Raw genomic sequence first — 273,259 nt, forward strand, 5'->3', positions numbered from 1 at the left:
AAAAACCAATAATTTCATTGTTTCGTGCTTAAGTCTGCTTCGACGAACTCCCGGTAGATAACTCGAACACAAGTGTAGAATTTTGAAAAAATTTAGTTGCTTTTATTCAAAGGCTGCGCCATTTGCGGTTTGAACTTTCATAAATTTTCGTTTATTTTTGCACAAACAAATATTAGTAGAAATGCATTTATTTAAAAATAAAGACACTTGTACAAACGAACTAAAAATAAAAGATACACAACATGTTGTTGCTGGTTGGCAAACAGAAGCGTGTCTATTGTCTGTGGTGTAAGGAATGATTAGCCAGCACTAGAGTGGGGTGGGATTTTAAAATTCTTAAAACGTACCGGCTACCTAAGAGGAAAAACCTTCAAGAGTGCAAGTTCTCCGAACAATTTTTGCAGAACATACCTACATAAGGAAGTGTAAGGTCTGGTGAAGCCGAATATTACATAGCCAGCTGTATACTCCGACTTACATACATATTAAGGATACAACATCAGGAAAATCGCTTAAGCGACTTTGGCCGTTTCGTGACAAGTCACGCCAACTATCCTTGTTTCGCGATAACTGACGCCAGTTGGAAGCAGCAAGAAAGGTCAAGTTGATTCAGAGGGTTGTGTAGCGCAAGCCTTTCAAGGGATTGCCAGCGCAATACATAGCTTCTCCAACCCAATTGTCCACCTCACCTACCGCGCCGAATCCGTTTCTTTAACAGTCGCGGCTCTGGCGACCCCAAGCTCCAGGCCCGGAAGGTTTCATATGGACATACCAAATCGTTCCCGAGATGGTCGGGCTAATACCTTAATGGTGCTTGTTACCCGAGCGAACAGTGTCTGCATTCGGGAAAGGAGCATCAACATCGACTCCCCAGGGCCTTCGTGGAGTGTCCTTATCGCTACAACAACAACAACCGTTCATGATGGCGTGGCATATATCAAGACAGGTGGACCAGGAGTGTAAAAACCAACGCCGTTTGACAACTTTACTGCGGCACTTCCGCTGAAATTTACGTAATGTAGTGAAGACCGGGCGCGGAGAGAATCGGTGGGCTAAAGGACACATTACAGCTACTCGGCGGGTCGTTATAATTGAAATTAAAGCCGGTTAGCAGTTTCCTAATGGCGAGAAGAAGATTTAATGATGAGACCCCAACATAGTCCAGTGAATTAAAACACACTTCCCCCGGCAGCCGGTTCTTCGTACCGGAGCGACTCGGGATTTCTTTTTTTCTGCGACCAAGGGCTGTCATTTCAGTGTAACCCCATTTAATTTGCTGCGTCCCTCCCACAAATTGTCATCCTCGGAGCAGCTCCTTGCAGCTGGGCTGCTTAATACCATCCTGCTCCCGGAATGTATTGAACCTAACCCCGGTCCCAGGCTGTGGTTCTGTGCATATGTCGGAAAAGGATTTATCTTAGACGGTCATACTCTTGTCAGTGTGTCACGCGTAAGAGATGGTTGCATCGTTCGGGATGTTCTGGGTTAGAACCCAACGTTCGTCGCCCCCGAAACTTCTATAAAACTTTGTTCCTGCTGCTCACGTCCAAGGACGTCCCGCGGTTCACTCTCAAACGTACCTCCGCCACCTTCTAGCAGCGACGCTGCTCAGCAGCCCACATCAACCGTGCGCTGTTGCTCGCGCCCTACGGCATTTCCACCTAATGCATCCGCTACAACCCATCACTATGATTTACGCAGCGTGGATAGTAGCAATGCCGAGCACAGCTTTTACCCCCGTCCCTCCAGTCCCTTTCCGACACTCGTACTCGCCTTAGAAGGAGTCATCAACTCCTTGTCCCCACACCGTGTGTTCCGTATGCCGGCTCAGAGTATTTACGATCGCGGCATCGGTCCAATGCAGTTCATGCCTTGGCCTATGCCACCTTCATAGATGCTCTGAGCTTTCAAACGGAAATCGTCCGAAAGGCACATTCGCTGCACCTTGCTTCCATAACACTAGTACCAACTTACTGACACCAGGTACACCAGCTACAGCAATCGGAAAACACACTCGACAAAGCCTATATCCTTCACGGCGCCTTCATCCATCTCTGACTTCCAGAATGACGACTGCCCCAGTCCTGGACCTCTACGCGTTGGCGATGGCGAGTACCGAAGAAGATTTAATGATGAGCTGTACGAGCTATACGCAGACATCAACATAGTCCAGCGAATTAAAACGCAGCGGCTGCGCTGGCTAGGCCATATTATGCGAATGAAAGATGATGCTCCGGCCAAGAAAGTGTTTCTATCGGAACCCGCCTATGGAAGCAGAGATAGAGGGCGGCCCCACTCCGTTGGAAGGACCAGGTGGAAAACGATTTAAGCTCCCTTGGTGTGACCAATTGGCGCCGGTTGACGGAGCGAAGGAGCAACTGGCGCGCCTTGTTGGATGGCCATAACCGTTTAGACGGTTAAGCGCCAATTAAGTGTATGACATGGGTACCAAATGGAAGGTATTAAAGAGTATTTTAAAAGGGAGTGGGCCATAGTTCTATAGGTGGACGCCATTTCGGGATATCGCCATAAAGGTGGACCAGGAGTGACTCTAGAATGCGTTTGTACGATATGGGTATGAAATGAAAGATGTTAATGAGTATTTTGAAAGGGAGTGGGCCATAGTTCTGTAGATGGACGCCATTTCGGGATATCGCCATAAAGGTTCGGGGTGACTCTAGAATGTGTTTGTACGATATGGGTATCAAATGAAAGGTGTTAATGAGTATTTTAAAAGGGAGTGGGTCATAGTTCTATAGGTGGACACCATTTCAGGATATCGCCATAAAGGTGGACCAGGGGTGACTCTAGAATGCGTTTGTAAGATATGGGTATCAAATGAAAGGTGTTACTGAGTATTTTAAAAGGGAGTGGGCCTTAGTTCTATAGGTGGACGGCTTTTTCGAGATATCGCCATAAAGGTGGACCAGGGGTGACTCTAGAATATGTTTGTACGATATGGGTATCAAATTAAAGGTGTTAATGAGTATTTTAAAAGAGAGTGGGACTTAGTTCTATAGGTGGGCGCCTTTTCGAGATATCGCCATAAAGGTGGACCAGGGGTGACTCTAGAATTTGTTGGTACGATATGGGTATCAAATGAAAGATGTTAATGAGTATTTTAAAGAGAGTAGGCCTTAGTTCTTTTCAAGATATCGCCATGAAGGTGGACCAAGGGTGACTCTAGAATTTGTTTGTAAGATATGGGTATCAAATGAAAGGTATTAATGAGTATTTTAAAAGAGAGTGGTGGTAGTTGTAATTGTGAAGCAGTTTTAGAGATATTGAACATCATCTGTCGGGTACCGCTAATTTATTTATATATGTAATACCACGAACAGTTTTCCTGCCTAAATTCGAAGAGCTCCCTGCAGAACTTTTTCATTTGCTTCTACCTAATATTCTAAAGTTATACTTTGCGTCAATAAACCAATCCAATTACCATGTTTCATCCCTTTTTTCGTATTTGGTATAGAATTATGGCATTTTTTTTTTCGTTTTTCGTAATTTTCGATATCGAAAAAGTGGGCGCGGTCACAGTGGGATTTCGGCCATTTTTTACACCAATACAAAGTGAGTTCAGATAAGTACGTGAACTGAGTTTAGTAAATATATATCGATTTTTGCTCAAGTTATCGTGTTAGCTACTGTTATATACTGTAAAGATATTAAATTTTTTGTTAAAATTTTACTTTAAAAAATTTTTTTTAAAGTGGGCGTGGTCGTTCTCCGATTTTCTTAATTTTTATTAAACATACATATAGTAATAGGAGTAACGTGCCTGCCAAATTTCATCATGATATCTTCATCGACTGCCAAATTACAGCTTGCAAAACTTTTAAATTACCTTCTTTTAAAAATTGGCGGTGCCACGCCCATTGTCCAAAATTTTACTAATTTTCTATTCTGCGTCATAAATACAACTCACCTACCAAGTTTCATCGCTCTATCCGTCTTTGGTAATGAATTATCGCACTTTTTCTGTTTTTCGAAATTTTCGATATCGAAAAAGTGGGCGTGGTTATAGTCCAATATCGTTCATTTTAAATAGCGATCTGAGATGAATGCCCAGGAACCTACATACCAAATTTCATCAATATACCTCAAAAGTTACTCAAGTTATCGTGTTAACGGACAGACGGACGGACGGACGGACATGGCTCAATCAAAGTTTTTTTCGATACTGATGATTTTGATATATGGAAGTCTATATCTATCTCGATTCCTTTATACCTGTACAACCAACCGTAATCCAATCAAAGTTAATATACTCTGTGAGCTCTCCTCAACTGAGTATAATAATATCCGTATTGCCGCAATTCAAGAAACAAAGCTAACTGCCAGATCAGATCTCCGAACTTGCGATGGCTACAACATTCATAGGCAAGATCGCACAAGGGGTAATGGCGGTGGCCTTGCCTTTATCACTCTTCACTGCAATATAGTTTATTTCAACCCAACATGAGCCACAGGGTTAATACCTTAGAAAGTCAAGGCATAACCGTCCGGTCAGGCGATGTTGACCTAGAAATAATTAACATCTATATTCCCCCTGCCACTTGCTGTCCAAGTGACTATCGCCCTGATATCAGCACGCTATTCTGTGGCGAAACCCGTCTTATCTTTGGCGATTTCAATCCTCACCACGATCTCTGGCATTCCAGCTTGCCAGTCGATAGCAGAGGCAGGCAGCTAGCAATGCAAGTAGACAATACGACTTTCTGCACGATAAACGGTGATGCCCCCACCAGAATTGCAGGTAATTGCCACAGCTCACCTGACGTCTCAATTGGCAGTGCAGGGCTCATAAACTACGTGGATTGGCAACCGATCCTAGCTTCTGATCACCTTCCTACACTCCTTTCAATTGAGCGACATGCCAATTTTATCACCTCTGAAAAGCGGACTTTCATTAATTTGAAAAAAGCCAATTGGGAAGATTACACAGCCTTTACAAACCAATCTTTTGCTGCTCTTCCCGTTCCGACCGATGTCCGTCAGGGGGAGCGTGCGTTCCGCAAGGTCAACGCTTCAGCTTCTGCACGCTTCATCCCGGCCGATAGAATACCTGAAATCATACCGTATTTCCCAGCCGAAGCCGAAAATTTATCAATAGAACGTGACCTTGCGAGACACCTCAACCCTATTAGGGGTCTTAATTTGGATATCATGCGACTGGTAAATGAACATAAACGTACCAAATGCGAGGAGCATCTAAAGAACTGCAACCTCTCTGCGGGTGTTGGTAAATTGTGGTCAACCATCAAATCCTTCTCTAATCCTACCAAACACAATAATAAAATTTCTATAGCCTTCGGTGATAAGACTTTACCTGATTCGAAGAAATGCGCGCGCGGCAATTTATAATGCATTATTCTGTAGACAAAGCCAGACGTCGTGCCAACAGACGAGCCCATAAACATAAATACGACGTCCCACCAATTACCATCACCCCCACAGAGGTTGAAGCAGCCATCCGTAAGGTCAGGCCTTCCAACTCGATAGACCGCAACGGAATAGCTATGCCAATGTTTAAACACCTTGGCGATGAGGGAATAAAATAACTAACACATGTTTTCAACCTGTCACTGGAATCCTTCGTCATCCCTGAAAAATTGAAAATGGCAAGGATAATCCCGCTATTAAAGCCTGGCAAACCTGCCAACGAAGGCGAGTCTTATCGACCGATATCACTCCTTTCGCCAGTAGCAAAGACATTGGAAACCGTTTTGCTCCCTCATTTCGCGGCAAATCTTCGCCTAGCCAGGCACCAACATGGCTTCTGTTGAAGCCAAAAGGCTTGCAATGGTTGGGAATCGCTGGTGTTCTCCCAATTCAGCAGTTCCCTACAAAGCAACTCTGTCATTGGAAAATCACCAGTGATCACTAGAATACTAGGAGAGAAGTAACTAATGATTGGCTTGAACGAAGAGTCTTTTGATAACTTTCATCAAAAACGCATCCGGCCATCATCGTGTCTTACAGGTAAACTATAGGTTTTTCTATCGTGATTAACTTTCTATTGTACCTATAAATCTATATACTTACTTTGCTTGTATACCTTTGTATTTATCCTTCTAAATACACTTTTATAATTTCATTCTAATTCTTTGGTTTTTATTTCTTTTTGTACCAAATCTGTCGTGAGTTCGTACCGGCGTTTTCTTCGTTCGGTCCCCGCCCGATCAGCTTCCGTAAAATGCACAGCACCACCACCGCGCTCAATGCCATTAACACTCAGATTAATTACTCCCTTCCCCACTAGAAATAGTCACAATAATTTCCTATGCTGACGACTGCACGATTATGGCTACAGGACCTGGCCTTTTAGTTGATGAATTAGTTTCTAAAATAAACAGCTATCTCCCCGATCTTTCCGGTTTCTTCACCTCGCGCAACTTGGCATTATTACCGACAAAATCCACGGCCACCCTGTTTACGACCTGGAAGGAACAGATGTCGCAAATATTGGACGTACGCGGCGTTGGTGTTACACAACCGACTGTCAGTCACCCAAAGATCTTAGGGGTAACGTTCGATAATACTCTAACCTTCAAGGCGCATACCACCGAGATTGTTTCTAAAGTACAAAGTCGCAACAAAATCCTCAAGTCGCTTGCCGGCAGCACATGGAGAAAAGATAAAGAAACGGTTCTAACCACGTACCAAGCAATTGGCCGGTCGCTCATGAGCTACGCGTCACCAGTCTGATTGCCTGGTCTTAAAAATGCACACTGGAAAACGCTACAGGCCTGCCAAAATGCTGCAATCATAACTGCCACCGGATGTCTCCTTATGACTCCCGAACACCATCGACATAGTGAGGCCAAAGAACTCAATATTAAAGAGCACAATGAAATGCTTAACTGCTTAATTGTCACAAACCAGAACATCCTAGCAAACAACTGCTTGATTTAGTACCGCCTCCACTGGGACTAAGGGAATATCTCCTAAGGCACTATGACGAGATCCGGCACTTGCCTACAATGCCCTTTGATCCAGGCAAGCATAAGCAGGCCCTTAGACAAATCCACGCAGAATCGGTAAACGCCTTTGTCAGGACGCGCCCGGTGAACCCCGTTATTAATATGCAATATCCCACCCTTGCAGAAGAAGAAATCACACTACCAAGGGTACACGCGTCACTCTGGCCCAACTTCGTTCTGGATTCTGTAACATGACACCAACCATCGCTTCAATTGTAATGTGGAACCTTAGAGGCGAACCATCTCCCTATAGTCCGCCCCTGTTGAAACAGCCAGTTTCCTTGGACTCCCGTTAGAGGATTTTGATGACAATTTGTGAGTGGTCGTGCCCATTGAATGGGGCGAAGCACTGTTAATACAACAACAACAACAACAACAACGGCTACACTGGCTAGGTCATGTTATGCGAATGAATGATGATGGTCCGGCTAAAAAATTTTCTCTCTAATCGGAACCTTCATATGGAGCAGAAGGCGAGGTCGGCTCCCAATTGGCATCATTTAGCCCAACGATGAAACGACTGGGGAAACTTGTTGGACGGCCATAATTGTTTAAACGGTTAAGTTCCAATTGAGAAGGTAGGTACGTAAGCAGTTACCTGTCAGACCACTGAAGCATAGACTTGGCTAAATTGGCTCTGCAGTTTCTGGCTTATCACTCTTTCGCTCACTGAACCTCTAGGCATATCTGAGAAAGTATAGAATTGCTTTGCTGGTAAAGTATTCATCGTATCTCGGGTCCAGACGACTTCTGCTAGGAAGACACTTCAGTGATCTTTTGGCTGACGTTTACGACTTTCCTTGAGTTTTGAGCTATTGAAAACCCTCCTTTCTTCACGATAAAAATTAACTTAGATACATTCGTGAACAAGTTAACCATTCCATTGCTTCAGATATGCTTCCCGCTTATAAAGCTTTGTTAGGTGTTGAGGCTGGAAAAGCGGTAGTAAAAGAATTTCGCAAAATAGTGTGTTTGAGTTTTTGTTTGCTTTAGTATATTCCTAAATTTTTTCTAGTACTACTAGGATTCGTAGTATAGCGCCATCAAATAATATAGCGCCACGAAATATTGGATGGCCAGACTACCTAAGTATTTGAAGTGGTAGGTTGGAGCAATGGCGCTCGAATGGCAGAGGAGGCGATCGGCGATGGTTCCGGTCGGATATAAACAAATACAAACTTCCTAATCACTGAAAAGTTTCTCAGACAGAAGTAGTAGCCGTGTAGTTAAGATTGTCTGATCACCGAAGCGTCTTCCAAGAGGAAATTGCCGCTGTAAAGGATATGGTGGATGAAATGCTATCGAGTGCTACTACGGTTAGGGAGTTTAACATCTACTTGGATAGCCAAGTGGCTATCAAGGCTTTGGGTTCAACTATAATGCGATCGAAGGAGTGTCTGACTTCGCTTGCGATTGCATCGAACTATTTTATGATAAGGATTATCTGTGTCTCGGGATATTATTCTGGTCTGGGATCCAGTCAAGCGGATCTTTTAGTCCGCATCGGTACAATTGAACCATATGCAGGTACCTGCAGGGATTTCGGGATACCGCTGGCCACCTGTGATCTGCTCGTGCATAGATGGACTTCGAGTCAGCTCAGCAAGCGTTGGATGAACACCAGCTCTTGCAGGGTAGTAAGATCCTTCTGGCCGGAGGTGGTTGGCAGGAAGTCTGTTGAAATTACTGAGTTCACTAAGGCTCATCTTTCAATGATCATTGGAGTTCTGCACTGAGAGCTTTTCATTGCAGAAATACACTCGGAGCGCTTGCCAAACACTGCCGAGGGGCGACCCCGCTTAGACAATTTTTTTTCTAATTGGAAACCCTTATTTCTAAAATTTTGATGTTGCTTCGCCCGGGGTGTGAAACCAGGGCATACGGTATATAGAGTGTGGTGTACCGACTATTCGATTTAAGATCACCATTCGAATAGTTCATTTATTTAGGTGATTCGAGTAACCGCAACTCAACGATCAACCCAAAATCAAATTCGAGTGCATATTAAAAGTGTGTGCACACTAAGCGACGCGACACGTTCCACAAAATATTCGCGGCATTTTTGCCTAATTGGTCAACTTGGTCATGTCGTGTCATCCAGTTGTCGCTATGTGTGCATGGTTCCATAAGAATACATGCAAAGAATAGTTTGTCGCTACGTGTCGTGTGGCTTAGCGTGCACACACTTTGAGTTATATTAGCTGTATTTCGTTGCTAACTAGTACAATTAAAACACTAGCTAGCTTACCGAATTGCATGGAAAGCAACAATAAAAAGTAGTCGAGTTGAGTTGGCTAAGCGCTTTCAACTGAAACCGCCTAGGTAATTGTCGACCTAATTGATAGTGTTGTATAGTGTTGCATATTCAAAAATAGGGCACTATTGTGACCGAGCGAATGAAATGAACATACGAATGTGCAGATAAACAAAAATAACAAAATAACAGCGTGGCGGCAGGGTGACATACATACAAACAAACACACGCATTTCATGTATTTTGTTTTTGTAATTCTCTGGTTGAGTGTCAAAAACATACTGCGCTAGAAGTAGAAATGGCATAGCAGCGAAAAAAAGTAACAATTAGCTGATAAACCTCCACCATCTGTATGGTTTTGGCATAATGAAACTGTTTAGCTAGTTCAAGCGTTTTTTCAAGCTCGCTTGAAAAAAAATACAGCTATTGATGTTGTACCAGTTAAAATATCCTTTCACAAGAACCTCAATTCAACACAGGGTAGAATATTTTCGAAAAACATTATCCACCTTACTGAAAAAGAGTTATTGGAAGGCTTAGCAGCCCAAAAAGTAATCGAAGTTAAGAAAGTCATGAAGGTAACTAACGATACACCAACACCAACAGGAGCAGCAATTCTAACAGTTAATTTATTCCGGAGACCAGAAAAAATTAGCTTGCTGGGAAAAAGTCGCAGTTCTGGAGTACATCCCTAACCCTATGAAATGCAGAAATTGCTTGAAGTTGGGGCATACAAAAAATAATTGCAAAGGTCATCAGCTGTGCAAGCAATGTGCGACACCTCCACCTCATGATACTTGCTCGATAATCTTCTGTGTAAATTGCAATATTGACACACATACCTCTGAAGACCCCTCCTGTCGTAGCTTCCTCAAATCCAAAATCCATCAACAAAATTTAAATTGAACGTCGATGTACTGTAAGAGAAGCTTGGAAATTGTACAACAGTAACCCCACTGCTTTCCAAATAGAACCCAGAAGCAAGCATACAAACAAGGCTTCGTAAGCACAAATTAAAAAAATAATAACATCGAACGACACCTAAAAGAAAATATCAAACAGGTCACTGCACCAGCTCCACAACTTTTAAATAACATTCAAAACCAAGAAAATACAAACCAAACACATCAGTATAAAATAACCTCAAAATAACATTCAGAAGACAAGTTCAAACTCCAATATTTATACATTGTTTACAAAGATAACAGAAAAAGCTAAACAAAATACAACAACAAGCGCACTAGCTAATAATACAAACGCAGAAAATGGAGACATAGAAATGTCAACTTGCACAACAACAAACAATAATAACTACCACTCAACTCCAATACACTCAATTAATAACAAAACTCACAACAACTCTAGCGACTACACCCAACCGCAAATATACAAATCACCTATAACTAATTTAACACAAAACATAATAGAAAGCAACAACTACTTCGTCCAAACAAAACAATTTGACAGCGACATCTCTTACTTTGAATAAATAAAACAATTTAAACGTTTGAAAATATGGATATCGGACTTAATTTTTCAATCCTCCAATGGAACATTCAAGGGAATATATCAACAATAAATATGCCCTTGAATTACTATTTAAAAAACATAATCCCGATATCATTATATTACAAAGAACACACATAGTGCAAAGGAATCTGCATCTACTACATTTACCTAATTATAGAACTTTTCATCATAATACAGATTTTCGATACGCCAAATTTGGCATTACCTTCTTAATAAAAAATACTTTAAACGTATCAAATCATGTGCTATATAGGATAACGTCCTTCATCAATCACTTACCGTACATGGATTGACGGAACTCCACATAATATATATATATATATATGTATATAAAGAAATAGATGTATATCTCACTACACAACTGCTTGACAGCATTCCACTATACTACTGCTCGGTGATTTGAACTCACATAACACACTAGGGGGATCACAAACCACGAACCGTACCGCGAAAGAAGAATTTTTAAACTGTAAAAACTTAGTTTTCTTAAACGCTGCTCAACACAAAAAACACTCTGACGGCTGTAGAATGTAACTATGGCTAGTACAGAACTGGCAGGTATCCTAACCTGGAACTGCTATCCAGAAGGAAATGACCACTTCACAATTTTGATATCCAATAACATCACACCCCGTTTAAAAAAAATTTAACCAGGGTTTGTAGATGTTAAAGCAAATTGGGAGATTAAAAAAAAACCGAAAAAGTAAGTGGAGAATTTAAAGTAACGGCCAACATTAACCAAAAGGCAGGCAACATAAAGAAAATTATCAGGAAGGCTTCAAATGAGTCCAAAAGAATACTAAGCTACGCAAAACCTCCGTATGGTTTAATGCTGAGATAGCCAAATTAATTGGCTTAAAGAACTCTGCGTGGAACGTCTATAAAGTAAAACGAAATCTTGTTAATATTCTCATGGTACCAGTGTTTCATCGTACTACTCAATACCCTGGTTCGTTCCTTCACACTCTGTTGTTTGGCCAATAAACTACTTCGTAGAGCTCGCGCTGGACGGATTTTCTTTGCATAATCAGTATCGTTCCCACGTTTCCCCACATTAGTGCGCTCTGGCTTGAAACTACCCTCGCATTCTTTCTGGGAAATTCGTTGCTTCGGTTTTGTGCGTCCATTAGGTTTTGTCAATGCCAGTGTTTCTCTCGCAGGTACTTTTGATTTTGATTTATTTGGCCCATTCGATCTATCAACCTTTGCCTTTGACCTTCGTGGTCTTTGTCGAGTCTTTTCCACCAGTACCCTCTTACTGATGAACCCTTTTTCCAAACTGAAGTTAAGTGGTATCCTGGTTCTTATAACGCATCACCCTTCTCTGCATATCGATCTTGATGTCATGGTCAACCAAGAAGTCCACTCCCCATATGACTTCATCAACGATCTCTGCCACAACGAATTTGTGTAGAACCATGACCTCCCCAATTAAGACTTCACATACCACTTCTCCCTGGACTTGGTTATACTCGCCAGTAATCGTACGCAATCTTGCTCCAGGTAATGGCTTTACTTTCCTGTTGACCAAATCAGATCGGATCAAGGAATGAGATGCGCCCGTATCTACAGTCAGTACATGTTCTTTGCCATCCACATTCCCTCTGATGGTAAGACTGCTCGATTTTCTACCAATTTGCTACACAGATATCACAGGGCATTCAATAGCTGGATCTCTACCTCTTACTCGCTCTTGCTCATCTCCTCCAGCTTTACGTTTACGGCCACCCACATTGTTGGAACTACTAGGATCAAGATCGCAATGACAGGCAATGTGACCGGACTTCCCGCATTTGAAACATTTGATAACTTTTTCACTCCGCTTTTGCGATCCTTTCAGCGCCTCCAATATTGCGTCTACCCACTCTGGCCTTTCTACCTCCACACGGCGTGCTTTGTAAACTGGCTTACACAGAAGCTATGCCGTTTCTTGAGTCAGTGCATGGGATACCGTTTCTGCGAATGTAGGTTTTGAGTTTGCGTATGTAGCTCGCTTTGTTTCGACGTCCCGTATGCCATTTATAAAGCTCTGAATCTTTACCCGTTCAGTGTATTCCACGGGTGCGTCCGAATTCGCTAAATGCGCTAGCCTTTCAATATCCGACGCAAACTCTTGCAATGTTTCACCAGGCCTCTGGAAGCGGTTCAGCAACTCCATTTCGTATATCTGTCTCCTATGCTCAGTTCCGTATGGTCTCTCTAGAGCGCCCATCAATGCTTCATAACAGTTCCGTTCGCCCTCTGGAATGGTTTGTAAAATCTCAGCTGCAGGCCCTTTCAACGCCATGAACAGTGCAGCAACTTTATCTTCAGCATTCCAGTTGTTAATTGCTACGGTCTTCTCAAACTGTAGCTTAAAGACCTGGAAAGGAACAGAACCGTCAAAGGATGGTGTTTTTACCTTCGTATTGCTTGCTGAAATAACTGGGCGATTTAGTTGCAACTGCTCCACACGACCTTTTAAATCATCTACTTCTACCTAAAATTGAGCGATTTTTGTATCCTGCGCTTCCAGTTTTGATGATACCTGTTCCAAAATTTCTGCCGACATTTCAGATATACGTGCCTCTTGCGCTTCCAGTTGAGATGCCATATATGTCTTTTGGTCTTCCAGTTGAGATGACACTTGCGACGTCATTTCTGGAATACGTGCCTCCTGTGATTCCAGTTGGGATGCCATATATGTCTTCTGTTCTTCGAGCTGTGTTTCCATCTTGGATGTTATTCGTGTCTCTTGGGATTCCATCTCTGATGACATATACGTTGTCTGTTCTTCCAGTTGTGATGACATATACGTTTTCTGTTCTTCAAGTTGTGATGACATGTTGGTGGATATTTGTGATGACATTTCTGTTATACGTGCCTCTTGCGCTTCCATCTTCGATGTTACTGTCGATGTTTGAGCAGTTATTGCAGCCAATATCATGTTCAAGTCTGTGCTGGTAATTGTCTGCGATGTTTCGTTTTTCTCTTCAATTTTTGTTGTTGTCTCGTCCCCATCAGGATAAAAGACATACTCGTCCACATCAATTCCTTCTGCTTCCATTGCCTCTTGTAGCCGTGCCTGAAGTTCGAATTTAACGCCGCTTGTATTCAATCCACGGCTCTCCAACTCCTTCTTCAGTTGCTGGATCTTCAATTCACTGAACTTTGCCATGTCCTTGTTGTCCTCCGGAATTATTCAACAATTCCTCTTCTGACACCAATTGTTACGAATTTTACTTGCAAATCCTCTTATTTGCAATCCTCTGCTAAGTTCGAATCACTAAATTGTTGAATATATAACTCCAATTTGTAATAATGCAAAATGGCCTTTATTAAAGTACTTCACAATAACACTCAAACTGTGCAACGAATAGCTTGCTTAATAAGGAAACTGCTTGACAACTCAAATCAAACTAAATTCCAGCGCCTCTACACTTGTTGCCTTATATACTGTCTGATTTCAACGTTGCATCTTCTAGGCGCTTCCAGAATCTACTAGTTGCCATTAGCTCTCAAACTTCTCAGCTGTAACTACAATTGCACAATTTTATAGCTTTTCTCATTGCATACTTATAAGAGTATCTCAGATATATGCATGTGTTTGTGGATTGACTCTCCGCTGCTCGTATACGTACATGGTACATATGTGAAGACGCAATTATTGTTTCGTTTATGTAGATACATAATGATTGAATTATTGATGTGAATTCACGTCACTGCTTAGCATCGGCTTAGAGATAACAGCACCCCTTAGTTTTGCTAATATTCGTAACAATATAATAAAATACTGTAACGAATTTGCTGCAAATCCTCTTATTTTCCCTTTTGCTAGGTTCGTATCGCTAAACTGTTGAATAAATAATTCCAATATTGAATAATGGAAAATGGCCTTTATTAAAATACTTCACAATAACACTCAAACTGTGCAACGAATAGCTTAATAACCAAACTGACTTTCAAAATAATACTGCTATTGCTCGCTAGATATCGTCTTAGTCGTAACTGCTTGACAACTCAAATCAAACTGAATTACAGCGCCTCTACATCTGTCGCCTTTTATAATCTTTGGTTTCCTCGTTCTGATTTTGATTTATTTGGCCCATTCGATCTATCAACCTTTGCCTTTGACTTTCGTAGTCTTTGTCGAATCTTTTCCACCAGTACCGGATTACTGCTGAACCCTTTTTCCAAACTAAAGTTAAGTGGTATGTCCTGGTTCTTATAGCGCATAATTTTTCTCCCCATTTCGATCCTGATGTCCTGGTCAACCAAGAAGTCAACTCCCAATATGACTTCATCAACGATCTCCGCCACAACGAATTTGTGTAGAACCATGACTTTTCCAATTAATACCTCACATACCACTTCGCCTTGGACTTGATTATACTCGCCTGTGACCGTACGCAACCTTGCTCCAGGTAATGACTTTACTCTCCTGTAGACCAAATCAGATCGAATCAAGGAATGAGATGCCCCCGTATCTACAGTCAGTACACGCTCTTTACCATCCACATTCCCTCTGATGGTAAGACTGCTTGATTTCCTTCCAATCTGCGACACAGATATCACAGGACATTCAATAGCTGGGGCAAGTTTTCGTTCTTTACATCCGACACGCTCTTGCTCATTTCCGCCAGCTTTGCGTTTACGGCCACCCACATTATTGGAACTATTAGGACCAAGATCGCAATGACGTGCAATGTGACCGGGGTTGCCGCACTTGAAACATTTAATAACTCCGGCATTTTTCTGTTGTGATCCCTTCAGTACTTCCAAAATTGTGTCTACCCAATCTGGTCTTTCCACTTCCACACGATGAGCTTTGTATGCTGGTTTACTCAATAGTGAGGCCGTTTCCTGAGTCAATGCATGTGATACCATTTCAGCAAATGTCAGCTTTGGGTTTGCGTATGTAGCTCGCATCGTTACCACGTCCCGTATGCCATTTATAAACCTCTGGATTTTTACCCTCTCGGTGTATTCCACGGGTGCGTCCACATTTGCGAGATGAGCCAACCTTTCAACATCCGAGGCAAACTCCTGCAAAATCTCATTCGCTCTTTGGTGACGGTTTTGCAACTCAATTTGGAATATCTGTTTCCTATGCTCGCTTCCATAACGTCTCTCGACAGCGGCCTTCAATGCTTCATAGCTGTTCCGCTCTCATTCGGGAATCGTCTGTAGGATTTCGGCTGCTGGCCCTGAATCCGATCTTTCAAAGCATCTATCTCGGCCTCCATTTTATCTTGTCGACCACTGAACCCTTCCTGAAACTGCGTTAGTTTCTCTTCCATACGCGATTCTAGTTGTGCAGAGATCTGCGATGATACCTATGCTGAAATTTGTGTCGACATTTCTGATATACGTACCTCTTGTGCTTCAATTTGAGATGTTATTTCTGACGACATTTCTGAGATACGTGTCTCCTGTGATTCAATCTTCGCTGTTATACGGTTCTCCTGTGATTCTAATTGGGATACCATATATGTCTTCTGTTCTTCCAGTTGGGATGCCATATATGTCTTCTGTTCTTCGAGCTGTGTTTCCATCTTGGATGTTATTCGTGTCTCTTGGGATTCCATCTGTGATGACATATACGTTTTCTGTTCTTCCAATTGTGATGTTACTTGCGACGCCATTTCTGAAATGCGTACCTCCTGTGATTCTAGTTGGAATGATATTTGCGACGACATTGATGTTACTGTCGATGTTTGAGCAGCTATTGCAGCCAAAATCATGTTCAAGTCTGTGCTCGTAACTGTCTGCGATGTTTCGTTTTTCTCTTCAATTTTTGTTGTTGTCTCGTCCCCATCAGGATAAATACAAACAACTCTGCGCACAGGTAAAGTGTGCATGTAAACAAGCCAAGAGGGATACATGGCAAAGCTTTATCAACTCCCTTAACCCTACCATGTACAGAAGGACAATATGGAACAAAATTAAAAAAGGCAAGTCGCCACAATATATATTTTGGTTTTCCCACTATTTTTCCAGAAAACGAGTGCCTTACTCATCCCCAGCAGATAGCAGATAAATTAGCAGAAACATGAAGTTTAATAGGCTCTGACAATTCGTTTGCTACACAAGTGATACTAGCGAAACAAAACTATAAAATTGACTCCCCATTCGGGGAAGCACTCAGTCTTCATAAACATTTTTCTAATATAACAATCGATGACCTCAATGTAGCAATAAAAAATTCAAAAGCCGCACTACTGGAATTAGCTCCAATTCCCAAACCAAATAAAAGTGCAAATCTGGTGGAAGGATACAGACCAATTTCGCTAATATCAGTCACAGATTCATAAATTCTACCGAGGAAAATTATAGAACACTACAAATTGCACTTTCTCCGAGAGCAACATGCCTTCCTCCCACAGCGTGGAGTACATACATTGTGCGCATTAGAAGAAAAATAAAAGATAATCTTTATGTCGCATCGTAGAGTCACAGTTCGAGTAGACGGTTTTTTATCGAAGTTTCTCACCCTAGACAATGGCCTGCCCCAAGGATCACCACGGTCAGTCATATTATTTTCAGCATATTGTAATACGCTTATTAAAAATATTAGAAATATAAATGGGGTGGACCTTATTGGTGTATACGCTAACAACATCTCTGTTGTATCTTCAGGCTCAGTAGATCACCCATTGGGAACTACAATCAGCGAATAGCAGAAAAGTAGGCGGCAGAAACGCTAGCGCTCTGGAAAACATAATACGCTACCTTAACAATAATAAAACACGCATACCAGCACGACCACTAAGGAAACACTCAAAGTAAAATTCCATACGGATATGACACTCTACGAATTCAAAAAAAAAAAAAACACAAATGCTAACATCTTTAGAACCTTCTACGCAAAAATAAAAAATGAATTCAACCCAGAACTTATCTTGTTCACTGACGGCTCTAGGCAGTGCGATACCTCAACCTATGCTTTGCCTATTTTTCGGAGCACGCGACACTTCAGTTATTTCGGCAGGAATTTGGCGTTAATACCCTGTTTGAAGTTACTTAAGGCAAAGTTTTTTCGGAAAACTTCCTGACCTTCCTTGTAGTTGACTTGCCTAGAGCGCTTATAGGTGGTTACTCTCCTATCCTTGGCCTGATCTAAATTTCTACGGATCTGCTCACGGATATTAGTCAACTTGTCAGTTCTGCTTACTATCGTAACCTGGTCTTCCCGAAGGCTGCCGAGTTTCTCTAAAATTGTGTACGTTGAGGCGTGTTGGACCATATTTTGGCCATATAATGCAAAGTATGGAGAGCACTGAATCGCCGTATGAAAATCACTTCTCAAAACTGATAAAATCTCGAGTACATGCTTATCCCAATCAGTATGGTCAGGTTTATCTTTCAGGAAAATCCTAATCTTCGAAACAATTTCTCTATTAACGCGCTCGGATGAGTTTGCTTGGGGAGAATATAACCCCGTCCTCACGTGTGTCACCCCGTAATTTGCCAAAAATTGGTTCATTTCCTTCGAGATAAACTGTTTACAATTGTCACTATGAATAAATTCAGGAACCCCTACAGCCGGAAAAATTTCTGAAGCGAAGTAATTTATAACGTTAACAGTGGTGGCTCTCTGCGTGGGCTTTAGCCAAACGTATTTCGAAAGATGGTCTAGTACTATAAAAAGAAATTGATTGCGCCGCTTAGATCTCGGATACGGCCCTAGAAAGTCGCACTATAACCGCTGAAATGGCCTTTCGGATTCAAAGGCACTCCCTATAGGTGGTCTCGACTGTTGGTTAGTAGGTTTTACCGATTTGCAGGTATCACAACTCTGGACGTAGTGTAGCATTATACGGCATACCCACTGTAATGTAGCATTATGCTTCATACCCACTGTAACACACTTGCAATAATACGCATCATGAACTCCAAATATATTTTAGTAATAATCATATTACAATATTTTCCAACATAAATTATTGAACTAACCCAGACGGTTAACTAACTTCAATGGAATGCCGAATATGAAACCCTTATCCGTTCACAGCCAATAAATTGCTTAGTACATACAAACCGTTATGGGAACCAACTAAAAAGTACTCGCATCGATATGCCAACAGGCGTACAAACTTACAAACTTACGTGTATGCATAGCCTTAACCAAAGTACTCACATTGATCTGCTGACGTTGCTAAATAACATATACAAAACTACATGTATAGAGTCAAGCATACTAAACTACATGTATACAAAAACTGTATACAAACATACATGTACTCATACCCCATTTTCAATGTACATATGTATTTTTAGTTATTAGTATTAGGATATTTATGAATGTATAGGTTAAGTAAATTACTATATAAGACAAAGAATTTATTGAATAAACAGAGATTTAATGTTTGCACATCGAAGTCGCAACTTTTTTTAATTGCCAAACTTTTCATGGCGATCCTGCCAGTCTAGGTCAATAACTAGCACAACTGCTAAAGATCTAGCTGGCCAGAATAGCCTGTTTGTTTTCAAGTTTAAGTCGCGATAATAAATAAATAAAGCAGGATTCGCCTGTAAAATCCTGTCAGTTCAACATTTAAGGCAAAAGTTGCTGATCAAGCAATGCCAAAAGGATTTCATTAGCATAAATCCCAACAGTCTGAAGCAAAATATATCGAAGAAAATCTCAAAGATCCTACCACAAAATATGAGTCACCAAACAATTTTGAAAGCATACCAGAGCGATATGTAAGACCAAGGCTCCACGTCAGGCAACCGATTTGAATTTTAAAAAACGACAAAGGCAAAAGAAGACAATAATCTAGAACAAAAAGGCATAATTCACGGCAAACAGCAAACCGCAATTACCACGCATAAAAAAGGGTGGCATAAATATAATATCTGACTGACGACCAGAGATCAACTATAGCAAACCAGCAGGACCAGATGAGCAGTACGATTGGCAACAAGATTGGCAATGATTTTTACGTATGTTAAGTATATAAAATTTTAGAAATAAATTGGGCGGCCTTTATGGACGCCAAACAATGAGCAAAAACGAAAGTTTATGCTTAGAATTTTTTTGCACTCTTTAAGTAGGATATGAAAGAAAATTAGTTTTTAGAAACACAGTTGTATTAAACGTTGAACAAATTTTTTTCAAAAAAAAATTTTCAAAAAAAAAATATATAATTTACCCCACTAAAATTTAAAGTAAAATTTCTTTATGGAAAAGAAGTAGCAGAAAAATTAAAATTTCTTAAATTCAAAAATTATCTTAAATTTTTATAAAGAATATGTTAAAGTAAGTTGGAATATTTATAATAATCAATCAACTTCAAACATTTCACCTAGCCTCTGGAGAAATCCCATAAAATATTTTAATAAAATTTAAAAATTTAAATTACTCCGTCCACTACTATTAAAATGCAAAGAAATTCCTCAGACTTTCCTCTCTATTAGTGGGACGAAAATACCCGGCATACTAGGGACCTACCCAAAGAGTTAGAGAGTTTAAAGAAATTTTGGAAGACAATAGGTATGGAAAGGGAACCCACAATTGAGGACATTATAAACCACACTACCTCGGTGGAAGAAAAATGCGTATAATGAGGAAAGTGTTCCCCAACAATTCCAAAAAAAACAAAAATATATACTACAGGTTAGTTTAATACAAATGGATAAAAATATTTCCAAATATATTTTTCTGGAATATTAAAATTTTTATATATAAAATATTTTTAATCAACAATATCGACAAAATAAAAAAAAAATTATAAAACAAAATATCTAACTTCTTATTAACATTAGAAAACTTTCAAGACGTCTTGGTGGACAAAAATAGCCCAAGGCATAATGATAGAAATAGCTGGCTATGAATTCGGTAAAGAAACCTCCGAAGAACAAGTAGTTAACAACAAATTGATAAAATATGAGCCACAAGCCCAAGTAGACACAAAACCTACAGACATTTGGTCAGGTGCTTTAATATGCACGATAGTGCTATTAATCATAGCGATAGCCGCTATATTTAAAACCTATATGAAATTTAAATATAGGCAAATGAATAACGTGCAACAGCGCGTCTAATATTTTTTTCTCTCTCTTCTACACAAATTTCTAAACCCAAAGCTGAGGAAGAGCGATAAACAATTCAACTATTAACCCTCAAAATGTAGCAAATGACCTTAAAGGCAGCTTCATTAGACATGCCCAAATTTAATGACAAATCAATAATTTGCAAACTTCAAAATAGTAGTTTCCACGGAAGTTATCAAAATAACATCCTTGAAGGCTGTCAAAGGAAAAGACTAATAAAACAGCCCTAGTAAAATTTCAGTCAGTGGACATATGCAAAAAAAAAAAAATAAATTTTACAACCAGCCAATATTAACAACAAAAATGAAGAAAAGTCACAAAGAGAACCTATATATATATATATATATATATATATAAATATGTTAAAGCGCTATATAAATTTGCAATAAGACATGTCGCGCTCCTAAAATGGTAGCGTAGGAAATAAAAGAAACCTGGTTGTAGATGATAAAAATTGACTTAGGACAATTACTTATCAGGCTGTACACACGTTGTACAAATGCCGCCAATCCAGGACTTGAAATTTTTAAGAAAAACACAGTTGTCCTGAGGGACAAATTGGTGAAAAATAATTGAATATTTACTCGAGTAGGCAAATTTAAAATAATAAAAGTAGGTACCCAAATTCTCTAAGATCAAACAATTGCACAAACCCAAAAAAAAAATTGTGAAAGTGACAAATCCCGGTATAAAAATAAAAATAAATTCTTCATAAAAGTCATGACGATTCTGTCTTGGTGGCCGTCGCAGAAATCGCATGACAAATAAGATCAAAGAAATTGCTGGAAAATATGAAATTATCGAAAATATAAAAAGAACATTCAAAGATACGAAATTTTTTTCACATCCACTTTACCTTCTTTCCATTAACCAGCTAAACTACTACAACAAATAAAAATTACCTCGCTCTTCCACCAACTACAGCTACTAAATTTCCCGAATAATTAACTATACAATTTTTATTTAGCCTAAGTTTAATGTAACCCTAATAAAATAATATAACAATGAAAAGGTGTTAAGAAATATATATAAGTATGAGGTGTTTCAGCTATAAAAACTCGCTTTTATAGAAACCATAATTTTAGGAAAAATATTTTTTCTTTAACTCAGATAAAATAGAATAGGAAATAGTAATAGGAAATATCTTCTACGCTAAATAGAATTGAATAGTAGTAAGAAATATTCTTACTTCATAGATTAGAAAATATTAATAGGAAAATATTTCGATAGAATATAGTTTTCATGATAGAATAAAAATGGTAAAAATAGTTTAGAAACTAGTGATAGAAGCAATAAATAAGGAATTAGTAGTACATCTAAGATATCTCTTGAAAATAACCTAAAAATAAATATTCCAATCTACTCAGTAATAATTATACCTAAGCAATTGAAAACAATTTACTCAATTGTTTAATAATAATTTATATCTAAACAATTGAAAACAATTTTTTTTCTTCTGCTTCATATTTCCATACAAATATTAAAAATAAATTCTAAAAACAAGCGGATTTTAGATGGGTCGACACATTTAAAATCCGGCAATAAAATAATAAAATAAATAAAATAAACAAGATAAATAAAATAAGTAAAATTTAAAAAAAAAAATATATATATATATATAAATTTTTTCTATATCTAAAAATTCAAAATCTTGAAAAAGAACGTATACAAAAACAAAAGAAAGATATAAATAAAATGTAAACATTTCTGAAAAAAAGGGGATATGCATTAAAATATAAACAATAAAAACATCAAAGTCAGCAGATCAAAAGCAAAGCAAACAACCTCTTTCACTACAATATCAAATAACAACAAAATATCAAAATCAGTGAAAATATGACAAAGAGTCTTATACAATTGTTCACAAAACAATTATATAACACTCTTTTTTCTAAGGCGGATGGTGTAGCATTATACGGCATACCCACTGTAATGTAGCATTATGCTTCATACCCACTGTAACACACTTGCAATAATACGCATCATGAACTCCAAATATATTTTAGTAATAATCATATTACAATATTTTCCAACATAAATTATTGAACTAACCCAGACGGTTAACTAACTTCAATGGAATGCCGAATATGAAACCTTTATCCGTTCACAGCCAATAAATTGCTTAGTACATACAAACCATTATGGGAACCAACTAAAAGGTACTCACATCGATATGCCAACAGGCGTACAAACTTACGTGTATGCATAGCCTTAACCAAAGTACTCACATTGATCTGCCGACGTTGCTAAATAACATATACAAAGCTACATGTATAGAGTCTAGCATACTAAACTACATGTATACAAAGACTGTATACAAACATACATGTACTCATACCCCATTTTCATTGTACATATTTTGAGTTATTAGTATTAAGATATTTATGAATGTATAGGTTAAGTAAATTACTATATAAGACAAAGAATTTATTGAATAAACAGAGATTTAATGTTTGCACATCGAAGTCGCAACTTCTTTTAATTCCCAAACTTTTCAGTAGTCCCTGACGTCCTTAGCCTGCTGCGGCCAGAAGACTTCTGCCTAACACGTTCTAATTTTTCTGCCACCTGCCATGGTTGTTGTTGTTGTAGCAGTGCTTCGCCCCACCTAACAGACGCGACCGATCACAAACTGTCATCAATATCCTCTAACGGGAGTCCAAGGAAACTTGCTGTTTCAACAGGGGTGGACCATAGGGAAAGGGGTGTTAGAGGCGTTGGTTCCACATTACAATTAAAGAGATGGTTGGTGTCATGTGGGGACACATTGCAAGCGGGGCATACATTTTGTATGTCGGGGTTGATTCTGGATAGGTAAGAGTTTAGCCTGTTACAGTATCCAGAACGAAGTTGAGCCAGAGTGACACGTGTTTCCCTGGGGAGTATGCGTTCCTCTTCCGCAAGTTTTGGATACTTTACTTTGAGTACTGGGTTCACCGGGCAATTCCCGGCATAAAGGTCCGACGCCTGTTTGTGGAGTTCACCAAGGACCTGCTTGTGTTTTTTCGCTTCATACGGCTGTGTTCTAAGATGCCGTATTTCCTCAAAATGCTTACGGAGATGACTCCTTAAGCCCCTAGGCGGTGCTGGCTCGTCAATCAGATGTCTGTTGGGATGCCCAGGTTTCTGGGTATTCAACAGGAACTGTTTGGTCAGCATCTCGTTTCTTTCCCTGATGGGGAGTATTCTCGCCTCATTATGTAGATGGTGTTCTGGGGACATAAGAAGACAGCCCGTGGCAATTCTGAGAGCAGTATTTTGGCAGGCCTGTAGCTTCTTCCAGTGGGTAATTTTTAGGCTTGGCGACCATATGGGTGACGCGTAGCACGTAATCGGCTGGCTAATTGCTTTGTATGTAGTCATGAGCGTTTCTTTATCTTTTCCCCAGGTACTGCCAGCAAGGGATTTGAGGATTTTGTTACGGCTCTGAATTCTCGGAACAATTGCGGCTGCGTGCTCACCAAAATGTAGATCCTGATCAAACGTCACACCCAAGATTTTGGGGTGTAGGACAGTCGGTAGCGTAGAGCCATCGACGTGGATGTTCAAAATGGTCGACATTTGGGACGTCCCTGTTGTAAATAAGGTCGCGGAAGATTTAGTCGGTGATAATGCCAGGTTTCGCGAGGCGAAAAAACTGGAGAGATCAGGGAGGTAGCCGTTTATTTTATTGCATAGCTCATCGATCTGTGGGCCTGGGCCTGTGGCCATTACTGTGCAGTCATCGGCGTAGGAAACGATTGTGACTCCTTCCGGTGGTGAAGGTAGCTTAGATATGTAGAAATTAAACAAAAGTGAGGATAGGACACCACCCTGTGGCACCCCTTGTTTAATTCTCCTTGGCTTTGATGTTTCGTTTCTAAATAGCACCGATGCCTGCCGACCACCCAGATAATTTGCGGTCCACCTTTTAAGACATGGGGGAAGGGTAGACCCTTCCAGGTCTTGCAGTAACGAGCCATGGTTGACCGTATCAAAAGCTTTTGATAGGTCTAGCGCTACGAGTACTGTTCTATGGTGGGGGTTTTGATTTAAACCGCAATTTATCTGGGTGCTAATGGCATTTAGCGCGGAGGTAGTGCTATGGAGTTTTCTGAAGCCATGCTGATGGGAGGCTAGTTGCAAATTTGCTTGGAAATAAGGGAGCAAAATGGCTTCGAGCGTCTTTGCTACTGGCGATAGGAGAGATATCGGACAATACGACTCTCCTATGTTAGCTGGTTTACCAGGCTTTAGTAGCGGGACCACCTTGGCCATTCTCCAAGGTTACCTGCCATGGTAACTCCGGTTAGCGTCATGTGCTAGTCTCACTGCTTCTTCAGTCAACCCTTTCGGCAACCATAATCGCCACAGCGAGTCTTCTTCCCCTTCCATTCCCTTACGAAATTTAACCCGTTTAAAAATTACCCCGCCCACCACTCGTAAATCCGGAAGCGATTCCTCATTTTCGGTGACGGTCCGAACAAGTCTAAATATTCGTTACTGCTGAATTCGGGAGAGACTAAATCTATTTCCCCGGGTGTGGTAGTGAAATTTAACTCATCAGCATCAAACCGCGACAGCGCATCTGGTACTACATTCAGGGTGCCCTTACGATGTTCCATTTTAAAGTCGTATCTTTGCAGTAAGAGCAACCACCTCGCCAACCTCACGTCAAGTCCTTTTGGGTTATTAACCACTTGAGACTGGAGTGGTTCGTGATAATCCCAAACGGTAATCCCTCAACATAGGGTCGGAAGCGCTTCACGCTGATTATGGCGGCGAGACATTCCAGCTCGGTTACCGTGTAACTGCGTTGAGCATTGTTCAGCTTTTTCGACACAAATGCGATTGGATGCTCAGCGCCCTCGTCATCGACCTGGAACAACACTCCGCCAAAACCTATTTTAGACGCGTTGCATTGGATTACGAATTCTCGGGAAAAATCAGGTTGGACCAAGACAGGAGCGGAACTCAAAGCTACTTTTAGTTTTTTGAAGGCATCTATAGCTTCAGAGGTAAGCTTGAAGGGGCCTGATGACTTACGGAGACAGTCGGTCAAGGGACCTGGCAAGTCAGCAAAATTGGTAATAAACGCCCTGTACCAATTCGCCATGCCCACAAACCTACGCACTTTCCGAGGGGATTTAGGGATCGGGAAGTTTTGCATTGCTTCTGTTTTTCCCGGATCCACTTTCAAACACCCGCTGCCTATCAGGTACCCTAAGTAGCGTATTTCTTTCTGACAAAATTTGCTTTTGTTCACGTTTATTGTCAACCCTGCCTCGGTTAAGCACTTTGCCACTTCCGCCAGCAACTTCAGGTGATCCTCAAAATTAGTGCTACATACCATACGTTCTCTTGCAGATGCGAAGGGATTGCCTTGGAGGACTCTGTCAATTTGATCTGGAAGCACGCGTCCTTCAGATCAATGCCACTAATAAAATGCGTATCCTTTAGTCTGCTCAATAAGCCGTTGATATGAGGAAGGGGGTATGAGTCCTTCTTAGTCACCGCGTTGACCTTCCTTGAATCTATGCACAGCCTAACTTTACCTGGTTTCCGGACCAGTACTACAGGACTACAACACAGGGAGTTTGATTCTTCTATAACTCCTAATTCGAGTAACCTGTCTAGTTCGCTAAAAGCTTCGGCTTGCCTCGGTTGCGAAAGAGGGAAATGTTTGCTTTTTATGGGAACGGCATCACCGGTGTCGATGTGGTGCTCCACTAATTTAGTTTGCCCTAGGCCTAACTTCTCGCACGAAGGAAACGTCTCTATGACCTTTTGCAATTCTAATTTCCGGTCTGGTGACAATTCATGGAGGTTAAGTTCTTCTTCCTTTTCAGGTCTAATCTCTATGCACTCTACGCTTGGGAATATTTCGGCAAATGCTCTTCAAAAATCTACCCCGAAGTAGGCTTCTTGGAGAAGAGAAGGGACAAGGTAAAAACGAATAACCTTTGCGATATTTTTAAAGGTGACCGGTAGAGATACTGAGCCTAAGATTTTTTGCTTGTTGCCGCCCGCGGTATATACGAACGCATGTAAGGGCTGATAATCAAAGCCGTTATCCTCTAGGAATTCTTATCCATTTTTTCCTAAGATGGAGACGTTGGCTCCCGAGTCCAACAGCCCTACAAGAAAACTATCTTTAATTTTAGCCTTTACGGGAGGCCTTTCATCCTCTGTAAGCGTCACCGTGGTGGCTTGCAGCAATCTACGCCCCTGTACTCTCCTGTGGTATCTCTTCCTGCACTTCAAAATATTGTCCGATACCGGGTATTGTTCAAAAATAGTATGTCTTATTTGTTCATACCTAGGTTCCCTTTCTTCTAGACTTGGTGAAAAATACGTCTGGCAAGCAACATCTCTATGCTGGCGTTGCAGTATTCTGGTCGGTTCGCCCATCGCGGATAAGGACGTTTGACTCTCGGATTCAGAACTATTCGAATTGTCCGTACTGTCAGGGTAAGTTATTATCACGTTTGAGGGTTCTTCTGCCAGGGTACTACTGCACCTCGGAAGCTCACCACCTCCATGCAGAGATGCACCCTCTGGTTCGGTGCACGGGACGACATCTCGAGCACCGGCTGGTGTGGCTGCTATGAAGCCGAACGAGGTTCCCCCGCCTTCTCGCTCGGGTACTGGTTTCCCTGCCTGCGATGGTCCCTAGGGCATTTTGGAGTTAATACTCCCCTATGGCCGCATTTGAAACAAAAAGGATTCCTAATGGGTTCCTCGCAGTATATGTATGAGTGGCCCATTGCCTGGCAATTCCAGCATTGGATTCCCGAATAGTCCGGTCTCCTGTTGCGTCGATATTCCAGCGCCTCTATCTGCGGATCCAATTCGCAATCCTCGCCTTCCATCCTCATGTCCGGGGTTGTCACGTGTGCTTCGTTTACATGCCGTCCTGGGTAGGTGGCTCCCAACAGCTTGCTTTCTTTCAGCATTTATTCACCTCTGCGTGCTACATCGCGTAGATCATGAAGGGTCCTTACATCTTAGTTGAAAAGCAACAGCTCAAGGCTACTGTTGACGTTCCTTTTTATAATGTCAATCAGTAGAACCTCCGACATTGGCTCTCTTAAGCGCGCGTTCAAGGAGATTATGTCCGTGTGGAACACGTCATAGCACTCACTTGCTTTTTGCTTCCGCATGCAGATCTCCATCATGATCTCGTGGTCAGTTTTCAAATTGCCAAACTCTCTTTTCAATGAGTAGCACAAAAAGGCATATGTCGCATTTGGGTTTTGTTTCGTGAACAGCCAGTACCATTCTTCGGCCCGCCCGGAAACAAACAGGTGGAAACTAGCCATTATTTGTTCGTCCGTGCATTGTGTGCGCTCACACAAGGTGTTCAGCTTAAAAAGGAAATCTGCTACGCTCCCAGAGCCGTCGAACGAGATTTTCCACTCCTGCGGTTTCACTACTATGCTGCTCGGAGCAGGGTATATTGGTGGTATTACTGTTGGAAGTGGGTTACTGTCCATCCTATTCGCGTTCCGGTTCTGATTCGCTGATTGCTGTGCAGATTCGAGAGCGGCGTTGAGCTGGTCCATATTGTTTCTGATTGACCCCATCTCTCTCCGAATTTCCTCCTGCGAAGCCTGGAACAGCTGGTGTAGCACGTCCACCCACGAGCCTCCACGAGTAGCTTCGTCCTGCATTCCTGGGGTATTCGCCCGGTCCCCTGCAGCTTCTCTAAAGTTTCCAACTCCTTGGTGTAATGGTAAGGCATCAGCTCCATCCGGTGCATAAGTCGACACATTGGTCATTAGCCCCGAGATATCATGCGCGTTTAATAGGGGCGCATTAAGATTACTGGTGCTTACAGGTCTGTCCATTTTATCGCGAGGGTCATTCAGATCCGAGCCCATGTTCATTACCGCGGGATCTCCGTAATGTCCCCCTACTGGGGTGTGCACCACCAAGGGACGCCTGGCCTTGGGGAAAGCCCCCTATTATTACCGCCCCGGTGCTGGTTTCCCGGGAAATTCCCCGCACTCCCGAACGGAGTATTCCGGCCTGGTTGCCCAAAAGACTGGTGACACGACATAGTCACAAAAAATACAATTTGTCAAATCCTAGTGTTCAAACCACACTTCTGTTTCCAGACGATGGTTTCTTGAAGAAAAAAAAAAATGTATATATCTATATGAAAAAAAATGCACGAGAATAACTACAATGATTACTTCGATAAGCGTACCGAAAAAAAATATTTCCAAAAGCTGAAAAAGGTGGTTAGTTATATATATATATATATAATATGTAAGCAATGGGAACGCTGGCATCCCCTTCCCTCCAGAAGACACTCAGGCTACAGGAGAAAAAAAATTTAAACACAAAAAAAACAACACAAATCCATTCATACTTGTCCCTAGTGCTCCCAACCGCAATGCGAAAAATCCCAAATCTACAAAAAAACTAAGTGCGTTCAGCACTGCCTCATCGGGTGAATACCAAAATCCGGAGGACTGACGTGTAGTCACATGGTTCTTTCAGGTACTGCCCCCGATGACCAGTCCCGACAACCTGATCCGTCAACCATTCCACCGCAACGCAGGTGGCTGCTCCTGCGGCTGCTCACCTCGGACTGGTGGAATGGTCAACTTCACACGTTCCCCGAACTAACCACCGAGACCAGCGCCTCAGGTGCCACGTTGGGCGCCATCTGTTATGGAATCGCATTTTCGGTGGAAGCAGTAAGGAAGGCGGTCGGCATGATGTGGTGGTGCACAGTGGTTAATCATTGTCTGCTGGGGCGGGTCCTTGCCAACCTTACTGTTCCTGCGCCATAAACAGAAAAAAGTTCCTATCATGCCTATCAAACTAACAACTGTCAAATTCAAAAAAAAACCGACAGAAGTGCAGAGACCGACTCGAAACGCTTATAAATTCAAACTAAAACAACATCCGGCCGAACCGGATGTCACGGACAGACCGTTAAACATTCAAAATTTAAATTCAAAAGAATAACCGCAAAAAAAATTACCGAACCGGACACGGCCGGTTACTATGCTGAAAATCAAACTCAAAAAAAAGAAACGGCTGAAAAATAAAAATACAAATAAAAGGGCCGAATATATATAGGGGGCGCCGCGGGTGGTGTTGCGACGCCCGGTGCTATTCCCACCCTCAAATCCATGGCCACCGATGCACCTATTTTTCGGTGGCCCCATACCTGTTTCCCTAAGTGCCTTCTAAATAAATGGCGACGCCAGAATTCCCATTTTAAATACTTATTTATTTATAATTAATTTCTATTAGCGTACTTTTGCTCGTAATACTTCAAGTTATACATATATTTAGGTCTCCCCCTTTTTTTATTTTTTTGACAATCGTTATAAACGCTTTGTGTGAAAAAAAAATATGTAATTAAATGTACTTATGTATAGTAAATATACTACATACAACGTAAGAATTTGGTCGAGTACCCCTTCTCTGTTTTCCCTTCACAAAACATATTTTAGGGCTATAAAGTTGGGATACAAATTCCGATAATTGGGGCTCTCTTACAAAATTATTATGTTGTTGTAGTAGAACTTATTTTTGAGTTTAACAAAATATCAATTTGGTATAACGCATAGTATAATGACACTAACATGTAATATGTACCAAGAAAACTTGTTATAAAAGCAAAAAAGATTAAATTTGTATAGCGCTATGTATTATATGCACGTATATTATTTGCTTCTGGTTGTTCGAACGATATTGCTATCAATAGTGAGTCATATGTATAGATATATATATATATATATATATATATATATATTGTATTTGAATGATATAAGAAAAGAAAGTTTAAATCTTCTAGCCAATTCGTGCATAAATTTTTTTCTAACAACCCACGGTTGAGCTCCAAAAATGGATCGTCAAAACGTTTCACGTGATAAGGACGGCTTATTATCAATAAAATTTATAGAGCTAACTTCAAACATTTTAAAGCGGCAAAATATATTATTAAAATGATAAAAAAAAGGATGTATGCCCTTTGCTGTAAAGCTAACAATTTCAAGTATTCAATAATAAAATTTGACGAGAAAAATCGACCCTTGTTAGATGGTTCAACTGGACTGTATAAAACCCTCTAAGTATTACTTAGAAGTTTCCTTAACTACCCTGCAAAAAACACTCTCGTCATTCCACGTCATTGGACTAGTCATTTTACAGTCATATGTTATATTCATAGTCACATTTGTATGGGCGTGGGTAAGCTTTATGACCAAATTTTTTGTAGGGTAACTTTTTTTAAGTCTGATACTTACATGGCCGCCAGAGTACGTACCATGGGCCTCTGCCGGCGTGGTTACTGGTGATGTTGATTTTGCCGGTGAATTTGACGCTGTTGTTGGTTGTGGTGCGCGGTCTTGGGCGCGCTGTGTTGGTACTGTTGGTGGCTGTTGCGCTCTGGTCCGAGGTGATCGAGTGAACCTGGTTACAATAAAACTTCGTGTTGACTTTTACGACCTGGATGACTTAGTGCTAATTGGGCGTTCGTTGTATTACGCTGCAGCGTACTGCTGGCCCTGGAGGCGGAGATGGTGCCGGACGCTGTTCCAAAGGTGGTAGTTTACTTCGTAGGCGTAGAGAAAGGGGTTTATCTTCGGATACCAAGGGTTCTCATCACAATTAGTTTAGTGCCGTCTGAATCCGAATCGGAATCACTAGTACTTTCCTCACTAGGTGTGACTGTGAAACCCCGACCTACTTCAACTGGATATTCTATACGTTGAGTTTGTGCCAACACAACGCAACCGTTGTAATATTTATTACCACCCAAAATAGACGAGTAGAAAAGAGGTTTGTCGGAATGGACTTTGCGCTATCGACTCTTCCTAGTTTCTGGGCATTTTAGTAGTTGGGTTAAGGAATCGGCCTGCAATTCCTCGTTGCAGTCTTTTGGTTCATCAACAATACTCACTTGAATACGTGCACAGCTGGCGAGGGTGTTTTGCGATTAGTTGAGTATAGTTGGGGATACGCAGTTGATGTGAGCAATAAAGTTACTGAAGCAGTATCGGTGCTTGACACCTTTGCTGTAGACGTTGTGCTAATAGATGTTACACGATCCTTTTGTATAATCGCAGGGCCGCCAAAAATTAGGCTGAAGCAAATCCAAATCTTTCCACCAAATTCCGAGAATTAAAGGAAGAAACACATGTTCTGTTATTCTAAGCTTCCATAAATTTAGTGACTTTCAAACGACTTTCTCGTTTGTATAACGGCTTCTTCGAGAGTTTTTTTCCTTTCTTTTCTTCTCTCAATGTCTAAATTGGTTTATCGTTCGCCGGAAACTCATGGCAAATTTTTCGCTAGTGATCGCCGGTCTTTCTTTCTTGTTTTTCGATACTTTTGTATCGCAACTTTCGCCCCATCACCAGTCACTAGGTGTGTTCGCACGAAAACGCTCCCAAGTGGACCGTAACCGTAGACCATAACAGCAGACCGTAACATAATAATAACTAAACCATGCATGTTCCAAATATTTCTTCTTTGTTAGCAGATGTTGAAATCTTCGAATGGTATCTCAAAAATCATTAGTAAGCATATAAAACTTTCGGAAAAAATCAATATTTTGGTAAGAATGTCAAAAAATGGTCCATGATTCAATTACAAGGGGTTCCGGATGTAGCTATTTTTAAAATGTGACACTCCGCACTCATCGTTGTTTTTAAGAAGGAGAGGAAAAACGAGAAGAATTTAATCCCCTTTCAAAAAAAGTAATAAAATTTTACAAAAATTTATGGAGAGAAGTTATTAATATTATTTTAAACTAGCATAAAATATCTGATGAAGGTAATAAATTTTATGCCCAGTTTTTCAAAATTTTATGTTATTGAACAAAGTCGCAAGGTTAAACTCTAGTCAACTTTAACTGGAGTTTAAACTCGCACTGAAAAACCCGGCCGAAACATGTTATTTGCAAAACTAGCCCGGAGGCACAGTGTTGAATTACCTATAAGCAATTTTCTATGTTCTTTCGCCTTTGTCGTTGCATCTTCTCTATGCGCTTAATATTAGCAATACCAAGTAAAATAAAACACGGGGTTGTAGTCAAAGTTTCTCGAGAAAAACCTCCTTTAATACCTTCTGTACAAAATCTAAGTGCAAATTGCTTAAACGATCGCCACTTGCCCACGCCCTACGCCTAGCAATCCATCCATATCCATTTCACTGTCGGAACTGCCAAATGAGCTATCAGACTCATCGCGCATGCCAAAGCGGTTGCTCAAAATGCCACATTTTGAAACACCAGCGGCATCCACTACGCATTCATTAGCAGCATCGCGTTCTGCTTGTGGACCCATTGTCGTTCGCCGCGTGCGCCGTCCACTACGTGAAGTCGCTGTGCCTGGTAGTTTATTAGGCTTACGCCCTCCCGCAACCTTTTCCATAAAACCACCATACGATCTTCTATTTTTTAACATTAATCATCACGTATGTCGCGAATATCAGCATCCCAACCAAAAGTTACATGCCTTAACACACCACTACCATAAAGCTCGGTTTCACCACCATCATCATCTTCTATGAGACCTTCTGGTATGAAGGATAACGACGACTCCTGTGGCTTTTGTAATAGTGGCGAGGTCATAAGTGTGCTGCAATTCATACGCGCGTGATTCATATTGCACAATGCAGGCGTTTGCAATATTGTTATTTCAACTCTTCCAGCTCCTTCTCGCATTCTTCGAATTCTGGCATGGCGATCAGCTCTTGTAGCGCTACACCGCCTGTGTCAAATCTGCTGAGAGTTCACGTGCCCGTCGCAAGTCATCCATCTTATCACCGATGTCCATTTGATTGAGACTGTGACAGTTCTCTTCTTCATTTATATTGTAAATCCCTCGTACAAAAGAAATTCACAGTTAAACCAATTAAAACTATTAAAAAATTAAATTGTAATTTGTGACTTTCCGCAGATTTCCAGAAAAATATTTTATTTTTCAACGGATGAGAACAAAATAAACTATCAAAAGTATATAAGTGTACCCAACTTCTACTTTTTTCCTAAACGTAAAACTTGAAATACGTTTTTAAAATTGTTGTTCAATATTCTGAAAAGAGTTTAAAAAGAAGTAGCACCTTAAGTTTTTAGGAGCAATGTGGGAGTTTGGCAGGTGAAAAGTACAGGGTGACATTGTGCTACATGGGTAACTTTGTATAATTAAACCATGAAATGTTCAAATACCAACATTTTTTTACAATTTTCGGGAGCCCATTTATGGGCATCACAAATATCTTTAGTTTTAAAAATAAACGAGACATTCGTGCTTTTCTAACTTGTCAGAGCTGATATCTCTGAGATGAAAAGATGTCATAAATGACAATCGGCGCACATGAGAGCTTTGAACGCAGATTTCTCGAAGTTCTATGCATCTTAAGGCAATTTATCTCATATTTTTGCCCGTCTTGGCTCCAGTATTACGTGACATACATAAGTGTTTATACGCCATTTTGCATAGTACATTGGATTAAATTTGAGTTCACCTTATTAAAAAAAATATTTTTAAACTGTTTTATTTATGTAGCTTGAATCAGTGTAGCGAGCGTTGTTTACGAATTGTGTAATTGAAATTTAAGTAAATTCCCGATAAGCTACAATCTTGAAACTTGGAAGATATTTCAGAACCCGATGACAATGCAAATAAAAGAAGAAAAAACTCCGCTAAGCGGCGCATGGATCGATATATTTAAAAAAAAAAATTTGTTTTTGGTCCAATTCGGCTAATATTTTGCACACATATTATTAAATAAAAACCACTTTATGAAAAAAATTCCCGCTAGGTGCCATAATGATTGAGAATTCAAAACCTCGTAATTGTACATATTACATACAGGAATAGAAATCGGTCTGTGAAAAAATTTACGCTAGGCGCCGCAAGGATCGAGATATTAAAAAAACTCTTATTTGTGGTCCGATTTGGCTCATATTTGGAACAAATATTACATACAGCCCGGCAGAAGCGACATCAAAATACTTTGGAGTTCGAAAAGGGAAATGGGGCGAAAGTTGCGATATAAAAGTATCGAAAAACAAGAAAGAAAGACAGGCGATCACTAGCGAAAAATATACCATGAGTTTCCGGCGAACGACAAACCAATTAAGACATTGAGAAAAGAAAAGAAAGGAAAAAAACTCTCGAAGAAGCAGTTATACAAACGAGAAGGTCGTTTGAAAGTCACTAAATTTATGGAAGCTTAGAATAACAGAACATGTGTTTCTTCCGTTAATTCTCGGAGTTTGGTGGAAAGATTTGGATTTGCTTCAGCCTAATTTTTGGCGGCCCTGTTCTTTTTTCTTTTAAAATTTCAGCGTTTTTTTTTTTATTTTCAGAGTTAGTAACCGGTCGTTTCCGGTTCGGTAAGTTTTTTTTGACAGTTTGTTTTTTAGATTTTCGGTTTCTTTGAATTTTAAATTTTTTGAATGTTAACGGTCCGTCCGTGACATCCGGTTCGGCCGGATGTTGTTTTATTTTGTATTGATAAGCGTTTTGAGTCGGTCTCTGCGCTTCTGTCAGTTTTTTTTTTTTTTTTTTTGAATCTGACAGCTGAGTTTTTTGATAGGCATGATAGGAACTTTTTCTGTTTATGGCGCAGGAACAGTAAGGTTGGCAAGGACCCGCCCCAGCCGACAATGACTAGCCACTGTGCACCACCACATCATGCCGACCGCTTTCCTTACTGTTTCCATCAAAAATGCGTATCCATAACACATTAGGTGAATATCATGGACCTTTACTGGATTTAATTACAGAGATTCACCATATGGGTATCTTTGGTGTTGGCTTCCATAAGTAAGGCTGTGCTAAACTATTACGTTTATATTATTGATGTTTCCTTTATATATATATGTTTAATTTGTTCCAAAAAAAATTTAAGCAGGTCTTTGTTAAACCAAACTATTTGTATTCAATTCATATCCAAAAAGGATTTTCACCTGTGCAGCGCTACTGTAGACTTTCGAGAAATGCTTTTGTCAATCATTCATCAAGAACATCAAAACTGTCGTATTACGCCTCATTTTTGTAAAAACTTCGCTAAGACAATGGATTTCTTAATATAGTTACAAAAAATTGTAACTCACTGTTGTTGTTTTGCTCCTAAAATCAGGCCACTAAGATAAGAGGAATGTTACAGTTATGGATTGTAATTTAGAATATATGAATCCGGCTCGATCGGATCAACATTGTCTGGTTCTAGGCGGACTGCCGGGAGGCTATTATATCCCCTGACATATTTGAGTAGATAATAACGTGGTAAAATTAGTAATATATCATGAATTAAATTTTCAAGATCTTTTGGGGGATCTTTTGCTTAAGTTTGTATGATCTATTAGAAAGGCATACGTTTTACTTCCGACTCTCAACAGACAAATCAACAGAGCATGTGGAAATAACTATGGATTTTTAGGGATGGAAACGCATTTAAAAGTATTATACCGATTTCACAAAGAAGCTTAATGAAATAATTAGGCAAGTTTTCTACATTAAAGCCTTTATTGAATTCAATCTTCCATACAAAATGCAAACTCCTAATTATCTCATTATTGCTATATTGAATGGCTAATGGAATCAAAAAACGTTTTGCTTTTTTGTAACAAATGACAATAAAAATTAATTATTTTCAATAATAGCCGTGTTTTTTAACACGCGTATATCCGTTTACGCTTAAACTTTATATTGACTGCTAAGAGACAAACTATAAATACACCTCTGAAATTGCTGCGCATAAATTTTGTCCTACTAAATTTCAATACGCATTATACTCAGATGTAACTGAAATATGTGTCTTTGTTTCACCCTGTACACTAATTCTATGTATTATATGTGTGTCCACAATTCATCGCAACTGATTCAGCTATATGTTATACCCTATGGCCATCAGAGCGTTGCGTCTCCGCTTTTCGGTACACCCTGTTGCTGTAGCTAGTTGTTTTACCACAGCCGCTAGATGGGTCTCCTAAGAATTATCTAAGCGAAGATAGGCGTTTTTTAACACGCGCAAACGAAACGTATACGCGCGTGTTAAAAAACACGGCTAATATACTAAAATTAGAAGAACACAAAAAAAAATTAAAAATTTTATTTTCGTTGCAAATGCAGCAAATGATAATATAGCTTTTTCAAAAATAGGCACATATTTGGTTAGGTGCAACATCTGTGAGTAGACGCATGCATTTTATTTTGATTGTCTTAATAGTTAGAGGGGAAACGGCTGCAATCCATTTAAACTATTTTTTGTAAAGGCCTAATATTTTTTTGAGGCTGCTGACAGTTTTCGCTTAATGAAGCAAGTGGCCGTGTGTGAAAAGTTAAACTTAATTATTTCATTAAACAAAATTGTGATTCGATTAAGTTTCTGTGTGAAAATGGTATTAAGATCAATTCCAAGTGTGACTGTCAAACTTTTCATCAAAACCGAAATCCATTTAAATTCACAAAGTTACTATAATTCAATGAAATAATGGATAACACCTCTCCCTTTTATGTCCGGTTTTTCGATGAAAGCTTCAACAGCAGTTAAAATTGAGGCCAGTTTACTTTAGACGCATTATTGAATTTTACTGCTCATCACAGTTTTTTATTTTCATTCGATGCCAAAAGTAATATAAGCTCGCACTGGTCCTGTGTATCCCATTTTGCATTGGTGTTAGGTGGCATTGATATGCTGAAAAACAGTTTCTGTAATGGCTTTCGTAGCAAGGTATTTATTTTTCTACTCCTATTTTTTCAAAGTGGGTAAAAATTTTACCCTCTTCTGACCATTAAAAATACATCCCTACCGTTTCAGATAGCGTACATCTTCTGTCTTTTTCTATTTACTTCACCTGGTGATTCCACCATGTATCATGGTTACACATACAATTGCCTTGCAATATTTGTATCATGGTTACACATACAACCGAAAGTTATGGAACATCTTTCAGACTCCGCACTAGGTGGGGAAATTGTTGATATCATGTTATACATCAAATCTAAATGTACATTCACCGAGCCCTCTCAGAGTCAGTTTATGGTTTTTTGTAAATATCTTTCGACAGAAATAAAATTATTAATTTCCGCTTTCGGATTCTAAAAACGGATGTCGAAAGGGTTTTTTTTTATACCACCTTTGATAATTTTTTGTAAAACATTACCAAATCCCGGCACGCTGGGACTTTAATTAATATCATCCCGGGACTGCGAAATGAAAAAATATATCGGGACTCCCGGTACTAGATGCATCACTGTCGATAAATTGACTTAAGTTATCGAAATTACCTGTCAGTTAACCACTAAAACAGTCATGTGGCAGCACTCATGGTTTTTAGAGTTGTGCTTTTTCGTTCATTTCAGAGATTCGGTTCTTTTGTTCTTTTTCTGATGAACGAACAAGTTGTTCTTTTTGTTCATCTATTCCTTTTTTTCAAGCAAATTTGTTCACTGCTGCTCACTCACACGGAAACGTCAACAAGTATAGATGGGGGTGTCTATGCAGCTGTGAAGGTATATTTAAATGTGCTATGAATAAATAAGTTAATACATATATATATGTATAATTAACTTCAAAAAAAGTTACAAATTTCGGAAGTTGCAGGAAGTTGAAAGAGTACAGACACAAATTATGAACTTTTCAAGTTTAATAAATGTAATAATTAGTTTCTTACAAAAGATGTTTTTCATAGATAGTCCACACATATCTTTTTGTAGCAGTGCCACACATACATATCTTTAGTGTAATTGGCATCATGGTTCAATTATACAGGTTGGCTCATCTCATCAGCTGATTTTATTTATGTAATTGCATGTTCGAAGGGATTGTCAAAAGGAGATGGCAAACTCAAAATGTGACCAACTCATTGGCAACATTTTATTTACACATACAAAAACTGCTAAGTTTTATGTTTCCATTCCATACCATTCGCACCAACACCAATACACAGATTTTGACAATTTGAACAGACATATTTTGTTGCTTTACAGATGAGCCAACCATGTATAGTTGAACCATGATTGGCATCATCGACATTCGTGTTCACTGTGAAATTCTACGTACATATGTATGTATGAAATTACAATGTTCGCGCACGAGAAGAGAAAGAACTAAAAGAACAAATAGAACCGAAATCGAAGATCTAGTTCACTTGTTCAGTTGAGAGACCCGGTCAATTGAACAAGTTCAGAACGAAACGACCCAACTCTAATGGTTTTGAGGTCGATAAAATTAACTTTACAAAAATTGCATAGTGTAAAAATTGGGTAAACTTGTAAATTTGCAAATTTCGTTTCAAAGCCGGGAAATATCGCTTGGAATGTCATCTGAGTTAAGATCAAAAGTAATTGGACTTTATAAGCATGTATGTAAATAAAATATCCAAATATATCTGGTATTTTTAATAAATACCTCTCATTGTATACTTACATATGCGAATGTGCAGCTGCAGTATTTGGGCAGAGAGTATCCCGGTCCCAATGGACCACAAAAATTTCGGCAACAAATACGAGATGCATTTTTAAAGCATAAAAATGAGAGCGATCCGAAAAAGATAATGGCTTTGGTAGCGCACGGGCGTTATGTGGCTAAAGAAGTGGAGGCGTTGTATTCATTGAAGAAATACAGAGCAATGAAGCAACGTTACAATGAGTAATCGAATATATGTATACATAGTTCAGAGGAGATTGGACGATATAATGGATATGAATTCTAAGTCTGAAAATGTGTTCTTTTGTTTATCAATATTACTGTTTAGTTGTTAATAATGGTAGGATGTTGAACATCACAAAATAAACCGACAGCCAATATACCAAGAAACCATTATGTATAAGTTATTTATCACTTTACGCACATATCGGTAGCTTAATTGACAAAGGACCTAACCAACAAGTTTAAAATTTTCCAAAGAACGCACAAGACATTCAATTTCAGCATTTACTACAAGCAGGTATGGCATTTTAAAGTGGTTGAACTCCGTACTTATTGCATCGGAAAGGTTTAAATTCTTACTTCAGGTTTACTTTCAATATCCGCTAACGGGAGTCTAAAGAAACTTGCTGTCTCAACAGGGGTGGACCTTAATAAGAGGGGTGTTAGAGGCGTTGGTTCCACATTACAATTGAAAAGATGGTTGGTGTGTGTCATGTGAGGACATAGTGCAAGCAGAGCATACATTTTGTATGTTGGGGCCCATTCTGGATAGGTAAGAGTTTAACCTGTTGCAGTATCCAGATCGAAGTTGAGCTAGAGTGACTCTCATTTCCCTACGGAGTGTGCGGTTCCCTTCTGCAAGTTTAGGGTATTGGTTTTTGAATACAGGATTCACCGGGCAATTCCTGGCATAGAGGTCCCACGCCTGTTTGTGGAGTTCACTGAGGACATGCTTATGTTTTTTGGCTTCATACGGCTGTGTTCTCAGGTGCGTTGTGCAGCCTTTTCAGATTGCCAGCACAATACAGAACTTCTCCAAACCCAATTGTCAACCTCGCCTATCCGTGGCGAATCATGTAACAGCCGACCATGGCGACCCCGAGCTCCTCATGGTTCTAGGGGGTGGGATGGCCTAGAAGGTCGCATGTGGTCATAACAAATCGTTCCCGAGATGGTCGGGCTTGGTATAGGACCATCAACTCGATAACTAAGGCCTTCGGGGAGAGTCATCGCTACAAAAACAACAAAAGTATCATATCTAAGTTTTCCTATTTACGCAGTTAGCTGCATTGTTTTGAGCGATCAGCTGTTAGTTGCGCTACTTGGTAAATTTTACAATGGTTAGCTGCGGCGTAAACTAACAGTCCCAAGTACTTTTTGGCTTTGTTAAAGAATTGGGTTTTGTTATCCTTACAAACACAACCGAAATGGTGTTTGAATGGTAACTTGATTATTTGATATCCAATTTATAAATTTCGTATGTCATTCTGGCCTTGTGAAGCTCTATTATTATCTGGTCCAGTGTCCTTTTCAGCTCACTAGTCGTTTTCAAAAATTTGTTTTTTCAAAGTTTTATGAAACGAGAATCATATTTTAAAGGGCTACAGTTCGTTTATTAAACAAAACTATATGAAAACAACTTCAGAGCTAAAAACCACATTCGAAGAAATAATGGAACTTCTCAAGACTAGAATGACATATCGAGTTCAAAAAAACAAAATGAAAAATTTCCCAGGCCGTCTCAGCACAACCTTAAAATTAAGGGGCGATCTCTTCCAACTTCGCCTATAGTCATCCGACACAACCATGTTTTGTTACTAGTTTTAGGTTTAATCGAAATTTCAAGCGATCTTAGACCTTTCGCCTTTCACTATCACCTTCAGGTGCAACTCGTAGATGTCCATAAAGCCCTCAAGGAATTCTTACAAGGGCGTATCCTTTCACAAAGGGAGGTAAATTTTTATACTCTGTTGAGCAAAGCTCACAGAGTATAATAACTTTGATTACATAACGGTTGGTTGTACAGGTATAAAGGAATCGAGATAGATATAGACTTCCATATATCAAAATCATCAGTATCGAAAAAAAATTTGATTGAGCCATGTCCGTCCGTCCGTCCATCCATCCGTCCGTTAACACGATAACTTGAGTAAATTTTGAGGTATCTTGATGAAATTTGGTATGTAGGTTCCTGGGCACTCATCTCAGATCGCTATTTAAAATGAACGATATCGGACTATAACCTCGCCCACTTTTTCGATATCGAAAATTTCAAAAAACCGAAACATGTGATATAATTCATTACCAAACACGGATAAAGCGATAAACTTGGTAGGTGAGTTGAACTGATGACGCTAAATAGAAAACTAGTAAAATTTTGGACAATGGGCGTGGCACCGCCCACTTTTAAAAGAAGGTAATTTAAAAGTTTTGCAAGCTGTAATTTGGCCGTCGTTGAAGATATCATGATGAAATTTGGCAGGAACGTTACTCCTATTACTATATGTATGCTTAATAAAAATTAGCAAAATAGGAGAGCGACCACGCCCACTTAAAAAAAAAAAAATATTTTAAAGTCAAATTTTAACAAAAAATTTAATATCTTTACAGTATATAAGTAAAATATGTCAACATTCAACTCCAGTAATGATATGGTGCAACAAAATACAAAAATAAAAGAAAATATCAAAATGGGCGTGGCTCCACCCTTTTTCATTTAATTTGTCTAGGATACTTCTAATGCCATAAGTCGAACAAATTTTTACCAATCCTTGTGAAGTTTGGTAGGGGCTTAGACTCTAGGACGATAACTGTTTTCCGTGAAAAAGGGCGAAATCGGTTGAAGCCACACCCAGTTTGTATACACAGTCGACCGTCTCTCCTTCCGCTCGGCCGTTAGCACGATAACTTGAGCAAAGATCGATATATCTTTACTAACGTACTTACACGTACTTATCTGAACTCACTTTGTATTGGTATAAAAATGGCCGAAATCCGACTATGACCCCGCCCACTTTTTCGATATCGAAAATTGCGAAAAATGAAAAAATGCCATAATTCTATACCAAATACGAAAAAAGGGATGAAACATGGCAATTGGATTGGTTTATTGACGCAAAATATAACTTTAGAAAAAACTTTGTAAAATGGGTGTGACACCTACCATATTAAGTAGAAGAAAATGAAAAAGTTCTGCAGGGCGAAAACAAAAGACCTTGGAAGCTTTGCAGGAATACTGTTTGTGGTATTACATATGTATATGAATAAATTAGCGGCACCCGACAGATGTTGTTCTGGGTCACCCTGGTCCACATTTTGGTCGATATCTCGAAAACGCTTTCACATGTACAACTACCACCTTTTAAAACCCTCACTTATACCTTTAATTTGATACCCATATCGTACAAACATATTATAGTCACCCCTGGTCCACCTTTATGGCGATATCTCGAAAAGGCGTCCACCCATAGAACTAAGGCCCGCTCCCTTTTAAAATATTGTAACGAATTTGCTTGCAAATCCTCTTATTTGCCCTTTTGCTAAGTTCGAATCACTAAACTGTTGAATAAATAAATCCAATATTGAAGTTGGCGGCCACCGTGGTGTGATGGTAGCGTGCTCCGCCTATCACACCGTATGCCCTGGGTTCAACTCCCGGGCAAAGCAACATCAAAATTTTAGAAATAAGATTTTTCAATTAGAAGAAAATTTTTCTAAGCGGGTTCGCCCCTCGGCAGTGTTTGGCAAGCACTCCGGGTGTATTTCTGCCATGAAAAGCTCTCAGTGAAAACTCATCTGCTTTGCAGATGCCGTTCGGAGTCGGCATAAAACATGTAGGTCCCGTCCGGCCAATTTGTAGCGAAAATCAAGAGGAGCACGACGCAAATTGGAAGAGAAGCTCGGCCTTAGATCTCTTCGGAGGTTATCGCGCCTTACATTTTTTTTTTATATTGAAGAATGGAAAAATGGGCTTTATTAAAGTACTTCACAATCACACGTATACTTTGCTACTCGCTGGCTTAATAACCAAACTGACTGATAACTCAAATGAAACTACTATTGGCGGCCAGATCGCGTGCTTAATCAAACTGATTGATAGCTCAACTCAAACTGAATTACTTCTTACTCGCTTGCGCCACTTTTATAGTTTACGCTGCATACATCTAGGCTCTTCTATTTCCAGAAGTTACTAGTTAGTTTCGCTACAAAATCGCCAGCCACAACTACGTGCACAAATTATTGCTCTCTCTTGTGACAACTCAGATAAGATATATGCATGTGTTTGTGCATTGCCGCTCCACTGCTCGTATACGTACATATGTGTAGACGCAATTATTTATTCGTTTATGTAGATACATAATGATTGAATTATTGGTGGCAATGTTTGTAGTTTACAGTCTCTCGCGCATACATAGGCGTATAAGTAAATGCATCTGTGTGTGACTTATTTCGGCTGCCTTATATATGTGTATACATGATTTGATTATTGACGTAAATACTGCTTGGCATGGCCTTAGCATCGCCTTAGTGATGGTATAGCTTAGTGATGCTAATATCCGTGACACTGCCCTCCACCTAAGTCTGATCGTCCCGATCAGACAAATCTCCCGATCTAACTGCCGCTAGCATCTCCAAATGTACCACTCTTCTAATCCGTGGTTTCCCAGTGGTTTGTATGCGGTAAATGGTATCACTGATCTTCTTCACAACTTTGTACGGGCCTTCCCAACTGCACCGAAATTTGGCTGGAACACCTTTCCGCCGGTGAGGGTTGTTTAACAGTACCAAATCTCCCGCCAATAAACCTTCCGAATTAAAGTTCTTGTCATGCCAGTGTTTCATCTTACTACTCATTACCCTGGGCCGTTCCTTCACACTCTGTTGTTTGGTCAATTAACCACTTCGTAGAGCTTGCGCTGGACGGATTTGCTTTGCATAATCGGTATCGTTCCCACATTTCACAACAGTAGTGCGCTCCGGCTTGAAACTACCCTCGCATTCTTTCTCGGAAATTCGTTGCTTCGTTTTCCTGCGTCTTTTAGGTTTTGTCAATGCCAGTGTTTCTCTCGCAGGTACATTTGATTTTGATTTATTTGGCCCATTCGATCTATCAACCTTTGCCTTTGACGTTCGTGGTCTTTGTCGAGTCTTTTCAACCAGTACCCGATTACTGCTGAACCCTTTTTCCAAACTAAAGTTAAGTGGTATGTCCTGGTTCTTATAGCGCATATTTTTTCTCCGCATATCGATCCTGATGTCATGGTCAACCAAGAAGTCCACTCCCAATATGACTTCATCAACGATCTCCGCCACAACGAATTTGTGTAGAACCATGACTTTTCCAATTAATACCTCACATACCACTTCGCCTTGGACTTGATTATATTCGCCTGTGACCGTACGCAACCTTGCTCCAGGTAATGACTTTACTCTCCTGTAGACCAAATCAGATCGAATCAAGGAATGAGATGCCCCCGTATCTACAGCCAGTACACGCTCTTTACCATCCACATTCCCTCTGACGGTAAGACTGCTTGATTTCCTTCCAATTTGCGACACAGATATCACAGGACATTCAACAGCCGGGGCAAGTTTTCGTTCTTTAAATTCGACACGCTCTTGCTCATATCCGCCAGCTTTGCGTTTACGGCCACCCACATTGTTGGAACTATTAAGACCAAGATCGCAATGACGTGCAATGTGACCTGGGTTGCCGCACTTGAAACATTTAATAACTCCGGCATTCTTCTGTTGAGATCCCTTTAGTGCTTCCAAAATTGTGTCTACCCACTCTGGCCTTTCTACTTCCACACGATGAGCTTTGTACGCTGGCTTACTCAAAAGTGAGGCTGTTTCCTGAGTCAGTGCATGCGATACCGTTTCAGCAAACGTTAGCTTTGTATTCGCATATGTAGCCCGCTTCGTTTCCACATCTCGTATGCCATTTATGAAGCTCTGGATTTTTACCATTTCAGTGTATTCCACGGGTGCGTCCGCATTTGCAAGATGAGCCAATCTTTCAATATCTGAAGCAAACTCCTGCAATGTCTCATTTTTTGGTAGCGGTTTTGCAACTCAATTTGGAATATCTGTTTCCTATGCTCGCTTCCATGATGTCGTTCTACAGCAGCCATCAATGTTTCATAACTGTTCCGTTCGTACTCTGGAATCGTCTGTAAGATTTCCGCTGCAGGCCCTTTCAATGCCACGAACAGTGCAGCAACTTTATCTTCCGCATTCCAGTTGTTCACTGCTGCGGTCTTCTCAAACTGTAGCTTGAAGACCTGGAAAGGAACAGAACCGTCAAATGATGGTGTTTTTACCTTTGGATTGCTTGCTGAAGCAGCTGGGCGGTTTAGTTGTAACTGCTCCATACGACCTTTTAACGCTTCTATTTCGGCATCAATTTTGTCCTCGAGTTGTAAAATTTTTGCATCCTGCTCTTCCAGTTTCACAAAGAGCTGCGGTGATACCTGTTCCGAAATTTGTGCCGACATTTCAGATATACGTGCCTCTTGCGCTTCCAGTTGAGATGCCAAATATGTCTTCTGTTCTTCCAATTGTGTTTCCATTTTAGATGTTATCTGTGTCGACATTTCTGACATACGCGTTTCTTGTGCCTCAATCTTCGATTTTATACGGTTCTCCTGTGATTCCAGTTGAGATGTTATATCTGTCTTTTGCACTTCGAGCTGTGTTGACATATCGGTTGATATTTGTGACGACATTTGCTTCAGCACTGCTAGTATCGCGTTAGTGTCTACACTCGCCAATGGATTCGGAGTCTCTATCTTCTCTTCCAATTTAGTCGCTGGCTCTTCCACATCGGGATAAAAGACATACTCGTCCACATCAATTCCTTCCAACTCCATTACCTCTCGTAGCCGTGCTTGAAGTTCGATCTTATTGCCGGTTGTATTCAATCCACGGCTCTCCAACTCCTTCTTCAGTTGCTGGATCTTCAATTCACTGAACTTTGCCATGTCCTTGTAGTCCTCTGGAATTTATTCAACAATTCCTCTTCTGACACCAATTGTAACGAATTTGCTTGCAAATCCTCTTATTTGCCCTTTTGCTAAGTTCGAATCACTAAACTGTTGAATAAATAACTCCAATATTGAAGAATGGAAAAATGGCCTTTATTAAAGTACTTCACAATCACACGTATACTTTGCTACTCGCTGGCTTACTAACCAAATTGATTGATAACTCAAATGAAACTCTACTATTGGCGGCCAGATCGCGTGCTTAATCAAACTGATTGATAGCTCAACTCAAACTGAATTACCTACTTCTTACTCGCTTGCGCCACTTTTATAGTTTACGCTGCATACATCTAGGCTCTTCTATTTCCAGAAGTTACTAGTTAGTTTCGCTACAAAATCGCCAGCCACAACTACGTGCACAAATTATTGCTCTCTCTTGTGACAACTCAGATAAGATATATGCATGTGTTTGTGCATTGCCGCTCCGCTGCTCGTATACGTACATATGTGTAGACGCAATTATTTATTCGTTTATGTAGATACATAATGATTGAATTATTGATGGCAATGTTTGTAGTTTACAGTCTCTCGCGCATACATAGGCGTATAAGTTAATGCATCTGTGTGCGACTTATTTCGGCTGCCTTATATATGTGTATACATGATTTGATTATTGACGTAAATACTGCTTGGCATGGCCTTAGCATCGCCTTAGTGATGGTATAGCTTAGTGATGCTAATATCCGTGACAATATGTACTCATTAATACCTTTCATTTGATACCCATATCGTACAAACAAATTCTAGAGTCACCCCTGGTCCACCTTTATGGTGATATCTCGAAAAGGCGTCCACCTATAGAACTAAGGCCCACTCCCTTTTAAAATACTCATTAACACCTTTCATTTGATACCCATATCGTAGAAACAAATTCCAGAGTCACCCTTGGCCCACCTTTATGGCGATATCCCTAAATGGCGTCCACCTATAGAATTATGTCCCACTCCCTCTTAAAATACTCTTTAATACCTTCCATTTGATACACATGTCATACACACATTCCAGGGTTACCCTAGGTTCATTTTCCTACATGGTGATTTTCCCTTATTTTGTCTCCATAGCTCTCAGCTGAGTATGTAATGTTCGGTTACACCCGAACTTAGCCTTTCTTACTTGTTATACTCAGTTGAGCAGAGCTCACAGAGTATATTAACTTTGATTGGATAACGGTTGGTTGTACAGGTATAAAGGAATCGAGATAGAGATAGACTTCCATATATCAAAATCATCAGTATCGAAAAAAAATCGATTGAGCCATGTCCGTCCGTCTGTCCGTTAACACGATAACTTGAGTAAATTTTGAGGTATCTTGATGAAATTTGGTATGTAGGTTCCTGGGCACTCATCTCAGATCGCTATTTAAAATGAACGATATCGGACAATAACCACGCACACTTTTTCGATATCGAAAATTTCGAAAAATCGAAAAAGTGCGATTATTCATTACCAAATACGGATTAAGCAATGAAACTTGGTAGGTGAGTTGAACTTATGACGCAGAATAGAAAACTAGTAAAATTTTGGACAATGGGCGTGGCACCGCCCACTTTTAAAATAATGTAATTTAGAAGTTTTGCAAGCTGTAATTTCGCAGTCGTCGAAGATATCATGATGAAATTTGGCAGGAACTTTACTCTTATTACTATATGTCTGCTTAATAAAAATTAGCAAAAAAGGAGAACGGCCACGCCCACTTTTAAAAATTTTTTTTTTTTAATTCAAATTTTAAAAGAAAAGTTAATATCTTTACAGTATATAAGTAAATTATGTCAACAATCAACTCCAGTAATGATATGGTGCAACAAAATGCAAAAATAACAGAAAATTTCAAAATGTGCGTGGCTCCGCCCTTTTTCATTTAATTTGTCTAGGATACTTTTAATACCATAAGTCGAACAAAAATTTACCAATCCTTGTGAAATTTGGTAGAGGCTTAGATTCTAGGACGATAACTGTTTTCTGTGAAAAAGGGCGAAATCGGTTGAAGCCACGCCCAGTTTTTATACACAGTCGACCGTCTGTCCTTCCGCTCGGCCGTTAACACGATAACTTGAGCAAAAATCGATATATCTTTACTAAACTCAGTTCACGTACTTATCTGAACTCACTTTGTATTGGTGTAAAAATGGCCGAAATCCGACTATGACCACGCCCACTTTTTCGATATCGAAAATTACGAAAAATGAAAAAAATGCCATAATTATATACCAAGTACAAAAAAAGGGATGAAACATGGTAATTGTATTGGTCTATTGACGCAAAATATAACTTTAGAAAAAAACTTGGTAAAATGGGTGTGAAACCTACCATATTAAGTAGAAGAAAATGAAAAAGTTTTGCAGGGCGAAATCAAAAGCCCTTGGAATCTTAGAAGGAATACTGTTCGTGGTATTACATATACAAATAAATTAGCGGTACCCGACAGATGATGTTCTGGATCACCCTGGTCCACATTTTGGCCGATATCTCGAAAACGCCTTCACATATACAACTAAGGGCCACTCCCTTTTAAAACCCTCATTAATACCTTTAATTTGATACCCATATCGTACAAACACATTCTTGAGTCACCCCTGGTCCACGTTTATGGCGATATCTCGAAAAGGCGTCCACCCAAAAAACTAAGGCCCACTCCCTTTTAAAACACTTATTAACACCTTTCGTTTGTTACCCATATTGTACAAACGCATTCTAGAGTCAACCCTGGTCCACTTTTATAACGATATTCCGAAAAGGTGTCCACCTATAGAACTAAGGCCCACTCCCTTTTAAAATACTCATTAACACCTTTCATTTGATACCCATATAGTACAAACAAATTCTAGAGTCACCCCTGGCCCACCTTTATGGCGATATCCCGAAAAGGCATCCACCTATAGAACTAAGGCCCACTCCCTTTTAAAACACTTATTAACACCTTTCGTTTGTTACCCATATTGTACAAACGCATTCTAGAGTCAACCCTGGTCCACTTTTATAACGATATTCCGAAAAGGTGTCCACCTATAGAACTAAGGCCACTCCCTCTTAAAATACTCATTAACACCTTTCATTTGATACCCATATAGTACAAAAAAATTCTAGAGTCAGCCCTGGCCCACCTTTATGGCGATATCTCGAAAAGGCATCCACCTATAGAACTAAGGCCCACTCCCTTTTAAAATACTCATTAACACCTTTCATTTGATACCCATATCGTACAAACAAATTCTAGAGTCACCCCTGGTCCACCTTTATGGCGATAACTCGAAAAGGCGTCCACCTATAGAACTAAGGCCCACGCCCTTTTAAAATACTCATTAACACCTTTCATTTGATACCCATATTGTACAAACGCATTCTAGAGTCACCCCTGGTCCACGTTTATGGCGATATCCCGAAAAGGCGTCCACCCATAGAACTAAGGCCCACTCCCTTTTAAAACACTTATTAACACCTTTCGTTTGTTACCCATATTGTACAAACGCATTCTAGAGTCAACCCTGGTCCACTTTTATAACGATATTCCGAAAAGGTGTCCACCTATAGAACTAAGGCCCACTCCCTTTTAAAATACTCATTAACACCTTTCATTTGATACCCATATAGTACAAACAAATTCTAGAGTCACCCCTGGCCCACCTTTATGGCGATATCCCGAAAAGGCGTTCACTCATAGAACTAAGGCCCACTCCCTTTTAAAACACTTATTAACACCTTTCGTTTGATACCCATATTGTACAAACGCATTCTAGAGTCAACCCTGGTCCACTTTTATAACGATATTCCGAAACGGCGTCCACCTATAGAACTAAGGCCCACTCCCTTTTAAAATACTCATTAACACCTTTCATTTGATACCCATATAGTACAAACAAATTCTAGAGTCACCCCTGGTCCACCTTTATGGCGATATCCCGAAAAGGCGTCCTCCGATAGAACTAAGGCCCACTCCCTTTTAAAACACTTATTAACACCTTTCGTTTGATACTCATATTGTACAAAATAATTTCTAGAGTCACCCCTGGTCCACCTTTATGGCGATATCTCGAAAAGGCGTCCACCTATAGAACTTAGGCCCACCCCCTTTTAAAATTATCATTAACATATTTCATTTGATACCCATATTGTACAAACGCATTCTAGAGTCACCCCTGGTCCACGTTTATGGCGATATCCCGAAAAGGCGTCCACCCATAGAACTAAGGCCCACTCCCTTTTAAAACACTTATTAACACCTTTCGTTTGATACCCATATTGTACAAACGCATTCTATAGTCAACCCTGGTCCACTTTTATAACGATATTCCGAAAAGGCGTCCACCTATAGAACTAAGGCCCACTCCCTTTTAAAATACTCATTAACACCTTTCATTTGATACCCATATAGTACAAACAAATTCTAGAGTCACCCCTGGTCCACCTTTATGGCGATATCCCGAAAAGGCGTCCTCCGATAGAACTAAGGCCCACTCCCTTTTAAAACACTTATTAACACCTTTCGTTTGATACCCATATTGTACAAACGCATTCTAGAGTCAACCTTGGTCCACTTTTATAACGATATTCCGAAAAGGCGTCCACCTATAGAACTAAGGCCCACTCTCTTTTAAAATACTCATTAACACCTTTCATTTGATACCCATATAGTACAAACAAATTCTAGAGTCACCCCTGGTCCACCTTTATGGCGATATCCCGAAAAGGCGTCCACCCATAGAACTAAGGTCCACTCCCTTTTAAAACACTTATTAACACCTTTCGTTTGATACCCATATTGTACAAACGCATTCTAGAGTCAACCCTGGTCCACTTTTATAACGAGATTCCGAAAAGGCGTCCACCTATAGAACTAAGGTCCACTCCCTTTTAAAATACTCATTAACACCTTTCGTTTGATACACATATTGTACAAACAAATTCTAGAGTCACCCCTGGTCCACCTTTATGGCGATATCCCGAAAAGGCGTCCTCCGATAGAACTAAGGCCCACTCCCTTTTAAAACACTTATTAACACCTTTCGTTTGATACCCATATTGTACAAACGCATTCTAGAGTCAACCTTGGTCCACTTTTATAACGATATTCCGAAAAGGCGTCCACCTATAGAACTAAGGCCCACTCCCTTTTAAAATACTCATTAACACCTTTCATTTGATACCCATATAGTACAAACAAATTCTAGAGTCACCCCTGGTCCACCTTTATGGCGATATCCCGAAAAGGCGTCCACCCATAGAACTAAGGTCCACTCCCTTTTAAAACACTTATTAACACCTTTCGTTTGATACCCATATTGTACAAACGCATTCTAGAGTCAACCCTGGTCCACTTTTATAACGATATTCCGAAAAGGCGTCCACCTATAGAACTAAGGCCCACTCCCTTTTAAAATACTCATTAACACCTTTCATTTGATACCCATATTGTACAAACGCATTCTAGAGTCACCCCTGGTCCACGTTTATGGCGATATCCCGAAAAGGCGTCCACCCATAGAACTAAGGCCCACTCCCTTTTAAAACACTTATTAACACCTTTCGTTTGATACCCATATTGTACAAACGCATTATAGAGTCAACCCTGGTCCACCTTTATAACGATATTCCGAAAAGGCGTCCACCTATAGAACTAAGGCCCACTCCCTTTTAAAATACTCATTAGCACCTTTCATTTGATACCCATATCGTACAAAATAATTTCTAGAGTCACCCCTGGTCCATATTTATGGCGATATCTCGAAAAGGCGTCCATCTATAGAACTTAGGCCCACGCCCTTTTAAAATACTCATTAATACCTTTCATTTGATACCCATATCGTACAAAATAATTTCTAGAGTCACCCCTGGTCCACCTTTATGGCGATATATCGAAAAGGCGTCCACCTATAGAACTTAGGCCCACTCCCTTTTAAAATACTCATTAACACCTTTCATTTGATACCCATATCGTACAAACAAATTCTAGAGTCAGGCCTGGTCCACCTTTATGGCGATATCCCTAAATGGCGTCCGTCTATAGAACTATGGCCCACTTCCTCTTAAAATACTCTTTAATACCTTCCATTTGATACACATGTCATACATACACATTCCAGGGTTACCCTAGGTTCTTTTTACAACATGGTGATTTTCCCTTATTTTGTCTCCACAGCTCTCAGCTGAGTATGTAATGTTCGGTTACACCCGAACTTAGCCTGCCTTACTTGTTTTTTTTTTTTTTTTCAGATTCATATATAGCGTATTTATAAGTATAAAAAGTAATGACGTCTAGGTAAAAGTGAAGCCTGCTTTATAGACCCAGCTGTGGGCTCTAGCAGTCCGTTAAATTTTTTATTTATTTAGCAAGAGCTTCCTAAAATATCTACCATGTCTATGATTTGGTAATTCAAAATTTTGTTGAATTCGATAGATTAATTTAATAGTTAGTACAAGGTGTAATTACTTTAGAAACGTGATCCCCCAATTGAGTTTCAGATTCAACAAAATTGCATTTTTCCACATACTTTATTTAATTACAGAGATGTATTTTAAGTTGTATTACTCATTCTCTGAGTATTAGAAAACCTGCTAAGTATAATTCTTCGGGGATTTATTGTAAATTCATCTAAAATTAGATCTTTTATATCCGTATCATTTTCCGCTACCAATTTTCTGTGAGTACTCAGCATACATAAACCTTTGAAAAAAAATACAATAAATATATTTAAAAAAAACTGAGTTTACCAATAAGACGAGATTATGCCATTGTTTTCTCAACCACGTCTTTACCCTCCTTAGAGTGCTGAAGGATCGTTCCACAGTTGCGGTTGTGCAGGGCATTGCAAGCAGAATTTCAAGTGCTTCTCTTTTCTTTGGATGGAATGCTGTCTTCTCGAAGGCACATACAAGATCTGTTGGTCCCTGATTTTGGCAAACCTTGTACCACAATTCCAGTTCATAAGTAATACAATATAAATTATAAAAAACCTTGGCATCGGCAAGTTTGCTTTCAATGTCTTTAAGACTCATCTTTTTGACAATATTTGGATGCAATGTAGTCAAACAAAAGGCAGGATTATTTTGCTGCGAAAACCGTTCACTTAGTGAACAAATTAGGGAGTCTAGATGAAGGTGAGGAACTTTATGTTGTTGATGTTAAACTTTCAGTTTAGTGTTCTTAGTTCGCATACGCCCTTGAATTCTTATCAAGAATACTCCCAGAGCACGGTATTCTGATGCTGAGCTTGACGGGGCGGGTACGATACTAATTATCGTATCACCTATAAAAAAATGTGTTATTGAAAAATGTAACAAATTTTTATTTTCTCAGTTAATTATGCTAAAAACTTATTGTGCATACATACTTAAGGTTATTTGTACTTAAAACTAATTACAAAATTTATAAAACCTCAATCGACTACAACATAATGCAGATTGTGCAAGATTTCGTAAAAATGCATTAATCACAAATGTTTTGCATATAAAGCGTCATTGTTGTAAAAAAAATATCTCACTTGCTTCTTAAAATAGGGTAAAGACCATTTTTGCACGTTAGAGCATGGGGCCATCATTAACCAAATTCAAATCCCAACACATCTTCCAGACCATATTCAAAGAGCCGAAAGTCATCCGTATAAATTTCATAGAGCCGCCTTATTGCACTTATCGGCAACGGATCGAAGTAGGAACGCAAATGAGCGCGTGTACTTGATGGTTTGTGGCCAGTAGGAAATGTAAGATTAGCTGCATCAGCCAAATACAATGCCAACGAGGAGTCGTCGAGTAAAGTTTCATATTTGCCTATAGAAAATAAAAGAAAGAAAAAATAAATTGGTGTTATTTGCAAATTTTAAGGAAAATGCACCATCTTGCATGAAACTGAACAATGTATCAGCGCCTGAATAATGGATCGTCATAGATGGACTGACGGTTTCAAAACGGTCTAACTCAAAATTGTTTTGAAGAACATCCATCTCAGAGTTCGCTAAAAGTTGCGAGAGAATAACTCAAATTTTAGATAGTTCCGAAACTACCGAAAATTATTTCCAAATAGTTCCTAAATAGGACTAAGGGAAAACAAAAACAATTCAGAAATGTTTCCGAGATTTGGGGGTCTATCTACAACCCTAAAATAATTCCAAACTTGTCCGGAGATGGTCACAAAATGAGCCCCTAACGATTCCGAAAATAATTTCAAAATTAATCTTAGATAGTCTCGAAATATACGTAGTTTGTTGTTGTTGTTGTACCGATATAGAGTGTTATCGTTGTTGATTGTCCTTTGTCGGATATAGATCCGGTACATGTCGGTAACAAGCATCATCGAATCTTCTGAGCCATCCCGCCCCCACCTCCTAGTTCCATCAGGAGCTTCGGCAGGTGAGGTTGATAATTGGCTATAAATACCTACGTAGTTGAATACTTAGTTGGTCTGAAAATCATCCATAAATAGCCCCGAAAACAATTCCGACGTAATCTTAAACAAGTTCCGAAATTATTTGGAAATAGTTCTGAGCTGCTTGGACCGTATTAATGCAGCTTCAGATCTGGGAAATCTACTGCAAATTTAAGTTCTCTGCAAAGCTTATTCGTGAGTCTTGTGGCAACGATGGCACGACGAATTACTTGTTGCCATCAAATTAGCGTTTTTGCGGCTTGGTAGCCATGGCAATGTTGGCGGATATGAATGTGAAGGACGTGGTCTATCTGAAACCAGCATTAACGACTAAAATAATGTACGCTTAAAAATCAAACGAAAAATCACTCTTGCCAACAAAGCTGTATTGGACTCTTCTTTAAGTATGCCATAATGCCTGTTCTGTTTTATGGCTTGAGCGATAATACTATAGCTAGGGAGAACAGTTCTCCGGAAGATTTATGTTCTTGTCCTTGAAGACAACAGTGTATATCGTATACTGCTGTCTTTGGAAGCAGAGGAAGAGACTTCCACTGAGTTGGGAGGCATAGGTGGAGGAAGACTGGAACTTCTTTGGTGCACAAAATATACCTCCGGGGAGCTTCTTTTGCAATTTGTGTCGCGCTACTTTTTAATTTTTCCTACAAATTGTGTAGGATGATGATAATGGTTTTTCTCCCTTCTGAAGTTTTTGCTATGCATGTTGCAATGTCATTGACCGATGAGCCGGGTTTCAAATTTCAAGTCTCCAGTCTCTAGTTTATCTCCTCTCCCTTTGAATTCAAGTTTCATCACTTTCAGTGCTTTTTTTGATTGTCACATTTTTCGAAATTTTCGATATCGAAAAAGTGGTTCTGGTTATAGTCTGAACAACATAAAAACACATCCAACTTACCTATCACATTATACTTCATCACACATGGATTACATAGATTCGAGATAGGCTCCCAATGCTCATTATATGATTGATTTGTGCGGCTCAGCTCAGGTGTTAACAAATATTGCACAAACTCTGCGAAACTCACATCATCACCATGCTCCAATGAATGATTATTAGCGCCGATACGAAATGCCTTAACAATTTGACGGCCAACACGAGATTGAAAGTAGCGAGCGCTTGCCGAATCGCCTTCTAACTTATTACGATATGCAGAGAGTAAACGTTCCAATGGATGGCGCACCAATATGAAGCGTGTATATTCCGAGAGTACCTGAGTGCGTTCCTCATCGTTGAGCGAATTGAGTTTTTGAAACATGCCAACAGAATGTGCCAATGAGCTAGGTATTTGCAATGGGTCGGTACCATTCTGCCAATTTCCAGTGAGTATCATTAGAACCCGCTTCCAATTTGTGCATGCCACCTGTGAATGTGAGAAGTAGAAGAAACCAGAGAGAAAAAGAGTTGTAGTAAATAAAATTTATATGAATATACATATATGTACATTAGGGCAGGTCAAATTTTATGGGGAAAAAAAAACTTCAGGTGCACATCCAGTTTCTGAATCTATAGGTCATACTGAGTAATATTGTCCATGGGACCATAGGTCTAAGATGAATTTGGAGCCTCCCTAATTTCGTTAGAAAATATTTTTTTTAGACATTTTTTATTATTATTTTTGTTAGTAAATATTTTGGGCTATTTAAATATTGAATTTGCAATAAGGGAAAGAAAAATATTCCTCGATTTTTGCAACAAATTCGTCGATTTTCCCCAAAAAGAAGCGATAAAATGGGGAAAAATAGTAGCGACGAATATTTTACTTTTCCATATTGCAAATTCAATTTTTAAATAGCCCAAAATATTTTCTAACAAAAATAATAATAAAAATTTCTAAAAAATAAATATTTTCTAACAAAATTAGGGAGGCTCGAAATTCATTTCAGACCGATGGTCTCATGGGCAATATTACTCAGTATGACCCATAGATTCAGAAACTGGATGTGCCTTGTCTACAATAAATTTGACCCACCCTAATGTACATATATGTGTGTATACACATTAGTGGACATACGAGTCGTATTTGTTAAATAGTTTTCGAATAGCATAAACACTGCATTGCATTGCATTGCATTTGCTTTACTGATTGTACTTTGTGAACTTTGGTCCAAATTGTGTTAGGGTTAAATGGTTATCAATTAAACCCAGTTGGAGCAAAACAGTGGAAAAAAAGAAAAATGCATTGTTGTATATAAATCTAAAGGTGCATTAATAAGAGGTTCCCTAAACTGAAGGAAGTCTTAGTGTTCTCTTTATCATATATATGTTGCGGAGATGAGCTTTAAATTACTAAGCCAGCAGTTAAAAGTCAGAGGAGAAGCGGGTGGGTAGCAGTAAAGCCTGTAGACGGTGCATAGCTGCCATTACATTTTTAAGTTAAACCGTTTTATTGAAAACAATACTTACATGAAGTAATAATAATACTAAAAGCTAGAAAAAAATTTGGTAGGTCCTAGGTACTAGTCATCACACTCCTCATCAATCTAGGGCGTTGATCAGACAATTAAATAAAAGCGTTGGACACGTCAAATTTCTATTGATAGTCATAAGTAAGACCAACTGAACCGTAATCAGGTTATGCTACGCCTCAAATTTTTAGAAATTTCACGCGCCCGACGCTTTTTTTTTTTGTCTGATCAACGCCCTAGATTGATGAGGAGTGCGATGACTAGTACCTAGGACCTACCTAATTATTTTCTAGCTTTTAGTATTATTATTACTTCATGTAAGTATTGTTTCCAATAAAACCGTTTAACTTAAAATTTTTTTTTAATTATTTTTTTTCAAGTTTTTAGTTTTTATTTAATTGCCTATTATTTCTCATTCTATTTAGTTCATTTAGTGACTCATTATTACACGGACTCTTGCCTAACAATTTGTTACAATCTAAGTCCTCAATACATAATCCTTCTAAAGACTTTACTCGACTCTGCGCACGTATGCTTGTCCCTCCTCGAACTCCAAAGTATTTTGATGTCACTTCTACAGGACTGTATGTAATATTTGTTCCAAATAATAGCCAAATCGGACCATAAATACGACTTTTTTGAATATCTCAATCGTTGCGCCACCCAGCGACGATTTTTTCACAAATATGAGCCATATCGGACCACAAATACGATTTTTTGAATATCTCGATCCTTGCGCCACCTAGTGGCGCTTTTTTCATAGGTCTCTTTCTATTCTTGTATGTATTATGTGTTCCAAATATAAGCCAAATCGGACCATAAATACGATTTTTTTTAATATCTCGATCCTTGCGCCACCTAGTGGCGATTTTTTTCATACATAGGTCTCTTTCTATTCTTGTATGTATTATGTGTTCCAAATATGAGACCAATCGGCCCACAAATACGATTTTTTTGAATATCTCGATCCTTGCGCCACCTAGCGGTGATTTTTTTCATAGGTCTCTTTCTATTCTTGTATGTACTATGTGGTCCAAATATGAGCCCAACCGGACCACAAACACGGTTTTTTGAAATATTTCAATCCATGCGCCACCAATCGGAGTTTACTTTTCTTATTATTGCATTGTCATGGAGTTCTGAACTATATTCCAAGTTTGAAGCTTGTAGCTTATCGGGAAATTACTTAAATTTCAATTACAAAATTCGTTCACAACGGCCATGCAGCCGTGCGGCCGACCTGTCAAGTCAAGCTAAATAGGTTAGGTTAGGTTAGGTTGGGTGGTAGCTTCCCTGATAGGGGAAGCTCACTTGGACAACATGAAGGTCCGTTGTGATACCACATATAATAAACTAAAATAACGGTGACGTAGATATAACTACTTGGAGAATCGTTGGGTAGCAACGATAAAGTTCCGAATAATCCCGATCCCAACTTTGGATAGCTCCGCGGTAGATCCAAGTGAGTCACGACCGAAATAATTTCGCCTAGTTCTGGCAAAAGTTGGGCAATCAAGCATAAAGTGATTTGGTGATTCCACCTCATCATCCTCTATACAGCTGCAGCTGGATGGAGTTTCCAATATATTGAGACGTACCGCATGGGTACCCATGAGACAGTGCCCTGTCAAACCCCAATGACCATTGATTGGTGAGCTTTAGTGAACCCAATTATTTCAGCAGACCTCCTGCCATCCACCTTCGGACAGAAAGATCTTGCTACCCTGCAAGACGTAGTGTCCGCCCAACGTTTGCTGAGCTGACTCGAGGCCCAGCTATGGAAGAGCAATCCACAGGTGGCTAGCGGAATCCCGAAATCCCTACAGCCATCTTCATCCGGCTCAGTTGTACCGATTCGGGCTAAGAGATCCGCTTGACAGTTACCCGGAATATCACTATGGCCCGGGACCCAGATAATCTTAATTGTAAAATAATTCGATGCAGTCGCAAGTGAGGTCAGGCACTCCCAGACCACCCTCGATCGCACTGTAGTTGAGCTCAAGGCCTTTATAGCCGCTTGACTATCAGAGTAGATGTTAAATTCCCTAACCGTAGTAGCGCTGGATAGCATTTCATCCACCGCATCCTTAATCGCAGCAACTCCCGCTTGGAATACACTGCAGTGATCAGCCAACTTAAACTTGCGGCTTACATTTAGCTCTTGAAAAAAGGCCCCCCCGCCAACCTTTCCGTCCAAATTCGACCCATCCGTGAACAAGTTAACCGGTCCCATGCCCCAGCTAATTCCTTTTCCCCACTCCTCCCTCGGGGGAATGACTGGGGTGAAGGTTGCATAGGGAGCGGTTATCGGCATGCAATAGTCCGTCCTGTACGGGATAAAGTCGAAACTGGTAAGAAGGCTAGAGTGTCCGAAATCAGAAAGCATATAACCCATATCACGAAGCCTGACCAACGACCGGGCCGCGGCTGCCTTTCCCGCAATATTTACTGGATGTATATTCAGCATGACATTCAGTGCCAAGGTAGGTGTTGTTCTCAGAGCACCACTGATACCAATAAGCGCCGTCAGTTGCACTGACACTAACATTTTGGAGGTGCTCGCCGTGTCCAGTGTTTGACCACCATCTCATAAAGTCAGTGTACTACTCCTGGCGAGAGCCCCCATCTCTTTCCGATAGCCCCCCTGCAGCAGTACAAGGCAACCGCGGCCTTCCTGGCCCCATCTTCCACATTGGGCCTCCAGAACAGCTTCTTGTCCAGAACAATTCCCAAATATTTAACCCTGTCAGTAAGTACCAACGATACCCCTCCAATCGAAAGAGTTCTGAAGTCGACTTGAAGTCGGGTATCTTATATCTCCTTGTAAAAAGAACCAATTCTGTTTTTCCGGGTTGACCGCCAATCCACATAATTCAGCCAACCCAACCACAGTATCCAGGTAGCCCTGCAGAACATCGCGCAAGGTGCCCAGAAATTTGCCTCTGACTAGGATAGCGAGGTCATCTGCATAGGCAACCACCCGACAACCATTGGCTTCCAAGCTAAATGAAACCGTTTAAAAAAGAAATACTCTATTATATCCGTTTAATGAACATTTCAATTTACTTACGTTACTACCACACATTAATTTCAAAGCTTTCACTCACTGCTCGTTAGTATCTAATAGTTGGTATTTATAAAATAACCTGCATTGGTCTATATGATTAGTCCAATTCGTTGTTATTGTAATCACAAGGAATGGCATCAACTGATCGCACCGTTATGCGCGTGTTAAACTTGTTCAATTAAAATTTTTACTAGCATATTAGGGTACTCTACCAAAAATTTGGAGTTTTTCACCGGAATCATAAAGCTAGGTATGTTGTAAGATTCTTGTAAATAAAAGGGAATTTTAGTCAGGTTGTCGAACTTAAAAATGGTGATTTCGTTACGTTTGAACTGACGTCAATAAATAAAAAAAATAAATGTAAGGCGCGATAACCTCCGAAGAGATCTAAGGCCGAGCTTCTCTTCCAATTTGCGTCGTGCTCCTCTTGATTTTTCCCTACAAATTGGCCGGACGGGACCTACATGTTTTATGCCGACTCCGAACGGCATCTGCAAGGCAGATGAGTTTTCACTGAGAGCTTTTCATGGCAGAAATACAATCGGAGCGCTTGCCAGACACTACCGAGGGGCGACCCCGCTTAGAAAAATTTTCTTCTAATTGAAAAATCTTATTTCTAAAATTTTGATGTTGCTTTGCCCGGGAGTTGAACCCAGGGCATACGGTGTGATAGGCGGAGCACGCTACCATCACACCACGGTGACCGTCAATAAAGCCCGCACCATAAACTGAATTTTTGAAAATATAATTTTTTAATCACCTCACATAAGAAAAACGGTGCGGTGACTTATGACCTTTTTTAATTTTACGTAATGGCAATTTAGGAAGTTTCCGTTTAACCTTATGGCCATTTCGGTAAAAAGGCCATAACCATATTTTTACTGCAATTTGACCATCACAAAAAACAAAAAAGCTTCGCTGGATGAATTAGACCTAAAGTTCAAATAGTTTGTTGCACGGCGTCCTATTGCAGTGAAACAAGAATAAAGGAAGAGAAGAGCCCCGCGAAACCCCAGCGGGTTAGGAGGTCAGAATATTCCCGCGGTAGGTATGCCTGTCGTAAGAGGCGACTAAAATACCAGATTCAAGGGGCTGTGTAGCGCAACCCTTCAGGTTGTCAGCGCAATATATAGCTTCTCCAAACCCAATTGTCAACCTCACCTATCCGCGGCGAATCCTGTTTCACTAACAGACGAGGCTCTGGCGACCCCAAGCTCCTCATGGAACTTGGGTGTGGGGAGGGAGGGGATGGCCTGAATGTTTAATGTGGCCACATAAATCGTTCCCGAGATGGTCGGGCTAGCACCTTAATGGTGCTGTGGTACCGGAGCGTACCGGATATGTATCCGGCAAAGGACCATTACATCGATAACACTCCCCAAAGCCTTCGGGGAGCAACCTTATCGCTACAACAACAACAACAACAGCCGTACGCGAAAATTAAGATTAAACACTGTTGTGATTTTTTATTTAAAATTTCCATTAAATTTTTGGTAAAAGTCTAGTTGAGGGGTCGACTGCTAATACGCTACCAAAAATATCGAGAGAGGTGTCAAACGACGCGTATTGACCTCGACAACAATTTTATCTCCGTCTGGAGATATTTTCAGTTGAATTTGGCGATTTTCATGTGGTTGTTGTACTGTTGGTGTACCCAGAAAAAACCAAATTGTGAACATAAGTGTTTTGCGCGGATATAGTTTTGGTCTCCAAGACGATGTTGGACCTACCCAGGGTAATTTATTATAAGCGCGGCCAAAGGCCGCCAATGCAGAAAGGCGTTCTGCGCAAAAATACTATGGATCCCACCCCGGTTTCGGATGGACCCGCAGGTAATTTTTCGGTTGCTCATTAATATCTTTTGAACGAGTTAAAATTTTTATTTTCCGCCTTCAGATTATTAATACTGATGTCAAGACGCATCGTTTGACACCTCTCTCGATATTTTTGGTAGCGTATTAGCAGTCGACCCCACAACTAGACTTTTACCAGGCCTGTAAAGAAAAAGTACCAGTACAAGTACAAGTATCAGTACCTCAATACTTCGAAAAATGAGTACAAGTATAAGTACCGGAGTACTTGTACTTGAATTGTTGAAGTACAAGTAAAATACTTGTAAGTACTTTTGAAGTACTTTGTTAAGTATTGAACGGTTTTGAAGCGGATCAACCAGCACCCTTACGATCACCTAACTTTGACAAAATGGTTGAAGAAAGTTTTACAGGTATTTTAATGATACATCAACAGATTTAAATATACTTCAGAGTTATCATCTTATGAAGGACCTATCACTCAAAATTAATACTCCCACAGCTTCCTCCGACCCAGTAGAGCGTTTATTTTCCTTAGCAGTCATTGTTTCTAGTCCTAGAAGGCAATCAATGACGGACTTTTCGTTTGAAAAGCTAGTACTAATGAAGGCAAACACAAAACTACTTTAATATTGTTAGCTGTTATACAATATTTATTTAATATGTTGTTTTACTTCTTGTTGCTTTCTAGTATGAATTTTACTCATACTTGGATTTTTCATTTATGAAACAAACTGACATATTTTATCAAAAAAAGCACTTTCGTTTACTTGCAAGTATTTCGTAAGTGTAGCTACTTGTACTTTCGGATTCAAAGTACAAGTACTGTAGTACTTATACTTTGTACTTACATTTGAAGTACTTGAGTACTTGTACTTATTTGGTACTAGTACAAGTATGTACTCAGTACTTTACAGGTCTGACTTTTACCAAATTTTTAGTTGAAGAAGTTCATGTCATTTCAAAGAAATCTTCGGCAGGCCTGTTCTTAACCTAATTTTCCGAGGAATTTCAACTCAAATATAGGTGTTCCGCATTCCATTTTTTCGAAATTGACGTATTCGAATTCTGAAAATAATATTTTATTTTATTTAACAAATTTTACACTCAAACGCTTAGCACCATGATGAAATGAATCATGATGTAATAATAAAGGTGATGTCAACAACATAACCTCACTTATTCGGTAGTTCTATTTTCCAGTATTTACTTGTATTACAAAAGTTTTAAATTTTGATTGCTTCATTTTTCTTACAAAATTCCCCAAAAAATTAGTTTTCTGTAAAATTTTGTCTACCACAAAGTTACGTTATTTCTTTTTGGCTAAACAATTCTAGTAGATTTGGAAAATGTTTTGGGCAAAATAAGATAGAACCAGGGATGTTCAAAAACCGGGATTCAAGGGGTTGTGTAGCGCAACTCTCTCAAGGGGCTGCCAGCGCAATATATAGCCTCTCCAACCCAATTGTCAACCTCACCTACACGCGGCAAATCCTGTTTCATTAACAGACGAGGCTCTGGCGACCCCAAGCTCCTCATGGAACTACGGGGTGGGGAGGAATGTATGGCCTTGAAGGTTTAATGTAGTCATATAAATCGTTCCCGAGATGGTCGGGCTAGTACCTTAATGGTGCTTTGTTACCGGATCTATGTCCGGCAAAGGACCAACCACATCGATAACACTTCCCAGGGCCTTCGGAGAATGTCTTTATCGTTGATACAATAACAACATGTTCAAAAACCTGAAATCCGGAAACCGGAAAAACTTAACACGTAAAAGTAGCGTCGAACGAACTGCTCCTGACTTTTGAGAAGGGCTGATACAGGAGCCATATGTCTCACATACGGGAAAGGTTTCTAGATTCAGCTTATTTTGGAGGGGTCAGAGATGCAGTCATGGTAAGGAAACACGTGTACCTAACTTTAACACTGAAGACTAAGCGGTAATGGCAGGGAAAACATCACGCCAGTCTCCTGGCATTCTGCTACATTAAAATTTAATTTTTTTATGTCATAAGCAGAGGTCGGATTCGCATACGAGTGCATATTTTTGTTTGAGGTCATTTATATGAAGAGGACATAATTAGAACTAGTACCGTCTCTTGATGGGATAGCTATCGTTATCTAATGTTCGGATTTAGTTTATCCAAGCTATGTTTCGCACCTTTGCATTTCTTTGCATATTTACAATGATACCACTTGGAACCATTATGTCTAAGTCTTAGAACACTATCGATTAAAATAGCGTTTATCCATAATTCTCCATAAGGAAAAGCATGGGAGGGAGGAGAAATTCGAAGGCAGAACCTGCAACGTAGCCGAATCCGGTCGGTTTGCTATCGCTTTGTTACCGAACTGTAAAATATTTGTTATCGATAACAACCGTTATGGAAAGCTCATTGATTTTTTATTGACGAGTTATCGGGTTAAATTCGATGTGTTATCGATTTATCATCGATGAATTATCGGTTTGTAATCAACGAATAATCGATTTGATACCGACGATTTATCGGTTTGTCAACCATAGCATAGTTATCAACGATTCATGGAGGTTTAATTAAACATATACCGATAACGGTCATCAAATTGATAATATATCGTTAACCAGCCTGCGACAAGCCGATAAGAAACAACATCGTTGACCTCCAACTCTCCTTAAGACTACTCGATCACTGCAGTGTCTTCCAGGCAGAGGTGTCAGCCATTATGGAAGCCACAGTTAGGATAGGGACACAATATCGGCAACGAAATCTCAATTTTCAGCGACAGTGAGGCTGCTATCAAATATTTTGGACGCTGGAAGAGCGCACTGCCCTCAAGTGTTCCAATGAAACCAGGCTAACCCTGTTCATGTATCCACACCTCGGGGGACCACCGTTAGGCATAACGTCACGGGGGGAAAAGATTATTTAGTGGCCACTACTTCGCATTCGCATTTTTCAGCGCTCCCTTTCAGCATGCATCATTTGCGTCATAACTAGAAAGGTCATCTTGCTCACAGCAGTACAACAATCTATGTGTTTGCACATTCGGGGAACTAAATTCCCAAAGGAAGGCTCCTCTCCAAAACTCTGTGTACAGAGAGTCTTCCGCCGTGAAAACGAGGTCTGTGAAACATGATGTGTGGTGCGTTTTCCAATTCGGTGCGACAGTGTGGACAGAAAGGATCCTGGTGTCATTTCATGGTAAGACAACAGGAATAATATCACTGGCCTAAGTCTACCCTTGGACAGCTACATAATTACAAAAATGTTTCGAATTTGAAATTTTACAGAATGACAACAAAGACATACCAAAAAGGAATCACCCGAGTTCAGACCCATTTATAAAATAGCCAATAGTCTTTTCATTTCCCAGAAAACTCCCGCAAATCACCTTAACCTTATACTTGTACTGTCGTTGTTGTTGTTGTAGCGATAAGGACACTTCCCGAAGGCCTTGGGGAGTGTTATCGATGTTCATGGTCCTTTGCCGGATGCAGATTCGATAAGTTCCGGTAACGAGCACCATAAAGGTACTAGCCCGACCATATCGGGAACGATTTGGTATGACCACATGATACCTTCTAGACCATACCGCCTTCCCACCCCCTAGATGCATCAGGAGTTCGGGGTCGCCAGAGCCTCGGCTGGTAATGAAACAGTATTCGCCACGGGTAGGTGAGGTTGACGAATGGATTGGAGAAGCTATATATTGCGCTGGCAACCCCTTGGGTATTTTAGTTGCCTCTTACGACAGGCATACCTACCGCGGGTATATTCCCCCCCTAACCCGCTGGGGGGTTAGACGTGTACTTGTATGTTCAAACATTAAACTTCACGAGTGGTTGGTACTCACGTCTTTCCTTTACGGATATGAATTTTACATACATATGTCTTCAATACATATATTTTAAATTCTTAATTTGCATAGACATCTGAGCTCTGGCCATAAGCTTTACGATCGCCGGTGTACATAAATGTTTGCTTGCAATATTTCGAAAAACAATGTAATGCGAAACCCAAAAATAAAAAATTTAATATCTCAAACAATATTCATACCTTTATGATACATGCTTAACTTTAAGTAATGATGTGCATATGTCTAATTTTACGTACATATGTACATGAATACCTATATTTTTTGCAGGTAACATAATAATTCATTCATACGTAAATAAGTGGGATCGTTAACCCCAAATCGTCGTGAAAAATGGAATATGAAACAGTAGTGTTGTTGACATAATACCTAGATATCTACAGCAGCGAACAGAAAAATAGCAGTGAGAATATCTTTCAAATTTCGTCAATATAGTGTTTCTTTTTTATTTTGGATATTTTAAGAAAAGAAACGTCTATGAATTTTGTAGCGAAAACTATGAAAACCAATTTCTAACATCACGTACAAAGCCTACGATATTAGACTCACAAAGTGGCTCGTATTACTGAAGAGAGAAGACTTAAGGCTCACGATGGGCATACTATCAGAACACTGCCTTCTGGCGTCACACGCTTATAAAGTAGGCCGCGTGAGTAACAGCAGGTATAGGAAGTGCGAGCTGCAGGAAGAGCACGTTCGGTGTTCGTGTCCTACGCTCGCCAGGTCAAGGCTCCAGTTATTAGAGGCGACAGAGATGCCAGACCTCGAGCCAGAAATTAAGTTAGGTTCTAGATAACTTCTAGTATTTGCCAAGAGGACGGAGTTATTCTACATATAACATATGCCCTGGTACCTGATTGGCGCTCTTCCGTTGGGTCGTCTTTATTGACCGGCCAGTTCTACGTAAGCTAACCTATGAAAACCAATCTTAAAAACGTTTTCGAAAAATTCGCGAAAGTTTTGAGTCATGTTGCCTATTAAATATATACACAAGTTTCTGGACTCTCAGAATTCGCATTGATTTTGGACTTTGTTGTTATTTTGATGATATGATATGATGAATTTCATATCAAAACTGATATGCATTGAACCCGACCCCCTCAGATTTCGATGAAATTTTGCATACAGATACACTTTACCTATAAAAACACAACCTCATTTTTAAAAATTGCAATTTTGAAAAATTGTGGGCGTGGCAAGGTGTCAAAATTGTGAAAAATTACGGTAATAGGTACTTTTGAGCTGTGATAACTACGGAATGGCTCAACCGATTTCAAAGATCTTGGTACCATTGGAAAGGTATTCAGATCGGCTTTCGAAAACATACGAAATTGCAATTTCTAAAAACGAGGTGGTGTTTGTATAGGTAAAGTGTACCTCTATGCAAAATTTCATCAAAATCTGAGGCGGTCGGGTTCAAAATGTGCCTTTTTATAGGTTTTGATATGAAATTCATTATATCGCTCATTTACTTCAAAAACATGACTTTTGAGTTAATAACATATAAACGTATCCAATATCATGATCTATGTTGTATAAAAAAATCTTTGTGATCCGTTAAAAATTTACAACGTGCTATAAAAATAAAAGTATGCCTTTATATGCGCAACATATGGCAGTTAAAATCTTAGAATGGCTCTCCAGGAAAATTGTGTTTTTTGAGTTATGACACTATTGAAGTAAATGAGCTATATGTATGTAAAACAATGTTTCACACTTTGTATGGAGGAAAATCTGAAACACCCTTCGCACAAAAATTCTCAAAAATCAATGCGAATATTGGGAAACATATAACTTGTACTTTGTTAAACTAAAATTGATTTGGGTGCAAGACTCAGGGAACTTCAAATAAAGAGTTATAATTTTGTGTAAAACTGTCTCGAATTTTCGAAAACGTTTTTGAGATTGGTTTGCATAGTTTCAATTTCATAAAAATTTTTTCTTAACATATCGAAAATAAAAACGGATTTAACAGACGAGTTTTTTAAAAAGTGCCACTGTTTTTTTTTTTCTGTTCGCAGCTGCATGGACGTATGTATGTATACTAGGGTAGTTCTTATAAATCATGCGCGTGCATACCATCTAATATTGGGAAAACTTCGGCACCGTTTCGTGAATATATCGACATGGCTTCAGAATCATTTCGAGCCTATAAAAATAAATAAATGTAAAGCGTGATAACCTTCGAAGAAATTTTTGGCCGAGCTTCTCTTCCAATGGTCGGCGTAATCCCCAACTGAACCCTCCACGAGGGTGCCGACTGGAAATGGACACTACAGTATTGAGCCTGTACGATGTCAGGACGGTGTCCAGCTAAGATCAGGAATCAGGGCTGTGTGCCTGACTTGTTAATAGCCTGGCTACACGGAAATGATTCTTGACCATGGTTTCTGGGCTATCTTTCTCTTTCTTTTACTCTTTCTCTCTGTCTCCTTCTTTCCTGTTTCCTTTCCTTCTCGGGGGCTGGATCAAGGCGTTATACGTTTACGTGCCGAGGATCAGCCAGGCTGGGGGCCCCTAAATAGCCCAGTCGCAAACGGAGCCCTCCTGGCACCAGGTTGTATGGAGACCTTACCCGGGTATTGCGGATCTCTGCCCGGGTTGACGTTCCTTTTCTCCGCCACTCGTGGGAACATGAACAAAAGTAACAAAAAAAAAAGAAAAAGAGACCGGCGCTCTTCAAAGGCCGGGAGGGCTTTTGCCCACCCCAACGGTGACCAGTGCGATGCAGGGTCATTCTAACCGCCATAATATGGCTAAAAAAGGGGATGGTTCAAGACCAGTGGCGATGCCGGGTAAGAACCCTCTCCCCAACAAAACTTTAGGCAGTGAGCCAGGGCAAAGGGGTGTTCTCCGGGATACTCCTGGCACTAGCAGAGACGCAGCAGGTATGCAGAATGCAGCCTCGGTTAAAGCTGGTACGCAGGCCCCGCGTGGCCCACCCCCGACATCCACGGCCTTCACGAAGCCTAGTGAGCGGCCAAATCCCAGTGAAGTTGGATACAAGCACAGGAGAGCGGCTGCAACGATCCTAACCAGATCCGCACGTATGCCAGACCTCGAGAGTAGAACGGAAAGCGACAGCGTAGGAGAAATACTGGCAGAGATTCAATTGGCGAAAGAAGTGATACCCGATTTTCGTCTGGCAGAAGAAAGGGGGCCACAAGTGGCAACCAAAAGGGCAAGGTCGGCGGAAGCAGTGCCTACCAAACCAAAGAGGCCGAAGGTGCATGGGCGCTCTTTTGCAGAAGTGGTTAAGGACAAAATCCTGCTAGGGGTTCTTGACGACAATCAGGAAGACGGCGCAATAAAAAAAGACAAATGGAAATGGGTGAAAAGCGAGCTGTCGAATATCACCATGGACGTTCTTATGCGCAATCCTGGACCGCCACCGGTATGCAAGGATGCGGGGTGGTTCCAGGGTAGTATCAAAGTCGTGGCATGCGGAGACGAGAGGTCCGCTGCCATATACAAAAAGGCGGTAGTCTGTAGGTGAAGTCTACCCTGGAGCGAAGCTCAGGGCGGTCGATTTCAAAGACATACCGTCACCGCCACGAGCAAGGGTGTGGCTACCGGCAAAACCAGCTGAACCAGAGAGGATACTCAGTATGATAAGGATCCTCAACCCGACGCTGCCAGCCGCCAACTGGAGAGTTGCCAGCGTGGAAAAGGGGGACAGAGCCACACGTCAGGCTGTCCTCCTACTGAATGAAGAATCGCTGACAGTATTGAGGAAAACTGGAGGCCAGATAAATTATGGTTTAGACACCGTGACTGTAAGGGTCTACAGTAACGACGTCAACGCCGCTAGGAACATGGCAGCCGAGTTAGAGCCAGAAGAAGAATGTAGCGACGAGGACGTGGTTACGAACGCATATGGGGGAGAGCCGGATACGCGGGTGGCTACGCCTCGTCTACCTTATCCATGGGGATAGGCGGGTTACACCTGCATTATACGTAGGAGGAGCTGATGATGGAGGATGCGGCTAACTCTACTCTCAAGGAGGGAGAGGAAGTGTGCGATGTTGGTGCGGGTCCTCCAGATAAACCTGCACCATAGTAAAGCAGCTTCCGCTGCACTGCTGCTCCGACTGACATCTAAAGCAGCAGCTGATATTGTCCTCATCCAGGAGCCGTGGGTGGTAGGACAAAACATTTGCGGACTCAAGTCCACCGGCTACACACTGGTAAGTTGTGGCACCTCGGGAAAGCCAAGATCGTGTATACTTGTTAGTACCAAGCTTAATGTTTTGTTTCTTCCTCAATTTAGTGATGAAGACACAACAACGATCAGCCTGAGCCTGAGTATGGGTCAAATCAGGCTATCATCAATTTATCTAGCCCATGAGAAGACGGTGCCGACATCGACCGTCAGGAAGCTGGTGGAAGCTACATCAGGTGCTCTAATACTTGGAGGAGATGTAAGCGACCACTACACCTGGGGGAGTAATGACGAAAACGAAAGGGGTGAGTTACTTTTTGATTTCATCCTAAACTCTAGACTAACCATAAGCAATAGGGGAACTGAACCAACCTTTATTACAAAAACAAGAAGGGAAGTTCTCGATATCACTTTAGTCTCAGAAGATGCGGAAGAGTTGGTCAGAGACTGGAGGGTCCTTAAGGACCACTCATTCTCTGACCATCGTTAAATCCAATTCGACTTAGGCTTGGTGAAAAAGCAAAGCGCTGCCATCAGAAATATTAAAAATACAAATTGGCAAGAATACAATAGAGAACTAGTTAAGATATTGCCACTTGAGCGCGTACCCGAAACACCAGGTAGCATACCAGAACTGGAAAGACTGGTAAATAACTTCACGGGGGCATGCCGCAAGGCACTAGATAAAGTCTGTCCCAAGAGAATTCAAAAGGTGTAAAAAGAAGCCACCATGGTGGAATTCACAAATAGAAAACCTTCGCAGGTTAAGTAGGACCACTTTCAATGCAGCTAAAGCCTCTGGCGATGAGCAGCATTGGGAAGTATATAAAGAACATCTTAGAAACTATAAGTTTGAGCTAAGGAAAGCCAAAAGATCCTCCTGGCGAGATTTCTGTAGCTACATGGAAACAGTGTCTGAAGGGAGTAGACTCAGGAAAGTACTTTCCAGATCGGCTAATACGGCCCCAAGATGCTTGCAAAGGCCTGATGGTTCGTGGACCGAAACTGGGGAGGAAACGCTGGATCTACTGCTGGATACACACTTTCCAGGTGCAGCTAGGAACGAACCAGGGGATACACAAAGCTTGGCACAAGCAACAGTGCAACCTATACTGCACAACCTAATTACAAGAGATAAGATATCTTGGGCCATCCAATCTTTTGAACCATTCAAAACTCCAGGGCCGGACGGAGTTACACCTATACAACTGCAACAGTCACTGGAATGCAGCACTAGCTGGCTATATGCTATAATAGGAGGTGCCGTGGCACTAAACCACATCCCAAGTATATGGAAAATATCTAAAGTGGTATTTATTCCCAAGGCAGGCAAGGCATGTCACGCGAAGCCTAAGGACTTCAGACCCATCAGTCTATCTTCGTTTCAACTAAAGGTGATGGAGAGGCTGATGGAAACACATATCAGGGAGGCAGTGAATGACCAACTCTCTGAAGCACAACACGCCTATATGAAGGGTAAATCAACCGAAACGGCATTGCACGAAATTACATCGTGCATAGAGAGATCGTTCTCCTTCAAGGAATGCCTGGCAGCCTTCCTAGACATAGAAGGAGCGTTCAATAACATTAAACCTGACTCAATTATTAAGGTACTGACTGATCTGGATATCGATTCTCAGCTGCTGGGTCTTGTGCACCAATTGCTGCTATGCAGGGTAGTACAGGCAGAACTTGCAGGGGTATCGGTGAGCAGGTTCGTCAGTAGGGGAACTCCCCAAGATGGAGTGCTATCCCCTCTGCTGTGGGTCTTGGCGGTGAATCAGCTGCTAAGGGACATGGAGGAGGGGAGGGGCTGTAAAGCTATAGCATATGCTGACGACCTTGCTTTGGTGATAAGTGGGAAGTTTCCACAAACGCTCTGCGATATGATGCAGGTGGAATTAAGAAGGGTCGAAGCATGGGCCGTTGATAATGGTCTGGGTGTTAACCCAAATAAAACGGAGCTGGTGCTCTTTACGAGGAGGTATAAGATACCACGTCTTTCAACTCCAGTGCTGGCAAACACAGTGCTTAAGTTAAGTGAGTCCGCCAACTGTCTAGGGCTCACACTTGATAAGAGATTGAACTGGACACAAAACACCACGGAACGTGTTCGTAAGGCCACGGTTGCCCCCTACACATGTAAAGGGGCAATTGGAAGGAAATGGGGTATGTCCCCCATGATAGTACATTGGATATACACGGCCATAGTTAGGCCAATATTGCTATACGGGGTGGCAGTATGGTGGCCCGCCCTGAATAAATCCTCGACGGTTCTTGCTCTTCAAAAGGTGCAAAGATCTGCACTACTATGCATAAGCGGAGCCATCCGCACAACGCCAACGGAGGCTACGAATGTAATACTGAACCTAGGCATTAAATATGCAGCATGTGCAGCTATCATCCTGATGAAACTGACCACATGGTGGCACTGGCAACATACTGAAATTCTCGACAGATTCTGCATACCAGAATGGACAGATTTCTGCAAACCTCATACCAACTTTAACAAGGGATACGAGATATTCATCCCTGAAAGGGAACAGTGGGCGAGTGACTATGATTGGCCCACTAACAGCATTCAGATCTATACAGATGGATCTGAACTGGATAACAGAGTCGGAGGGGGTGTATATTCGGAACGATTGGGGATACAAAGATCGTTTAGCCTTCCGGATCACTGTAGCGTATTTCAGGCCGAGCTTGCAGCCATACAAGACGCTGTGGACTGCCTTAGGGAGAAGGCAGTCTCTCAGAAACACATTTATATTTTCTCAGACAGTCAGGCAGCACTGAAAGCCCTTGACTCTGTCACAGCTAATTCTGAAACTGTAGTAGGCTGTCGCAGATCACTTAACGTGATGGCTGAACAGTTTACTCTGCATCTGGTATGGATTCCGGGACATAAGGGCATACCAGGTAATGAGATGGTGGATGAGCTTGCAAGAAAGGGTACATCCCTTCCACTTTCGCCATCCTGGAAGAGGTTGGGCATGCCGCTCTCCACCTGCAAGCTCAAGATAAAGGAGGATCTAATGATGGAATCGGGAGCCAGGTGGAAGCATCATGATAGATGCCACACGGCAAAACTCGCATGGCCGGAATGGAATGAGAAGCGATCGAGAGAGCTTCTCACCCTCCGTAAGAGGGATATTGCCATAGTTGTAGGTCTTCTTACGGGTCATGTTTGTATTGGACCGCATGCGGAAAGGATTGGCGCTCCATTTAATGATTATTGTAGAATCTGCGGCAACGAAGAAGAACCTGAAACTGTTAGACATCTACTCAGTAAATGTCCAGCGCTCGGTAGAAGAAGGCAACGTTTTATGGGCAAGATGTTTCTCGTAGATCTGACTGATATAGCTGAGGTCAATACACGACGCTTAGTTAGCTTCATAAACTCAACGGAGTGGTTTGATTAGGAGAGTAGGAACAAATCCGTGTGGTTTCACAATGGGCCTATAAAGGCCTAAGTGTGCCGCTCCAATGTGGACGGCAGCCACTTGAACCTAACCTAACCTAACCTTCTCTTCCAATCTACGTCGTGCTCCTTTTTTTTATTTTCTCCGAACGACTCCGAACGGCATCTGCAAGACAGATAAGTTTTCACTGAGAAGCTTTTCATGGCAGAAATACACTTGGAGTGCTTGCCAAATTACTGCCGAGGGGCGACCCTGCTTAGGAAAACTTTCTGCTAATTGAAAAAATATTGTTTCTAAAATTTTAATGTTGCTTTTGTGCGGGGCTTGAACCCAGGATCTTCGGTGTGGTAGGCGGAGCACGCTACCACTACATCACGGCGGCCGCCAATTCGAGCCTATATCTAAGCCAATTCGGAACAATTTCAGTACCGGTTGAGTATTATTTTAGGTATAAATTCGGGAAAACTTCAGGGTAATTTTAAGACTCTTTCGAACCCATTTCGGGACAGTAACAGGATCACTTCAGAATCATTTCCAGACTATTTCGTGACCAATTCGAAACAATTTCAGGATCAATTCGGGACTTCACAATTTCATCGAAGCCGTCAATCCGTCAAAAGGTGGCACTTAGCGTCATATTAGTTGATAGGCACGCGCATTTTTTTCTGATTAAAGTGTAGATGTACAATAGCTAACCTACGAAATTCCAACGAAAACAATAAATAAACACTTCCTATTTAATTTTCGATGATGTGGTTATGGCCAGTTCAAAAATTTTATAAAGCCATTTTTGGAAGCCAATATTTATCGTGTCAAAGCATTAAAGAAAATTTAAAAATCTTTAAAAAACCCCGATCGGTTCCATAGCACAGATGAAGTTCATAGCGACTTAAAGTTGAGTTGAGAACGGGTTGAATATAACCACAGCACTGCAGTTTCTTCGTGATTATGAAGATAGTCAACATTTAAACAGTGCAAATATTTATTAACCGCTGGGTCGGGTGTACCCAAGAATATATTTTGTAAAACGTATATTTATATATCTCGATGGGTATCATTAATTAATAACTCAATTTTTTATAATACTTTCCAGCATATTTACAATTTTAATTAATTTTCTGCCTTTTAATTATTCATAGGTCGGCCAATTGAAAAGTTGTTTTTGCTGCATTACTAAACAAGAATTACCTCATATATGTAACTACATGTAGGAAGAACTAATACCCCACACAGCATTTAATATTAAAAATCAGTTGAAATAAATAAAAAAAACATGCAAGGCGCTATAACCTCCGAAGAGATTTTAGGCCGAGCTTATCATCAAATTCGTGTCGTACTCCTTTGAATTTTTTCCGCGTATTGGCGGGACGGGACTAGAGATATACGCCGCCGCCCCCGATTTTGGTCGTTTTTCGCAGGCCGCCGCAGAATGTCAAAACTATCGGCGCGGCGGCGGCACCGTCCGGCGCGTTACTATATTTTCTACACGTTTAAGCCATTTATTGTTCATGTCGAAAACTGGTCGGATATGGTCGATAGTGGTATCAACGGGAACGGATCACTGCCAGTTAAAAGAAACTAATTGAGAAATTTAACTCTTTCTAACTGTTCAAAAGTTATTTAAAACAAGTAAGGAAGGCTAAGTTCGGGTGTAACCGAACATTACATAATCAGTTGAGAACTGTAGAGACAAAGTAAGGGAATATCACCATGTTGTAAAAAGAACCTAGGGTAACCCTGCAATGTGTTTGTATGACATTTGTATCAAATGGAAGGTATTAAAGAGTATTTTAAGAGGAAGTGGGCCATAGTTCTATAGATGGACGCCATTTAGGGATATCGCCATAAAGGTGGACCAGGCCTGACTCTAGAATTTATTTGTACGATATGGGTATCAAATGAAATGTGTTAATGATAACTTTAAAAGGGAGTGGGCCTAAGTTCTTTAGGTGGACGCCTTTTCGAGATATCGCCATAAAGGTGGATCAGGGGTGACTCTAGAATTTATTTTGTACGATATGGGTATCAAATCAAAGGTATTAATGAGTATTTTAAAAGGGCGTGGGCCTAAGTTCTATAGATGGACGCCTTTTCGAGATATAGATTTTCGAGATATCGCCATAAAGATGGACCAGGGGTGACTCTAGAATTTGTTTGTACGATATGCGTATCAAATGAAAGGTGTTAATGAGTATTTTAAGAGGGCGTGGGCCTTGGTTCTATATGTGGACGCCTTTTCGAGATATCGCTATAAAGATGGGCCATGGGTGACTCTAGAATTTTTTTGTACGATATGGGTATCAAATGAAAGGTGTTAATGAGTATTTTAAAAAGGAGTGGGCCTTAGTTCTATATGTGGACGCCTTTTCGAGATATCGCCATAAACGTGGACCAGGGGTGACTCTAGAATGCGTTTGTACAATATGGGTATCAAATGGAAGTTATTAAAGAGTATTTTAAAAGAGAGTGGGCCATAGTTCTATAGGTGTACGCATTTTCGAGATATCGCCATGAAGGTGGACCAGGGGTGACTCTAGAATGTGTTTGTACGATATCGGAATCAAATGAAAGGTGTTAATGAGTATTTTAAAAGGGAGTGGGCCTTAGTTCTACAGGTGGATGCCTTTTCGATATATCGCCATAAAGGTGGGCCAGGGGTGACTCTAGAATTTTTTTGTACGATATGGGTATCAAATGAAAGGTGTTAATGAGTATTTTTAAAAGGAGTGGGCCTTAGTTCTATATGTGGACGCCTTTTCGAAATATCGCCATAAACGTGGACCAGGGGTGACTCTAGAATGCGTTTGTACAATATGGGTATCAAATGAAAGGTGTTAATGAGTATTTTAAAAGGGAGTGGTGGTAGTTGTATATGTGAAGTCGTTTCCAGATATCGACCAAAATGTGAACCAGGGTGACCCGGAACATCATCTGTTGGATACCGCTAATTTATTTATATATGTAATACCTGCCAAGATTTCAAGGGTGTTTTATTTCGCCCTGCAGAAGTTTTTCATTTTCTTCTACTTAATATGGTAGGTGTCATAACCATTTTACAAAGTTTTTTCTAAAGTTATATTTTGCGTCAATAAACCAATCCAATTACAATGTTTCATCCCTTTTTTCGTATTTCGTATAGAATTATGGCATTTTTTTTCATTTTTCGTAATTTTCGATATCGAAAAAGTGGGCGTGGTTAAGATAAAGTGAGTTCAGTTTAGTAAAGATATGTATATCGATTTTTGCTGAAGTTATCGTGTTAACGGCCGAGCGGGAGGACAGACGGTCGACTGTGTATAAAAACTGTGGCTTCAACCAATTTCGCCCATTTTCACAGAAAACAGTTATCGTCATAGAATCTATGCCCCTACCAAATTTCACAAGGATTGTAAATTTTTTTTTCGACTTCTGGCATTAAAAGTATTCTAGACAAATCAAATGAAAAAGGGCGGAGCCACGCCCATTTTGAAATTTTCTTTTTTTTGTATTTTGTTGCACCATATCATTACTGGAGATGAATGTTGACATAATTTACTTATACACTGTAAAGATATTCAATTTTTTGTTAAAATTTTCCTTAAAAAAAATTTTTTTTCCACATCCGATTTTGCTAATTTTTATTTGGCACACATATAGTAATAGGAGTAACATTCCTGCCAAATATCATCATGATATCTTCAACGACTGCCAAATTACAGCTTGCAAAACTTTTAAATTACCTTCTTTTAAAAGTGGGCGGTGCCACGCCCATTGTCCAAAATTTTACTAATTTTCTATTCTGTGTCATAAGGTCAACCCACTTACCAAGTTTCATCGCTTTATCCGTCTTTGGTAATGAATTATCGCACTTTTCCGGTTTTTCGGAATTTTCGATATCGAAAAAGTGGGCGTGGTTATAGTCCGTTTCGTTCATTTTAAATAGCGACCTGAGATGAGTGCCCAGGAACTGACATACCAAATTTCATTAAGATACGTCAAAATTTACTCAAGTTATCGTGTTTACGGACGGACGCCGGACGGACATGGCTAAATGAATATCTTTTTTCGCCCAGATCATTTTGATATATCGAAGTCTACATCTATCTCGATTAGTTTATGCCGTTATGGATTACCATTATGCGAACAAAATTAATATACTCTGTGAGCTCTGCTCAGCTGAGTATAAAAATCATTCTTTTTACAGTAAGAACACCGGCGCGGCGCCTTACCCGCCGCCACCGGTATATAATAGAGCCTATGCCGCTGCCGCCGATAAAGTGATCGGCGTAAACCTCTAGACGGGACGTGCATGTTTAAGCCGCCTCCGAATGTCGTCTGTAAGACAGATAAGTTTTCACGGAGAAGTTTTTCATGGCAGAAATACACTCGGAGTGCTTGTCAAATCCTGCCGATGGGACACACAGCTTAGACACACTTTTTTCTAATTGAAAAACCTCGTTCAAAATTTTTATTTTGTTTAACCCAGAATTTTCGGTGTGATAGGCGGAGCACGTTACCACCACACCACGGCGGCCGCCATCATCACAAAAATCAGCTTACACACAGAAAAAAAAACAATAACCTGGATTCGCTTTTTTGATGTGCAAATATCTGTGCTCACGGTATGGGGAAATCCGAAATGTAAACGTAAGATGCAGATGTAAGCGTAACCGTTAGCGTTAGAGGGGAGATACATGCAGAACGTAAATGCAGGCGTAATGTACAATATCGGTATTTGTGAGAATGTATAAGTTTAGGCGTAGTGTGTGGTATTGTATGCTGTATAATCACTACTTACTTAATTGTCGCTTAACTGTTTCAATTGTTATGGTCGTCGAACAAGGCGCGCCAATCGCTTCTTCGATCTACTAACTGGCGCCAGTTGGTCACACCTAGGGAATTTAAATCGTTTTCCACCTGGTCCTTCCAGTGGAGTGGGGCCGCCCTCTTCCTCTGCTTCCATAGGCAGGTTCAATAAAAATACTTTATTAGCCGGAGCGTCATTTGTCATTAGCGTAACCAGTGTAGCCGCTGCGTTCTAATTCGCTAGACTATGTTTATGTCTGCGTAAAGCTCTTAGAGCTCATTAATAAATCTACTTTGGTACTCACCGTCGCCAACGCGCAGAGGTCCGTAAATCTTTCGAAGAACTTTTCTCTCGAACACTCCCACAGCCGCTTCATCTGATATTGTCATGGTCCATGCTTCGGCACTATACAACAGGACAGGTTTGATAAATGACTTGTAAACCATGATTTTCCGGGAAGACTTTACTTCTCAAATGCCTAGTTAGTCCAAAGTAGCATTTATTGGCAAAAGTGATTCTTCACTGGATTTAAGAGCTAATATTGTTCTTGGTGTTAATGCTGGTTCCCAAATAAACGAGGTCTTTTACTATTTCGAAGTTCTGGCTGCCAACAGTAGCGTGGTTGCCAAGGCATAAATGAGCCCACTCTTTGCTCAATGACAGCTGGCACTTCTTTTTGTCCTCATTCACCATTAAACCATCTTTCCGCTTCTTTTTTCAGTTTGGAGTACATATATTATGGTATATATTATGGATATATTATGGTCTCTAAGCACATGGGGAAATCCGCCAAACTTTGGTTTTTTTGGAGAAAAATTTTTTTTTTTGAAACGCAAATATCTTTTTGTTAGGAACATTGAGGGGTAAATTGGAGCTATAGTGCATCGCCGTTGCTCGTCTTACATAATGCCTCAAAAAGATATAGTCAAAAGATCGAGCAAAATATATATAAATTGAGGTGGCAATGTTAAATATAAATTTATTTCAACACTTCTGTACCGATTATATCGAAATTTTAACAAAATATGGAGATATATGCAGCTGTTATCTATGTAAATTTTTTTTGATACACGAGACCCGGTTTTGTAGATAAAATATAAAACCAAATAACCGCCAAATATTTTTTACTGCAAAGTTTGCAACAAATTTATTTTAACACCTTTCTTCCGATTCTTTTGAAACTTTAAAAACATATAGATATGTGAACGAAGTGCGTTTAGGTAAAAAAGTTGTAATGCCCCAGATCCGGTTTTGGAGATATTGATAACAATATAAACCCTGAAAACCTTAAATTTTTTTACTTATTTAAACACTTCTTAACCGATTGTGTTGAAATTTTATCAGGATGTATATATCTATATGGGGTATATTTAGGTAAAATTTTGTTGATACCGGAAACCCGGTTTTAGAGATATCGGCAAAAATATGAAACCGGGTAACCGTCAAATATTTCATACCCGTTTGTTAAGTTTTTCTATACACCACAGTAGTATACCATCAATTGCCTCATCTTGGAATATTCGCTCAAGGAAAGTTATTGATGTTTGTACATGGGGCAAATATACGAAATTTCCGTCAAAAATTGGCAATCGTCAAAAAGTGTAGAAAAAAATTTATTTTTTTTTTTTTATTTTGTACCAAATTTGTGTTTCTTTTCATTTACTTTTAAATAAAAACTGGTTTAAAAAAATACAAAAAAAAATTGTCTGCACTTTTTGATGATTGCCAATTTTTGTCGGAAATTTCGTATATTTGCCCCATTTACAAACGTCAATAACTTTCCTTGCGTGAATATTCCAAGATGAGTCAATTGATGTTATACTACTGTGGTGTAGAGAAAAAATAAACAAACGGGTATGAAGTGATAAGAGTAAAATTGTAGCTGTGCCCACGAAAAAACATGCTCCTGAAAAAAATTTACGCAACCAAGTGCTTCCACTTTTCTGCCTCTACCTTCAAAACTGAAAAGGGCACATCGAATTTGAAGCCCCACGTATTTTTAGTCCCTGGTACGCTATTATCGTGGATAATCCAAATTTCAATACTCAGTTGCCTCAAAAAGCTATAAGCAAAAAACTGTCAATATTGAAAATGACAAAAAAAGGTATCGCTACTTTGATTGTGATAGTTTTGAGTATTGGAGGAGCACATTAATTTTGCTCATACTTTTAGAATCTCCGTCACAAAAACAACATTCAGTTTGAATTCCATAGCGTTTCAGCGATGCCTCAAAATTTTATGGAAAAAATTCAAAACAAAAAATCAAGGGTATCCAAAAAAGTAAAAGTTTTTGGGATTTGCCCATATACACAATTTTTGTGCATGCAGGTTTAGCTATACAGCGGTGGTTAGCGCAGCGAGCCTAAAGCGTACTGATGATGAAGGCTTAGCACCCTTCGAAATGGATCTATCTGCGCAACTGTGGCAGGTTGCCTGAAAAATTTTCTACTTACTATTCTAAAAACAAAATACAATTTTTAAATTATAGAAAAATTAATTACCCTTTATAATTTTAAATCCCAAAATTCTTACAAGAGCTATTGTTAAAGAATTCAACAAGACTGTCTGTATTAAAGGAAAAATTGCCTTCTATTTTTTCGTCCATTTATATAAAGGTAGTCCTTAAAATTTTTTTATCATCTTTTTATTTTCAATTTTTTAGTATTGCCTACAAAAAGGCAACTGCACCTTTGATTAGTAATTTAAGTAATTCCTAAGTGAAAATTCTTATCTTTATTTATTTGTTCAAAATAGCATAATTTTTAAGAGAATTAGTGGAATTTTCGCTGACAACACTGGCGAAAACAACAGAATTCCACCTCGCATCATAAAAAGAGAAGTCCACCTCGTTTGTCAGCTACTTAATTTGTACAGCTGAAAATCGTGGTGAAATTCGCATTCTAAATAGTTCGACTTGTGCGTTACGTAGCTCGAATATTTTTATCAAAGATTGCACTGTCACCGAGTTTTAAATTATATTTCAGGTTTCAAGTCTCTAGATATCCAGGAAGTTTGATAAAAATCGATTGCAAGACTCCCAATTTAAAACCAGTTTTCTCAATATCTCGATCCATGCGCCAGCTAGCGAATTTTTTTTTTGATAAAATATTGCATTGTCACCGGGTTCTGACTTAGGGCCCAAGTTTCATGACTCTAGATCATCGGGAAGTTACTCGAAAATCGATCGCAAGATTCCCCCCCCCCCCCCATTTTTAAAGGATTTGCAGTTATTTTGACTAGCGCGCCACCTAGCGGAACTTTGTTTTCTATAAGTTGTATTATCACTAGGCCTCTAACTAAGTGCCAAGTTTCGAGTCTATAGGTAACCGGGAAGTTGGTTAAAAATGGATTGAAAGATTTCCAAATTAAAATTTGTTTTCTTACCATCTCGATCCGCGTGCCACCTAGCGAATTTTGTTTGATCAAATTTTGCATTGTCGCCGGGTTCTGACCCACGGCCCAAGTTTCAAGTCTCTAGCTCACCGGCAAGTTACTCAAAAAGCGATCGCAAGATTCTATGCTAAGTTACAAGTCTCTATGTCATCGGGAAGTTAGTTAAAAATGGATTGAAAGATTCCCAAATCAAAACTGATTTTCTCAATATCTCGATCCATGCGCTACCTAGCGAAATTTTTTTGATCAAATATTGCATTGTCACCGGGTTCTGCCTCACGGCCCAAGTTTCAAGTCTCTAGCTCACCGGGAAGTTACTTAAAAATCGGTCGCAAGATACCCTGCGTTTTTTCAGGGACTTTCGTTTTTCTCTATTACCTGGTGGCATTATGTTTTCCACGAATTGTAGTGCCATCGACTCGCAAACTATGTGCTAAGTTACAAGTCTCTGGATCGCCGAAAAGTTAGTTAAAAGGCGATCGCAAAATTTCCATTTTAAAATAAAATTTCTGTATATCTCGATCCGTGCGCCACGTAGCGGATTTTTTCACTTGCATCGTAATCTCTCCCAGATCTGAACTATGTTCTATGTATCAAGTGTCTAGCTCAACGGGAAGTTACCGAAAAAGACTTTTCCGTGGGTCAAAAATTCGTATGGAAATGAGGCGACAAACATGAATGGGACTTAATATAAAGGTTAAAAAAAAAACAATGATCTTTAAAAAAAATTATTATTCTGGCCTTGAGCTCGAATCGAACCTGAATCCTTTATCAATAGGCCGATAAAACAAAAACAATTGTTAATAAAAAAATATTTGCGGGCAAAAATTACCCAATCACGGCTTAGCAATCTTGGTATATTATAATTACTGAGTTTGCAGCTGTCAAAGCTAGAAAGAAGAAATTTTAATTGTATAACAATTCCTTTTCTGTCTTTGTTATTATTGTGTTTTGTTATTTCTTCAATATTATAAATAATAAATGATCCATGACCTTTATCATATACAATTTATTGCTCTTTACTTTAGATTGGGTGACACCACCAACTTCCGCAATGGGTGCCACCCAAGGTAGCTACGCCACTGGTGTTGAAGTGTAAGTAATCCCTGAAAGGAGTCTTTGATTTGGAGAAATACACAACTACATTGCGTTCCTGGGAAGGAAATGAAAAATCGGATGAGCTAGTTAAACAGGGTACATCGCTCTAAGCGTTTACCGTAGACGTTCCAATCAGATTAGGCGAGATTAAAAGAAGGAAAAGATAAAAATAAATATAGTTTAAAAAAAAAACAAAAAAAACACACAAATAAGGTGCCGTTTTAGTATCTAAAAACCACTTAGATATTTTATGTTGATAGCACCGTAGAACAGAGAACAGAGGTTCGTGTCTCCGCTATTAAGCACAACACGTTTTGTAGCAAGTTATTTAACCACTGCGGCGAGCCTATGTGAATCTAATATATATCGTTATTAACAAAGTCTTCAAATGGGTAAAATCGTTTGCAAGGTATTTTCGAAAAGTAACCTGGTGAATTCTGAAATCCATTTTGTATTTTCTGAAATCCTATTTTCGTATTCTGAAATTCGATTGTCTATCCTAAAAATCGATTGGAGTTTTCTGAAATCAAATTATCTTTACTGACAATATCTGAAGTCCAATCGATTTTTTCTGAAATAAAATTGCCATTTTTCGATTTCCATACGATATGGAAGATGTGTAGTTACTTATTTTTACGCTTTACACTAACTACAGCCAGCTGTACTTGTACACAGGGTATTATAACTTTGATTGGATAATGGTTGATTGTACAGGTATAAAGGAATCGAGATAGAGATAGACATCCATATATCAAAATCATCAGTAACGTCCGTGTGTCCATCCGTTAATACGATAACTTGAGCAAATATTGAGATATCTTCACCAAATGAGGTATATGGGTTTATCTGGATTTAGATTTTCGATATCGAAAATTTAGAAAAATGGAAGAAATGAAATAATTCAAAAACGAATATCGCTAAGCTAATGAAATTTGGAAGGCGGATTGGTTTAATGGCGAAAAACATAAATTCCATGAATTTTGGAATATGGGCATGGCACCACTAACGTATAGAAGAAGAAAATTTGGAAGTTTAACTAGCCGTAAATCAAAACCTGTTAAGGATATTACATTGAAATTTGGAAGAGACACTATCACTGCCAATTTGTTTTTAACTTTTTTAGTTTTCATAAACGTTTTGAAAATATCGCGTTTAAACTATTATTTGTTTTAACTATGTCAAAACTATTAAGCGACCAAACAATACTAAACTAAAATATTACTTTTCACTCAAAATATTGAGCGCTCGTTGAATTTTTCCAGGACAATGTTTACCCAAAACTTTTAAAGGCGGAAAGCCCAATTCCCCAGTTAACAAAAGCCTAAATAATTGACTACCTGCCACAATGTAACACACAGTACCATTGCAGCGATGTGTTTTTAGTTATTTCATATCTAGGTAAGACAAAAACCCTTAGTCCTTAGAGGACTTGTGTTTTTATGTTTTCTGTTCTGTTATATCTTTACTAGCAGGCCCGGCAGACGTTGTTCTGCCCTGAATTTTAATAAGCTTTTTCCGTCTAACTCTGCCCTCCCCCTCTACAGTTTTTCCTAATCTTTGTATTCACTCCTCCCTCCGTATTTTTCGCTTCATCTATCTCCATTTTCGTCTCATTCTATATCTTTCTATCTTCTTTTTCTTTTCTCTTCTCTCAAGTTTTTCTCATTCTTCTTCATCTCTTATTGCCAGTCCCAGAGGGTGGTATGTATTTTGTTCCAGTCCCACTCCGAGTCTCAGTCTCAGTCCCAGTCCTAGTCCTAATCCGAGTCCCAGTCCGTCTCTGTTCTACTTCCCGGAAAAAAGCATCGTAAATACTAACACAGGCAAATTTATATACCAAATTTCAGGCAAATCGAATAGGACGTATATAAATAGGTATGTGGGTATTATTAATTCATGACTTTATTTCGGCTTCGCATGCATATTTATCAGTTCTTCCACAATGAAAATTACTTAAAAGCTCTCAGCAACAGCTTTCATTTGATATCCATAATATACACACATTCTAGGGGTATCCGGGTCCATGTTTTGGCCTATATCTCGAGACCCTAGTCACCCAGCGGTGTAAAACTTACTCTGTACTGAAGCATACATCAACAGCTTTCATTTGATATACATAATATACACACATTCTAGGGGTATCCGAGTCCATGTTTTGGCCTATATCTCGAGACCCTAGTCACCCAGCGGTGTAAAACTTACTCTGTAGTAAAGCATACATCAACAGCTTTCATTTTATATCCATAATACACACATTCTAGGGATATCCGGGTCCATGTTTTGGCCTATATCTCGAGACCCTAGGCACCCAGCGGTGTAAAACTTACTCTGTACTAAAGCATACATCAACAGCTTCAATTTGATAACCATAATCTTAAAACACATTCTAGAGGTATCCGGGTCCATGTTTTGGCCTATATCTCGAGACCCTAGTCACCCAGCGGTGTAAAACTTACCCTGTACTAAATCAAACATCAGCAGCTTCAATTTGATACCCATAATGTAAAAACACATCCTAGTGTTACCCTGATCCACGTTTTGGCCTATATTTCGAGACCCTAGTCACCAGTAGGTATGAAAACTACCCTGTACTAAAGCACTGATCAACAGCTTCAATTTGATACTTATAATGTAAAAACACTATCTAGGCGTTACCGGGCCCACGTGTTGGGTTATATCTCGAGACCCTAGTCACCCAGGGGTATGAAAATTACCCTCTACTAAAGCACTCATCAACAGCTTTCATTTGTTATCCATATTCTATAAACACATTCTAGGGTACCCGGGTCCACGTTTTGGCCTATATCTCGAGGCCCCAGTTACCCAGGGTTATGAAAATTAGCCTCTACTAAAGCACTCATCAACAGCTTTCCTTTGTCATCCATATTGTATAAACACATTCTAGGGGTACCCGGGTCCACGTTTTGGGCTATATCTCGAGACCCTAGCCTCCCAGTTTATCCTGTACTATAGCACTCATCAACAGCTTTCATTTGATATCCATATTGTTTAAACACATTCCAGGGGTACCCGGGTTCACGTTTTGGGCTATATCTCGAGACCCTAGCCTCCCAGCGGTATGAAAAATAGATGTTGGCCGATTCTCAGGCCTACCCAATATGCTCATAAAATTTCATGAGAATCGGTAAGGCTTTTTGGAGGAGTACGGAAGCGAACATTGTGACACGAGAATTTTATATATAAGATTTTAAACTTATATTTAAGAATTCATGAGCTTAACACCGGCTTATAATAATTGAATTTCAATTATTATATTTTCTAAGAGAAACTGAAAAGAAAGAAACATTTACTGGCATATTGCGATGGACCATTTCGAAAACCGCCAACGTAATTATCATCAGGCAATTTTGTAATGTTATCAAAGGTTTCACCGGGATTCGAACCGTGAATCACATGGTGAAAATGCAGTAGCCTATAACCACTAGGCCATCCTGCTGGTATTTGTTTTCTTGCTTAATTCAGTTTTTCTTATTTCTACACTAACAATGTCTCAATTGTGTTGTTTTCTTGCTTAATTCAGTTTTTCTTATTTCTACACTAACAATGTCTCAATTGTGTTGTTAGTGTAGAAATGAGAAAAACTGAATTAAGCAAGAAAACAAATACCAGCAGGATGGCCTAGTGGTTAAAGGCTACTGCATTTTCACCATGTGATTCACGGTTCGAATCCCGGTGAAACCTTTGATAAAATTACAAAATTGCCTGATGATGATTACGTTGGCGGTTTTCGAAATGGTCCATCGCAATATGCCAGTAAATGTTTCTTTCTTTTCAGTTTCTCTTAGAAAATATAATAATTGAAATTCAATTATTATAAGCCGGTGTTAAGCTCATGAATTCTTAAATATAAGTATAAACTGAACACACCATTAAACAAACATACTTATATAAGATTTTAAAATAAACAGTTTTTGTAGGAAAATCCTTATATCTGAAGGAAAACTGCATTTTACCGGCTCAAGTTCATTAGTTGTAGCCTCTGTACCCTTTTTTACTTCTTTTTAACGAAAATGAGCTCAGAATAGCACCATATCTGTATTAATGCGCAGCCTTATAACCACACAAAGCAAGCAACAACAGCGTTTCAAGTGGGTATGTAATATTCGGTTTCATCCGAACTTTAGACTTTCTTACTTGTTTTCAATACTTTTGCAAACTATGCTTTTCGAATGCATTTTTTATACACTCTTAGGAGTTTTTGTCTGAACATGAAAAGAAATCAAAAAATCTTCTTTTTCTTAGATCATATGTATGTACCTAAATGTTAGCGCATGCGGAGCCAAAGACCACTCGAATGGGTTATGTATCCAATTGTGCGAATCCTGAGGCTCTACAACAACGGAAATACTTCTATTTCGGCCACAAAAAAGAAATATGCATCACATTTTTCTTATATTTTCAGTGTTTCTGATTTTGTCTTTATTTATATAATATAACTCATTAAAACTGACATACGTAAGTTATAGGATTATTTTAAAGATGTCCTGTATTGTTAACTTTTTAATATCAAATTTATTTTACTTCTGTACTTCTCCATATATGTCGACATTAAAATCAAAAGCATTGTCAAGTTCACTTTCGTAATGCAGCGTAAAAGAAGTATGACCGGGCCCACCGCTTATCAATTTAACCTCTCCACCATTTCCACTATTATCGGTCGCTTCGACACGCGTAATTTTAATAGGGTTTTCTATATTCTATTAAAGAAAATATGTGAAAGAAAATCAGAAATATTAATTTTAATCCACCATTTTCACAACTCACAAGCGATTTTCACAATTTCATTAATATACAAACCTGTTCATAACTATAATCCCCAGATGTCTTGCAAAACAATTTCTTTTCAGCAACAATGCGCTTACAGTCAAACTTCGTTTCATTTTCTTGATATTTACCGAATGAGAAATAATCATTAGCACCTGCTACAAGCGCAATTAATGCTAAAAACATTAATACGAAAAATGATTTCATGTTTTTTTTTATTTTTTGGACGTCCTAATTTAAATTTTATGCGCACAATTAAGTATTTTTAACTTGCAACTGCGAAATTCAAATACAAACTGCCCGCATGAGACAATTTTCACTTGGCTTGATATATTTCAGATGGTTTTAAATATTTTATCGCTACTATTTTTTAAACATGTTTACATATTTTGGGCATTCTTTTTAAATAGGCTAAGTCGATTTACGAAAAGTTCTCTACTTTTTTCAGGGGTTTATTAGAATTATTTGCTTAAAGTTCCAGCTGCAAAATTAAAATAAGTCTAACGTGAATTCCGACTCAGCTAAAAAAGTAGTGTTCTCAATTGAGTGCCAATCTACTTGAAGAATTATTGTTAGTTTTTGTTATGAAACCAAAACATTTGCCTACAATCTGAAATGATGAAAGACAAGACGGGACTATTTTAGCTGGATGATTACGAAATTCAAAATAATTGTATTATTATTTTAATATTTCATAATTTATTTTATTTTTAAATTTAATTTTGTTTTGTTTCATTTTATTTTATTTAGTTTTATTTTCCTTTTATTTATTTTATTTTCACTTTATCTTATTTTATATAATTTTATTTTATTTTGTTTATTTTATTTTATTCTGTTTTTTTTTTTTTAATTTTTTTACTTTATTTATTTAATTTTATTTCAATTTACTTTGTTTTACTTTATTTAATTTAATTTTATTTAATTTTTTTTTATTTTATTTTATATTATTTTATTTTATCTTATTTTATTTTATCTTATTTTATTTTATTTTGTTTTATTTTATTTTATTTTATTTTATTTTATTTTATTTATTTTATTTTATATTATTTTATCTTATTTTATTTTATTTTATTGTATTCAATTTATTATTTTTTTTTTTAATTTGTTGCATTCTTTGCAATTTTATTTTATTTTATTTCTCTTTATTTTATTTAAATTTATTGTATTCTGTTTTATTTTGTTTTTTTTTACTTAATTTTATTTCATTTTATTTTATTTTTTTTATGGAATTTTATTTTTTTCATCTTAGTTTACTCGTTCTCTTTATAACACCTTAAAAATTTTCAGTTTGGAAAGAGATCCTCTGCATAAAAAGCACTCTCATTTTGCAGTGGAAGACCCGAATTTGGGATTGCACACCTTTTAAATACTTCAGAAATCAGTTGAGAATTTAAAGCAAACTTAATGGGTAATACAAAGAAACGAAAGAAAAAGTATTCAAGGCTTAAGACGTTTAAACAGAGGCAGAAGGAATCCCGTGCTAACTACCAAAACGGATTGTAAATGTTACAGTGCGGAAAGCACTTTAAACAGGAAAGGCTTACCAAAGTCGGCTAATCTGACGAACGATGTATATCTCGAATTCGATGCTTAATATCTAGAAATAAACTAGCATCAAGGCAGGGGTTACCAGTAGATGGTTTGTTTTAAAATCAACTGGCTTTAAGCTATCTCTCCTCAGCCTTCGCTAAGTCAACGTACCAGGTTTAAGACTAGAAATGTAAATATATGCTTTAGTTCCCTTTTTAGTTTTATTAGAACATCCCTTCTGCAAGTCAGAGGCGTTGGATCTTTTCATCTTAAGCGTTTTATGAACCAGAACCAGAAGTTTAACGATTTATCCAGCCTGCAGTGTCTTTTAAAGCATGAATAATAGCTTAAAACTCAATGGCTGGTTCGCAATCTTTATAAATTGTATGTATTCCTTAACCTTAAGTGGCGCATCCTTGTAGAATAAAATATCAAGGTAAGATTACCCGAATGTTTTGGCAGAGCAACATTTTATCGCCGAGGCTGCCGAAGTAGTACCTGAATGTACTTATATCGGAGCACATCTGATTCACGAACCCTAAAGAGCAACCTAGACATACCGGTTAAGGTCTCCTTAATCTACGTGGAGCATTTTGGTCAGTATAAAAACTATAAATGCGTTATGTTTCAGGACAATACCAATTACAACTTTGCACGTCACAACCGACGAAGGCAAAAAAAGTTAAAATGTTGGTCCTCTATAATATGTTAGGAATCAGTGCATTTATCACATTTCTGTCTAAGCCAACTTAAGCCATTTTAACAAATTGCCGCATACAAGTATCTATTTATTAACCCAAGCAATTGTTCAAATAAATGTCTTTGTTAGGTAGCAGAATGCCTCAGCGGTGGCAGTGAAAATGTGTAAGATAATAAATTATATGCAACTAAATAATGATTAAATATTTAATTTTTATCTTTAAACTTTCTCTTTTTCTGCAAATTACACTGAAATTAATTGGATGATCAGGCGATGAAAAAAAACTTATTTTTATCAATTTCCTCTTAGAAAAACAAGTGGCATTATAATTTTAAGTGATTCATTTTATTTCACAGTATGGCGAATCATTTTTACTTGTCTGAGTATATTTGTTTTTATCTAGAAAAACTCAAAACATTTATGTATCATTAATATTTGTACATTTTGTTTATACCTATCTAGATATGTATGTCTTATTAAACAAAGTAATTTCAATATTATTATACCCAGCGTGACCTTGTGCTCAAGGGTATTGGAGATAGATTCCTTCCTTAGATAAAATTATCTGAATCGAAAAATATTTTAATTAAGCTATTTGCGTCCAGAATATTTTGGCATTGAAAATGGCCAAAATGGAAAATAGCCGCGCCCATTTTTTCGATATCGAAAATCGATCGCAAGATTCCACTCGATCATTTTCAATATCGAAAATTTCGAAAAATGGAAAAATGGGACACCTGATTAATAAATACTGGCGGAATGATGAAACAAACAACTCGATTACCTTTATAACGCAAAAATGAAATTGAGTAAAATTTTTATAAATGGCACCGCCTACATTGAAGAGAAGAAAATTTGAAAGTGTTATAAGTCATGAATCAGAAGCCGTTAGTATCACTTTGGAATTTTCCATTCTTGCTTTTTTATTTAGATCTGAGAAAAGCTCGTAAGCGACCATGCCGACATTTAAACAAAACGTTGATTTTAGTTTAAACCATTACAAAATTGGCAATACATTTATGGCACGTACTACATTACCATTATATATATTTAGCGTAAAGTACGATGGTTAAAAAAAAAACTTTTAATGGCAGCGCTCTTTTTAATTAAGCCCTTCATTATAGCTTCTGACGGAAGACGATATTTGGGTATATGTACGTAGGTAGTGTGCTTCATACCATTTAGTCTTGAGACATTTCTCTTGAAATGTATCCTTAATATATATACATATATAATAAGAACACGCTGGGTATATAATGTTCGGTTTCGCCCAAACTGAGACTTCCTTATTTGTTTTTGTATGAGCGCAGTTACTAGTTGAACATTTTGAAAAAATTATTGTTTTTCAAATTTAATATGAATCTCAAATTACAAAAACCATTTATGGAAAGGCGAGTCCAACTTCTAGCGCAATATTAAAGAATTTCACATGTTATTGTTAGATTTGAAAATTTTATTTTCCTTCAAGGTTCTTCCCAAGGAAAACATTTTAATAAAGCGAAAAAAATTTTGGCTACTATCTTTGTGAATTCATATTCATGAATTCTATTCATCCATTGCCATACCTACCTGTCAAATAATAGATGACAGGGAGAATGGCTGTCGCGAATGGCCAGAGATTGGAAGAACGGTTTGTTTTTTGCTCGCGTTTATTAAATTGAAGTGCCATAAATCACCCATTTGTGTTTCGAAACAGCTTTTCTTTTAAATGTGTATACAGAAAATCAGACTAGATATTGATTTTCATTTCTAAAATCTAGTTATTAGATAAAATATGAGTAGCCAGTTAAGCAAACATTTTGAAATATGTAAATAATGCAATATACCAGTCGTATACAAAAATGTTTGAAAACCACTATTGAGATAATGGTATAAGTAATCCAACAGCGATTGAACAGGTGATCCAGGCTGTTAACTATTGTGAACGTTTTCTTCAAACATTCGCCACTTGTATGAATTCACAATGGCTACTATTTTGCTTCAGTTATTTTACAAATAATTAAATTAAAAAAATTTAAATATAGAAATCAATTGCAGTTCGTTAGTCTCGCTATACTAACCGTTTCCCATCAAAGAATTGACAAAGAAAAACGTATAGTAAAATAAATGAATCACGTAAACAGCGCGCTGCCAAAACGTCCCTTAAAAATAAAAAAAAATAAAAACAACTACTTAGAAAATAAAATGGGCAATCATTCTATAAAACTACTTATGCTATAAATAGAACAATCCTAACGAAATTTGGTACCAGAATTGTTTTTAAACAAAAAGTATAATAAAAAATCAATATAGTTATAAAAAGAAGGAAATTTAAAAGCTTTGCAAGCTGCAAATGGGAAGCCGTTAGTATCACTTTGCAATTTTGCGTCAATTTTTTTTCTAAGTTGCTTGAAGCAGCAAATTTAGCAATATATTTATGACTTGTTACTTCATACCAATCATGATATGGTAGAGCATTTAAAAGAAAAATCCTACATTGTCCTAGTCCTCTCCTTTTAGTTAAGATCTTCACAAAACTTTTAATATCAAAGTCGAGCAAGCGTTCCAACTTAACGATATTTGGTTCTATAATCAACTATTTTATGTAGCTGCTAACGGAAGACGATACTTGTATATGTGTAGGTAGTATGTTTCAGCTTTCATATCATTTAATGTTCTTGATATTTCTCTTTGAATGTATCCATAATATATATATATATATGAGACGACCGCTGGGTATATACTCTTCAGTTTCGCCCGAACTTCCAACCTATTCCTTGTTTGCCATTACTATTGTTATCATGTATTTTTTCTTAATTGAAACAATTTTTTGATTAGAATAGAAAACAGAAATAATGATAACAGGGCCATGAGCTCGATTTGGACCACGTCAACATTTAAATAAAAAAACAGCTAGGCGCTATTTTTAATTAGTTTGCATAGCTGTTAATATTTCAGCTTCAAGCTAAAGTTTCGCAGCGCTGCGTAAATCAATTGGCAAGAACGAGAATAGAAGTAGAAATAATGAAGACAAACAAACAACCGCTGTGATAGCTGAATGATTATAGCAGCGGCGCCTAAACGTTGCCGATGAAGGAATTTAGCAGTTCCCGAAATAGATCTATACAATGAGCTTTGGCAGTTGTCTAAATTTTTTCTTTCTTATATTCTAATTTAAAAAATGTTTTCATTTAGGAAAAATTTTATCATAACACTAGCAGACCCGGCAGACGTTGTTCTGCCCTAAATTTGTATATCTGCATACATTTTAATAAGCTTTTTCCGTCTAACTCTGCCCTACCCCTCTACACTTTTTCCTAATCTCTTTATTCACTCCTCCCTCCGTCTTTTTCGCTTCATCTCCATCTTCGTCTCATTCTATCTCTTTCTCAGTCTCCTTCTCTCTTTTCTCTTCTCTCAAGTTTTTCTCATTCTTCTTCATCTCTTATTGTCAGTCCAAGAGGGTGTTATGTATTTTGTTCCAGTCCCATTCCGAGTCTCAGTGCCAGTCCCACTCCGAGTCTCAGTCCCAGTCCTAGTCCTAATCCCAGCCCCAGTCCGTCTCTATTATACTTCCCGGAAAAAAGCATCGTAAATACTAATATAGGCAAATTTATATACGAAATTTCGGTCAAATCGAATAGGACGTATGCAAATAAGTATGTGGGTATTATTAATTCATGTCTTTATTTCGTTTTCGCATGCATATTTATCAGTTTTGCCAGGTTGATGCGACGAAATCGAATATCACAATGAACTTCAGAGCTCTCAGCAACAGCCCTCATTTGATATCCATAATATACACACATTTTGGTCTATATTTCGAGACCATAGTCACTCAGCGGTGTAAAACTTTCTCTGTATTATAGCACACATCAACAGCATCAATTTGATACCCATAATTTAAAAACACATTCTAGGTGTATCCGGGTCCATGTTTTGGCCTATATCTCGAGACCTTAGGCACCCAGCGGTGTAAAACTTACTCTGTACTAAATCATACATCCACAGCTTCAATTTGATACCCATAATGTAAAAACACATTCTAGGTGTATCCGGGTCCACGTTTTGGGCTATATCTCGAGACCTTATCCTCCCAGTTGTATGAAAATTATCCTGTACTATAGCACTCATCAACAGCTTTCATTTGATATCCATATTGTATAAACACATTCTAGGGGTACCCGGGTCCATGTTTTGGGCTATATCTCGAGACCCTAGCCTCCCAGTTGTATGAAAAATATCCTGTACTATAGCACTCATCAACAGCTTTCATTTGATATCCATATTGTATAAACACATTCTAGGGGTACCCGAGTCCACGTTTTGGGCTATATCTCGAGACCCTAGCCTCGCAGTTGTATGAAAATTATCCTGTACTATTGCACTCATCAACAGCTTTCATTTGATATCCATATTGTATGAAGTTGTATGAAAATTATCCTGCACTATAGCACTCATCAACAGTTTTCATTTGATATCCATATTGTATAAACACATTCTAGGGGTACCCGGGTCCACGTTTTGGGCTATATATCGAGACCCTAGCCTCCCAGTTGTATGAAAATTATCCTGTACTATAGCACTCATCAACAGTTTTCATTTGACATCCATATTGTATAAACACATTCTAGGGGTATCCGGGTCCTACGTTTTGGCCTATATCTCGAGACCCTAGTCACCCAGGGGTATGGAAATTATCCTGTACTATAGTACTCATCAACAGTTTTCATTTGACATCCATATTGTATAAACACATTCTAGGGGTATCCGGGTCCTACGTTTTGGCCTATATCTCGAGACCCTAGTCACCCAGGGGTATGAAAATTATCCTGCACTATAGTACTCGTCAACAGATTTCATTTGCTATCTATATTGTATAAACACATTCTAGGGTACCCGGGTCCACGTTTTGATCTCAAGACCCTAGACACGTAGCGAAAAAAGGTAGACGTTGGCCGATTCTCAGACCTACCAAATATGCTCACAAAATTTCATGAGAATCGGTTCAGCCGTTTCGGAGGAGTTCAGCCTCTAAAACCGTGACAGAAGAATTTTATATATTAGATAAATAATTATAAAATAATTATTGTTAGGCCTTGGGCTCGATTCGAACCCGCGATCTTACAAATCGGTAGGCCGATATAACAACAAAAAGTTTTTAAATAAAATAAGATATTTATGTTTGTTTGTTTTAATGATGTGTTCAATTTATACTTATTATTAAGAATTCATGAGCTTAACACCGGCTTATAATAAATGAATATTCAATTATTATGTTTTTCTAAGAGAAACTGAAAAGAAAGAAAGAAACATTTACTGGCATATTGCGATGGTACCATTTCAAAAACCGCCACGAATTCATCGTCAGGCAATTTCGTAATGTTATCAAAGGTTTTTTTCTTTCTTTTCAGTTTCTCTTAGAAAAACATAATAATTGAATATTCAATTATTATAAGCCGGTGTTAAGCTCATGAATTCTTAATAACAAGTATAAATTGAACACACCATTAAAACAAACAAATATAAATATGTAAAACTGAGCCCGAGTTTACAAAGCTTCTCATTCGCAAAGAAAACGAAATTTTACAAAAACAAATATATATACACAAATTAATAGAGGCAGAATGTCTCAGTTGTGTTGTTAGTGTAGAAATAAGATAAAATGAATTAAGCAAGGAGACAAATACAAGCAGGATAGCCTAGTGGTTAAGGCAACTGCAGTTTCACCTTGTGATTCGCGGTTCGAATCTCGGTGAAACCTTTGATAACATTACGAAATTGCCTGACAATGAATTCGTGGCGGCTTTCGAAATGGTACCATCGCAATATGCCAGTAAATGTTTCCTTCTTTCTTTTCAGTTTCTCTTAGAAAAACATAAAAATTGAATAAGATAAAATAAAATAAAATAAAATTGAATTAAAGAAAATAAAATAAAATTAAATTAAATTAAACTAAATTAAATTAAATTAAATTAATTAAATTATTTTATAAGCTCGAGGCCTTATCCAAATAAAACACAATGTTATACTTTATATTTGTATTTCGATATTTCGACTTCCGTCTGAAGTCATCATCAGGACTGTGAAACAAAAACAATAATTATAACATTTTAAAAAATGCAGCATAAAACAAATACCACTTATGCAATTGAGTATGTTAGACGACAAACCATATGTGAAAAATTAAGAACTTTGGAGACAAATAATCATACATAAATATAAACAATATTTTAAAGCACCGTAAATGTAAACAAAATTTTTGCAAAAACAAAAGTACATTGAGTGGCTAAGAGTACGACATACAAGCAAACATATATAAATATATCATCTCATTTTCTTATTGTTGTGGGAGAGATCTTTCTACCGTGCAATGTTGTTGCCTTAAAACTAAGTCCCGATACACATGTGCGGCCAGTGTCCGCATTAAAATTCATTCTAGTACTATTAGGGATGTTCGCTATATGAAGCATTTCCAAAGTAAATCGTTTATTATAATTTCTCTCCTCATGTAAAATAGCTACATTATCGAAGTCTGGATAATGCCCCGTATCTTTACAATGGGCTGACAAGGCCGTCTTATTTTCCGAATAATTGTTTCTTAACTTAATATTAGATCTGTGAGCGGAAATCCTTTTCTTGAGTTGTAATATTGTTGTCCCCACATATACCTTGTCGCATACGTGGGACCCGTCACCATTACACGGAGTTCTATAAACCACGTCGGATTTCTCATGCTTCGGTATTTTATCTTTTGTACTGCTGTAGACCTGTCTAAAGGTGTGTTTATATGTCGATGCTATTTGGTATTTTTCCCAATTGTAAAGCTTTGAGTATTTTATTCGATTCGTTACGCCCGGGACATGTACTACTGATTTATATATTTTATCTCCCGAAGTTTGTCTAGTTCAACCTGAGCATTTTATTAATAATTATGATTAAATTAAATTAAATAAAATTAAATAAAGTAAAATAAAATAAAATTAAATAAAATAAAATACAATTGTTGGGGATTTTCCAATAAAAACACCACCAGTCAGGATTTACAAGAATGAACGTGCGATTCTGTGAACCTTTTATTTCAAACTCTTAACTCAACTAATATGAATGTCAAGACAAAACAAAATAGGCAAAATACAAGTTGCCACATCATTGGTATTTATTATACGCATTGTTACATTAACAGGGTTGCTTATAAAACTAGTGTATTTTCAAAACCCCTCCTCAGTGCGTATATTATTCATATATACTTAACAATTTGACAAAATTCATATGTTTCGTTTTTGACAATTTCTTGGTTAAAACATCGGCAATCATGCTATCTGTTGATACGTACTCTAATTTGATATCGCCTCTTTCAACAACCTCTCTTACAAAATGTTATCTAATGTCGATATATTTCGTCCTAGCATGATGCACCGGATTCTTTGCTAGATGTTGCGCACTAATATTGTCTCCGTACAATATCGTTACCGTTTTACTATCACCGCATCCAATTTCAATAATTATGCGTCTAAGATGCAGTGTCTCTTTCGTCGCTGATGACATTGCCATATATTCGGCCTCTGTGCTACTTAATGCCACACAATCTTGGTTCTCTGATTTCCTAGAAATTGCGCCGCCTGCTAGGAAAAATACGTATCCTGTATAGGATCTATGGTCAATTCTATTACTACCCCAATCCGCATCTTCATAACCCTGGAGTGCCTGACCACATGCTCTATAATGTAGCTTCATGTTGATCGTAGATGCTAGGTACCTTAGCACATGCTTGATACTCGCCAAATGCTCACTATGTGGATCCCTGTTCCGTTGTGCCAACTTTTCCGTCGAATGAAATATGTCCGGCCTTGTTGATAACACCAGCCACATTAACGCCCCGATTGTAGACTGATATTACGTCTGGTCTACTTTCGTACATTTTTCATTATCCAGCATCCAAAGGAGTCGCTGCTGGCCTACATGACTCAATACTATGATGCTTTAGCAAATCTTTAATGTACTGCGACTGTCCAACTGTAATATTTCCCAGCTCTACTTCGCGCTCAATTTGCATGCCCAGGACCAGTTTGAGAGGACCCTTGTCCACACATTCAAATTTATCAGAAATGTTTGCCTTTACCCTAGTCATGACTTTCTTTGACTGACATGCTAAAAGTATATCATCGACATAAACAAGTATTAAAAAAAAATTACCATCAATATCTTGGCCATATGAGCATTCCTCGCCCTCACAGCGACTTGCAGTTCCATTCTCTACCGCTCTGCTTTAACCCATAGATTGCTTTGATCAACCTGAGAACCTTTTTGTTTTTGTTGCTTAATACCCTTTTGGCTGTCTCATGTAAAATTCATCATTAAGTTCACTATTGAGGTATGCGGTGCATACATCCATTTGATGTAAATGCATTTTCAGCTCCACCGCCAATGCCAAAACCAGCCTAATTGTTCCAAAACGAATATTTGTGAACATAATTTTTTATAATTTTATTTTTTTTTTATTTAATTTACGCCAAACTGCTGCGAACATCCCTTCGCAACCAAACGAGCCTTATAACGTTCGATGTTACCGTGCATATCTCTTTTTAAGCTATATACCCACTAGCAGCCGATAGCCGATTGACCCGCTGGCATATCAACTAGCGACCACGTCTTATTTGCTGTTAGAGACTTATGCTCACGCTCCATTTCCTCTCTCCGTGAAGCTGCTTGCTCACTAGCCATTGCTTCTTCATATGTTTCCGGCACCACCACCTCGGTTGCCTGCATAGCATTCAAAATGTTCCCCGCCTTACCTGTAAGAATTTTGGTAGGTCTCCATGGTCTGCGCTTCTCTTCGCGCTTATTTAATCATCGCCACTGCTGCTACTATTGCAGTCATCATCCTCGTTGACATCATTACAATCATTGTCATTTACTACCACGTTGTTGTTAGATACATGTTCAGCTAAACTACTCATTCCGTTCAAAAAATCAAATAATATCTGATCATTGCCACTGTTTACCACGCTACTGTCCGCTATATGCTCTTTGCTACACACTTCCACCATGTTTGTCTCATTAAACAGCACATCACGTCTTCACAAACGAATATCCCACCATTCGATATTGCTTACCTTTTGCTTGCAATTTATTATATTGCATCTTATTTAGCGCGACCGCAATAGAACCAAAAAGCCTCAAATGCTTCACCGAGGGTTTTTTACCACACCAGGCCTCATATGGTGTTATGCCGTCTAATGCTTTCGTTGGCGCATACGCTGCAGTAGCCGTGCCATGTCAATTAACGTACGATTAGCTCTCTCCGCCGCACCATTCTGCCACAACGAAAGCAAGTAATATTTTTTTGTTTGCTTACCAGTATATCCACTGCCTTTTGGTTTCTTTTCGATGCCTTGCGCCGACTTCGCTGCATATGCTTGCTGCGCGCCACTATCAACCTTCGTGTGTGTCATTGCTTACCCGGCGTTCGCTTTTTCTAGAAGCTTCATCTTCAGAATTTCCACCGTTGGTAGCGCGTCCCTTGTCTCCATTGCGATGACGAAGTTCTCATACGCTTTACGTAGACTCGATAATAAAATTATAACGATAAGTTCATCATTTAACGTAATGCCGGCCTCTGCGAACTTGTCCATGACAGTTGTGAAATTTTTTAGGTACACCGACATTTTTTTACCCTCAGCCTTCCTGACTGGACCACTCGGCTGGTAAACATCTTTAAGCCGATTCCATGCTTCTGCCGTCGATGCGCAATGCTTCAAATAATTTAACTGTGATGGCTTACAACTCAATGTGATCATGGCTTGCGCCTTTTCGTCCTGCGCAATCCACGCTGCCGCGCGTCACCTTCTGACTTTGGTGTTGCACCCGACGCCACCTTGACAGCTCCGCATGCACCACGAATCAAAATTGCCGTCATCCAATTTTTCAATTCGGTACATTGCAATCATTGTGAGTTTTTTTATTTGAAACCATTTATCAATCAATTACACAGTTTTCATTGCGGGTCTGGGCCCATAACCTTTTGTTGGGGATTTACCAAAAAAAACACCACCAGTCAGGATTTACAAGAATGAACGTGCGATTCTGTGAACGTTTTATTTCAAACTCTTAACTCAAATAATACAAATGTTAAGACAAAACAAAAAAGGCAAAATAAAAGTTGCCACATCAGTGGTATTTATCATGATTCAATTACAAGGGGTTCCGGATGTAGATATTTTTAAAATGTGACACTCCGCACTCATGGTTGTTTTTAAGAAGGAGAGGAAAAACGAGAAGAATTTAATCCCGTTTTCAAAAAAGTAATAAAATTTTACAAAAATGTATGGATAGAAGTTATTAATATTATTTTAAAGTAGCATAAAATATCTGACGAAGGTAATAAATTTAATGCCCAGTTTTTCAAAATTTTATGTTATTGAACAAAGTCGCAAGGTTAAACTCTAGTCAACTTTAACTGGAGTTTAAACTCGCACTGAAAAACCCGGCACAGTGTTGAATTACCTATAAGCGGTTTTCTATGTTCCACTCGCCTTTGTCGTTGCATCTTCTCTATGCGCTTAATATTAGCAATACCAAGTAAAATAAAACACGGGGTTTTAGTCAAAGTTTCTCGAGAAAAACCTCCTTTAATACCTTCTCTACAAACTCTAAGTTCAAATTGTTTAAATGATCGCCACTTGCCCACGCCCTACGCCTAGCAATCCATCCATATCCATTTCACTGTCGGAACTGTCAAATGAGCTATCAGACTCATCGCGCATGCCAAAGCGGTTGCTCAAAATGCCACATTTTGAAACACCAGCGACATCCACTACGCTTTCATTAGCAGCATCGCGTTCTGCTTGTAGACCTATTGTCGGTCGCCGCGTCCGCCGTCCACTACGTGAAGTCGCTGTGCCTGGTAGTTTATTAGGCTTACGCCCTCCCGCAACCTCTTCCATAAAACCACCATACGATCTTCTATTTTTTAACATTAAATCCTCATCACGTATGTAGCGAATATCAGCATCCCAACCAAAATTTCGATGTCTTAACACACCACTACCATAAAGCTCGGCTTCACCACCATCATCATCTTCTATGAGACCTTCCGGTATGAAGGATATCGACGACTCCTGTGGCTTTTGTAGTAGTGGCGAGGTCATAGGTGAGCTGCAATTCATACGCGCGTGCTTCATATTGCACAATGCAGGCGTTTGCAATATTGTTGAAATAACTCTTCCAGCTCCTTCTCGCATTCTTCGAATTCTGGCATGGCGATCAGCTCTTGGGGTGACACCCACCCGGTCTCTCAACTATAAGAATAATGTACAAACAAACAAAAAATCACTAGCACAAAAATGTCTTTTTCAAGGATTCCCCCACTAGCACTAGCTCAGCTCTATGTATAATTCGGGGATTCCCGCAAAAGAGTCTGACGCTGTCGTGGGCGATTCCCCGTCACATACTCGTGATCTTTGACGACAGTTAGAAACATAAATGCTGTTTTGTGTAGATTAAAAAGATTGATTGATTCATAAGGAATTTTTTTTTTTTTTTTATAAGACGCGATAACCTCCGAAGAGATCTAAGGCCGAGCTTCTCTTCCAATTTGCGTCGTTCTCCTCTTGATTTTCCCTACAAATTGGCCGGACGGGACCTACATGTTTTATGCCGACTCCGAACGGCATCTGCAAGGCAGATAAGTTTTCACTGAGAGCTTTTCATGGCAGAAATACACCCGGAGCGCTTGCCAAACACTGCCGAGGGGCGACCCCGCTTAGAAAAATTTTCTTCCAATTGAAAAATCTTATTTCTAAAATTTTGATGTTGCTTTGCCCGGGGTGTGAACCCAGGGCCTACGGTGTGGTAGGCGGAGCACGCTACCATCACACCACGGTGGCCGCCATGATGGAGAATACTACTCTAAAAATAAAGGCAATTTTTTGTAATTAGTAAAACTAGTCAAAGTATGATGTAGTGTTGAAAGAACACATGATGAAATTGGAGGAAGATAAAGCTTCAAAAGTATCATATTTGTCACCAGATATACAGAATGAATTCAGTAATGTTCTATCAAACCATGTGAAAACTAAGCTTGTCAACGAAATTAAATCAGCGATATATTTTGGTATCATGTTTGATAGCACACCCGACATTTCACATATTGACCAAATGTCTGAAGTGATACGTTATGTGAAAATAGAAAATAGGAAAGTGGAAGTCGAAGAAGCATTCCTTGGATTTTTCCTTTGCAAGGAAAAAAAAGCCGCTGATCTAAGCGATGAAATTCTTGAGAAGCTTAAGACAGACGATTTAGATATTATGTTGTGTCGTTCCCAAGGCTATGACAATGCTGCTGTTATGAGCGGCGTGCACGGAGGAGTACAGTCCATTATTAAAACAAAAAACAATAAAGCAATTTTTATTGGGTGTATTGATCACTCGATTAATTTGTGTGGTCTACATTCATTTGCCCAAAATGTATCATGCGTTACATTTTTTGGAACGGTAGACGATTTTTTCTTTTTTTCCGCCTCCACTAGCCGTTGGGAAGTGCTTATGAAACAAAGCAAATTATCTGTTAAAAGACTCTCAACAACGCGTTAGAGTGCTCATTACCGTACATTAAAAGGACGAGAAGAGAATTTTGCAGGACTTGTAGACGCAATTGAGGAGTTGTGTGATGGACGAGAAAATGTAGACACCAGAGGTGCTGCACAAAACCTCATGCCTGCTGTGTGTAATTACTCTTTTTATACTCAGCGTGCTTTGCACACAGAGTATATTAACTTTGATTGGATAACGGTTGGTTGTACAGGTATAAAGGAATAGAATTGATATAGACTTCCATATATCAAAATCATCAGTATCGAAAAAAAATTGATTGAACCATGTCCGTCCGTCCGTCCGCCTGTCCGTTAACACGATAACTTGAGTAAATATTGATATATCTTCACCAAATTTGGTACATGAGCTTATCTGCATTGAATATGAGCGAATTCGGAGGATAACCGCGCCCACTTTTTATATATATAACATTTTGGAAAACACAAAAAACTTGAATATTTAGTAAATAATATACCTAGAATGTTGAAATTTGACGTGTGGACTGATATTGAGACTCTTGATAAAAATTTGAAAAAAAAAAATTTTTTTAAATGGGCGTGGTACCGCCCACTTGTGATATAATCAATTTTACAAATATTATTAATCATAAATCAAAAATCGTTAAACGTATCGTTACAAAATTCGGCAAAGAAGTTGCTTTTACCATAAGGAATGCTTTGAAGAAAAATTAACGAAATCGGTTAAGAACCAAGTCCACTTTTATATAAAAGATTTTTAAAAGGGTCGTGGACGAATAAAATAATCTATATCTTTGCAAAAAAGAGCTTTATATCAATGGTATTTTTTCCTCAGTGCATTTATAACAATAAATAGGAAAAACTTCAAATTTTAAAAAATGGGCGTGGTACCGCCCCTAGCAATTATCTATGTTTCGGGAGCCATAACTCGAAGAAAAATTAACGGATCGTAACAAAATTGGGTACACAAATTTTCCCTATAGCAGGAAATATTCCTAGAGAAAATGGACGATATCGGTTAAAGACCACGCCCACTTTTATATAAAAGATTTTTAAAAGAGTCGTAGACGAAAATAATAAGCTATATCTTAGCGAAAAAGAGCTTTGTATCAAATGAATTTTACTTTCTAAATTGAATTATAACATTAAATTGGAAAACACTAAAAGTTTTGAAAATGGGTGTGGCACCGCCCCTTTTATGACTAAGCAACCTTCTATGTTTCGGGAGCCGTATCTCGAAGAAAAATTAACATATCGTAATGAAATTGTATACACATATTTCCCTTATAGCAGAAAATATGTCTAGTAAAAATGGACGGGATCGGTCAAAGACCACGGCAACTTAGATATAAAATAAGTTTAAAAGGGTCGTAGATTAGAATAATAAGCTATAACTTAGCAAAAAATAGTTTTGAATCAATGATATTTCACTTATCAAGTTTTACTCTAAGAGGAAATGGGGAGACACGGTGACACGTGTTATGTAGAAAAGTAATTTGTCTGAAATGAAATGTACAATTGACGCTCACGCTGAGTATATAATGTTCGGTTACACCCGAACTTAGACACCTTTACTTGTTTATGTTATCTTTTCTTCTGGTATGATGTTCTTCGGGAAATAAATGCTGCACAGATTGCATTGCAAAGTAGAGGCTTGACTGGTGATGAAACCGCTACAAAAATAGAGACTAAGATATTCTAACAGAAAAACGACTTCGACGTAAAAAACGAATGGTTGCTGTGATGGCCAGCGATGCAGGACTCACACTGAAAGAGGAACTTCAAAAAGATATGTTGGAATGTCTTGACCTATTCAGAGTTGAACTCCAAACAAGATCGAAGTCTCTTCAACATGTAGCTTCATTGCTCGAGATCGTACAAACTAATGCTTTGCTTTTGGCGAATACTGAAGAACTGAAATTAGCTACATCTAAATTTAATGCTTTTTATGATGAGGTCCCAGAAACCGAATTACTTTTGGAGATACCAGGACTGCGAAGACACTTAAAAGCCGCTAATGTTACGGTTACTGACTGGGTGTCTCTAGATTTTTTAAAGTTTATTGTAGAAGGAGATTTTACAGAATCTCTTCCTAATCTTATGATTGTACTTAAATTGTTCATGACGGTTTGCGTGTCCTTAGTTTCATGTGAGAGAAGTTTCAGTAAATTAAAATTAATAAAAAAAACAATTTGCAGGCAACAATGACCCAATCGCGACTTAGCAATCTTGGTATATTAGCCATCGAATACGAGGCAATACAACATATACATATCGATGAAGGTAATTTCTGAGTTTGCAGCTGTCAAAGCTAGAAAGAAGAAACTTTAATTGTATAACAATTCCTTTTCTGTCTTAGTTATTATTGTGTTTTATTATTTCTTCAATATTATAAATAATAAATGATCCATGACCTTTATCATATACAATTTATTGCTTTTACTTTCGATGGGGTGACACCACCAACTTCCGCACCGGGTGCCACCCAAGGTACCTAGGTCAGTGATTCTAAACAGGAAAAATTAGTTGGATCGTAATTTTTGCTCAATTTTGTCAACTCGAGGCCAACAGTTTTTCCACTGTGGAAATGACTACACAAATCTTGTTTTTTTGACAAAAAAAACTCGGTTAAATTAACCATATTGCGGTAAATTTTACTGAATATCTGTTAATTCAAAAACAACAAAACTGAATTGTAAATAAAATAATTAAAAAAAATTTTTTAAGTTAAACGGTTTTATTGAAAACAATACTTACATGAAATACTAATAATACGAAAAGCTAGAAAATAATTAGGTAGGTCCTAGGTACTAGTCATCACACTCCTTATCAATCTAGGGCGTTGATCAGACAATTAAATAAAAGCGTTGGGCGCGTGAAATTTCTTAAAATGTGAGGCGTAGCATAACCTGATTAAGGTTCAGTTGGTCTTATATATGACTATCAATAGAAATATGACGCGTCCAACGCTTTTATTTAATTGTCTGATCAACGCCCTAGATTGATAAGGAATGTGATGACTAGTACCTAGGACCTACATAATTATTTTCTAGCTTTTCGTATTATTATTATTTCATGTAAGTATTGTTTTCAATAAAACCGTTTAAATTACAAATTTTTTTTTAATTATTTTATTTTCAAGTTTTTAGTCTTTATTTAATTGCCTATTATTTCTCATTCTATTTTGTTCATTTAGTGACTCATTATTACAAGGACTCTTTCCTGAAAATTTGTTACAACCTAAGTCCTCAATACATAATCCGTCCAAAGACTTTACTCGCCTCTGCGCCACGTATGCTTGTCCCTTCTCCAACTCCAAAATATATTGATGTCACTTCTACTGGACTGTATGCAATATTTGTTCCAAATATGAGCCAAATCGGGCATCATAGGTCGCTTTCTATTCATGTATGTATTATGTGTTCCAAATATGGACCAAATCAAATCGGACCACAAATACGATTTTTGTGAATATCTCGATCCTTGCGCCACCTAGCGGCGATTTTTTGTGATAGGTCGCTTTCTATCCTTGTATGTATTATGTGTTCCAAGCATGAGCCAAATCGGACCACAAATACGATTTTTGGGAATATCTCGATCCTTGCGCCACCTAGCGGCGATTTTTTTTATAAGTCGCTTTTTATTCTTGCATGTATTATGTGTTCCAAATATGAGCCAAATCGGACCACAAATACGATTTTTGTGAATATCTCGATCCATGCGCCACCTAGCGGCAATATTTTTTTACATGCCAATTTCTATTCTTGCATGTATTATGTGTTCCAAATATGAGCCAAATCGGACCACAAATACGATTTTTGTGAATATCTCGATCCATGCGCCACCCAGCGGCGATTTTTTTTCACAGGTCGATTTCTATTCTTGCATGTATTATGTGTTCCAAATATGAGCCAAATCGGACCACAAATGCGAATTTTGCGAATATCTCGATCCATGCGCCACCTAGCGGCGATTTTTTTCACAGGTCGATTTCTATTCTTGCATGTATTATGTGTTCCAAATATGAGCCAAATCGGACCACAAATGCGAATTGTGCGAATATCTCGATCCTTGCGCCACCTAGCGGCGATTTTTTTCTTATTATTGCATTGTCATCGGGTTCTGAACTATATTCCAAGTTTCAAGTTTGTAGCTTATCGGGAAGTTACTTAAATTTCAATTACAAGATTCGTTCACAACGGCCGTGCATGCGGCCGTGCAGCCTGTCAACTCAAGCTAAATAAAACCGTTTAAAAAAACCGATGTGCAAATTTTTACTAAATGTGACTGTTTATGGTTTCGTGTGCGATACGTTTCGCTTAAGGCATCGAATACCGGGAATCCCGTAATCTAATCCCCGGATTTCTAGCCATTTCACCATACCGAAATCTCGGACTTACATATATCATAATCCCGGGATTTCGGGGTTTCTTCAGGGTCTCATATTGCAAATTTAAATAACTTTAGTATATGATTTTTGTCCCTATTTTTATACTCAGCTGAGCCGAGCTCACAGAGTATATTAACTTTGTTCGCATAACGGTAATCCGTAACGGCATAAACTAATCGAGATAGATATAGACTTCTATATATCAAAATGATCTGGGCGAAAAAAGAGATTTATTTAGCCATGTCCGTCCGTCCGTCCGTCCGTCCGCAAACACGATAACTTGGGTAAATTTTGACGTATCTTGATGAAATTTGGTGTGTAGGTTCCTGGGCACTCATCTCAGATCGCTATTTAAAAGAACTAAATCGGACTATAACCACGTCCACTTTTGCGATATCGAAAATTTCGAAAAACCCAAAAAGTGCGATGTTCATTACCAAAGACGGATAAAGCGATGAAACTTGGTAAGTGGGTTGACCTTATGACGTAGAATAGAATATTAGTAAAATTTTGGACAATGGGCGTGGCACCGCCCACTTTAGAAAGAAGGTAATTTGAAAGTTTTGCAAGCCGTAATTTGGCAGTCGTTGAAGATATCATAATGAAATTTGGCAAGAGCGTTACTCCTATTCCTATATGTGTGCTAAATACAAATTAGCAAAATCGGATGACGAACAGGCCCACATTTAAAAAAAAAAATGTTTAAAGTCAAATTTTAACAAAAAATTTAATATCTTTACAGTATATAAGTAAATTATATAAATATATTAGCGTTACCCGACAGACGATGTTCTGGGTCACCCTGGTGCACATTTTGGTCGATATCTCGAAAACGCCTTCACATATACAACTAAGGGCCACTCCCTTTTAAAACCCTCATTAATACCTTTAATTTGATACCCATATCGTACAAACACGTTCTAGAGTAACCCCTGGTCCACCTTTATGGCGATATCTCGAAAAGGCGTCGACCTATAGAACTAAGGTCCACTACCTTTTAAAATACTCATCAATGCCTTTCATTTGATTCCCATATCGTACAAGCACATTCTAGAGTCACCCCTGGTCCACCTTTATGGCTGTATCCCGAAATGGCTTCCACCTATAGTACTATGGCCCACTCCGTTTTAAAATACTCTTTAATGCCTTTCATATGATACCCATGTCATACAAACACATTCCAGGGTTACCCTAGGTTCATTTTCCTACATGGTGATTTTTCCTTATTTTGTCTCCAAAGCTCTCAGCTCAGTATGCAATGTTCGGTTACAACCGAATCTTTTTGTAATTATCTATTTCAAGTAGAGCTTACGATTTCTTCTCGAACACAACCGAGAATTTCGAGACTCGAGAAATCGAGATCTCGGCTAACCGCGAGATTCTCGAATCTCGAAATTCTCGTAAAACTCGCGAGATTCTCGAATCTCGAAATACTCGTTAAGCTCGAGAGCTTCTCGACATAGAATTTAGCCGCTGTAGTAGTATTATATGTAGTCTGTTTTTATACTCAGTTGAGCAGAGCTCACAGAGTATATTAACTTTGATTGGATAACGGTTGGTTGTACAGGTATAAAGGAATCGAGATAGATATAGACTTCCATATATCAGAATCATCAGGATCGAAAAAAATTTGATTGAGCCATGTCCGTCCGTCCGTCCGTTAACACGATAACTTGAGTAAATTTCGAGGTATCTTGATGAAATTTGGTATTTAGGTTCCTGAGCACTCATCTCAGATCGCTATTTAAAATGAACAATATCGGACTATAACCACGCCCACTTTTTTGATATCGAAAATTTCGAAAAACCGAAAAAGTGCGATAATTCATTACCAAAGACGGATAAAGCGATGAAACTTGGTAGGTGAGTTAAACTTATGACGCAGAATAGAAAATTAGTAAAATTTTGGACAATGGGCGTGGCACCGCCCACTTTTAAAAGATAGTAATTTAAAATTTTGCAAACTGTAATTTGGCAGTCTTTGAAGATATCATGATGACATTTGGCAGGAACGTTACTCCTATTACTATATGTATGCTTAATAAAAATTAGCAAAATCGGAGAAAGACTACGCCCACTTCTAAAAACAATTTTTTTTAAGTCAAATTTTAACAAAAAATTTAATATCTTTACAGTATATAAGGAAATTATGTCAACATTCAACTCCAGTAATGATATGGTGCAACAAAATGCAAAAATAAAAGAAAATTTCAAAATGGGCGTGGCTCCGCCCTTTTTCATTTAATTTGTCTAGGATACTTTTAATGCCATAAGTCGAACAAACATTTACCAATTCTTGTGAAATTTGTTAGGGGCTTAGATTCTGGGACGATAACTTATTTCTGTGAAAAAGAGCGAAATCGGTGGAAGCCACGCCCAGTTTTTATACACAGTCGACCGTCTGTCCTTCCGCTCGGCCGTTAACACGATAACCACCTACCATATTAAGTAGAATAAAATGAAAAAGTTCTGCAGGCTGAAATAAAAAACCCTTGAAATCTTGGCAGGAATACTGTTCGTGGTATTATATATATAAATAAATTAGCGGTATCCAACAGATGATGTTCTGGGTCACCCCGGTCCACATTTTGGTCGATATCTGGAAAACGCCTTCACATATACAACTACCACCACTCCCTTTTAAAAGCCTCATTAATACCTTTAATTTGATACCCATATCGTACAAACACATTCTAGAGTCACCCCTGATCCACCTTTATGGCGATATCTCGTAAAGGCGTCCACCTATAGAACTAAGGTCCACTCCCTTTCAAAATGCTCATTAACACCTTTCGTTTGATACCCATATTGTAGAAACGCATTCTAGAGTCACCCCTGGTCCACCTTTATGGCGATATCTCGAAAAGGCGTCCACCTATAGAACTAAGGTCCACTCCTTTTCAAAATGCTCATTAACCCCTTTCATTTGATACCCATATCGTACAAACACATTCTAGAGTCACCCCTGGTCGATTTTTATGGCGATACCTCGAAAAGGTGTCCACCTATAGAACTAAGCCCCACGCCCTTTTGAAATACTCATTAACACCTTTCGTTTGATACCCATATTGTACAAACGCATTCTAGAGTCACTCCTGGTCCACCTTTATGGCGATATCTCGTAAAGGCGTCCACCTATAGAACTGAGCCCCACACCCTTTTGAAATACTCATTAATACCTTTCGTTTGATACCCATATTGTACAAACGCATTCTAGAGTCACCCCTGGTCCACCTTTATAGCGATACCTCGAAAAGGCGTCCACCTATAGAACTAAGCCCCACGCCCTTTTAAAATGCTCATTAACCCCTTTCATTTGATACCCATATCGTACAAACACATTCGCCACCTTTATGGCGATATCTCGAAATGGCGTCCACCTATAGAACTAAGCCCCACGCCCTTTTGAAGCACTCATTAACACCTTTCATTTGATACCCATATCGTACAAACAAATTCTAGAGTCAACCCTCATCCACCTTTATGGCGATATCCCTAAATGGCGTCCACCTATAGAACTATGGCCCACTCCTTCATAAAATACTCTTTAATACCTTTCATTTGACACATGTCATACAAACACATTCCAGGGTTACCCTCGGTTCATTTTCCTACATGGTTACTTTCCCTTATGTTGTTATCATAGCTCTCATCTGAGTATGTAATGCTCGGTTACACCCGAACTTAACCTTCCTTACTTGTTTTCCTTGGGATTATTTTTTTGTTCACTTTGTTGCGTTGGCTATGACATTTCAATCATACGTAAAATTCGTACGTGTAAAACTTTTTTGTAACATTTTTATTTTCCAACTCAGAGGCATAATTTCCATCCATTTCCTTCATTTTTTAAAACAACGCATACAATATTTAATATTTTAATATTAATATTTAATAATATTTACAATGCCTCCAGAAAGAAGCTGGGTATGGCAGTATGCAACAAAAACGAATACTGGGGTCAATTGTTGTCTGTGCAATGCAGCCATTGCCTGTAAAGGAAGTAGCACAACAGGAATTATACGGCATATTCAAAGTATTCATAAAATTTCAAGCGATTTTAGCCGAGATGGGTAAGTTTTCTAGAAAGGGTGTTGTTGGAACTCTTGATTATAATATGTACATACATACATATTTTTATTATCACTAGCCACAAATCGAATACCAGAGCAGTGCCTAACAAAAAAACAGCAAAGGAACACATTCTCAGTGAAAAAATGGAGCATATATACGGTGAAGAGGCTGAGCTTATAGTACGTAACCAACTGCTTAATTCATTTGGGTCGAGCACATGATTTGAAAAATTTATGGAAGTGGCGGTGCCCAGCTACAAAAAACATATTGACTAAAATTTAATACAAATTACATACATATTAATAATCTAAAATTAATAACCCATATTACTGTTTTCTATACAAAAATCTTTATACATATATGTATGCATATTTATCAAATGTTATGTGTTGCATTCTATTTATACTCAGTTGAGCAGAGCTCACAGAGTATATTAACTTTGATTGGATAACGGTTGGTTGTACAGGTATAAAGGAATCGAGATAGATATAGACTTCCATATATCAAAATCATCAGTATCGAAAAAAAATTCGATTGAGCCATGTCCGTCCGTCCGTCCGTTAACACGATAACTTGAGTAAATTTTGAGGTATCTTGATGAAATTTGGTATGTAGGTTCCTGGGCACTCATCTCAGATCGCTATTTAAAATGAACGATATCGGACAATAACCACGCACACTTTTTCGATATCGAAAATTTCGAAAAATCGAAAAAGTGCGATTATTCATTACCAAATACGGATAAAGCGATGAAACTTGGTAGGTGAGTTGAACTTATGACGCCGAAGAGAAAACTAGTAAAATTTTGGACAATGGTCGTAGCACCACCCACTTTTAAAAGAAGGTAATTTAGAAGTTTTGCAAGCTGTAATTTGGCAGTCGTTGAAGATATCATGATGAAATTTGGCAGGAGCGTTAATCCTATTACTATATGTACGCTTAATAAAAATTAGCAAAATCGGAGGAGGACCACGCCCACTTTTAAAAAAAAAATTTTTTTAAAGTCAAATTTTAAAAGAAAAGTTAATATCTTTACAGTATATAAGTAAATTATGTCAACATTCAACTCCAGTAATGATATGGTGCAACAAAATACAAAAGTAAAAGAAATTTTCAAAATTGGCGTGGCTCCGCCCTTTTTTCATTTAATTTGTCTAGGATACTTTTAATGCCATATGTCGAACAAAACATTACCAATCCATGTGAAATTTGGTAGAGACTTAGATTCTAGGACGATAACTGTTTTCTGTGAAAAAGGGCGAAATCGGTTAAAGCCACGCCCAGTTTTTATACACAGTCGACAGTCTGTTCTTCCGCTCGGCCGTTAACACGATAACTTGAACAAAAATCGATATATCTTTACTAAACTCAGTTCACGTACTTATCTGAACTCACTTTATATTGGTGTAAAAAATGGCCGAAATCCGACTATGACCACGCCCACTTTTTCGAAATCGAAAATTACTAAAATGAAAAAAATGCCATAATAATATACCAAATACGAAAAAAGGGATGAAACATGGTAATTGGATTAGACTATTGACGCAAAATATAACTTTAGAAAAAAACTTTGCAAAATAAGTGTGACACCTACCATCTTAAGTAGAAGAAAATGAAAAAGTTCTGGAGGGCGAAATCAAAAGCCCTTGGAATCTTGGCCGGAATACTGTTCGTGGTATTATATATATAAATAAATTAGCGGTACCCGACAGATGATGTTCTGGGTCACCCTGGTCCACATTTTGGTCGATATCTCGAAAACACCTTCACATATACAACTACCACCACTCCCTTTTAAAACCCTCATTAATACCTTTAATTTGATACCCATATCGAACAAACACATTATAGAGTCACCCCTGGTCCACCTTTATGGCGATATCTCGAAAAGGCGTCCACCTATAGAACTAAGGCCCACTCCGTTTTAAAATACTCATCAACACCTTTCGTTTGATATCCATATTGTACAAACGCATTCTAGAGTCACCCCTGGTCCACGTTTATGTTGATATCCCGAAAAGGCGTCCACCCATAGAACTAAGGCCCATTCCCTTTTAAAATACTTATTAACACCTTTCGTTTGATACCCATATTGTACAAAAGCATTCTAGAATCACCCCTGGTCCACCTTTATGGCAATATCTCAAAAAGGCGTCCACCCATAGAACTAAGCCCACTCCCTTTTAAAATATTCATTAACACCTTTCATTTGATACCCATATCGCACAAAAAAATGTTAGAGTCACCCCTGGTCCACGTTTATGTTGATATACCGAAAAGGCGTCTACCCATACAACTAAGGCCAATTCCCTTTTAAAATACTTATTAACACCTTTCGTTTGATACCCATATTGTACAAAAGCATTCTAGAGTCACCCCTGGTCCACCTTTATGGCAATATCTTGGAAAGGGGTCTACCCATAGAACTAAGCCCACTCCCTTTTAAAATACTCATTAACACCTTTCATTTGATACCGATATCGTACAAAAAATTCTAGAATCACCCCTGGTCCACGTTTATGGCGATATCTCGAAAAGGCGTCCAACCATAGAACTAAGGCCCACTCCCTTTTAAAATACTCATTAACACCTTTCATTTGATACCCATATCGTACAAACAAATTCTAGAGTCACCCCTGGTCCACCTTTATGGCGATATCTCGAAAAGGCGTCCTCCTATAGAACTTAGGCCCACTCCCTTTTAAAATACTCATTAACACTTTCATTTGATACCCATATCGTACAAACAAATTCTGGAGTCAGCCCTGGTCCACCGTTCTGGCGATATCCCTAAATGGCGTCCATCTATAGAACTATGGGCCACTCCCTCTTAAAATACTCTTTAATACCTTCCATTTGATACACATGTCATACAAACACATTCCAGGGTTACCCTAGGTTCATTTTACCACGAGGTAATTTTCCCTTATTTTGTCTCCATAGCTCTCAACTGAGTATGTAATGTTCGGTTACACCCGAACTTAGCCTTCCTTACTTGTTTTTAATTGATAAATAAATGAATTCTACTAATTACTTGTCTCGAAAATACTTGCGATAATAACGATACCCGAGATTGAAACGAGAACTCGAGTTCTCGAGTCTCGAACATCTTCTCGTTTCTCCCGAGATTTGAGCACTCGAGTCCCGAAATTCTCGATTCGTGTGTTCGAGAAAAAATTATAATATATAATACTGTCAATTCAGCAAATAAGCTGAATGCCGAGAATCTCGCGAGCCTAACGAGTATTTCGAGATTCGAGAATCTCGCGAGAAGGCGGGACTCGCGAGAAATCTCGTCTCGAACAAGTTCGAGAAATCGTAAGCTCTAATTTCAAACTACAGGAAATCCGCTTTTCCTGGTAAAATACAGAGTTTTTTATACGTTAGAGACTTCGATGATCCATTTTCAAAAGAAGCAGACATTTTTCTATCAGATGGATAACTTAATGTACACACCAATTTAGGAATGGAGTATTATTACAATTTTCCCTACTAGTGTTGAGTCTGAAAGATGTACCTCAACTGTCTATTATGTATGAAACAAGCTTAGATCTAGCCTTTCAGATGTTACTTCAGATGTCATGGTTTAAAGATATTTTTTTCAGAATAGGGAAGTATTTTGAATTTGCTGAAGTTTCATATGTGACACATGTGTTAAAGTCTACAAAACAAAATAATTTATTTTTGTTTAAAACGAAACAAAATTTTTTATTTGTTTATAAAATTTGTTTAGAATTCGTTTCAAAACACACAACTGAAATAAATGTTTTTTTGGTAAATTTTTCATATTTGTATACATTGCTTAATTATATTTGAACAGCAATTCAAAAGTAGCAGTCTGTGAATGGTTCCGAAATATCCCGGGAGTGTCATTGTCAAATCCCGAAATCCCGGGATTGCAAAAGATCATCGGGATTCGATGCCTTAGCTCCGTTAAACCCGAGTTTATACATTTTGTCTTGTTTAGCAAACATTGCTTTAAAATTGTTAAACCTAAAAGAAGAAGCATTAAAACTAACCAGTGGGTATATAATGCCCGGCCCTAATTATTCCTTGCTTATAACTTTTTCCGTTTAATTTAATTTTGTATTTGCGTTCAAAAGGTCAATGCGAATGTACTGATTACAGATTTTATGAACGGGTAGGTATGTGTGTTTGTTTACATAGTATAAATAAGTTGTGTTGTTTTGTTTCTATTTAAACTGAAAATAGTTAGTCATGTTCAAAAGATTATCTGAAAACAACTTAAACATGAATTCAAAAAAAAAAAATTGTATGTTAGGTATATTTAAAAATAAAAATATCCATAGATGTAGGGCACTCTCTCTCTATAGAAACCATAGAAAAAGTAAACAGAGTTCTCCAACAGGATGTAACGAGTCATCTCTATTCCTAGCAGCTCTGCTTGAAAAATACTAGCTGAATTTGGAAGACGGATTGAGAGTGCGACCTCTAGCGGTTCAAAAACAACCCCGTTCATTTTGGGCCCGTCAGTGAATAGTCAGGTCACCTGACTCAGGTGACACCATTCTTACACACAATGTCGACTGACCAATCCGTTCACAAGGTATTCTCACCTAAAGTTCGTGTCAAAGTTCAATGTAGGCGAAAGATAATCTGTTGTCAAATCTTCATCGGGGAACCTTCTTAGGATACCGCTGGGCTATACTGCTTCTCGCTCCAGTATCTAGACCCATTAGTCTGATGGTAGAGGTAGTAGCTGTAAGGAGTATGTGGAGTTCCAGAGACAGCTGGTTAATGATAACATTTAACGCGTCTGTTGAACACGACCTAAGTGCTTCTGTAACAACTGCACAGGCTGAACGTTGTACTTAGGTTAGGTTAGGTTTGTTGGTAGCTAGCCTGATAGGGGAAGCTCACTTGGACAACATGAAGGTCCGTTGTGATACCACATACAATAAAATAAAATAAAATGACGGTGACGTAGATAAAGCTGCTTAGAGAATCGTTGGGTAGCAACGATAAAGTTCCAAATGATACCGATCTCAACCTTGGATAAACCTTGGGAGATCCAAGTGAGTCGCGACCGAAGTACCTTTGCCTTGTTCTGGTAAACGCTGCAAGCATAAAGTGATGTGATAATTCCACCTCATCATCCTCCATACAGCTGCAGCATGATGTAGTTACCCATGGGACAGTGCCCTGTCAAAACGCCAATGACCATTGATAGTTGAGCCTTAGTGAACCCAAGTACTTCGGCAGACCTCCTGCCATCCACTTTCGCCCAGAAAGATCTTGCTACTTTGCAAGAGGTGATGTCCGCTCAACGTTTGCTGAGCTGACTCGAGGTCCAGCTATGGACGAGCAAACCACAGGTGGCCAGCGGAATCCCGAGATCCCTACAGCAATCTTCATCCGGTGCAGTTGTCTCGATGCGGGCTAAGAGATCCACTTGACAGTTTCCCGGGATATCCCTATTGCCCGGGACCCAGATAATCTTAATTATAAAATAGTTCGATGCAATCGCAAGCGAGGTTAGGCACTCCCAGATCACCCTCGATCTCACTGTAGTTAAACTCAAGGCCTTGACAGCCGCTTGGCTATCACAGTAGATGTAGTATTCCCTAACCGTAGTAACACTGGATAGCATTTTATCCACCGCATCCTTAATCGCAGCAACTTCCGCTTGGAATACACTGCAGTGATCAGCCAACTTAAACTTGCGGCTTACATTTAGCTCTTGACAAAAGACCCCCCCCCCCCCCCCTCACCAACCTTTCCAACCAAATTCCACTCATCCGTGAACAAGTTAACCGGTCCCCTGGCCCAGATGAATACTCTTTCCCACTCCTCTCTCGGGGGAATAACTGGGGTGAAGGTTGTATAGGGAGCAGTTATCGGCACGTTGTACGTTGTACTTTGTTTCGTAAGGTTTGCTCTAAACGAGTACCTAGTATGCGATGTACGCTTTCTCTACTCTTCTTTCAATATTTCCAGTTTAGCTTGTTGTCTATTTCGTCTCCAAGGTACTTAATCCTAGTTGGGAGCGATGGCACTGTGCCGATAAGGCAGCCGAAATTGAGATATTTTGATTCTGCTGCTGAAGAGTATCTGTTCTGTCTTGCTTGGGTTAACGTTAAGACCGGTCGACGTTACGTATATAGCCTGATAGGTATATAAAGTTGACAACAGAAAGTTTTTCGAATGATGAACGGAAACGCTTAGTTTTTCCCCAGTACCTTTTCTGCTGCGACATTTTGATGTTTTTGCAGCGGCAACACCGTTAAAAGTTTATAATTAATTATGCCAATTAAAGTGTAGACATAATGCGTTCCCATAAGTACATACTTAGATGCATTACGTAAGATTATGAGTTTTTAAAAATGTTATAAAAAGATCGAGGTCAAGTTAATTCATGAAATATGTTTAGCTTAAGAATGCAATACTTTTACGAGTACTTAAAACAGACGACGTCAAATGTCATAGAAATACACAAATGCGAGCGCTAAAAATATATTTTTAGAGCTACAAAGGTAAATGTTAGACAAAGCGCATTTCCTTAGCGTTACAATCGGACGAAATCATATTTTTCTGTCTTTTTTCAGTAAAAACTTATCGCGAAAACTCCACAGCAGGATAAAAACCTCAAACATACTTCACGTATTGAGAACAATGTAATAAATAGGGGACGTGGCGCAAGGGTTGAGATATTAAGAAAAAGCAAAATAAGGAGTTCTTGTTAACGGTTCATTGGTTAATTCTTTGCATTTTTATAAATAGAACAAGGCAACACCATCATATATATTATTTCTAATTGCTGTTTTTATGTACGGGTCCCCTTTTCCTCTTATTTGGAATAAAAATCTATAAATAAAGTTTTGGTTGCAAAGATGGAGATTCGGGCTATTAGCGAGCAATTTGGTCGTAGTGCTTTTGTTTAGCTGTATTTTATTAAAATAATTTAAACGATTCTTAGCACAAAAAGAAATCTATTTGTACTATGGCACTATTGTGAATATTTGCACTGCATTACCGGCAGTTGCTCTCATACGCCAGATGGCAGCGCAAGCTGTAAGTTTTAATTGATTCGTAGAACAGCTGATTTCTTTTGATATTTGATAAGAGACTTTTAGATTGGTTGCGCAAGATGCACACGGGCCCGGCCCGTTTCATAAAATTAACTTGCCAACAACAAAGCAAACATATAAAAAGTATGTACTGATCAAAGAATAAAACTATACAAAGAAGGCAATTGGGAAAACTTGCCCAACAACAAAGACATGGCTTTGGCTGAATGTGTTTATAGCAGTTCAACCATCGCAGTAATTCAGGGTCAAGTCCCGCTCTCGGGAGAAAAGGCTTTGAAGAGATTTACAAGGTATAATCAAAGAGCTGCGCCTTATCCGTAATGTTGTCTGTTGTTTAAATTTTTCCCATTATTAAATAAATTTAAAAAGGTCAACCTAAACAAACTAGTTTTGTGTAGGACTCGATTGGTCTATCAGTGAGGAAAATCTATTTTCATGGGCCCACGAAAAAAAATTTAAATACTGTGGAGTCTAATAATATAGCCCTCTGCGCTTTTCTTGACATCTCAGGACTTTCGGAAACACGGCACATCCAGCTACCGAACAAGCTATGATTGACAAGGATATTAGAAGCAATTTAGAATTCATTGGAAGCAATTTAGATTACCACAATTAAGGAATGTGGCCAACCTTTTCAACTGGGAGGTGACAGACCGCCAATAAGATATAAGCCCAATGATCATTCGCTGGGTGCTATCCATGCTAAATAGAAGAAAAATCAGTATTGAGCTGGGAGGGAAGACTGAGGCAATTGTGGCCGCCAGCGGATGTCATCTAACGGGTGTACTCTATCTTCTCTTGTGGACCCTGGACATAGATGACTTCCCCAAGCAGGGTGCTAAAGCAGCATTCTATGCCCCAAACCCTTCTGTGGCACACGCTAGGGAAACTATAAGTAACTGGGAAACAAAGCAGTTCAGACGACGTTGGATTGAATGCCCAGGGCAAAAGCAGGGCAAATTGTTTATGCTCCCAGCAACGATAGTTTCAGCCAAACTCATTAATCTTAGCTGAGAGGACCTACGAGCTAAATCAGAGCCGGCGATAACTTCCAAAATCCCCACCGAACCGCAAATTTTCTCTCTTAACAAAAGAAGATGCTGGATCAAAAGGACGATTGGAAGTTAGCCATTGCTTGCTGACTAACAAAAAACTAGTTAAGTCGAGAAGGAAATTAATTAGGCCACTGGGCTAAACATAGTGCCTTTTAGCCGGTGAGAAAACTATCCATGGCCGAACCATACCTGGGTGGCACCCAAATCCCATTTGTAATGGAAGCACAATCGCTAGGGGGTACAAAAAAAAACAAGTGATTTCTTCGCCTGCACTCAACTATAATGCAAGTAATGAGGGCTATCTCCCAAAATAGTCTACTGGACATTTAATACTGTTGTAAAGCTAATAGTACCCTTTGCTTTCTTAGTTTTGTGGCCGCATACCTCGAGCAGAACAGCAAAAAAACAATTAAGCAAACTTACTTGCAGGCTTAAATTCATGCAAGGAAGAAAGAAGATAAAAAATTGTGACATCTATTGGAGTGGCCATACGAATAAGCGCAGTTTCGGCGTCGGATTCGTGGTGGGAGAGACTTTGTCGCCAAGTGCTGGCGTTCACGCCTGTGGACGAGCGTCTCGCCGCTATCCGAATAAAAGCAAAATTTTTTAATATATCATTCATCTGCGCCCATGCGCCGACAGAGGAGAAAGACGATGAGGTGAAAGACACTTTCTATGAACAATTAGAACGCACATACGAGCGCTGCCCCCCTCATGATATAAAAGTCGTGCTTGGCGACTTTAACGCCAGGGTGGGCAAAGAAGGTGTTTTTGGCCCTACAGTCGGAAAGTTCAGCCTACACAATGAAACTTCTCCTAACGGACTGAGGCTGATTGACTTTGCCGGTGCTCGAAACATGGTCATATCCAGCACGAGGTTCATGCATAAAAAGGTACATCAAGCTACATGGCTGTCTCCTGATCGAAATACTCGCAATCAGATCGATCACGTTGTGATAGACGGACGGCATGCCTCCAGTGTTTTAGATGTGCGCACGATCCGAGGACCTAACATCGACTCGGACCATTATCTCGTTGCAGCCAAAATACGCACCCGCCTCAACGCGGCTAAAACCAAGGAACAAAAAACACAAGGAAAGACAGACGTCGAAAATCTTCAATCACAACAGACTGCCAATCGTAACTCGAATCTCACACCTGCTCTCTGAGAGCACAACTCATCCTGAAGGAATACAGGAGCAGTGGGAGCATATATCCAAAGCACTTCGTACTGTCGCCGAGGAAAAAATTGGCGCAGCAGCTTAGCAAAATATTGGAATCTAAGTGTTCTTTGCCCAGTCCACAAGAAGGGGAATACTGCAAAATGCACCAACTATCGTGGAATCAGCCTTCTTAATATCGCATATAAGGTCCTTGCAAGTGTATTGTGCGAAAGATTGAAGCCCGCCGTGACCGGCTGATTGGACCTTATCAGTGCGGCTTCAGACCTGGTAAATATACCATCGACCAGATTTTCACAATGCGCCAAATCTTGGAAAAAACCCGTGAAAAGAGAATCGACATACATCACCTCTTCGTCGACTTTAAAGCCGCCTTTGACAGCACGAAAAGGAGCTGCCTATATGCCGCTATGTCTGAATTTGGTTTCCCTGCAAAACTTATACGGCTGTGCAAAATGACGTTGAGCAACACCATCAGCTCAGTCAGAATTGGGAAGGACCTCTCCGAACCGTTCGAAACTAAACGAGGTTTCAGACAGGGTGACCCCCTATCGTGCGATTTCTTTAATTTGATGCTGGAGAAAATTATACTAGCTGCAGAACTTAACCGCACTGGAACAATATACTATAAAAGCGTGCAATTACTGGCATATGCTGATGACATTGATATCATCGGTCTAAACACCCGCGCTGTTAGTTCTGCTTACTCCAAACTGGAAAAAGAAGCGGTAAAGATGGGTTTGATGAGGACAAAACGAAGTACCTGCTCTCATTGAGCAAAGAGTCAGCGCATATGCGCCTGGGCAACCACGCTACTGTTGGCAGCCATAATTTCGAAATAGTAAAAGACTTCGTTTATTTGGGAACCAGCATCAACACTAGCAACAACATCAGCACTGAAATCCAGCGAAGAATCAATCTTGCCAATAAATGCTAATTTGGACTAGGTAGGTAATTGAAAAGTAAAGTCCTCGCTCGGCGAACGAAAATCATACTCTACAAGTCACTTATCGTAGCAGTCCTGTTATATGGGGTAGAAGCATGGACCATGACAACAGCAGATAAAGCGGCTTTGGGAGTGTTCGAGAGAAAAGTTCTTCGAAAGATTTATGGACCTCTACGATGAGCTGTACGAGCTATACGCAGATATCAACATAGTCCAGCGAATTAAAACGCAGGGGTTGCGCTGGCTAGGCTATGTTATGCGAATGAAAGATGGTGCTCCGGCCAAGAAAGTGTTTCTATCGGAACCCGCCTATGGAAGCAGAGGTAGAGGGCGGCCCCCACTCCGTTGGAAGGACCAGGTGCAAGCCGATTTAGGCTCCCTTGGTGTGACCAATTGGCGCCGGTTGGCGGAGCGAAGGAGCGACTGGCGCACCTTGTTGGACGGCCATAACCGTTAAGATGGTTAAGCGCCAATTAAGTAAGTTAAGTACCTAAGTAAGTAAATTCATGCAATATAAGTTTGCGGTAGAGAATGTCTACGAAGAGGCTTATCCTCGAGGAGTATCCTTATTATCTCAGACAGCCAGGCATCTTTACGTGCCGTGCAGGCTTGCACAACTACTTTTAAACAAGTGGATGAATGCATTAGTGTCACAAATGATATGTGAGCCAACAACTAGGTTTCTCTCCGTTCGGCCATCAAGGACCTACAGGTTATGAACATGCAGACTACTTAGCCAAGCAGGGTACTAAAGCAGCAGTCTATGCTCCAGAACCCTTCTGTGGCACACGCTAGGGAAACTATAAGTAACTGGGAAACAAAGCAGTTCAGACGACGTTGGATTGAATGCCCAGGGCAAAAGCAGGGCAATTGTTTATGCTTTCAGCAACGATAGTTTCAGCCAAACTCATTAATCTAAGCAGAGGGGACCTACGAGCTCTCACTGGGTACTATACGGGACAATGTAGTCTACGATATCACCTAAGTAACGAGAATCTATCCGATACACAAACATGTTGCTTTAGTGAGCTGGAGGATAAAACGCCGATTGACAACCTCTGCGAATGCGTCGCTCTGGCAAGGCAGAGACTCTCCCATATACATTGGTGGCGTGACTCTTTTAGTCTATACGTGATATCGAATAATAGCCGCCATACATAGTAATAGGCTGGAAGGTCAAGCACAATAAATCTAAATAAAGGTCGCAATGCATCGAGGCCTAATAATAAAAAATACTGAAAGGAAAAGACAATCTGAGGAGAACTGTCGATGAGTTTGCTTACACATTTATAATCAGGTTGGAACTTTTATAATCATTTCGTCATGTTGGTCCAATAAATCATTTGATTCTCTTCGAATTATTACATATGTAGTAGATATAGCATCAATACATAAATTCACGTACAAGTGCCAACTCGCATGTGCTCGTCATATAATTACCTATTGTATATGTGTTAAAACTATTTAGCATAAATATTTACTTAATTTTCTTTTGGGACACTCTTCGATTAGCGATCGGTAAAATGGTATATAAACATATGTATACATGCTTGTCTCACACCCAACAAAAAACATAGTAAACGGTCTACTACTGAGCAGTTTTTCAGTCATAGTTTAAGGCCGCCTTTGGGGTATGCTTTTTTGTGCGGCAACAGCTGGGTTTTGTTTACCTAACAAACATGGAAAAAATTCTCCAGCGAAATATATGTATATATATCTAGTTCTAGAAGTGATATCCAACATCATTATTTAATTATTCTTAAACCAGATAGTTCTCGAGTTGACATCCTTCATTCTCCAATCACTATCCAACTTTTGAAAAATTTTGTAAAATTAAAAGTTTTCGAGTTGATCTCCAACGTCATTAATTTTTTTCAATTACTATCCTAATTTCGAGATATCTTGAGAAATGTACAATTCTCAAATGAATATTTAACACATTTCTACAGTTCATATTATCCTACATTGCAAATCGAGTTGAGGTGGAGTTGAAAAAATCTCCAAGGGGGTACCACCAAAACCAACAGCTGTTTATTGTGAGAAATAAACAGCTGGTTGATAGCAGTAATGAAGCGTAGTTAATCAAAAATAAATTATACGAGCCTGACCCGTGCGCATCTTGCCCAACCAATATAAAAGTCTCTTATCAAATATCAACAGAAATCAGCTGTTCTATTAACGTACAGCTTGCTTTGCCATCTAGCGTATAATAGCAACTGCCGTCAATCAATTAAAACTTACAGCTTGCGCTGCCATCTAGCGCACAATAGCAATTGTCGCTAATGCAGTGCAAATATTCACAATAGTGCCATAGTACAAATAGATTTCTTTGTGTGCTCACAAGCGTTTATTTTTATAAGCTTTTTTAACAAATTATTTTAATAAAATTCAGCAAAACAAAAGCACTACGACCAAAATTGCCCAAAGCTCGCTAAAAGCCCGAATCTCCATCTTTACAACCAAAACTTTATTTATAGATTTGGATTCCAAATAAGAGCGAAAAAGGGAACCGTACATAAAAACAGCAATTAGAAATAATATATATGATAGACGGCGCGCCGTGGTGTGATGGTAGCATGCTCCGCCTACCACACCGAAGATCCTGGGTGCACGCCCCGGGCAGCGCAACATCAAAATTTTAGAAACAAGGTTTTTCAATTAGTACAAAATTTTTCTAAGCGGGGTCACCCCACGGCAGTGTTTGGCAAGCACTCGTGAGTGTATTTCTGCCATGAAAAGCTCTCAGTGAAAACTCATCTACCTTGCAGATGCTGTTCGGAGTCGGCATAAAACAAGTAGGTCCCGTTCCGCCAATTTTTAGGAAAAAATAAAAAGGAGCACGACGCAAATTGGAAGAGAAGCTCGGCCTAGAATCTCTTTGGAGGTTATCGTGCCACATTGTTTTATTTTTTATATTATATATATTTCATTTTATTTTCATGAAAATACTGTAGAATGGAATCTTACTTTTTAGTACAGTTAGAGAACCACAAGTTGTTAATTACATTTTTTCAACTTAAGTAACAGCATTTTTGCTTTATAAATAATTTCCTCTTTTGCTGACTACGCTAAGGTTCAACTCTTGAGATTATAGAAGTATGCCTAGTTATCAACATGAGCCCCTAATGAACACCAGCGGGTTAGGGGGTCAGAATATAACCGCGATAGGTATTCCTGTCGTAAGAAGCGACTAAAATACCAGATTCAAGGGGCTGTGTAGCGCAACCCTTTCAGGTTGCCAGCGCAATATATAGCTTCTCCAAACTCAATTGTCAACCTCACCTATCCGTGGCGAATCCTGTTTCACTAACAAACGAGGCTCTGGCGACCCCAAACTCCTCATGGAACTTGGGGTGGGGAGGGAGTGATGGCCTGAGGTTTAATGTGGTCATATAAATCGTTCCCGAGATGGTCGGGCTAGCACCTTAATGGTGCTGTGTTACCGGAGCGTGCCGGATCGGTATCCGGCAAAGGACCATCACATTGATAACACTCCCCAAAGCCTTCGAGGAGTAACCTTATCGCTACAACAACAACAACAACATCAACATGAGCTCTAATGGTACTCAATCCCAAATGTTTGCTGCCAGTCTTCGAGCTTGATTTTTGTGGCTCAGGGTGATGCTGCTTCATAAAGAAAAGAGAAACAAAGAAGATGCCACATTTGATTCTATTTATTTCACGCAACAGAAACAATACTAAATGTTTTCTTGATCGTTTTCTTTAGATATCGTTACAAAGCTTAAGCTGCAGTTACCCACCGACGTGTAACGTATGTATACGTATGCCGTACGTAAACACAATTGAATGAAATTTATACCCGTAGTGGCAACAAAGAAATGTTGCCATTGACCTCTTTGAATGCAGGCTTATGGAAACATCAACCTTTTCTATTTTAATTTCGGATTTTGTAAAAGGCTGTAATTAATATTAAAAAAGTATAAATAGATTACATATTTATAATGTGTACTTTTACATAATTATTTCGAATTATTTCCACAATATTTCAAACTTTAATTAGCTGTCTAGTGAGAGAGCGATCAGTTGACACGTTCTTACCGAAAAAATTTAAATTGTTTTGTTTTCTACGTTACGGGCTACGTGCGTACGTGTGTTGAACGAAGGTGAGTTTTCATTTACATTGCACATTCATAGGATAGGTCATGTCAGCTGATACGTTTTTTGTACGTAAGTTCGTGGGTAACTGCAGCTTTAGCGGTAAAATTCAGTTAAGGCCATGCCTGGTAAAACTTTGATGGCGCCTGGCGTTTAATTTTTGACAGCTAAGATAAGATGTACGTAGTTACATGCAACTTGTCTCACAAACTGCACTTGACGTGCAGCAGCGCAGGGCGTTAACCAAGTCTTATCTTTTTGCGCACGCTAAGCTAATTTAATCAGCGTTTTAATTGAGTGCTTGCGCGAGAGTTATAATCTTGACACAGCCTGCAGAAGGGCTCTGTTAATTTAAAATTGGTTCTGCATTGTTTCCGGAAAAGAAATGAAAATGAAATGTCTAGTTGAGCGAGAAGGAATATCAACGCTGACTTAGCTTAGTAGAAAAGGACTAGAAATCAAACCGTTCACTAATTTGAACATAAAATGACTCTAAGCCTCTCTCTACGACTAGCAAGGCTAGGCAGATTAATAAGTTTCCGCCGATTAGTATAATACATAATTACAGATTAGATTATACAAGGAATACCATTAAAACCCTTTTAAGGTAAAAAGGAAAAATTGTTTTTGCACTGATTCGAACCTATCTGCATGAACTTGACAACGGAGCTTCCAGACTATCGATCCGTATTCTATTATGGGTGTAACCAATGTGGTAGAACGGGTTTTCGTAGCATAAAGAAAGCTAAGTAGGGCTTTAACTGAGTTTAACAAAATCTTTAATCATCTTGATCCCGACTTTTTGATGCCGGGGTCCATATTTTTCTCTAAGGGATTTCATCCCTCTAATTTTAAGTAAATTTTGTAATCTAGTCTGTAATATTTTTGTAACCATAGATTTAAATAAATAAAATTAAATGAAATTTTTTTGACCATCCCTTTACGAATGCTAACAAACCTCTGGCCTTACTGGCAGCTGCATTAATATGAAGGTTGAAAGCTAGCTTTCTATCCATCGAAACGCCTAAGTCAACAAACTCATACACTTCCTCAAGGCTGTATTTGTTGACTAGCAGACCCGGCCGACGTTGCTCTGCCCTAGCTTTGGTCTATCTGCATAACTTTTAAGCAGTTTTTACCTCTTACTCTCCCTTTCCATCTCTCCCCCTTTTCCTTCTATTTTCATTCATTCTTCCCTCTGCCTTTATCTTTTTCTGCGTCTCTTTCTCCCTCTCCATCTTTTCCCCTACTTCTTTTCTGCTCTATCTATCCATCTCTCTCTATCTTCGTCTAACGCTATCTCTTCCATCTTCTCTCTAGTTCTTCTTGTTTCTCTCCATCCTTTTTTCCCAGTCCCAGTTTCAGTGCCTGTCCCAGTCCCAGTCGCAGACGAATTTGTAAAATTAGCAAAGAAGTCTGATATACTAAGGTTATCGCTTGATGGACAATCTCGATAACTCATAGTTGATGGAGACGGTTGCACTTTGCGTTTAGAGTTTAAAAGAGTTGCAAGCATTTTGATCAGCCCTGTATAAGCTGGACATTTTTTGTTGGGAAAATTTTCTGTGGACTTGTAGATTATGTGAATATTAGAGAAACCTCAACGCTGTACATCAATTAAAGAACATCCACACAAAAAACTAATAATTTATATGAACATAACATACATGTGCCGAGACCACCGAGATTACTGAATAAAAGTTTGAGGTTAAGTTTATAAATAATAATGTTCCTGATCCGTTTGATATCTTATCAGAATCACTAAATCGATTATTTATTAATCATATGCCAACGTCGGTGTAGCGTCGTCTTAATTTGTTTGTTTATTTAATATAAAGTTGAACACAAGGGTTTTGGACAAAATAAAAAAAAAAATAGTTTAAAAAACACGCAAATAGGGTACCGTTTTAGTATCTACAATCCACTAAGATATTAGATGTTGATAGCACCGTGGCACAGAGGTTCGTGTCTGGGCTTTAAAGCACAACTCGTTTTGTAGCGAGTTATTTAACTACTGCCGCGAGTCTTCAATAATTGCCGCTAGATGGGTCTAACTCTCCGTTGTGCGCCTAGCCTAGAGAATTACAAGTGAAGTAATATAAGCGTGTTAAAAAATTGCCGTTTTTTCAACACGATTATAAAATTTAACATATTTTGAGGCTTTTTTCTGCTCTCCTGTAAAGTTTTGCAATTGGTCGATAGGTGATTGTGCAAAGGCATCGGCAATATGTATCTAAATAACAAATATATGCAAGGTGCAGTAGCCTCCGAAGAGATTTTAGGCCGAGCTTCTCTTCCAATTTGTATCGTACTACTTTGCGTAACTCCTACAAACTGGCGAGATGTGACCTATGTCGTGGGGCTTAGAATATACCCACGGTAGGTATGCCTGTCGTAAGAGGCGACTAAAATACCAAATTGATTCAAGGGGCTGTGTAGCGCAAACCTCTCAAGGGGTTGCCAGCGCAATATATAACTTCTCCAACCCAATTGTCAACCTCATTTACCCGTAGCGAATCCTCTTTCAGCCGAGGCTCTGGCGACCCCGAACTCCTGATGGATATAGGTATTGGCCTAGAAGGTTTCATGTGGTCATACCAAATCGTTCCCGAGATGGTCGGGCTAGTACCTGTATGGTGCTTGTTACCGAAACGTACCGAATCTGCATCTGGCAAAAGATCATCACTATCGATAACACTCCTCCAGACCTTCGTGGAGTGTCCTTATCACTACAACAACAACAACAACGGGACCTATGTATATGTTTTATGCCTACTCCGAACCGCAACTTCAAAGCAGATGAATTTTCACTGACAAGCTTTTAATGACAGAAAACCTTTTTTCTAATTTAAAAATTTGTTTTCCAAATTTTTTATGTTGCTTTGCCCGGAGCTTGATCGCAGGATCTTCGGTGTAGTAGGCGGATCACGCTCCCACCTCACCACGGCGGCCGCCATGCACCAACGACATACAAATGTATGATTGAATTTCAAATGAGGTCTGTTGATATTTAAAAAAATATTTTAAGATATCAAGGGGTTAAACTTCTCTGAAAGCATTGTGGAAGGATTGAATGCCCACTGCAAAGGCAGGCCAAATTGTTTATACCCCCAGAGCAGAGAGGTAAGTCATATCTATCCGATACGTAAATCTGTCGCTTTTGTGAGCCGGAGAATGAAATTCTATCTGCGCATGTGATGATCTGGCAAGACAGGGGCTTTTCAATCTATGTGGCGTGACTCTTTATCACTTCGTGATATGGTACTTAAATACATTAAAAGACGCAGTTAAAGGCTGAAAAGTCAAGCACAATAGTTCAAAATAAAAGTCGCAGTGCATCGAGCCCCTAAGAATAATAACAATAATAATATTGACGAGTGAAACCGACCAGTGAAAAATAATAAATGGTATAATACCGCTGCCCTGATAAGGAAAGCTTACTTGGACAACACGAAGGTCCGTTGTGATACCACATACAACAAAAACAACGGTGACTTAGATCTAGCTACTTAGAGAATCGTTGGGTAGCAACGATAAAGCTCCGAATGATACCGATCTCAACTTTGGATAAATCTTCGGGAGATCCAGGTAAGTCGCAAGCATAAAGTGATTTGGTGATTCCACCTCATCATCCTCCATACAGCTGCGGCAAGATGAAGTATCCAGTATATTGAGGCGTACCGCATGGATACCCATGGGACAGTGCCCTGTCAAAACCTCAATGACCATTGATACGTGAGCCTTAGTGAATCCAATTATTTCAGCAGACCTCCTGCCATCCACTTTCGGCCAGAAAGATCTTGCTACCCTGCAAGACGTGGTGTCCGCCCGACGTGTGCTGAGCTGACTCGAGGCCCAGCTATGGAGGAGCAATCCACAGGTGCCAGCGAAATCCCGAAATCCCTACAGCCATCTTCATCCGGTTCTTCATCCGATGCGGACTAAGAGATCCGCTTGACAGTTACCCGGGATATCATTATGGCCCACCTCGATGGCACTGTAGTTGAGCTCAAGGCCTTGACAGTCGCTTGGCTATCAGAGTAGATGTTAAATTCCCTAACCGTAGTAGCACTGGATAGCATTTCATCCACCGCATCCTTAATCGCAGCAACTTTCGCTTGGAATACACTGCAGTGATCATCCAACTTAAACTTGCTGTTTATATTTGTATGCCCTTAAAAACAACAGCAAGAACTACCCACATGTGCTCCAGTAACTTTTAGTGCACTCATATAAAATTGTTTATTTGCCTTCTTAAAATATATAAGCGGGGTTCCCATTCTTTGATAATTTTATATATTGCACTGTACAACACTCGGCCTGATATTGGTCCGAACCAATTTTTTTACAAATACATTCATACGCAAAAAAGTAATTTCTCGGGTTTGTGAAGTTAACCTTCACAACATAGATATTGTGACGAATATTCACATCACTAAGTGAATATAAAAGCAGCGAAGGCTGAGTAGCAGTAATCAGTTTAACTTAAACACGCTATCCGTTGCGAAGTGAAGTATAATTTTGAAGTATAATTGTACTACTCCCAAAGCAGTCTAATAAAGCCCATTTTGCAATACAGAATATTGGAGTGATTTATTCAACAGTTTAGCAATTCGAACGTGAGCAGAAGGTTTCAAATAAGCGGAATTTCCTTAAATTCGTTACAATATTGGCGTTCGAATATCGATATTGGACCCTTAAGTTTACTGGCAGAACTCTTCACTCAGAGTAAATTTTAAAATGGGGGGTGGGGTATTATCACCAATTGCTTAGGCTTTTCGACAGAGGAACAGTCGAACTCAGGGTGTTGCAGATGACGTTTCAGTCATCATTAGCTGCAGATGTCTACCACCAATCAGCACTCGGATGGATCAGGCGCATGTGGAGTCGGCTTAACCACTAAAGCTAAAAAAACCGATCTAGTATTATTTACTAGGAAATTTAAGTTCCCTAACTGAACGGGAGCGAAGAAAGCCTCCGTAGCACTGTGTGCATGCAACGGGATGCTAGGTTCCACGCCCAAACTTTTACATTGGGCACCTACGGCAATTGTCCAGCCCATGTTTTACTAAGGTTTCCTAGTTTGTTGGACAGCCACACAATGAAGTATGTTACCCAAAAAACTTGGGGGAGTATGCAGATTATCAATGATTAGCATAACGGGGGCAGCATTACATGCCATTCTGCTCATCACACCTGCAGACCTAACGGCCAAAAATATAGCGCTACTTACATTATCGCCCCATTAAATATAGGGCAAACGGCCAACATGGTCCCGCCTGAGCTTCGAAAGAGATCTTGAAGCCACAATTGAGTCAGAGGGTTGACGCAAGGGTGCGGAAACAGCAGAACCTGCTGCACACGTGTATACCGATGGTTCCAAAATAACGGAAGGAGTCGGATCTGCTGTTTACTGTGGGTCGCCAGAATAAAGTAGATCCTACAGGCTGCCAGATCACAGCAGTATCTTTCAGGCGGAAATTGTAGCCATGAATAAAGCAGCAGAAATTCTGATAGACAGACGGCGATTAAGGCAATAACCACACACAGTACTTCATCAAGAAATGTTTTGGAATGCAAAGAAGCATTGGAAAATCTTCGCTCAGGCTAGACCATACATCAATACTAGATTCCCAGTCATAAAGGGATAAGAGGTAACGAAAAGGCCGAAGAGTTGGCAAAGGAAGTTGCAGGACTCGATGGATCGACGGTAGACGTCCCAATTCGTTTGTGAGAAATCAAAAGGAGACAGGAGCATATGATCCGTCAAGCAGGAGGTTTTTCCGTTTGGACGTCAAACAAGTTCTGACAACACTATGAACACATTGACCCCATGTAAGGTTCAATCTAACCTAACTAAACACACAATGTATGGAAAGGATAAAAACAAGCAGTATGTATACGGTATACCGAAAACTGGAATAAGGCTCCCCAGAACACGAAAAATATACAATTTACATCTTTCGTGGTTATTTCTAACGACTAAAAGTAGTTCTAATTTTTCAAATAAACAGAAAATGGAACATGAAACTTATGTCGAATCGAACTATATAACAAGGCCTCTGAATAGCCATTGTTCCCTTTAAAATATTACGAACTTGAGATGAGGAAACATTTAGCCGTATTCCCGTACAAGCTATAAACAAGTTTAATTATGACTAATGAACTCAGCAGACACGGTCCGTCACGACGTGCGTAATTTTCCACTGTCACCACATACGAGGCGTAGAGTGGGAAACATAACGATGGACGTAAATACTTTTACTTACTTACTTACTTAATTGGCGCTTAACCGTCTAAACGGTTATGGCCGTCCAACAAGGTGCGCCAGTCGCTCCTTCGCTCCGCCAACCGGCGCCAATTGGTCACACCAAGGGAGTTTAAATCGTTTTCCACCTGGTCCTTCCAACGGAGTAGGGGCCGCCCTCTACCTCTGCTTCCATAAGCGGGTTCCGATAGAAACACTTTCTTGGCCGGAGCATCATCTTTCATTCGCATAACATGGCCTAGCCAGCGCAGCCGCTGAGTTTTAATTCGCTGGACTATGTTGATGTCTGCGTATAGCTCGTACAGCTCATCATTAAATCTTCTTTGGTGCTCGCCATCGCCAACGCGTAGAGGTCCATAAATCTTTCGAAGAACTTTTCTCTCGAACACTCCCAAAGCCGCTTCATCTGCTGTTGTCATGGTCCATGCTTCTGCCCCATATAGCAGGACGGGTACGATAAGTGACTTGTAGAGTATGATTTTCGTTCGCCGAGAGAGGACTTTACTTTTCAATTGCCTACCTAGTCCAAAGTAGCATTTATTGGCAAGATTGATTCTTCGCTGAATTTCAGTGCTGATGTTGTTGCTAGTGTTAATGCTGGTTCCCAAATAAACGAAAATTATGGCTGCCAACAGTAGCGTGGTTGCCAAGGCGCATATGCGCTGACTCTTTGCTCGATGACAGCAGGTACTTCGTTTTGTACTCATTCACCATCAAACCCATCTTTACCGCTTCTTTTTCCTGTTTGGAGTAAGCAGAACTAATAGCGCGAGTGTTTAGGCCGATGATATCAATGTCATCAGCATATGCCAGTAACTGCACGCTTTTATAGTATATTGTTCCAGTGCGGTTAAGTTCTGCAGCTAGTATAATTTTCTCCAGCATCAAATTAAAGAAATCGCACGATAGGGGGTCACCCTGTCTGAAACCTCGTTTAGTTTCGAACGGCTCGGAGAGGTCCTTCCCAATTCTGACTGAGCTGATGGTTTCGCTCAACGTCATTTTGCACAGCCATATAAGTTTTGCGGGAAAACCAAATTCAGACATAGCGGAATATAGGCAGCTCCTTTTCGTGCTGTCGAAGGCGGCCTTAAAGTCGACGAAGAGGTGATGTGTGTCGATTCTTTTTTCACGGGTTTTTTCCAAGATTTGACGCATTGTGACAATCTGGTCGATGGTAGATTTACCAGGTCTGAAGCCGCACTGATAAGGTCCAATCAGCCGGTTCACGGTGGGCTTCAATCTTTCGCACAATACACTTGAATGGACCTTATATGCGATATTGAGAAGGCTGATTCCACGATAGTTGGTGCATTTTGCAGTATCCCCCTTCTTGTGGACTGGGCAAAGAACACTTAGATTCCAACCGTCGGGCATGCACTCTTCCGCCCATATTTTGCTAAGAAGGTGCTGCATGCGCCTTACCAACTCCTCGCCACCGTACTTGAATAGCTCCGCAGGCAATCCATCAGCGCCCGCGGCCTTGTTGTTTTTCAATCTCGTTATTGCTATTCTAACTTCGTCATAATCGGGCGGGGGGACATATATTCCATCATCATCGATTGCGGGATCGGGTTCATCTCTGCGCACTGAATTGCTGCCTCCATTTAGGAGAACAGAGAAGTGTTCCCTCCATAATCTAAGCACTCTCTGGACATCAGTTACAAGGTCGCCGTTTTCGTTCCTACAGGAGTTTGCCCCGGTCTTAAACCCTTCCGTCTGTCGCCGTATTTTTTGGTAAAATTTTCGGGCGTTATTCCTGGTGGCTAGCAGCTCAAGCTCCTCGCACTCACGCATTTCTGCTTCTGCTTTTTTCTTCCTGAAAGGCGTCTCGCTTCCTTTTTAAACTCACGATAGCGTTCACACACTCCTCTTGTGGCGCTCGCTTTTAACGTAGCCCTGTAGGCAGCGTCTTTTCTTTCAGTTGCAACGCGGCATTCTTCATCGTACCAGTTGTTTTTTCGTGGTCGCCGGTAACCAATTTTTTCCTCGGCGGTAGTACGAAGTGCTTTGGATATATGCTCCCACTGCTCCTGTATTCCTTCAGGATGAGTTGTGCCCTCAGAGAGCAGGTGTGAGAGTCGAGTTGCGAAATCATTGGCAGTCTGTTGTGATTGAAGCTTTTCGACGTCTAGCTTCCCTTGTGTTTTTTGTTCCTTGGTTTTAGCCGCGTTGAGGCGGGTGCGTATTTTGGCTGCAACGAGATAATGGTCCGTGTCGATGTTAGGTCCTCGGATCGTGCGCACATCTAAAACACTGGAGGCATGCCGTCCGTCTATCACAACGTGATCGATCTGATTGCGAGTATTTCGATCAAGAGACAGCCATGTAGCTTGATGTATCTTTATATGCATGAACCTCGTGCTGGGTATGACCATGTTTCGAGCACCGGCAAAGTCAATCAGCCTCAGTCCGTTAGGAGAAGTTTCATTGTGTAGGCCAGGCATGCTTAACCAACGAACCGATATCATTTCGTTACGATAATTAACGTTAATAAACGAAACAAAGTCACTTCGTTTCGTTTATTAACGTTAAGAACGTCAAATTAACGAAATGATTTTGTTTCGTTTTCTGCCATATCAAAACGAAATCAAATCGTTTATGTTGATTATTAATTTCAAACTATGCTGGCAAAGCTGATTGATGGCGGAGTCATTAAAGGTGAAAGCATTAGCCAAGCTGATTGCAACTTTTCTCATGAATTTTGACAGTACGAACATTTCTCAGAGTATTTTTGACATTACCACCAACGAATTACACAAACAAATTACATGGAGTTTGTGTGTGTATGTCCGCTCGCTGTTACCACCTTACGGCTTCACCATGGCTATAGCATTGCCAGCACAATTCAAACATAAAGTATCACGGTTTTGTTAACGTTTTTAACGTTAACGAAAGCTTTTCGTTTCGGTTAAAAACGAGATACAATTTATCTTGATAATTTCTTTATCGATAATATTTCGAAGTGTTTCAACGGAAACGGTGGAAACTTTTTGATAAACGATTAGCTTAACGTTAAGGTGCATCCCTGGTGTAGGCTGAACTTTCCGGCTGTGCCCACCCTGGCGTTAAAGTCACCAAGCACGACTTTTATATCGTGACGGGGGCAGCGCTCGTATGTGCGTTCTAATTGTTCATAAAGTGTCTATCACCTCATCGTCTTTCTCCTCTGTCGGCGCATGGGCGCAGATGAATGATATATTAAAAAATTTTGCTTTTATTCGGATAGCGGCGAGACGTTCGTCCACAGGTGTGAACGCCAGAACTTGGCGACAAAGTCTCTCTCCCACCACGAATCCGACGCCGAAACTGCGCTTATTCGTACGGCCACTCCAATATATGTCACAATTTTTGATCTTCTTTCTTCCTTGCTTCGTCCAACGCATTTCTTGGATGGCGGTGATGTCAGATTTTGCTTTGACCAGGACATCAACCAGCCGGGCATCTGCACCAATCCCAGAGGATACTTGACCGCAAGCGACCGGCAGTAGTGAGCTGCTTGAACCGCATGCAAAAGAATCGCTCTGGTCATTCCCAGGTGAATGGCGGTCAGAAACTTTCCCCACTTTCGTGGACTTCTACACACGGTCCCACCCTCCTTTTACTTGGCAATAAAACTTTAGATTCTACTATCAAAATCAGTGCTGCTCAAAATTTTTTATATGGAAGTGCGAATCACAATACATGTACAAAATTGTATATGCACTCATATATGTATGTAATACTCCTATATTGCTACAAAAGGCTAGGTACATTCCCAAACATCAGAGTGCCGATATATTGCAGTTTAAACGTTTTTGTTTTTGTATTCCATAATGGAATGTACCTAAATTAAATTTTTTTTTGTCACACTTATGCTGCTACAATCAGAAAAATTTTATAGGCTGTCTTGTTTTGATTTCGAATTCAAAACACATTACGAGCATTTTCTATTAGCAATATAGGAGTATTACATATATGTGTGCACTGAATCTTTCATTGTATTTAAAACAAATTTATTTAAAAAATTTTAATTGTTTGAGGTCGGAAAAAGTTAAATATTTGGTTTCATGTTACAAAATATTTGCTTAAAATATTACGTTAATAGTTATATCATCAACATACAAGAGCCAATAAATTTAATTCTGAAAGTAGCGAAAAATTACATTGACCTCTAGCCTCAAGTTTTGTTGGAACATATTATATATACATATATCGTCGGAATTTGGGTTTCAATAATCATACTAAAAGTGAATGTAGAGATTTCCACGAATGTTGCATTGGAAATTGAATTTCAAAATTTTTGAAATGCTTAATTAGAGGGATCCGCGTGGTTTGTTTTAAATTTGTGTTCATATTCACATACATATGTATATTAGCAACAGAGATTACTGAGGTGCTGAAATATCTTTTGAATTTAATAAAATGTTTAACAAGTAAATGATAGGCATGGTTACTTTACGGTTCCCCCCACTTCCATTCAAAAAATGTCTCATAACCAAGAAAAATAATAATACCGAATTGAAATAAAAAGTCACAGAAACTACCCCGTAAGGAGAATCTCTGCTTCAAAACAAGTAAGGAAGGCTAAGTTCGGGTGTAACCGAACATTATATACTCAGCTGCCAAATTACAGCTTGCAAAACTTTTAAATTACCTTTTTTTTAAAGTTGGCGGTGCCACGCTCATTGTCCAAAATTTTACTAATTTTCTATTCTGTGTCATAAGGTCAACCCACCTACCAAGTTTCATCGCTTTAACCGTCTTTGGTAATGAATTATCGCACTTTTTCGGTTTTTCAAAATTTTCGATATCGAAAAAGTGGGTGTGGTTATAGTCCGATTTCGTTCATTTTAAATAGCGATCTGAGATGGGTGCCCAGGAACCTACATACCAAATTTCATCAAGATACCTCAAAATTTACTCAAGTTATCGTGTTTACGGACAGACGGACGGACATGAATATCTTTTTTCGCCCAGATAATTTTAAAATATAGAAGTTTATATCTATCTCGAGTAGTTTATGCCGTTGCGGATTACCGTTATGCGAACAAAGTTAATATAATAAGCAGAGCTCACACTGCTCAGCTGAGTATAATGATCTGCGCGAAAAAAGAAATTTATTTAGCCATGGCCGTCCGTCCGCCCGTCCGTAAACACGATAACTTGAGTAAATTTTGAGGTATCTTAATGAAATTTGGTATGTAAGTTCCTGGGCACTCATCTCAGATCGCTATTTAAAATGAACGAAATCGGACGATAACCACGCCCACTTTTTGGATATCGAAAAACCGAAAAAGTGCGATAGTTCATTACCAAAGGCGGATAAAGCGATGAAACTTGGTAGATGGGTTGGCCTTATGACGCAGAATAAAAAATTGGTAAAATTTTGGACATTGGGCGTGACACCGCCCACTTTTAAAAGAAGGTAATTTAAAAGTTTTGCAACCTGTAATTTGGCAGTCGTTGAAGATATCGTGATGAAATTTGGCAGGAACGTTACTCCTATTCCTATATGTGTGCTAAACAAAAATTCTCTAAATCGGATGACGAACACGCCCACTTTTTAAACAAAAAATTCTTAAAGTCAAATTTTAACAAAAAATTTAATATCTTACAGTATATAAGTAAATTATGTCAACATTCAACTCCCGTAATTATATAGTGCAACAAAATACAAAAATAAAAGAAAATTTGAAAATGGGCGTGGCTCCACCCTTTTTCATTTAATTTGTCTAGGATACTTTTAAAGTCATAAGTCGAACAAAAATTTACTAATCCTTATGAAATTTGGTTAGGGTATCGCTTCTATGACGATAACTGTTTTCTGTGAAAATGGGCGAAATCGGTTGAAGCCACGCCCAGTTTTTATACACGGTCGACCGTCTGTCCTTCCGCTCGGCCGTTAACACGATAACTTGAACAAAAATTGATATATCTTTACTAAACTTAGTTCACATACTTATCTGAACTCACTTTATCTTGGTATAAAAAATGGCCGAAATCCGACTATGACACGCCCCCTTTTTGGATATCGAAAATTTCGAAAAATGAAAAGAATGCCATAATTCTATACCAAATACGAAAAAAGGGATGAAAACATGGTAATTGTATTTATTGACGCAAAATATAACTTTAGAAAAAAATTTGTAAAATGGGTGTGACACCTACTATATTAAGTAGAAGAAAATGAAAATGTTCTGTAGGGCGAAATCAAAAGCCCTTCGAATCTTGGCAGGAATACTTTTCGTGGTATTACATATATAAATAAAGTATCGGTACCCGACAGATGATGTTCTGGGTCACCCTGTTCCACATTTTGGGCGATATCTCGAAAACGCTTTCACATATACAACTGAGGGCCACTCTTTTTTAAAACCCTCATTAATACCTTTAATTTGATGCCCATATCGTACAAACACATTCTAGAGTCATCCCTGGTCCACCTTTATGGCGATATACCGAAATGGCGTCCACCTATAGAACTATTGCCCAGTACCTTTTAAAAAACTCTTTAATACCTTCTATTTTATACCAATGTCATACAACACACATTCCAGGGTTAACCTAGGTTCATTTTCCTACATGGTGAACTTCTCTTATTTTGTCTCCAAAGCTCTCAGCTGAGTATGTAATGTTCGGTTACACCCGAACTTAGCCTTCCTTACTTGTCATATGTTTCGAAATTATATGTGAGGGCATATGGGAGTGCTATGAAAATTCTTTTTTATATTCAAAGTGTGAATTTGAATCTGTGCCTATGATTCAGGGCAAAACAAAAACAAAGGGGTTGAGCAGCTCTGATCAAAATAATAATAATTAGTCAACTAAAAGCATTGGTTAATCGTCAAATTTTGACAGAAGAGTACTAAAAAGCAGCATATGTGACGTGGCTGTCGATGTCAGAAGTAAAAAATTGCTCTTTCTGGCATTTACCATTTAAATAAATAAAGCCAGCTCTGATGTCAGTTACTTTCTTGTCCGCCAAGGTAATTACGTATTGTATTTGCTTAAGCCATAAGTGTTCTGTAAAAATTGAGGTATTTCTTGCATAAAAACTGGCGACTTTTAAGTAAAATTACTTCAGTGGAAAAAAATCTATTAGCGGTTTGATATTTTATTGTATTCCGCTTTTCGCTGTTCTTATTATTCTATATGTCTAATAAGTACAAACGTTGTTAGGCCCTGTGGAAAATGGAATTAAAAGCTAAATTTTCATACACGGAAGGTAAGTTTGAAGTATGTCGTAATCAATACGAACGTTGGAATTTCCTATACACATCAATTTATTTTTATTATCCTCATGAATAAGCTTATTTATAGCGTAAATAAGCCTTAAATACATAAGTCAATGTCATAAGTCGTATGATGTACTATATTTACCTTTCCAGCAAACACAGTCTCTAAAGTTAGAGAATTTTAATGTAACTCGGTAGATATCTAGTGTAATCTCGACTCGGGAAGATGGTTAGAAAACTACACTATATAGTAATCGAGTCAGGTATAAATTCAAATCATATTAAGACCCCATTAGAGGAATATATTGGATTTATATTGTAGAACTATAGTTTTTCTCGATTTGATAATTAGGTCCCATTTTGTTTGAGAACGCTATGTTTCTGCAGTGTTTCCCGGTCGTTATCTAACATTAGACCTTCGAGAACAGGGGTAGTCATCTAATGTTCCTCTAAACTTCATATAATTTCAGTGTTTTTGGGTTATTATAAGGTTTATCTATCACGAGAGAAACGATTATTCCTTTTTGCTTACAACCGCTTATGCCATTGCTATTGCTGGGTTTAAACAACCTGAACTACATGCATATAAAGTTGTTTACTTAATGATGTTTTCAATTCAATTATATATATAACAAGTAAGGAAGGCTAAGTTCGGGTGTAACCGAACATTACATACTCAGTTGAGAGCTATGCAGACAAAATCACCATGTAGGAAAATGCACCTAGGGTTTCCCTGGAATGTGGTTGTATGACATGTGTATCAAATGGAAGATATTAAAGAGTATTTTAAGAGAGAGTAGGCCATAGTTCTATGTATGGACGCCATTTTGGGATATCGCCATAAAGGTGGGCCAGGGGTGACTCTAGAATGTGTTTGCACGATATGGGTATCAAATGAAAGGTGGTAATGAGGGCTGGTGGACCAGGGCTGACTCTAGAATTTGGTTGTGCGATATAGGTATCAAATGAAAGGTGTTAATGAGTATTTTAAAAATGTGTGTGCTTTAGTTGTATATGTGAAGGCGTTTTCGAGATATCGCCATAAAAGTGGACCAGGGGTGACTCTAGAATGTGTTTGTACGATATGGGTAACAAATGGAAGGTGTTACTGAGCATTTTAAGAGGGAGTGGGCCTTAGTTCTATAGGTGGACGCCTTTTCGAGATATCGCCATAAAGGTGGGCCAGGGGTGACTCTAGAATGTGCTTGTACGATATCGGTATCAAATGAAAGGTGTTAATGAGTATTTTAAAAGGGAATGGGCCTTAGTTCTATAGGTGAACGCCTTTTCGAGATATCGCCATTAAGGTGGGCCAGGGGTGACTCTAGAATGTGTTTGTACGATATGGGCATCAAATGAAAGGTGTTAATGAGTATTTTAAAAGGGAATGGGCTTTAGTTCTATAGGTGAACGCCTTTTCGAGATATCGCCATAAAGGTGCACCAGGGGTGACTCTAGAATATGTGTGTACGATATGGGTATCAAATGAAAGGTGTTAATGAGTATTTTAAAAGGGAGTGATCCTTAGTTCCATAGGTGGATGCCGTTTCCAGATATCGCCATAAACGTGGACCAGGGGTGACTCTAGAATGTGTTTGTACGATATGGGTAACAAATAAAAGGTTTACTGAGCATTTTAAGAGGGAGTGGGCCTTAGGTCTATAGGTGGACGCCTTTTCGAGATATCGCCATTAAGGTGGGCCAGGGGTGACTCTAGAATGTGTGTGTACGATATGGGTATCAAATGAAAGGTGTTAATGAGTATTTTAAAAGGGAGTGATCCTTAGTTCCATAGGTGGATGCCGTTTCCAGATATCGCCATAAAGGTGGACCAGGGGTGACTCTAGAATGTGTTTGTACGATATGGGTAACAAATGAAAGGTGTTACTGAGCATTTTAAGAGGGAGTGGGCCTTAGGTCTATAGGTGGACGCCTTTTCGAGATATCGCCATTAAGGTGGGCCAGGGGTGACTCTAGAATGTGTTTGTACGATATGGGTAACAAATGAAAGGTGTTACTGAGCATTTTAAGAGGGAGTGGGTCTTAGGTCTATAGGTGGACGCCTTTTCGAGATATCGCCATTAAGGTGGGCCAGGGGTGACTCTAGAATGTGTGTGTACGATATGGGTATCAAATGAAAGGTGTTAATGAGTATTTTAAAAGGGAGTGATCCTTAGTTCCATAGGTGGATGCCGTTTCCAGATATCGCCATAAAGGTGGACCAGGGGTGACTCTAGAATGTGTTTGTACGATATGGGTAACAAATGAAAGGTGTTACTGAGCATTTTAAGAGGGAGTGGGCCTTAGGTCTATAGGTGGACGCCTTTTCGAGATATCGCCATTAAGGTGGGCCAGGGGTGACTCTAGAATGTGTTTGCACGATATGGGTATCAAATGAAAGGTGGTAATGAGGGCTGGTGGACCAGGGCTGACTCTAGAATTTGGTTGTGCGATATAGGTATCAAATGAAAGGTGTTAATGAGTATTTTAAAAATGTGTGTGCTTTAGTTGTATATGTGAAGGCGTTTTCGAGATATCGCCATAAAGGTGGACCAGGGGTGACTCTAGAATGTGTTTGTACGATATGGGTAACAAATGGAAGGTGTTACTGATCATTTTAAGAGGGAGTGGGCCTTAGTTCTATAGGTGGACGCCTTTTCGAGATATCGCCATAAAGGTGGGCCAGGGGTGACTCTAGAATGTGCTTGTACGATATCGGTATCAAATGAAAGGTGTTAATGAGTATTTTAAAAGGGAATGGGCCTTAGTTCTATAGGTGAACGCCTTTTCGAGATATCGCCATTAAGGTGGGCCAGGGGTGACTCTAGAATGTGTTTGTACGATATGGGCATCAAATGAAAGGTGTTAATGAGTATTTTAAAAATGTGTGTGCTTTAGTTGTATATGTGAAGGCGTTTTCGAGATATCGCCATAAAGGTGGACCAGGGGTGACTCTAGAATGTGTTTGTACGATATGGGTAACAAATGGAAGGTGTTACTGAGCATTTTAAGAGGGAGTGGGCCTTAGTTCTGTAGGTGGACGCCTTTTCGAGATATCGCCATAAAGGTGGGCCAGGGGTGACTCTAGAATGTGTTTGTACGATATGGGCATCAAATGAAAGGTGTCAATGAGTATTTTAAAAGGGAATGGGCTTTAGTTCTATAGGTGAACGCCTTTTCGAGATATCGCCATAAAGGTGGACCAGGGGTGACTCTAGAATGTGTTTGTACGATATGGGTAACAAATGAAAGGTGTTAATGAGTATTTTAAAAGGGAGTGATCCTTAGTTCCATAGGTGGATGCCGTTTCCAGATATCGCCATAAAGGTGGACCAGGGGTGACTCTAGAATGTGCTTGTACGATATCGGTATCAAATGAAAGGTGTTAATGAGTATTTTAAAAGGGAATGGGCCTTAGTTCTATAGGTGAACGCCTTTTCGAGATATCGCCATTAAGGTGGGCCAGGGGTGACTCTAAAATGTGTTTGTACGATATGGGCATCAAATGAAAGGTGTTAATGAGTATTTAAAAAGGGAATGGGCTTTAGTTCTATAGGTGGACGCCTTTTCGAGATATCGCCATTAAGGTGGGCCAGGGGTGACTCTAGAATGTGTTTGCACGATATGGGTATCAAATGAAAGGTGGTAATGGGTATATCAAAAGGGAGTGATCCTTAGTTCTATAGGTGGACGCCTTTTCGAGATATCGCCATAAAGGTGGACCAGGGGTGACTCTAGAATGCGTTTGTACGATATGGGTATGAAATGAATGGTGTTAATGAATATTTTAAAAGGGAGTGGGCCTTAGTTCTATATGTGGACGCCTTTTCCATATATCGCCATAAAGGTGGACCAGGGGTGACTCTATAATGTGTTTGTGCGATATAGGTATCAACTTAAAGGTATTAATGACGGTTTTAAAAGCGAGTGGCCCTTTGATGTAAATGTGGACCAGGGTGATCTAAAAAATCATCTGTCGGGTACTGCTAATTTATTTATATATGCAATACCACGAACAGTATTCCTGTCAAGATTCCAAGGGCTGTTGATTTCGCCCAGCAGAACTTTTTCATTTTCTTCTACTTAATATGGTAGGTGTCACACCCATTTTACAAAGTTTTTTCTAAAGTTATATTTTGCGTCAATAAACCAATCAAATTACCATGTTTCATCCTTTTTTTCGTATTTGGTATAGAATTATGGCATTTTTTTAATTTTTCGTAATTTTCGATATCGAAAAAGTGGGCGTGGTTTTAGTCGGATTTCGGCCATTTATACCAAGATAAAGTGAGTTCAGATAAGTACGTGGACTAAGTTTAGTAAAGATATATCGGTTTTTGCTCAAGTTATCGTGTTAACGGCCGAGCGGAAGGACAGACGGTGGACTGTGTTCAAAAACTGGGCGTGGCTTGAACCGATTTCGCCCATTTTCACAGAAAACAGTTACCGTCATAGAATCTATGCCCCTACCAAATTTCAGAAGGATTGGTAAATTTTTGTTCGACTTATGGCATTAAAAGTATTCTAGACAAACTTGTATTTTGTTGCACCACATCATTACTGGAGTTGAATGTTGGCATAATTTACTTATATACAGTAAAGATATTAAATTTTTTGATACAATTTGATTTAAAAAAAATTTTTTTTTAAAAAGTGGGTGTGTTCTTCATCCGATTTTGCTCATTTTTATTTAGCACATACATATATAGTAATAGGAGTAACGTTCCTGCCAAATTTCATCATGATATCTGCAACGACTGCCAAATTACAGCTTGCAAAACTTTTAAATTAACCTCTTTTAAAAGTGGGCGGTGCCACGCCCATTGTCCAAAAACTTACTACTTTCCTATTCTGTGTCATAAGGTAAACCCACCTACCAAGTTTCATCGCTTTATCCGTCTTTCACGATGAATTATCGCATTTTTTCGGTTTTTCGAAATTTTCGATATCGAAAAAATGGGCGTGGTTATAGTCCGATATCGTTCATTTTAAATAGCGATCTGAGATGAGTGCCCAGGAACCTACATACCAAATTTCATCAAAAAGAAGTTATCGTGTTAACGGACAGACGGAAGGACGGACGGACGGACGGACATGGCTCAATCAAATTTTTTTTCGATACTGATGATTTTGATATATGGAAGTCTATATCTATCTCGATTCCTTTATACCTGTACAACCAACCGTTATCCAATCAAAGTTAATATACTCTGTGAGCTCTGCTCAACTGAGTATAAAAATTAAATTCTGTGTGCGTGTGTTCGCTATGGAAACGTATTTCCCACACTTCAATCATCACCAAATTTCGGCTATAGGTTCCCTCGATCAACACAAAGGTTTTAGGCTTAACATAATTTCTATATATATAAGGGGCGTGGCACCTCCCATACAAATGGAATTTTTGGTACTGCATAACTCTGAAGGTACACATGCCAGAACATTGAAATTCAGTGAGGAGTTATATGAGGTCAATCTCTAACACAACCAAGAAAATGTGGTTGTGGAAAAAGGGGGCGTGGCACCTCCTATACAAATGGAATATATCATACTTCATATCTCTGGATGTAATAAAGGTAGGACAATGAAAATTGGTAAGGAGCTATATGACGTTAAGTCCTAACACCTCCAGTAAAATGTGGAATTTGGAAAAAGGGGGCGTGGCACCTTCCCTACAAATGGGATTTTTCAGAACTATGGCTGCCGTACAAACTTAGGTTATTTTAACACCTAAATTTTACTGCATTGTTGAGTTTAGCTGTTATTCCTTTCGGACGTTTAGTAATCTGCCGCCGTATAGGTTCTTTCGAACAAGACGAAGGTTTTTCATATTTCAGAATTAAGAATTTTAAATTTAATTATTTTTTTTTTGCTATGCGTAAGAGCAATCTTATACTGTTTTCACACAGAAACTTAATGATCTCATTTCACCTTCTAATGAAATCGTAAATTTTTTGCTTTCACACAGAAGTAACTGCTCGATTATTATGACGGATGAAATGTCAAGCGAATAAAATGACAACGCTATATGACAGACAATGACATTTACTTTGACAAATGACATTTTTAAGCACTGAGCAAACCAAAAACCATGGTTCAATTATGTACAGGTTGGCTCATCTCATCAGCTGATTTTATTTATGTTATTGCATGGTCGAAGGGATTGTCAAAAGGAGATGGCAAACTCAAAATGAAACCAACACATTGGCAACATTTTACTTACACATACAAAAACTGCCAAGTTTTATGTTTCCATTCCATACCTTTCGCACCGACACCAATACACAGATTTTGACAATTTGAACAGACATATTTTGTTGCTTTACAGATGAGCCAACCTGTATATAGTTGAACCATGCCAAAAACTAAGAAACTGAACACTCCCAACAGAGTTGCATTGTGCTTTGACTTCATTAGGCATTCGATTAGTCACTAATGAAATAATTATAGATTCGAATTTTGTAGGGAAGATTGAGCTCAATAAGCGTCTTAATGTAGAAAACTGCCTTTATTATTCAATAAGCCGTCTGTGTGAAAACAGTATTAGCTCCCAAAAAGTGACGAAATATAAATCGATCGACACAGTTACAGATGATGATCAAATTGTGAATTATCCAATTGAATTTCTAAACTCTTTAGAATCACCTGGAATGCCTGCACATTAACTTTGAAAATTGGCTCACCAATCATGCTTCTTCGGAATTTAGACCCATTAAAATTGTGCAATGGAACCATACATTGCACTAAGAAATTAATGCCGAATGTAAATTAAGCAAGAATCATCAGCGGTAAAAGCAAAGGTGAAGATGTGCTCATACCACGGATCCCAATGATTCCTTCAGATTTGCCATTCAATTTTAAGCTCCTACAGTTTCCTGTACGCCTTGCTTTTGCAATTACAATCAACAAAGCACAAGGACAATCCCTTACTGTTGCAGGATTAAATTTAGAGAGTCCATGCTTTTCCCATGGCCAGCTGTATGTTGCTTGCTCTAGAATTGGAACGCCAAAAAATTTTTTTATCTTTGCACCGAACGAAAAAACCAAAAATATTGTGTACCCACTTGCATTACACTAAGATACAATAATAAAATGTTTTAAACGAAAATTTCTCCAAAGATGCGTACAAAATTCAATTCAATTTACAGAACAATAAACTAAACTTCAACAAACAAAACAGAAAAAATAAAAAAACATTCATTCGATTTCGTTACAACATACGCCGGGTAAAGCTAGTATAACAATAATTTTCAAACACAAGACAGTAGGTGTGTGCTTCTTTTGATCTCTACTTAATAGAAAGAGCGCAAGCGTAAAGCTGGAGACATTGGTGCTTTATCGGTAACCGTATCGGTAACCTTATAAAAGGGACATGTGGCACTCGGGGACTGCCGCGGTAAAGCTATTGCATATTATCAACTTATGCAATTATAATATTTATGCAACATTTTGTTTTCTTTGATATTGATTCAAGTTTTGTCTTTGATATTAATTCAAGTTAACCTTTTTAAGCGTGGTGACCGATAAGAAAACAAATTTTTTACTTTTATTGAATAAATGAGAAGTTAATATTTAACTTTCACTTTAACTTTAACTTTATTTTTAACTTTAACTTTAACATTCCCTTTAACTTTAACTTTAACTGTAACTTTAACTTTAAATTTAACTTTAACTTTAACCTTAACTTTAACTTTGACTTTAACTTTAACTTTAATTTTAACTTTAACCTTAACTTTAACTTTAACTTTGACTTTAACTTTAACTTTCATTTTAACTTTAACTTTAACTTTATTTTTAACTTTTGGTTTAACTTTCGCTTTAACTTTAACATTCACTTTAACTTTAACTTTAACTTCAACTTTAACTTTAACTTTATTTTTAACTTTTACTTTAACTTTCTCTTTAACTTTAACATTCACTTTAACTTTAACTTTCACTTTAACTTTATTTTTAACTTTAACTTTAACTTTCGCTTTAACTTTAACTTTCACTTTAACTTTAACTTTATTTTTAACTTTAACTTTAACCTTAACTTTAACTTTAACTTTAACCTTAACCTTAACCTTAACCTTAACTTTAACTTTAACTTTAACTTTCACTTCAACTTTAACTTTATTTTTAACTTTAACTTTCGCTTTGCGCGTGAGCTTAGCTTAGCACCTGCTAACAAGCCAACCTAATATAAACGCACGCAAGTCATTTCCTGTCAAAAATGTCTCATGCACATACAACTTGTATTAGAGCAACTCAAATTGAATTTGCTGCTTGAAAACCTAACTCGATGTCCAATTTTTGTTCTGCGTGACATTTAGATTTGACGTTTGCACACATGCTTTACATTGTCGCAACTGATGCATATTTGGGTTAGGGCAAAAAACGCCGGTTGTTTGCGTGCGCTAAAAAAACGCAGTGCGGTTTTATTAGGTTGGCTTGTAAGCGACCATATATGTATACGATAAGCGACAGCACAATGGCTACTTCGTGAAAATCAACGACAGCTGTTTTAGTTTGATTTCGATGGTCGTACGGTGAGGAAATGTCGCACGCACGCTTAAAACAGAGCACCAAAGAGTGCGTGTGACACGTGTTCACTGTTCAAGAATTGAAATCAAACTAAATAAATGATTTTGCTTTCGTGCTCGCTACGCGTTCGTGTTTACTAACACATTCTCAATTGGTGCCCACCGCTGTTTATGATAGAGATACAATTATATGTATTTGGCCTCTTGCTAACACCGAACCTTTACGAACCTTTTCCAATTTTTTTCGAGCCTTTTCGGATCTTTTTTGACAAATATCCGTTACGGTTTTTTTTGATTTAGTCGCCAAGCCCGCGATAAAATCTATGCAATAGCTTAACAGCTGATTCGACCAATCTTATGAGAATCAATGCAATCGATTATTGGTGCCGCTAAGGTCGTAACCGTATCGTAGCCAACCAATTGGTTTTTGGTTTACCATCGTAACGATAAACAGCTGATTACGTTAGGGATACGACTACAGCGATACGACATACGGCACCAATGACCCCCGCTTAAATTTCACTATATTGCCGAAACACACAACTCACGCACCTTTGTATGTATTTTCAACCGATGAGAGATTTCTTACTTGTTAATTACTTTAACAAACCAACTATCACTTACTTTCGGTACATAACAATAGAGAAACTTATGTTCCTTATCAACTATCATATGTTCCATTTGCTCCTCCGTTAGATCGTCCAATGTATTTGTACTATAGCCCAATGTCTCACATTGTTTTTGCATATATTCCTGACGTTGTATGTTTATGGTTTGTGTTAGCTCAAGTCCATGTTGTGTGATTTTCACATTGTTGTTATTACCTTCTTCGAATGCAGCCTGAATAAGGTCAATGTGCAATGTACATAAGAAAGTTAACGCGTTTAAGAAGATCAATAAGGATAGATGCCGGCGTTGGAAGCAAAATGAATTCGCCTTTGCTGTTGATGGCGTGATCGTCATTATCATCTTTGAATTATTGCACTGTTGTTTGACTCACATATGTCACTGCGATGTGTGTAGATATTTTTATAAAGATTTAAAGTGGATTTTAGCTTCTTGCTTTTTGTTCGGTGCGGCTGAGGTAAAGTTGATATTGAAGTTAAGTGTGACATGGAAAACTTGATTTGCTTTAGCATTTGATTTGTAGAGGCTTTGTGATTTTATAATTACTATTACTATTATTTTTTTTTTACTTTTTTGACTTAACGGTTAATAATTTTATTTCCAAATATTCACACTTCATAATCTATGTATGTAGGTAGGTAAATAATTTTTTTAACTACTCATAACAAATTTATACTTCCAAGCACTATGCACTACTAGGTATTTACATAATTATTTTTGTCGGCGTCGCTTTAGATATATTTCACGTTTACAAAATCGTAATGTCGTACCGTTTTCAATGCCACAATCAATCAACAATTTGCGCCCGTCTTCGTCATAAAGCGGATTTTTGCTTTGTACATCGATCAACATGTAGGCGCGCCATAGAAAACGCCATGAAACCGTTGTCCTATGTAGATGACCGCAACGCGTTGTGGAGTGTATAAATTCTCCCGTGCTTCTGTTAGCCATCAGCCATGCTGTTGTAGTTTGGACCTGCTGCTGTTGGCGTTTTTGCTGTTGCTGTCTTTTTTGATTTGTTGCCACTTTGTCATTAGCAGCATTGACGCCGGAATCATCGTTGCTATCGCTCTTATTTCCAGTTTCTTCCGACAAACGTCGTCTTTTACGCCGACTTTCATATCGCTCACGTAGCTCTCGTTTATTTTGTACACGTGCTGTTAATTCAATAGCTCTCTTTAAATTGGAAATCGTTGGATTTGTTTGAGACAACTAATGAAGCAATGGGAGAAATAAGAAATATATAAAACGTATGCATTAAGATGCTCTTAAACATAAGTATGTACATTAGGGTATTTAAAAGTACAACATTTCTTCAGAACAGGCGTATATGTAAGCTTCAACAGTCGACTCCTGAACCAACCCACAAAACGACCAAGCACTGCTACAACAACAACAACGACCTCTCAAACCCTTAGCTATGACCACCATTGACAGATTGACGATTAGAGTGACGCTTGGACGATTTTGTAATGAAAAATTACGATTTAAGCCTGCCTTCTATTTAAGATTTATTTTAAATATTCAAACACCAAGAAATAGATCCAATAATGTTGATTTTAGATAGACACTACAGTAAAAAATATTGAAGTGATCAACTTAGCTCGTGAAAACGGAGTGGTGATGATATCATTGCCTCCGCATTCCACTCATAAAATGCAACCGCTACACAGAGCATTCATGAGCCCACTCAAGACTTATTACAGTAACGAATTAAAGCGTTTTATGAGAGAAAATGGACGAACAGTTACTCAATTCGATTTAGTTGGTCTCTTTTCCAAAACGTATTATAAGGTTCAGACTGACCAGGTTGCAGTTAACGGTTTCAGATGTACTGGTATCGATATACCATTCGATCGAAATATTTTTACTGATGCAGACTATATTGCTGCAAATGATATGTAGGATCACGTAACTCCCGAAAACTCTGAAGTTTCCGAGCAAGATAATGCAACTTCGGAGACTGGACGTACTCTTACTTCACCGACATCTAATACAAATCGAGTGACTTCTCTAGAACCTGTGGCATCAACCAGTAAAGAGTCGTTTCACGACGGCAGATTTTACCATTGCCAAAGATTAGAAAGCCAGTTTCTACCGTAAGAGGAAGAAAGTCAAAAGCGACAGTATTAACAACATCGCCATATAAGAATCAGTTAGAAGAAAGCATTCGGAAGATCCGGGAAAAAGTGAAGCCAAAAATTAAAAAAGAAAAGGAACCTTAAAAAAACCAGCAGCGAAAGCTAGAAAAGCTGAATGTGAAGAATTAACCAGTGACTCCGAAGTAAGCGTCGTCTACGTAGAATCGAACCAAGGGGATTTTGTTGAAATGCCTCCAGACGGAGCAATTTGCTCCTTTTGTGAAAAGTTATGGAAGGACGAAAGAAATATATCAGAATGGAGTGCTTGTTTACAGTGCGATACGGTTTGGACTCATAACGTCTGCATTCCCAAAAAAATCCAATTTTTATTTGCGAGTCTTGCACAAATTGAAGTTTTTAAGCCATTTTGATATTTCCAATAACTTATCCATTTTTAATGTCAACGAGCTAAGTGGCATTTTATTTTATCTTTTGAGAAGCTATTTATCTTTTATTAATAAAATTGGTAAATTTTAAAAGAAGTTATTTAATATTTTCTTTAGTAAATTGATCTGGTTATTATTCGGGTTAAATGATATATTATACCAAATTAGCCTACGTTTGCGTACCACATTACCCGCCAATTTTTGGGGAAGCGGCATTTCGGGCTCACCCGAATTTCGTCTTATAATTTGTAAACTCTTGGTGGTATTCAACTTTTGATACAGTAAGATGTAGGTGATATTTCACCAAACAAAATGTGACGAAAAAGAGGTGAATTGAACTTTTGGTTAGGCCAAAATTACCCAAAAAAATAAACGATATCCACAAATGCCGTAGTTTCTCTATTTTGAAGACATTTCTAAGGTTCCCCCAAAAGTCTTTTGGAAAACTACTTCTACTATCAAAAGAGCTGACTCTACATACGCTTTTTCTAATTTATGTGCATTCGTCGCAGATCTAATGTGCTTGCCACATTCTTCAGCGAATGTAGAACGATTTTTTTCTAAAATAAATTTAAACAAAACAAAAATCTGAAACCGTCTGGAAACTGATACATTATAAGGAATATTGCTAGCCCAAGATTATTTAAAATTTAATAACTTTTCCTGTCATAATATTAAACCGCAAATAAACATGCTAAAAAAGGAACGCGAAAATGTATAACTAAGTAACTAAATTGTATAGAAGGTTCGATTCGAGCTCAAAGAAAACAAAAAGAAAATAATTGTTAAAATGACTGAAAACAAGTACATTTTATATGTAATACAAAATTTATCTTTTAAGACGTTTTTGTTATTTATAAAATAAAACGAAATGAATTGAAAACGATTTTATATATTGTATGTGGCAACAAAAAATAACAATCAAGGACAATTTTCAGAAAAGCGCTTTTAAAGTTAATATTGTTGAATGAAGTCCGGCGATCTCATTTTGGTTTCCGGCGAATTCAATCGTACGTCCCCTGGTAATAACCCAACTTCGTCCTAACTCAACTTTGGTTGATATTGGTTCCCTACAAGAAACGCTGATAGTTTTACTAATACACTCACACTTGTAATTGACAATGCTGATCCTGCGATGACGTAAACATTGATACTCAAATGTATGTATGTTCCTTTGTTCGCTCACACATGTCCGCATGTTCCCAACGACAGCTTATAATCATGAAAAAGGACTCAAACTGGGAAAGCTTCGGTACAGCTTTTGGTACAGAACAAAAGAACACACAGCAGATACCATTATGCATGTGAGACAGATACATAATTCTCAACGGAATTTTATGTATGCGAGAACAGTTAATCCGATTTAATCATGTTGTCATTACTGACTGTCATATGACAATCAAATGATTATCACGGTTGTTTTGTTATTTTTTAAATTCCGCCATTTTCAACCGACGAAAACCATATAAAAATAAGTTTAAAAAATAAAAAAGAGAGCATTTCAAAGCTCCATGCTAAAAGAAAAAAATCGAAAATAATATTAGAAAATACCAAAAGCTGTCGGAATGTATGGGGCTCACTCAAAAAATTGATACGCGAAAAATAATAGTGGTTAGTGGTGATTCATTTTTAAATGTGTTTCCGTTTGAGAAAAGCGCTATTCTGTTGTTTTGTTATTTTCTGAATTTAAATTGAACATTCTGAAGTCGAATTCTTATAAAACTATTTATTTTAAACAAATAAGAAACGCGTATGCCTTTATCACACACAATAAAAAACGTAATGAAATAAAGTAAATAAAAAGCAAAAAGCATTGTTTCATTTTTGGCGGAATATAACAATTGTCATTTATGATAATATAACAGTCAAACCTGATATCTACAGTAAACTATCATTAATGGCACTTTTTGATAGTTAGAGTGTCAGCACTGATCGAGGAAAAGGAATGAGAGTGAGCAGTACGGCTATATACTTAATCAGTAGGCCATGTTGGTGTATAAGAAGGAGACAAAAACTCACACGTACACAGTTGTTTACATCACATTTGCGCAAGTCCCCTTAAGTTTGTGATAGAAAGTTTGTATGAGGCGCTGATCGTTAGGTTGACATTGCTGACAATCAGATGATAGTCAGTATTCTTGTAGGGTTGTTACCATAGATATGATGGTTTTTGACGATTTTTTGGGCGGCGTCTGACGACTTGGAAAAAAATATATGGCAACGCTGGCCATGACTTTTGCGAAAAAATGTTTGCAAATCTGTATCTTGCGGCGTACGCTGATGACATTGTCAGTTGTCATAAGTGGAAAGTGCCTTTCGACAATGCGCTCTTTGATGCATCGGGCGCTTCGGGATATAATGCCGAGTTGAACGCCAACACGGAGAAGACGGATATGGCCAGGAGGTATAATGTCCCGAATTGGTCTGAGCCTCAGCTAGGAAGTGTGACCTTGCAGGAAAAACGTCGTACCAAATATCTAAGAATCGTTCTAGACAGTTCATTAATATTCAATGTTTAATGTCAAATAATGTTCATTGCATATTTACAGCGATTGTAGAGCCCATCCTATTCTATGGAGTCCTTATTTGGTGGGCGGGACAACGTACCTCAAAAATTTAGAGAACATATGTGAGAAAGGTAGGGAAGAAAGCTTATTGGGTTCCATAATCATTACAAGGATGGATTTATTGCACCAAAGGCAAGAGAAAGATCTGCAACTATATACCCAAAACGGAAAGTGAGCTGTATAGAGGGTATATGATAATTTCTTTCAAAAATCTTAGCTTTTCATGCACCGAGCTCAAACTCCAGCATGCAGACCAATTAATGCTGGGCATGTCTCCAAAACGATTATTTATGTCCAATCGACTAGCTTCTACAGAAAATTAGATCATGGTCCGAGATAAAAGATGATTGGTCTAACTTTAAGACTGTAGACGTATCGGACACAATTAAATAGTCAAGAAGGCTGGCGCAGCAGTTTTGTCCATACCTTGTAGGTACATACACATTAGCAATTTCAAGAACAACAATGAGAACAACGTTCATAAAAGGGCAGGTATACGGATCACTACATAAGAGGTTAACATTAAAACCTCCAACATAAAATTATATCAGTGTTTTCAACAGCACAATGCTAATCGCGTTTCCGCTATCTTCAAACACTGAATACAATAGAACTAAATCCAACTTTAAAGTTAGGTGAATACAAATCCAAATAAATCTTAGGAAAACTTGTTTAATAAACACGCTCACTTTAGATAAAAAGTAATAGGCTTTTAGTTTTCTCGAAAATCTGGGCCCGCATTACGTTTTATGATCCGTGATCGAAACTCATTTTATAGGTGACAGTAGCTCTGTAATGGTGGATCAGAGTACTCGCTGGATCCATAAGCTATCACATAGTTATAGGGCTAAAAAATTTAACTTTTTATGTTTTGGAAGCTTAAATCTTAACGTTATATATATCAGACTGCTGAGATGAATATCACCCTATCTCGGCTACCTGTTCGAAAACGCCCTATATCTCAAAAAGTCTTATTTCAGGATTTGTTACAAAGACGTCCCGTCTCAGAATTCCGTCGAAGAACCATAAAAGCTCTATCTTATGTCAAAATGTACACAATCAGAAATGTGGGCCTAAACCATTTTAAACCATTCATCTGTTTAAGAAATGTCTCTGTTGTTTCACCTTAATTTAAACCTCTCGATTTACTACTAATTTGATTGGGTTTAAATTTTAAATTTAATTGAACATAACGGCTACATCTCAAATTTGCTTCAAAACAAAACCTAAAAATCTAAAATAGAAACTTGTGTAGATTTCTGCCTTACTAACTAACAAACCCAAGAGTTTAAATTTATGGTTAAAAACTTAAAAATTAAAAATTTAATTTGTGAAAAATGCTGCAATATACATATTAAAAATCACAGTTACTGAATCTATACCCAGGGAACCACCCACTACATTTTTCTTTTTTTACTACTACAAGAGTAGACATCCTAGTTAAAAACTAAAACACAATATGCGCTCTCATTTTCAGGAAGACTGGTATAATCAACATTTCTAACCATATTTGGTTTGGTCATATATTTGTATATGTATGTAGTACAAAAAGGCTTACACCTAGTTTACATATAACGAGATTCTTTTCATTTTCGTACTTAATTCCTAATCGCTAATTATAAAACTAGATTTCAAATATACAATTTTGCCTCAATAATCGGTAATAATGAACACATTTTAGATATCCCGATATTTTATACTCAGCTGAGCAGAGCTCACAGAGTATATTAACTTCGTTCGCATAACGGTACCCCGTAACGGCATAAGCTAATCGAGATAGATATAGACTTCTATATATCAAAATGATCTGGGCAAAAAAAGAAATTCATTTAGCCATGTCTGTCCGTCTGTCTGTCCGGAACACGATAACCTTAAGTTTCGAGGTATCGGTATGTAGGTTTCTGGGCACTCATCTCAGAGTGCTATTTAAAATGAACGAAATCGGACTATAACAACGCCCACTTTTTCGATATCGAAAATTTCGAAAAACGGAAAAAGTGCGATAATTCATTACCAAAGACGGATAAAGCGATGAAACTTGGTAGGTGGGTTGACCTTATGACGCAGAATAGAAAACTAGTAAAATGTTATACAATGGGCGTGGCACCGCCCACTTTTAAAAGAAGGTAATTTAAAAGTTTTGCAAGCTGTTATTTGCCAGTCGTTGAAGATATCATGATGAAGTTTGGTGGGAACGTTACTCCTGTTACTATATGTGTGCTAAATAAAAATTTTCAAAATCGGATGACGAACACGCCCACTTTTTAGAAAAAAAATTTTTAAAAGTCAAATTTTAACAAAAAATGTAATATCTTTACAGTATATAAGTAAATTATGTCAAAAGTCAACTCCAGTAATGATATGGTGCAACAAAATACAAAAATAAAAGAAAATTCAAAATGGGCGTGGCTCCGCCCTTTTTCATTTAAATTGTCTAGAATACTTTTAATGCCATAAGTCGCACAAAAATTTACCAATCCATGTGAAATTTGGTAGGGGCTTTGCTTCTATAATGATAACTGTTTTCTGTGAAAATGGGCGAAATCGGTTGAAGCCACGCCCAATTTTTATAAACAGTCGACCGTCTGCCCTCCCGCTCGGCCGTTAACATGATAACTTGAACAAAAATCGATATATCTTTACTAAGCTTAGTTCACGTACTTATCTGAACTCACTTTATCTTGGTATTAAAAATGGGAGAAATCCGACTATGACACGCCCCCTTTTTCGATATCGAAAATTTCGAAAAATGAAAAGAATGCCATAATTCTATACCAAATACGAAAAAAAGGATGAAAGATGGTGATTGGTTTGGTTTTTTGACGCAAAGTATACATAACATTAAAAAAAACTTTGTAAAATGGGTGTGACAAAAATAAAAAATAAATGTAAGGCGCGATAACCTCCGAAGAGATCTAAGGCCGAGCTTCTCTTCCAATTTGCGTCGTGCTCCTCTTGATTTTTCAAATTGGCCGGTCGGGACCTACATGTTTTATGCCGACTCCGAACGGCATCTGCAAGGCAGATGAGTTTTCACTGAGAGCTTTTCATGGCAGAAATACAATCGGAGCGCTTGCCAGACACTGCCGAGGGGCGACCCCGCTTAGAAAAATTTTCTGCTAATTGAAAAATCTTATTTCTAAAATTTTGATGTTGATAGAACTAAGGATCACTCCCTTTTAAAAGACTCTTTGATACCTTCCATTTGATTCCCATGTCATACAAACACATTCCAGGGTTACCCTAGGTTCATTTTTCTAAATGGTGATTTTCCCTTATTTTGTCTCCAAAGCTCTCAGCTGAGTTAGATATACGCCGCCGATAAACGCCGCCGCCGCCGCCGATTAGAGTCGTTTTTCGCACGCCGCCGCCGAGTGTCAAAACTATCAGCGGCGGCGTCCGGCGCCTTACTATATTTTCTACTCGTTTAAGACTGTTTAGGCCATTTATTGTTCATGTCGAAAATTGGTCGGATATGGTCGAAAGTGGTGTCAACGGATGCGCATTACTGCCAGTTATAAGAAACTAATTGCGAATTTTAACTCTTTCTAACTGTTCAAAAGTTATTTGAAAAAAAACAGGCGCTTTCGATGTCAGCTTAACACGGACTTTGCATCACCCAATTCACCAAGTTATTAAAACAAAACACTACTAGAAAAGTTATATATCTAATAAATTTATATGCTCACTTTGCATATTTTTTTCAAAAAATCAATAATGAACAATGAATTCAAATAAAATGACCCAAGGCGAACATGTTTTCAAATTGTCCTCAAGTTGTTAAAGAAAGCAAATTAACCAAAAAAGGTGCCGATTTAAAAAAAAATTTATATTGCGATTGGCTGAAAGAATAAGCGAAATCAGTGACGCAAAATCCTTAAGTGGGTTCTAGGGGCATACACACTCCTTTGAAATGATTCGTACCTCATACTTAAGTTGAGGATATATGTACGTATAAGGGTTTGAAAAATCACTTGGGCTTATATTCAAACATCTGTTGTCTATTTGCGAAACTATACAATAGGGTTTGAAATGATAATTTTGATTTTCACACTTAATCCTTCAACACCCAAGTCTCCCGGTTTGATATTTCCTAAAGTTGGCGGCCCTATCCAAAACTAGTCCCTTGGAGTGAATCACATTGATTATAGCCTATCAAACAAGTTTAAATATCACCTACACGTTAAGGCTCCTTTTACAAATGTGAATATGTAGGCGTTGTCCTTCGCAAAAACACCCAAAGTGGTGAAGCAAAAACTTTCCCGAGACAGTCGAACTAATGACCGTGTAAGCTACTGCCCTAATATAGTGGACAGTCAAACTAGTCTGAAAACTGAAGCTACGCTGTCATCCATAATGAGCTCTTATATCATAAGGCCGGAAAACAGAAGTTAACATCTTTCAACTTAAAATCGGTCGACTTTCATTCTAAAATATCGTTTTGATTTAACGAAGAGTATTGAAATCAATGTTGTGAACACAAACGTCTGCAATCTTTGGTCTACATTCTAAAAAATTTATCCAGGGTCCTTTAAAATTTTAATTATGTAGATGCGCCGAAGATTATACGTTTTTCACCCATTACGCAATGGCATCCACTTAGACTGCTTATGATTTCGAGGGCGGCATCTTTGGCTGAATAGTCACTCCCTAACGTTTCAAGGTGTTTCTCTGGTGTAGCTCGGCAGCATTGCCCGACAAAAGCATCCGTTGGAAAGTCTTTGGAGCTACACCTAGAGCTTCTAGGAAAGTGACGTCAACGAAGGTATGAGTTCGAAGTCGCAGTCCTATAGCTTCTGTGCTGGTATATGGTGTGAAGGTCAGGAGGCGTGGTAGAGACTGGTGGCCGGGATTGCTACTGTTCGCACATCGGGGATAGCTCTTAAAAACAGCCGAAACAACTGGAGGCGCCCTGTACCACGAGAGTAATGAGTATTAAAACACCATTAATAGCAACCGTAAGTCGCCTTTGTGCGTGGCCGCCAAGGAGCCACACATTATTTAAAGGAATTGTGTTCGCGACGATTATTAGGAGTTAACCCTAGGTGAAACTACGCTTTGCACGAGATATACAGACAAACGTGTGACTATTCTATGTATCTCTATTTCTTTTCAGCAGACGCAGCAGTACCAATTCCAAAGACCGGGGTTAGGTTCGAAGCCTCTCTGGAGTAAGCGAACGAGGGACAATCCCTCAGCAAGGAGGTAGTCCTGAACATTTTTGAACGGTCTGTGAGATCTTGAGGCAAAAACCCCGGATCTTTCCGAAATGGCCAACACGTTGATTTCCTTAAATACATACAAACAAAACCTCTCCTAAATATTATTTTTTTAAATAGAACAAGTAAGGTAGGCTAAGTTCGGGTGTAACCGAACATTACATACACAGGTGAGAGCTGTGGAGACAAAGTAAGGGAAATCACCATGTTGTAAAAGGAACCTAGGGTAACCCTGGAATGTGTTTGTATGACATGTGTATCAAATGGAAGGTATTAAATAGTATTTTAAGAGGAAGTGGGCCATAGATCTATAGATGGACGCCATTTAGGGATATCGCCATAAAGGTGGACCAGGCCTGACTCGAGAATTTGTTTGTACGATATGGGTATCAAATGAAATGTGTTAATGATAATTTTAAAAGGGAGTGGGCCTAAGTTCTATAGGTGGACGTCTTTTCGAGATATCGCTATAAAGGTGGACCAGGGGTGACTCCAGAATTTATTTTGTACGATATGGGTATCAAATAAAAGGTATTAATGAGTATTTTAAAAGAGCGTGGGCCTAAGTTCTATAGATGTACGCCTTTTCGAGATATAGCCATAAAGATGGACCAGGGGTGACTCTAGAATTTGTTTGTACGATATGAGTATCAAATGAAAGGTGTTAATGAGTATTTTAAGAGGGCGTGAGCCTTAGTTCTATATGTGGACGCCTTTTCGAGATATCGCCATAAACGTGGACCAGGGGTGACTCTAGAATTTGTTTGTACTATATGGGTATCAAATGAAAGGTGTTAATGAGTATTTTAAAAGGGAGTGGGCCTAAGTTCTATAGGTGGACGCATTTCGGAATATCGTTATAAAAGTGGACCTGGGTTGACTCTAGAATGCGTTTGTACAATATGGGTGTCAAACGAAAAGTGTAATAAGTGTTTTAAAAGGGAGTGGGCCTTTGTTCTATGGGTGGATGCCTTTTCGGGATATCGCCATAAACGTGGACCAGGGGTGACTCTAGAATGCGTTTGTACAATATTGGTATCAAATGAAAGGTGCTAATGAGTATTTTAAAAGGGTGTGGGCCTTAGTTCTATAGGTGGACGCCTTTTCGAGATATCGCCATAAAGGTGGACCAGGGGTGACACTAGAATTTGTTTGTACGATATGGGTATCAAATGAAAGGTGTTAATGAGTATTTTAAAAGGGCGTGGGTCTTAGTTTTATAGGTGGACGCCTTTTCGAGATATCTCCATAAAGGTAGACCAGGGGTGACTCTAGAATTTGTTTGTACGATATGGGTATCAAATGAAAGGTGCTAATGAGTATTTTAAAAGGGAGTGGGCCTTAGTTCTATAGGTGGATGCCCTTTCGAGATATCGCCATAAAGGTGGACCAGGGGTGACTCTAGAATTTGTTTGTACGATATGGGTGTCAAATGAAAGGTGTTAAAGAGTATTTTAAAAGGGCGTGGGCCTTAGTTCTGTAGGTGGACGTCTTTTCGAGATATCGCCATAAAGGTGGGCCAGGGGTGACTCTAGAATTTTTTTGTACGATATGGGTGAAAGGTGTTAATAAGTATTTTAAAAAGGCGTGGGCCTTAGTTCTATAGGTGAACGCCTTTTCGAGATATCTCCATAAAGGTAGACCAGGGGTGACTCTAGAATTTTTGTGTACGATATGGGTATCAAATGAAAGGTGTTGATGAGTATTTTAAAAGGGTGTGGGCCATAGTTCTATAGGTGGACGCCTGTTCGAGATATCGCCATAAAGGTGGACCAGGGGTGACTCTAGAATTTGTTTGTACGATATGGGTGTCAAATGAAAGGTGTTAAAGAGTATTTTAAAAGGGCGTGGGCCTTAGTTCTGTAGGTGGACGCCTTTTCGAGATATCGACATAAAGATGGACCAGGGGTGACTCTAGAATTTGTTTATACGATATGGGTATCAAATGAAAGGTGTTAATGAGTATTTTCAAAGGGAGTGGGTCTTAGTACTATAGGTGGATGCCTTTTCGAGATATCGCCATAAAGGTGGGCCAGGGTGACTCTAGAATTTTTTTGTACGATATGGGTGAAAGGTGTTAATAAGTATTTTAAAAAGGCGTGGGCCTTAGTTCTATAGGTGAACGCCTTTTCGAGATATCGACATGAAGGTGGACCAGGGGTAACTCTAGAATTTGTTTGTACGATATGGGTATCAAATGAAAGGTGTTAATGAGTATTTTAAAAAGGATTGGACCTTAGTTCTATATGTGGACGCCTTTTCGAGATATCGCCATAAACGTGGACCAGGGGTGACTCTAGAATGTGTTTGTATTATATGGGTATCAAATTAAAGGTATTAATGAGGGTTTTAAAAGGGAGTGGCCCTTAGTTGTGTATGTGAAGGCGTTTTCGAGATAACTACCAAAATGTGGACCAGGGTGATCCAGAACATCACCTGTCGGGTACCGCTAATTTATTTATATATGTAATACCACGTACAGTATTCCTTCCAAGATTCCAAGGGCTTTTGATTTCGCCCTGCAAAACTTTTTCTTTTTCTTCTACTTAATATGGTAGGTGTCACACCCATTTTACCAAGTTTTTTTCTAAAGTTATATTTTGCGTCAATAGACCAATACAATTACCATGTTTCATTCCTTTTTCCGTATTTGGTATATAATTATGGCATTTTTTTTTTTCATTTTTCGTAATTTTCGATATCGAAAAAGTGGGCGTGGTCATAGTCGGATTTCGGCCATTTTTTACACCAATACAAAGTGAGTTCAGATAAGTACGTGAACTGAGTTTAGTAAAGATATATCGATTTTTGCCCAAGTTATCGTGTTAACGGCCGAGCGGAAGGACAGACGGTCGACTGTGTATAAAAACTGGGCGTGGCTTCAACCGATTTCGCCCTTTTTCACAGAAAGCAGTTATCGTCCTAGGAACTAAGCCTCTACTAAATTTCACAAGGATTGGTTAATTTTTGTTCGAATTATGGCATTAAAAGCATCCTAGACAAATTAAATAAAAAGGGCGGAGCCACGCCCATTTTGAAATTTTCTTTTATTTTTGTATTTTGTTGCACCATGTCATTACTGGAGTTGAATGTTGGCTTAATTTACTTATATGCTGTAAAGATATTAACTTTTCTTTTAAAATTTGAATTTAAAATAAATTTTTTTAAAAAGTGGGCGTGGTCGTTCTCCGATTTTGCTAATTTTTATTAAGCAGACATAAAGTAATAAGAGTAACGTTCCTGCCAAATTTCATCATGATATCTTCAACGCCTGCCAAATTACAGCTTGCAAAACTTCTAAATTACCTTCATTTAAAAGTGGGCGGTGCCACGCCCATTGTCCAAAATTTTACTAGTTTTCTATTCTGCGTCATAAGCTCAACTCACCTACCAAGTTTCATCGCTTAATGCGTATTTGGTAATGAATTATCGCACTTTTTCGATTTTTCGAAATTTTCGATATCGAAAAAGTGGGCGTGGTTATTGTCCGATATCGTTCATTTTAAATAGCGATCTGAGATGAGTGCCCAGGAACCTGCATACCAAATTTCATCAAGATACCTCAAAATTTACTCAAGTTATCGTGTTAACGGACAGACGGACGGACGGACGGACATGGGTCAATCGAATTTTTTTTCGATACTGATGATTTTGATATATGGAAGTTTATATCTATCTCGATTCCTTTATACCTGTACAACCAACCGTTATGCAATCAAAGTTAATATACTCTGTGAGCTCTGCTCAACTGAGTATAAAAATTAAGCTTTTTAAGAACACCGGCGTAGGCTGGCGCGCCGCCGCCGGTATATAATAGAGCCTACGCCGCCGCCGCCGATAAGGTTATCGGCGTAAACCTCTAAGCTGAGTATGTAATGTTCGGTTACAGCCGAACTTAACCTTCCTTACTTGTTTCATATACAAAATACCACCTATAGAGTGTAATCTCTAAAGACCGCGGCACAATGAAATTTTTAATACAGATGCGTTTATTCCAAGCTTATGCATTCGAGTAACATCGCCACAATCAACCAAGATGTTGCATTTATAAATATGAAGGAACTTCAGACTTGGCAGTTAAAGTTTATTTCGTCTTGCCCATTCACATACAAAATTTGACGAAGCACTGGTATAAACATTCTCCCTAACAACAAAAATACTTGCTAACATATTTTGCGTCGTATTCATTTGTTATACATATTGCACATTTTAATTGCGAAAAATGTTAAAAAAGTTACCAACGAGTGGGAAAAATTATTTCACTTGCAAAGTGTACCAGCACCCTTAGTCAAAGCAAATGTCAAATTCCTCTTATGCTTTGTTTGCAACAAAATTTGGGAGTTGGCTTCTTTTCCATGTCAGATGGCACCAGTGTTGCTCAATCTACTGTTCTCCATAAAGATTGCATAAGATTGAGTAAAACGCATCTATATGAAAAACTGTTTATGTGTCGGGGCTTTAAGTGGAAGCACAAAATAAAAGGGAAATGTGAAAATTTGATATATAATAACCGTGTTTTTTTACACTTCTACGTTTGCAGGTAAAAAAACCCTTATCCTCACTTAGTAACGTTTAGGAGACCCATCTAGCTGCAGTGGTTAAATAACTAGCTACAGAATATGCTGTACCGAAAAGCGGAGACACAACCTCTGTTGGCCATAGTGTATAACATATAGCTGAATCGGAATAGTGGACACAAACCATTTGTGGAGGTAATACATAGAGGTAGTGTAGAGGTGAAACATAGATATATTTCAGTTGCATCTGAGTATAATGCGTATTGAAATTTAGGAGTACAAATTGTCTGCGCAGCAATTTCAGAAGTGTAAATAAAGTTCAACGCTAAGCGTATATGTATGTATATATGTAGATGTAAACAAAAAAAACACAGCTAATAATATAGTTCCTAGGGATGGAACATATGTAAACACGTGAATTATCTATTGAGGAGTTATTGTAGACTAATGCATGTGTAAACCTGGTCTTACCCTGCAAAAATCGTTGGATCATGTGGTCCACTGGAGTACTTACCATTATACTCCACTGTAATGCAGCAATGGACCAACTCATATTTCTACACGAACATATTGTAAGCCGATCATTGCTCGTTTTTAACGATTTTAATCACTACACGATGTTTATTGGACTGTGGGTACTCCAAGGATTACTCTGATGTAATGCGGAGCTGGAGTATATGGTCCAGTCCTAGGACATCGCAATGTTAATTGGACCTTATTTTTTGTATGAATTGTGGTTAATTTTGGAGCACTCGGTTGGTCCATAGCGAGTACTCCATACATGCATGCATGAAGTACTCGCCATTTTTGCAGGGTAGGTTCAACATTTTAACCATGTTGCAACAAATTTTGAAATAGGGAGTTTTTAAAACAATTTGATTTTTTATAACGCATTTTCGAAACGGCAGCCGATATAGTATGGCTACGGCATAGACATTGTAGCTAAAAGGCCAATTAATGGTGACGCATAACCATAAAACCATAACCAGGTAAAACAGTTGATCGAACCTACCTTATGGAAATCAATGTAATCGATTAATGGTGCCATACCATAACGCTAACGCAATAACCATACCATAGCCAACCAATTATTTTTTGGTTTCTCGCCATATCCATAACCTAAAAATATTTGAGTTGGTGACTTTATAATATATAAGTCACCATTAATTGGCCCTTAAATCACCATAAAATAGTATGTAAGCATCTTGTGTATTGATCAGAGCTGTAAAAAGATTGAATCAATTATGTGAGCATTCTCTCAGCATTCTTTTAAAAACTTGTGATTTTTTGGTTGCATATTATACATCTCCATTCCTGAATGGCTTAAAATACTTTAACTCAAAGCTAAAGTGTGTGTGTTATTAATGGTAAAATATAATTCAATATAGAGTGTGAATGTAGGAACCACTCCCAATCTTTAATGAATGTAAACTTAAAATGAATGCACACTTTTTTTTTCCATTCAGTACTAAATACTTTTTCCCCAAAGGTTATTTTTTTGTATACTTTCATTGCCATCAATTTAGGAGTTGGGTGCAAAAAAGGCGTAAAATTGGTCAATGGCAAAAATAGCCCCATCTAATTATTCAAGTAGTTTAATACTTAAGAATTCATGAGCTTAACACCGGCTTATAATTATTGAATATGAATTATTATGTTTGTTAAAGACCAACTGAAAAGAAAGAAGCATTTACTGGTATATTGCGACGGTACCATTTCGAAAACAAACAAACAAGTAGTTACCCTGCAAAAATCGCGAGTACTCCATGCATGCATGTATGGAGTACTCGCTATGGACCAACCGAGTACTCCAAAATTAACCACAATTCATACAAAAAATATGGTCCAATTATCATTGCGATGTCCTAGGACTGGACCATATACTCCAGCTTCGCATTACATCAGAGTAATCCATGGAGTACCCGCAGTCCAATAAACATAGTGTAGTGATTACAATCGTTAAAAACGAGCAATGATCGGCTTACAATGTGTTCGTGTAGAAACATGAGTTGGTCCATTGCTGCATTACAGTGGAGTATAATGGTAAGTACTCCAGTGAACCACATGATCCAACGATTTTTGCAAGGATAATTATAAACCAGGAAAGTCTTAAATCATCTTCATGGTGTTCGAACATAAGACATACAAGAAATAGTACTTCATAGCAGATTTTGTATACTTCGTAATTGGGTTGATTTTTTTTAATTAATCGTGTGAGATCAACAAATGTTAGGCTCTTGTAAGTTGATCGGTTTCCTTTTAAGGTAAATCTCGCGGATAACTCGCTTACATAAAACCATAGGGCTCTTGATTATATAAAGTATTCAAAAGACATGAAGATATAGTAGAATTTGGCTGAAACTTCGCAAAGACAATCTTTTGCTTTCTTGCTATATGTCAAAATGTTACTACTTATTGTGCTATTGTTGTAAAATGAATTTTGTAAATGAACACATTGTGGATATTTTTTGTCGATAATATAACAAAAACAGATACTTGAGTTTAAGTCATTTAAATACATCAAAGTGCATAGGTCCATCGGCGATTTCGTTGGAGCTTCCTAATTCCGAGAATTTGATAAACATATGTCTATTTCCATGGCATCGTCCTACGGTGCTTCAGGCTTTTTCTATTCACCTGATTCACCTTCCCGTTTTCCTTCATCTGTGCCACAAAAAAAAAATGTTCCATTCGGAGAAACTCTTCAGAGGCTATTGACTGGCTCCATCGGACTACAGTTTTTTAACAGGTGATAGTTTAACAGTGTTTGACGGAATATAAATATAGGACCCGAGTAGTTGAGAATAGTCGCTCTGCCTATTTGCACGGCATTGGTAAAAGATTGGAATTGTTTTGGTTGAATTATATCTTACTTGAGCAGATTTATATTCAAAGTTAATTTCCTTGCTATCAAAAAAGCTACAACTACCTATAAGCCTACTTTAAATGGCTGTAATTACAAACTATTGTGTTTAGAAGAATATTTTTCTTAGAAAATAGGATGTTGCTATTGCAATTTGCATACTCACAAACCAGTGTAGATACAGTATTTGACCATATACCGCTAGGAAGAATATATGGAGGAACTTAAGAGCTTTTATAATGTATTTCCTTTTCTTCAATTGTTTAATCACCAATTGAGGACGTGCAAATGTAGGCTAGTACTTTTTAATGGAAGCCTTTTATATGGCACTTTGGCAACACTCATTTAGAACGATGACAATTTTCGGAACAGAGATGTGGAAATATTTGTAATTTGCTTTTTTTTTATTAAATCTTTAGGAACAGTTCAATAGGAATACTTTTCCAGTTAACTTCTTCGTACTTTATTGTCATTTAAATATGGAAAAAACTGGTCATCCCGGACAATAATTAAATTTTCGTGTTGATATTTTGAAGTGGCTTTAATTAAATGCAACCATGTGATATTTGAGCGGGTTTCGTGCATGTACGACATTTTCCACAATTGATTGGTATTAGAAAAGTGCGTGCACACTCAGCAAAGGCTGCATTCATTTGAGTGCTTATTCTGTGTTGAAAATTTTTGTGTTTCATTCAATTACTCCATTCATTCTTCGAATGAGTTAAGGAGTGCATTCTTTTTTTCCACTACTGAATGAAGAATGGGTTAACTTTTAAGCCACATTCCTTAGCAAGTAATGAATGAATGAATGAAGAGAAAGCATTCTTAAATCAATGATTTAAAATTTCAAATGATTGCACAGTTTTACAGCTCTGATATTGATGAAGCAAATAAATAAATATTAATAAACTTAATACAACAAACACATACATATGTATATATCTACACAAAAATGTATGTTTGTGTGTCCTGTACAAGTTTCCCACTTATCTGCGTATTAAAAACATGCTTATGCGGCAGTTACCCATCGACGTGTGCCGTACGTACGGACGTTTGTCGTACGAAACACGTACATGTACATAACATATTTGTGTGTGTATTGTTTAGAGCAAAGCACTGTTGCCATTCACTAGTTTGCATGCATGCTTATGCAAACATCAACTTTTGGAATTACAATTTTTCATGGTGCAAATGGCAGAAGCAAATATTGAATAAGAATTTCTAGTTCATTTATTTGTAACCTCCAATTTTATATAATAATTTTGGGATATTTCAACAAAATTGTAAACAATCTTTAGGCATTTTTGTATAATAACTGCAAACGGTCAAAAATTAGCGCACAAAAGTTTACTAGGCAACTCTGTCTAGTGAGAGAGCGATCAGCTGATACGTTCTTACGGAAAAAATCAAAATTGTTTTGATTTCTGCGTTCCGGGCTACGTACGTACTGGCGTTGCACGTCGGTGAGTTTTCGTTTACATTGCACACTCATAAGATAGGTCCCCAGCAAAAATCTAGTGACCAAAGATGGCGACCAACAACAAAATATCCCACATTGTTCCTCAATTGTTAGTATGGCAGAATGAGATGGCCTAATTGAAATGCCCGATACATATATGCTTGCCTTTTCTTACATGCTATGTACCCTCAAATACGTCACAAAAATTTTCTGCGAATCAGCCATTCCGTTTACCATAGTTGCACGCAACATCAATTGATAATCTTCCAAAAATTGTATGCATAAATTGTACAGATAATTTGCAAGCAGCATATAATTTCAAACAAGTAAATTGTACAGATAATTTGCAGGCAGCATATAATTTCAAACAAGTAGCTCGTCGTTCAGATGAAGAATTTAAGAAATTGTCGGCTACGCAGAAAGTGGAGACAAAATTAATTTATGCTTCTGCTGAGACTTCTAATGCTTTGCAGGTAAGTTTGCTAAGGAATTTGGACTCAGATGATTATCAAGAATCAATGGTATTTTTGAATATTTTTAATTGTGTTTCATAACTTAAATTGGTGGTTTTCATTTAGAAATCATATATCTTTATGCTGAAAGGTGCATCATTAGACATTATTGGAGTAATGAGAAAACTTTTCTCTGACAACGTTCTTTTCAATTTTAACTGGGACGGAGTACAGGGCAAACGATCTTTATCTAAACTGAAACTCGTGAACAGCGTACTTTTTGGTAGTGTAATTTAAATAGTTTTAAAATGTTATTACTAACATTGTCCATTCCTATTAATTTAGACGTTTTCAAACTGCAAGGCAGGATCGACTTCGAAGACAGCATGAGACGGTGTTTAACGCTGAGCCACAATCGGCATAAACAAAGGCGGTATCTGACCCATAAATCCAGCTCTGAAACAGCATAAACCTACCTACAACAAACGAACAAGACACACTGAAATAATCTTGATTAAAAATTATATAAGAACCTAATAATTCTTTTTTTCCTACGTTCCTATTCTAAGCTTTTTATGCTCTTATTAAAATAATATTCAACAATCGCACAAAGTTTGCGAAGATTCTTAAAGCAATTTAAATGCAATGTATAACAAAAAAGTATTTTGACTATAAATATTTGTGATGAACTTAACTGAAATAATTCTAAGTTTTTTCCTACGTTACTAAGCTTTTTATGCTCTAATTAAAATAATATTCAACAATCGCACAAAGGTTGCAAAGATTTTTAAAGCAATTTAAATGCAATGTATAACAAAAAAGTATTTTCACTATAAATATTTGTGATGAACTTAACTGAAATAATTCTAAGTTTTTTCCTACGTTACTAAGCTTTTTATGCTCTAATTAAAATAATATTCAACAATCGCACAAAGTTTGCAAAGAATTTTAAAGCAATTTAATTGCAACGAATTTGTCAATAATTTTTAACCAAAAATTTATAAACTAGATGTATAAGAAAAAAGTATTTTGAATATAAATATTTGTGATGAACTTAACTGAAATAATTCTAAGTTTTTTCCTACGTTACTAAGCTTTTTATGCTCTAATTAAAATAAAATTCAACAATCGCACAAAGTTTGCGAAGATTTTTAAAGCAATTTAAATGCAATGTATAAGAAAAAAGTATTTTGACTATAAATATTTGTGATGAACTTAACTGAAATAATTCTAAGTTTTTTCCTACGTTACTAAGCTTTTTATGCTCTAATTAAAATAATACTCGAATTTCAGAACCTGCCTGAATATTCAACAATCGCACAAAGTTTGCAAAGATTTTTAAAGCAATCTAATTGCAACGAATTTGTCAATAATTTTTAACCAAAATTTATAAAATAGATGTATAACAAAAAAATATTTTGAATATAAATAATTGCTGATGAATTTAACTGACAGTACCAATACCATCAACTAAATAGTCCTTATAAATATTGTAATCACATAATTCAAAACAAAAAATTACTATGAGTACCTACGTTTATTATTGCAAAATCACGAAGAAAGAAAATTGCATGAAGTACATTCAATCTAAAATTATGCCACAGAATGCATATATCGCATTTTAAACTAAAAAATATGAAAACTTAAAAAAATTTCAGATCGGTATTTAAGTGTAAATCGATCCATGAAAGCATCGTGAAATAACTTTTTTTTTTGGTAGTTAACGTTATCGTTTAGCCTGGTTTTGTTACCAATTTTGTTATTTTCGTGGTATAAATCAACATTCAACACAAATCTTCTCTGATTATGAGTTGAAATACTTTTTGGTTTAGGTTGTGATATGTAAAATTACATATTTTTGTACACAGTTCTAAAATGTAAAGGGAAAAAATTTATATTTGTGTATTAATTGAATTATTAAAAAGATATTGTTATATTAATGATATAGAGAAGCGCCAATACGAATGTAAGTGGTTTCAAACCACTGGTAGGCAATTCACCAATTTAACTGTCAAAAAAATGTTAAATTGTTCATTTTATGTAAAAAAAATTTGAAAGTTGCAATTGAAGTTCTGAAAGCTCGGAAATTTCAATTGAAGTTCAAATAATTACAATTGAAGTTCACAATTTTCAATAGAAGTTCAGTAAATTATAATTGAAGCTCAGGAATTTCAACTGCAGTTCAGCAAATTACAACTGAAGTTCAGAAAATAACAATTTAAGTTCAATTATAATTTTCTGAACTACAAACAGAAATTTTGAACTTTAATTTTAATTTTCTGAACTACAAATTGAAATTCTGAGCTTGAATTTAATTTTCGGAACTTGAATTGAAATTTTTGAACTTCAATTGTAACTTTCGAACCTCAATTGCAGCTTTCTGAACTAAAATAAAAAAGTTATAGCATTAAAATTGGCGAATTACAAGTCAACTTACCCAAATTGTGAATTGCCTACTCACGATTTGATGGTTTACTGCAACAAATAGTTCTGTTAGTTCTTTTCTTTTGTTTTCTATATCATTAATTAATTTATTTAAGTTTCCCTTAACTTTGTATGCATACAATCGCATACAATCGCATACAATAAAATTTGTATTTATGGGTCACCAACAAGACTGAAAAACTATTCCTTAAGACTTATAGTTAATAATTTACAACTATTATAAATAATGTAATATATTGTAAAAATGTTTAATAAAAGAAATGTTAATAGATTTGAATTAAAGAAATATTTTATTTATATAGCAGTATAATCCAAGTAAAAAAACGGTCATAACACTAGTCAAAAGACGGTCATATTAACGTAAAAATACTCGTAAAGTTACAGGTATATAACTCAAAAAATGATTGCCAGAACGTGAATGTAAGAACAGTACAGCACTATAGTTTGTTTACTTTTCGATAACCTAAAACCGTATATGTGTGAGCAGTATGGACAATCACATAAATAGGTACGACGGAATGGACTGGTCACAAATGTTACTGCTGCCCTGTACAAATGCTACTTAGCGATTTACGTGTTCCATCGACACAGCTGTTAGTCATTTTCCTAGTCAATTTACGGGCACATTTTTGCTGGGTCGTGTCAGCTGACACGTTTTTGGTACGTACGTTCGTGAGTAACTGCCGCATTAGTTCAAACAAGTTGTGATAGTTGGGCCTCCTCAAGTTGTCCCAATTCATAAATATGCTAAATTTTTGAAATCTTATTGTATGTATATACATATACATACACACGCGCACACTATAAACTTGTGAACATAAACATATGAAGCCTCGGATGGCTGGTAACCTTGAACTTGAAACATAAACTGGCAAAACAAAGAATACGCACAAACAATTATTCTATATCAATTCCAGCGGTTTTTAAACTTTTTGAAGTCGCGACCCCAAAATTACTTACTTACTTAATTGGCGCTTAACCGTCTAAACGGTTATGGCCGTCCAACAAGGCGCGCCAGTCGCTCCTTCGCTCCGCCAACCGGCGCCAATTGGTCACACCAAGGGAGTTTAAATCGTTTTCCACCTGGTTCTTCCACGGAGTGGGGGCCGCCCTCTACCTCTGCTTCCATAGGCGGGTTCCGATAGAAACACTTTCTTGGCCGGAGCATCATCTTTCATTCGCATAACATGGTCTAGCCAGCGCAGCGGCTGCGTTTTAATTCGCTGGACTATGTTGATGTCTGCGTATAACTCGCACAGCTCATCATTAAATCTTCTTCGGTACTCGCCAACGCGTAGAGGTCCATAAATCTTTCGAAGAACTTTTCTCTCGCACACTCCCAAAGCCGTTTCATTTGCTGTTGTCATGGTCCATGCTTCTGCTCCATATAGCAGGACGGGTACGATAAATGACTTGTAGAGTAAGATTTTCGTTCGCCGAGAGAGGACTTTACTTTTCAATTGCCTACCTAGTCCAAAGTAGCATTTATTGGCAAGATTGATTCTTCGCTGGATTTCAGTGCTGATGTTGTTGCTAGTGTTGATGCTGGTTCCCAAATATAAACGAAGTCTTTTACTATTTCGAAATTATGGCTGCCAACAGTAGCGTGGTTGCCAAGGCGCATATGCGTTGACTCTTTGCTCGATGACAGCAGGTACTTCGTTTTGTCCTCATTCACCATCAAACCCATCTTTATCGCTTCTTTTTCTAGTTTGGAGTAAGCAGAGCTAACAGCGCGGGTGTTTAGGCCGATTGATATCAATGTCATCAGCATATGCCAATAATTGCACGCTTTTATAGTATATTGTTCCAGTGCGGTTAAGTTCTGCAGCTAGTATAATTTTCTCCAGCATCAAATTAAAGAAATCGCACGATAGGGGGTCACCCTGTCTGAAACCTCGTTTAGTTTCGAACGGCTCGGAGGTCCTTCCCAATTCTGACTGAGCTGATGGTGTTCCTCAACGTCATTTTGCACAGCCGTATAAGTTTTGCGGGGAAACCAAATTCAGACATAGCGGCATATAGGCAGCTCCTTTTCGTGCTGTCGAAGGCGGCTTTAAAGTCGACGAAGAGGTGATGTGTGTCGATTCTCTTTTCACGGGTTTTTCCAAGATTTGGCGCATTGTGAAAATCTGGTCGATGGTAGATTTACCAGGTCTGAAGCCGCACTGATAAGGTCCAATCAGCCGGTTCACGGCGGGCTTCAATCCTTCGCACAATACACTTGAAAGGACCTTATATGCGATATTGAGAAGGCTGATTCCACGATAGTTGGTGCATTTTGCAGTATCCCCCTTCTTGTGGACTGGGCAAAGAACACTTAGATTCCAACCATCGGGCGTGCACTCGTCCGCCCATATTTTGCTAAGGAGCTGCTGCATGCGCCATGAATAGATCCGCAGGCAATCCATCAGCGCCCACGGCCTTGTTGTTTTTCAATCTGGCTATTGCTATTCTAACTTCGTCATAATCGGGCGGGGAGCATATATTCCATCAACATCGATTGCGGGATCGGGTTCTTCATCTTTGCGCTGTGAATTGCTGCCTCCATTTAGGAGAACAGAGAAGTGTTCCCTCCATAATCTAAGCACTCTCTGGACATCAGTTACAAGGTCGCCGTTTTCGTTCCTACAAGAGTTTGCTAAAACCTTCCGTCTGTCGACGTATTTTTTGGTAAAATTTTCGGGCGTTATTCCTGGTGGCTAGCAGCTCAAGCTCCTCGCACTTACGCCTTTCTGCTTCTGCTTTTTTCTTCCTGAAAAGGCGTCTCGCTTCCTTTTTCAACTCACGATAGCGTTCACAAACTCCTCTTTTCGCGCTCCCTTTAGCGCAGCCCTGTAGGCAGCGTCTTTTCTTTCAGTTGCAACGCGGCATTCTTCATCGTACCAGTGGTTTTTTCGTGGTCGCCGGTAACCAATTTTTTCCTCGACGGCAGTACGAAGTGCTTTGGAAATATGCTCCCACTGCTCCTGTATTCCTTCAGGATGAGTTTTGCTCTCAGAGAGCAGGTGTGAGAGTCGAGTTGCGAAATCATTGGCAGTCTGTTGTGATTGAAGCTTTTCGACGTCTAGCTTTCCTTGTGTTTTTTGTTCCTTGGTTTTAGCCGCGTTGAGGCGGGTGCGTATTTTGGCTGCAATGAGATAATGGTCCGAGTCGATGTTAGGTCCTCGGATCGTGCGCACATCTAAAACACTGGAGGCATGCCGTCCGTCTATCACAACGTTATCGATCTGATTGCGAGTATTTCGATCAGGAGACAGCCATGTATCTTGATGTATCTTTTTATGCATGAACCTCGTGCTGGATATGACCATGTTTCGAGCACCGGCAAAGTCAATCAGCCTCAGTCCGTTAGAAGTTTCATTGTGTAGGCTGAACTTTCCGACTGTAGGGCCAAAAACACCTTCTTTGCCCACCCTGGCGTTAAAGTCACCAAGCATGACTTGTATATAGTGACGGGGCAGCGCTCGTGTGTGCGTTCTAATTGTTCATAAAAAGTGTCTTTCACCTCCCAAAATTATATCCAAAATATATTGCGACCAATCTTACAAATTGGAAATCCAGCACAAATCATTTGGTCCCACTCACAAATATTGTTAACTCAGGTTAGGTTGAGTTGAACTAGGCGAGACATGCTTCTGAGCTACGAAGCCTACAAGAAGATACCAAGGAATCACTTAAAAATAAATATTCGCTCAGAGATGTCGCCCTCGAAATCATAAGATGCCTTGAGTGGATTCCATTACGTAAAATCGTATGACTCTGTTGGTGTTGTTGCCATCGATGTTGATGATCCTTGATGGTACGTTTCGGTAACAAGCACCATTTAATGTGATCACATTGAACCTTCTAGGCCATCCCGCTAACACCCGCTAGTTCCATGAGGAATTTGAGGTCACCAGGGCCTCGCCTGCTAAAGAAACAGGATTCACAACGGGTAGGTGAGGTTAACTATTGGGTTGGAGAAGCTAAAAATTATGCTGGCAACCCCTTGAAAACAATCGTATTATCCTCGCGACTCGTATTTCAACTTCGCAGATGGACATGGCTGAATTAAAAACAAAATCAAAAAAGCCGGCCGACCGGTACAAACCATCAAAACAAGAGACTAAGCGACCCGCAAATGCTTCCTTTAAAATATTTCACGTGTTTTTTTTTTGTGGATTTTCCGACAGGGTGGTTAAATGATGTATATTGGAACGGTTTTCCTTCGTCATCCCTTGTCAAGTTGGTTTCGAGACAAACCCGGTTCGGCGTTCTCGAACGAAAATCGACACTGATGATGGCACAACGCCGAAAACCGGGTTTTCTCGAAACCAAATTTGACAAGAGATGAAGGAAAATCGTTCCAATATACATCATATTTCACGTTCTTGAAGAGGAAACCACTTTATTCAGAATTGTATTGTGTGTTTGTTTCCTTCACAAAAATAGCAAACCCGAGGTGACATTTGGCGCCATTTGCAAAAGTTATAGCGATTACTTTTGGTCCACCCAGTACTTTCGGAATATAAAAGCCTATTTTACGGCTTATAAGGCCTTAAATGCATATTTTTAGGCGCATTATCACGATCGAAATAAATTTTGTCTGAGTCATGTCTGTCCGACCATGAACTGATAATTTGAACGAAAATTGAGATATCTTTATGAAATTTGTGTTTCGGCTTATCTGGACACAGAAGAGATTTATATTGAAAATGGGCGAAATAGTAATAAATAACTCAATATCGAAAATTTCGACAAATGAAAAAAATGCAATAATTCATTACCAAAATTGATGAAACTTGATAGTTGAGTTGACTTCTTACAAAACAAGTAAGGAAGTCTAAGTTCGGGTGAAACCGAACATTACATACCTAGCTGTATACTTGAAATGCTGTTGTTATTTGTTTTGTGTGCTTAATAGTGTAACAAGGCTGCGCAATAATACACATACATGCGGCTCTATTCTGAACTAATTTTCGTTTAAAAGAAGCAAAAAGGATACAGAAACACCAATGACCTTGAGCGGGTAATAATCCAGTTTTCCTTCAGATATGGGGATTTCCCAACTGTTTATTTTAAAGTAAAGATATAACAGAACAATAAAAATACGATTGGTACAAAACTATTTTTCGCTAAGATTTAACTTATTATTTTTGCTTACAAACCTTTTTAAAGTCATTCATATAAAAGTGGGCGTGATCCTTAACCAATCTTATCCATTTTTACTAAAAATATCTGTACCCAATTTTGTTACGATATGTAAATTTTTCTTCGAGTTATGGCTCCGAAAACATAGAAAAATGCTTAGTCATAAAGGGGGCGGTGCCACGCCCATTTTTTTAAATTTGAAGTTTTTCCTATTTAATGTTATAAATCCACTTGAGAAATGAAATACCATTGATATAAAGCTCTTTTTGCAAAGATATATAGCTTATTTATTCGCCCACGACGCTTTTAAAAATATTTTATATAAAAGTGGGCGTTGTCCTTGTTGTTGTTGTTGTAGCAGTGCTTCGCCCCATCCAATAGGTACGACCGATCACGTATTTTCATCAATATCCTCTAACGGCAGTCCAAAGAAACTTGCTGTTTCAACAGGGGTGGACCATAATGTGAGGGGTGTTAGAGGCGTTGGTTCCACATTACAATTAAAGAGATGGTTGGTGTCATGTGGGGACACATTGCAAGCAGGGCATATATTTTGTATGTCGGGGTTGATTCTGGATAGGTAAGAGTTTAATCTGTTACAGTATCCAGAACGAAGTTGAGCTAGAGTGACTCACGTTTCCCTGGGGAGTGTGCGTTCCTCTTCCGCAAGTTTTGGGTACTGCTCTTTGAGTACTGGATTCACCGGGCAATTCCTGGCATAAAGGGCCGACGCCTGTTTGTGGAGTTCACTGAGGACCTGCTTGTGTTTTCATACGGCAGAGTTCTCAGGTGCCGTATTTCCTCATAATGCTTACGGAGCCCCTAGGCGGTGTTGGCTCATCAATCAGATGTCTGTTGGGATGCCCAAGTTTCTGAATATTCAACAGGAACTGTTTGGTTAGCATCTAATTTGTCTTTTCCCCAAGTACTGCCAGCAAGGGATTTGAGGATTTTATTACGGCTCTGGATTTTCGGTACAATTGCGGCTGCATGCTCACCAAAATGTAGATCCTGATCAAAAGCTTCCCAAGACAGTCGGTTCTATGTACCGGAGCGACTTGGGATTTTTCCCGACCAACGACAAAACAAATTGTGCTTCTTGCCAGCCACATTTAGTAGAAGAAATTTTAAAGGTTTTACAAGCCGAAAATCAAAAGCAATTGGTTGGTTGCTGTGCAGCCCGGCCGAAGAGACCACACCCAAGTACCGTAGTAGGCGCCATTTTGATGTACATTCTCTTGTAACCTGCGTGTTTCCTGAAGCCATTTGGTTAGATAAATAAACCTTCTGATCTCGTTTATGGGACATTTTGACGCCACCCTAGGACGGGCAGCAAAAAGCTGCCTATAATTCATAATCTGATGTTCGTCAGAGCTGGGCACTCGCAGAGGAAACGGGTGACTGCTTCCTTACAACCATCCACACTACAGCTCCTGCACCTGTCGTTAAAGGAGATTACCATTATCTCCGCGTGTGGGCCCAATGGTCAGTGACCTGTAATGTTGGATGTGAAAACTGAATACCTCTATCCTAGACATTTTCAGTAAGCTCTGTTGTTGTACCGATAAAGACACTGTTCTCCTCTGGTTTAGTCAGGACATGTTTACTTGGTGATTTTGAAGGTATCCGTAGAGTACCAAAATTACCTTGAGATTAATAGAAATGTCAGTATTTAAGGATGCAAAAGCCTTTGCCAGTTCATCCGCTTTTTCATCGCCGTCAATGTTCCTCTCACCGAGTACCCAAGTGAGCCTGATGGTCGCAAATTTGCTGCTTTGCGAAAAAATTCCTTAGCCTCACGAAACAGCATCGTTTCTGTTTAAGCCAGCTTTCAAAGCACGCCAGACTGGGTGGACACAATATTGGAGGCACTGAAAGGACCGCAAAAGCGGAGTGGCAGAGTAATCAAATGCGGGAATTCAGGTCACTTTACACGTCATTGCGATATTGACCCTAGTGGTTCCAGCAACATGGGTGATCTTAAGTACAAAGCTGGAGGAAATGAGCAAGAGCGAGCCAGATGTAAAGATCGAGAGCTAGCTCCAGCTGTTAAATCTCCCGTTATCTCTGTATCATAAATCGGAAGAAAATTTAGCAGCCTTACCGTTACAGGATATGTGGATGGTAAGGAACGTTTACTGACTGTAGATACGGGCGCATCTCATTCCTTAATCCGATCTGATTTGGTGAACAGGAGAGTAAAGCTGTTAGATGGAGCAAGATTGCGTACCGTCACTGACGAGTATAGCCAAGTCTAGGGATAAGTGGTATGTGAAGATTTAATTGGGAAGATCACGGTTCTACACAAATTCCTGGAATATCATTTCCTAACTCGGAATATAATTTCCGAAAGCGTCATCAACAAGCTACAAAGTCTAAAACAAGATACAAAGCCAGCTCCCCCCGCTTTTGTTGTTGTAGCGATAAGGACTCTCCCCGAAGGCCTTGGGGAGTGTTATCGAGTTGATGGTGTTTCATTAACAGCCGAGGCTTTGGCGACCCCGTACTCCTCATGGATCTAGAGGCTGGGGCGGTATGGCCTAGGTCGCATGTGGTCATACCAAATCGTTCCCGAAATGGTCGGGCTTCGTACCGGAACGTACCGGATCTGCATGCGGCAAAGGACCATCAACATCGATAACACTCCCCAAGGCCTTCGGGGAGTGTCCTTATCGCTACAACAACAATATAAAAAGCCAGCATTATATCCCATACAAGCAAAGCAAGGAAGAAAATAGGGCTTGGAATCCTGTCCTTTCCAACCTTCTAATACATTAATAGTGCACAACGCTCACAGCAAAGCAGCAAGTTGCTGCTTATAATAACAAATTCTGTGCATATATTAAGGGGAATACTCAAGACTTATGATTGTGGGAAATTGAAGATTACTATTTTTGTTATGTCTTATATACAACGCTTATTGTATATTTATCTTTAATTCAAGCAAACATCTGTATATTATATAGGTCTTAACACCGTAAAATATTGTGACGAATATGAGTGACGCTAAGTGATACTCACATCCCTAGTCTGATGCTAAGTAAATGAAGTCACAATAACAATAAAGCAGACAGTCACTTGTATCTACATAAACGAATCAATCATTATGTACACGCAGCGGAGAAGCAATGCACAACCATATGCATATATCTGAGATGCTCCCGAAAGTATGCAATGAGAGAAGCTATAAAATCGTGCATCTGTAGTTACAGCTGAGAAATTTGATAGCTGATGGCCAACTAGTAGATTCTGGAAATGGAACCGCCTAGAAGATGCGAACGGGGAAATCAGAGAGTATAAAAGGCAACAAAACTAGAGGCGCGAAAATCAGTTTTGATTAAGCACGCTATCTGTCGAGCAATAGTAGAGTTAGTTATTGAGAAGTACTTTAATAAAGACCATTTTGCATTACTGAATAGTGGTGTTATTTATTCAACAGTTTAGTGATTCGAACTTAGCAGAAGGTTGCAAATAAGAGGATTTGCAGTAAATTCGTTACAATTGGTGTCAGAAGAGGAATTGTTGAAAAAATTCCGAAGATTGGGAATACAACTTGGACATAGCAAAGTTGAGTGAATTGACGATCCAGCAACTGAAGGAGGAGTTGGAAGTCCGTGGATTGGCTACTTTTGGCGATAAATCCCAGCTACAAAAACGACTAAGTGTAGGTATGGTATTTGAAGGAATCATCAATGCTGAGGAGTATGTCTTTCATTATGATAGCGACAAAACCACAACAAAAATGGAAGAAAAAACGAAACACCGCAGACAGTGACGAGCACAATATCTGTACAAACATCGACAATGGCATCTCAGCTGGAGTCACACGAGGCACGCATTTCAGAAATGGCGTCGCAAATGTCATCTCAATTGGAAGAACAGAAGACATATATGTCATCTCAACTGGAAGCGCAAGAGGCACGTATATCTGGAATGTCGACAAAAATTTCGGAACAGATATCATCGCAGCTCTTTGCGAAACTGGAAGAGCAGGATGCAAAAATTTTACAACTCGAGGACAGATAGAAGCGTTGAAAGGTCTTATGCAACAGTTACAACTAAATCGCCCAGCTGATCCAGCGAGCAATCTGAAGGTAAAAAGCCCATCTTTCGACGGTTCTGTTGCTTTCCAGGTCTTTAAGCTACAATTTGAGAAGACCGCAACAGTGAACAACTGGAATGCTGAATATAAAGGCGCTGCACTCTTCGTAGCATTGAAGGGACCAGATGCCGAAATCTTACAGACTATTCCAGAGTACGAACGGAACAGTTATGACGCATTGATGGCTGCTGTAGAACGACGTTACGGAAGCGAACACAGGAAACAAATCTACCAAATAGAATTGCAAAACCGCTACCAAAAATCTAACGAGAGTTTGCAGTTTGCTTCAGATGTTGAAAGATTGGCTCATCTTGCAAATGTGGACGCACCCGTGGAATACACTGAAAGAGTAAAAATTCAGAGCTTCATAAATGGCATACGGGACGTCGAAACAAAGCGAGCCACATACGCAAGCCCAAAGCAAACATTTGCTGAAACGGTATCCTATGCACTGACTCAGGAAACAGCGTCACTTTTGAGTAAGCCCGCATACAAACCTCATCGCGTGGAAGTGGAAAGGCCAGACTGGGTAGACACAATTTTGGAAGCATTTAAAGGAACGCAGCAGAAAAACGATGGTGGCGTCAAATGCTTTAAATGTGGAAAGCCAGGGCACATTGCACGTTATTGCAGTACCAATCCTAACAGTTCCAGCAATGTGGGTGGCCGTAAACGCAGAGCTGAAGGAGATGAGCAAATCTCCAAACCCACCCAATCGTTAAACTAAAGCGAGTCAGCCGCAAGGGGCGACAGTTGACTCCCTCAATTGAATGCCCCATAATCTATATCTCGCAAATTGGAAGAAGGTCAAGCAATCTTACTGTCGGAGGACATGTAGATGGAAAGGAACGTTTACTGACTGTAGACACGGGTGCATCTCATTCCATCATTCGAGCGGATTTAGTCAACAAGAAGATAAGGCCATTGCATGGAGCAAGATTGCGTATAGCCACTGGAGAAGACACCACGGTTCTAGGTGAAGTAGCATGTGAAGTCGTGTGGGAACGTCACGGTAGTACACAATTTTATAGTGGCAGAGATTGTTGATGAAATCATAATTGGAGTGGACTTCTTAATCGACCAAGGCATCAAGATCGATATGCAAAGCAAGACGATGCGATATAAGAACATGGATGTGCCACTTAATTTCGGCTACGAGAGAGGCTACAGCAGTAAGCGAGTGCTGGTGGAAGAGAGTCAGCAAATACCACCAAAATCCGAAGCAGTCATCTGGGCAAAGGTTAATGGAGATTGTGGGACAAACAAATTGTGGGTTGTCGAGGCAGCAAACAAATCAACACCGAACATACTTGTAGGAAAAACCTTGGCTATAACAAAACAGGATGGACGTATCCCGGTAAGAGTACTTAATGAGTTCAAGTCACCACTCAAACTGATCAGAGGAGCTATTTTGGGAAGATGCCAAGAGGCTGAAGTAATAATCAACTGTGAACAGCTCCAGGAAGAGGTTTAAACTAGCAATATTGATCTTTCATATGACATCATGGCATGGACAGAGGGACTAAAGGAAGACAACCAGAGTAAGGCAAAGCAACTGCTCCTAAAGTACGGGAACATATTTGACCAAGATGGCTCCAAACCAGGCCGCACCAACGTTGTGAAACATCAAATTTACACTGGAGATGCGAGGCCGATCCGTCAAGCTCCACGTAGTGTTCCACTGGCGAAGCGAGAAGTTGTGAGTCAAATCATATAAGAAATGAGAGACAGCTGCGTCATCGAACCATCAGCTAGTCCATGGAGCTCACCTGTGGTACTTGTGAAGAAGAAGGATGGGAAAATGAGGTTTTGCGTGGACTACCGCAAGTTGAACTACGTCACGAAAAAGGATAGCTACCCATTGCCAAAAATTGACGACACTGTACTCGCTCTCTGGTACGAAATGGTTTTCCACACTGGACTTGAAAAGTGGCTACTGGCAAGTGGAGGTGAAGGAGGAAGACAAAGAAAAACCAGCCTTTAGCGTCGGAGATGGTCTTTGGCAATTTACAGTAATGCCTTTTGGACTTTGTAATGCACCAGCTACTTTTGAGAGACTCTTGGATCAGGTATTGAAGGGACTGCATTGGAAAACATGCTTGGTATACCTGGACAACATCATCGTATTGGGCAAGAACTTCGATGAACATCTTCAAAACTTGGAGGAAGTTTTCCAGAGATAGCTGGCGCTGGTCTGAAAGTAAGTCCCAAAAAGTGTGCTCTGTTTAAAAAGGAAGTAAATTATTTTAAAAGATAGAGGCAGTAAAGGATTGGCCAAGACCACAGTACTTGCATGAATTAAGAAGTTTCCTTAGGCTGTGCACATATTACCGGCGATTTTTACCAAACTTTTCCAGCGTAGACCATTGCCTCCATGAGCTTACAAGAAAAAAATAAAGCTTTTGAATGGAAGAAGAAGCAAAAAGTGGCTTTCCAAACATTGAAAGAGCGTTTGTGCACTGCCCCAATGTTGGCATATCCGATTCCAGGAGCAACCTTTATTCTAGATACAGATGCGAGTGGATATGCTATAGGAGGCGTTTTATCACAACTGGTCGATGGGCATGAGAAGGTAGTTGCATACTACAGCCGTTCGATTGGAAAACCAGAGAGGAACTATTGCGTTACACGGAGAGAGCTGTTGGCATTGGTAGAGTGCATTAAACATTTTCACAAATACCTCTACAGCCAGCGATTCCGCGTCAGGACAGATCACGCAGCGTTGAAATGGCTTCTGCAGTTCCGTAATCCAGAAGGACAATTGACATGGTGGATCGAGCGGCTACAAAGCTATGACTTTTCCATTGAGCATCGGAAAGGTAGTACCCATGGGAATGCCGATGCAATGTCGCGAAGACCATGTCGTTTGGAATGCAAGCACTGTTCAAAGGCCGAGGCTAAACAAGGCATTATAGATGTCCGGCTAACGGCTATAACGTGTACGGATGAATGGGACAACGAACAACTAAGAAAGTGTCAGCTAGAAGATACAGATCTGTCACATGTTATGCAAGGGCTCGAACGAAATGAAGGACCAAACAGAGAAGTGATGTCAGCAGAGAGTCCCATTGCGAAGTCATATTGGGCACAGTGGAACAGTTTAGAATTGATATCCGGTTGCTTGCATCGAGTATGGGAGAGTGAGGATGGTCAATGCAAGAAGAAGCTGATAGTTGTTCCCAGAAAGAGGATTCCTGACGTGCTCAGCGAGATGGATAATGGTCCAAGCGGAGGTCATCTTAGAATCACGAAGACGCTCGAGAAGATTAAACAGAGATTATATTGGGTTGGTTGCCGTCAGTCGGTCACTGAGTGGCGAACTGCGAGGTTTGCAGCAGAGCGAAAGGACCCAAAACCCGAAGTCATGGCCAGGTGAAGCAATATAACTGAGGTGCGCCATTTGAAAGGATCGCTATGGATGTCGCAGGTCCATTTCCTACTAGCAACTGCGGAAACAAATATGTTCTGGTGGTTATGGATTATTTCAGCAAATGGCCAGAGGCATACCCAATCCCAAATCAAGAAGCGGAAACAGTAGCAGAAGTATCTATAAACAATTGGGTTGCAAGGTATGGTATACCAATGGAGTTACATTCTGACCAAGGCAGGAATTTCGAATCAGCTGTGTTCCGGGAAATGTGTAAATCATTGGGAATTCGAAAAACGCGGACAACTGCATTGCATCCTCAGTCCGATGGTATGGTGGAACGATTCAATAGAACCTTGGAGGAGCATTTAAAAGTAGTAGACAAGTACCATAAGGAGTGGGATACACATATATCATTATTCTTGATGTCTTACCGATCGCCAGTGCATGAGAAAACGGTCCAAACTCCCGCAAAGGTAATTTTTGGCAATGACCTTCGACTGCCAGCTGATTTGAAGTTTGGGACAAATGCCGATGCGGAGATAAATGTCAAGAAATCATCTGGTGTCTTGGAAGAAGAGCTGAGAGAGATACACGATCTTGTAAGGCAACGATCAAAGATTATGAGTGACAAGATGAAAGCGAGGTACGATAAAGCAATTAATTCTGAAGGGTTTCAGGAAGGAGATTTGGTGCTGTTATACAACCCACAACAAAAAAAAAGGTTTGTCCCCGAAATTGCAGTGTAATAGGGAAGGCCCATACAAAGTTGTAAAACGGATCAACGATGTAGTGTACCGCATACAAACCATTGGCAAACCACGAACCAAAATGAAAGTGGTTCATTTGGAAAGGCTGGCAGCGTTTAGATCGAGAGATTTGTCTGATCGGGACGATCAGATTAGGTGAGGGCAGTGTGACGAATATGAGTGACACTAAGTGATACTCACATCCCTAGTCTGATGCTAATTAAATGAAGTCACAATAACAATAAAGCAGTCACTTGTATCTACATAAACGAATCAATCATTATGTACACGCAGCGGAGAAGCAACGCACAACCACATGCATATATCTGAGATACTCCCGAAAGTATGCAAAGAGAGAAGCTATAAAATCGTGCATCTGTAGTTACAGGTAAGAAATTTGATAGCTGATGGCCAACTAGTAGATTCTGGAATTGGAAGCGCCTAGAAGATGCGAACGAGGAAATCAGAGAGTATAAAAGGCAACAACACTAGAGGCGAGAAAATCAGTTTTGATTAAGCACGCTATCTGTCGAGCAATAGTAGAGTTATTTATTAAGAAGTACTTTAATAAAGACCATTTTGCATTACTGAATAGTGGTGTTATTTATTCAACAGTTTAGTGATTCGAACTTAGCAGAAGGTTGCAAATAAGAGGATTTTCAGTAAATTCGTTACAATATAATAAATAAACGATTTACTTGGCCGTCTGGGTTCGTGCCCCTCTAGGCGAAAATAAATAAAGCAAATGTTGAGAAAAAATAAGAACCCTCCGAAGGACATAAAATTTAGTTTAAGCATACAGGAAATCCCTCTACCAACTCTTATTGTTAAAAGTCTAGAACAGGGGTCGACTGCTAATAAGTGTCCAAAAATGTAGAGAGGTGTCAAAAGACGCGTATTGACGGGTCTGGTACGATATGTCGAAAATAAAAATTTCGAAACTAGAAATGTCGAAAAATAAAATGTAGAAAACCGAAAATCCCGAAAAATAGAAATGTCGAATAAGAAAATGTCGAAAAAAAATATCGAAATAATGTAATTAATGATTAGTAAAATTCGCGCGAACTTTACACATCATTAATTACATTATTTCGATAGTTTTAATATATGAATATAAACGCCTCTTCACCTGGCAATCAATAATTCAAAGACGGAAAATAATGGTATTTCTTCTGTCAAAATATGTTAACAAAAAACCAATTAGTAAACCCAAGGTGATTAAAAATCGGAGGCCCGATATATAATTTTTTTGCACGAAACCCGTTATTGCATAAGTGACCTTCGGCCAATTTTAAAAAATATTAGCCCTGGATGGATCAAACGCGGGCTACGCTATCCACAGTGTTTCTGCAGAAAATATATTTTTGCATATATGTTTTTGTTTACAACAAAATCATTGAAAATGCCAAAACACATGAAAATGTGCTACTTTTCTTCGCAAATGTCTATTCAAAAATAAAAAATATACCAAACATGTAAGTTGGCATTTTTCTGTTCTTCTTCGCCTTTTATCACTAATCCATTATCTCCAAATTTTTTACACCAATAATACAAAAACGAAAAGTAGAAATTTTGCTTCAGTCAAAATATTGACCAAATACCGAGAGATAACCCTGCACTGATCCGAAAGGGACCATCTTTCCGGGTTATAAAAATAACCCAGGGTAAGTCCAACAGCGGCTGCGCTTAAAGTGTATGTGTGCGATTATTATTTATTTTAACTTACCAGATTCAAGAATCATTAAAAAAGCGTACAATTATGTTTCGAAATTCGTATATTTGTGGCCAAATTATGTACATAGCGTTACATTAGTGGACTCATGTATGTAAATAAAAAAGGAACAATAAAAATACGTATAATGTATATGATAAGAGGAATATTTAAGTGAGGGCAGTATAATATTGTAACGAATTTTTATTTGCAAATCCTCTTATTTGCCCTTTTGCTAGGATCGTATCGCTAAACTGTTGAATAAATAACTCCAATATTGAATAACGGAAAAATGGCCTTTATTAAAATACTTCACAATAACACTCAAACTGTGCAACGAATAGCTTAATAACCAAACTTAGATCTTAAAGGAAACTGACTTTCAAAATAATAGTGCTATTGCTCGCTAGATATCGTCTTACTCGTAACTGCTTGACAATTCAAATCAAACTGAATTACTTCTTACTCGCCTGCATCGCTTTTATAGTTTACGCTGCATACTTCTAGGCTCTTCGATTTCCAGAAGTTACTAGTTGTTTCGGCTACAAAATCGCCAGCCTCAACTACGTGCACAAATTATTGCTCTCTCTTGTGACAACTCAGATAAGGTATATGCATGTGTTTGTAGTTTACAGTCTCCCGCACACACATAAGCGTACAAGTAAATTCATCGGTGTGTGACATCTCATCTCTCGCTGCCTTGTATGTAAATGTTGCTCGTCGGAATGTGTACATAAGTGTAGACGCAATTATTGATTCGTTTATGTAGATACATAATGATTGAATTATTGATGTGCATTCACGTCACTGCTTAGATCGGCTTAGAGCTGGCAGCACTCCTTAGTTTTGCTAATATTCGTAACACTGCCCTCCACCTAAGTCTGATCGTCCCGATCAGACAAATCTCTCGATCTAAACGCTGCTAGCATCGCCAAATGTACCACTCTTCTACTCCGTGGTATCTCAATGCTTTGTATGCGGTAGATGGTATCACTGAGCTTCTTCACAATCTTGTACGGGCCTTCCCAACTGCACCGAAATTTGGATGGAACAACTTTCCGCCGGTGAGGGTTGTATAACAGTACCAAATCTCCCGCCAAGAAACTTTTCGAATTATTGTTCTCATGGTACCTGTGTTTCATCGTACCACTCAATACCCTGGTTCGTTCCTTTACACTCTGTTGTTTGGCCGATGAACTACTTCGTAGAGCTTGCGCTGGACGGATTTGCTTTGCATAATCAGTATCGTTCCCACGTTTCCCCACAGTAGTGCGCTCTGGATTGAAACTACCCTCGCATTCCTTCTCGAAAATTCGTTGCTTCATTTTCCTGCGTCTTTTAGGTTTTGTCAATGCCAGTGTTTCTCTCGCAGGTACTTTTGATTTTGATTTATTTGGCCCATTCGATCTATCAACCTTTGCCTTCGACTTCCGTGGCCTTCGTCGAGTCTTCTCCACCAGTACCCGATTACTGCTGAACCCTTTTTCCAAACTAAAGTTAAGTGGCACATCTTGGTTCTCATAACGCATCACCTTTCTCTGCATATCGATCTTGATGTCATGGTCAACCAAGAAATCTACTCCCAATATAACTTCATCAACAATCTCCGCCACAACAAATTTGTGTAGGACAATGACCTTCCCAATCAATACTTCACATATCACTTCTCCCTGAACTTGGTTATACTCGCCAGTGACCGTACGCAACTTTGCTCCAGGTAACGGTTTTACTCTCCTGTTGACCAAGTCAGATCGGATCAAGGAATGAGATGCCCCAGTATCTACAGTCAGTACACGCACTTTACCATCCACATTCCCTCTGATGGTAAGACTGCTTGATTTCCTTCCAATCTGCGACACAGATATCACAGGACATTCAATAGCCGGGGCAAGTTTTCGTTCTTTACATTCGACACGCTCTTGCTCATTTCCGCCAGCTTTGCGTTTACGGCCACCCACATTGTTGGAACTATTAGGACCAAGATCGCAATGACGTGCAATGTGACCTGGGTTGCCGCACTTGAAACATTTAATAACTCCGGCATTCTTCTGTTGAGATCCCTTCAGTGCTTCCAAAATTGTGTCTACCCACTCTGGCCTTTCTACTTCCACACGGCGTGCTTTGAAAACTGGCTTACACAGAAGCGACGCTGTTTCCTGAATCAGAGCTTGTGACACCGTTTCTGCGAATGTTGGCTTTGGGTTTGCGTATGTAGCTCGCTTTGTTTCGGCGTCCCGTATGCCATTTATGAAACTCTGGATTTTTACCCTTTCAGTGTATTCCACGGGTGCGTCCGCATTTGCAAGATGAGCCAATCTTTCAATATCTGAAGCAAACTCCTGCAATGTTTCATTTGCTTTTTGGTAGCGGTTTTGCAACTCAATTTGGAATATCTGTTTCCTATGCTCGCTTCCATAACGTCGTTCTACAGCAGCCATCAATGCTTCATAATTGTTCCGCTCCCCTTCGGGAATCGTCTGTAGAATTTCCGCTGCTGGTCCCTTCAATGCCACGAATAGTGCAGCAACTTTATCTTCCGCATTCCAGTTGTTCACTGCTGCGGTCTTCTCAAACTGTAGCTTAAAGACCTGGAAAGGAACAGAACCGTCAAAGGATGGTGTTTTTACCTTTGTATTGCTTGCTGAAACAGCTGGGCGGTTTAATTGCAACTCTTGTATACGACCTCTCAAAGCATCCACCTCGGCTTCGATTTTTTCCTCAAACTGCGTTATTTTCTCGTCCATACGTGCTTCGAGTTTTGATGATATACGCGCCTCTTGTGCTTCGAGTTGTACTGTTATGCGTGCCTCTTGTGCTTTCAGTTGTGTCTCCATTTTTGATGTAATCTGTGTCGACATTTCTGACATACGCGTTTCTTGTGCTTCAATCTTGGATGTTATGCGTGTCTCCTGCGATTCTAGTTGTGATGCCATAATGTCTGCTGTTCTGCCAGTTGAGATGACACTGTCGATGTTTGAGCAGATATTGCAGCTAAAATCATGTTCAAGTCTGTACTGGTAACCGTCTGCGATGTTTCGTTCTTCTCTTCAATTTTTGTTGTCTCCTCGCCATCAAGATGAAAGACATGCTCTTCCACATCAATTCCTTCTGCTTCCATTGCTTCTCGTAGCCGTGCCTGAAGTTCGAGTTTAACGCCGCTTGTATTCAATCCACGGCTCTCCAACTCCTTCTTCAGTTGCGGGATCTTCAATTCACTTAACTTTGCCATGTCCTTGTTGTCCTCTAGAATTTATTCAACAATCCCACTTCTGACACCAATTGTAACGAATTTTTATTTGCAAATCCTCTTATTTGCCCTTTTGCTAGGATCGTATCGCTAAACTGTTGAATAAATAACTCCAATATTGAATAACGGAAAAATGGCCTTTATTAAAATACTTCACAATAACACTCAAACTGTGCAACGAATAGCTTAATAACCAAACTCAGATCTTAAAGGAAACTGACTTTCAAAATAATAGTGCTATTGCTCGCTAGATATCGTCTTACTCGTAACTGCTTGACAATTCAAATCAAACTGAATTACTTCTTACTCGCCTGCATCGCTTTTATAGTTTACGCTGCATACTTCTAGGCTCTTCGATTTCCAGAAGTTACTAGTTGTTTCGGCTACAAAATCGCCAGCCACAACTACGTGCACAAATTATTGCTCTCTCTTGTGACAACTCAGATAAGGTATATGCATGTGTTTGTAGTTTACAGTCTCCCGCACACACATAAGCGTACAAGTAAATTCATCGGTGTGTGACATCTCATCTCTCGCTGCCTTGTATGTAAATGTTGCTCGTCGGAATGTGTACATAAGTGTAGACGCAATTATTGATTCGTTTATGTAGATACATAATGATTGAATTATTGATGTGCATTCACGTCACTGCTTAGATCGGCTTAGAGCTGGCAGCACTCCTTAGTTTTGCTAATATTCGTAACACTGCCCTCCACCTAAGTCTGATCGTCCCGATCAGACAAATCTCTCGATCTAAACGCTGCTAGCATCGCCAAATGTACCACTCTTCTACTCCGTGGTATCTCAATGCTTTGTATGCGGTAGATGGTATCACTGAGCTTCTTTACAATCTTGTACGGGCCTTCCCAACTGCACCGAAATTTGGATGGAACAACTTTCCGCCGGTGAGGGTTGTATAACAGTACCAAATCTCCCGCCAAGAAACTTTTCGAATTATTGTTCTCATGGTACCTGTGTTTCATCGTACCACTCAATACCCTGGTTCGTTCCTTTACACTCTGTTGTTTGGCCGATGAACTACTTCGTAGAGCTTGCGCTGGACGGATTTGCTTTGCATAATCAGTATCGTTCCCACGTTTCCCCACAGTAGTGCGCTCTGGATTGAAACTACCCTCGCATTCCTTCTCGAAAATTCGTTGCTTCATTTTCCTGCGTCTTTTAGGTTTTGTCAATGCCAGTGTTTCTCTCGCAGGTACTTTTGATTTTGATTTATTTGGCCCATTCGATCTATCAACCTTTGCCTTCGACTTCCGTGGCCTTCGTCGAGTCTTCTCCACCAGTACCCGATTACTGCTGAACCCTTTTTCCAAACTAAAGTTAAGTGGCACATCTTGGTTCTCATAACGCATCACCTTTCTCTGCATATCGATCTTGATGTCATGGTCAACCAAGAAATCTACTCCCAATATAACTTCATCAACAATCTCCGCCACAACAAATTTGTGTAGGAAAATTACCTTCCCAATCAATACTTCACATATCACTTCTCCCTGAACTTGGTTATACTCGCCAGTGACCGTACGCAACTTTGCTCCAGGTAACGGTTTTACTCTCCTGTTGACCAAGTCAGATCGGATCAAGGAATGAGATGCCCCAGTATCTACAGTCAGTACACGCACTTTACCATCCACATTCCCTCTGATGGTAAGACTGCTTGATTTCCTTCCAATCTGCGACACAGATATCACAGGACATTCAATAGCCGGGGCAAGTTTTCGTTCTTTACATTCGACACGCTCTTGCTCATTTCCGCCAGCTTTGCGTTTACGGCCACCCACATTGTTGGAACTATTAGGACCAAGATCGCAATGACGTGCAATGTGACCTGGGTTGCCGCACTTGAAACATTTAATAACTCCGGCATTCTTCTGTTGAGATCCCTTCAGTGCTTCCAAAATTGTGTCTACCCACTCTGGCCTTTCTACTTCCACACGGCGTGCTTTGAAAACTGGCTTACACAGAAGCGACGCTGTTTCCTGAATCAGAGCTTGTGACACCGTTTCTGCGAATGTTGGCTTTGGGTTTGCGCATGTAGCTCGCTTTGTTTCGGCGTCCCGTATGCCATTTATGAAACTCTGGATTTTTACCCTTTCAGTGTATTCCACGGGTGCGTCCGCATTTGCAAGATGAGCCAATCTTTCAATATCTGAAGCAAACTCCTGCAATGTTTCATTTGCTTTTTGGTAGCGGTTTTGCAACTCAATTTGGAATATCTGTTTCCTATGCTCGCTTCCATAACGTCGTTCTACAGCAGCCATCAATGCTTCATAATTGTTCCGCTCCCCTTCGGGAATCGTCTGTAGAATTTCCGCTGCTGGTCCCTTCAATGCCACGAATAGTGCAGCAACTTTATCTTCCGCATTCCAGTTGTTCACTGCTGCGGTCTTCTCAAACTGTAGCTTAAAGACCTGGAAAGGAACAGAACCGTCAAAGGATGGTGTTTTTACCTTTGTATTGCTTGCTGAAACAGCTGGGCGGTTTAATTGCAACTCTTGTATACGACCTCTCAAAGCATCCACCTCGGCTTCGATTTTTTCCTCAAACTGCGTTATTTTCTCGTCCATACGTGCTTCGAGTTTTGATGATATACGCGCCTCTTGTGCTTCGAGTTGTACTGTTATGCGTGCCTCTTGTGCTTTCAGTTGTGTCTCCATTTTTGATGTAATCTGTGTCGACATTTCTGACATACGCGTTTCTTGTGCTTCAATCTTAGATGTTATGCGTGTCTCCTGCGATTCTAGTTGTGATGCCATAATGTCTGCTGTTCTGCCAGTTGAGATGACACTGTCGATGTTTGAGCAGATATTGCAGCTAAAATCATGTTCAAGTCTGTACTGGTAACCGTCTGCGATGTTTCGTTCTTCTCTTCAATTTTTGTTGTCTCCTCGCCATCAAGATGAAAGACATGCTCTTCCACATCAATTCCTTCTGCTTCCATTGCTTCTCGTAGCCGTGCCTGAAGTTCGAGTTTAACGCCGCTTGTATTCAATCCACGGCTCTCCAACTCCTTCTTCAGTTGCGGGATCTTCAATTCACTTAACTTTGCCATGTCCTTGTTGTCCTCTAGAATTTATTCAACAATCCCACTTCTGACACCAATTGTAACGAATTTTTATTTGCAAATCCTCTTATTTGCCCTTTTGCTAGGATCGTATCGCTAAACTGTTGAATAAATAACTCCAATATTGAATAACGGAAAAATGGCCTTTATTAAAATACTTCACAATAACACTCAAACTGTGCAACGAATAGCTTAATAACCAAACTCAGATCTTAAAGGAAACTGACTTTCAAAATAATAGTGCTATTGCTCGCTAGATATCGTCTTACTCGTAACTGCTTGACAATTCAAATCAAACTGAATTACTTCTTACTCGCCTGCATCGCTTTTATAGTTTACGCTGCATACTTCTAGGCTCTTCGATTTCCAGAAGTTACTAGTTGTTTCGGCTACAAAATCGCCAGCCACAACTATGTGCACAAATTATTGCTCTCTCTTGTGACAACTCATTGTGATATGCATGTGTTTGTAGTTTACAGTCTCCCGCACACACATAAGCGTACAAGTAAATTCATCGGTGTGTGACATCTCATCTCTCGCTGCCTTGTATGTAAATGTTGCTGTCGGAATGTGTACATAAGTGTAGACGCAATTATTGATTCGTTTATGTAGATACATAATGATTGAATTATTGATGTGCATTCACGTCACTGCTTAGATCGGCTTAGAGCTGGCAGCACTCCTTAGTTTTGCTAATATTCGTAACAATATGCTAAGTTTTTTAAAAGTTCAATTTTAGAATATTCTTCTTTTTTATCTAGATTTCTAAGAGTATTTTCCTTTCTCTTTTGGTATGATATTTTGTGTTTGGTAATATTTTGAACGTTTATAAGATTTATTTTATTTTTAACTACAATATATTCAGATGTTCAACTACCCAGCCAGCATTTTTTGAAAATTTTGATCAAAAAATATTTAAATATCATACCCCAAGATGATTAAAAACGTTCAAATTTAAAAGCATTTTCTGTTCGAAAATAAACGTATCGTCGGGAGAAAAATGTACCATAAATGTGATTATTCTTGAATAATCATTTATGATTCCTATTTCGAAACGCTTTTTATTAATATTTGATATCATTGTAGATTTGAGCTTTAATAGTTTTAGAGTAATATTTGACTGCTTTTCACAGTAATTTTCTGATCATATATTTCAATCGTTTTGGTTGAGATTTTTGAATCATTTTTGAATGCCATTATAATGCATTTATTCTTCATATCTCATTCAAAATAGGATACTACATAATAATCTTATTTCATCAGGGGAAGAAAGCATGCGAAAGTGAGCTATTCGAACAACAGCTAACTCGCAAACAAACTTGACCGATATACACTTGCGACTACAACATCCAACATCAGCATTATCGTCTGCATCTTAAAATACAGATACGATACGGAATGTTGAAGCTGTATACAGGTATGTCAAGATAGTTTCACTTACCTGGGGTTCAAATAGCTCACAACCTATGTATTGTCCAATCATTATGTATTCTCTGGGAAGCTGAAGGGGAGAAATGGTTGGGGAAATCTTCGTTCACGAGTAGCATTACATTATCTTTATCTTGAAGAATATCTTTTGCATGAATAATAAAATTTTTATATATTTTTTCTTAGCTTCATGATTGAAAAAATATGTGTATGTGAAAAAAATAAAATTTTTAATGAAAAGTAAAATTTCAACCAGTATAAAATTCATTTTTCGGTCAACAAATTATAAAAGATTCAGAAAGCTGAATGAAAAATGATTATAAATTTTTGTTCACCTAAAGTAAACACATTTGATTCAAATATGATTCCAAAAAGTGATTGAAAAACTATATTCAGTTTTTGATCATCAAAGGTAAGCATATTTGATTACTCTTTTTGTTGGTTTTTATGAAATATTAAAATTTATTCATTAAAGGACTTCAAAAATGATTCCAAAAAGTGATCTAAAAATGCTTTTTGTTTTTCATCATCAAAAGTATTCATATTTGATTATTTCTTTTGTTCAATTGTATGATAACTCATTATTTAGTCAGAAAGGGTAATAAAATTGTATTGATATGTAGGGAAGTTCAAAATTGAATCACCTAAATGCTGAGTGGGTAGCTTATATACTCCCCACGTGGTTTTTATCAACTATAACCTGTAGTCTTGTGTGCCAAGATTCAACCGAGTTCTGCGTGGTTGGGATATTCAAATCCATTTGCTCATAAATTGACCAAAATGCTGGGGGATATGATGAAGCTGACATACCCCCGAAAATGTAGTTTTTTTCTATCCATTTTAAAATATTTACGAAATTACTACTCATTGACTTTTTGAGGCAATCAGAATATATCTCCTCCGGCTTTAAGAAAGCTAAACATTTGAGCATTCGTAACTTTAGGGCTAATATTTCGTTCTTTCCTATAGCGTGGCAAGTTTTTCACTCTGGATTTTTCTCCATAAAATCTGCCCAAAGTGGAAAAAGCATCCTTTATTGATAATACTTGGAAAGTATGACTTTAATACAGAAATTATTGATTTCTCAAAATTAGAAATAACATATTCGGGACAGAGATGCACATTATTGTAGCAAGCGATTCTTAAAATTAAAAAAAAAAAAAAACTGCTTCGTAACATTGCTTACTCTTGCTACTCATTAGACAATAAATTACAGGACATGCTCGCCACACCGAAGACCTCTCTAAAACTTTAAGGTTTGCTATACTTCCAAATTAAAATACGCTCCTGCAAAAAACTTTTATCCGATAGCAAAAAAACTTCACCATCCACGTTTCGTAAATCTTCTGGAATAACAATTTCACTCAGCGTTGACGGTTCATTGAGCAGGTTGCTCCTCACTCTTTTTATTTTCTGCATGCAATTCTCTGCCCTGGGTACATAAATTCTGCATTCAGTTTTGTATTCCCCTATTGCTGAACTTATTATTTGCGATGGTTTTTGAGAACTTTGAAACTTCACTTCTGTAAGCCAATGGATCATGGAAATGTATCGAAGATGATTTCGTCACTTTGTGATCACGGTCTAAAATTGTTACTCAAGCGCTGCAATTAAGTTCGTTTCACTTTTCACATTTCCAATAAAACATACATATCTTTAACATTTTTTTCCATGTGAAACACAAGTCCATGAAGGATAAGCTTATTTTTTCCTTTATTGGATTTTACTACTTCTGCGTTCATTCTTAATTGATGGCGAATAAAATTTTAACTGAATCAAAACTCCATTTCAGCTAAAAAATTTGCATATAAAAATATACAAAAACTCAGGTAACTAGATCAAAAAAATTTAAAGTCCTAATAAAGAAAGTGCATACTTTGAAATTTTTTAACCAAAAAAGATTTTCGATATTTTCGACATTTTGCTATATTTTTCGACATTTTCTTTTCGAAAAAAAATTTTTTCTGCATTTTTTTTTCGGCAAAATTTGATTTCCATATTTTGAAAAACAAAAATTTCGACATTTCTGTTTTAGCATTTTTATTTTTGACTTTTCGTACGGATCCCATATTTACCTCGATATTTACGGAGATATTTGCAGTTGAATCTGGCAATTTTCATGTGGTTGTTGTAATGTTGTTGTGCACTGAAACAAATTTTGTGTACAAATGGAAATCGCACGCATTAAATTTTGATCCCTCTCCCATTGGTGAACCGGCCAGCGTAATTTTTTATAAGCGCGACCAAAGGCTGCCAACGCACAAGTGTTCTGCGCAAATACTATGGATCCCACCCCCCGGTTTGTGAGGGTCGTTTTACGAGTTTTCGTTAACATCTTTTGAACGAGTTAAATTTTTAATTTCCGTCTTCAGATTATTGTTTTCGAGGTCAAAACGCGTCTTTTAACACCTCTCTCGATATTTTTGGACGCTTATTAGCAGTCGACCCTGTTCTAGACTATTACTCTCTTATTTATATGTGAATGTTGTCAAAGCATGGTGCACTTATGGAAAATTTAACCGGATCGAACTCTAATACTTACAACAACAGTGAGTGTAGATAATCCATCACGTTCAATATATATTGTTGTAGCATTATCCTCTGCTAGAGCAATCTAAAAATAAAGATTTGTAGGGTTGCGAATCTGACGACTCTAATTGCTATGTAGTTTATTTACCTCGCCTAGCAGCTCTTCTGGTTCGCAATCATATTGAATATCTGAAAGTACGTCATTTGATTGTAGAATTTTTTTTAGCTCAGCTTCAGTCGCACTGACCAATTCCTGATGAGCTCGTCTTTCAATATCTATCTTTGGTCGACGGGTTTTCCTTTTCTTTTTAATACCTTGTATATGACGTTGCTCCCTTTGACGTTTTCGCAGTAAATTTACCGGTAAACGCTTGGCCCGTTTCTTACACCTTTGTGGCATTTTCATTTACTTTGTAAAAAAAAATTCATTCAAATGGAAATGGAAAATTTGCAGCAATTCTTCAGCACGACGGGATTGTAAACAAAAACATATGTATGTGGCAGCAGTTAGTGAAGGTATTTGTTGCAGTACAATCGACCGATGACTTTTTAGAGTTTCGATATTACCAAAGTGTGATTGAATTTGACAGTTCCCTCATAAAGAAACGGATAAAAAAAAAAACAAATATTATAGGGCCAATTAAACTGCCTTAAGGACCAATTTAACTTCCTTAACCCTGACGCCATAGTCGTAACCATACCAATCTCCATAACCATCTCCAATGTGATCGATTAATAGTGCCTTAAACTAAAAATAGTGAAAATTTTATAAAAATGAAGAAACCGCAAAAAATTACAAACATATTCTACAAAAAATAAGTCTCTTAGTCATAACATATACAAAACAATGAATAAAATCTACAAAAAGTTATTAACCTCACCAACTCAAAGATTTTTAGGTTATGGTTATGGCGAGAACCCAAAAACCAATTGGTTGGCTGTGGTATGGTTATGAAATTAGTTATGGTATGGCACCATTAATCGATTACATTGATTTCCATAAGGTAGGTTCGATCAGCTGTTTTATCTGGTTATGGTTGTATGGTTATAAGTCACCATTAATTGGCCCTTTAACCCTAACGCCATAGTCGTAACTATACCCATATCCATAACCATCTCAAATGTGATCGATTAATGGTGCCTTAACCTAAAAATCGTGAAAATTTCATAAAAATGAAGAAAACGCAAGAAATTACAAACATATTCCACAAAAAATAAGTCTCTTAGTCATAACGTATCGAACACAATGAATAAAATCGACAAAAAGTTATCAACTGCACCAACTCAAATATTTTTAGGTTATATTTATGGCGAGAAACCAAAAACCAATTGGTTGGCTATGTTATGGTTATGGCTTCAGCGTTATGGTATGACACCTTTAAACGATTAAGGGCTAATTAATGGTGACTTATAACCATAAAACCATAACCAGATAAAACAGCTGATCGAACCTACCTTATGGAAATCAATGTAATCGATTAATGGTGCCATACCATAACGCTAACGCCACAACCATATCATAGCCAACCAATTGGTTTTTGGTTTCTCGCCATATCCATAACCTAAAAATGTTGGTGAAGTTAGTAACTTTTTGTCGATTTTATTCATTGTTTTGGATACGTTATGACTAAGAGACTTATTTTTTGTGGAATATGTTTGTAATTTTTTGCGTTTTCTTCATTTTTATGAAACTTTAACGATTTTTAGGTTAAGGTCCCATTAATCGATCACATTGGAGATGGTTATGGATATGGGTATGGGTACGACTATGGCGTTAGGGTTAAGGAAGTTAAATTGGTCTTTAAGGAAGTTTAATTGGCCCTATAATATTTGTTTTCTTTTATCCGGTTCTTTATGAGGGAACTGTCAAATTCAATCACACTTTGGTAATATCGAAACTCAAAAAAGTCATCGGTCGATTGTACTGCAACAAATACCTTCACTAGCTTCTGCCACATACATAAGTTATGATGATGGTTATGGATATGGGTATGGTTACGACTATGCCGTTAGGATTAAGGAAGTTTAATTAGCCCTTAAGGGACTATTATGTCAAACAAATGAATTAAGCATATGAGGTGCAAGTAGCATTCATAAAGATTCATGTTTTCCGCCTTAATGATCTTGGCACTTCCAGAGCTACTCGAGCCTTACTTCCATCATCCATCATTCATATTTCCATCCATCCATTCCATGCATCATTTCATATTTTCTGCTTACGAAAACTGGTTTCGAAAGGGTTTTCTGTTTGAGTTTTATTGGAAACAAGTATGGTATTTAGCTTAATTGTGCCCAACTTGAAAGACTGGACTAAATTGGAATGGGAATAGTTACGACAGAATTATTTTCGTAAATGCGAGATGAATTAGTCAATACAACCCATAGCTTTTTTCCCATCGCTTCCGCCTTTGTTCGCAAGCTGGCTATTCGAAAAAATGGACTACCTTGCTATCCTCCCTGCTGCAACACTCTCCTCAACCTTTATAGCCTTACAGCTTCCGCAACCCAATTGTCAACCTCACCTACCTGAGAGGAATCTTGTTACAAATATGAAAATAGCATACAAATATTTAGCTGGCGAGGCTCTGGCGACCCCAAGTTCCTCATGGAACTAGAGGTGCGAGGCGGGATTGTCTTAAAGATTCAACGCGGTCATATTAAACCAGCCCGGGTTGGTCGGGCTTTTACCTTAATGGTGCTTGTTATTGGCCGACCAGTTCAACCTAACCTAACCTCAGTCAATTCAAAACACTTCTTTATTTAAGAAAAATATCCTAACCATATTAGAGCATATAAAGTATTGTAACGAATTTACTGAAATTCCACTTATTTCAAATCTTCTAGTAAGGTTCGAATCACTAAACTGTTGAATAAATAACTCCACTTTTCAATAATGCAAAATGGGCTTTATTAAACTACAATAACACTACTATTGCCCGACAGATAGCGTACTTAATTCAAAACTGATTGTAGCGCCTCTACTATTGCTGCCTTTTATACTCTTTGATTTCCTCGTTGCATCTTCTAGGCGCTTCTGTTCTAGAATCTACTAGTTGGTTATCTGCTATAATTATAATTACAGATGTACGTGTATAGCTCTCATATGCGCATGTGTTTGTGAGCGACACTTCCACAATTATAATTGCATATCTCAGATAAGATATCTGCATGTGTTTGTGCGTTGCTTCTCCGCTGCTTGTACGTACATATGTGTAGAAATAATGATTGAATTATTGATGTGCATTCAGTCACTGCTTAGCATCGGCTTAGATATGGCAGTACCCCTTAGTGTTGCTAATATTCGTAACACTGCCCTCCACCTAAGTCTGATCGTCCCGATCATACAAATCTCTCGATCTAAACGCTGCTAGCCTCTCCAAGTGAAACACCCTTCTATTTCGTGATTTCCCAATTGTTTGTATGTGGTAGATGACATCACTGATCCTCTTCACAACTTTGTACGGGCCTTCCCAACTGCACCGAAATTTGGATGGAACACCTTTTCGCCGGTGAGGGTTGTATAACAGTACCAAATCTCCCTCCAAGAAACCTTCCGAATTATTGTTCTCTTCGTACCTGCGTTTCATCTTACTACACATTATCCTTGTTCGTTGCCTTATCAGATCGTGTATTTCTCTCAGCTCTTCTTCCAAAAAACCAGTGGATTTCTCGACATTTCTCTCCGCATGGGCATCTATCCCAAACTTCAAATCAGCTGGCAGTAGAAGGTCATTGCCAAAAATCACTTTTGCAGGGGCTTGGCCCGTTGTCTCATGCAATGCTGATCGGCAAGCCATCAAGAATAATGGTATGCGGGTATCCCACTCCTTATGGTACTTGTCCACTTCTTTCCTTAAGTGCTGCTCCAATGTTCTATTGAATCGGTCCACCATACCATCGGACTGAGGATGCAATGCAGTTGTCCGTATTTTTCGAATGCCCAATGATTTACACATTTCCTGGAACACAGCTGATTCGAAATTCCTGCCTTGGTCAGAATGTAACTCCATTGGTACACCATACCTTGCAACCCAATTGTTTATAAACACTTCTCTTACTGTTTCCGCTTCTTGATTTGGGATTGGGTATACCTCTAGCCATTTGCTGAAGTAATCCATAACCACCAGTACATATTTGCTTCCGCAGTTGCTAGTCGGAAATGGACCTGCAACATCCATGGGGATCCTTTCAAATGGCGCACCTGAGTTATATTGCTTCATCTGGCCATGACTTCGCGTTTTGGGTCCTTTCGCTCTGCTGCAAACTTCGCAGTTCGCAATCCACTCAGTGACCGACTGACGGCAACCAACCCAATAGAATCTCTGTTTAATCTTTTCGAGCGTCTTCGTGATTGCAAGATGACCTCCGCTTGGACCATTATGCAGCTCGCTGAGCACGTCAGGAATCCTCTTTCTTCTTGCATTGACCATCCTCACTCTCCCATACTCGATGCAAGCAATCGGATATCAACTCTAAACTGTTCCACTATGCCCAATATGACTTCGCAATGGGACTCTCTGCTGACATCTCCTCTCTATTTGGTCTTTCGTTTGGTTCGAGCCCTTGCATAATATGTGACAGATCTGTATCTTCTAGCTGACACTTCCTTAGCTGTTCCTTGTCCCATTCATCTGTACATGTTATAGTCATTAGCTGGACATCTATACTGTCTTCTTTAGCTTCGGCCTTTGAACAGTGCTTGCATTCCAAACTACATGGTCTTCGTGACATTGCATCAGCATTTCCATGGGTACTACCTTTTCGATGCTCAATGGAAAAGTCATAGCTTTGTAGTCGCTCGATCCACCGTGCCAATTGTCCTTCCGGATTACGGAACTGCAGAAGCCATTTCAACGCTGCGTGATCTGTCCTGACGCGGAATCGCTGGCCGTAGAGGTATTTGTGGAAATGTTTAATGCGCTCTACCAATGCCAACAGCTCTGTGTAACGCAATAGTTTCTCTCTGGTTTCCAATCGAACGGCTATAATATGCAACTACCTTCTCCTGTCCATCGACCAGTTGTGATAAAACGCCTCCTGTAGCATATCCGCTGACATCTGTATCTAGAATAATCGCTGCTCCTGGAATCGGATATGCCAACATTGGGGAGTGCATAAACGCTCTTTCAATGTTTGGAAAGCTACTTCTTGCTCCTTCTTCCATTCAAAGCTTTATTTTTTCTTGTTAGCTCGTGGAGACTATGGGCTACGCTGGTAAAATTTGGTACAAATCGGCGGTAATATGTGCACAGCCCAAGGAACTTCTCAATTCATGCAGATTCTGTGGTCTTGGCCAATCCTTCACTGCTTCTATATTTTCATTCGCGGTGCAGATGCCCTCCGTCGTTACTTTATGACCCAAGTAACTAACTTGCTTCTTGAACAGAGAACACTTTTTGGGACTAAATTTGAGGCCAGCACCAGCTATTCTTTGGAAAACCTCTCTTTGTCTTCCTCCTTCACTTCCCCTTGCCAGTAGCCGCTTTTCAAGTCCAGTGTGGAAAACCATTTCGTACCAGAGAGCGAGTCCAGAGTGTCGTCAATTCTTGGCAATGGGTAGCTATCCTTTTTCGTAACGTCATTCAACTTCCGGTAGTCCACGCAAAACCTCATTTTTCCATCCTTCTTTTTTACAAGTACTACCGGAGAGCTCCATGGACTAGCTGATGGTTCGATGACGGCGCTGTCGCTCATTTCTTGTATCATTTGTCTCACAACTTCCCGCTTCGCCAGTGGAACACTACGTGGAGATTGACGGATTGGCCTCGCATCTCCAGTGTCAATTTGATGTTTCACAACGTTGGTGCGGCCTGGTTTGGAACCATCCTGGTCAAATATGTTCACGTACTTTAGGAGCAGTTGTTTTGCCTTACTCTGAAAGGGCTCCTCTAGCCCCTCCGTCCATGCCGTGATGTCATTTGAAAGATCAGTATTACTAGATGAAACGTGTTCCTGGAGCTGTTCACAGTTAATAACTACTGCAGCCTCTTGGCATCTTCCCAAAATAGTTGAATAAGTAAGCAATCTGCGATTTGTTCCTTTGTACCCATAGTTTGTAACGCGCGCAAGTGAGCATTTACTGTATCGCTAAGTTCACGAAGTTTGGCAACCTTATCACCCTCTACCTTTTTGAGCTGAGCGATGTCTCGGATATGAGCCTGGAAATTCAAACGTTTATTATCAAATCTGGATTTTAATAAAACAAGAGCTTTATCGTAATTTTGTTCCGATATTTCCAACGATCGAATCGTGTCCAACGCTGCGTCGCGTAGACTCGATCGAAGGTGCTGAAATTTTTCAATTCTAGTCAAATCTACATCTTGATGAACAACGGTGTTGAACATCGAAAAGAAATCTGGCCAATCGACATAGTTATCGCTAAATTTGGGAATTTGCAGGATGGGCAGCTTTTGCTTAGGTTGAGTTACGATAAACGATGGTTGTTCACAAGATGGCCGTACTGTAGAGCTGTGCGTTTCTGAGCTATGTAGAGTGTGCATCCACCGAGTCAGCTTGGTTTTTACCTCAATGTAATTGTTGGTGAATTCGGTTAAAGAATCAATATCGCCATCATCAAGTTGTCTGTACATACTATCGAACCGTTTCTCCAGGCGATCCACTTGCTCGATGCGTACCTCCACTGCAGCCTCATCGAACGCTTGGTGAGTGAGTTGTTGATCTGGCTAATTTGATGGACTAATGACTCCAGCTTCTTCTTGGCTTCAACTGAGTCGATTTTCTTGGTTGGTGCCATTTACGAAAATTTTTATTTTATTTATTTTGACGATTTACACGGTGTTCGAAAATAATTACTTTTTATATTTGAACCGATTCCGCGATCACTTCGCAAAATATGGTCGGACGAGTACATGCCTGACGATTGGAATCTAAGTGTTCTTTGCCCAGTTCACAAGAAAGGGGATACTGCAAACTGTGCCGACTATCGCGGAGTAAGCCTTTTCAATACCGCATATAAGGTCCTGTAAGTGTATTGTGCGAAAGATTGAAGCCCACCGTGAATTGGCTGATCTACCATCGACCAGATTTTCACAATGCGCCAAATCTTGGAAAAAAACCCGCGAAAAAAGAATCGACACACATCACCTCTTCGTCGATTTTAAATCCGCCTTCGACAGCACAAATTAGGACAAAACGAAGTACCTGCTGTCATCGATCATAGAGTCAGCGCATATGCGCCTTGGCAACCACTCTACTATTGGCAGCTATAATTTCAAAATAGTAAAAGACTCCGTTTATTTGGGAACCAGCATCAACACTAACGACAACATCAGCTCTGAAATCTAGAGAAGAATATCTTTTGTCAATAAATGCTACTTTGGACTAGGTAGGCAATTGAAAAGTAAAGTCCTCTCTCGGCAAACGAAAATCATACTCTACAAGACACTTTTCGTAACCGTCCTGCTATATGGCGCAGAAGCATGGACCATGACAACATAAGATGAAGCGGCGCTGGGAATGTTCGAGAGAAATGTTCTTCGAAAAATTTATGGAGCTCTACGCGGCTAGGCCATGTTATGGAAGTGAAAAATTACGCTCCGGCTAAGAAAGTGTTTCTATCGGAACCCGCCTATGGAAGCAAAGGTAGAGGGTGGCCCCCACTCCGCTGGAAGAACCAGGTGGAAAACTATTTAAAATCCCTTGGTGTGACCAATTGGCGCCGGTTGGCGGAGAGAGAAAGCGCGTGCCGCTCCTTGTTGGACGGCCATAAGCGTTTAAACGGTTAAGCGCCAATTAAGTAAGTAAGTAAGTAAGTAAGATGCTGTCTATGTCAAATTTTTTGATGGTTTGCATATTTTGTCCATTGCATCTCTTCGGTAGCGGTGACGTCAGCTTTTTTCCGAGGCCTGTTTTCCGTTCCTATGGAGTGCAGTTTTTAGTGGCGAGTTCCAAGGGCAACGCACAACCCGTTCAGCGGAAATGAATGTATTACTCTCACGCGAGCCACTTGATCCAAGATCCTTAAGGTGTGATGAAATCCCCCCGTTAGCCCTTAACTTGGCAGCAAGCGAAAATTGTGAGCCGCGTGTAAATGAGTATGCCTGTCAAACAAGCCAACCTAATATAAACGCACGCAAGTCATTTTCTGTCAAAAATGGCTCATGCACATACAGCTTGTATTAGTGCAACCCAAATTGAATTTGCTGCGTGAAAACCTAACTCGATTTCCAATTGTTGTTCTGCGTGAAATTTAGATTTGACGTTTGCACACATGCTTTACATTGTCGTAACGCATGCTTATTTGGGTTAGAGCAAAAAACGCCGGTTGTTTGCGTGCGCTAAAAAAACGCAGTGCGGTTTTATTAGGTTGGCATGAAATGGAGGCAGCTATGAAGCACCAAGGGAAGTTGAAAAACCATATATGTAATACTCCTATATTGCTACAAAAGGCTAGGTACATTCCTAAACATTAGAGTGCCGATATATTGCTGTTTAAAGGTTTTTGTTTTTGTATTCAATAATCGAATATACCTAAATTTTAATTTTTTCTTGTCACACTTATGCTGTACAATAGGAAAAATTGTATAGGCTGTCTTGTTTTGATTTCGAATTCAAAACACTTTCGAGCATTTTCTATTAGCAATATAGGAGTATTACATGTATGTGAAAAACCCTAGCCAAAATGGAGGCTGTGGCATTTATGTTTCTCCAACCACATATGATGAGGCACGAACAGCTTCCCCATCGGGTTAGGTGGTCAGAATATACCCTAGGTAGGTATGCCTGTCGAAAGAGGCGATTAAAATAGCAGATTTAAGGGGCTGTGTAGTGCAACCCTTCAGATTGATAGCGCAATATATAGCTTCTCCAAACCCAATTGTCAACCTCACCTATCCGCGGCGAATCCTGTTTCACTAACAACTGAGGCTCTGGCGACCCCTAGCTCCTCATGGAACTTGGGGGTGGGGAGGGAGGGATGGCCTGAAGGTTCAATGTGGCCATATAAATCGTTCCCGAGATGGTCGGGCTAGCACCTTAATGGTGCTGTGTTACCGAATCTGTATCCGGCAAAGGACCATCACATCGATAACACTCCCCAAAGCTTTCGGGGAGTAACCTAATCGCTACAACAGCAACAGGCACGAACAGCAATAATTATCTTAAAAATCAACAAAGCCGGGGCGATGATGGACCGGCAGCAGAGCTATTCAAATACGGCATCGAGCAGATGGCAAAGCGCATGCATCTTATGAACTATATGCAATATAAAGTCGTGTGTTGGTTAGCTTTTTTAAGTGCTTCAAACCTACAAAATATAGGGGGAAAAACGTGCAAACAGAATATTCGCATATCACCTCTCGTCGATTTTAAAGCTGCCTTGGACAGCAAAAAAAGGGGCCTGTTTGTCGATGTGCATGAAATAGCATTTCTTGCAAGTCTGATATAGCTGTGCAAAACGACGGAGAGGAATACCACCAGCTCAATCAAAATTGGGAAGGACCCATACAAGTCTTTTTAACTAAAATAAGTTTTAGAAGTGGGTCATCCCCTATTGTGTCACTTCTTTAATTTGATGCTGATGAAAATGATCCAAGTTGCAGAATTTTACCGCTGCATAATCCGCTCTCGGTCGCCTATTGAATCATAGGAAGGAGGACACTATTTCGTTGTAGGATTAATGTGGTAAGCGGTTTGGTGTCCACTGAGTGTTTCCAATTGGTGACAGATAGCGCAACGAGGCAACGATTGGCAACATTTGTTGTATAGTCAATATAATTGACAAAACCTCTTAAGCGGTTAAGGGAAAGAGCTTCGGGGTTATAAGCTTCCATGGTAATTCTTCATGTTAGCTCATAAATGCTTATATACATACATTCTACAGTTTCCGGAGGTGTCAAAACACTGAAGATATTTCATTTGCACAGAGTAAGATGCCCGGCCTAAACAATATTGTTGCGGTATGTAGAGCTTACCCCATAATTTGAAAAGGTTCTCAACGTAGGGCATAATATGGCTTGTTATGTTCAGACGGAAACTTTGCTTAGGTGTGTTATTTGTAGTGAAACTAATTAGAGGGATGGTTAATAGCCCGTTTTTGCTTGGTGAAATTTTATTTAATGTTCCCTTTAGACCATCTAGACATTTTCAACCGCTTCATATAAGCATATGCAGATCGAATTTTGAAATGCAACAACTTCTTCGTTGTCTGAGTAGTGATTTCAATAAGCACTACAAAAACATTGATACGTGTGACTCCACGTAATAAAAAAAAAATATATACTACGCAATGACTTAGGTGGGTGGCTTGGAATCACGTCCTTTCCAGTCTCCCACTCTTATCACTAGCTCCAGTAACTTTTGGGTTGGTGGCTTGGAATCACGTCCTTCCAACCTCCCACGCATCGCAGCCCTACTTATTGTGTGTTAAATATACATCATCTGCTCGAAATTAAGTCCAATCGGACAGCACTAATAATCAATTCCCGTTGCTCGGCATCACGGTCCATCCCGACAACTGATCTAATAATATATTTGCATATTTTATAATATTGTGACGAATATTAGCATCACTAAGCTGCTACTAAATAAATGCACAACAACAAAAACATGAAGCAGCCACTCTTATGTACATGTATACATTAAAGCTAGCAACACTTATGTAGGAAGCGACGACCAGCTATCTCACACACACAGATGTGGTCATCAGCCGAATTAGTTACTTGCACATACACACGAATATGGCTATAAACTACAAATATGCATGTACTCATATAACTAATTACCAAGCAGAAGATACAAGGGTTCTAAAAGGTGAAACGTCTAGACCTTTGGAGAAATATGTGAACGAACAAACGGAGAGTATAAAAGCAACGCAAGCTGAACAATCAGGAATCAGTTTGATTTAAATATGTTATCAGTTGCGAAGTGAAGTATAATTGTGAAGTATAATTGTACTACTCTCAAAGTAGTCAAATAAAGACCATTTTGCTATACAGAATATTGGAGTGATTTATTCAACAATTTAGCGATTCGAACGTTAGCGGAAGGTTTCAAATAAGCGGAATTTCCCATAATTCGTTAAAATATAAATTTTGTTCACTCTGTATACATCTGTAATTTATCTGTAATCTGTAACTATATTCCACAGATGGTTCCAAAGTAGTGGAAGAAGTAGGGTCTGCGGTATACTGTGCTGATCCGGAAATAAGCAGATCCTACAGGCTGGCGGATTACTGTAGCGTTTTCGAAGCGGAAATATTAGCCGTAACCAAAGCAGTAGAAACCCTGGAAGAGAATAGCTTAAGCTGCAACCGTGTTAATTTTTATATTGACAGTCAAGCAGCAATTAAGGCAATAATCTCGCATAGCACAGCATCTAAATGCGTGTTAGAGTATAAGCAGTCTCTGAAGAGAATCGGGACAGGGAGAAGCATACATCTATATTGGGTCCCAGGGCATATGGGAATATATGGGAATGAAAAAGCGGATGAACTAGCTAAAAAGGGCGCATCCCTTGAAGCTTGATCCGTAGACGTCCCAATTAGACTGCGCGAGATTAAGCGAAGGCGAGAGGTGCACATGATCGACCAAGCGGGAAAGGCGTGGGTTCAAGATTATGTGTACGCCTTACAACCTTAGACTAACAAAGTTGCTTCTATCATTAAAAAGAGAGACTGTAGACTCATGACGGATACCCTGACTGGACACTGTCTTCTGGCGTCACATGCCTTTAAACTAGGCTTGGTCAGTGATAGCAGATGTAGGAAGTGCGGGTTGGAGGAGGAAACGATCGCGCACGTTCTGTGCTCGTGCCCTGCACTTCCCAGGCTAAGACTCCAGCTATTAGGAGTGATACAGCTGTCAGATCTAGAAGCAGCAAGTGGCTTAAGTCCTAGGAAGCTTCTAGTATTTGCCAAGAGGATGGAGTTATTTTATAACATAGGTCCTGGTTTTTGATAGGGTTTTTCAGTTTGGTCGTTAAAACGAACTTAGACCGGCCAGTTCAACCTAAACTTACCTAACTATATTCAGTCTCATTAATTGTTAAATTTGTAGACAAATAAATAAATAAATAAGGAAATACCTTCTTTATTTGGAAGGAAACGCCGAGTTAAAAACTTCCAAAGTTCTCTTCTGACATATAAAATTGTTTATTAAAATTTTTTTAGTGAAAAATCTGTAATCTAACGATATTTGCTTTTTTTGTTTGCTTTAACCTGAGCCAACCTTTAGAAAAATGAGTAACTGTGGTAAATTTGTAGATCGCAACCCAACTATGCGGTCGGCTGGAATATGTACCGTGAAAATAGGATCAACCGGAAGTGCAATGAAAATGTACTCTGTAGAAGAGGCAGCAGAAGATGTGTTGCGTACAAAACGGCGTAAAAAATATCAAGAATTCCGCGATGACCTCTTGCCCTACCATCGTTGTGTACCAGAGGAAAATGTAAAAGAGTTACTTAGTCCAGAATCAAAAAAGAGCAGATTTGTTGAATTTCGAGAAAAATTTGCCGAAAATATGTATTTTAAGAAACCCGAACTCGGAAAAGTCTTTCCAGCTGGCTCGAAACCTGAAAACATTACAAACGATAATACGACATTTGGTTATGCCTTAATTAGATCGGAACCCGCATATGATCTTGTATTTCCCCATAAAACTCCGGAAGAGGTAAATCGCGAATATATACGTTGGCATGACAAATATATTATTAGTCATAATCACTACTTGCCTGGGGAGCAAATAAGACGACAGTATGATTTTGAAAAACATCAAAACTTTCCGATATGATAATATATTTCTATGTTTCAGCTACCCGAAGCCATTTAATCCTAATGCGCATTTCGGTATAGTTTACGATGTAGACATCAATGGAAAAAATGTTAAAAGAGTTATGGAGCAATGTGATAATTTAATTGTTGTGAGTAAGGCGCAAAAACAATTCCTTGAAAGAACTATGGGCCATTTGGGGCATGCCATTAAAAGGTAATACAAAAGTTATCAACTAAATTCTTATATCCTTACCCTTACTGTAGTCTGCTTTCTTCCTTGTCTCATGTGGTGGCAATGGTTTCATAACAGTAGCATTCCATAGACTCATCAAGTTCTGGATCACTATCAAATGTCATTGTTACGATCTGGATTAGTACTATGAGAGATGGCACTCAGCACTCAACTAATGTGTACACATAATAGGGTGCCTGTTATTTTCAACCTTTTACTTTGCTTGATAAAATAAAATATAATGAATGAAATAATAAAATGAAACAAAACATAAATAAATAAAATAAAACAAAAAAAATCACATCCGAAAATTGGATAAAACAACAAAATAAAATTAAATTAAATTAAGTAAAATAAAATAAAACAAAATAAAAGCAAATAAAATCAAATCAAATAAAATTAAAAAGATGAAGCAAAATATAATAAAATAGAAACAAATTAAGAAAAATAAAATAAAATAAACAAAATAAAATTCCAAAAATTAAAATAAAATAAAACAAATTAAAAAAGAAAATAAAATACAAAAAAATAAAATAAAAACACAAAGGAAAGGAAAGGAGAGGAAAAGCAAGGAAAGAAAATGAAAGAATGGAAAGGAGAGCAAGAGAAAGGAAAGGAAAGGAAAGAAATGGAAAGGAGAGGAAGGGGAGGGAAAGGAAAAGAAAGAAAAGGAATGAAAGGAAACAGAAGGAAAGGAAAGGAAAGGAAAGCGATGCAAACGAAAGAAAATAAAAGAAAAGGAAAGGGAAGGAAATGAATGAAAATGAAATGAAAAGAAAGTAAAGGAAGGAAAAGCTGTGATCGCTTTTCTAGTCCCACTAGATTCATCACGTCTTATTGCAGTACAGCTGCTTGTTGTTGTTATTGTTGTAAATTCCCCACCTGTTCTCATAGTTATTTGCTACCGAACAACTATTGCCAACCACCGGGCTCCCTGCCATAGAAGACAATATCTGGTCCTAACTACTACTACCATTATCCAATGTGAGATATTATTCTGCTTCGACTTAGTCTACCCTTGCTTTACTTTTGGAAACGACCGAGTGCTCCACCGCTCAACCGATCAGCTGTCCACACCCTTCTCCTTACTTAGCACGTCTAAGAACGCCAGTTAGTTTGTCTGACTTTATGGCACAAATACAGTGCTTTTAATAAGTGCAGTATGTTGGATCTCTACTTTACCCTAGGTTGACTACCAACTTTTAACAAGAACCTCAACCTTTGACAGGTTAAGCTGGGCATACCTTACGGCAAGCATCAAGCATTCGTGACCTTCTCGAGACGCTTGCTAAATAGACTTAATCACCAGCGTCTTTTTAAAACTTTGTTTTTTTCTTTCAGAAATATTACCCCAGATACGCCTTTGGGAGTGCGAACTGTGAGCGATTACTGCAACGTCAAGGCGCTGATTGAGGTTCAAGATCAATGTGAACGGACAAGCCCCCTTATCGATGCAATAGGTCATTTAAATAAGATACGACAAAATCTATTCGAGCGTCAGAACTTTCATATGCAAGACTTGAAATTGGCCTTGGAGGCAAGTGATGTTAAGAAAACCGGACTTCTACCGCTGAAACAAATTTTTGAAATAATGCGTCGAGAATTAGTTTATTGCAATCCGCAAAATGTAATAACAGCACTGCGGCATTTCCAATTAATCGAGGATGAAGGCCAACCAACCGAAGCTGTGAAATACGAAGAGCTATGGAAATTGTTGCACATACAATATCCCATCCCGAAGACAGGCAATATATCGAAAATGCCTCCAAATATTTATAATAAAGATACTACTTATCGGTTTATGTGCAAAGATCTTAAAAAACCACCAGTACAGGGAAGGACTTTAAAAAGGTTAAGCCTCAAACATGAAGAACCAACAACAGTAAAGGATGTGATTTCGCCCGATATACCAATGAAGTTCGGACTCGCTCCAAGTGATTTTGCAAAATTACGTGCCAAACATGAATTACGCCGAATATATAAAAATTTGTTAGACGATGAAAAATTTGAAAATATTTGGACGACAGTGAAAAATTATTTGCAACGCTCGACCGAATTGATATCAGTGGATGAAATGCGTCAAGTAATGCATATTCTAAAAAAATAAAAAATTTACGAAAGATTTTGGGAAGAATTAAATATTTTTTTAGGTTAGTTTAGGTTGAAATTACAGGTCCATAAGGATCTCACATAGCCTTATGTCAAACCCCCTCACAATAGCACGTCTTAGGGACCTTCATTTACGCTGAGGGCGGCTGGATGTCGGTGACCAAGTACTGCCAACCCAATAACCCAGGGTGCTCTGCGAACCATGCGCATTGGATGGTTTGCAGCCAAGGGACATATTCGGCTGTATTCGAAGGTAACCTTCCCGATACTGAGCCTCCTCGTTACTATGGCACGGGATACTGCTTTGGCGGATGGTTACTTATCCCCACCTTTTACAATATACCGCTGAACCCGCATTGTCGGTTATTTTGTCATACGATTAAGACGAGCTGGAAAATTGCAAAACAAAGGAACGTTACGTGCAGTATGTGCACTCGGTAAAGGAGCGGCCTGTCAGCCCGGACAATGAACTTAAGTTAGGACGGCAACGACACAGAGTTTAGGAGAAGCATTTCACAATACTGGATATCATTATGAATTGTGCATTGAAATTGCAGTGGTTGACCCAACCGAGTGCGAAAACGAGCGCATGGCATGATCCCGTGAAACACTGCAAGCAGGTCAAAGGCAGTTCACTGACAAAAACTTTGCTAAGAGCAATCCTCTATTCTGCAACCGTGGGAAGATGTGTTATACTCAGAGCATGTTGAAATGTTCTGAGACGCGGGTTGTGTATATACACATATAAATAGTGCCAAATGAAGTGGGTAGACTTAGTGGCGCAGGTGTCGGAAGTAGACAAAAAGCTTAATGATGCTGAGCGTCTTACGAAAAACTATGAGAGGTAGAAAGGGATATCGAGAATGTGGAAATAGCGGCAAATGACGAGGGTATAGGTGCTGTGGAGTAGGTGTCGGAAGTGGGCAAATCAGCGAGTGAACCTGCATTAAGCGGAAAAAACGTAAGCGTGGATGCTGTGGCGGATATGTTGGAGATACCGCATTACAGTAAAGTGGCGTGGCGATGATACAGGTGTCATGGCTATCATCAGGAGGAAAGGTTTCTGGACTCACCGCGTGCTGTTTCGATGCTTATTACATAAACATGGAAGGCAGATCTTTTAAGGAAGTACTCATGTATGTTATCTAACTTAAGCACTGAAGACCTAGCGGTGGTGGAAATAGAGATGAAAAAAGTACCTTCCCTTTTCCTGGTATTTTGCTGCATGACTCATGACGTGTAAGCCCCACAATAAGAGTTCAAAAGAATGGTGGATATAGAGGGTGCAAAGGACAGTTTATCATAGGCGCAGAGTCGAATATGCATCACATCGTATGGGGAGGGGCCGATATTCACGATTGAGGTAAGTCCCTATTTTAATACTCAGCGGGCTTTGCACACAAAGTATATTAACTTTGATTGGATAACGGTTGCTTGTACAGGTATAAAGGAATCGGGATAGATATAGACTTCCATATATCAAAATCATCAGTATCGAAAAAAATTTGATTTGTCCGTCCGTCCTTCTGTCCGTTAACACGATAACTTGAGTAAATAATGAGATATCTTCACCAAATTTGGTACACGAGCTTACCTGGACCCAGAATAGATTGGTATTGAAAATAAGCGAAATCGGATGATAACCACGCCCACTTTCTATATATAAAACATTTTTGAAAAGGCAAAAAACCTGATTATTTAGTAAATAATGGACTGATATTGAGATTCTTGATAAAAATTAAAAAAAAAAATTTAATGGGCGTGGCACCGCCCACTTGTAATAAAATCAATTTTGCAAATATTATTAATCATAAATCAAAAATCGTTAAACCTTTCGTAACAAAATTCGGTAGAGATATAAGGAATGCTTTGAAGAAAAATTAACGAAATCTGTTAAGGACCACGCCCGCTTTTCTATAAAAGATTTTGAAAAGGGTCGTGGACGAATAAAATAGCTATATCTTTGCAAAAAAGATGTTTATATCAATGGTATCTCATTACCCAAGTGAATTTATAACAGTAAATAGAAAAAACTTAAAATTAAAAAAATGGGCGTGGCATCGCCCCTTTGATGACTAAGTAATTTTCTATGTTTCGGGGGCCATAACTCGAAGAAAAATTAACGGATCGTAATGAAATTGTGTACACATATTTTCCCTATAATAGAAAATATTTCTAGTAACAATGGACGGAATCGGTTAAAGACCACGGCAACTTAGATATAAAACAAGTTTAAAACGGTCGTAGATTAGAATAATAAGCTATAACTTAGCAAAAAATAGTTTTGAATCAATGATATTTCACTTATCAAGTTTTACTGTAAGAGGAAAGGGGGAGACATTTCCTTTTAAACGGGCGGTGCCACGTGTTGTGTAGAAAAGTTATTTATCTGAAATGAAATGTACAATTGAAGCTCACGCTGAGTATATAATGTTCGGTTACACCCGAACTTAGACACCTTTACTTGTTTTATATACTACAGAGTGGTCCTGAAGTGCCTAGCAGGAGCAGAATGCCTACATAAGTAGTTGGGCCAACGTCAAGTATTAAAAGTATAACATTGAGTTCTAAGAATGATATATCAGAGTTTGAGAGGAGCGCAACGGTGTGGTACAAATTATATAAATTTGGTTGCCACTGTAGAGTAGCTTTCTTCATGGCCACCCTTAGCAGCGCTGTGTCTACCGACTTGCTTTCGGTGTATTGTTTGTTGTGTTAAAGAGAATTAGTTTTCGTTCATGGTCGACATTTTATGCACACTTACTTTAATCGCCACAGGGTTATGAGTTTTTTAACTAGCCGCCTATAGTTTTTAAGATGCATATGACTGAGTTATACCGCCTTTGGTAAGAAAGCGACTAGAGTTGTTTTCCCATAATACTGTGACGAATATTAGCATCACTAATTGATACTCACATCGCTAAGGTTATTAAATAAAGGCACTACAACATTAAAGGAAGCTACGTAAACACATTAATCATCATTTACACATGTACATACAAAGCAGCAAAGAGATACTCACCATCAGCCGAAGTAATACTCACATATACACACGCATATGGCTATGCGAGAGCCTATAAACTACAAATATACATGTATACATGTGTGGTAACCAGGCGCGAAATTACTAGACCTTAGGAGAAATGGGTGAACGAGGCAACAGAGAGTATAAAAGCAGCGAAAGCTGGGTAGTCAGTAATCAGTTTGGATTTAAGCACGCTATTAGTTGCGAAGTGAAGTTTAATTGTGAAGTACTCTCAAAGTAGTCTAATAAATACCATTTTGTAATACAGAATATTGGAGTGTTTTATTCAACAATTTAGCGATACGAACGTTAGCAGAAGGTTGCAGATAAGCAGAAATTCCCCTAAATTCGTTACAATACGAAAAGTGTTTCAATTTAATGCAACTCTCAAAAAGTGCTTGTGGCTGTTCCTCCTGCCCTCAGCGCTGTTTCACCTGCCCTTTGCAATATAGCGTGTAATATGCCGTAAACAAATCGTCGGTCCCAGAGGCGATTTAAACTTAGTAAACGTTTATACCACTCCTTTAATGTTGGTACTTGTTGTTGCTGTAAGCAGATATACGCAGCCCTTAAGCAGATTTGAATCCGGGACCTTCCGTTACTTACACCGACTGTCTTGGTATGATTTTTTTGATCTGTGGATTAAGCCACTTCTTGCGCAGGCATGCCTACGTCGGAAATATTGTAAGCACTTAAGCAAGTTTGTACTTGTCACCAACCTTGGTACTGTGAATTCCGTTTTTGGTATATCAATTGTTTCTTCTCCTTATAGGAAATGTTTGTGCTCTATATAGAACTTCCCTCAACCTTGCAAAATAAGATCAGTCGACCGCATGCTTTTAGATTTAAAATTAAATGGGCCTGTTCAATTTATTAGAACCTAGGAAGCAGTATAAACAGCGAAAAAGTTAGGTTAGGTTAGGTTGAACTGGCCGGTCCATGAGGACCTCACATAGACTGATTGAGTCCTCAGTGTTACCAGAAGTTTGTTTTAACGACCAAACTGAAAAACCCTATCAAAAACCAGGACCTATGTTATAAAATAACTCCGTCCTCTTGGCAAATACTAGAAGCTTCCTAGGACTTAAGCCACTTGATGATTCTTGATAGGACAACTGATTCGCTCCTAATAGCTGGAGTCTTAGCCTGGCAAGTGCAGGGCACGAGCGCAGAACGTGCTCGATCGTTTTCTCCTCCAACCCCCACTTCCTACATCTGCTATCCCTGACCAAGCCTAATTTAAAGGCATGTGACGCCAGAAGGCAGTGTCCAGTCAGAATACCCGTCATGAGTCTACAGTCCTCTCTTTTTAATGATAGAAGCAACTTTGTTAGTCTAAGATTTTAAGACCTACACATAATCCTCGACACTTTACAGCCCCGCGCTTGAACCCACGCCTTTCCCGCTTGGCCGATCATGTGCACCTCTCGCCTCGCTTAATCTCGCGCAGTCTAATTGGACGTCTACGGAGCAAGCTTCAAGTGATGCGCCCTTTTTAGCTAGTTCGTCCGCTTTTTCATTCCCATATGCCCTGGCACCCAATATAGATGTTTGCTTCTCCCTGTCCCGATTCTCTCCAGAGACTGCTTACACTCTAACACGCATTTAGATGTTGTGCTATGCGAGATTATTGTCTTAATTGCTGCTTGACTGTCAATATAAAAGTTAACACGGTTGCCGCTTAAGCTATTCTCTTCCAGGGTTTCTACTGCTTTGGGTACGGCTAATATTTCCGCTTGGAAAACGCTACAGTAATCCAGCAGCCTGTAGGATCTGGTTATTTCCGGATCAGCACAGTATACCGCAGACCCTACTCCTGTCACTACTTTGGAACCATCTGTGTACACATGTATCGCCTCGTCCGCCATTTGCGCACCCTTGCGCCAACCATCCACCTCTATTGTGGCCTTAAGATCTCCCTCGAAGCGCAGATAGGGAATCAGGTAGTATGTTCGTCTTGTGATTGACGACGCTATACTACTATGGCCATATGGTCGGCGCTCAAGCTGCCCCGAGGCACCGAGCCTGGTTGCAGTTGTTAATGCTATGTTCTTTGCTACCAGGTCCACAGGTGGAATGTGCAGAATGGCATACAGTGCAGTCGTCGGGGTTGTTTTCAGGGCTCCCGTAATGCTAAGAATCGATAGTCTGCATACTCCTCTGATTTTTTGAGGTATGTTGTTTTTTGTGTGACTTTCCACCAAACAAGAACTCCATAGTATAGAATAGGACTTACAATCGCTGTAAAAACCCAATGAGAAAGAGAGGGCGATAAGCCCCACGTACACTCCAGCATTGTTTTACATGCATAGAGTGCCGTTGAGGCCTTCTTCACCCTCTCCTCCACGTTGAGCTTCCATGACAGCTTACTGTTTAGAATGATTCCTAGATATTTTTGCAAGGTTTCTCCTGTAAGGTCACCCCTCCTAACTTAGGCCTGGTCCAATTTGGGACCTTGTACTTCTTTGTAAACAAGACCATATCCGTCTTCTCCGCATTGACTTTCAACCCGACATTAGATGACCAGGTATGAATATCCCGAAGTGCCAGATCCATCAAAGAATTAATCTTTGGAAGGTACTTTCCACTTATGACAATTGCAACGTCATCTGCGTAAGCCGTAAGTTTTACGGGTCCCTCATCGAATCGCCTGAGCAGTTGGTTGATGACCAGCGTCCACAGCAGAGGTGATAGCACCCCTCCATGCGGCGTGCCCCTGTCCACTGATTTCGTGGCCTCGTACAATCCCCATTGTGATGTAATCTTCCTGCAATTTAACATGCAGCCGATCCATCTGATTAAGGCGGGATGTACTTTAATGTAATTAAGACCATCCATAATCGCCCATTTAGAAACATTATTGAAAGCCCCGGCAATGTCCAAGAAGACTCCTAGAGCATACTCCTTATACTCCAGGAATTTCTCTATGCTTATTACCACCCTATTCAATGCGGTGTCTACCGACTTCCCTTTGCTGTACGCATGCTGTGTTGTGAAGAGCAGCTTTTCATCCACGTTGGACTTTATGTACACATCTATTAGCCTCTCAAAGGTTTTGAGCAGAAATGATGTTAAGCTAATGCGTCTATAGTGTTTGGGATACACGTGACCGATATTCCCCGCCTTTGGTAGGAAAGCTACACGAGTAGTTCTCCAAGAGTGTGGTACATGATTCAGCCTTATGCACCCATCGAATATTATTTCAAGCCAATCCACGACCGCCATACTTGAAACTTGTAGCATGGCCGGGAATATACCGTCTGGACCCGGCGATTTAAACTTAGAAAATGTTTTTACTGCCTATTCGATCTTGGTATCGGTCACCAAGCCCGGCACTACCCGCTCCGTGATCGAAGTGTTAGTGATGTCTGCTGGCTCTTCTAAACCGGCTCCCGATGGGAAATGTGTGTCGAGAACACCTCAAGGGATTCCTCACTATTACATGACCATTCCCCGTTCTCTTTCTTTATTAGTCCCTGGACTATGTTTCCCCTTGCTAGGACTTTTTTCAACTGTGCTGATTCGCTGGAGCACTCTATGTCCGTACAGAAACTTTTCCATGAGAGTCTCTTCTACCTGGAAATTTGACGCTTATAGATCCTCAGTAGATCCCTGTACTCGTCCCGACACGCTTCGCTTTCCGCGGTCTTTGCGAGCTTAAACATATATTTTACCTGCCTTCTTAGAAAACTCAGCTCTTTACTCTACCATGGCGGCTTTGTTTTTCCTCTGAATCTTCTTAGAGGGCAAGCTTTGTTATATGCATAAGCGTCCTTGTTAGGAATTCATTCGACTCCTCCAGTTCCTCCACATTGACAACCTCTTTGGGTTGTCCCAGTCTTGTTTCTACCTGTTTCTGGAATTTAGTCCAGGTCGTTGACCTAGGGTTTCTAAAGATTCCTCCCTTCTCTACCCTCTTTAGGGGGATGCTGAAGCTGATATACGCATGGTCGGAGAAGGATGGTTTATCAAGAACCATCCAAGCATACCTTGATATATCACGCTCGGAGCTCAATGTAATATCCAGAACATTGCTGGATGTTGGACCAATGTATGTAGGGACATTTCCGCTGTTGGCTATCTGCAAATTGATTTGCAGGATGTAACAAAATAGAGATTCGCCTCTCTCGTTTGTATCTGCTTCTCCCCACACATTGTGGTGCGCATTTGCATATGCGCCTATGACCAACCGCCCTTTGCGCCCTTCCTCCTGTACTAGCCTTTTGCACTTTATCGGTGCAACCTCCGCAGCATGGGCCATGTAGCAGGACGCCAGGGTAAATGCCTGCTTATTCTTCTGCTCAACGGCCACCACTACGAGGTCCTCAGTAGTGTAATTAGGCAGCATATATGAATGCAGCTGTTTCCTTACCATTACTACAGGTCGCATCTGTCCTTCCGTTTGCGCGTAGTAAACACCAAACCCGCCCGCGCTAAGCCCAGAAACCTTTCCTCCCGGTGAGAGCCACGGCTCCTGGATCAGCGCCACGTCAAACGAACCCTCCTCAAGGGTTAGGAGGAGTTCGATCGACGCCACTTTACTGTGTTGGAGGTTTATCTGTAGGACTCGCAGCACCATTGGGTTGTTTATCCCCCTCCAGCACCTTCGTCGTGACGTCGTCGTCCTCCCCTTGCCCTTGTGGTTTAGAGTATTCGAGGCCCCCTTCAGCCTCTCGTAACTGTTGTGCCGGGTGTTCCTCTGTACGAGTCACAGCACCATTTGGCGGTTGGTCCTCTTCTAACACCTTCGTGGTGACGTCGGGGACCTCCACCTGTCTTTTTCCCCTTAGGCTTTTGAGGTCCTTTTCGACTTCGCTCACCTCTAGCGTGTTAGGATTTTTATCCTCGGGACTTCTTTTCCTGAGTCGCATGTAAATTTTGAATATACCCGCGGTAGGTATGCCTGTCATAAGAGGCGACTAAAATACCAAATTGATTCAAGGGCTTATGTAGCGCAACCCTCTTAAGGGGATGCCAGCGCAATATATAGCTTCTCCAACCCAATTGTCAACTTGACCTACCCTTGGCGAATCCTTTTTCATTAACAGCCGAGGCACTGTGGCCACGTACTCCTGATGGATCAAGGGGGTGGAAGAGCGGGTTAGGCAGAAGGTTTCAAGTGGTCATACCAAATCGTTCTCGAGATGGTCGGGATAGTACATTTATGGTGCTTTTTAGCGGAACGTACCGGATCTGCATCCGACAAAGGACCATCAACATCGAGTCGCTGGAGTATCTTGATGTCTGCGTAAACTTGTACAGCTCATCATTAAATCTTCTTCGGTACTCGCCATCGCCAACCCGTAGAGGTCCGTAAATCTTTCGAGGAACCTTTCTCTCGAACACTCCTAGAGCCGCTTCATATGATGTTTTATAGCAGGACGGGTACGATAAGTGACTTGTAAAGCATAATTTTCGTTTGCCGAGAGAGGACTTTACATTTCAATTGCCTACCTAGTCCAAAGTAGCATTGGCAAGAGTGATTCTTCGCTGGATTTCATAGATGATGTTGTTGCTTGTGTTAATGCTATTTGGAAATCATGGCTGCCAACAGTGGCGTGGTTTCCAAGGCGTACCATAGCACCATTAAGGCGCTAGCCCGACCATCTCGGGAACGATTTATGTGGCCACATTAAACCTTCAGGCCATTCCCTCCCTCCCCTGAAAATCTGGTCGATGGTAGATATACCAGGTTTCTGAAGCCGCACTGATAAGGTCCAATCAGCTGATTCACGGTGGGCTTCAATCCTTCGCACAATACACTTGATAGGACCTGTGCGATATTAAGAAGGCTGATTCCGCGATAGTCGGCGCAGTTTGCAGGCACCCCTTTCTTGTGGACAGGGCAAAGAACACTTAGATTCCAATCGTTGGGCATGCACTCGTCCAACCATATTTTGCAAAAAAGCTGATGCATGCGCCTTACCAACACCTCGCCCCCGTATTTGAATAGCTCCACAGGCAATCCATCAGGGCTCGTGGCCTTGTTGGTTTTTAATATGGTTATTGCTATTCTGACTTCGTCATAATCGTGGGGGGGGGGGGGGGGGGGGGGGGGGGGGGGATAGGGGTCATCATCCCTGTGCGGTACATCGCTGTCTCCATTTAGAAGAGCATAATCTAAGTACTCTCTGGACATCGGTTACAAGGTCGCTGTTTCCGTTCTTGCAGGAGTTTGCCCCGGACTTAAAAAATTCGGCCTGACGCCTAATTGTTTGGTGAAATTTGCGGGCGTTATTCCTGGTGGGTAGCAGTTCAAGCTCCTCGCACTCACGCCTTTCTGCCTCTGTCTTTTCAATTCGCGGTAGCGTTCACACACTTTCTTGTTACGCTCACTTTTAACGTAGCCATGTAGGCCTCGTCTTTTCTTTCGGTTGCAACGCGGCATTCCTTATCGTACCAGTTGCTTTTTCGTGATCGCCCGTACCCAATTTTTTCCTCGGCGGCGGTACGAAGTGCTTTAGAGATATGCTCCCAATGCGCCTGCATTCCGTTGTTGTTGGATTTGTTGTTGCTGTAACAGTGCTTCGCCCCACCCAACACATTACAATTAAAGAGATGGTTGGTGTCATGTGGGGAACACATTGCAATCGGGGCATACGTTTTGTATGTCGGGGTAGATTCTGCTTAGGTAAGAGTTTAACCTGTTACAGTATCCAGATCGAAGTTGGGCTAGAGTGACTCGCGTTTCCCTGGGGAGTATGCGTTCCTCTTCCGCAAGTTTTGGGTACTGTTCTTTGAGTACTGGATTCACCGGGCAATTCCTACGCCTGTTTGTGGAGTTCGCTGAGGATCTGCTTTTGTTTTTTTGGCTTCATACGGCTGAGTTCTCAGGTGCCGTATTTCCTCATAATGCTTACGGAGATGACTCCTTAAGCCCCTGGGCGGTGTTGGCTCATCAATCAGGTGTCTGTTGGGATGCCCAGGTTTCTGGGTATTCAACAGGAACTGTCTGGTTAGCATCTCATTTCTCTCCCTGATGGGGAGTATTCTCGCCTCATTATGTAGATGGTGTTCTGGGGATATAAGAAGACAACCCGTGGCGGTTCTGAAGGCAGTATTTTTGGCAGGCCTGCAGTTTCTTCCAGTGAGTGGTCTTTAGGCTTGGCGACCATATCGGGGACGCGTAGTATGCAATCGGCTGGCGAATTGCTTTGTAAGTGGTAATGAGCGTTTCTTTGTCCTTTCCCCAAGTACTGCCAGCAAGAGATTTGAGGATTTTATTACGGCTCTGGATTTTCGGTACAATTGCGGCTACATGCTCGCCAAAATGTAGATCCTGATCAAACGTCACACCCAAGATTTTGGGGTGTAGGACAGTCGGTAGCGTAGTGCCATCGACGTGGTCGGGCTTGGTACCTGAACGTACCGGAACTGCATCCGGCAAAGGACCATCAACTCGATAACACTACCCAAGGCCTTCGGGCAGTGTCCTTATCGCTACAACAACAACAACGAATTATAAGTGGTAGGGGGACATGCTTCACATCTTTCTGGACGAAATATCGGTCATGTTAAAATAGCCGTGGCGAACGGTCAAGTTGAACGAGTAAACAGGGTCCTTGAGACGATGCTTGGGAAACATATAAACCACGCGAATAGGAGATGGTAGAGCAGGATACCTTATACATTAGTAAGATGTAAGAACTATATATACCGGGTCGAAGGCGACCTTGTTGGCAGATTGGCCCAGTTGTAAACTATTGTAAATTTAACCTAAGGTAATTTGCGGGTAACCCTCTATGGATGAGCAATTATTTGAATATTGGTTATACTGAAATAAAGATGATGTCCGGACACTTCCGGTTGAGCGAACAAATAAAATAGACGTGTTTTAATACATTACTTTAGAATCAACAATTTGCTATTCCAACTATGGCTTCGTTTTTACAATTACTTTAAGTCTATCTGCAATATTATAAATTTTTTTTGCACGAATAAATTCGCATTTTCAAAACAAGTTTGCCTATATAAATAACTCATTTTCGAACGAAAAATTTAGATATCCACATTCTTTATTAGGACGGCAGAATAGAGATTGCTGACCAGCTTATTTTCCAAAGCGAAATAAATAAACCCCCTAACTGAAATTAACAGTTCTCGGTCACCGACTTTCCTAGCCCTGATTTTATAAGTAGATGAATGCTCCTCAACCGCTAAGCCATATAATCGGCCGCACCAACGAGAAGAAGTGTACTCTAGTACGGGTCACTTGAAATCAAAGGTAACAAGAACAAGTAAGGAAGGCTAAGTTCGGGTGTAACCAAACATTACATACTCATCTGAGAGCTTTGGAGACAAAATAAGGGAAAATCACCATCTAGGAAAATGAACCTAGGGTAACCCTGGAATGTGTTTGTATGACATGGGTATGAAATGGAAGGTATTAAAGAGTATTTTAAAAGAGAGTGGGCCTTAGTTCTATAGGTGGACGCCTTTGTGGACCAGAGGTGACTCTATAGTACGTTTGTACGATATGGGTATCAAATGAAAGGTGTTAATGAGTATTTTAAAAGGGAGTCGGCCTTAGTTATATAGGTGGACGCCTTTTCGAGATATCGCCATAAAGGTGGACCAGGGGTGACTCTATAATGTGTTTGTACGATATGGGTATCAAATGAAAGGTGTTAATGAGTAATTTAAAACGGAGTGGGCCTTAGTTCTATAGGTGGACGCCTTTTCGAAATATCGCCATAAAGGTGGACCAGGGGTGACTCTATAATATGTTTGTACGACATGGGTATCAAATGAAAGGTGTTACTGAGTATTTTAAAAGGGAGTGGGCCTTAGTTCTATAGGTGGACGCCTTTTCGAGATATCGCCATAAAGGTGGACCAGGGGTGCCTCTATAATGTGTTTGTACGATAAGGGGTATCAAATAAAAGGTGTTAATGAGTAATTTAAAAGGGAGTGTGCCTTAGTTCTATAGGTGGACGCCTTTTCGAGATATCGCCATAAAGGTGGACCAGGGGTGAGTCTATAATATGCTTGTACGATATGGGTACCAAATGAAAGGTGTTAATAAGTATTTTAAACGGGAGTGGGCCTTAATTCTATAGGTGGACGCCTTTTCGAGATATCGCCATACAGGTGGACCAGCGGTGACTCTGTTCTTGTTTTTGTAGCAATGTTTCGCCCCACCTAATAGGTGCGACCGCTCAGAAATTGTCATCAATATCCTCTAACGGGAGTCCAAGGAAACTTGCTGTTTCGACAGGGGTGGACCATAATGAAAGGAGTGTTAGACGCGTTGGTTCCACATTACAATTAAAGAGATGGTTGGTGTCATGTGGGGACACATTGCAAGCGGGGCATACATTTTGTATGTCGGGGTTGATTCTGGATATGTAAGAGTTTAACCTGTTACAGTATCCAGAACGAAGTTGAGCCAGAGTGACTCGCGTTTCCCTGGGGAGTATACGTTCCTCTTCCGCAAGTTTTGGGTACTGTTCCCCGAGTACTGGATTCACCGGGCAATTCCCGGCATAAAGGTCTTACGCCTGTTTGTGGAGTTCACCAAGGACCTGCTTGTGTTTTTTTGCTTCATACGGCTGAGTTCTCAGGTGCCGTATTTCCTCAAAATGCTTACGGAGATGACTCCTTAAGTCCCTAGGCGGTGCTGGCTCATCAATCAGATGTCTGTTGGGATGCCTAGGTTTCTGGGTATTCAACAGGAACTGTTTGGTTAGCATCTCATTTCTCTCCTTGATGGGGAGTATTCTCGCCTCATTATGTAGATGGTGTTCTGGGAACATAAGAAGACAGTCCGTGGCGGCTCTGAGCGCAGTATTTTGGTAGGCCTGTAGCTTCTTCCAGTGGGTGGTTTTTAGGCTTGGCGACCATATAGGAGACGCGTAACACGCAAACGGCTGGCCAATTGCTTTGTATGTGGTAATGAGCGTTTCTTTGTCTTTTCCCCAAGTACTGCCAGCAAGGGATTTGAGGATTTTATTACGGCTTTGGATTTTCGGAACAACTGCGGCTGCGTGCTCACCAAAATGTAGATCCTGATCAAACGTCACACCCAAGATTTTGGGGTGTAGGACAGTCGGTAGCGTAGTGCCATCGACGTGGATGTTCAAAATGGTCGACATTTGGGACGTCCAAGTTGTAAATAGGGTCGCGGATGATTTAGTCGGTGATAATGCCAGGTTTCGCGAGGCGAAAAAACTGGAGAGATCGGGGAGGTAGCCGTTTATTCTGTTGCAAAGCTCATCGATCTTTGGGCCCGGGCCTGTGGCCATTATTGTGCAGTCATCGGCGTAAGAAACGATAGTAACTCCTTCTGGTGGCGGAGGTAGTTTTGATATGTAAAAATTAAACAAAAGTGAGGACAGTACACCATCCTGAGGCACCCCTTGTTTAATTCTTCTTGGCTTTGGTATTTCGTTTCTGAATTGCACCGATGCCTTCCGACCACCCAGATAATTTGCGGTCCACCTTTTAAGACAACTCTTGCAGTAACGTGCCATGGTTGACGGTATCAAAAGCTTTTGATAGGTCTAGCACTACGAGTACTGTTCTATGGTGGTATATTTGAAACCCTCTTTCCCTAGGCTTTTAAGCAGCGACATGGCTATGTCATCTGGGCCCACTGCTTTGGATGGTTTAGCATGACCCATGGCATCCTCAACCTCTTTGGCGGTGATGGTAATTGGTGACGCGCTGAAATTATGTTTACGTGCGCGTCTGTTGGCCCTCCGTTTATTTTTGCGCTCGCGCATTTTTTCGCATCCGACAGCACTTTGTCGCCAAAGGCGATGGAAACTTTGTCATTGTGCCTAGACGGATTCGATAGGGGCTTTACGGTGGACAAAAGTTTACCTACACCGGCAGAGAGGTTACATCCGCTTAGGTGCTCCTCCCATTTCGCCCGCTTGTGTTCATCCACAAGCAATCTGATGCGTTGCTTTATGTCCCTTATTTGGGGGTCACCGGGATCGACCTGTCTTATAAGGTCACGTTCTCTCGCTAAACTTGCGGCCTCTGCCGGGAAGTGGGGCCGATTTTCGGGAATTCTACCGGCGGGAATGAAACGAGACGAGGCGGATTCAATGATATTGCTGAAAGCACGCTCCCCTTGGCGGGCATCAATTGGGATAGGGAGGGCAGCAAAGCGGTTGTCTGTATAGGATTTGTATTCGTCCCACTTTCCTTTTTTAAAGTTAATGAAAGTGCGTTTTTCTGCGACAATGAAGTCGGCGGGACGCTCGAACGAAATAAGTATATGCAGGTGGTCGGATGCCAATGTTACCATCGGCTGCCAGTTGACGCAGTTTACGAGTTCTGCGCTCACGATTGAAATATCCGGCGAACTGTGACAGCTTCCTACCATACGTGTGGGGGCGTCTCCGTTTATAGTGCAGAACGTCGTTTCTTCTATTTGATACGCTAACATCTCACCCCTACGCATAAGATAATGCGATTGTTTCCAGTGAGTACGCCGCTGATATTAGGGCGGTATCCACTGGGGCAACAGGTGACAGGAGGGATGTAGATGTTGATGATTTCTAGATTTGCATCGCCCGACCGGACAGATATTCCTTGACGTTCTAAGACACTGTCCCTGCGGTCGATGTCGGGATCAAATATATGATATTGCACAGTGTGGTGTATGATAAACGCGAAGCCGCCTCCATTTCCGCTCTCGCAATCTTTTCTGTGGACATTATAACCAGAACAGGTCTGCAATGCACATCTTGCTGTGAGTTTAGTCTCTTGAATCGCAGCAATGCGAATGTTGTGCCGCTTCATGAAGTCGACTATCTCCGTGATCTTCCCAGTTAATCCATTACAGTTTAACTGCAGAATTCTGAAGTGCATAGGGGGAGACGTCGTCACTCTGGGAGTAAGTGACGGGTGACTATGCCTGGGTTGTGGAAGGCCAGAACGCGATTGCTGTTGAGGCCCTGGGAATAGACTGTGCTATACGGCTTCTGCTAGCCGTACTATAAATCTTACCCCCGATCGCCTTGGTGCTGTTCTGAGAAATTGGAACCGTGGAGGGCGCCGCCTCCATATTGTTGCCATGGTGTGCATTGATTAAGATCACACTACCGCGGCGGCCGTCTACGCTATACTTTAAACAACATACAAATTAATACACCGTAATTATTTTTCGGTAATTTAACTTTAATTTTTATTAAAAGTTTTCTGCGTTTTAAAAATGCGTCTGCACACGATCGTATCCAAAATTATATTCATGGCGGTGAAACATGAAAAATGCCGATGTCACTCTTGCATGTCGTTTTTCATGTTTCACCCCACATATATCTTATTCTCTCTTACATACTTTATTACAATGGATTATGCCATAATGTGTTGTGTTGTATTCATTTTATTTGTAACATTCACAATTAAATATCATTGTGAGCAACAATGTTGAGATGTTGCCAGATGATTATTAAAAAGTTAATTTGGGGGATTTTATCCTCACATCACCCTTTTTGGGGAAAAGAAGAATTGACAAAGTGATCAATTTTGTCACATTCTTCTTTGGCCATAACTTATAAAAATTGTTGCGAACAAACGAATATATATTTATATTAGGGTGTACCTTCCCTTTTTTTTATTCGTTGGTTCGGAACCATTTTTATTAATAATTGAAAAAAGATTTTATACATCGAGTAGTTAAATTTTAGTTACATTTTTATAGTTCATTGTAACTTAAATGAAAGGTATCAATTTTGATTTATGACAAAATATGTTGAATGTTTCTGTTTTTTGTAAATATTTGTGTTTTACATATTCAGTTTAAAGTTTTATGTTTTGTATTACATATTAAATTTTTAATTTATGTGTTACATACAATTTTATAAGAAAGTTTTTTTTTTTTTGAATATACAAAATTCGTATTTTCTCTTTTTGCTTTTTGGTTTAACAGTTTTTAGGACTTCATGGCTGCTACAGTGCTCGGAAATAAATTTTGGATTTGCTTTTTAATCAAATTTAAGGTTTAGTGAGAGTATTAAAGTAATGTTAATTTACTTTACTAAGGCGGGTTTTATGTACCACTTTTTCTTTGTTTTTGACTTCATCGAAAATAGTTACGTTGGGTTCGTTAATTTTGGTTATGATGAACGGACCTTGATAAATATTTTCGTGTTTATGATGTGGTTCTTTTTGTAAAAGCACTCTATCTCCGATTTTTACAATTAAAGGTCGTGCCGTTTTATCGTAAAGATTTTTACTTTGTAATTTATTTTTATTAATTAGATTTTGTGCCATTTTGTACGTTTTCTGCATCCTAAACTTAACTTCTTTGGCATAGTTTCCGACGTTATAGATCCGGTCAATTTTTTCTTTTGTTAATTCATTAGGCAAAGTTGCCTTTTTTCCAAAAACTAACTCGTAAGGCGAAAATTGATTGTCGAAAACTGTGCTACTCGTAGTGTTGTGTAGGAAGGTAAAATATTTTAAATAAACATCCCAATCAGAAAAATTGTCTTTTAGATATGCACGTAAGTATTCATTAAACACTCTATGATTACGTTCAATCGTGCCAACAGTTTCATGATGGTATGCAGTTGAAAAATTATGGTTAATGTTTAAAAGCTTTGTTAATTCTTCGAATAATTCATTTTTAAATTCAGTACCTAAATCTGATTTTATGGCATTCATTGTGCCGTAAGTTAAAATGAATCCTTCAAAAATAGCTGAAGCGATTTTTTTTGCCGATTTGTCTGGTACAGCGACTGTTACCAGATATTTAGTCATGTCGCAAATCATGGTAAGTGCGAACTTGTTACCATATTTGGACTCAGGTAGGGGTCCTATTGTGTCAATTACTAGTATATCAAATGGTTTACAAGGAGTTGGTGTTAAAACAAGTTTTTCTTTTGTTTTAGGTTTAACCTTGTTTAACAGACAATCCTTACAATTTTTGATATATTTCGATATATCGCGAGTCATGTTCTTCCAATAAAATTTTGTTCGCAATTTTGCGTAAAGTCTTTTCATTCCGCAATGTCCACCGGAAATGGGATCATTATGGTAAATTTTCATAAGTTTTAATTTTGTATCTTCGTATGTTACTGTCTCCACTGGATCTGTTAATATAATGTCTAATGATTTTAAAATTTTATTTCCAATATTTTTGAAATTTGTAATAGTGTAATGTTCGAACATAATATCGTTTTTAGGCCATTCAATCTGCTTAATTTTGCGTTTGCCGGCTTCTGATTCAAGCCTCGAAAATAATTTCTCTAAAGTCATTATTTCGTTAACAAGCTCAAAATTAAGTAACTCGAGTTTCTTATGTTTAATATGCGCAAAAATTCTTAAATTTGTTGTTTTATTATTTTTATCGTACGTAATTGCAGATCTTATTCGTGGGACTTTTTTCGAAAAATTGAATGAAAATTTGTCGTAGACATGTAAAGTAAGTTGTTTTTCGTCGGTTTTGTCTGTTTTTCTGTGTAAATGTTTGTCGTTTGCCTTTTTTGTCATGGCTCTTGTCTGTACTGCCAAAATTTGTTTATTAGCTTCTTTAATCTCATCAATTGTTATACGCGATAGTGCATCAGCGCAAACGTTTGATTTACCTTTTATATATACAATAGTAAAGTTATATTCAGATAGTTCCAGTCTTATTCTTGAAAGTTTTGAAGATAGGTCTTTCATTTTGAATAAGTATACCAGGGGTCCATGGTCTGATTTTACAATGAAATGGGTACCATACACATATGGTCGAAATTGCTTGATTGCAAAGTAAATAGCTAAAAGCTCTAATTCTATAACAGGTTCTTTCGGTTCGGCTTTATTAAATGCTTTAGAAGCGAAACAAATTGGTAAATCACTACCTTGCTGTTCTTGACTCAGAATAGCGCCACATCCAGTTGTGGAAGCATCAACTGTAATAATGAATTGTTTAGTAAAATCTGGATATTGAAGTAATTTTGGTGAAAGTAACGCTGCTTTCAAAGATAAAAATGCTCTTTCGCACTCAACATCCCATCGATTTAAAGGCGCTGCCAGAGACGCAAAATTAGGTATAAACCGTCTGTAATAGTTTGCAAACGCGACGAATCGTCGTACCGCGTCTTTGTCAGTCGGTTTTGTATATTTTTTAATTGCGTTTATCTTAGAGTCGTCTGGCAACAAACCTTTGGCTGAACATTTATGACCTAAAAATGTAACTTATGGTCGTAAAAAGTTGCATTTATTTGGGTTAAGTTTGAGGTTAAAAGATCTACAAGTATCGAAGACTTTTGAAAGATTTTTAATGTGGTGTGCTTCGCTACACGCTATGACGATAATATCGTCGACGTACAAAAATGCGACATTGGGTGGTATACCCGAAAAAGCTATGGTCATCATTCGTGAGAATGAGTTAGGTGCTATATTTAAGCCGAATGGAAGCACTTTCCATCTAAATGCGCCACGATCAGGGCTGAATGACGTAATGTCACGAGAGTCAGGATGCAAGGGGATTTGATGAAATCCTGAAAAAAGATCTAATGTGGAAAAATATTTTGCTCTACCGAGATTGTCTAAAATATCGTCAACTCTAGCTAGTGGAAATTTATCAGCAATGAGTTTTTTGTTTACTGCGCGAAAATCTACGCACATACGATATGCTTTTTGACCATTTGTATCTTTCTTTGGGACTACAATCAAAGGACTATTGTAATTCGAATAACTAGGTTCAATCAAATCGTTGTCTAATAATTTATTTACTTGGCGATTTATTTCTTCGCGTTGAGAGTATGGCAATCTATAGTTTTTAACATATACCGGATCGTTGTCTGTCAATCTTAGTTTTTGCTCGTAAAAGTTATTTAAAGTCATTTTGTCCGTGTCAAGAGCGAAAATGTTGGCATAATCTATGCAAAGGTCAATTAATTTCTATGAGCATGTTGAGGTATTTGATTTTTTAAAATCGAAGTTAGTTTTTTCGTACGTTTGTCTTCTGTTTCTGTCTTGTTAATTGTATAAACATTATAGTTTGAAAGTTTTTCTGTCTGAATACTTTTTCTTTTGACACACTTTATATCATCCGTGGTATTTATAACTTTAATAATTGGGTTACTGGAATTAACAATGCACCTAGCTGTGAAAACACCTTTTTCGATTTCCTGCGAGTCCACGAAAAGTGGCTCGGGTGAATTTCCTAAATCAAAAAGTCTGAATATTTCGCATCTTGGTGGAATGATACAACTGTCGCTTTCTGTTCCGTGTAGGATTGGTATCGCGACTTTTTCATTACCTACCCAAAAGGAAATACTATTTCTTTCATAATTAATAATGCATTTGTTAATTTTCAGAAAATCTTTACCCAGTATGCCATCGGATGGAATATTAAAGTCTTCATTTACTACGTGTAAAGTATGTTTAATAGAAAAGTTTGAAAAATTTAAATTTGTGGTAATTTTACCTAAAGTAGAAACTGAATTAGAAGTGACTCCGGTAATGTTAATAATGTCGTTCGTATTTAAGGGAATATTTCTGTCTAGACATGATATTTTTATTAAGGAAATGTCGGCTTGAGTGTCTACTAGGAAAGAACAAATTTTTTGTGACTCGTTTAGTTGTAATTCTATAAAATCAGAGTAATTTAAATTTAAACAATAGATGGCTATTGGTGAGGGAAGTTCGCTTACTCGCTTAATTCGTCCTCCCTCAGTGTTCGCTCCTGAGGGGCACTGGCGTTTAAAGCGCGAACGTTTGCGTTTCGACCTCTACCATTGGCTGATCTCGAATTGTTGTTTCTATTGTTACTATTGTTTGGATTAGAGTTGGTATTTGGACGCGCATTATTATTGTGATTATTTTGATATCTATTTCCGTGATAATTCCTGTATCTTTAATTATTATTACCGTTATAATTACTGTTGTGTGAAAATGAACTGTTATTATTTCTATAACCAGTATAGCCGCGGTTTGGGTAAAAACCTCGATAACTACCACGTGAATTTCTAAATGTACTGTTACCACGTGATCGAAAAGCTAAAACCTGACGCTCAGTTACTTCGTTGTTTTGTTCTACAATTAATTTTGCTACTACGTCTTTCGGATCAGTAAATGCCGTTGAGGCTAAAATGGTTTTTATTAAATTGGATTTTGCATTTAGACGACACACGTTAACAGTTTGTTCGACTGCCATTTCATGAGCTTTCGTTTGAGTGATCCCTTCAATAATAAGAGACCGCTCAAGTGAGTCAGCTAAATCTTCAACTTTTTTGGCAAAATCTGTATAATTGTTACCGCTAACGTGCAACGCTGCAATTCTCCCTGCTACAACTTTCGAGTTGTCTGGTTTGATCCTATTACGTAGAGCTGTTTTAATTTCGTTGACTGAAGCTACTTGTGTTGGTATTGCTTCACGAGCTTTACCCTCTAATTTTGATTTCAAGAACGCTATGAAAGTATCGGTTAAATCTGCAGTAGCGAATTGTTCGAGTAATTCAATTTTGTCTATAAAAGAATCAAGTGCTAGTGGATCACCACTGTAGTTTTCTCTAATAGAATTAGCACATGTGTTAATAAAAATTCTCTTTTCCTCTGGAGTTGCCATGATTTGATCGTTAAGATCTGGAGCTGAATTAGCAGAAGATGAGGCCACGTTTGTACTAATTGGATCGTTAAGATCTGGGTTTTCGTTGGAAGAAGGATTAACTAAGTTTGCACTATTTGGGTCGTTAGGATTTTGTTTTAAAGTAGAAGAAGTTAAAATTTCACTATTTGAATCGTTAAGATTTGGAGCTAAATTAAAAGTTGAATTTGTAATGGAAGAATTTTCGAAGCCTGGAAAATCTGTTGATAAAGAAAATCTATTTTCGTGGTTTGTGACTTTTTCGGTCGAAGATGAAGCTAAACTTTCGTAGCTTGAGCCTGATTTGTCTGAATCGGATTCTGAATCTGAAGTTTTTTTCACTTGTCTACCACTTCTAAGGTTGTACATATGAAATTACTAAAGCACTTGCTTGAATGTTGAATTTATATTCGAAGTTAAATTGTTGAGGAAAAAGAGCGAAGAGAAAAAAAAATTAAGGAAATATTTAACAATTTAGTAGAGGAATTAATTGAAACTGCAGTGAATTTTTATGAAAGATCTATGAAAGTAATTGATATTAAAATGGCTCAAAATTATGTATATGAATAGGTAAAATCTTAAAATGTACTCACGGACGCACCGCTTTATTCAAAAAAATCTCAATTTGGTTTTTCTCGGAACCACCGCATGTAATAAAAATTGAATTGGTTTTTCACGGAACCACCGCATGTAATAAAAAAAATTTGGTTTTTAACGGAACCACCGCATGCACCGAAAAATTGATTGGTTTTTCCGAAAACCACTTATGTATTGTCAAAAAAAATCCAAAATTTATATTGAATGAGAAGTTAATTTAGTTGGAATACGGAGATATTTAATATGAAATTTTAATTTTTAATATACATACATATATAATTTTAAAGAAAAGTACCCGTAGGCAAAAGAATGTTTAATACATATATGTATACTTATTTTTGTCACTGCGGCTGCTGCGCTGGCCAACCTGAATCGCTGCTGGTGTTGTTGCTGCTGGTGTTGTTGTTGCTACTGGTGTGTGAATTCGTGTGTTAAAGTTGGTGGTGGTGGAGAATTTTGTATGTTGTTGGGTGCCGTTACCTTCGCCGTTAGGCGTGGCGTGGTGCGAGTGCCGTTATGAAAATTTATGAAATTGTGCGTTGAATTTTCATTATTAAATTGTATCTTAATTTTGTTGAATTTTTCTTTTGTTAAATTTTGATCAGTGGAATTGTTTTTGCGGTTAATTAATTTAATGTAGAAAATTTGTATTGTCGTTTTTAAATATGATTTGTAAAATTGAATCGTAGAATTGTTTAAATTTGTACTAGAAGAACATATTTTAGGTTTGTTATATTTTATTTTAAGAAATTATATCGTAGTTTAGTACAATTTAGATAGAAAATTATGTAGGAAATTATATCGTACTTTAGTAGAATTTTATTTTAGAAAATTGCATATTGAGGTTTTATTGAGTTTTAATTAGGAAATTGCACGGTAGTTTATTAAAAATGTATTTAGAAAATTATGTGTTAAAAATTAGTTGAATTCCATTTAGAAAAATATATCGTAGATTAGTGAAATTATATTTTAGAAAATTTTAGGTTGAATTTTAATGTTGTAGTTTATTGAAAATTTATTTAGAAGAAATTTAGTTGAATTTATTTGGAAAATTAAGCCGTAGGTTAGAATTTTAATTAGCAATTTAAGTATTGAAATTTATTAGAAAATTGAATTTTTAATTTTGCACGTTTATCGCACCACACACACACTTTTGCCTTCTGTCCACTTGAAAAAATTTCTCACTCACCACTTACTAGACGTCCGGTTCGTTCCGATGCCAAAATAAAAAAAATGCAAGCCAAGACCGGGCTCCAGCCTCACGGTCGCCATGTAATATACGGCTTCTGCTAGCCGTACTATAAATCTTACCCCCGATCGCCTTGGTGCTGTTCTGGGAAATTGGAACCGTGGAGGGCGCCGCCTCCATATTGTTGCCATGGTGTGCATTGATTAAGATCACAATACCGCGGCGGCCGTCTACGGTATACTTTAAACAACATACAAATTAATACACCGTAATTATTTTTCGGTAATTTAACTTTAATTTTTATTAAAAGTTTTCTGCGTTTTAAAAATGCGTCTGCACACGATCGTATCCAAAATTATATTCATGGCGGTGAAACATGAAAAATGCCGATGTCACTCTTGCATGTCGTTTTTCATGTTTCACCCCACATATATCTTATTCTCTCTTACATACTTTATTACAATGGATTATGCCATAATGTGTTGTGTTGTATTCATTTTATTTGTAACATTCGCAATTAAATATCATTGTGAGCAACAATGTTGAGATGTTGCCAGATGATTATTAAAAAGTTAAATTGGGGGTTTTTATCCTCACAAGACGTCCTTGGGTAGGCATTGGGGTACCCGGTGTATTTGGGTATGCGGCCTGGCAGCACGGCGCAATGAAACCCGTCGGGGGTTGCCGTCGCGGAGACCAGAACATCTAGGAAAGTGGCACCGTCCATGGCAGGAGCTGCATTGGGCGGATGTCGCAAACGTATATATTCTGTGCTGGCAAACGGTGCAAAGGGAGGTAAGGACTAAGAGTCTGTTTCCCTGACCTACACAATTGCAGCCGGAAAAGAGGGGAGAAGAAGAGGGGGGCAGGGGCTGATGCTCGGCATTGCTCCCGACTCTACTACGGAGATTGTAGGTATGAGTGGGAGCAGCCGTGTGAGTTGGTGGCGCCGTGGGGCGCGAGCAACAGCGGGTATTTGTTGTGGCTTGCTGGGGCTGCTGGAAGGTAGCGGGGGCGCTAAGGCACAGACTACGGGACGTCCCAGGATGTGAACAGCAAGGAGTCACAAAAGATTTATAGAAGTTACGTGGGCGTCTGGTTTTGGGGTCTAGCCCAGAACAACCTGTCCGATGCAACCATCCCTTACACGAGACACACTGACAAGAGTATGGCCGTCCTAAAAAGATTCTTTCCCGGCAGATGCAGCAAAACCATTTCTCAGGACCGGGGTCAGGAGACGGACTCGGATTGGGTTCGATACCTTCCCGCAGCAAGAGAATATGGAGCAGTCTCTCTGCAAGGAGCTGCTGGGAGGATGACAATTTGTGGGAGGAACGTAACAAATTAAATGGGGTTACACTGAAATGGCAGTCCTTGGTCGGGAAAAATCCCGAGTCGCTCCGTTCATAGAACCGACGGCCTTGGGAAGCGCAGGGGTGACTCTATAATGTGTTTGTACGATATGGGTATGAAAGGTGTTAAGGAGTAATTTAAAAGGGAATGGGCCTTAGTTCTATACGTGGACGCCTTTTCGAGATATCGCCATAAAGGTGGAACAGGGGTGTCTCTATAATGTGTTTGTACGATATGGGTATCAAAGGAAAGGTGTTAATGAGTAATTTAAAAGGGAGTGGGCCATAGTTCTATAGGTGGACACCTTTTCGAGATATCGCCATAAAGGTGGACCAGGGGTGACTCTATAATGTGTTTGTACGTTATGGGTATCAAAGGAAAGGTGTTAATGAGTAATTTAAAAGGGAGTGGGCCATAGTTCTATAGGTGGACACCTTTTCGAGATATCGCCATAAAGGTGGACCAGGGGTGACTCTATAATGTGTTTGTACGATATGGGTATCAAATGAAAGGTGTTAATGAGTAATTTAAAAGGGAGTGGGCCTTAGTTCTATAGGTGGACGCCTTTTCGAGATATCGCCATAAAGGTGGACCAGGGGTGACTCTATAATGTATTTGTACGATAGGGGTATCAAAGGAAAGGTGTTAATGGGTAATTTAAAAGGGAGTGGGCCATAGTTCTATAGGTGGACACCTTTTCGAGATATCGCCATAGAGGTGGACCAGGGGTGACTCTATAATGTGTTTGTAGGATATGGGTATCAAATGAGAGGTGTTAATGAGTAATTTAAAAGGGATTTGTACGATATGGGTATCAAAGGAAAGGTGTTAATGAGTAATTTAAAAGGGAGTGGGCCATAGTTCTATAGGTGGACACCTTTTCGAGATATCGCCATAAAGGTGGACCAGGGGTGACTCTATAATGTGTTTGTACGATATGGGTATCAAATGAGAGGTGTTAATGAGTAATTTAAAAGGGAGTGGGCCTTAGTTCTATAGGTGGACACCTTTTCGAGATATCGCCATAAAGGTGGACCAGGGGTGTCTCTATAATGTGTTTGTACAATATGTGTATCAAATGAAAGGTGTTAATAGTATTTTAAAAGGGAGTGGGCTTAGTTCTATAGGTGGACGCCTTTTCGAGATATCGCCATAAAGGTGGACCAGGGGTGACTCTATAATATGTTTGTACGATATGGGTATCAAATGAAAGGTGTTAATGAGTAATTTAAAAGGGAGTGGGCCTTAGTTCTATAGGTGGACGCCTTTTCGAGATATCGCCATAAAGGTGGACCAGGGGTGTCTCTATAATGTGTTTGTACAATATGTGTATCAAATGAAAGGTGTTAATAGTATTTTAAAAGGGAGTGGGCCTTAGTTCTATAGATGGACGCCTTTTCGAGATATCGCCATAAAGGTGGACCAGGTGTGACTCTATAATGTTTTTGTACGATATGGGTATCAAGGAAAGGTGTTAATAAGTAATTTAAAAGGGAGTGGGCTTTAGTTCTATAGGTGGACACCTTTTCGAGATATCGCCATAAAGGTGGACCAGGGGGACTCTATAATGCGTTTGTACGATATGGGTATCAAATGAACGGTGTTAATGAGTTTTTTAAAAGGGAGTGGGCCTTAGTTCTATAAGTGGACGCCTTTTCGAGATATCGCCATAAAGGTGGACCAGAGGTGACTCTATAATATGTTTGTACGATATGGGTATCAAATGAAAGGTGCTAATGAGTATTTTAAAAGGGAGTGGGCTTTAGTTCGATAGGTGGACGCCGTTTCGGGATATCGCCATAAAGGTGGACCAGGGGTGTCTCTATAATGTGTTTGTACAATATGTGTATCAAATGAAAGGTGTTAATAGTATTTTAAAAGGGAGTGGGCCTTAGTTCTATAGGTGGACGTCTTTTCGAGATATCGCCATAAAGGTGGACCAGGGGTGACTCTATAATATGTTTGTACGATATGGGTATCAAATGAAAGGTGTTAATGAGTAATTTAAAAGGGAGTGGCCCTTAGTTCTATAAGTGGACGCCTTTTCGAGATATCGCCATAAAGGTGGACCAGGGGTGTCTCTATAATGTGTTTGTACAATATGTGTATCAAATGAAAGGTGTTAATAGTATTTTAAAAGGGAGTGGGCCTTAGTTCTATAGATGGACGCCTTTTCGAGATATCGCCATAAAGGTGGACCAGGTGTGACTCTATAATGTTTTTGTACGATATGGGTATCAAATGAAAGGTGTTAATGAGTAATTTAAAAGGGAGTGGGCCTTAGTTCTATAGGTGGACGCCTTTTCGAGATATCGCCATAAAGGTGGACCAGGGGTGTCTCTATAATGTGTTTGTACAATATGTGTATCAAATGAAAGGTGTTAATAAGTAATTTAAAAGGGAGTGGACCTTAGGTCTACAGGTGGACACCTTTTCGAGATATCGCCATAAAGGTGGACCAGGGGTGCCTCTATAATGTGTTTGTACAATATGGGTATCAAATGAGAGGTGTTAATGAGTAATTTATAAGGGAGTGGGCCTTAGTTCTATAGGTGGACGCCTGTTCGAGATATCGCCATAAAGGTGGACCAGGGGTGAGTCTATAATGTGTTTTTACGATATGGGTATCAAATAAGAGGTGTTAATGAGTAATTAAAAGGGAGTGGGCCTTAGCTCTATAGGTGGACGCCTTTTCGAGATATCGACATAAAGGTGGACCAGGGGTGACTCTAGAATGTGTGTGCACGATATGGGTATCACATGAACGGTGTTAATGAGTACTTTAAAAGGGAGTGGGGCTTAGTTCTATAGGTGGACGCCTTTTCGAGATATCGCCATAAAGGTGAACCAGGGGTGACTCTATAATGTGTTTGTACGAAATGGGTATCAAATGAGAGGTGTTAAAGAGTAATTTAAAAGGGAGTGGGCCTTAGTTCTATAGGTGGACGCCTTTTCGAGATATCGCCATAAAGGTGGACCAGGGGTGACTCTAGAAAGCGTTTGTGCGATATGGATATCAAATGAACGGTGTTAATGAGTATTTTAAAAGGGAGTGGGCCTTAGTTCTATATGTGGAAGCCTTTTCGAGATATCGCCATAAAGGTGGACCAGGGGTGACTCTAGAAAGCGTTTGTGCGATATGGATATCAAATGAACGGTGTTAATGAGTATTTTAAAAGGGAGTGGGCCTTAGTTCGAGATATCGCCATAAAGGTGGACCAGGGGTGACTCTATAATATGTTTGTACGATATGGGTATCAAATGAAAGGTGTTACTGAGTAATTTAAAAGGGAGTGGGCCTTAGTTCTATAGGTGGACGCCTTATCGAGATATCGCCATAAAGGTGGACCAGGGATAACTCTAGAATGCGTTTGTACGATATGGGTATCAAATGAACGGTGTTAATGAGTATTTTAAAAGGGAGTGGGCATTAGTTCTATAGGTGGACGCCTTTTCGAGATATCGCCATAAAGGTGGACCAGAGGTCACTCTATAATATGTTTGTACGATATGGGTATCAAATGAAAGGTGCTAATGAGTATTTTAAAAGGGAGTGGGGTTTAGTTCGATAGGTGGACGCCTTTTCGGGATATCGCCATAAAGGTGGACCAGGGTGACCCAGAACATCATCTGTCGGGTACCGCTAATTTATTTATATATGTAATACCGCGAACAGTATTCCTGCCAAAATTCCAAGGGCTTTTGATTTCGCCCTGCAGAACTTTTTCATTTTCTTCTACTTAATATGATAAGTGTCACAACCATTTTACAAAGTTTTTTCTAAAGCTATATTTTGCGTTAATAAACCAATCCAATTACCATGTTTCATCCCTTTTTTCATATTTGGTATAGAATTATGACATTTTTTTCATTTTTCGTAATTTTTGATATCGAAAAATCGGGCATGATCATAGTCGGATTTCGGCCATTTTCTATACCAAGATAAAGTGAGCTCAGATAAGTACCTGAACTAAGTTTAGTAAAGTTATATCGATTTTTGGTCCAGTTATCGTGTTAATGGCCGAGCGGAAGGACAGACGGTCGACTGTATATAAGAACTGGGCGTGGCTTCAACCGATTTCGCTCATTTTCATAGAAAACAGTTATCGTCTTAGATAACTACCAAATTTCACAACGATTGGTAAATTTTTGTTCGACTTATGGCATTAAAAGTATTCTAGACAAATTAAATGGTAAAGGGCGTAACCACGCCCATTTTGAAATTTCCTTTTATTTTTGTATTTTGTTGCACCATATCATTGCTGGAGTTGAATGTTGACATAATTTAATTATATACTGTAAAGATATTAAATTGTTTGTTAAAATTTGACTTGCTAATTTTTATTTAGCACACACATAGTGGGAGTAACGTTCCTGCCAAATTTCATCATGATATCTTCAACGACTGCCAAATTACAGCTTGCACAACTTTTAAATTACCTTCTTTTAAAAGTAGGCGGTGCCACGCCCATTGTCAAAAATTTTACTAATTTTCTAATCTGCGTCATACGGTCAACCAACCTACAAGTTTCATCGCTTTATCCGTCTTTGGTAATGAATTATCGCACATTTTCGGTTTTTCGAAATTTTCGATATCGAAAAAGTGCGCGTGTTGTGGTCCGATTTCGTTAATTTTAAATAGCGATCTGAGATGAGTGCCCAGGAACGTACATACAAAATTTCATCAAGATACCTCAAAATTTACTCAAGTTATCGTGTTAACGGACAGACAGACAGACGGACGGACATGGCTAAATGAATTTATTTCTTCGCCCAGATCATTTTGATATATAGAAGTCTATATCTCGATTAGTTTATGTCGTTAACAAAATTTATATACTCTGTGAGCTCTGCTCAGCTGAGTATAAAAATTTCCTATTTTAGGAGCGCGGTTAAACAACGATGTTGATTTCATGTTGAAAATTATAAATTCCTGTAATTTTGCAAGTTTACATTTCTCTTAATCACAGCTATACCTATAGTTTTTTGATATTTTATATAGTTCTGAGTATTTGTTTTAGTACATTGAAACACTGATTTAAAATATCCTTAAATTAAATGTAGGTATATTTAAATTATATACATATAATAACTAACAATTTTTTGAAATAATCAGACAAATTATAGTTTTCTTAGTTGCTATCCACGTTCCTTTGACGTCTTTCTCGTTGATCGTATGCTACTATTTTCAAAGTGGTTGCGTCCCTTTCGGTCTCTATCACGAATTTTACTGCGACTACGCTGAACCCTGTGCTCATTATCGGTACGATTGTTGCGATTTGTGCACTCTTTTCGATCTTTACGGTCCTTGCGATCCTTTCGATTTGCACTTATATCGCGATCTTGCGTTTTTTCGCGAAAATTTCTCCCACCCTTTTGTCTCTTTTCGGTACGCTTTATTGCGGGTGAGTTATCCTTACGCCGACTACGTTGCTCATGTGGGTCAGAATCGCGTTGTAAGCCATGCTTCTTCCTTTCGTCATCCGAGTTGTTCTTACGCCTTTGGTTTTTTAACTTTTCGCTGTCGTCCTTTTTTTCTTTGCTAGACTTTTTAGTTTTCTCGGCATGTGCACCCTTGCGTTTTTGTACTTTCTTTTGCTTATTACTCTTACGCTTCGCACCATCATTATAACTACTGCTATCGACGCCACTACTTTCATCGCTTGGCTCTTTACTATTTCCACTTATATTCCTTTTAGATTTACCTTCTTTAGTTTTATTCTTCTTCTTGACGTCGTGTTCCTTTCTACTGACCTTTTTAGTGTTGCGCTTCTTTCCATAGTCCTTTTGGTGCCTTTTCCTTCTCTTTCTTTGTTCACCCTCGGAATCACTGGATTCACTCGTTGTATCGCTTGACGACGAACTGCTTTCCGTTGAGCTTGATGATTCCTCAGACGAAGATGACGAAGAAGAAGACGAACTTGCAGAGCTACTTATAACCGCAGGCTTATTTGCCAAAATTTCAACATTAATTGCCGGTACTGACTTAGGCGCGTTCTTCAAGAACTGCCGAAGTTCATCAGTTAGACCACCCAAGCCTATCGATGTGAAAAAGTTAATAGCGAAACGAGTGTTTCGTGGATTATCTTTGGGAAAAAGACCAGCTAAACTCTCAGTTAAAACATCATCTTTCAATTTACTATTCAGCTTCCCTAACCCCATATATTCGGCCAACTCCTGAAAGAGTATTTTTATAAATATCCGGCTGGACGATGTGGTGTCATCTTCATTTAATTTAATACATTCGAGCACATCCCAACCAATGGCATCCGTGAATAGTAAATGTGCAAAAAACTTACTTACGTTGCGGAGACGATTCGTGTCCAAGCGGTGAGTTGTCTGATAAGTATCTGTGAATATCTCTTCGAAGGGTTCAATATACATTTTATTAATAGCGCAAAATCGTTGAGCCAATAACCCATAAAACTTTTCATAAGTACGTTGCTCTGCACAGCAATCGAGGAACATATGGCAAAGCTCGATCTCTTGGCCTGGTTTCAGTTGCATCTTCATCAGTTTGTGTGCACATTCTTCATAATCCAGACTTGAATTTATGGTTAGATAAATTGTACGCCTCAACGCAATTAAATTAGTTTCGGTGTTATCGATAATATCACCGGTTGTTGCCTGATCATCATCCTGGTCTCCCTTCGCTGATGCCGAAGAATCTCCAGATTCGCTGTCAGTGTCACTGCCAGAACCAGAACCGTTGTCACTACCACTAGCGTCACTACCCAAAATCTCTTTACTTAGACCTTTATATTTATCCTCATTTGTTTCATATTGATCATCGAATTTAAAAACGTCTGAAACGATGAGAAAGTTGTGTACAATGTTTTTGTTTTTGGGGCGCAAACCACTTATCGAAAGTCAAGGAGAGTATTTCAAATATGCGCAGCCCTTTGCTTGACATGACGTACACATCCGACTGCCACGGGAATGAGTTATTTGACACCTTGAACCTTCGAGGCAGGCTCGGAAGATTCTGAGAAGCATCCTAGGCTACCTGTAGTAGCAGGCTACTTAAATCCCTAGACTGAAGGCTCTTCCCGTGGCAGTTGCGCTAGTACCATATTTGAGCAAGCACTGCTCATTTTGTTACACTCTCCTAAACCTTTGGACTCGTATTACTTACTCAAGACGTCCTCTGGATTTGTAGCCTCATCCAACATTAATAAATGTGTAAATTGATCATCCTCTTCAACCAATTCCAATGATTCTATTACCGATTGATGATCCTTGAAGCCATCTTTACGCACTTGAAATACTACTTCGATCATATATTGAACACGTTTATCCAATTTGCCTTCGTGCAGAATATTTTTCAGCATTTCAAAAATAGCACCAATCCCTTTTGATGATACCTCGGTCAATTTCATGCCACACTCTTTTAGAAAAGCAATTGCCACTTCTACCGAATCATCTGTTGGCGTCTCTACCAATAGTGTAAGTATTTCCAAAGCAAGAATTTCATGTGCTACCCGTTGATTTACTAAATGGGCAATGAAACGTGATGACGATAAACAAACCGCTTTGTCATTGCGGCGAAAGGCGCGTTTGAACTGTATAACCAAACGCTTCAACAACAATTCGCCAATATTCGGAAATTTTGAATTAATTATAGATACAAGAGCTGCATATACGTGGGTAAAGGTGGGAGAAGCAGCTTGTGCTTGTATAATGGAACGACAAAGTAAACCACGACCACGTACAATATTCTCTTTAAGAAGTTCCCGTGTTATAATTGCAATATTATCTACATTTACTTTGTTTATATAGCCATGAATGGATTTTTTTAGAGCTTCCCAAGCGATACGCTGATATGCAGCAGATGATTTATCTGTTATTTCTGCTTGCATCATCCGCAATTTAGCTGGTGGTATATAAGCACCACCAGTTCGCGATGTTAGTAAATCTACAGTACGACGCTGTCGTTCGCTAATTTTTGCTTCCGGAACACTTACAGTAGCATTATCATTATTAACATGCTTGCTTGCAGTATTGGTAGTACCGTCTTTGTCATCTGCAAGTGCCGCTTGTGGTACAGGTGAATTTTCCGAACTATCTTCACGCCTCCTTTTGTTATGATCTTCATCTTCACGTTGATCTCGTTCTGTGTGGCGACGTTTTCTTTCTTGTTGTCGTCTTGTTATTGATTCTGATCGACGCGATCGTCTGTTATGACGTGATCGTGATCGATTTCTTACGTGACTTCTAGAGCGACTTCGTCGACGGTGCGTCCTTTGGTCACGGGATCTAGAACGAGAGCGTCGTCGCACAGGGCACGATGCACTCTCATGTTTTTCCTTTTCATTATTTTTGTCTGTATTCATTGACACAATATATTTTGAAGATGGGTTCGCATCTGTGTCATTTAGCTCCTTACTTGTTTCTGCCTTGTTTGACGACTGTGATCTAGTAGGTGAGGTAGGCGTCTGTAATTATGGAAAAGATGTGGTTAGCAGTATTACATATGGCGTTTAGGCGCATTTTGGACAAACCTGGTGTAAATTTACGGTTTCAATTTCAGAAATACTACTTGAAGCTTTATCATAATCACTACCATGTTTGAAAGAATTTTCTTTAACTTGGCTTATTGCAGCTAAGTTAAAGGAATCTTCTTGTTTTTTCTTTTCGTTATGCATTATTGTATCATGTTGGACATCTGTAATCCCAGAAATTCCTTTCATTGAACTCGACGTAACTTTATCTTCTAATACAGTCCCCTTATTTTCTTTCTTTGCTTCATTTAAGGGCCTCGGTTCGATAGCTGGGCTTGAGTTAGTCTAAAAATATAAGATGTATTTAAACGCAAAATTTAGACGACTAGTCAATAAATTAAGACAAACCTGCTGCGAGCTGTCATTTTCTTTTTGGCAAGTTCCTTTTGGAGATTTATCACCACCACTCTTGTCTTTGATATCGTCTTTCAAGCAATTAAGTGATCCTTTTTCTTGTTTATCTGGAATTTTTTCATATTCCCCAGATTTAGAATGACCCCGCAACTCATATTCCTCCAATTCATCATTTATTCTAGATTTATTTGATTCATCCGGATGCTCATATCCGAAACTTCTACTCCCCAGATTTTCGCTGTCAGTGGAAACCTCAGGACGTGTATCAATCCGATCTTTATCAATATGTTTATTTTGTTTTGTGTCAAGATTTGCAGGTAAGCAATCGTCTGAGGTTGATTTAGCAGCGTAACCAACACTTTGAGCAGCAGTTGCTGTTGTAGTTTGCTGACCATATTCAGTTGAAGCTAATTCTTTCTCTGCACTAGATTCCGTTGCACTGCTTCCCGTATGGTTTGAGCTTGAAGAACTTGAATCTGACGAGCTTGTGGCGCTACTTGAACCTGAATCGGACTCGCTGTCAGACATTTTCTATTATTAAAAGCGCTCCAAAAATATTAAAATACGCCCTGTAAGATTTTGCAAAATTTTCACACTTCTAGCGTTGAATGACAGATGTCGTATAAGTATTTGGCTTCGTGAAAATTGAGATGTGCCCGCTATTATCGACTTATCCCAATCCAACCGCCTTGTTTCCAATGACGATTTCAGCAAACACAACTGTTGATCAGCCGACTACTTTCAGAACCCACTGTTGAGTACTGTTTTGTATATTAGGGTACGCTTAAAGCATTTTTATCACGCGATGTCGGTCGTAATCGTCCGATAAAAATAGAAGGCCCTCCCTGCTAATACGATTTCTTTACTAGTGTAAATGTGTAAACTATATTTCAAAAAACTAACAAATTACAAGAAAAATACAACCTAGTTTATTAAAAAACGAGCCAGTTGGTACATTTGGCGGCCACCGTGGTGTGATGGTAGCGTGCCCCGCCTACCACACCGTATGCCCTGGGTTCACACCCCGGGCAAAGCAACATCAAATTTTTATTTATTTATTTTATTTATTTACAGTCTTGTAGACTTAATTTCTTAAATTTCTAAAATTACATCAATGAGATCTCTTTATGTTATTGCAATTGATTTTTGTGTTTACATCATTAAATTGTCTAAAAGGCATTGTTTTGCAGTAGTTGAACAATAATTTCTTAAATTGATTGCTATTTCGACATTGTTTTATATCATTTGGTAGCTCGTTGTATTCTCTTATTCCATCGTAATATATATTTTTTTTTGTCGAATTCCGATCTTACAGCTGGCAAATGAAAATTGTTTCTATTTCTCTTTTGATAAGCATGGACCTCATTATTATATAACACGCGGTCGTTCAAATATGTCGGCAGCTTACCTAGTTTTATATTATGTATAAATTTTAAAGTGTAATAAACAGTGAGTTGTTTTACACTCAGTCAATTTAGGCTATTAAGCATTTCATGTATTGGAGTGTTATATCGTTTTTTGAGGATGAACCGCATAGCTTTATTTTGCTTCACCTGTAGTTTTGTATTGCTCGAGTCAGGTTACGTAAATAAAGTTGTAGGGCAATATATGAAGTGCGGTTCTACAATAGACCTATAGACCATTATTTTGTAATATTTGCTCAAGTGCTTGCACGTTCGGAACATAAATCCAATTTTTTTTTTGATATTTTTGCTTCTATATATTTCAGATGCCCATCGAACTTGAGTTTCTCATCAATTATTACACCTAGGTATTTCATTTCATCAACTCTTTGTATAGTACTATTTGCCATTTTTAGGGTAATATTGCCTTCTGTTATTTTTCTCATCATGATCATCCATTTTGTTTTTTCAATATTTAGTTTTAACTTATTTTGGCACCACCACTTATATATAGCACCAAAATCCGTTTGCATTTTGGACACAGCTTCTATCTCCGTTGGACAGCTTATTGTCAATAATGCATCATCTGCGAAAAGTCGTATGTTGCAATGGCTAAGACACTTTTTAATATCGTTTATGTAAATAATGAACAAAATTGCTGCAAGTACAGATCCTTGCGGTAGACCTATTTCAATATCAATTTCGGGCGACTGTGCATTTCTGATTACTATTTTTTGTTTTCTTCCAGTAAGGTAGCTTTTAAACCAATCAAGAGCCGTATTTCGTACTCCTATTCTTTTTAGCTTTCTCAACAAGATAACCCTGTCAATTGTTTCGAATGCTCTTTTTAGGTCTAGGAAGACCGAAACTGTTATTAGTTTTTTTGACATGGCTTCTTTCCATTCCGTTATTACCAAGTTTAGGGCTGTTTCACAAGAGTGTGTAGACCTGAAGCCCGATTGCTCATGTATTATAATTTTCTGATTGTTCAGGTACCCTAGAAGCTGGTCCTTCACGATTTTCTCTATAATTTTTTCATCGCTGGGCAACGTATTAATGGGCCGTATTTCCTCCGGTTTTTCCGTCCCTTTGACTTTTTCAACTGGTACAACTGTTGAGATTTTCCTACTTGTCAGGAAGACACCTTTTTTAAAGCTTTCATTGATAATACACGTATATGCGTATCCTAAGTATTCCATACTGTCTTTAAATACACCTTCAGATACCAGTTTTTTTCCTCCGTACTTATTTTTTAAAGTCGCACTTGTTCTCATGAGCTGCTCCACGTTTATTTGTTTAAATTTAAATACATTTCTAATACTATCCTCTGGGGTTTCATCTGGTGTAGTTGATTGAATATTATTGCAAATTGTTCTTATGCTCTCGACGAAGTAAAGGTTTAGTTGGCTTGCAATTTCATAGTCTTGTTCAATGATCATATTATTTATAACGATGCGTTTTATTTGCGATGCGTCACTGTTCAAGTTTATGGCATCTTTTAGACATTTCCACATTAGTCTTTGATTATTGTAATTTGCCGCTATTTTATTTTCCATAAATTGTTTGTTTTTTATTTTAATTAATTTCTTATAGTGCTGTTTTGTATGATTATAATTGTCCCATTCATTTGTATTTTTCGCAAGCTTGAAAAGCTCATATTTTAATTTGTTAAGTTCAGTTAGTTCGCGGTCATACCACTTATTTACTAATTTTATTTGTACTCATTTCTCTTAGAATTTATTGCTTGAACTTTAAGTCCTATGTCAAAATAATTAGCTTCCATGAAGTTGTAATTTCTAAGTAGAGCTATTAGATTTTCTTTTGTATAGTTATTCCAACACACGCGAAGTTCGTATATTTTCATTGTATGCCTTTTTTGAACAGGCAGATTGAAGCAGATGGTTTCGTGGTCAGATATTCTTTGGTTTTCCATATTTTTTATTTCAATTTCATCACTGTTACTATAAAGTAGGTCTATTCTAGTTTGCGACGTTTCAGTTACTCTTGTATTGAAATTAATTAGTTGGTGCATTGACGTTGTGTCGAATGTATGGGATAGCTGGTTTGTGTATGTTGACTGAAGATTTACATTTATGTTAAAGTCGCCAATTACGACATTATTTTCATTTTCACTAAAATATTCTTCCAGTATCTCCCCGATATATTTTATAAACTCAGCATCACTTGAATTTGGAGAGTGGTAAACTAAACCAATTTGCCATTTAATCGTATTATTGAGCGTTTTTATCACAATACACCATAAGTTGTTATTTATACTGTTATTGTAAACTACTTTACATTCGATCGCTTTATGAGTATATATTAGGACACCAGCTGTATGTCAGCTATGTGAATCACATCTAATATGATTTCAGCCAACTATATTTATTTCTGATTCACTTATATTCAATGTGGTATGGGTCTCGGCACATAAAATAATATTTGGCATTTCTTCTTCAATCATTCTTTGTACTTCATTTTTGTTGGCCGTAATGCTATTGGTATTGAGGTATATACATTTTATATATGTTTTATTCTTATTTTGTTCCTTATTTTTTACTTTTAAATTAATATCTTCATTATCTTTTAATTGCTAATACCCGAGTCTTCGTTTTTTTATTTGTAACTTATTTACATAACAAGGACACTCTGTCAAATGTATCATGATTAATGTCTATTTGTAAATTCAACTTTTCTTTTGCCTTCGTGCAATTTAAGCACTTCTTTACTGAAGTTTCATTACATGTTTTGGAGCTATGTTTCCCATGACATTTATGGCACGCTTCATCGTTTTTGCAGTCTGAGGCTCTATGATTGAATCCTTTGCATTTGTAGCACATCAGTACGCTTATCGCATCATACACTCTCAATCTTTCCCATCCAATGTTTATATGCTCAGCAGCAAGGATCTTAGTAAAGCCTTCTTTATCAATTTCTATAATTACATCTTGCACCGTTGTTACTTCGTTTTCTCTCAATTTTTTTAACAATTTTTAGAGAACTATAGAAATAAGGTTTTTCAATTAGAAGAAAATTTTTCTAAGCGGGGTTGACCCTCGGCAATATCTGGCAAGCGCTCCGAGCGTATTTCTGCCATATAAAGCTCTTAGTGAAAACTTATCTGCCTTGCAGATGCCGTTCGGAGTCTTCATAAAACATGGGATCTACCAATTTGTAGGGAAAAGCAAGAGGAGCACGACGCAAATTGGAAGAAAAGCTCGGCCTTAGATCCCTTCGGAGGTTATCGCGCCTTACATTTATTTAGTTGGTATTTCGTAAGGTTTTTTTGACATTCGGCCGTTTTTTCTTTATTTTTTTTCTGACAAATGAAAGTTTTTTAGTTCAAAATTTTATGCATAAAAACACAACTAAAATCAACTTTCTTGTGAAAAAAGTAAGCCACCAGAGACCGAAATAATTTTCCCGTGTTATTGCATTGTATTTATTGTTAAAAATGTGAATGTAAAAATAAAATTTAAAACATAAACAAATACATGTCAAACTCACTAATTTTGGGGGAGCAGTGGTCTCGCTTTCTCACGGTAGAAATTGTTTTTGTATTTTGAAATCCCGATAAAGTTTCGTCAGTTTTTCTAGCTTGTATTACAAGACAAAATAAATTAATGTCATATAGGTATTAGAAAAAATTGCCGTATGTGAATATGATATGCAACTCCAAAAGAGGAGTTACCAATAATTAGCAACAAACCGTTTTGCCTGGAAAAGGCGTCTAAATAAATTTCGCACAGCAACAATAACAGCCGTGTTGTTTTTTACACGTATATATGTTTACATTTCCGCCTAAAAAAAAACGCGTTTCCTCAATTAAATAATGCTTAGGAGACCCATCTAGTGGCAACTAGCTGCAGAACATGTTGTACCGAAAGCACAGACACAAACTTCTGGTGGCCATAGTGCTGAATCGGTTGCGATGAATACCCTGCAAAAATTGTTGGATTACGTGTTCCATTTTCTTCATGTTGGAGTACTCTAACAATACTCCTTTGCAATGCGTTTGCGGACCACCATCAGAAGATCATTGCTCGTTTTTAACGACAGTGATCACGACGCGATGACGATCGAAATTAGTTGCCAAAAGTAAAATATTGCATGCAAATAACTAATAATAAAATTTTACTTTGGCAACTCTGATAAAATGCAACAGCGCACTGGTTTTATGTATACATATTACATTAGTTTCTTTTTCACGTATTCGTATGCGTATTATATTAGTTTCTTTATTCACGCAAATGCTAAATAACATAAGAATATTCGTAGTATAAAATATGAAAGTTATATTGCCGCTCTTCATTTACTTTCATTTTCAATTAAATTCTCTTCGATAATTCTTTCCGACACAATTCCTCTTTAGTACTTTGGCATATGATCCTCTGTGGGTGCTCCATGGAGTACTACAGTGACAGTACTTTGGAAGGTACTCTCACGTATGTACTCTATGGAATACTCACAAACAAAGCGAGAGTGGGATCACCTATCCTCTCCTAGGACATCGCAATGTTAATTAGAGCACATTTTTTGTATGAATACAGATTAGATTTGGAGCAGTCCTATACTCCCAAAGGAGTATTCCTTACATTATTTATAGAGTACTCGCGTTTTTTGAAGGGTAGTGGACATACCTCATTTTTAGAGGTGAAACATAGAATTAGTGAAGAGGTGAAACATAGACACATATTTCCGTTGCATCTAATTATACGCATATTGAAATTTGTAGTACTAATTTTATGCGCAGAAATTTCAGAAGAGTAAATAAAGTTTGACGCTTAGCAGTTCATATAAAGTTTAAAGGGCCCATTACTCATACTTAGCATATACTTGACTTGACTTGAGAGCTGTCACTTACAGTTCTGTTAAATGAACATTGCATGTTACTGATTACTTAAAACTTAGCAACACTTAACTTGACTTAGAAGTCTGTTGAATTTTAATTTTTGTTACGGTCTGCTGTTATGGTCTACGGTTACGGTCCACTTGGGAGCGTTTTCGTGCGAACACACCTAGTGACTGGTGATGGGGCGAAACTTGCGATACAAAAGTATCGAAACAAAGAAAAGAAAAATTCGGCGATCACTAGGAAAAATTTGCCATGAGTTTCCTGCGAAAGAAAAACCAAAATAGACATTGAGAGAAGAAAAGAAAGGAAAAAAAAACTCTCGAAGAAGCCGTTATACAAACGAGAAGGTCGTTTGAAAGTCACTAAATTTATGGAAGCTTAGAATAACAGAACATGTGTTTCTTCCGTTAATTCTCGGAATTTGGGGGAAAGATTTGGATTTGCTTCAGCCTAATTTTTTGCGGCCCTGCGATTATACAAAAGGATCGTGTAACATCTATTGGCACAACGTCTACAGCCAAGGCGTCAAGCACCGATACTGCTTCAGTAACTTTATTGCTCACATCAACTGCGCATCCCCAACTATACTCAACTAATCGCAAAACACCCTCGCCCGCTGTGCACATATTCAAGTAAGTATTGTTGATGAACCAAAAGACTGCAACGAGGAATCGCAGGCCGATTCCTTAACCCAACTACTAAAAGAATAAACAGGTAAATGCCCGGAAACTAGGAAGAGTCGATAGCGCAAAGTCCATTCCGACAAACCTTTTTTTTCTACTCGTCTATTTTGGGTGGTAATAAACATTACAACGGTTGTGTTGTGTTGGCACAAACTCAACGTATAGAATATCCAGTTGGAGTAGGTCGGCGTTTCACAGTCACACCTAGTTAGGAAAGTACTAGTGATTCCGATTCGGATTCAGACGGCACTAAACTAATTGTGATGAGAACCCTTGGTATCCAAAGATAAACCCCTTTCTCTACGTCTACGAAGTACACTACCACCTTTGGAACAGCGTCCGGCACCATCGCCTCCAGGGCCAGCAGTACGCTGCAGCATAATACAACGAACGCCCAATTAGCACCAAGTCATACAGGTCGTAAAAGTCAACACGAAGTTTTATTGCCACCAGGTTCACTCGATCACCTCGGACCAGAGCGCAACAACCACCAACAGTACCAACACAGCGCGCCCAAGACCGCGCACCACAACTAACAACAGCGTCAATTTCACCAGCAAAATCAACATCACCAGTAACCACGCCGGCAGAGGCCCACGGTACGTACTCTGGCGGCCATGTAAGTACCAGCCATGTATGAACTTCAAAATAATTACCCTACAAAAAAATTTTGGTCATAAAACTTACCCACACCCATGCAAATGTGACTAGGAATATAACCTATGACTGTATAAAGCTAGTCAAATCATCAAATTTTATTATTGAATACTTGAAATTGTTAGCTTTACAGCAAAGGGCATACATCCTTTTTTTTATATCATTTTAATAATATATTTTGTCGCTTTAAAATGTTTGAAGTTAGCTCTATAAATTTTATTGATAATAAGCCGTCCTTATCACGTGAAACGTTTTAACGATCCATTTTTGGAGCTCAACCGTGGGTTAGAAAAAAATTTATGCACGAATTGGCTAGAAGATTTAAACTTTCTTTTCTTATATCATTCAAATACAATATATATATATATATATATATCTATACATATGACTCACTATTGCGGGCAATATCTTTCGAACAACAAGACGAAAGTAATATACGTGCACGTAATACATATTGCTATCGCAATTTCATCTTTATTGCTTTTGCAACCACTTTTCTTAGTACATATTACATATTAGTATCATTATACTATGCGCATTATACCAAATTGATATTTAGTTACACTCAAAAGTAAGTTCTACTACGACCACATAATAATTTTGTAAGAGAGCACCAAATATCGAAATTTGTATCCAAACTTTATAGTCTTAAAATATGTTTTGTGAATGTGAATGAAAAAGAAAAAATTCAACCAAATTCTTACTTCGTAGGTAGTATATTTACAATACATAAGTACATTTAATTACATATTTTTCTCACACATAGCGTTTATAACGATTATCAAAAAAAAAAAGGGGAAACATAAATAATTGTATAATTTAAAATATTACGAGCAAAAGTAAGAGAAAAGAAAAGAACCCCCAACAGAACAAGCTTAGTCAGACTTAAGTATTCATATTAGATTTCGTTTCGATTTCGGTCCAATAAGGGGCCACCGAAATACAGGTGCGTCGGTGGCCATGGTTTTTGAGGGTGGGTATATGCACCGGGCGTCGCAACAACACCCGCGGCGCCCCCAAGCTATATTCAGCCCTTTTTGTTTTTCTTATTTTAATTTTCAGTGTTTTTTTTTTTTTTTTTTTGCATCTCAGCGTTATACTACTTTTACACAGACGGCTTATTGAATAATAAAGGCAATTTTCTACATTAAGACGCTTATTGAGCTCAATCTTCCCTACAAAATTCGAATCTATTATTATTTCATTAGTAGCTAATCGAATGCCTAATGAAGTCAAAAGCACAATGCAACTCTGTTGGCAGCGTTCCGTTTCCGCTTCTTAGTTTTTGGTGTGTTCAGTGCTTAAAAATGTCATTTGTCAAAGCAAATGTCATTGTCTGCATGGCGGAACGATACAAGGTGGCCGCATCGAACAGCTGATTATAACCTTTTTTTATTTGATTTGATACATCAACTACCGGCGCAGTACGATTTTGACATTTGTCCATCGAATTTACAAGTACATGGAATTTTTTTTGTTTGTAGGTATGTCACCATGCTCCCACCTTGTATCGTTCCGCCATGATTGTCTCATCCTTTATACTAATCGAGCAGTTACTTCTGTGTGAAAGCAAAAAATTTACGATTTCATTAGCAGGTGAAATGAGATCATTAAGTTTCTGTGTGAAAACAGTATTAGTAACCGGCCGTTTCCGGTTCGGTTTTCTTTGAATTTTAAATTTTGAATGTTTCAACGGTCTGTCCGTGACATCTGGTTCGGCCGGATGTTGTTTTATTTTGAATTATAAGCGTTTTGAGTCGGTCTCTGCGCTTCTGTCAGGTTTTTTTGATTTTGACAGTTGACCATTTAATAGGCGTGATAGGAACTTTTCTCTGTTTATGGCGCAGAAACAGTAAGGTTGGCAAGGACCCGCCCAGCCGACAATGACTAGCCACTGTGCACCACCACATCATGCGGACCGCCTTCCTTACTGCTTCCATCATAGATACGAATCCATAACATTTTCTATGTAAGTTCCAAGTGACGTTTAAATTTTGAGATGCCATTTGTTTGTTTCGATTTCATTTCGACATTTTCTCATACAAATTGACATTTATTTTTATTTTATTTATTAATTTTTACACTCATAAATTAATTGTAGTACTCAAAATTAACTTTGTTTAAAAACCACCACTTTTTGTAGAAAATATTTCACAATAAAATTACAGCTGATTATGATGCCAGATTGTATGCGCAAAGTGGAGTATAATCGTGGCTAAACTGCCAAGTTTACGCAAAGTCCAGTCAAGTCTATGCTAACTAACAGTAATGGGCCCTTAAGTGTAAAGGCATAAGCTGCCGCGCAACGCACAAATTTGCTTGATGGTTACCATAGCAACGGGTAGTTGTGTGCGTATCGGGCGATGTCGTGCTCATACGTATTTGTTGTCGGCTTCGCGTTGATGAAAATCAAGATTTTTCGCTTCACAGCTTGTCTATTTTATCGTGGCCGGCGTGGTTGACAAGCATTAATGTGTTAGTTTTGTAAGAACGTGTAATAAGCAACTTCGCCGAAGAAAAAGATTTTACGTTGCGGTTTATTGAGACCTACGAATGCGTACCAGCATTGTGGAATATAAAGTGTGAAGCATATTCCAACCGTGATGAAAAAAATAAGCAATATGATATTTTTTCATCCACAATTTTTTATTTTCTTCTTTTTTTCCGCCAAAACAACTGCAGATACAAGAAATAAAAAATCGTCATCCGATGACATGTTTACATCCGCATGCTAAGAATTTTCAATATTTTATTTTGTTTATTATGCGTTTGTGTTCTAAGTTTACTTTTAGACTTATGTATGTTTTGTGATACATTAGGGGGACTCATGATAGCATATAAACTTATAAGGTGTAAAATTATATCCATTTACACACGCGGTTATATGAACGCACCTAGTAATACTCTTGATAAACTTGATTGTTTTTCAGCTCTATTATTGCCAAAAAAAATTTTTTGATTGTTATACAAATTAAAAAATACCAAGATTAAGTGAAAAATCAAAACTAAAACGCCTTTAATTGCTGATCTTGGAGATTTCTGATGAAAATGCCGGCTGTAATGTCTGCAAGATTGCATTCCTTTGAGTTTACCGCGTTTACACAATGAAATGTGCGCGTAAATTTATACAAATTGTGTAAATGATTTTTCATACAAAATTTGACAGCTCGTGCGTAAACTAGATAAATTTATACGTTTACACACTTTATAAGGCATTTATACGGTTACATGAGTCCCCCTATTATCTTTTGTAACGGTGGTTCGTTTGTTTACCCTTTTCATATGTCACGCGCTTTCTACTGAAGTTGCTTTTGTTTATTTGCCATATGTTAGTTCGTGGCAGAGTGACTGACAGCATCGATGATAACATCTTAGCTCTAGTTAACATTTTATGTCTTAAAATTGTTCATTTTAACGCGAGAAGTTTAAACAGCTTAAAGATGGACTATTGTAGGTACGTTTTTGAATCCTCCTTTGTTGATGTTATTTGTGTTTCTGAAACTTGGTTTCATAACAGTGTAAGCGATGCTCAATTCAACATAAATAATTATAGACTTATTCGAAACGACCGGATTGGTAAAAAAGGTGGGGTGTAGGGATCTACTATAAGAACCACATTAATATGAAACACATCTGTGAGTCAAACAATGAAGGTGTGGAATTTCTCTGTGTGGAACTGTCTGATCGCTTGAGCAAAGTTCTTTTAGCGTGTGTATATAACCCTAATAAGTCGGTTTCTGTAAGCCCGTCGTTTGAAAAGTTGTCTTCATTGCTTGTTGACTATGATAACATAATTATTTGCGGTGACTTTAATATTAACCTTCTTGTGCTTGATTCAGTACGTGGTATGTTTCTGGATGAAGTAGCTAGCTCTGCTCTTTCTATAGTTAACACCGTAGAACCAACTCGGCACGGTAACAATTGTGTTTCTAGCCTTCTTGATTATTTTATTGTTTCTGTCCCTCCCTCGTTTTGATGTTCGACCAAATATCTTTCATTTCAGATCACGATCTAATTTTCTGCACGCTTGATATTCACTTTAATGACCCTTATGTAGAAAGTTGCTTTATGTACAGAGACTATCGCTCGATTGATTTAAATGCATTGTACCTCGAAATGGAAAATACAGAATGGTATAATTGTTTGTACTACCAGGATGTTAATGATAAGCTAGCATTTTTGAATGGCACACTTTTATCAGCTTATGACAAGCACGTTCCAACCCGCTGCAAGAAGTTAAACCCATGTCCATGGTTTAACTCCACAGTCAAGGAAGCCATGAAGGCTCGTACAAAAGCGTATAAAACTTGGAAGAGGTACCGTACTCAACCTAATTGGGACTTATTTCGTGCAGCGAGAAACCAATCCACTCTAATAGTTAGGAAAGAAAAACAACGTTATTTTGAGTGTAAACTTGATCCCTGCCTTCCTTCAGGCTTGCTGTGGCGCAATATTAAGAGTCTTCGAATAAGATGTAAGGATACAAAAGAATGTACGTTAAATGCTGATAGTTTGAATGAGGTGTTTCTATCTAGTGCTTCGAATAATAGCTCCACACCGCAGTTTGTTCCATATCCTTCTAGCAAATACTCTGACGTACCTTTCGAATTCTCAACTGTATCGGAGCTCCATGTCGCTAAATGCCTCAATAATATAAAATCTAACGCTGTTGGCGAAGATGGCTTACCTATTAGATTTTTGAAGTTGATTATGCCCTATATCGTTAGCACGCTGATGCACATTATTAATTATTGTATTACGACAACTTGCTTCCCTAATTCGTGGAAAATTGCCTACGTACGTCCCATTGCAAAAATTAGGCGCGCCTGTTCTCCGGGTGACTTTCGTCCAATTAGTGTTCTTCCCGTCTTGTCGAAAGTTTTTGAGTCAATAATGGCTGAACAAATTACGTCTCACATTACAGCAAAAAGTCTACTTTCCCCTTATCAATCTGGGTTTAGGGCGGGTCATGGTTGTTCAACAGTTATGGTTAAAATTATGGACGACTTGCGTATGGCTTATGACAAAGGTGAAATATCCCTCCTATGTTTACTTGACTTCTCTAAAGCGTTCTGTTGATCATATATTACTTTGCTCTAAGCTTACGTATTATTATGTATTTGGTAGGGCTGCTATTTGTCTAATGAGGAGTTACTTAACGGATAGGTGTCAAAGAGTCAAGATTGGCGAAGTGTCATCAGCGATCAAAACCATAACTTGTGGCGTTCCTCAAGGGTCCATTCTAGGTCCACTACTTTTTAGTGTATTTATAAATGATATATTTTTAGCCTGTCGGCATGTAAGTATGCATGCATATGCTGATGACGTTCAGCTGTACCTATCTGGTCGTTTTGATACTATTAATGCAATAGCGGTACAGCTGAATGAGGATTTACTAGCTATATCACGATGGTCTACACAAAATGTCCTTCAACTTAACTCAAGTAAGTCGTATGTCTTACCAGTTTTCAAAAATAAAATAAATCTTACTAGTATTCCTAATATTAATTTAAACAACAACTCTCTTGAAATAGTTGAAAAAATCACCAATTTGGGCTTCATTATTAACACAAATTTAACTTGTGTAAACCACATAAGTTCAGCTGTAGGCAAAGTGTATGGTACTCTACGTAACCTGAGGCAGTCAGCACCATTTACTCCAATTCATATTCGAAAGAGGCTTGCCCGTCAAGTTATTTTGCCTATCCTAACCCACTCTGAACTAGTATATAGCAAGCTTGACTCTCAGTCGGCGCATAAAGTTGATATTGCATTTAATGAAATTACGCGTTATGTATATGGAATACGTAGGTTTGACCACATATCTGCATGGAGAACATCGCTACTGGGATGTGACATTGCTGCTTATTTAAAAGCCAGAATCTGTATATTTCTATTTCGTTTAATGTATACGAAGACTCCAAATTATCTTTATGAAAAACTTATCTTTCCACAATCAGAGCGCTGCCTTAACCTCATGTTGCCATATTTTAACCTTAAGAACCCTACTAGAATGTTTTTCATCAATGCTGTTAGAATTTGGAATTCAATACCTGCTGGCATAAACAGCATATTGAACGGAAGTAACTTCAGGGATGTCCTATATAAATACTTTTTCACAAATTGAACCATTTACATAATGTACTGTGTACTTATTTTTTGTTACGTGTTTTAATATACTTATTGATTGACTTAATTTAATGTATGGTTAATTTATTGTAAACTATTTTTAACTTTAACTGGATCTGAGTGTTATTTTTCTGTTGTGCAAAAAGAGATGTAAATCTTACTGTACTAATATTTTAGAAACAAAATTGAATTGAATTGAATTGAATACAAATGGCGCTTGATGCTTTCTGCTTGTGTGGTGGCTAGGCAAGCGACAATCACCCGATACGCACACAACTACCCGTTGCTATGGTAACCATCAAGCAAATTTTGTGCGTTGCCCGGCAGCTATAGATTAAAAAAAAAACACAGCTAACAATGCAAGCAGACAAGACAGGAAATCTCTACGCATACATGCGCGGTTCAGCTATATGTACCATGGCATACACCACAAATCACAAACAGAAGATTGCGCATTCACGAGTTTAAAATTGCTTCGTTCTGCGCATCCATGTCACACTTGACTGCTTGAGCGAATGAAAGAAAGAGAGAAAAAAACAAGAGCTAAAGGAAAATGACGTAAAAATTGCCCATAAAAAACAGCTGTTCTTTTGTTTACATGCGCAATGCGCAATCTTTTTGTGTGATTTATGGGCATACACAAATCACATAAGAAGATTGCGCATTGCGCATGTAAAGATTAAATCAGCTTTATTTTATGACGTATTAATTGGCTATTTTCCTTTAGCTCTTTTTTTATTCGCTTAAGAGTCAACTATGACGTATATGCGCAGAACGAAGCGTGGAAGCGCAATCTGGGTAGGTGATTTGTGCTACGCATACATGCATGGTTCACTGTATGGTTGGCTTGCCTCTACAGCCACAACATACCTTTGTTCAGATTGTCAAAATCTGCGTGTTGGTGTTAGGCGAATGGAATGGGGAGAAAATATACAACTTTGCAATTCTTGTGTGTGGGAAAAAACTTCCCACCGCGGCAGTAAATTATTGTCAATGTGTTGGTTATATTTTGTGTTTGCCATATTCTTTTGACAATCCCTATGCCAGTAAAATGAAATAAGCTGATGAGATGAGCCAACCATATTTATTTATTTATTTATTTATTTATTTATTTATTTATTTATTATTTAAAGTCGACGACAAACTATGTTCGACTGCATAATATAAAAGATATATAAATATACAACTCAAATGATAAAATTTAAGATATATCGAGCTTTCAACAATGTTATATTACAAACAAATAAATATTAATGAACATTACTATTTAATTTCAGAATATAATAATAATAAGAAATATGAGCAGAAATAAGATCTTATGCCGAAATCTTATACTGGCGGAATGCATCAGATTCCGCTCAGCATGATTTCGGAATGCAGTGGATTCCAATCTCCCTGTTGGAATACAACAAGATTCAAATCAGCATGTCATGGGAATACGGCAGTGCTAAGAGTAGTGTAATGAGGATACGCCATCACAAGGCATAAAAAAGTAACATGACCTGTGTTGTTGGAATGCACCGGATTCCAATCAGCTCGATGCCTGACCCATAAGATTATACTGCCGGAATGCATACGATTCCGGTCAGTGACTCATGAAAAAGCATGTTTTTTACGTTGTTGGAACGCACCAGATTCCAATCAACACAGTACTGTCTTGTTCCTTTTTAATGATACATGTTGATAAATGTTCCTCCATCCTTAAGCGAGATAGTTCCTGTTTTTTATCGAAGGAATAAAATGCCGGCAAATTAAATTAGCTTGTATCTCTTAAATTAGATAGGCAAGTATTGCATTACGTATAGTGGCAAAAGTACATTCAAGACTGATGCAGCTATACAAGTCATTGTAGTGCGCGCACCAGATAAGAAAAGGATTATTTTTAGCAAAGTTTCGTCGACAAAGGGGTAAATAGAAAGGAACGTAGTGTCTGGATACTCTAGGGGGAACCGCAAAAAACAAGCGGCTGAGGAGGTCCGCGGAATCAATTTCTCCAATAATGAGCTTATTGATGAACAATACCCCCAGTAATATTCTCCGATTTTCCAGAGTGGGTCAGTTAATAAGAAGAAGTCTACTTCTGTATGGAGGAAGGTGGAGACTTGAGTCCCAATTAAGGCCGCGCAATGCAAACATCAAAAATTGCTTTTGAACTGACTTAAGACGCTTTATATGCTTTTGAGAAACAGGGGACCAAACGCATGAGCAATACTCGAGTATTGGACGAACCAGAGATGTGTAAAGAATCTTAGTGAGGTACGGATCATCGAACTCTTTAGCCCATCTTTTAACAAATCCAAGTAAACCCAACGCCTTGTTGGCTATAGATGAAATATGCATGTTAAAATTCAATTTCGGATCAAAAAGGACACCTAGATCATTTGCAATAGATATACGCTCCAAAGGCGTACCATCTATTACATAAGATTTCAATGCTGGCTTCACTCGGTGAAATGTCATATGCTTACATTTAGAGCAATTTAAAGCTAATAAATTTGTTGTGCACCAACATTGGAACGAGTCCAAGTCGGCCTGAAGAAGATCCAAGGAACTCAAATCGGTAGGACAGTAAGTGTAGCAAAGTTTTACATCATCCGCATACATTATAGTATGGGAATATAATATTGTCTGTGGCAAGTCATTAATGAAAAGGGCAAAGAGCAAAGGGCCTAGATGACTTCCCTGGGGTACGCCGGAGGAAACTCCGAACGATTCCGACAGATTGCACTTGAACAGGACGTTTTGGGTCCGGTTAGAAAGATAGCTTTTCAGCCACATTAATAGGTGAAACGGAAAGCCCAGTAAATCAAGCTTATGAATAAGCAACTCGTGGTTGACGGTATCAAATGCTTTGCTGAAGTCCGTGTAGATGACATCCGTTTGCTTGTTCGCTAAAAATCCTTCCATAACTATAGAGGTGAATACAAGCAAATTTGTAGTGGTTGACCTTTGACGAATAAAACCGTGTTGGCATGGAGATAAAAGACTAGAACACTGATATTGCAGTTGATTGGTGACAATCTGTTCAAAGACTTTAGGAATGACTGAAAGTTTAGCAATACCCCTGTAGTTTTCAACTTTTGACCTACTACCTTTTTTATGCAGGGGTATAATAAAAGACTGTCTCCAAAGTGCCGGGAATGACGCAGATCCCAGAGATAGCTCAAATAATTTTAAAATAGGCTCATACATGTTTTCGGCGCAGTACCTAAGCACGCAACTAGGAACACCGTCCGGTCCCGGAGAAAAGGTGGGCTTCAAAGATTGAAGACTCTGAAGAACAATATTACCATCAATAGCAGGATTCCTAATGTAATTCGAGCTATCTAAGCGATAGGGATATTGACCAGAATGAAAACCACTGGATGAATACGTGGACTTAAAGAACTCAGAAAATAGTTCAGCAACGTCGTCATCAGTGCAAGCTTTTTTACCTCCAAAGGTTAATGAGGAAGGATACCCAGAAGTTTTCCGCTTTGAATTTACGAAACTGTGTTACCCACGTTGCCGCAATCAAGTTCCCCCGAAAGGAAAATAGGGCACGATGATCAGCTGGGTACGCTTGCATTATCGACTTAGCTCGCCGGATGGGGTGGGTTTTGCAATCATCATAGGTGTCAAAAACCGCTTAGGTAAACCGCAGAAACAATAAAAAAAATCGTACCCCTTTGCTGCCACTAACATAACCCCCTTACTCACCTGACCTCAACCATGATACCTCGTCGCCGTCGTCCTGCAGTTCGCCTCCATACAATCGAGGCAGGCCCATCTGCCTTCACAACTCCCCCCTACCATTGCCCGCCATGGCCACCACTGGCTGGCCCCATAGTAAATACCTGTCCTCACGTCCGTCTGTCCATTACCAACAGATCACCCCGACATCCCCCATTCACCACACACTACATCTTCATCCTTAGCAATTCATCATTTATTCAGCAATAGCTTATATCTACGACAAGGTTAAATTTCATATTTACAGGTGTCATCGCACCTAATAGCTTATATTCCTAATGCAAATTGAGCGGCATGCATCAGCCGTGTTTTTATACAACTAAATCGACCTATACTAAATTCTCCGATTCTTCAGTTATTACTACACCCGATCACTTTCGTCAGTGCATTAACTCAACTTACTTCATCTCGCGTTTGAGAACGAATATGTACAAATTCAAATGTATGTATATACGTGTAGTGTAATATAGTGGTATAGGAAGGGGATACTTGATCTAAACCAATTTGCTTAAACAAAAGCCTGAAGCGAAGGCATTTGAGCAGGGAATCGTTTACAGGTATTCAGCATTCCAACCGAGATAACAAACAACTATCAACACGAATATGGGTGCGCGCCTCTATGATTAGCCACTACGATGAGATACTCTTACCATTCCGTCCTCGAATGCCTTGCAGTTAGCTCTTCACTTTGAATTAACGAAATATGTGACCGTCCCCTTTTTGGACCTTTAACTGAACTTGATAACCTTGCGTTGATTCACGCGCTCTTAAACAGGCATACATAACACAACGGCCGCATATTTCGTTCATTCATTCGTTTTAAGAGTCACCCGGAATATGAAAATGTGAAATGTGCGAGTGTGAATTATATGTGAGCGCACACAAATAGTAGTGTCAGTATGAATATAGGGAATCAGATAGGGATTGAGTGGGGCGACAGCCGCGAGACATAATCTCTTGGCACAGACACCCAAGCAAAACAAACAAAACCTCACCAGCTGATTACCCTAAGGCGCCTTTGGTAACTAGCAACGGGGCACACAGCGCTCATTGCGCTTTACTATTATGTTTCTATATCAAGCGCACCACTCACCCTCTGTCCCACGCTCAAGACAGTGGTCACTTACAAACAACTCTTAGATAACAACCACAATAATTAATCAACAATATTTTCACCATTGTGCACGCTCTTAAACTACCTCCTAGCTTCCATGCGCTGGCTACAAGCAATTCGACCAGCCACCGTTTAGTTGCTTTTGATGAAGAGATTCACGGTTGCCGCTATAACAATAGTTACCCTCGCCGATGCCCGCAACAATAGTCGCTCTTAAATAAACCCGCTTACAACAACAACAGCATCATTAAAATTATATATGGCGCTCGTTATTTTCTGCCGTTCATCCACTGCTTTGGCTATCCAGCTTCCTTGTGCTGGATACCGACACGTCTGTTGCTCTTGACGAATAGATTCGCGTTTGTCTTTTTCCTTCTCACAAAAATCACCCCCTTTGATCAGCGCGCCGCCACCCACTCCCTATGCACATATATGTGTTATTATGCTGCTCGGGCGAGTGGCCACTGTTTGCGAGCACTCCGTGCTGCGCGCTCAACCAAGCGTTTCTGCCTGCACTAGCGTTTTTTGCTTGAAGCAAGTGTGTATTCGAACTAATTAGCAACGCATGGCCCCAGCCGAACTTTTGGTTTAAAACTAACTACCTGGTTATATATACTGCTCCCGTGTGCTGAGTTCTTGTCGTTGAATCGCTGTGATGATCGAACTGTTGTGCCGGCGTCTACAGTCTGTCCACGCTGCTCTGCTCTCTTACTTGGTGTTTCGTCGATTCTTTTCTCGCGCTGGCTTGCGCACGTTCGTATTCAACACCAAATTGCCGTGGAAATATTCCAAGCTTCTTAGTGCTTCGATGCCCTGTCAGTGTGAGGCTGCAATTTTGTGACTCCTCTGCCGGCTTTGCTGCTGAGACACTGTGTGTTGTTGATCTTTTACAGTATTTTCTTGTGAATTGCCATTTACGTAGGGCGATGGAATCAAATCTGTCGAATGAGATGCCATTCATGAGAATCTGCTCCCCTTTTCTAATTTCGATTGCAAATCTTACCTAGTTTATTCTTCGCCGTGTGTTCTGCTTGGTGGTTGGAGTTGAAAAGGCCGGAAGTGGCAGAGTTAAGTTGGTCGCAGCAACCATTTGCACTGAATTGGACAATCACGCGCAAGGTTGCATCGTACTTCAAAACTTTTCTTTGACTGACAACTAAGGTCGAAACACATCTTTCGCAACAGGGCGAGTTAATCGAAGATGCTACGGGGATTCGATGAGCTCGAAAAGCAGGAAGATGTTTTGCTATACGTCCGCGCGTATGGGGCTCGAACCCACGTCCCTATGTCAGATCTTAAGATCTTTGGCATGGAAGACCCCTATGGACCTCCCCTGTAAGTCAGATAACTGGTACAAGCATTGGCCAACGCGTTTTGTTACCAACGCTCTAATGAACTTCGACGCCAGTTTCGCGTTATAACCCTGTGTTGCCTCACTTTGGCGGAAGTTCCTTCGGTAGACCAATTGACCCACCTGGAACGATCTCGGCTTGGCTCGTGTGTTGTAGGCTCTTTGACCCTTCTCGTATGCCAGCCTCAGGTTCTTGGTTACCTTTTCTCTTAGCAGCTTGAGCCTCACATCCTTCGGAGCTATCACAGTCTCCGAGTCAGCGGCCTCGCCCAAAGCTCGCAGTATCGGATAAGTTTCCGCATGTTGGACCATTGTCTGCCCGAAAACAACCCTGTATGGCTCCGCTCCAATCGCCTCATGCACCGCGCTGCGCAGTGCAAAAGCTGCCCTTGACACCTTACTGTCCCAAGACCTCTGGTCGTCCTCTTCAATGTATGACCGGATTATCGCCAATAACGATCTGTTCACCCTCTCTGAGGCATTCGCTTGTGGGGAATACACCCCCGTCCGAATATGTCTCACGCCATAGCTATTCAGGAAGCTCGCAAACAGTTCCGATACGAACTGACGCCCGTTGTCGGAATGGATAACCTCGGGCACTCCGAATACATGGAATACATCCGCCTCAAGGTAACGAACCACCTCCTTCGCCGTGGCACTCCTCATGGGCTTCAGGAACAGAAACTTGGAGAAGTGATCCAGCACCACAAACACGTAACTGTTTCCGTCTCGAGATCGCGGATAAGGTCCGCAAAAATCCACGTATAGACGTTGGAACGCTCTGTCCGTCACTGTCCGTCCGCCCATGAGAGGTCGGCTTGTGGTGTTCGAGGCCTTACAGCGTTTGCAAACGTCGCAGTTTCCTACGAAGCTTTTGACCGAGGTCACCACTCCTGGCCAATAGTATCTGGCCCTCAAGCGCCTGAGCGTTTTGGCTATGCCTCCATGACCGGCTGCCGGTCCATCATGCATCTTCCTCAGCAGCGTCTCGCGAAGACCCTCCGGTACCCATATCTTCCAAAGGCCCTCCTCATCATCCTCTTCTCTCCTGAACCCGTCTCTCTTATAAATTATACCGCGTATGACCTTCACGTCAGGCAGTCTCTCTGCATTGGAACTCGTGACTCTTACCAAGTCCCGATAGGTGTCTGACTTGAACTCGGCGTCCTCTAGTGAGATGTCCGTCGAAAGGCTTCTGACATCGATTTCGCCCATGTGCATTCTACTGAGCGCGTCCGGCACCACATTCTGGGTGCCCTTGCGATGCACGATGTCAAAATCGTACGCTTGCAACCTGAGACTCCAGCGCGCCAGACGACCTGCCAGATCCTTTTGACCCATGAGCCATTTCAGGCTCATGTGGTCTGTGATGATAGTGAATGGAGTTCCGTCGATATAGGGGCGAAATTTCTTCACACTGTTGACCGCAGCCAGACATTCCAACTCCGTAATTGTATAATTCCGCTGGGCCACGTTCAACTTCTGCGAGATGTACGAAATAGGGCGCTCATTGCCTTCCTCGTCCAACTGAAATAGCACTGCTCCTACGCCCGTGGTGGATGCGTCACACTGGACATAAAAACGTTTCCCAAAGTCTGGATTCATGAGCACCTTTGGCGAAGTCAGCTCCAGCTTGAGTTGTTCGAAAGCCTCTACGGCCTCGGCCGTCATCTCAAACTCCTTCTTCTTCTTGAGGCAGTCCGTAAGTGGTGCGGTCTTTGTCGCAAAGTTCGGGATGAATCTTCTGTACCACCCTGTCAAGCCCAAAAATCGTCGCAGCTGCTTGGTGGTACTCGGAACCGGAAAATCTAACATAGCCTGCACTTTGATTGGATCCGTCTTCACCTTTCCTTGCCCTACTATGAAACCTAAGTACTTTATCTCCTTTTGGCAGAAATGTGACTTTAGCAGATTGATGGTGAGCCCTGCCTTTGATAGACACTCCGCGACCTCCGCGAGATGTTGCAGATGCGTCTCGAAGTCCGGCGAGCATATCAGCAAATCATCAATATATACAAATACATTTTCTCGTAGCCTTGAGGGAATGACGCGATCCATCAATCGGCAAAGTCGCTGACTGGCATTACACAGCCCGAATGGCATTACTTTGAAGTGATACAGTGGACGCCCGGGGACTGTGAAGGCCGTCTTTTCGCGTGCCGCCTTCGCTAACGGGATCTGCCAAAAGGCATCCTTCAGATCGATCCCCGTTATGAAGTAGGTATCCTGTAGCCGACTAAGGATGCCCTCGACATGCTGGGTCGGGTAAGCGTCCTTCTTCGTGCATTCGTTCAACTTGCGCATATCTACACAAAGTCGGTTCTTTCCGGGTTTTTGGACAAGCACTATAGGCGAGCTCCAAGCACTATCACTCTCTTCTATTACTCCGAGCTCCAGCATTCTGTCTATTTCCTGATAGGCCAGTTTCTGCTTTACCGGAGACATCGGGTAATAGCGTTGCTTGATAGGTGTGGTCTCGTCATGTACCTCGATAATGTGCTCCATTAAGTGTGTTTTGCCCAATCCCAACTCTGCCGATGACGGAAATAATGACTTTACCCGCTGCAATTCCATCTTTTGTTTTGGGGTCAGTTCCACCATACCTGAACTATCAATGTCAATTTCCGCTATTTCCGACGTCCATAATCCAAATGCCTCCCAAAAATCTATCCCTAGGTATAATTCCTGCTTTAAGCTGGGCACCAGGTACACATCTAAACACTTTGTCTTGCCACGCCAGCTTATCTTCAGCCTCACTTTTCCCACAACTGCCTGTCCCTTTCCGTCCGCTGTTCTTAGCTGCTCATCCATAGCAACGACGCCCTCCAGGTCCAATCTTCCGATGGCGGGTCCTCCCAGACAGCTGACTGAAGCCCCGCTGTCTAACAGTCCGCGCATCCGAATGTCTCCCACTATGACCTCCGCATACGGTCTTCGGTCCACCTCGTCTTTTATTATGGTCGACGTCATCGCTTTTCTCAGCCGCTTTCGTTCCTCGTCCTTCTTACGCAATGCCTTGATCTTTTTCGTATTCCTCCCTGTGGCTCCGGTACTCCATGTCTTCTCGCTATGTCCCACAGTCCCAAATATCTTCTTTCTTGCTTCTCGGTACTGTTTCTCCCTTTCCTCCAATGTCTTGAATGGTGTCACCGCCGGTTTGCATTCCACCTTAGGTGTTGAGGCAACTGCTTTTAAAATGGATTTGACTGCTGCTGGGTCTCCGGGATCTTCTTTTCCTGGCGAGACGACCCGGTGCTTCCGCCAGGAAGACGGTTTTCCTCCCCGCACCTCTCGCACGGTACTAGCCTAGCACCTGTCTTATCGCATTTGTAACACCGCAGTTCGTGGAAGTGTGAGTCACATCCCTGTTCATCATATTTCCTTCTGGCCGCGTCTGATGGCCTTGCTGAGCTTTCCCTTGCATTCATCGCGCGTCCTCGTTTTTCCAGTGCCTCTACTACTCGCCGATCCTCATCCTTGCCGACCTCTTCCCGGACTAGGTCAACTTCATCGACGCCCCTTCTCGTCTCAAACTTTCGCTCCTGGTCCGCGAAATGTTTCTCTGCACGTCTGCACTCCGCTTTCAACTCCGCGAGCGTTGTTATGTGACAACCAAACACGATATTCTTCACCTTCGCCTTCAAGTTCTTGCGTATGAGACTCACCAAACTCCGTTCTGGCATCTGGGTTTTCATGGTCAACGCCATGCCCCTCACGCACGCGTAAAATTCGTCAAATGATTCGCGATGATCCTGCTTCCTTTCGTTCATCGCTTGACGAATTTCCTCGTCACAGTCCGCCTTGCGGAACTGCTCAACGAGCGCCTCACGCAGGTGAGCAAAAGCATCTCCTTCCAGACCAGCGTGTTCCTCCATATACAGCCAAAACCACTCTTGGGAAGCTCCGCTCAACAGCAGGTGAAAATTGGCATGTAGATCCTCAGACGAGACTGCGTGTTGTCTTTTTAGAGTCTCCACTCTAAACAGAAACCGTTCTATAGGGATTGATTTGGCACCACCGTCGTACTTCAACCCCCAGTCCCTGATGGTTTTGAACTTGTTCTTGTTACTAACCGAGTAAGAATGTCTTTTCTACGGAGATGGAGTAAAGAGCCGACGGCCGGTGAGCTCCACCTGGTCCACTGTCTCTCTCTCTCCTTCTCCCCTTGTCTCTTCGCATCCCGCCGATGCGGAAAGAACGTCAGTTTCCGGGAGACCACAATTCGCGTCTGCCCGAGGGCCCTCGTAAGGCTTCTCGACTTTCGAGACTCGTTCCCCCAGTGACTTGAGCTCCTTTCGCATCCCGTTTATGGCCTCGCCTATAGCTTCAGCCGTTGTGCGATTAACTTCCGTCTGATATTGGAAGAATAATGATTCGAACTTTTGTAAAAGCTCGCCCCCCACTTTATCTAGTATAGTAGCTTCCGGAGTAGCAACATCCCCAACGGCGATCATTCTTTGTGTCGAATTTCCAGAGCCCGATGCCCCTGGACTAACCTTGTTCGAGGATAACTGCTCCCCCTCTTCCGACTCAATCTCCTCCACCGACTTCGAAGCATCAACTTGGCTTCTCGTGACGGCCCTTTTCTTTCTACCCTTTTTAGGCATAATTAAATTTTGTTAAATGCCAGTTAAATGTTTGTTTGTGTTTATGTACGCTTTAGCGCAGTAGTGTTATATAGAAAATTTTTGAATTGTGTTAATTCCCTGATATGTATATCCTCTGAATAGCACGTATTTACGCTCAATAGTGTGTGTGTGATGAACTTAGCTTAGGGTGACCTATCTTGACTACTCCGTCCTGTCCCGTCGCCTTACCCCCCAATTTTATAAATATCGTCTCCCCAGAACCAGTGTCCACAACCAAAAGGACTTGACCCTCATCCTAATGGGCTGGACACGAGGTCCCCTCAGTGCGTGTCCATGGGAAGTTACCTCATACGAACGCTCTCTTACTAAGCCCATAGGTAGTAGCCACCTCTCCATCTAAACACCCACTCTGCCAGAGGATCTACCTCATAAAAATCGAACAATGACCCGATAGTTAGTAGCCGACCCTCCCTCAAGAAAATAACAAGAAAAATTATGTAACAGCGTTGACACATTTACAAGGCACCAACCACAGCCTAGTAAGCTGTCAACGTTGCTCCCCCTGTCTACTTACGTCCCTGTCTAGACGAGCGATATATCACGGTATTGGTCCTCATCTAATTCCGAAATGTGTGGAAGCCACTTCACGTGGCCCCACGTTGGGCGCCATTTTCTATTGTTACCCACGTTGCCGCAATCAAGTTCCCCCGAAAGGAAAATAGGGCACGATGATCAGCTGGGTACGCTTGCATTATCGACTTAGCTCGCCGGATGGGGTGGGTTTTGCAATCATCATAGGTGTCAAAAACCGCTTAGGTAAACCGCAGAAACAATAAAAAAAATCGTACCCCTTTGCTGCCACTAACATAACCCCCTTACTCACCTGACCTCAACCATGATACCTCGTCGCCGTCGTCCTGCAGTTCGCCTCCATACAATCGAGGCAGGCCCATCTGCCTTCACAACTCCCCCCTACCATTGCCCGCCATGGCCACCACTGGCTGGCCCCATAGTAAATACCTGTCCTCACGTCCGTCTGTCCATTACCAACAGATCACCCCGACATCCCCCATTCACCACACACTACATCTTCATCCTTAGCAATTCATCATTTATTCAGCAATAGCTTATATCTACGACAAGGTTAAATTTCATATTTACAGGTGTCATCGCACCTAATAGCTTATATTCCTAATGCAAATTGAGCGGCATGCATCAGCCGTGTTTTTATACAACTAAATCGACCTATACTAAATTCTCCGATTCTTCAGTTATTACTACACCCGATCACTTTCGTCAGTGCATTAACTCAACTTACTTCATCTCGCGTTTGAGAACGAATATGTACAAATTCAAATGTATGTATATACGTGTAGTGTAATATAGTGGTATAGGAAGGGGATACTTGATCTAAACCAATTTGCTTAAACAAAAGCCTGAAGCGAAGGCATTTGAGCAGGGAATCGTTTACAGGTATTCAGCATTCCAACCGAGATAACAAACAACTATCAACACGAATATGGGTGCGCGCCTCTATGATTAGCCACTACGATGAGATACTCTTACCATTCCGTCCTCGAATGCCTTGCAGTTAGCTCTTCACTTTGAATTAACGAAATATGTGACCGTCCCCTTTTTGGACCTTTAACTGAACTTGATAACCTTGCGTTGATTCACGCGCTCTTAAACAGGCATACATAACACAACGGCCGCATATTTCGTTCATTCATTCGTTTTAAGAGTCACCCGGAATATGAAAATGTGAAATGTGCGAGTGTGAATTATATGTGAGCGCACACAAATAGTAGTGTCAGTATGAATATAGGGAATCAGATAGGGATTGAGTGGGGCGACAGCCGCGAGACATAATCTCTTGGCACAGACACCCAAGCAAAACAAACAAAACCTCACCAGCTGATTACCCTAAGGCGCCTTTGGTAACTAGCAACGGGGCACACAGCGCTCATTGCGCTTTACTATTATGTTTCTATATCAAGCGCACCACTCACCCTCTGTCCCACGCTCAAGACAGTGGTCACTTACAAACAACTCTTAGATAACAACCACAATAATTAATCAACAATATTTTCACCATTGTGCACGCTCTTAAACTACCTCCTAGCTTCCATGCGCTGGCTACAAGCAATTCGACCAGCCACCGTTTAGTTGCTTTTGATGAAGAGATTCACGGTTGCCGCTATAACAATAGATACCCTCGCCGATGCCCGCAACAATAGTCGCTCTTAAATAAACCCGCTTACAACAACAACAGCATCATTAAAATTATATATGGCGCTCGTTATTTTCTGCCGTTCATCCACTGCTTTGGCTATCCAGCTTCCTTGTGCTGGATACCGACACGTCTGTTGCTCTTGACGAATAGATTCGCGTTTGTCTTTTTCCTTCTCACAAAAATCACCCCCTTTGATCAGCGCGCCGCCACCCACTCCCTATGCACATATATGTGTTATTATGCTGCTCGGGCGAGTGGCCACTGTTTGCGAGCACTCCGTGCTGCGCGCTCAACCAAGCGTTTCTGCCTGCACTAGCGTTTTTTGCTTGAAGCAAGTGTGTATTCGAACTAATTAGCAACGCATGGCCCCAGCCGAACTTTTGGTTTAAAACTAACTACCTGGTTGTATATACTGCTCCCGTGTGCTGAGTTCTTGTCGTTGAATCGCTGTGATGATCGAACTGTTGTGCCGGCGTCTACAGTCTGTCCACGCTGCTCTGCTCTCTTACTTGGTGTTTCGTCGATTCTTTTCTCGCGCTGGCTTGCGCACGTTCGTATTCAACACCAAATTGCCGTGGAAATATTCCAAGCTTCTTAGTGCTTCGATGCCCTGTCAGTGTGAGGCTGCAATTTTGTGACTCCTCTGCCGGCTTTGCTGCTGAGACACTGTGTGTTGTTGATCTTTTACAGTATTTTCTTGTGAATTGCCATTTACGTAGGGCGATGGAATCAAATCTGTCGAATGAGATGCCATTCATGAGAATCTGCTCCCCTTTTCTAATTTCGATTGCAAATCTTACCTAGTTTATTCTTCGCCGTGTGTTCTGCTTGGTGGTTGGAGTTGAAAAGGCCGGAAGTGGCAGAGTTAAGTTGGTCGCAGCAACCATTTGCACTGAATTGGACAATCACGCGCAAGGTTGCATCGTACTTCAAAACTTTTCTTTGACTGACAACTAAGGTCGAAACACATCTTTCGCAACAACTGTAAAACTTTTTTGGATTTCTAAAAAATTGGGCTTTACAACAACTCAAGTAATTTTTATAACAAAGCTGATTAAGACAATGAAATTTAGAACGAGCTATTAGATATTTAGAGAGGTCTGCAGATGCTCCAGATTTCTTGAACCTCTTATAAAGCCTAGATTTGATGTTATTAAGTCTAAGGCAACTTGAAAACCAAGGGGGCTTATTCGAACATAGGGTATAGCGAGTAGGAATGCAGGTATCAAAGAAGCTATCAAGCGTACTGTAAAATATAGAGATAGCCGAATCGACATCAGTGCAAGCATAGAGATCCGACCAATCATGGGAAGCCAACAGATCATTGAGCATAATGAAATTCGTTTTGTAGAAGCATCTAGATCGGGGACGAGACTGTACTTGAATCCTACGGGGTAGGCTGATATCAAGTGATATCTCTAGCGTAGGGTGAAGAGGGTCTTCTGGAAGGGATAAAGGTAGTATTTGCGTAAGGGCAGTACCCACCGAGCCATCCACAAATACCAAATCCAGCATTTTATTTCCACTATTTGGAACATTGTTAATCTGTAAAAGAGATGAGTCTAACAAGCAATTGAGAAACTCATGTTGAGCAGTGGGAGTTAAAAAGTTTGAATCACTTATATTAACCCAACTAACTGTTGGTAAGTTAAAGTCACCAACAACAACAAGTCGATCGTTATCTCCCAACTGCGAATGCAAATCACAGATGGCCGAGCTATGACTAGCATAAACATCCATATCCGAACGAGGTGGTATATACGAACAGCAAACAATTACGCTATAGCTACCGAATGAAAGCCTAACTGCTATGAATTCGATATGAGAGATATTGTCCAGCGAAATCAACTCAGACGATAGGTTAGATTCAACAGCAATAAGGACACCTCCCGCTCTAGAGATGCGATCACGCCGATAAACAGCATATTTATTTGAAAAAACCTCAGAATTGTAATTATCAGGCTTTAGCCAGGTCTCCGTAAAAGCTACAACTTGTGCAGAAAAGTTGAAAGAATTAAGGAAGAATGGAACAAGTTTTGATCGTAAACCACGAACATTTTGATAATTAATGAGAAGACGGGACAGATCAGCAATTACCTTTGTGTTGTTATTACTGTGTTCGTCATACCGTTTTTTGGCTGTAATAAAACAGGTTCGGCCCTCGCCTTTCTCGTGAACAAGTGAACCACAGTATGCTTGGGCCAAAAAGAGGAATCAAGTACCTTATCGAAATATTCATCTGAAAGGGATATTTTAAATGAGGAGATGTCCCTCTCATATTTAAAATTAAATTTATACACATTGATGTTACTAGTGGGTGCAACACCAAGTTTAGAGCAAACGTAATGAGCAATGTCATTTTCGGTAAGCGAGGCGTGTAATCGGGACACAAATACAGCCCTACGAGGTGGCACGGCAGTCACCTGCAAAGGAGTAGCGGATAGCGCACCAGAGAGCTGGGAAGGTGCGGCCGTTATAGCGTTGGTTATCGAGCCCGTACTATTTTTTTCAGGTACACTTGTATCGCTAGCAACAACCCCAGTATCGGTAACTGTTATTGTTGGAGCTAAAGATACCGGTGGAGGTGTAGGATGAATTGGGGAGCCCAGCGAAATCAACATTGGTGACGTAGAACAAACAGCCGCAAAGGTACCACTATTAGTTCGTGCATCGTTTAATTGGCCAGAGATCGTCTCACTGAAAATATCGACACAACCTTGTGGAGATTCTTGTGGAGATTCCTGAGCTGCATTGTTCATAACGTCTTTGGTTAGCCTGTTCATATTAGTCAACGCGGTTGAAGGGGCATTCGTAGGAGGACAGCTTTGCCCCTGACTCGAAGACAAGTTGGAGTCATTGTTGGGCATACATTTCTTTCGTTTTGGGAATTCAGATATCACTTTCAATTTTTTAAAGTGGGCCTCCATCGTTTTGAATCTTTCGTTAAGGTCACGAAACCCAATAAAAATGTTGTTGAACTCTTTCCGAGTTTGCCTCATAAAAGCTCGCATGTCATTTTCTACGGAACGACAATCATGACATGTCCAGTTCAGTCCAATTTTGCTGGATATTAGGTCAACCACCCGACCACCTATGTGAGAGAAACCGGCACAGATAACATGAGCCATATTATCACAGAGCCAACAACAAACATAAGTATCACCACGGGAAATTTTCTTTTGATTGGTGCACTTCTTGACACAGCAATCCAACATAATTGCAAAGTTAAACAAACCCAATAGAAAAATAGGCAAAAGAAACTATAAGTATAAGATAAATTGGACAGTTGTTCAAAAATTATGGGCAAGAGTTATTTTGGAGCACTGGATGCAAATCGCAAGACAGCGTATAGCTAGCAGCGAACACAACACAAAGCAAAAAGGGCACACAATGACTTGCTAATAGCAGCTACCAACAAAAAGGTGTGCAGTTATCACAATTTTTTGTGAAAATCTATGATATATGAACACACAGACTGAATGTTTAAATTGCACAAAAAGCCACTATGTATATTGCACTGTGTAAAGATTTAATACGAAATTAAACTTATAAACGGTTTTCTATTATATGAATAAATATTTATAAAAGATAAAACTTGTTTACAAAGTAAAAAGAATAACAATTCGAAGAGCGATCAAAAACACGTCCGCGCACGGCAAGGTTACCAGATATATAATTGTGCCATGAGTATTTTCTGTCAAGTTTTTACTTTTATCTCTTATTTTGTGCTTCCAATTACAAGCCGGCCTAATAAAACCGCACTGCGTTTTTTTAGCGCACGCAAACAACCGGCGTTTTTGCCCTAACCCAAATAAGTATGCGTTGCGACAATGTAAAGCATGTGTGCAAACGTCAAATCTAA

At 39.3% G+C, this 273,259-nt stretch overlaps 6 protein-coding genes and 2 long non-coding RNA genes across 10 annotated transcripts; 3 read left to right on the top strand and 5 right to left on the bottom strand.

The window, feature by feature from the left end:
- The first annotated feature begins 38,891 nt into the window (after positions 1–38,891).
- Positions 38,892–39,588, top strand: osi (electron transfer flavoprotein regulatory factor orsai). Its single transcript, XM_067769869.1, has 2 exons — positions 38,892–39,133; positions 39,215–39,588. The coding sequence occupies exons 1-2, from the start codon at positions 39,089–39,091 to the stop codon at positions 39,422–39,424; spliced, it is 255 nt and encodes an 84-aa protein (XP_067625970.1). The 5' UTR covers positions 38,892–39,088; the 3' UTR covers positions 39,425–39,588.
- A 13,915-nt stretch (positions 39,589–53,503) lies between these two features.
- LOC137240585 (carbohydrate sulfotransferase 11) lies at positions 53,504–148,321 on the bottom strand. Its single transcript, XM_067767059.1, has 3 exons — positions 147,630–148,321; positions 55,520–55,985; positions 53,504–54,008 (listed from the first exon to the last, which is right to left on the bottom strand). The coding sequence occupies exons 1-3, from the start codon at positions 147,972–147,974 to the stop codon at positions 53,779–53,781; spliced, it is 1,041 nt and encodes a 346-aa protein (XP_067623160.1). The 5' UTR covers positions 147,975–148,321; the 3' UTR covers positions 53,504–53,778.
- On the bottom strand, positions 87,033–87,937 carry LOC137240584 (uncharacterized). The gene is made up of 2 exons (XM_067767058.1): positions 87,446–87,937; positions 87,033–87,345 (listed from the first exon to the last, which is right to left on the bottom strand). Exons 1-2 carry the CDS (start codon positions 87,617–87,619, stop codon positions 87,166–87,168), a joined length of 354 nt encoding a protein of 117 aa, XP_067623159.1. The 5' UTR covers positions 87,620–87,937; the 3' UTR covers positions 87,033–87,165.
- On the bottom strand, positions 148,187–195,546 carry LOC137240586 (uncharacterized). Its single transcript, XM_067767061.1, has 3 exons — positions 195,178–195,546; positions 195,043–195,114; positions 148,187–148,844 (listed from the first exon to the last, which is right to left on the bottom strand). The coding sequence occupies exons 1-3, from the start codon at positions 195,433–195,435 to the stop codon at positions 148,344–148,346; spliced, it is 831 nt and encodes a 276-aa protein (XP_067623162.1). The 5' UTR covers positions 195,436–195,546; the 3' UTR covers positions 148,187–148,343.
- On the top strand, positions 166,930–168,170 carry LOC137242599 (uncharacterized). Of its 3 annotated transcripts, none has more exons than XR_010950299.1 (3): positions 166,930–167,305; positions 167,363–167,519; positions 167,582–168,170. It is a non-coding gene; the product is annotated as an uncharacterized lncRNA (long non-coding RNA). The 3 variants fall into 3 exon arrangements; XR_010950301.1 differs by having other exon boundaries at positions 166,930–167,257; positions 167,388–167,519; XR_010950300.1 differs by having other exon boundaries at positions 166,931–167,257.
- Positions 195,547–207,225: 11,679 nt separating the features above from the next.
- On the top strand, positions 207,226–210,097 carry LOC137241815 (EF-hand domain-containing family member B-like). Its single transcript, XM_067769204.1, has 3 exons — positions 207,226–207,740; positions 207,799–207,972; positions 209,332–210,097. The coding sequence occupies exons 1-3, from the start codon at positions 207,226–207,228 to the stop codon at positions 210,095–210,097; spliced, it is 1,455 nt and encodes a 484-aa protein (XP_067625305.1).
- A 28,002-nt stretch (positions 210,098–238,099) lies between these two features.
- On the bottom strand, positions 238,100–243,291 carry ncm (nucampholin). The gene is made up of 4 exons (XM_067767062.1): positions 242,646–243,291; positions 242,298–242,582; positions 240,932–242,231; positions 238,100–240,602 (listed from the first exon to the last, which is right to left on the bottom strand). Exons 1-4 carry the CDS (start codon positions 243,177–243,179, stop codon positions 238,936–238,938), a joined length of 3,786 nt encoding a protein of 1,261 aa, XP_067623163.1. The 5' UTR covers positions 243,180–243,291; the 3' UTR covers positions 238,100–238,935.
- A 16,993-nt stretch (positions 243,292–260,284) lies between these two features.
- On the bottom strand, positions 260,285–270,394 carry LOC137240588 (uncharacterized). Its single transcript, XR_010949766.1, has 3 exons — positions 270,198–270,394; positions 262,228–270,132; positions 260,285–262,162 (listed from the first exon to the last, which is right to left on the bottom strand). It is a non-coding gene; the product is annotated as an uncharacterized lncRNA (long non-coding RNA).
- Between the last annotated feature and the right edge of the window lie 2,865 nt (positions 270,395–273,259).

Source organism: Eurosta solidaginis, chromosome 2 (genome assembly GCF_040869045.1).
Source record: "Eurosta solidaginis isolate ZX-2024a chromosome 2, ASM4086904v1, whole genome shotgun sequence".
Taxonomy (NCBI): domain Eukaryota; kingdom Metazoa; phylum Arthropoda; class Insecta; order Diptera; family Tephritidae; genus Eurosta; species Eurosta solidaginis.

Coding starts and splice junctions, on each gene's coding strand:
- LOC137240585 (XM_067767059.1), bottom strand. CDS start 147,974: ATGATAATGACGATCACGCCATCAACAGCAAAGGCGAATTCATTTTGC. Junction 55,986..147,629: donor TCTATTGTTATGTACCGAAA/GTAAGTGATAGT, acceptor TCACATTCACAG/GTGGCATGCACAAATTGGAA. Junction 54,009..55,519: donor GATGAAGTATAATGTGATAG/GTAAGTTGGATG, acceptor TATTTTCTATAG/GCAAATATGAAACTTTACTC.
- osi (XM_067769869.1), top strand. CDS start 39,089: ATGTCATCTGAGTTAAGATCAAAAGTAATTGGACTTTATAAGCAT. Junction 39,134..39,214: donor TAATTGGACTTTATAAGCAT/GTATGTAAATAA, acceptor GCGAATGTGCAG/CTGCAGTATTTGGGCAGAGA.
- LOC137240586 (XM_067767061.1), bottom strand. CDS start 195,435: ATGAAAATGCCACAAAGGTGTAAGAAACGGGCCAAGCGTTTACCGGTA. Junction 195,115..195,177: donor CAGAAGAGCTGCTAGGCGAG/GTAAATAAACTA, acceptor CTTTATTTTTAG/ATTGCTCTAGCAGAGGATAA. Junction 148,845..195,042: donor TATCTACACTCACTGTTGTT/GTAAGTATTAGA, acceptor TTGCTTCATTAG/TTGTCTCAAACAAATCCAAC.
- LOC137241815 (XM_067769204.1), top strand. CDS start 207,226: ATGAGTAACTGTGGTAAATTTGTAGATCGCAACCCAACTATGCGGTCG. Junction 207,741..207,798: donor GGGGAGCAAATAAGACGACA/GTATGATTTTGA, acceptor TCTATGTTTCAG/CTACCCGAAGCCATTTAATC. Junction 207,973..209,331: donor TTGGGGCATGCCATTAAAAG/GTAATACAAAAG, acceptor TTTTTCTTTCAG/AAATATTACCCCAGATACGC.
- LOC137240584 (XM_067767058.1), bottom strand. CDS start 87,619: ATGAAATCATTTTTCGTATTAATGTTTTTAGCATTAATTGCGCTTGTA. Junction 87,346..87,445: donor GGGATTATAGTTATGAACAG/GTTTGTATATTA, acceptor TTTCTTTAATAG/AATATAGAAAACCCTATTAA.
- ncm (XM_067767062.1), bottom strand. CDS start 243,179: ATGTCTGACAGCGAGTCCGATTCAGGTTCAAGTAGCGCCACAAGCTCG. Junction 242,583..242,645: donor AAAATGACAGCTCGCAGCAG/GTTTGTCTTAAT, acceptor TTATATTTTTAG/ACTAACTCAAGCCCAGCTAT. Junction 240,603..240,931: donor AAATCCAGAGGACGTCTTGA/GTAAGTAATACG, acceptor TCATCGTTTCAG/ACGTTTTTAAATTCGATGAT.